This window comes from Odocoileus virginianus, unplaced genomic scaffold, assembly GCF_023699985.2.
Source record: "Odocoileus virginianus isolate 20LAN1187 ecotype Illinois unplaced genomic scaffold, Ovbor_1.2 Unplaced_Scaffold_7, whole genome shotgun sequence".
In the NCBI taxonomy this organism is placed as follows: domain Eukaryota; kingdom Metazoa; phylum Chordata; class Mammalia; order Artiodactyla; family Cervidae; genus Odocoileus; species Odocoileus virginianus.
In genome coordinates this window covers 1,712,451-2,000,808 of record NW_027224269.1, presented here as the reverse complement: position 1 = coordinate 2,000,808, position 288,358 = coordinate 1,712,451, and the positions used below count along the sequence as shown (strand labels likewise).

The 288,358-nt window shown below is 39.8% G+C and overlaps 2 protein-coding genes and 1 pseudogene across 12 annotated transcripts; all 3 read left to right on the top strand.

Moving 5' to 3' along the window:
* The first annotated feature begins 141,224 nt into the window (after nucleotides 1–141,224).
* Nucleotides 141,225–178,985, top strand: FMR1 (fragile X messenger ribonucleoprotein 1). 11 transcript variants are annotated; one of them, XM_020893697.2, is made up of 17 exons: nucleotides 141,226–141,531; nucleotides 151,530–151,582; nucleotides 155,691–155,784; nucleotides 158,310–158,381; nucleotides 158,654–158,802; nucleotides 160,464–160,557; nucleotides 160,651–160,767; nucleotides 162,964–163,134; nucleotides 163,229–163,307; nucleotides 165,786–165,895; nucleotides 166,578–166,712; nucleotides 167,213–167,275; nucleotides 169,779–169,865; nucleotides 172,245–172,440; nucleotides 173,979–174,161; nucleotides 174,865–174,947; nucleotides 176,753–176,879. In XM_020893697.2, exons 1-17 carry the CDS (start codon nucleotides 141,481–141,483, stop codon nucleotides 176,765–176,767), a joined length of 1,752 nt encoding a protein of 583 aa, XP_020749356.1. In that variant the 5' UTR covers nucleotides 141,226–141,480; the 3' UTR covers nucleotides 176,768–176,879. The 11 variants fall into 11 exon arrangements, with proteins under 11 accessions (XP_070318755.1, XP_020749356.1, XP_020749354.1 ...); XM_020893695.2 differs by lacking the exon at nucleotides 176,753–176,879 and adding an exon at nucleotides 177,064–178,985 and having other exon boundaries at nucleotides 141,227–141,531; nucleotides 174,054–174,161; XM_020893691.2 differs by lacking the exon at nucleotides 176,753–176,879 and adding an exon at nucleotides 177,013–178,985 and having other exon boundaries at nucleotides 141,227–141,531; nucleotides 174,054–174,161.
* Nucleotides 178,986–197,971: 18,986 nt separating this feature from the next.
* On the top strand, nucleotides 197,972–272,591 carry FMR1NB (FMR1 neighbor). Its single transcript, XM_020893683.2, has 6 exons — nucleotides 197,972–198,340; nucleotides 242,421–242,540; nucleotides 246,301–246,441; nucleotides 248,198–248,294; nucleotides 270,685–270,833; nucleotides 272,443–272,591. The coding sequence occupies exons 1-6, from the start codon at nucleotides 198,034–198,036 to the stop codon at nucleotides 272,457–272,459; spliced, it is 831 nt and encodes a 276-aa protein (XP_020749342.2). The 5' UTR covers nucleotides 197,972–198,033; the 3' UTR covers nucleotides 272,460–272,591.
* LOC139033461 (proteasome subunit beta type-6 pseudogene) lies at nucleotides 265,731–266,473 on the top strand (annotated as a pseudogene).
* Nucleotides 272,592–288,358: the final 15,767 nt, after the last annotated feature.

Sequence of the window (288,358 nt, the reverse complement as noted above, 5' to 3'; positions counted from 1 at the left end):
GTGACCATGAATTAATGGGAAAATTCTTTATCAACAATGGCATCTGTTGCATTTCCTCTGTGAGTTAAATTGTTGAAACTTTTATGATGTTCATTTTAGTGTCACAATAAAGTAGGAATACAGCTTTGGTTTTTTATATCCTTATGCTTAGCATGACAATAAGTATCAATTGGCTTTCATCAAGTACTACATTTCTATATTTCTAGGGTAGTAATAGGCTGTGGTAGCAAATACACTTCAAAATTTCAGGAGCTTATCAAAACACAAATGTATTTTTTGTTCATATAATAGTGCAAAGTTGGTGTATCTGTTTTAGTAGCAGCTTTCCTTCATGCAATCATGCAAGGACCCAGGTTCCTTTTAATCTGTGGCTCTGTCATCCTCTAAGATCTTACTACTTGTATCCAGTCAATGAGATAGAGAAAGAGGAAAGAAATGGCACAGTTGTTTCATAAAACCTTGATCCCTAAGTGATATACATCATTTTCACTCCCATTCCACTGAAAGAATTAGTCAGTGGCCACAACTAGAGGCAATGTAGTTTGGAAAATATAGTCTTAGGCTGGCCAGTCATGGCCCAGCAACACCAGAGGGGACATAAATTATGTTGTCTGGTATGGCAGTTATTCTCCAGAGAGAGCTCAAAATGAACCATGCCTCACACTATTCATGCCTTTGACTAGCCCCCTCCCACACTGAACTTGAGTTGCCCTGTGTCTTGCTTTAATTAACAGACCACAGCAGAAGTGACCCTTGACCTTTTCTGGAACAAAACCTTAAGAAGGCCTTGTAGCTTCTGCTTCTGTGCCCCTTGATGTGCTGAACCATCAGGTAAAATATCAAGAAACTCTGATAACCAGACCATGTGGAAAGGCCACCTGAAACAGGAATAAGCCAGGTGTCCCATCATCCTCTGCAAGCCCAGCCTGCAACCATCCCCCTCAAGGAGCCAAACTGTGTAAGTGAAGATCTCTTGTATGTTTTAGCCTCAATCGTCATCTGACTGTGGATGTGTGACAGATCCCAAGAAAGTCAAACAGAAGAATCACCAGGCAGAGCCAATCAATCTATAGAATCATGAGAGATAATAAGATGGCTGCTATGTGAAGCCACTAAGTTCGGGGTGGTTTGCTATCTAGCGATAGATAACTGAAGACACATCTAGCCCTCCTTGCTAAAATTTCCAAACAAATGACAATCTCTTACTTTAAAGGTTTTTCCTGACAAAGATCAGAAACCTGAATTTTCACAGAAGAGAAAAAAAATTTTTAAGACTAAAACTGTAATACCAACAGGGCACTAAAATGTCCACAGTATCCAAAAAAAAAAAAAAAAGGCAGAGATATCACTTTGCTGACAAAGGTCTGTATAGTCAAAGCTATGGTCTTTTCAGTAGTCATGTACAGATGTGAGAATTGGACCATAAAGAAAGCTGAGTGCTGAAGAATTGATGCTTTTGAACTGTGGTGCTGGAGAAGACTCTTGAGAGTCCCTTGGACTGCAAGGAGATCAAACCAGTCAATCCTAAAGGAAATTAGTCCTGAATATTCATTGGAAGGACTGATGCTGAAGCTGAAGCTCCAATACTTTGGCCATCTGAAATGTGAAGAGCTGACTCATTGGAAAAGACTCTGATGCTGGGAAAGATTGAGGGCAGGAGGAGAAGGGGACGACAGAGGATGAGATGGTTGGATGGCATCACCGACTCAATGGACATGAGTTTGAGCAAGCTCCGGGAGATGGTGAAGGACAAGGAAGCCTGGTGTGCTGCAGTCCATGGGATTGCAAAGAGTCAAATATGACTTAGCGACTGAACAACAGCAGCAATCTAAATGGCTGCATGACAATGTTCTTTGCAGAGTCAAGCAATTTTCTTTGAGAGTGGAGGGACTTGCTGGCTTTGTTCTAATGCTACTTCATAAGTAGCTATTTAGACTTCTTACTTGTAAGCTCAGCTAAGGGTAAAAGCAGGAGGGAAGAAAAAGAAAAGAGAAAAATAGGATAAGTAGAAGAAAAGGGGAGATGGAAAGGAGAGAGTTAATGAGTTGCCAAGCAAACCTCATGAGGAAGAAATGTAAAGAAGAAAACCATAGAAGAAAAAATTTCCTATCAAATCATGATCAAGGAAATTTAATGGAATAGAATATAGTTCAAAATGGGAGAGTGAAAGAAAGAGGAATAGTGTATTTATCTTAGGGTGGTCTAATTTATAATAATATGAACTGAGTATACTTATTTCACTGCAATGTGGAATAATTTCCCATAATAATAGTCTAGTTTGAAAGAATTTTCCCTTGAAACTCTTCCATATCTATTTAGCATTTCTCTGTACCATACTGCATGTTTGGCATAAACTTGAAACAGTAGCAGCCTCAGTTCAAGTTCAAGGATTGACATATTCCATGTATTGAAATCCCACATACCAGGATGAACCCTATATGAAGAGTCCTAACAGAATGACATTATCTTGATGAATTATCAAGGTAGGTCAAATGTCTGGACTTTAATTTTGTAGGCTCTGAAATATGATTTTATCTTTTATCAGCCCATTTGAAATGGAATGAGTTCATCTCTGAAGGGCAAAGTCACATTAAACAAATTTGCAGATACTTATAAAACCAGAGGTCAGTATGTTAATTTGTAATGACTCATATATTTATCAATAGAACATCTTTTGATAAGCTTCTACCACTAACAATACAAACAGCCCTTGTAAGAACACATTCTTTTTTGATGTCTTACTATGAGGCTACATTCAAGTCCTGCCAACCCATGAATTACTGTTTTATCTTAAAGTGACTTTGCATGCCATATCTCCTTTATTTAAAGACACCTATCATTGAAACGTACTATAGATTTAATAAGAGCATAAGGGAAATAAAAGAAATGCTCTGTTGAATGTACACTTTGACTTGATTGCATGTGGCATGCAGGCATTAAGGGTACATTATTTGTACTTCACCCTGAGTAGAGAATCATGGGTTACATTTCCTGAGTACACACTATGCACCAAACATTTTGCTAGGCTCCAAGGTGGCTCAGATGGTAAAGCGCCTGTCTACAATGCAGGAGACCCGGGTTTGATCCCTGAGTCTGGAAGATCCCCTGGAGAAGGAAATGGCAACCCACTCCAGTACTCTTGCCTGGAGAATTCCATGGATGGAGGAGCCTGGTGGGCTACAGTCCATGGGGTCGCAAAGAGTTGGACACGACTGAGCGACTTCACTTCACTTCACAAGGCTACAATAGTGAGCAAAAAACATGTATGATGTCTGCCCTCATGGAGCTTGTATTCTAGTGGGGGAGTTAGATATCACATCAGTTACAATACAGAATGAGAAACTGTAGTAAATGCCATGAAAGAAGCCAATGGGGTGTTATGAAAGACAAATTGAATAGATCTTAGAATGGACAAGTTAAGCTATGGCCTAGAAGTTAGGTAAAAGCCAGCAGATAATGAACTTTCTCAAAAGATGGGCTTCACAAAACCCCTGAGACAGGAAATAACTTGTCGTGTTGAAGGAACTAAGAGGCAGTCAGTCTAGATGGAGCCAAATGGACACCAGGGAGTGGTGTAGGAGATAAATGGGTTTTGGAGAAACTTCGGCTTTTAGGGCCATGAGTGAGATCAGGCGCCATTGGAGAATTTTGAGAAGTATTGGAAAAGGATCTGACTGAAGTTATTGAAGGATCTCTTTGGCTACTATATGCAGGACAGACTAAAGGGGAGCAGGTAGGGAAAAGGGAGTTTGGCGAGTGGGCTCTGATAGCAACCATGCATGACAGGATGATGGCTCAGACAAGACGGCAAAGGGAAGGTTGGGATGTGGGATGGAGGTCAGATACTTTTAGGAAATAGAATTGACAAGCCAATATCCACTCAGTTGATGCTACTGATCAATACCTTCTCAAATGTATCAACTAGTGGCTTCAGTCCACATGCTTTCAGCTTTAAAAATAGCAGGCATTCAAGAAATATGTATTGAGTTGAATGTCTTAAACCTTAGGATCTGCCCTTGAATCCGTACCATATATAGTGAAAGAAATAGCAACAGGCCTTCCTCACACATCTAGGATTCGTGCCTGGGTCCAAAGGTAGAGGGTGAGAAGAGAAAGCCCTGGAGTAGAGAGAGGGGCCTGTCTGGAGTCCCTCCTCCTAGTCATGTCCTGATTTTGTGTTCTGATTTGAGCAGCAGAAAGGCAGCACTGCCTCAGCAGTGCCCCTTTCCAAAGAGCCAAACACACCCTTCTGAGCACAGACTGTGTTTCTCAGGACATCATCACACTGGGATGCCAAGTAGATTTTTTTAGAGGTCTCAAGTTGTCAAACTCTTTCATCCTCACCATGTATTTGTATTTGTTTGCGGCCAGCAATTATCAAGACTTTCAACCCCACCCCCACTCCTCTTTATCATTTTCCCAGGAAGCCCACATCAAGAGCAGTTAATTGGGTTAACCCAGCCCCCCAGAGAGCCCCAAGAGAGTTAGAACCTATGAAAACCAACTATCAGTGCCTGTGGCTTGTTGGGGACCTTTGTGGGGGACACCTGTGGGGACCCTCTGTCTACCTTCCTTAGGGCACAGAGCTCAAATCTCTTCCTTTCCTGTTTGAAATCTTTTGCTATTATTTTAGACTTTTCCCTCCTAAACCAATTGTATTGCTTAGGGTCTTTATATTCTGAGCTTCCACATTTTTTCTGCCTCTTCCAGTTCTCCTTTTAATTTCTCAAATATCTCCAGTAAGTGGGCATGAAAAGAAAATGACAAACATACCTTCCCTAAAAATGCAATAATAGAGACGGCAATAATAGAGACAGGCAGTTGAATCAAAAGCACTTTGGAAACTAAGCCATACATAAACATATGGGGTGATAGTGATGATGACAATGATGGCAATGTGGTCCTGATATCAATGCTATTTTGAAAAAACTTTTTATTTTATATTGCTATTGATCAAATAGATTACCATGGCTGATGGCAAAGCCTCAACTTTCCTTTCTGCAATGCCCATTACATCCTTATTAAGGCTTTGAGAACAAACAAAACAATGCAACCACTGAACCAACAATTCCTTAAGTAAATCAGGGGAAATATACTGCTAGTGCTATATGCCACTCAAGCTGTTTCCAATCACATGGTTACAGTACAGTCTGTCAGCTGCATCCAAATCTGAGAACTGAGGATGCTTGACTCTTGCAACTGACCTTGACAAATTCCATCCACTCCTAGGAACAATGTTCTCTACAAGCCACAAGTGAATAGAATTATTGAGTGGAACTACTAAATCATATGTCTGCATCAAACCAGGTTGAGAGGGCATTCATTTGTTTCATAACATGTTTTCTATTTCTATTAAAAAGACACTTTCTTAACCCTCTCTTCGAGGTGTTATCAAAGTGAAGGCTTTTCCAAGAAGCCATGTCTAAGAAGGAGAGAGGTGAAGTGCACATTCCAGGGAGGCTGTTAGATCCCCTGTGCTGCCCTCCTCACAGGAGCACCTCAGCAAATCTGAGCCTCTCCTCTTGATGAAAAACCATCAAGTACTCTCTGTTTTCTATAAGATTATTTGAAGGAATGCAAAATTGGAGTGGTATTTGTTCTTCAAGGATGAGAACATTTCCTTTGTGGTTTCAGTAAATGCAATGCCAAGTATGAATCAGGCAAGATCTAGGAGAGCCATAAGACTTTGATAAATGTGTTGAAATAACGTAAAGGAATCTCACAGAAACATATTTATGGTTCCTTTTCTGGACAGGAAAAACTGGACCATTTGACATTCCAATTCTAAATCATTTAGTGAACCCCAGGCTAGGTGCCATGCACTCCACTGGGCCCAGGATTCTGCTCTAATTTGCAGAGCCCAAGGCAAAATGAAAATACAGGGTCTCTCGTTCAAAAATCATTATGAGTTTTAAGAGGGTGACAGCAGAGCATTAAACCTAATGAGAGACTCCTCTAAGCGTAGGGCCCTGTGTGATCGCAGACTTGCATTCCCTGGTTGGGGCTCCTTAATAACACAGGGAGGAAGTGATGACAACTGACCTGGCTCTGCCTAGGGGTGTCAGGGAAAGCTGCACAGCAAAGGTGATAACTGGGCAGGGTCTTGAGAAGGCGGCTTTCTCTACACAAAGATAAGGAGGACCCTGGAAACAGAAAGCCATTCTATAAAGAGGAAACAGTATTCACTTATTTACCAGATAATGAGCTCCTAAATTGTTCTAGACACTGTTAGGACACAAAGATGAAAAACACACCGCTCTTTACCTCTAGGAATTTAGAGTTTAGTAGAGCAAAGAATAAAAAGGAGATTATATGGATGCTACTATAGACTGAATGTTTGTCTCCCCCTGAAAGTCATATGTTGAAACCTAACCCCAATGTGATGGTATTTGGAGGTGGGGCTTTTGAGAAGCAATGAGGTCATGAGGGTAGACTTCATCTGAACTGGATTAGTGTCCTTACAAAAGAGACTCCTGAGAGCTCCCTTGTCCCTTCTTATATGTGAAGACACAGCAAGAAGACAGCCATCAATGAACAAGGAAGAGGGCCCTCACCAAGCCATGGTATCTGCCATCACCTTGACCTTGTACTTCCTAGCCTTTATAACTGTGAGAAATAAATGTTTGTTGTCTAAACCACCCAGTCTATGGTATTTTTGTTATAGCAGCCCAAATGAACCCAGACAGAGGCATTCATTCATTCATTCATTCAACAAACATTTATTGAGCATCTACTATGTACCAAGTATTGGGATAGGTACCTGGGATATAATCATAAATATCTAGATTTGGTCCTACAGTTCACTGAGAAAATTTAGCAAGCACTCATAATGAAGTGTGGGATTAGCTATGACTGGAGCACTCAGAAAGAATATCTAATCCAGTGAGGATAGGAGTCAGATAGGAAATTAAGGAAAGCTTCCTGCAAGGGTTGGGGAGGGGAGTTGTAAGACATGTTTTTCAATTTAGACTTTATTCCAAGGACAATGGAAAGACATTGAAATTTTCCAATAGAGGTGGGACACAATGATTGTAAAACCACTCTGGCTACTGGAGGCAAGGAAAAGCACAGTTTATTTGAGGACTAATACTATGTAAAAAGAAATGTACATTTATGTCTTCCTGTTAATGGTTAATGAGCAAAAGTGGCCTTACTTTTCTGCTAAGGAAAGAAGCAACACCTAAGGTTTAATTTGTTTTGTTGTAAGCCAAACTTGGCCACAAATAATGGAAATAAGTGTGTGTGTGTGTGTGTGTGTACATGCACATATGATAAACCTTAGGATATTATCGAAACTCATCATTAACTCTTCCAAAACATACATTTTGACAGATTTTTAAGTATTACAATGCACATATTGAAATAAACATAGTACCCAGATAGGTTGTAGACTAAATCAAGTCATTTTTCAGCCAGGGAGCAGATTTCTTATTTTTGATTTCACTGGTACACTCTTTGCAGATAATAGATGTTCAATAAATGCTTGCTAACCAGTATTCATCTGCTTGGTATTTCAGAGCATTGCTCCATATGATTTAACATAAGACTACATGGTCATGCTCACAAGCTGTTAGTTATCTGACATAGTCAAAGAATGTTTGCTATAATATCTGAATGTTTTAAAAAGAAGTTCATGATGGGAATCTCCTTTTTAATCAGTGACAGATCTGCTTTGGGCCAAATTATATATTAATAGCCTGTCTGAAGAGATACATGGTTTGCAACGTGACTAGTCCAGACTGGGATGGGGTGAAGTGACAGTGGTAGTCGCTCAGTCCTGTCCTACTCTTTGCGACCCCATGGGTTGTAGCCTGTCAAGCTCCTCCTCTGTCCATGGGATTTTCCAGACAAGAATACTGGAGTGGCTTGCCATTTCCTTCTCCAGGGGATCTTCCTGACTCAGGGATCGAACTTGGGTCTCCCGCATTGCAGGCAGACTCTACCATCTGAGCCACCAGGACAGCCTGAGAGAGTACAGTAACATATCTCTAAGAACTTGGACATGGGGAAACTAAGGTCCCCCTCTGAGAGTTCAACTTTAAAATCAATACAGAGTGAATCAGAGCAGGGATATGCCGTCACCTTTAAGACACAGAAAGTTTCCCAAGCCTGCAAGACTAGACAATAAACAGGTTGAACCCCTTGATATGACTAAAGAGAGGACATGTCCTTTAGAAAATGGCTTGGTTCCCTACAGAAGCAGAAGACATTAAAGAGTAGCTAAGACAAACGTTAGCAGCATCATCCAAACTCTGCCATAAGCCAAGAGTTTTTAACCCCATTCTTAGAGTGAAGATGAATGCCTGAAAGTATATTTATAATCTATATTATAACATAAATATAACATATATTAAGGTTATATATTTAATGGTGAAGGACACGCCTGCCAATGCAGGAGACACAAGAGACTCAAGTTTGATCCCTGGGTCAGGAAGATCTCCTGGAGGAGGAAATGGCAATCCACTCCAGTATTCTTGCCTGGAAAATTCCACAGATAGAGGAGCCTGGTGGGCTACAGTCCATGGAGTCGCAGAGTTGGACATGACTGAACATTCACTCACACACACAGACACACACACACACACACACACACGTAACTCATTCACTAGGTTTTGGTTCAATTCTCACAATATAACCTTCTTATTATGGTTTTGCTTCCCATGGAGACCAACCTTTAGGCACCATTCTCAACCTTGGTTATACATTGGAATAAGCTAGGGAACATTTTTTAAAAACGCACAGATGCCTGAATTCTACCTCAAAGATTCTAATTTAATTGTTCTGCAAAATGGTCTGGGCATAAAGATTTTAAAAGCTCCTCAGGGGACTCTAATATGCAACAAGTGTGTGAATCACTGATTTATTGGAAGAGAATATGTAGTTTATATTCTTAGACTTACAGGACTCTAGGTTCTGTCAAAGTGGAAGGTATGTGTTCCAATCCACAAACTCAAGTTTGGTAAAAACTAATTACCTCTATTTCTTCCATATCTATAATTAATTGCTATTTTGAGTCTCAGGTGGTGGAAATTTAAACTTGCACCCGTCCCTTTCTCCTGAGTTGTCAAAATTGGTGAGAAGACATTGACATGATCACACCCTCTCCTTGGTCTCATTTTGCTTCACTAACAGCCACTGAGCTGTCTTCATTTTTATCCAGTCTTTGGTCATCTGTCCACACAGGTCGCTACCACATCTTCCTGCCAAGCCCTGACCACAGGACTTCTCCAGGTTTACCAGTTCTCTATGCCATGTCTGTGTAGCCCTCAGGTACTTAAGAAGAATCCTGCTGCTGCTGTACTTCCTAGGATATTCTGAGGCTTTCTCAAGCCTGTGCACTTACCTCACCATTCAGACATTTCTACCTGGAGGCCCCTCTGCTTCACTGGACTCGATCTGGGAAACAGAAGCAGGAAGCACATGTCTTGTCTGTTCTCCAACTCCCCCAAACTGTTGAAAATTATGACTGTGCTCATCCACCACAGGAACTCAACCTAAAGAGGCAGGCAGAAGACCACCCACCAAAACCCAAGCTGTCTTTGATTTCCCATTGACTTCCTCTCCCTCAGTCTGAAGACTCCTCAGCCAGAGCAGACAGTTTCTGCTCTCATCAAAGTCAAATCAAGCACTCGGTGTCCCTGCTCCGGCTCTTTTTTCCCACCCACCGCCACTCCCAGAGCTCGGCTTTTGAAACTCAACAGCCAAGAACTGACTTCTCCAATTTAGTCTGTCACCTTTCTCCTCAGGCAAAGAATGGCACAGCTGTAGCAGACGAACTGAAGAGGAGAGGGGTTGTTAAAAATAAGAAGAGGTTAATTTTTCAAAAATATTACCTTGCCATAACATTAATGGTTCTCATTTTAAAGTAGGAAATTGGGATTTAAATCACAAATTGGATTTTCACATCAGTGTACCTCCAGTAATTCTTAGTCTTCTTTGCATCATTCATGGGGCTCTTTAGGAATCTATGGCAACTATAGACATTCCTCCAAGAAAAATACAGTAGACATATTTGCATATAATTTTCAGGTGCCCTGAGGTCATGTGAATCCTGAGACTCCAAATGAAGAAGTCCTGACCTAAAGGAAAAGAACATGTTGGCCATGCCAGTGCATATCATCACCCCTATGGAAGCGATTTCTCAGTGTACATTTATAACTGCTCGTTGTGCCTTTATATAGCAGTCCTATGAACTTGACCGCTATGAATCCAACACTGAGACCTCAAACTGCTCTCAATGGGCTAGCCAACCATGCCCCTGTGCTTGCAAGATTGACAGATGGCACTGGGCTGAAGCCAAACCCTGGGAGGCCTCCTTTGTTAAAGCAACAGGCTTGACTCCAGCACACAGATTTCCCCTCTCACTTGAATGTTTTCATGAATAAGGCATCTTATCCACACAGCAAAACAACCTGCCAGTAAGAATGTATAGGGCACTGCTGTGTGCAAAGGGCTTCCTCAACAGCTCAGCAGGTAAAGAATCCGCCTGCAATGCAGGAGATGTGGGTTCAATCCCTGGGTTGGGAAGATTTCTGGAGGGCATGGCAACTCACTCCAGTATTCTTGCCTGGAGAACTCCATGGACAGAGGAGCCCAGTGGGCTACAGTCCATGGGGTTGCAAAGAGTCAGAAATGACTGAAGCACCTGAGCACGTACATACACATGTGCCAAAGACCCTGCTGGAGAAAGCAATAGTCATGACCCTCTAGGAAGTTAAAATCTAGTACAGTAGGAAAAAAATAAAGTACAGACAAGCTAGGACAGAGCTTGGCAAACTACAGTCCACAGGCTATATATGGCCCAAGACCGCCTGTTTTTGTAATAAAGTTTTATTGACACACAGCCATACCCATTCATTTCTATAGTGTCTGTGACTGCCTTTGTGTTATAATGGCAGAGCTGAATAGCTGCAACAGAGATTATATAAACCTACAAAGCCTCAAATATTTGCTCTCTGGCCTTTTGAAGAAAAAGGATGCTGACCTTGGCTCTAGGGTCAGGCTTTTCCATGTTTCATGTGCCTATGAATCACCTGGGCATCTTGCTGAAATGCAGATTCTGACTTATTGAGTCTGGGGTTGGAACCAGAGATTGTGCCTTTCTGATAGGCTCTCAGGTGATGCCAATGCAGCTGGCCCAGGGACCACCCCTTAGGTAGTGAGGGTCTAGAATTCTGAACTGCTGGGTTTATTCACTGAGTGTTCCTCTGTGTCTCAGGAAGGTTCTAAAAGGTATTTTTCTCATCTTTACAATAGGGCAACACATTGCTCTTGCACACTTGTTAATATACACAGTGTTTATTTAGAACCTCATACAGTGCCTGGTGCACAGTTCTCTTCACAAATGGTAGCTAGTGCAGTAGAAAGCTCTGCTGCTTCTACCTAGTGGAAAAGGTCCCAGAAAACTCTCACATTTGAAAGAACAAATTGCTGCAGAAATATTAAGTAATTCTATTCTTTTTCATAGGTCTGGGCTCTCTCGGGGGGTGGGGTGGTGATTAAGTTCTATTGTCTAGTATTCTAGACTTTTCCCTAAAGGGTTGAGGGTCTTACAGATCTATTTTAAGCTTTCCACTGTAAGCTCAACTCAGGCCTGATTCATGGAAGAGAAAAATGTTATTCCTAGATTAGGTTTTCCTTTTCAATCCCCCTTTCCATTCCTTGAGAAAACAATAAAGAATCCTATAGCCCATATATAGCCTATATCATACAAGCACTGATACATGTAGAATACTGTATTCTGAACAGTCATGCCAAAACATACACTGCACCCTGGGTTCAGTGTCTTACACTCTTTTCTCTCAAATGTTTACAGCAACAGAGGACAAAGAAAAAAACCGCCTTCATATATTCTGAGAGGTTTTTCAGTTGAAATGATGCCTCAAGTCATCTTTGTGGCTTCTGAGACTTTTAAGAGTTTAAAAGCATGAATGGGGACAAAAAATACCTGGAAGTGTTAAGTTATTTAAATGACATGACCCTCCAATGGACCTTGAAGGAATATACCTTTAAGATACTGGACTCTCTGGGCAAGGCATGTCTGAAGCTGTTTTTGGATAAATGTTAGTTCCAAATACCTCAGAAAAATGTGTTGGACATACAGAGTTCCAGTGTACAGCAACTGCAGGCCTCAAAATGATACTGGGCTTATCCCCCAAATACAGTGAACTAAAGCCTTCTTCAATTCACAGGATTAAAAAAATAATTATGAAAAACTAACCCAGACTAGCCAAGCCATTTCCTGACTGTACTGGTTACTTCCTGACTGTCTCCCACCTCCACAACAACCTTTTTCTACTCTATTCTATGGTTCTCTGGCTGGGACTCTGCACACATTTTCAAGACTCTCATGACAGCTGACTCCCTAATGGTTTTGCTGAAGGGTGGATAGAAGGAGACTAGAAGTCAGGAGGAGGGGAAGACAGACTCCCTTAGTGCTTGTGCTTACCCTTGGCATGGCTTCAGCATTGGAGATCAGCTTTGTTTTGCTCTAGCATCCTGCTCCTTTGAGAACTCCAGCATCTCCATTATCAGATTGCTATATTAAATCCCTGCTATTTGAAACACTCAGAACAGACTGGTTTTCCTGACTAGACCTAACTCAAAGTTATCAGGTCCAAGATCAGTAAACCAATAAAGAAAGAAGCCCCTGCAAGCAGCAGGATTCTCAGCCACCTTAGCCTCTCTCTGACTTCTTCAGAGTGGGAGAGGGGTCTGTGTTCAAATGTTAAGCTAGTTATAGCATGCTGTATATAGGCTTATGTTCTAACACTTAATGACTCTATCAAGTCCTCCATGGTAGAGTTTGCAGATATCAAATTTGTAAGTCTTGATGGGTTGCTGTATGATCAGGCCACCCAAGATGGCTGTTCTCTTGCTCTCTGTACATCCCCTGCTGACCAGTCCCTGCTTCACCTACAACCCACTCCCATGACAGACCTTCCCTCTTAGTCATAGAGGCTGATCAGTAAATGCCTATGTTCTCGCTACCGGCCCCAGCTAGTGATTGATCTAATCTTTTGATCAGAACTATCTCCACTATGATGATTTATCAAAGTGGCAGTGAGGGGTGCACCCCTCTACTGCTTTCCCTGGCAACCAATAAGCACCAATCTGACATCAATTCTCCCCATAACAGGTAGCCTCCCTCCCCACCCCATCCCTAAGGAAGTGTCCTCCTGCCCACCTCTGCTGCCCTTAGTGGGTTGTCACTCCAGGACCTTGCTTCACACAAGTAAGATGATCTCTATTCATTAAACCATTGATGTCTCTGTCACTGACTCCAGGCTCTTTGGTTTAGAGGCTGGCAAACACAAAGCTTACAGGACAGGCCTGTGGGGTACAACCCAACAGTTACTCAGCCACTAAGATAAAGGGAAAGACGCTGAAAGTCACTCACTTGTGAGAAATACTTGTCAGCTAGGGTACAGAAATTCAAGATAACTATTTACCACACCCACAAAATCTCCAAAGTACAATGTTTCTGTTTTAACCTACAAACTTGGTGGCCACAATTTCAGCAAAAAGAAATCGATATGACATTCTGAGTCTATGTCTGTGATGCCACCAGGAACGACAGCACAGTATTTACGTCCAATTTCTCCTTGATAGAAGCATGGTGCATCTTCTTGCATCTGTAGCTGCTGATTGATTTTGTAAGCAGAGAGGGTAGAGAGTAAGGGACTCTCTGTAAGCAGAGAGTCCTCAGAGAAAGAGAACTAGGCATGGCTCTCTCAACAGAAAAGAAGACATTTTGGGCCTGACCATTTTGTGATCTGCGCTTGGCCACCACAATGCTTGCCCTTGAACAGGTTTCAGGAATAATGATTTTAAGAGAACAGAAGGAGGAACTTATCTGGCAAGAGAAGTAACAATAGCTAACATAACAAATCAGTTGTCAAGACTCCCAGTTCTATTTTAGGGGTAAAGACTAGCCTAAAGCAATGTCTGGAGCTGTCTTGAAGAATTTAAATACCCCCCTGGTGCTCAACCACCAGATCAAGTGGAATCTAAGGAATGAACATGGTGACCTTTTCTTACCCTCTGATTTCAATCAGCTAAAGCTTGGACTCTGCCTGCTGGCCAACTCCCTTCATGCATATGCATGTACCCATAACTGAAGACTTGCCCAATTTTGCTGTTTGGGGAGACACTGCTTTGGGAAAGATTCCCGGTGCTCTCCTTAGCTGCTGCAAGTAATAACAAATCTTTCTTTCTCCCTTTGACTTGGGTGTGTCTTGTGCCTCAATGCCCACCAAGAGGCGAACTCAGTTTGGGGTTAACAATTTCTCTGGAATGAGTGTGGAGAGATCACCCTTGGTAAGCATAGAACCTTCAAGACTAATTAGAGTAACCATGCTGGCCACCTCCTGGAGGAACACATTATCTCCGGGCTGGAAGACTCAGGATATTTCCTGTACTCAGTAGTGAAGAGTGAGCAGAGCGCTGAAGGCTGGCCACAGATGCTACTTCTTGCTCCAAGGAGAACTAGAAGGGGAAATCGCTCCCATATATGATGAATTAGAGTCATTCAGGGAAGAATCTGGGTGCAGTTTCCCAAGCAAAACTTGAAGGTATGTGAGGGAAAGGAGTGAAACTTGTGAGACAGAGTAAGGAGATGAGTGCAGGAAGACTACTTTAACATTACAGTACACATCAAGAGGTAGGTTAAGAACCATATAAATTAAAATTCTGGCCCTAAGTGGCAAAGAGAGCAAGAAAATTAATTAGCCTTCAGGCTCAGCTGCACAGTATTTGGGAAGCCTGGGGAGAATACCACCCACACGCCAGAGCACTGTTTTGTGTGTGGGAATTTCCATCCTAAGGCTCTGGATGAAAAACAGAACCAGAAAGACCTTGGGAAAATGCTTTCCATTCCATTCATTAAAGACAAATTAAGAAGAGGGATGGATATAAAAAGATTTTTAATCTCGGCTTCAGTGACAAGGGCCTTGGTCTTATCTCAAATCATGTTCAAGCAAACGAAGGGAAAGGCAGAGAAGAGAATGTGCCCTGTCCTTCTTCCTCCACTCAAACAGGTTGAACATGTGGCTCCCTAGAGTTCTTTTAAGAAGATATAATAGGATTCTGTTCTATACATCTGTGTCTCTTTTTCTTTTTTGCATATAGGGTTATCGTTACCATCTTTCTAAATTTCATATATATGTGTTAGTATACTGTGCCCAGGTTGGATGCATGAGACAAGTGCTCGGGCCTGGTGCACTGGGAAGACCCAGAGGGATCAGGCGGAGAGGGAGGTGGGAGGGGGGATCGGGATGGGGAACACATGTAAATCCATGGCTGATTCATGACAGCCAATGTATGACAAAACCCACTACAATATTGTAAAGTAATTAGCCTCCAACTAATAAAAAAAAATTTTTTTTAATTAAAAAAAAAAGAAGATATAATAGGATTCTGAGGAAACAATGCAGGGTGTTGCTCAGCTCAATAAATGACAAATGCTTTGAGTGCCTTTGGCCCTGTGCCACAGACCCAGAGGCCCAGGAGGAGCTAGGATGGGGAGGTGGGTAGGCACTATACTAATTCATGAGCAATGATCAGTCTGGGTTACAGCCCACCCAGGCGGCTACCACTTTTATGATTCTCAGCTTCTCAATTGCTATGGGATGTGAAACTAGCTCATCACCCCAGTCACTACCTAAGTCACATCTCACCTCCCCTTTTCTGTACTTGGGCGTTGGCACTTGTTACTTTCCTTAGTTGTTCTGTGTGCTGAGGGCCGGAGCTTACATTCAACACTCTAGGGATGGACTGGAAAACACGGCGCACTCAAAGCTGGGGAGACAAAGGGATGGCCGTCCTCATTACACTATTCCCGCAGCGACCTGGCCCATACAGACTCTGCAAGCGCTGTTCCTTAGGGTAGCCTCAGAAGTTATTTACATTTAAATACAATGAGTTAAAATTAAAACTCAGTTACTAAGCTGCACCAGCAACATTTCTGCTGTTCAAAAGTCACACATGCCTCTGTGTGTGTGTGTGTGTGTGTGTGTGTGAGCGCGTGCATGTGCGCGCACGCGTGCGTGTGCACACGCGTATGTGCTCAGTTGTGCCCAATTCTTTTTGCAACCACCTGGACTGTAGCCCTCCAGGCTCCTCTGTCAATGGAATTCTCCAGGCAAGGATACTGGTGTGGGTTGCCATGCCTTTCTCCAGGGGATTTTCCCGATCCAGGGATCCAATGGGTGTCTCCTGCAGAGGTAGGTGGGTTCTTTACCCTCTGAGCCACCTGGGAAGACCCACATGTGCCTAATCCCTACCATGTGGGACAACACAGGCAGAAGATGTCCACCACTGCAGAAAGTTCTTTTGCAATTTCAAATCCCAGCCCCGCCACTTCCTAATTGTGTGTCTTTGGGCAAATTAGTTGAGCTGTCTAAGCCTCAGTCTTCTTGTCTGTGAAGTGGGATGCTTGGATAATGTACCTCACAAATAAGGGCCCAACGAGGTCATGAAGGCGAAGTGCTCAGCAGAATATCTCACACATAATCATTATGATGGCTTCCTCTGCAGCTCAGTCAGTAAAGAAACTGCCTGCAGTGCAGGAGACCCGGGTTCGATCCCTGGGTTGGGAAGATGCCCCTGGAGAAGGAAATGGCAACCCACTCCAGTATCCTTGCCTGGAAAATCTCATGGACAGAGGAGCCTGGTGGGCTGCAGTCCATGGGGTCACAAAGAGTCGGGCATGACTGAGCAACTAACACTTACTTACTTAATCATTATGATTAGTCTTTTGTCCAAGTCAACAACAACAACAAAATAATCCTGTCTGCCTCACTGACATGATCTTTAGAGTCGTGCACAGGGCGAAAATGAGCCAGTGGTTACAGAATGCCCTGCTGGACCAGACAGCTGGGGGAGAAATGGAACTGCCCTTTTCTAACTGTAACCCAGCAGAGCAGATTGTCTCCCATGCTTCTTTTTTCCCAGAGAAAGAATTTTAGAGGCTTCTGGTGAGCTGACTTTCACTTTGAGAAATGCCAGATTATTCCAATTTCATAAGAATGAGCTTTGAAACCATGAGCAGAGCAGAAAACTAGCCAGGTTTAAGATAAGCTTGGGAATTCTTAAGTAACAGATAAATTACCTCAGATAAAAACTAGCCAGGGAAAGAGGTAATCTCCTGGGAATGATGAGCTTAGAAGCATTTGTATTCAGGCACTGACATTTTCCCGAATGCTTTTAATTATCATTATTCCCAGGGTATTTGCAAGAGAAAGCCTAAAGCAGATTTTCTGAGCTGACAGCAGTCATGATTGGCAATCCTGGCTGCATCAGCTGGGGTTGGAGTCCCTCAACTATGACTGGTCACATTCTGTGATACTGGCTTCAAGCTCTGTGAGTTCCCTGACCCTCTCCTCACTCTAACTAGGTCTCTAAGGTTCCTCCCACTGCTCGCCCTAGCCCATCATTCAGATTATGGCACCCACTGTCCCTGAGGCCACTCCTCTCTTCAATCCCAGCCCCATTTCTCTGCTCCCCTTAACAGGACAGCCTTTTCTCTTCAGTTCAGTTCATTGCTCAGTCATGTCCGACTCTTTGCAACCCCATGGACTGCAGCACGCCAGGCTTCCCTGTCCATCACCAACTCCCAGAGCTTACTCAAACTCATGTCCATCGAGTTGGTGATGCCATCCAACCATCTTATCCTCTATTGTCCCCTTCTCCTCCCACCTCAATCTTTCCTAGCATCAGGGCCTTTTCCAATGAATCAGTTCTTCACATCAGGTAGCCAAAGTATTGAAGTTTCAGCTTCAGCATCAGTCTTTCCTTCAACCCACAGCAATCAGGCTTCTGTCCCCATCTCTCCACCAAGACCATTCCTGGGGCAGTGATTTTCTTCCATATTGCCAAGTCAAACACCAATTTCCGATTCTCACTGTACTTGATCCTGAAATCAAGCAGGCCCCTATGGGGCTCACAGGCACAGAGGCCTTTTTGTCCTCCGTTTCTTGTAGGCAAGACTCCAGGCTCCATGACCTTCCCTGAGTTCCAAAGGGCAGACTTGAACAGTTGCTCATCAAAGGAAGAGCAGGATTAAAGGGACCAGAGTAGCTCAGGAAGAAGATTAACTGAGACCACATTAGAGGAGGGCAGGCCCTGCACACACCGTGATCTTGTCAGAGACACCATCTTTGAACCTTGCCATAAAACTCCTCACCAAATCCTCCCGGGTGGGGACATAAAGTTCTTCAAGGCAGAAGTCTGGTGTCTCCCCCTTTGCCTGGCAAAGTAATAAAGCTATCCTTTTCTACTTTACCCAAAACTCTGTCTCCAAGATTTGACTCAGCTACCATACACAGAGACTGAGCTTTCACCATCAACCCCTCATCGACTGTCAACATAGCAACAAGCATCTTTTTGACCCTGTTTTGGTGACTTCTTCAACTGGAGCTCCTGGCTTCCCTGCAACCTCCCTGGCTCACCTCCATTTGTCACAGGGCCCTCTGTGATGGATCCCTATCTCCCTCCCCAATTTTCTGATACCACTTTCTTCCTTGTCTGATCACTTTCAGCCACATTGGCCTTTCCTTCGTTCCACAAGTGCCAAGCTTATTCCCACGTCTCAACTTGTGTCCTAACTTTACTCCCTCTCTGGAGAGCTCTTCCCCCTGACCTTTACATGGCCAGGTCCATCTTGTCATTCATTTTGTTGGCTAAAATACCCCTTACCCCAAAAAGCAAAAATTTGACCTGATCTGACTATGCTATTTTTAGTATCTACTGCACTCATTGTGAATGTTCATAGCTTTTGTTGCAGAAATATTAACGTATCTGATTATAGGATGCTGTCCTTAACTTTGATGAAGGCATTACACAAGATACATGACCTTTCTAGTATTCTGCGAATTCTCACTCACATCTGGACTCAAGAGTTCTGGGTAAGGAGTTACAGATCTGTTTAACTTCCTATTTTACACTTGAAGAAATCTGTTCCAGAAAAGAAATGAATTATCCAAGGTATCATAGCTAGGTGGAGAAGTCAGATCTCCTATTTCCTATATCAATGCTATTTCCACTATACTATGTTACCATGATATAGATATTAGCACATACCTGGGATTTCTTACAAGGGAAATTTGTCTTGCACCATTTGACAAACAGAAAACCAGGCCCACAGTGGGCCTTAATCCCCACAGTTTCCTTAACATACTGAAACAGTATAGAGTAAAGTTAGAGTTCCAAGTGCTGTTTCAGAGATGAAGAAGACGGCGGGGGGGGGGGGGGGGTGGTGTCAGGGTGTAGAGAAAATACTTTTATTCTCTCTCTTTATCCTATTGAGATCTATATTGGTGTGGGTGGATCAGAATGTTAAAAAAATCATAAATTGTGTAATGGGAACAAAGAGGGGCAGTGCCACTCATTCTCCCTTGATGATAGGCAGTGTCACCCACAAATCTGTCTGGAACAGTATTCAAGAATTAGGTGGATTTTAGTACCACCATGAGTAGAGTCATCCTTTCCTAGCTGGCTGGCTGTCTGTATCAGTTGCTCACTGAGCAGAAGACCCTACCTAGCCTTTCCCCTCCTTATCCCACTGCTTTTCTTCTCTAAATTTAAGTTCAGACCTCATCCTTAAGAAGCTTCCATATCTGGACCTATTGTGCCTTGTTCAGCAATCAAGAAAGAGACCCATGGGCCAACAATGGTCAGGGATGAAACAGACTGGAGCCATGGACAGCAAAAAATATTCTTCCCAACAATGGCCACACTGTAGAGACTTCTGAGCAAAGAATGGATTCAAAGGTACAAAGATATAGCACAAGATTTTGTCATGGGATGAGATGAGCAACAGAATCAATTAAGGCATTCTACTGATGATAATAACAATGACAGCTACTGTTGACTGAGCATCTATTTGATGCCAGTGGGGTCCCATGGTGAACACTTTACACATAGCACATAATTTCACCCTTCCAACCAAGGTATCAGAGCTTTTCAGGAAAACAGAGCTACTCTGCATTTTAAATGGGAAGGTTGAATACAGAGAAATAGAAGCTTTGCAGTCTTTGGAAGGGCTAGGGGAATGAGCAGTGAAGAAGGCTACTTTCCAGAAATTCAAAAGCACAGAGATATTAAGGAGAGTGCTGTGATGATCTCAGCTGCTACAGCACTTGGGTGGGAGAGTCTCAGGAGGACCCCAAATCCAATGGAAGCAGTTGATAATCCAGCTTGTCTTTCTCTTTTGCTTTTAAAATGCACTCAAGTCCCTCTCACACAATGGCTGTAACCCAGGCTGATGCTGGAAACGGATTCTATGACATGTTGCTCCAAGTTTAAACTCTGTGAGTCAGGGAAACTTTAGAAAGAGCTGAAGATGATGCTAGTTGATAACAAATAATCCATCCCACCTATAATATAGGCTTCCTGACCCTTAATTACAGTTGGGAAAACAGTAAATTTCAAAGGTCACACACATAGAAAGAAATAGAGCTAAGACCAGGCTACTCCAACTTTCTCAAGCTGTCTTTTCCAAAGGAAAAAACTCATCAGTGAATCATGTTTACTAATAAGTAACTGGATGTGAGAGGCTAAGGGGACCCCAAAGGGAAACAAATTTTAATTCACAATCTCAAGGATCTTGGAGTTTGTGGAGGAAGAAGACTGAAAAGGCAAAGCAGGATGCAAGTTTAAAGGAGTAACAGATTATCTGTGAATGTGTGGGTTTTCCTAAACTGAGGCAAACACAGGGTCCCAACTGCCTGAGACAGTCCTGGTACATACCTACTGTCCCACAATCCCATTAAGTTTGGCATTTATCCTGGTAATTTTTTAATGAGGCATTAATATTAATGGTTGCATTGAAATCAGCTAGGGTGTGTTTGCTACCTTGTTCTTTGAGGATCCAACTTCTGCCATGTTTTCCTGTAGAAGAGTGAGAGAGGCCTGTGTAGGGCACAGACTGCTCACCCTAACACACGGCTGAATCTAAAAGGGACTGAAAAAGAAGACCATCTCTGCTGAGGCACGACGAACACTTTCCTTTCAAGGACATACTGAAGCACAATCACTGCTGAAATGAAGTGCTCTCTGATATGAAGAGCTAGCAATAGTTGCCTCCTCTGGCTTCAGGTAGAAGAGAGGACTATTTGTCTCTGTTGCCCTAGCTATATATTGATACTTGATGTACCAGCCAATTGAGCTGTGACCAAGGCCTTGACTTGCAAGTCACACAAAGCAGGATATGTTCGATGCACGTAAATAGGCAACAGAGACAGCAACCTGGTTGCAGAGTATGGAGCATAGTTTGATTGTCCTTGCTACAGTGATTCTGCTATTTATTGTAGAGGATAAATGTACAACTAGTTATTTTATTGTTAGCCAATACTTTTTTATTTTAGAAGAACTCTTTGGGGCAACAATAAACTCAAAATATTTAAGTGCATATTTAGTGAAAAATCAAGTACCAAATTTCCATTTTTGAAGAATATTGACAATGAATGGGAAACTTGCACAAAATATTTGCCAGCATTTACTCTCCACCATGGGAGCCAAAGTGGTATCACTGTGCCCACAAGACAACCAGAAGAAACAAATATGCTGAAGAAATGTTCAAAGCTCCTTCAAAAGTGAGTATTTTAAAAAGAATCTGTACAAAGAAAACATGCAGCTGCAGAAGGCAGGCTTAGATATCACTCTGCGAAATGTGATTTTCATTTAGATCAAATGACTACTCTTAATTAATTTAACTCATTTTCCATGACACATTTCCTAATACTTTGAGGAAAAGGAGAGCTACAACTGTTAATATATTAGTTCCATTATCAGGAGAATTTGCCAAAGAGTTAAAAGACGCTAGCTGCATCTGAGCCATCAGATGCTTTAAACGGAATATTCACTATCTGATTTCTTTCTTCCAATTCATGGAGTCAAAGTAAAGCTATGGAAGTTAATTCTGGGGAAACACCTGACTCTGTTTTGAATTGGATTGCAAATTCAGTTAAAAGCTTCAACAATAAAGAGAAAATATTTGGTTTTGAGTGGGAATACAAATACAAAACATTGGTGAGGCACAGTGTCACTCACTGTAAAAATGTTATTTTTACTAATTTAAGAAGAAACCTATGGGGCAGAAGTGTACTATGATTTATTTGTGGTGCACACATACTTCCTATCTACACTCAAAGATGTCAAAATAGAAGCTATAGTTGTCAGAAGGTACAAATATTTTTACACATACACAGGTACAGAAGGCAACTACAACACTGTCATCAAGAAGCTAATTTAAACCTAGATGGAAAGAGAATTTGAAAAAGCACAAATAGATGTATTGGAATGGCCAAAAAAGTTCATTAGGGTTTTTCTGTACGATGTTATGGAAAAAGCTGAACAAACTTTTTCACTAACCCAGCATATGAATCATTTTCCTGTACACCTGAAATTAACACAGTGTTGTAAGTCAGCCAAACTCAAATAATTTTTTTTAAAAAAGAAGCTAATTTGAATCCTCCAATTTACCCTATTATATTGGTACATGCTTTCTCACCTTGATGACCATCAACTATTGAATTTTAGACAGTTTTGAATCTTGGAAGAACTACATTTTAAATCAACCTCAGTATTCTATAAAATTGAACTTGTAAATTAGTTATGTAAATTTTGGTTCCATTTTGTTCAAAATCATTTAATAATCTTAACTGGGTCTTTAATGAGTAGACTGATAAAAATGTTACCTCTTGAAGCTTTTAGTAATTTCTATCTATTGAAAATGAAATTTGAAAGAGACACTAAAATGTATTTCTACAAAGGCAAGTAAGTGACTGAAACAAATAAATGACAGAGCATATGGTGTGCACATTTTTTATTTCTATATTCTATAATTGTGTTTTGGATTATCCCTATTTGTGAAAAGAGACTTTCAAGGAGTTCCTTTTATAATTGGACAAATATACATTCTGTACCATAATGGAATGAAATTGAGAAGGCCTATGATTTTGCACCATTTAAAACTGGCAAAGATTTGTTAAAATCATGAATTCAGACTATATTTGACATGTTTTATCTCATAAAGTATTTGTTGAAGAAAGAATCTCCAGAGAAAACAAAGTCAGTACCTGTGAAAATTTCAGATTAAAATATTTACACAATTAAATATGAAAAAATTAGTATTGAGATTATCTTCCATTAGGCAGAATCCGATCTGAATTTACTAGATACCTGAGTACTCATGGACATTGACTTTTCTCAATTAAAAATATTATGGCTCACAAGAAAAGAGGCCTGCAGGACCTTCCCTCCATTCCCTGCCTCTGGCCTTCTTTGCTCATCTGATTCAGTCTTCTCTCCCTACGACTCTTTTTCATAAGACAAAAAAAACCTGGCTACAAATGTTCCTACATTTTACATCTTATAGCTTCAACCAATAGGTGGCTGTCTAACTTCTAAATCCAAGAGAATGGATTCTTTAGTGAAGATTTGGTCTGGTGTTTTGGACCACTCGACAGAGGACGTCATTGTGCAGCCATGTGGAGGGCTGAGAGAGAGGGGTCCCAGCACAGGTGTGCTGGACAAGCAGTTTTCAGGTGTCCACTATGTTGCAGACTATGGCACCATTCTCAGATACAGGGAAAGCAGGAGGAGGAGATGGTTTGGGACTAATAAGGACATTATGTACTTTTCTGCCCAATTGTTTATTATTAAATTTTTCAAATATACAAAAAAGTTTCATAATGGTACAGTGAGCACCTCTGTATAGCAACCATCTAGATTCAACAACTATTATCATTTTGTCATATTTGCTTTTTTTCTCTATGCATATTTTGAGTGCATGTGTGTGAATTTTTTTCTAATCTATTTAAAAGTAAGTCACAGATATTATGATGCTTTCCCCCTCAATACATCAGTGTAGCTCTTCTAAGAGTAAGGTCATTTTCTTATGAATTCACAATGCTAGTATCATACATTAAAAATTAATAATAATCCCCTAATATCATATTTAATCCACATCCAAATTTACCCAATTTTACAAAAGTCTTGTATAGCTGGTTCTTTAAACCAGGATCCAATCAAGTATGAATTTATTTTTAGATACATACTTTAAAATTTCTGTTCAGAGTACTAGATGTTCAGCATACAGTTCAAAGTACAAGTCTGAAGCTCAAAAGGCAGTCTATAGTTAGAAAGAACATTAGAGAATGATAAGGTTCTATAAGAAATAGGAAAGAAGAGATGAGAAGCTTCCAAATGGAGTACCAGTGAATCAAAGGAAGGAAAAGAAGTTGATCGGATCTGAGGAAAAACCCACTAACGTGACAAGCCAAATCCTTAGAAGAGCCGTTCTGACAACAGAGGAAGTCAGATTATAAAGGGTTAAATGTAAGTGAGTTATGAAGAATTGGAACTACAAGTATAGTTCTCTCTCCAGAAGTTTCAAGTTGAAAGGAAGTAAAGAGGATAAATGAACCAAAAGTTCCCATTTTCTTCATCACCATGAGCCTTTTTCATTTTTCTCTTCCATAACCAGCATCACTATCTTAGAGGCAACGTTTTGAAAGTTACTGTTTATCAAATCTTGTCTAATGATAATTAGAGTCATAGTTTTTCTTAGTCTAGGCTTGTTGACCATTAAGCATCTCATAATCACAGATCAGAGCTCCCTTGAAGGGACAGAGCTGGTAGACTGTAGTGAGCATTGCCAAAAGTGAAGGGCCATCTTTATCTCCAGGACACAAGGCAAAGAACAGAGGGACAATGCAGTGTTGAGGTAGAAAGGGTGCTTGGGGAGACATGTGTTGTAAGCTGTAAGAAGGAGGAACAAGAATTTGAGAGAACACTTCTTGGAAGACCTCAAGCTAAGTTATGTAAAGAGGGTGAGGAAGGGAGGAGTACACTGGAGACTTGAAATATATGGAAAAGAATTGGAACAGCTGCTGTGCTGACCATGAGAGAGTATAAGTACAGCTTAGCAAGGTTGCCCATTCCAGTTCAACCAATATTCAGTGAGCATTCAATATACTGCAAGCACACTCACAGGCAGTGGGGTGACAGAGACACACAACCCAGATTTCACCTCCTTTCTAACAAGAATTATTACCCTCTTAACTTGGTTTTCATGACAACAGACTGCTGCTTTTCCTCCTGCCTCTTACCCTCCTCAATCCCCTTTCAGGGCCCCTTTCTTCTGTAACTCCCTTAAAATTTAGGGCTTAAACGTTGCTGGATATTAGGTTTCCATCCTAAGCCACCTTCTCTTCTCAATTTACATGTCATCTTCAGGTGATCACATGCACTCTCCCTGCTTCAAGCAAAAGCTGCCTATTGTTAACTGCCAAATCTCTACCTTCAGCCTACTTTCAAGAGCCAGACTCATATTATGAAGGGAAACAAATGGGTATTTAAAATCAAAACTAACTATGGTGATGTTCCTTCTAGGAGATATCATTCAAATCAGTGATGAAAACAGTCATATTCCTTCTCCTCCACACAAAGATGGAGTGGGTGGGGAGGGGGATGAGGAGGGCTGGGGAGAACCTGGAAGATACATACCACTGTGGAAAGAGCACATTATGAATCTCTGAATATGTAAAGATGTCTTGAAGAAAGGAACTATAGAGAAATTTTGCATAATATAATGGGAGGTTTGTTTTGTTTGGGTTTGGTTAGTTTGCTTCTGTTGCTAGGAGGCACTGAGACAGGGAAAGTAGAGAAGGCAAAGTAACTTGGGAGAAGGTTGCAGCTCAGGTTGGCAGGCTGTCCATGGGCTTCTGAAGAACAAGGATGATAGTTATTCATTTTTAAACTGTACAGCACTGCTTCTATCCAAACCCCTGGCACCTCTGCAAATTGTGAGCCCAACCTGCTGCATACCCAGTGGCCTTGTGTGACTGGGCTTTTGGTTGGGGTTTTGTGAAAATTAAGAAAAGTAGCTTAGTTCAACAGCTGGGAAAGTGTGGCACAGAACCAGGATAGGAGGATAGATGACCCGTCAACTGAACTAATTCAGCAGAGATCAGAATTGAGGTCTATAGGCAATGAGGAACAACATTCATCACCCCCTCTAGACTCTGTAGAGACTTTAGGAAGGAGGCAAAGTGTCCACTGCATGTGGAGGGGGTGGGGCGTGTTGAATCATTTGCATGTAAATTTCAAAGGCCAGTCTGTCTCAGCAGACTGCGGTTAGACACAAATCCAACTGACTGCAGGACCTCCCTACTTAGACTGCCATGGGACACCAGCTGTGGCATGGCCACAACCCATCCAGGATCACACATACCCTGCCACATACCCACACACACACATACACACACGCACAGTCTGCTCCACCTGAAGCTTTAGTGAACAACAGATACCTCCATTTACTCAAGTTCCCATGTCACTCTTCCTTACCCCTCTCCCCCGACATCCCATCAATCACTAAGTCTTACTGTTTTGACTTCCTAAATATCTATCAAATTCTGCCTCCTTCCCCCAACTCTCTTGGTTCAGGCCCCCTGGGTCTCCAGCCAAGGCCACACTGAGCTCATGGCTCCCATTCTCAGCCTCCCACAGCCCTTTCTCCATTCAGTAGCCTAACTGATCATTCCATAACATTACCAACAATCACTCATAGTCCTTGGGATAAAAAGTCCATCTTGCATAGGTCCTCTGTGATCTGGTCCCTCCTGGTCTCTCTACCTTCACGTGCTCCCTCTTTCACTTGGACTCCTCACTGCAGCCACACAGAACTACTTTCAGTTCCAAGACTGCTTCATGCTCCCTCCTTTCACCCCTTGGGTTTTGCACATTTTTTTTTTTTTGGTCTACTCATTAATTTTATAATTTTTTCCATTTATTTTTCTTGGTTGGAGGCTAATTACTTTACAATATTGTAGTGGTTTTTGCCATACATTGACATGAATCACATTTTTTAATTAATTAATTTAACTGGAGGCTAATTACTTTACAATATTGTGGTGATTTTTGCCATACATTGACATGAATCAGCCATGGGTGTACATGTATCCCCCATCCAGAACCTCCCTCCCACCTCCCTCCCCATCCCATCACTTAGGGTCATCCCAGTGCACCAGCCCCAAGCACCCTGTCCCATGCATTGAACCTTGACTGGCGATGTATTTCACGTATAATACACATGCTTCAATGCTATTCTCTCAAATCATCCCACCCTCGCCTTCTCCCACAGAGTCCAAAAGTCTGTTCTTTACATCTGTGTCTCTTTTGCTGTCTCACATATAGGGTCATCATTACTATCTTTCTAAATTCCACATATATGTGTTAATATACTATATTGGTGTTTTTCTTTTCTGACTTACTTCACTCTGTATAATAGGCTCCAGTTTCATCCACCTCATTAGAACTGATTCAAATGCATTCTTTTTAATAGTTGAGTAATATTCCATTGTGTATGTGTACCACAGCTTTCTTATCCATTTGTCTGCTGATGGACATCTAGGTTGCTTCCATATCCTGGCTATTGTAAACAGTGCTGCGATGAACACTGGGGTACACGTGTCTCTTTCAATTCTGATTTCCTCAGTGTGTATGCCCAGCAGCGGGATTGCTGGGTGGTATGGCAGTTCTAGTTCCAGTTTTTAAGGAATCTCCACACTGTTCTCCATAGTGGCTGTACTAGATTGCATTCCCACCAACAGTGTAAGAGGGTTCCCTTTTCTCCACACCCTCGCCAGCATTTATTGTTTGTAGACTTTTAGATACCAACATTCTGACCGGTGTGAGATGGTACCTCATTGTGGTTTTGATTTTCATTTCTCTGATAATGAGTGATGTTGAGCATCTTTTCATGTGTTTGTTAGCCATCTGTATGTCTTCTTTGGAGAAATGTCTGTTTAGTTCTTTGGCCCATTTTTTGATTGGGTCATTTATTTTTCTGGTATTGAGCTGCATGAGCTGCTTGTATATTTTTGAGATTAATTCTTCATCAGTTGCTCCATTTGCACATTTTGATTCCTCTTTCTGGAGCACTTTTCCCATGCAGTCCACTCCTTCAGCTGGCTAACTCCAAATCAAATGTGTAGGTTTCAGCCTAGATGTCACTTCTTCCAAGAAGACTTCTCTGACAATCCCCTTCAACTAATCTGGGTTCTGTGACTGTCCTATAGGTTTTCTTAGCAACAGGTGCTTCCCCTATCATATCCCTTACTGTTCCCTACTTTAATCACCTATTTGTCTGCCTGTCTCTCCCCACCAGCTTCTAAGTTCCTAAAGGGCTTGGATCACATCTGCCCATCTGGTTCACAACTATACCCCTACCATCTAGTACAAAGCTTGCCTTAAAAAAGCCAGTAAACAAATAATGAATGAATGTGTAACATGCATGAAGCATTTTGAAGTTTATGAAGTACCTTATCTCATTTAATTTTCACCACCATGTTAGAAAGTTATAGTCAAGTTTGACATAGACTATATCTGTGAATATTTCATTTATTCAGTATTTATTTTATTTATTTGATTTATATAATACCTGATATACTAACAAATCAAATTTTTAGACAATTCTAGAGGAAATGCGACTTATATAAGCCTTTCAAAAGTAGTGTAATAATAACTAACTGATAACAAAGTGTCCAAAAGGAGAGGATACCCGTTAGATGCCCTTTAGTGAATATAGGACACTCTGCTGTGCCTAGCAGAATATTTTTGCATTCATAAATGTTTCGCTAAAGTCCCAGAAAACACTTAATACTCTTAAGTGGATTAAACCTGCCTCCTGTGATCTGATTTATACAGTAAATGTGCCAAGTAAAATCTTTCTCTGCAGAGAGATCAGATTGTAAACTTCAGTTGAACTCTGATAAAATTATCATAAATTCCAAACTATTGGAGCTCAAATTAATGAGATTTTCCTTTAAGCTCTTCTCATGAAACAGCCAGCCAATCTTTGTTGAACATTTTCAATGTATCAAAAATGTTCTAAAATTCATGCTGTTTACTATAGTAGTCACTAGACACAAGTGCAGACCACTTGAAATGTAGCTAGGGTGAATGAGAAATTGACATTTAAATTTTACATCATTTTAAGCAATTTAAATTTAAAAGCCAAAGCAATATAATTTTTATGTTGATAATAGGTTAAAATGAAAATATTTTGGATATGCTGGGTTAAATAAAATTATTAAATTATTCTTGCCTATTTATTTTTACTTTTTAATGTAGCTACTACAACATTTTAAATTTCATATGTAATTCACATTATATTTCTATTGGATTTCACAGTTTTAAAGCACACACTCTCTAGTTCAACTCAGACAGGAAAAAGAAATGCACAATTTATGTAAAATGATACTTGTGATTTTAAAATGTTATGCTTCTTATCCCTGATAGTGAGTTAAACTCTTTGGACTAGATGATTTCCAAATGCCTAGAGAATGTTAAATGCCTTCCCAGCTCATTATAACACCAGGTTATAAAGCATATTCTAGGAGGGGATAACTAACACTTAGCTAATTATACTATCACATAACTTATCCAGATTTATCTTTTTTAAAGGAACAAAAGTTGTTTTATTTTTATAGATGTTACTTTGAATTTTTTTTTTTTTTTTTTTTTTTGGTCATCTTGTGTGTCTGTTAATGAAATTAGCTTCGGTGCATGAGACGATGTAAAAGAATACTACTCTGATTGGTTAGAATGGAGGCAGGGTGCAATCACTGGTCCCCGTGTGACACAACCCATGACCCTAACACTGCAATCACGCCTCTACACCTACACCTACACCTACAACTACAGACACCTCTCAGCCACCCATGGCTTCTCTTCCTAGGCCCCTGTGATAATAAAGAGTGTAAACACCACCGATCTAGGACACAGCCTAGAATTGGGAGGGAAACAAAAAGAACCCCTGAGGACTCAAACAACATGTGTCAACATTCACACGCTCTGTTCCCATGCTTCCCTCCTATTCGTGCTCTCTATGACCTTATGCAATCTGTTCATTCCCTCTGCTGGTACACACAGCTCTAACATGCTCAGTCATAGTTTCCCAGTGCACAGTATATCAGCTGTAGGAAACTAAGAAAGGGGTCTGTGGGGCTGGGGAGATGGGGAGTGCAGAGGGATTCTGCAGGCAAAGAGAAGATGAAGGAAGGAAGAGATGATTGCAACTGGTAGCTCCGAGTAATGAAAACAAGATAGAGAGAGAACTTCCCAAAGCAGGGACCAGGATTAATACAGCGTGACTGGCTGGGGGTAATGAGTAAAGGGATGAGTGGTCCCCATACGCCTTACTAGTTCCTGAGGACAGCACTGGGTCAGGACACAATGAAATCACTGATGCTCATTTTCATCCTTACGCTTTAAAGAAAAGACTAATATGGCTTATTCTGTTCAGTGTAGAAGGCAGAGGACCATCCAGTTCATTTAAGCAATCTATCCAAAAGACCAGCTAAAATAAACCAAGCTTTGGTAATTAAAGGGTAGCATCCAGCCATCTGAATAATTCACATATGTGAAACAGCTCATCTCCCACCAAACTTTGACAAATGAGGTGTTTGAGGAAGGAAAGGACCTCCATGAATTACCACATATAACTAATATACATCTCCAAACAGTCAACACATTCTTGAAGGTACTCTGCACCTATGGACTGTAAACTTGGCACATGAACAGAAGGCTCATTCCTGTAATTCATTCATCCCATATGGCTATCAGCCAAGTCTGTGTTCTGACAAGTGTTTCCTGAATTAAAGCAGCTGTCTGGGATCTAGATCCAGGCCGCTGTATCACTGTGGAATTCTGTAATACAACAGACACCTTTCAAGGCTAATGGGGGTACTGGTGGAGAGAGAAGGCGAGGGGGCAAGCACAGGAGACCCAAGAGGGACACCATTTGGGAACAGAAAAGTGCACCCAGGAAAAGTAGTAGCAGCTTCTTTGCCAAGAAGAAATCATCATGGGTCCTTGCCTTCAGCCCTGGACACTGCCAGACTATCACAACTGTTGGTGTAGAAGGAATGTGTTCGAGAAACATAATATCCTTCTGACAGTGCTTATCATTCTTTCCTAGTGGGAGTGTGCTGAACATGTAGGCGATTATTATGTGAACTCTGATATGACCCAGATCAGAAGTGACTAGTAAGAGACCTTGGCACTTCTCTTTTGCTGAAGTTATACTTCTGAACCTCTCAGGTGGTGTGATAGGAACAGAAAAGAATGCATTTGGTAGAATAGTACTGGTGCATAAGGAGCTGCAACAATTGGTCTCACTCGTCAAGCTACTCTCCCTTTGGTTATAACGAGCACACACAGCAGCCTCAGAAAAGTGCTATTATATGACCACAGTGGTTGCAATTATTTTCCTTGCATATTGATTTCCCTCATATATATTAACATACAGTGAAATAACTCTTGTGGTAACATACAAGAGTCAAGGTGAACCATTTCTTATGGTAGGTAAATCATTAGACTAAGAAACAGGAGATGTGTTGTGCATCTTTGGGTGAGTCAGTTTCCCAGTAATCCTCTTCAAGAAAATGAGGAGAATGAATCTAAGTGTCACAGTTATGGTGCTGAGAACACCTGGGATGTGGTGCACAGAATCTCTCAAGACAAGCATTGGACAGAAAACGTGTGCCATCATCTCGATCATGCAGTCTCAGCCCCTAACACTACCATTCCTACGTAGTCTTGGCTTAGGGTGTCTAGGATAGAATGTCCTTTCTGACTGATGGCAGCTGGCTCTCTGGATGTCTAGATGCGGCTGGTAACATGCCAACTTTTAATGGACTGTCCAATTGTTCTCGTGAATTTTATGAAAATATTAAGAATACCTTGTCGTAATACCTTCTGCATTCCCCTTCCCTGGGAGCCCCCTCAGTTACCTCATTTAGGGACAGTCTTACTTCCCTGTGATTCGCATTGTAACCATTAATTTAGACAAGGCAAGGACAAACTGCTGTGAGGATCTTTTGTCTCCATCCTTGGTTCATCCTCAAATGGTCATCATATGCTTGTTTATATCCAAATATCCTGAACATAAAAGAAAAACACCAATACAGTATACTAACGCATATATATGGAATTTAGAAAGATGGTAATGATAACCCTGTATGCAAGACAGCAAGAGAGACACAGATGTATTGAACAGTCTTTTGGACTCTGTGGGAGAGGGCGAGGGCGGGATGATATGGGAGAATGGCATTGAAACATGTAAATTATCATATGTGAAACGAATCACCAGTCCAGGTTCGATGCATGATACAGGATGCTCAGGGCTGGTGCACTGGGATGACCCAGAGGGATGGGATGGGGAGGGAGGTGGGAGGGGGGTTCAGGATGGGGAACACATGTACACCCATGGCGGATTCAAGTCAATGTATGGCAAAACCAATACAATGTTGTAAAGTAAAATTAATTAATTAATTTTTTTTAAAAAACCAAATATCCTGAACATAATAGATATGTATGGTATGTGTGCTGTACTGTACTAAGTCACTTCAGTCATGTCTGACTCTGCCACCCTATGGACTGTAGCCCACCATGCTCTTTCATCCATGGGTTCTCCAGGCAAGAATACTGGAGTGGGTTGCCAGGCCCTCCTCCAGGGGACCTTTCCCACTCAGGGATCAAACCTTTGTCTCCTGCATTGGCAGGTAGATTTTTTACCGGTAGCACTACCTGGGCAGTCCCAAGTATGGTATAGTTGGCATTAATCAAATAACAAATGAGAATCTCATAGAGAATAAATGAGCTCCCAGGAGGGGATTCATTATTTGAGTAATCCCCTAAACCATTTCACTCCACTAAGTTTCCATGTCATAATTATTAATGTTAAATTAATTGTTAATGTGCATGCATGCATGCTAAGTTGCTTCACTCATGTCCAACTCTTTGTGACCCTATGGACTGTAGCCTGCCAGGCTCCTCTGTCCATGGGATTCTCCAGGCAAGAATATTGGAGTGGGTTGCCATTTCCTTCTCCAGGAGATCTTCCCAACCCAGGAACTGAACCCACATCTCTTATGTCTCCTGCATTGGCAGGCGTGTTCTTTACCACTAGCACCACCTGGGAAGCCTGGGGTGTCCCTGGTGGTGCTTTAGTCGCTAAGTCAAGTCTGACCCTTGTGACTGCATGGACTTCAGTCAGACATGGCTGAAGAAACTGAGCATGCACGTGCACACACAGGGACACTCCAGAAAGACCCTTTCACCCACTGGCTTATGGGGTGAAAGGGCCTTTTCACACTCCCCAATGCAGGTATAAGCTAGAATTCATGGCATTCTGGCCAGCTCCCTAAAAATGTTACCACTGTTAACATTTCTCTGTAACGGGCTAAGGAAAGGGAAAGTAAAAATTAGCATATCATCTATTTTCCTGCCTCTTGTCTGTGCACGCTTGGATGCTTCACTGACCTAAATTTTGCTTATCAGTCAATGCTATGTTCCTCTCAGGGCAAAATATAGCCACAAGAATTTTCATAGGAAAAGGTTCAGAGTAAAGATAGAAATTTAGAGCTAGAAAGAATCTTAAAGAGGTTCTAGTTCAACCCCTTGGCTTTAGAGATGAGAAAATGTGAGGCTCCAAGATGAAGGGTAGTTTGCCCAGGCGTGGCAGACAATGGACAGCACTAAGGTGTCCCAGATCTGCTCTTCTACCCTACCTATCTCACTAATGTCTCAGCTCAGAGTTTTCCTGGAGCTTCATCACTAATGGGCCCTCAGGGAAATGCTGCACATTTATCCAAAGGGCAAACTGGGAAGTCAGCCCCAGACTAAAAATACCACTACTTAACTAACAGAGCCTGACTCACCTGTCTGAACCCAGTAACCAAGAAAGTCAGGGTTACTGGTGCCTGAGCACATACATCCAGGACACTGTCACCCTCTTTCTTATGAAAGTCTGAGATTTCCCTCCAGTTTAGGTGACAGGATACCGCAATTTACTCATTTCTAACTCCCTTTTTTCTGACAAATGGTCTCACCTATCTCTTGAATCCAACTTCTTCACTTCTACGAAAACAATATTTATGTTTCCCAGTACCTTTTTCTGATGAATTCTGTTGTATTGTCATCCCCAAATCTACCTTTCCTAATGTCCTCAACTGCATTTATATGCCTTCCATGGGATTTTTTTCATTTTGTTTGGCAAAAAATGTGTCCATTATTAAGCAAGAAAATGGAAAATACAGAGAAGCAAAAACAAAAATAATCCCACAGCCTCTAGAATCATCACTGCTAACATTTGCAAAGTTTCAGAGGATAATTTGAATCATTGTAAGGCTTTCTTCCAGTTAACAATGGCAGGGCCATTAGATCAATGTATCCTATTCTACTGAAAAATTATACTTAACCAATCATCTTTCCGACACCTGACAGCACCAAGTCTATTTCTACCTCAGGACCTTTGCACCAACTGTCCCCTCTGCCTGGAATACTTTTCCAAAGCCTTCTCATACTGGTTCCTTGTCATTTCAGGTTTCTGCTCCTTCAGAGGAGCCTTCCTTACCAACTTTCTCACACTAGAACTGTCATTTTCAATCCGATCATCCTCTTCTATTCTCAGTATAACACTTATCACCACCTGATACATTCTTTTTTCTTTTTAAAAAATTTTATTTATTTAGTTAGTTCTATTTTATTTTCGGCTGTGCTGAGTCGTCATTGCTTTGTGCAGGCTTTCTTGAGTTGCTCTGTGCAGGCCTCTCATTGCAGTGGCTAGTCTTATTGTGGAGCACAGGCTCTAGGTACGTGGGCTTCAGTAGTTGTGGTGTGCGGGCTCCAGGACATGCAGGCTTCAGTAGTTGCAGCACATAAGCGCAGTAGCTGTGGCTCCTGGGCTCTAGAGCATGGGCTCAGTAGTTGTGGTATATAGTCATAGTTGCTCTGTGGAATGTGGAATGTGGCATGTGGAATCTTTCCGGGCCAGGGATTGAATCGTGTCTCCTGCATTGGCAGGTGGATTCCTATCCACTGCACCACCAGGGAAGTCCTCTTCTTTATTTCATTACTTCTTTATTGTCTGTCTACTTAACTAAGCTCCATGAAGATACAAATGGTGTCTGTCTTGTTTACCATTAGATACCTCAGCACCCAGCATAGTACCTGACACATATTAGGTAGTCATAATGGTTTGAAAAAATAAATGAGTCATAAGAAGACAAGTACTTTTGGTTGCACTGAGTGATCCATGCTTTCTTAGGTTCTCTCTCATAACCAGTAGCACTGGAGTGCCTGTGAACACCCTGGCACTGAAAAGTGATAACAGGCCTATGCAGGGTTAAGCTTAAGACTTACGAGCATTATCAGTGAGAATGTCATTGGTTCACTCTCTTACTTTAAATTAGTCATAGCATTAAAAACACCTTAAATTCACTGAATACCACACAATATAGGTAACTTGAATAAACACAAATGGTGAAGTTTGCCTTTAGCAGTACGTCTGTTTAACTGAGGCTCTTTGAATAAGCAATGTTTCTCATAAGTAGTTACCATTTCTATACCTTTTAACCAAGACTTAACTATGGTAGTATGATGTCAACATGAAACTCTACTCCTACAAATCTACTACAAGCCTAAATATTAGTGGCCAAACCAATCCTGATCTCTAGCACATTAGATACTTGAACAGTCTCTCTTTCCAGAAAACAGGGCCTTTTGATATACAAAGTTGACTTGTCTAATTCCTATCTAATTTGAGGGAAAGAGTAACTCAACCTTTGAGGACTTTATTCATTTTACCTTTGAGGCCAATATTCAAATTGATTGTAAATATGCAAAAAGTAATAAAAATCAGAACTTTCCTTGAAGGAAACAAAGTGCTATACCCATTGTGGGGGTATTTGGCAGTCATGTCTATTCTAACTTTTACGGGAGAAATGGCCAGTGTTGATAGGTGATCACTGAAAGCATTGATTTTAAAGGCAAGAGTCCTGGGTCACATCTAAGATTCACCACTTACTAGGTGAACTTGGGCATAAGGTTTAACCTCTTTAAAACTCAGACTGCTCATCTGTAAAATAGATAATAATAGTGCCTACCTCTGAAATAGGTTATAAAGATTAACCAATATACACTGCACTCTGGAATGTACCTACATTCAATAAAGAATAGCTAATATGACTCGCTCTCTCTTTTTATATATATATGTGTGTGTGTGTGTGTGTGTGTGTGTGTGTATTTAACTTCTTTACCAAATGCAAGTGCTTATAAGACAGTTAGTATGAAATGGAGCTTCCCAGGTGGCACTAGTGGTAAAGAACCCACCTACCAATTCAGGAGATGCAAGAGATGCAGGTTTAATCCCTGGGTCAGAAAGATCCCCTGAAGAAGGGAATGGGAACCCACTCCCATATTCTTGCCTGGAGAATCCATGGACAGAGGATCCTGGCGAGCTACAGTCCATGGGGATGCAGAGAATCTGACATGACCAAAGCGACTTAACACACAAACACACATATGACTGAGTCTCTTCACTGTTTGCCTGAAATTAGTATGAAATAGCTGGGAATCATCTAAGACACAGGACAAATCAGCCATGGTGACATTTCTCAAGGAGTTCAAAGCTGGGTACAAGGGATGAACTGCAAACACAAATAACTGGAATCTAGGAAATTTATGGTTAAATGCTCCAAGAACTGAAATTGTAAAGGTCACGTTCTGCCAATTGAAGGTGACAAAAACTCAAACCAGACCAGTTTAAGCATAAGGGTGATACATTGGTTCTCAGAATCAAAAATGAATCTTGGGGACTTGGACGGCCATTGATCACTCACTTTTGCTCGATTCCATTTGATTTTTTTTTCCATTTATTTTTATTAGTTGGAGGCTAATTACTTTACAACATTGCAGTGGTTTTTGTCATACATTGAAATGAATTAGCCATTGATTTACATGTATTCCCCATCCTGGTCCCCCCTCCCACCTCCCTCTAATACAAGAAGAATACTTCCTTGTTATAGGAATTATGGCTACAATTGATCTCCAGTTTTAATCCTTCCAATTTACCTCTGGACCAATCAAGGTGACCAGGAGGATGGAGTATTATGATTGGCTTGGTTTCAATTATCAACCCACCTGTAAACTGCAATGAGTAGAAAAATGTTTCCCAAAGGAAGGTGGAACATGATACTGGAAAAATATAAAGAACACATTTCCAAAAAGGAGACAAGTGAGGAAGTGGAGAAATTATATGCCAAATGGTGCAGCTGCTACAGAAAACAATACAAAGTTTCCTTAAAAAGAATTAAAAATGGAACTACCAAAAAAACCTACTCCTGGGTATTTAGCCAAAAGAATTGAAATCAGGATCTCAAAGAGACACATGCACTCCCATGTGCATGGTAGTTCTATTCACAATAGCCAAGATGTAAAAGCATGGAAACAAATGTCCATCAATAGAGGAATGGGTAAAGAATACTTGGTATATGCATATAGAAAATTATTCAGCCTTTAAAAAGGTGACCCTTCAGAATATCTTACTAAGTGAAATAAGCCAGTCATAGAAAGACAATGTTACATGGTTCTACTTCCATGAGGTATCTACCTTTTTAATTTATTTTTTTATTGAAGGATAATTGCTTTATAGAATTTTATTGTTTTCTGTCAAACCTATGAGGTATCTTCTATGAGGTGAACAAATATCGACTAAAACAGTCATCTGATAATACTATCATATTCAGTTCAGTTCAGTCGCTCAGTCGTGTCCAACTCTTTGCAACCCCATGGACTACAGCACACCAGGCCTCCCTGTCCATCACCAACTCCCAGAATTTACTCAAATTCATGTCCGCTGAGTCGGTGATGCCATCCAACCATCTCATCCTCTGTCATCCCCTTCTCCTCCTGCCTTCAATCTTCAGGGTCTTTTCAAATGAGTCAGTACTTCACATCAGGTGGCCAAAGTATTACAGTTTCAGCTTCAGCATTAGTCCTTCCAATGAATATTCAGGACTGATTTCCTTCAAAATGGACTGGTTGGATCTCCTTGCAGTCCAAGGGACTCTCAAGAGTCTTCTCCAACACCACAGTTCAAAGGCATCAATTCTTCAGCACTCAGCTTTCTTTACAATCCAACTCTCACATCCATACATGACTACTGGAAAAACCATAGCTTTGACCAGACGGACCTTTGTTGGCAAAGTAATGTCTCTGCTTTTTAATATGCTGTCTAGGTTGGTCATAGTTTTTCTTCTCAAGGAGCAAGCATCTTTTAATTTCATGGCTGCAGTCATCATCTGCAGTGATTTTGAAGCCCCCCAAAATAAAGTCTGTCACTGTTTCCACTGTTTCCCCATCTATTTGCCATGAAGTGATGGGACCAGATGCCATGATCTTAGTTTTCTGAATGTTGAGTTTTAAGCCAACTTTTTCACTCTCCTCTTTCACTTTCATCAAGAGGCTCTTTAGTTCTTCCCTTTCTGCCATAAGGGTGGTGTCATCTGCATATCTGAGGTTATTGATATTTCTCCCAGCAATCTTGATTCCAGCTTGTGCTCCATCCAACCCAGCATTTCTCATGATGTACTCTGCATATAAGTTAAATAAGCAGGGTGACAATATACAGCCTTGATGTACTCCTTTTCCTATTTGGAACCAATCCATTGTTCCATGTCCAGTTCTACCTGTTGCTTCCTGACCTGCATACAGATTTCTCAAGAGGCAGGACAGGTGGTCTGGGATTTCCATCTCTTTCAGAATTTTCCACAGTTTGTTGTGGTCCATGCGGTCAAAGTCTTCGGCATAGTCAATAAAGCAGAAGTAGATGTTTTTCTGGAACTCTCGCTTTTTTGATGATCCAACGGATGTTGGCAATTTGATCTCTGGTTCTTCTGCCCTTTCTAAATTCAGCTTGAACATCTGGAAGTTCATGGTTCATATACTGTTGAAGCCTGACTTGGAGAATTTTAAGCATTACTTTACTAGTGTGTGAGATGAGTGCAATTGTGCGGTAGTTTGAGCATTCTCTGGCATTGCCTTTCTTTGGGATTGGAATGAAAACTGACCTTATCCAGTCCTGTGGCCACTGCTGTTTTCCAGATTTGCTGGCATACATCATGCCAAATAACCCTGTATTTTAGTATTTACATATTTTAAATTATGAAATCATTGGGAAAATTCTTAATATAAAACAAGGTCTATTTCTTTTTCTAGCTTTCTTGTCTGTTCTTTATCTGGCAGGAAATGGAGAGAAAGTCAGAATTTTTTAAAATATCCTGGTTATAATGGACTCAGTCTCTATCAGATTCTTAGTGACTCAGAAGTCCTACGTAGTCAATGAGTTAATTTAAATGTAGAAATAGATTACATTTTTCTCAAGAAACAGTATCAAAATCAGAATAAGCAGTTAATTCTCTCCAAAATCAGTCATGATCTTGCCAGCTGATCATGAAAACTATTGTTGAGAAATACTTAAGTCCAGAAGGTGGAACAAACTTCACAAGTCCACGAAATAGGAAAAGTCCCATAATGCCAGAGGCACTGCTGGAATTTGATAGAATTCACTATAGATCTGACAAAGGTTAATGGAAGCATCCAATAATGATGACATGGAAAAGCATTCACGTTTGGATAAGGGAGGGAAAGGACTGTTTGCATTCCCAATATCCATTGTCCCTTTCTTCTTAAGACCCCAATTTTTCAGCTGCTCAAGTAAGAAAACTACATTCCCAAGACCTCTTTGCATTTTGAATTGGTGGAGTTCAAGACAAGTATAAGTCTGGTATGGTACTTCCAAGAACAATGGAGGTGACAGCCTTCTTGCTCCCTATTCCCCTTGTCTGGCACAGGGACTCTGGATGCAATGGATGAGTCTGTGAGAAGGATGCAATCTGGGTCTCTTGGCTGAGCAACAAAGTGAGAGAAGCTTGGGCCCCTGACACAATGGAGCTGCCATCCTAGCCTTGAACTCCTCTCCAGACTGAAATAAATCAATGTCTTATTGAAGGCACTAATTTTTACATATTTGTTACTCACAGCCAACCCTAATCATAATTGATGCAAAAGATGTCCTTAAACATTGCACCTTATTTCATTTGAATTAAGAATGCTAATGGCATTTTCTCTGTGAATACATAGCCTGATATCATACTAAAACCAGAGACAAATGCCTTTGAGCTATTAAACATTTTTCCTAAGTTAAATGCTACCTTTGCATGAATCATAAACCTAAATTAATATATTATGAAGAATGTTTTCATTTTTCTTTTAATGAGAAAATACAACGATAAATATAAAAATGAACCTACTATTTTATGTCAGTTCTTTTTAGATTCATTGTATAACTGAATAGTTTAACACTCTTGAGAGTCCCTTGGACAGCAAGGAGATCAAACAGTCAATCCTAAAGAAAATAAACCCTGAATATTCATTGGAAGGACTGATGCTAAAGCTCCAATACTTTGGCCACCTGATGCAAAAAGCTGACTCATTGGAAAAGACCCTAATGCTGGGAAAGATTGAAGGCAGGAGAAGGAAATAACAGAGGATGAGATGGTTGGATGGCATCACCAACTCAATGGACATGAATTTGAACAAACTCTGGGAGATGGTGAAGGACAGGGAAGCCTGGTATGCTGCAGTCCATGGGGTTGCAAAGAGTTGGACATGACTGAGCAACTGAACAATGATTCTAGATGAATCAGCTCCTAACAAGCTAGCTTTAAGAGGTGAGTCAATCTAACTGTTCTGTCAATGTTTATACATTTTATGTTAATGTTGGAAGGGTCTCAATGGACATGCCTTTGTGCATGCTCACATGCTCAGTTGTGTCCGACTCTTTGTGACCCCATGGACTGTAGCCCACCAGGCTCCTCTGTCCATGGGACTTCTCCAGGCAAGAATACTGGAGTGGGCTGTCATTTCCTCCTCCAGGGGATCTTCCTGACCCAGGGATCAAACCCACATCTCCTGTGGCTCCTGCACTGCAGGCATAATATTTACCACTGAGCATCAAGGAAGCCTCATGTCATATTTTAAATTATACATATAAGCAATATCATATGATATTTGTCTTTTTCTGACTTCACTTAATAGATAATCTCTAGGTACACCCATGTTGCAGCATATGGCATTATTTCATTCTTCTTTATGCCTCTCTAATATTCCATTGTACATATATACAACATCTTCTTTATCCATTCCTCTGTTGATGGGCACTTAGGGCACTCATGTCCATTGAGTTGGTGATGCCACCCAACCTTCTCATCCTCTGTTATGGGCTATTAGAAATAATGTTGCAATGAACACTGGGGTGCATGTATCTTTTTGAATCAGAGTTTTCATTTTTTCTGGATATATGTCCAGGAATGGGATTGCTGCATCATATGACCACTCTATCTTTAGTTTTTTATTTTTTAACTTGTTTATTTTAATTGGAGGCTAATTACTTTACAGTATTGTGGTGGGTTTTGCCATACATCGACATGAATCAGCCATGGGTGCACATGTGTCCCCCCATCCTGAACCCCCCTCCCACCTCCCTCCCCACCCTGTCCCTCTGGGTTGTCCCAGAGCACTGGCTTTGAGTGCCCTGCTTCATGCATCAAACTTGCACTGGTCATCTATTTTACATATGGTAATGTACATGTTTCAAGGCTATTCACTCAAATCATCCCACCCTCACTTTCTCCCACATAGTCCAAAAATCTGTTCTTTACATCTGTGTCTCTTTTGCTGTCTCACATATAGGGTCACTGTTACCATCTTTCTAAATTCCATATATATGCATTAATATACTGTATTGGTGTTTCTCTTTCTGACTTACTTCACTCTGTATAATAGGCTCCAGTTTCATCCACCTCATTAGAACTGACTCAAATGCATTCTTTTTTATAGCTGAGTAATATTCCATTGTGTACATGTACCACAACTTCCTTATCCATTTGTCTGCCAATGGACATCTAGGTTGCTTCCATGTCCTAACTATTGTAAACAGTGCTGCAGTGAACACTGGGGTACATGTGTCTCTTTCAATTCTGGTTTCCTCAGTGTGTATGCCCAGCAGTGGGATTGCTGAGTCGTATGGCAGTTCTAGTTCCAGTTTTTTAAGGAATCTCCACACTGTTCTCCATAGTGGTTGTACTAGTTTGCATTCCCACCAACAGTGTAAGAGGGTTCCCTTTCCTCCACACCCTCTCCAGCATTTATTGTTTGTAGACTTTTTGATGGCAATCATTCTGACTGGCATGAAATGTTATCTCATTGTGGTTTTGATTTGCATTTCTCTGATAATGAGTGATGTTGAGCATATTTTCATGTGTTTATTAGCCATCTGTTTGTCTTCTTTCTCCATACTGTTTTCCATAGTTGTTGCACCAATTTACATTTCTACCAACAGTGTAAAGAGGGTTTGCCTTTTCTCCACACCTTCTCCAGCATTTGTTATTTAAAGACTTTTTAAGAATAGCCATTCTGACCAGTGTCAGGTGGTACCTCATTGTAGCTTTGATTTTCATTTCTCTAATAGTTAGCTATGTGGAGCATCTTTTCATGAGCTTGTGGGCCATCCAGATGTCTTCTTTGGAGAGATGTCTGTTTAGTTAGATCTTCTGCCCATTTTTTGATTGGGTTATTTGTTTTTGTTTTGATTGGGTATATTGTTTTTCTGTTATTGAGTTGTATGAGTGAACAGGCTCAGATTTTTAAAGGACCATTCTGGCAATAACATTAGGATAAACTGAGTAATAGGGGAAAAGCAGAGAGACTATTAATAGTCTATTGTAGTCATCCAGGAAGAAAACAATGGCGGCTTGAACCAGGGTAGTAGAAGTGGAGGTGGTAAAAAATAGTGAGATTCTGTATATACATATTGAAGGTAGAGTCAATAGAATTTTTTGAATGATTGGATTTGGCATATGAGAGAGAGAGAATTCAAGAAATAATCCTTAAGTTTTAGGCTTGAGTGACTGGAAATATGGAAGGCTGTTGGAAGAACTGGAAATAGTCATTTCAGGTCTGGACAAGTTGAATTTCAGATTTCTACTATTCAACCATTCAGAAATATTAAATAGAAAAATGAGTCTGGAGTTTAAGAGCCGCAGGCATTCCTTCAGCCAATGCATTTTGTTACGGCAGCCCTAGCAAACTAATCCTGCAGACTACCTGTCTATTGGGGCTGGTGCACTGGGATGACCCAGAGGGATGGGATGGGGAGGGAGGTGGGAGGGGGGTTCAGGATGGGGAACACATGTACACCCGTGGTGGATTCATGTCAATGTATGGCAAAACCAATACAATATTGTAAAGTAATTAGCCTCCAATTAAAATAAATATATATTAAAAAATAAGTAAATAAATAATTTTAAAAATTTATTATTTTTTTATCACCTGTGTCTATCCCTCCTGTTGGAGATACTGGCTCATCTGATGTTTTCAAGCTTACTAGAAAATTCTGTTACTAAATTAGGGGGTCGGTAAATTCTGGATCAAGGTTGCCTTCTGCTATTCAGTGGAGAAGAGGTGGGATGCTGAGATCCAAAGAACCAGTCTGTGTTTTCCTTACTAATTTTCTCCTACTTTTTCAAGTGTCCATTGGTTATCTGTTTCATTATTTCTATAGTTGTGCTTGGCAGAGAGGAGCAGGAAGAAACCATCTTGTCCAGAATAAAACCCAATCATTTACTTAGCAAAATAACATGTTCACAGAAAAATAATTTTTAGCATATGTATGTCACAAATATTGCATGGAACATACTTTACTAAAAACTAATTTACTTAAAATTCAAATCTAACTGGGCATCTTGTGTTTTTATTTGTTAAAACTGAAACTCTATCTGGGACTACAAAACTAGAGCTCCTGGCTGCTTAATAACATTGTTATTCAAATGTGTTATTTTCTTCAATTTTTAATGTGAGATCTTATTTATTCCAAATGGCAAGAGGAAACTAATTTCCATACAAGTAGATTTAAAAATAATGTTTTCATTTTCCTTTAAAAAAAAATGAAACCTGAAAAATAGAAAACTGCTTGTATCCTTTTAGGTATCCATCAGTGAATTCAGTGTGGGTAACAAGATAAGCAGATGTACATATGGTTTCCAACTGAAAACTTAAAATAAATGAAAGAATATAAAGGGTGAAACTTGCCATCACCATGTAGATTACCTTGTAAAGAGATGTTCTATATAATTAGTCAGTTAATTTCATTTAATAAAGCAATCATTGATTAGAGGATCAGTTGGGGTATACTAATGAATGTCACCTTGTCACTAAAAAGCTAGATGTGCACATATTTGGGACAAAACAAACTAAACTTATAGTTCAGATTCCAACCTGGAAAGAGATCAAGAGCTATAGAATTTTCCCAAAGACAATGGCCCATGAGGTTATGACATAATGACTCATCAAAAATGCCTGAAAATATCATCCTTCTCTTTTATAAATGTCAGAGAGCACTTGACAGAAAAAACATTTTACTTTTGTAAAATGGAGAATTATCATTTAAAAATTCATCCTTTATCTAGAGTTAGAGAGCAATTCACCTTTAAAACAGATTTCCTTTCTTAGGAAAAAAAATCTCGCAATAGCCCCTTTAAATTATGCAAATATAAAGCAAGCACTCCATCACTGTTCTTAAATAAGGACTGAAGATTGCCATAGAGTGGTGGAGATGGTCTTGACAATGGCTTAGGGTTTCCATAGTCTCATTGAGTGACGGTATTAATAGATACTAGCCCTCTTATTACCATGCATATTGATTTGTACCCATAAGTTTATGTAGGAACCAAGGATCATTATGGCAGAAGGTGGAGTAGAATTTCTACCACCCACTACCTTGCAGTTCAAAAACAGTAAAACCAATATGATGTCTGAGGAGGCCCCAACTGAGGCCAGATGGCAGAAGACAAAAGGGATTCCTGGGAGAGAAAAGAAAGTCTGAACTAGTAACCCAAATGTGACACTGGAAGCCAAGCTAGTTCTGGTTGGGTGGTGGTTGACATATCAGTGCTTACTGACTTAACTTTATTAGTGTTAAAAGTGTACATTAGGAAAAAAAAAACTGAGGAGTGTGTGTATATGTCCATGAAAGATTCCCACAAGTTTTCTCTCTTGAGGCACAAGCCAGTTAAGATTAGAACACCCAAGGGTGATCTTAAGACCAGGAGAAGGAGCATAGTATCTTGTATTCTGGGGTTCCAATGGTGTGGTAGAGACAACAGCAGTGACAGTGGTGGAAACCAGGGCTGAGTTTCTGTCAAGATCCTAGGCCTTCAGTGTGGAAGAATAGTGGCTATCAGAACATTTCACAGTTCCTTTGCTTAATCTTCAGCAACAAATAAGGATATTCAGATTTAACCCTTTAAACTTAGAACCCCTGGGAACCTAGGGTCTTGCAAGGGGGACAAGCCCCAGGGAAGGGTGTAGAAAGATCAGACTGCTTGAGTGTTTATATGGTTAGGAATTGAGAGTCATTATAATCTCAGGACAAAATAGAAAAGTACACTTAGCTGGGAGCCACAGATAGGTGAGGTCTGGGCTCTAAGATTGTTCTGGATATCTTACTTTTTTGGAGGATAGGACCCTTTATTCCGTGGCCCTCTCCATTCCATTCTCCCACCTGGCATATTACGCATGCTAGGTCACTTTACTCATGTCCAGCTCTTGTGACCCCATGGACTGTAGCCAGCCAGGCTCCTCTGTCCATGGGATTCTCCAGGCAAGAACACTGGAGTGGGTTGCCATGCCCTCCCCCAGGGGATCTTCCCAACCCAGGGACAGAACCCACATCTCTTACATCTCCTGCATTTACCACTAGTGCAACCTGGGAAGCTGGGCAGTGCTTATTTCCCTCATGAAGATATCCTATTCTTGGTTTTGCTACACAAAAGGGTAATTTAAATGACAAAAAGAATCTTAGAGGAAGGTTGATATATGAAAAGAGATGCAAATATATTCAGATTCTTTGTATAAAAGGGAGTAGATTGAGAAAGGGCAGGTCCAAAATCTATAAAACTGCAATATGGATAGAGTAAGCCTAGACTGGTGAACAAAATCACAGAAGAGCAGAATTACAGGACAACATTATGCTCCCTACCTTCATTCCATCCTAAAACTTTAAAATGGCAATTTTAGAAAGCACAGAATTTCCTCTGTTTAGCAAGTAGTACATCCAGCAGAGGGTGGCAATTCTGCATTGTGGTGTTTTGTTTTGTTTTTTAATTCCAGTTGATGACATAACTCTATCCCAAAAGAGATTCCCTTAATTTGCAGGTTCCTTCCAAGCTTAGTAGGAGTTTGGTGATTGATTAATGGTGACTTCTACAGTTGGGCATCAGCATGAACAGCAGTAATGGTACCAATTTTCACCATCCTTGACCAAAGTCTTAGGTGAGATTCAGCATGGAATTTCTCAAGTTGTTAGGAATCTTTATAAATTCAAATGTGTTTGTTTCATATATGATCATTTTTAAATGTACTGGGATTATATTTAATGAACCATTGAAGGGGACTAAAAAGATGTTGGAACAAAAGATTTACAAGGAAAATTTTGCCTATACAGAGCTACTTTAAAATAATTTTAAAAATACCTTCCCCAGAGATTTTTTTTTAAAAGAAACAAAAGGCAAAGTTTGTTTTCTTTCTCAACACTCCACTGAAGAAATCTCCTAAGGAGTTCCCTGGGATATAAAAATCAGAAGACTAAGTAGGAGAACATGTCATGCAAAGATGGGCACGATAAAGGACAGAAATGGTATGGACCTAACAGAAGCAGAAGATATTAAGAAAAAATGGCAAGAATATACAGAAGAACTATACAAAAAATATCTTAATGACCCAGATAACCATGATGGTATGATCACTCACCTAGAGCCAGACATCCTGGAGTGTGAAGTCAAGTGGGCCTTAGGAAGCATCACTACAAACAAAGCTAGTAGAGGTGATGGAATTCCAGCTGAGCTATTTCAAGTCCTAAAAGATGATGCTGTTAAAGTGCTGCACTCAATATGCCAGCAAATTTGGAAAACTCAGCAGTGGCCACAGGACTGAAAAAGGTCAGTTTTCATTCCAATCCCAAAGAAAGGCAATGCCAAAGAATGTTCAAACTACTGCATTAACTGTACTCATCTCACATGCTAGCAAAGTAATACTCAAAATTCTCAAAGCAAGGCTTCAAGAATACATGAACCAAGAACTTCCAAATGTTCAAGCTGGATTGAGAAATGGCAGAGGAACCAGAGCTCAAATTGTCAACATCTATTATATCATCAAAAAAGCAAGAGAGTTCCAGAAAAACATCTACTTCTGCTTTATTGACTATGCCAAAGCCTTTGACTGTGTGGATCACAACAAACTGTGGAAAATTCTTCAAGAGATAGGAATACCAGACCACCTGACCTGCCTCCTGAGAAATCTGTATGCAGGTCAAGAAGTAACAGTTAGAACTGGACATGGAACAACAGACTGGTTCCAAATTGGGAAAGGAGTACGTCAAGGCTGTATATTATCACCCTGCTTATTTAACTTATATGCAGAGTACATCATGAGAAATGCTGGGCTGGATGAAGCACAAGCTGGAATCAAGATTGCTGGGAGAAATATCAATAATCTCAGATATGTATATGACACCACCTTTATGGCAGAAAGGGAAGAGGAACTAAAGAGCTTCTTGATGAAAGTGAAAGAGGAGAGTGAAAATGTTGGCTTAAAACTCAACATTCAGAAAATAAAGATCATGGCATCTGGTCCCATCACTTCATGGCCAATAGATGGGAAAACATTGGAAACAATGACAGCTGTTATTTTTTGTGGCTCCAAAATCAGTGCAGATGGTGACTGCGGCCATGAAATTAAAAGATGCTTGCTCTTTGGAAGAAACGCTATGACCAACCTAGACAGCATATTAAAAAGCAGAGACATTACTTTGTCCACAAAGGTCTGTCTAGTCAAAGCTGTGGTCTTTCCAGTAGTCATGTATGGATGTGAGAGTTGAACTATAAAGAAAGCTGAGTGCTGAAGAATTGATGCTTTTGAACTGTGGTGTTGGAGAAGACTTTTGAGAGTTCCTTGGACTGCAAGGAGATCCAACCAGTCCATCCTAAAGGAAATCAGCCCTGAATATTCATTGGAAGGACTGATGCTGAAGCTGAAACTCCAATACTTTGGCCACCTGATGTGAAGAACTGACTCATTGGAAAAGACTCTGATGCTGGGAAAGATTGAAGGCAGGAGGAGAAGGGGACAACAGAGGATGAGATGGTTAGGATGGCATCACCGACTCAATGGACATGAGTTTGAGCAAGCTCCAGGAATTAGTGATGGACAGGGAAGCCTGGCGTGCTGCAATGCATGGAGTCAAAAAGAGACAAAGAGTTGGAGACTACTGAGCAACTGAAATGAACTGAAGTAAAAGAAAGTGGCTCATGATGGTGATGCTAATATTGCATTGAAAAGTTACTCTCTGATGAGTCCACAGGTCTGTATGTGGGACTTCATTCATAGATCCAGTACAGTGTTGGGCAAACAGGGGTCATCCTAGGTTCACAGTCTTTAATCAGCAAGCTTTTTTTTTTTTCTGGTTAGGACCAGTTGTCATAAAAGCCAGAATTTTGTTTTGATCATGATGCAGTAAGAAACTGTCCTGTTCCTTTCTGAAGTGCCTGTTTGGTGAGATAAACCTGTCTCTTCTCCATCAAATACAAACAGGCTCATTGTGACAAGATTTTTTCCAACACAAAGTGCTGTCTAATGCAAAGCAAAGTACAGGACTCCTTCGATGCTCTTTCAATTTGAGTCAAATAGCTTTTGAGTGCTGAGTATGTGGGTGAAGTAGTATCCATAAGGCTGACTCCTGTCCAAGATAAGTTGGTTCAATGCCTGGGTTCCCTGAGCTAGCTACAGCCATGAGGATTTGCCTAGCCAGATTCACCCTACCCAAAAGTCAGAAATAAATTTTTTCCTCTTATTCCTCAATAAGTGTTTTTCCCTTGAAATACTTTGTATTCTTTTCTGTATGGCAGCAGGAATAGAGTGGATCTCAGCTAAGGAAGCTCCAAACTATTAGAACAAATTCATGTCCCCTGCAGTCAGGACAGGAACTCTGAGAACTATATTCCTAGAAAGAGTGGTTAAGGTAAGTCTAATGGAAGGAAGACAGGAAGTCCAGGAGGAATTCTTGGTACAGGAGGACTGAGGACAAGGTGTGGTAGACTGGATAAGTAGTTCCCAGAGACCTACCCTTCCCTTCCCCTTAAAAGGACATGAGTTTGAGCAAACTCTGAGAGATAGTGGATGAAAGAGGAGCCTGGCATGCTGCAGCCCATGGGGTCACAAAGAGTTGGATACAACTTAGTAACTGAACAACAACAACAACATAAGCCACCAAGAGTTTGGAGTTGTTTGTTACCACAACAGAGCTGACTAATGCACAAGGTCCACCTCAGCTATGTCCAGAGAGGCAAGGTGGGAGGACAGAAGAGAGGATGTGGGAGATGAGGATGTGGGAGATGAGGATGTTGCAATGTTTTTGTTTTTTTTTTCCCTCAAATCCAAGGATCCACTCAGGGAAATTCTATGTCCTTGTATCAGGAAAAGGCATAAAATCTTTCATTGCCACAGAACCTATGTCTTTGGGGGATCTAGTATTCATTCCTTGGGGGTCATTCCCTGTTCCATGGCTCCCTAGATAGGGAAATTCATGCCAGTAGAGATCTACAAGAATGGATTTTTCCCCTCCTCATCCTATCTTCACTGCGATTACAGAAAATCAAAGCCTGAGTTGTTTTAGCAGGAGTTCTCAAGAAAATGATGCTGTTACCCAGCATAATATCTCTAGTGATTTACTAAAGTTCATTTAAATATTTACGGCCCCACATCACTTCCTTGCCTTACTTATCACTAGAACATGCTATATATATTTTTTTTTCTTTAATTCTCAGCAGTAGAAGCAGGTAAGCAGATGTTTTCAAGCTGTTACCAACAACCAGCGGCCAATCAGTGTACTACAAGTCAGCTAAATTTCACCATATGCAAAAGTAGCTTCACACATGAGCAAAGACCCTTTTCCTTTCTATTAAATATCTCCTCTCCTCTCCATTGCTCATTCGGATGCTTCCACATATGAAGCTATCACAAACTAACTACCAATTGTATGCCAGGCAATTTGCATATGTGATCTCTAATCTTTACAACAACCCTTCAAGGTAGGCAGTTGTTATTCCCAATTTATAGACAGTAATGAACTGTATAAGCTTCCCACCGCTGCTGTAACAAATCACCACAAATTGAACAGCTTAAAACAACACTCATTTGTTATCTCACAGCTCTGCAAATGAGAACCCAGGTGTGGCATGGCTGAACTGAGTCCTCCATTTAGGGTCTCACAGGCTGAAATCAGTGCATGGGGCAGGACTGGGCTCTTTTCTGGAGGCTCTATGGGGGAATAAATTTTCAAGCTCCTTTGAGTTGTTGGCAGGATTCAGTTCCTTGAGGCTGTAGGTCTAAAATTCCCATTTCCTTGCTGGCTGTTAGTCAGGAACCTCTCTCAGTTCCTTAAGGTTCCTGCATTCCCAATCACATGGCACCTCCATCTTCAAACCAGCAAACTCGAATCCAGTCCCTCTCACGCTTTGACTCTCTCAGACTTCCTATTCTGCCAAGGCTCTCCTGCCTCCCACTTCCCTGGATCTGTCTGAGTTCAGCTGGAAAAGATTTCTGCTTTTAAGGGTTCCTGTGATTAGCTTGGACCCACCTGCACAGCCAGGACTGTTCCCCATCTCAAAGTCCCTAAACTTAATCACATTTACAAAGTCAAGTTTACCATGTAAGGTAGGATTCACAGGTAAGGATGTGGGCACATTGGGGGTAGGGGCATTATTCTGCAACCAGATTACCCCGGATCATGTGTTTAGCAAGTGACAGAGGTCAACGTGAACCAGGTCTATTTGGCATTAAACCCAACCTCTTCCCATGAGGCCACCCTGCCTTTCTAATACATCTAATACGTTAGAGCATATAATAAATGAAAAAAAAGGAGGGGGAAAATGTCTTAAGCAAAGCAGAAATCTATTTAGTAAATAAAGTCTGCTTCTAATTTTCAACATGATTTATACCTTTGGAATAAAGAACTCAAAATAATCAAAGCTGCAAATAAATCAATGTTGTTTCACTCTATATTCCAAAGGAGAAATAAGAGTGTGTATTAAATATACATATACTTTTCACAATAAATAGAGATGAAAATTGCCAAAATCGTTTCACTAATTCATCCAAGACTGAGTATACATTTTCCTGGCAGAATTGAAAGTACATGAAACACAAAGTACCCTCTGAGACCCACTGTCACTAAAAGGAAGCACAGGGTTTCAACCCACTAGGCACACGTTGCCCCCAATCATCAGGGGTAACCCAGGCCCACAATACTTCCCAGAAAGGGGCACCATGACTTCCTGGCCAGAGCAGAGTTCGATTTCCTCTTACCATATGCTTGAATGTAGTACCCACACTTATCTAGATCCAGGTATCAGCAGAGTCTTGTCAGAGTTAAAAGCTGTAATGTAGAAAAGAAAGATGACAATTCACTTTTGGAGTTGAATCTGCCTGTCACTAAAGCCCCAGCACAGACAACAGGGACCTAAAGTAGATGCTTCAGAAATGCTTGTTTAGAATCTCACCAGTGAATTCCCATCTCCAAGCATGATTTTTCCACTTATTTATTCAACATTTATATTAGGTATTTTGATCTGGCCATCACTGAGCAAGGCATTGAAGATACAAGCAATGATTCCAATGGCCTTTGTTCTCAAAAAGCTCATGGTATAGCTGCAGAATTATAAGCCACATAAAAACACAAGAATGACTTGCCCAAAAAGGGATTAGTTGATATCTTTTGAATAAATAATAAAGGTTAGGATTGTATTGAAAATGTGTGAAAAGATGCTTGACATTATTAGTCTTAGAGAAATGCAAATCAAAACCACAGTGAGATACTACTTCACACCCACTAAGATGGCTATAATCTCAAAAAATGGAAAATAACAAGTGTTAGCAAGAAAATGGAGAAACAGTAATCTTCAAACATTGCTGGTGGGATTGTAAAATGATGCAGACACTTTGAAATACTGTTTACCTGTCCCTTGAAGGATTAAACATCGAGTTACCAAATGACCTAACAATTTTAGGAATTGTTAAAGTTCACTTAACAGAATATGCAAATTGTGGAGCATTTGGGATAATGGAGTATATATACTCCTAGGTTCATATATACCCAAAAGAAACAAAGAGAGGCATTCAAACAAAAACTTGTACATGAATGTTCATAGCAGCATTATTCACATAGCCAAAAAATAGAAACAACCCAAATGTCCATCAACTGATGAATGCATAAACAAAGGTACTATATAGCCATAGAGGGCTTCCCTGGTCACTCACATGGTAAAGAATCTGCCTGCAGTGTGGGAGACCTGAGTTTGATCCCTGGGTCAGGGAGATCCCCTGGAGAAGGGAATGGCTACCCACTCCAGTATTCTTGCCTGGAGAATTCCATGGACAGAGAAGCCTGGCGGGCTACAGTCCATGAGGTTGCAAAGAATTGGACATGACTGAGTGACTAACACTTTCCCTTTCACTTCATAGCCATAGAAGGAATTGTGATTCTGCAATAAAAAAGGGATGAAGTACTGACATATGCTACAACACAGATGAACCTTGAAAATATTATGCAAAGAGAAATAAGTCTGACACAAAATATAAGTATTGTATGATTCTGTTTGCATGAAACATCCACAATAAGAAAATCTACAGATTCTGGAAGTAGATTAGTGGCTGCCTAGGGCTGGAGACGTTGGAGGAATTGGAAGGTGATAATTATTTGGGGTGATGAAAATATTCTAAAATTATGTCAGGTAATGGTTGCACAGCTCTGTGAATATACTTAAAAACCACTGACATGTACATTTTAAAAGGGTGAATTCTGTGGTATGTGAATTACATCTCAAGTAAAGCTACTGTTTAAAATATCTTATTGAACTTTTATGGTCCAGGAACTTTGCTGAATTACTTACATGTGTTATTTCATTTAAGTCTGACTATAACTTTATAAGGAAGTGCCATGTTTCATCCTATTTTACAGTTAGGAAAGCTGCAGCTTAGAATGAGTCCCATATCACCCAGCTAATCAGCAGGGGAGTTCGGATTCAAACCTAGGTAGCCTGGCACTAGACCTGTCTCTCTTCTCCTCTGTGCTGGACTGAATGAACTCTCATGGTCAGAGAGGTGACTTGGTGATACGATCTGGGGGCTGGGTCCAGGCACAGATGGGGAGATCTCCTAGAAGGCACTGGAGAAGAAATGAAAGGGGCCATGTAATCTGGCTCAACATCTGTGCTTGGCATCAGCTTCTGCCTCCACCTAAGGCCACATGACCTATGGATACCAAAGACTTATACCCTCTCTGATTCCACAAAGGGAATACAAATATTCAGAACCCCTCTTGCCTCTCTCTCAGAGTTGTTAACAGCAGCCAAGAAGATAATAAGTGTTGCCGCTCTTGGAACCTGAAAGACTCTGTATATATCTTGGGAATTATTATATTCACTGCTTCAAATACAAAAGTCTGGAACCATGTGCATAAAAACTTACGTATCAAAATAGTCACCAAAGCATTGTTAGTAATGGCAAAACATGTGGACACGACCCGAGGGCCTATCAACAGGGGAATGATTAAATAAATTCCATGATGTATCTACACTATGGAATGCTGTGTTCACTGAGGTGGTAGTTTGTATGTACTGACATGATAAAATTAGTGATAAACTAAAACTGCAAAGGCACACACATGCTACTATCCTATTACAGTGTTTTAAAAACTATACAAATGATTTCTATCTTGATCTAGCTACTGGTTACGTGTGTATGCTGTGTGCTGAATCGCTTCAGTCGTGTCTGACTCTGCGACCCCATGGACTGTAGCCCTCCAGGCTCCTCTGTCCATGGAATTCTCCAGGCAAGAATACTGGAGTGGGTAGCCATGCCCTTCTCCAGGGGATCTTCCCGACTCAGGGATCAAACCAACATCTCTTACGTCTCCTGCAATGGCAGGCGGGTTCTTTACCACTAGTGCCACCTGGGAAGCCCAGTGATTACATAGGTATATATGAATGTTTTTAAAAAGCAATATATTTAATACTTGTATACTTTTCTTTAAAGTATACTCTCAAACTGTCAACAGAGGTTACTCTTATGGAGTTAGATTTGGGAGGGGGAGGAATGAAAAGGGCTTTTCCTTTTTTCGTATAACTATATATGCTTCTACAGGGTTTTGATTTTTTCAAACTAGACACATTTTTAGCATTATTTTAAAAAACAAAGATCTTTAAGAATAGCCAGGAATCTAAATCCTGAATTCTATTGGAGCATAACTTAAAGAGCATCTGCCCTCAAACACTTTTCCCAAAGGGCACAATCCTTAGCTAGATTTAGGAGATGCATGTGTTTATAAAGCGGCTAAAGGAGCCACTCACTCTGATGGCTACTGGGCACACCTGATGGTGGTTTCTGACGTCAAAGTGCCCGTTTTCAAAGGGCCTCCATTTTCAAAGGGCCTCTGTTCACAAGTTCTGTGGTGCTACCTTTCAAGTACTTGCCACTCCTAAGTATTCAAATGAGTAGTTACATCTGCCAAGAGGAAAACACAGTTCAGATCCAGATCTCCAGTGGGTTGATGAAACTCTTAAAAGACCAGGCATCTTTCAAGTCAGTGGTCAGCTGGGGTATGGCCAAGGGCTACAGAACGAACAAGGCATCAGAGTGACTTCTGTCCAGTGGGAACCATTAATGAAGCAACTTTAGAGGAGGCCATCCTCTCTCCCTCTAGGACTGCAAAAGAGTATTGGCTTCATTTGAGTGCTTGGCAAATAACCACTAGTAGGGCTCTGAGAGGATTTGCATTTTACCAAATATTTACATCTGTTCAAACAATGAGGGTAGATGATTCCTGAAAATTTCTCCTTTCTTTGCCCTTAACATACATTGTTTATGTGGTAAAATCAACCCTGGACTACAGTCAGCCTTTGGGGTGAGTCTGGGCTCTGCTATGTTTCAGTTGTATACTTTGGGCAACTCCATCTGTCTGAGGGTCAGCTTCCTCTGGTGCTTAGTGGAGGAGAAGTCATAAGAGGCTGCTGAGGAGCACAAATGATCTTTGTGAGTGTGTTTTACACTGGAAGGACATTCACTATAATAGAAATTTTTTCTGCATGATATAATTTTTTTCATTATGTTAATCTATACTTTCCAGATTTCTACAGAAAGCTAGAGGGAAAAAATAGCATGTTATAAATTACAATGCAAATCGTAGAAGTTGCTCCTATTTAATGAATTGGATTGGGGAATCCAATGACATCGTCTTGAGGTGGGGCTGGTTTGGGTATATCAGAGAGAGCAGGCATGAGTAGGGAAGACCCACTAGTAATACAACCTTGAATTAATCAATTAAGCTCACTTTTCCTCAGTTTTATCATCTGTAAAACAGTGATAATAAACATGATATAAAAATATTTTGTGATGATTAAATGCATATGAAAGCACCTAGCATAAGACCTGACCCATAGTAGGTGGTCAATATGTCTGTTCTCTATACTTAGAAGGAAGGGAGGGAGGGAGGAAGGGAGGAAGGAAGGGAAGGACTTTAGCTTCATAAATTCAACCAACCTAACTTAGTGTAAGTACTTTTTAATTAATAGAGAGGGCTCTAATTGAGAAAGTGTAAAGCATTCTAAATCTCTCAGATAAAAATACATGCCATCTATTTCATGCCTCTAGGAAAAAATAAAATCAATACATGAATTAATGGGAGAAATTAAATGGCTGCAGAAATAGTTTTTGAATTTAACAAGTTTCAACGAGAAAGTAGTTGGTAAATGATGATACCGACAGCAACAGAACGCTTGCCTTTAAAACATTCTTCACAAAAATTCAGAAAGAAAAATCAATCAGTCTATTGCCTAGTAGGAACACTGGCAGATTAGCAAAGTTAATAGACCTGGGGTACACCCAGGCACTATTACTCACCAAAAAGTCAAGTCATCTAAGGAAATGTGATTTTTTAAAGACAAATTTTAACAGGTTAGCAGTTCAGTTACTGAGCTGACTAAGTTTAGTCTCTGTGGTTGGGTAGCACACAAAATCCTAGATAGTCATCACTGAACAAGCCCACAGAGAAGGAGTCCGTGAACCATCTCACATTATTTTAGAGATGGAGGAATGAGACCCAAAGGAAGGAAAATGGCATACTTGAGGTCCTTGAGCTAGTCACAAGCATTGGGACACCAGCCCGGAACTCCAGACTCACAGTTCACTCTTTTTTAACAACTGTTATTTGGAGATTTATGTCCATCCAACACCAAAGCATGAAGAGAGCACGTGCCTTCAATTATTCTCAAAGTTATGGAAAAGAAGATGACTTCACTACTGCTGCCCTCCACAGGCTCCTGCCATGTACTTCACAGAAGCCTCCCCAGGGCTAAGCCCTGCCTCCAAACAATGCTCCCAGACACTTACTCATTCAACACATACTGTGACCACCTACTCCTCTTAACAGTCTGCTTTTGTAGGGCCTCTCAACCCACAAGCCCAAGGGCAAAACAAAGGCAGAAATGGAAAACCACTTGCAAAGTCAACAGGCCAAGAAGATTAGGAGCAGGATACAATTCAGGGAATTGAGGAAGTGGTTCAGAACTAAGCCTTGTGATGTGGTGGTGGTGGTGTGTGTGGCCTAAAACAGTGCTCAGACACAGGGGTTAGTGTATGCCTTAGTGCAGATGGTGGATCTTAAAGGAGGCAAGAGGACCAGATATCATGTCTCCCTCATGAGCTGCTGTGGATTTGTGCATTGCACAGGTGTGTGGATCTAAGGGTAACTTTGGAAAATGAGAAATTCACAGTAGCTAACTTATCATCTTGTTCTAATTTCAGTATTGTTAGACATGAGACACTTCTTAAAATTGTATTTGTGTTTATTTCACTCTGATAATGGGGAAAATAAGTCATACCAACCATATGTTGGTTTAAAATGTTCTGGTCAGTGAGCTCTGGCTACCAAAGCTTGGCTTCTTCATATTACTTAACTTTGTCTCTCTATGCAAGATAAAGAGGCTGAGCTAACAATTAGATGCCCACTCCTCTGTGCAGGTCTCAGGCATAAATACACCAGTGAGAAATAGACCCCTGACTCTTAACTATCTCAGGTGACGTGGACCAGCGTGAAGTAAGAGTGTAGCCCTGTCAGAGATCTGAATCATAACTGTCAAGTGATAAGTAGTTTTCCTCAAGAAGGAGGGTTTTAAGCAGACTGAATAACAGATATCCTCTACACTCTCGCCACTGAGTAGTAGCATGAAACTGAATCTTTGGAAAGTTGAGTCTGACGGGACTTTACCTTCAATGAGACAGTGCTTCCAGCAGCTAGGCTGGGACTCAGGGTGTCTTGGAAAGCCAAACTTGCTCCTCTTCTCTGGGTGCTCCCTACACTTCCTGTAAGATTTGGGATCCTTTGGGAAATGAATCAGGACCTTCACCTAAACTTACTTTGAACAAAAGTAGTTACTTGATCTTTTCCCAAACCCCACAGCCCTCCTAAAAATGTTGTCATCTTGTCTGATTCGTCCAACAATACTCTGGTGGTATTATCACACCCATTTTTCAGATAAGTAAGCTGAGTCTTTGTTAATAGTAAGGAGTTTCCCAAGATTACATAGCTATTAGGAGTCCCAGTAAAGATTTTAACCCAGCTCTACCCCAGAATCTTAATCAACTGATGCAGTTTTATTCAATCTTTGCTTTTTTCAGAGATATAAAAAAGAAGTTTGAATTACATTAAGGATCTGAGATCCTGGGTGTTTTTTTTTTTTATTTTAATGAGAAAAGAGAGGATTGCAACAAGATTTGCAATCTTTCATGAAGGCTACACTTGAAAAGAAAACTGATCGAAATATTAGATTCCACCCAGCACCCCCTCCTTGCCAAAAAATTGAATCTTGGAATATTAGAGGAGGAAGGCCCTCCAGGGTCACTTAGTCCATCTTCAATTTATAAACAGGGAAACAAGCCCAGAGAAGGGGGAATCATCCTGCCTGGTTAATAAACCCCCATGCCCAGCACAGTGCTCTTTCTATGCACACTCTCCATGTGCAATCCAAAAGGCAAGCCACCACTATATTCCAATTGCATGCTTAAACAACAATTCCTGGAATAATGTGTCCGAGGAGTCTGAAAGCTCTTCCATATGTTGAGTTGAAATTCTGCTTCCCTCTAACTCCCTCCCCATCATTCCGGGTTTGACTCTCTGGAGACATATTCAGACATTCTTCAGACATTCCATTTTAAAGCCAGGAAAATATCTGAGTTTGGGATATAAATTTAGTTGTCTTAAGCCTCCCATGTGCTCATTTCATCATAACTTCTGCAACTTGAATTTATGCTGCATAATGACAGTTTATGCTATCTGCTTGTCTATGGCCCAGCTGATGTTTTCTTGGTTTCCAGTGACCAGCATAAGGCAATCTGACCCAGTTGACCTGTGAGCAAGGCACATCAGAAAATCAGTTCCTTCCAGCAGGTACAATACACAAGTGGAGCCCCCTAGGAACATTTTTTGAAGCTGCAAAGTGAACAAAGTTCTAGGTCCGCAAAATGCAGGAGTTATTGGGAAAGAGAGGGATGCTTGCAGGGACTGGTTCTCTTTTGTACAAGTTCATTTTCCACAGCCTTCTGCACTTGATCTGTATAGAAAAAGCCTCTTAAGGTAGCTTATCAAACTGAGGTTTCTGCCTCAAGGCGCATACACATATGGAGCTTCTGAGGTCTGCCATCATGCTCTAAGTGTGCCTTTTTTGGCATTCAAGCCAACTGCACGCTTCCCAAATGAACACGTCATTCTTTCTACCTCCACTTACTTCTAAACTTCTAGAAGACTGGCTTCTGCCCCCTACCCTTTTTCCAAGGGTCTTCAAAGTCTACCAATGAACTCCTAAATATAAAATCCAAAGTTACTTTCCTGTTTCTCAACAGCCCACTCGCTTATGCAGCTCTGACACTGCTGACAGTGGTCTCTTTCTTGAATCTCTTTTTTTAGCTTCTGGAACAGTCCATACTTTTGCTTTTCTTTTCATCTCCCAGGGCCACTTCCCTGTATTTTCCTTGTTTCCTCATTCCGTCTAAGGGCCAATGTGGCTGGACTCTAACATTCTCTCAGCACACTCAATTTCTCCGTGGCTTCCCAAATTCCTTCCATGTGGAGAAATGTTTAGAATTCCTAATCTCCAGGCCAGATCTCTTTTTTGGACTCTGAACTCAATACTTATTAGAGATTTCCACCTGAATATCACACAGACATATCAACATGTCAAAATCCATACTTGTTTTAGCTTTACCTCTGAAATCGGACAGTCCCACCATGTTACTGATCTCAGTTCAGGATATTAATATCATCTAGTCACTCAGGAATAAAACCCCAATCACCTAACTCTACTTATTTCATCTCTTACTTTGCAACTGTTCTCAAATAGAGTTGGTTCTACCTGCTCAATGTTTCTCACATCTGTCTCTTCCATTGTATCATTACCACCACCTTAGTTTTTAAGATTCAGATTATACTTCAAAAGCCTAATTAATCTTTCAGTTTCAATCTCCCACTCATGACTTTTAGAATAATTGTCTTGAGTTACCACTTTGATCTTGTCATTCCTTTGCTCAAATGCTTTCAAATTCTCATTGCCGAGATTAAGTATCCATAAAGATTTTCTGTAAAGAGCCAGAGAGCAAATATTTTAGGCTTTGAGGGCCATATGGCCTCTGTTGCTACCACTCAACTATGTTGTTGTAACATGAAAGCAGCCACAGGCAATTTGTAAACAAAGGAAAGAAGGAAGTGCCATACCCAGCACTAAATTCCCCAAGGATTACATGAATCCTATGAAAAGTAACAGGCACAGCGGAGATGTTTTGGCTTCTTTTCTGTTTTGTGCATTCATTTTTTTTCTATCTGCTTATTTTTCCAATGTGCTTTCTTTTACATATGAATCTATTTTTCCTTATTCTAGGAAAACCACAAATGTACAGAAACTATGCAAAGATTATTGTGAATTACAAAAATAAAAGGCAATTTTTACATCTTTACATACGTTCATGTATAATTTCATCATTTTTACCTGTAAACAACAGCAAATTTACCTCCACAGGCCTGCCAGAGGCTAACCAAACTCAGTGTGAAACTCTAGTATTACTTACAGAATAGAAGATCCATTCATGATATACTAATTCAAAAAGGTTTCCAGCTCCATATAATCGATGTATTTGGAAAGCAAATCCACATATGGCACACACTAGAAGTTCTCAAGAGGTCAAGTTCACAAAGTGACTCTTAGCACTGGGTTCTCTGGGTGTTTAACTCTTTATGAAATTAGAAAGAACTGCCATAGTTTTTAGTATCTCATTCTCAAGGGAAAGGTAAATATCAATATTAAGTAGTTGCTTGATTCTAATAATCACTTGCACCCCACAGAAAGACCTATCCCTTGGGACAATCCTATAGAACACAAAATAGATTTTGATTTTAAGCATTCCAGTGACTGTTTTTAAGTCTGCATAACAAATACCAGAGTGAACCCAATTCTCTTAACTAATCTAAATGGCACAACAAAGAAAATACGGTATCTGTTAAACTGATTCAAATTATGTAAAATCCAGGAGAACATCAGCAAGACATTCTTTCTCAGGATAAACAAAAAATTTTAAAAAAAGGAAAGAAGTTAGATATGAGGCCTAGAGCCAAAACCATTACAAACAAACTTTGGGAGAGAATGCAGGACTGTCTGGCAACAAAACAGCACTGCTACCTGGAGGGATCTCTGATCCATTTTTTTCCAATTAATGCTCCATGCGTAACCTTTAGGGAGGAAGAATAGAATGGCTGGCCTAGAAATTAGGGTAGGAAATCCATGAGACCTTTATCAAGTATCCACACATTAAAATAAGCTGTTTCACAGACTATTTGGCCAAAGGTGCTTCCCTGGTGGCTCAGTGGGTAAAGAGTCTGCCTGCAGTGTGGGAGAGCTGTGTTTGATCCCTGGCTTGGGAAGATCCCCTGGAGAAGGAAATGGCAACCCACTGCAGTATTCTTGCCTGGAGAATCCATGGACAGAGGAGCCTGGTGGGCTACAGTCCTTGGGATCACAAGAGTGGGATATGACAGAGTGACTAACACTTTCACTTTCACTTTCTTTCACCTTAAAGTCTGCTGCTATATATTAAAAACTCTAAAGGATATGACCTAGCAACATTACTTGTAGCAGTGACATTCTGTTGAGCTGCCACCAGCTTAGGCTTCCATCCAAGTCCTAAGTTTGATACCATACTGCAGTGATAAGGAAATTGTGTGTATAGTACTCTGCTTTCACAGGCAAACGTTGTTATGTCTTGAGCAGGCCTTGGCTATCATTGAATGAAACTGATTTACAGAACCAATAATATCAGTTTTGCTTCAACCAAGGCAGTAGATGATGCTAAGACAGACATGTTTTTTCCGCATTAAGGTGATTTCTCAATTGGATGCTTTCATTTCTATCTCTGGAGAATTTATGTATATTAGATGCTGTAAGTGACACTGCCTATTTTCTAATGGTAAACAAACCTATGAGAAAAATAATCAAAAGATGAAAGTTTTCAAAGTATTTATTTCACTCCCTTTGAGAAATGAATGTGGGGGCCTTCCCTGGTGGCTCAGTGGTAAAGAATTCGCCTGCCAAAGTAGGGTACATGGGTTCGATCCCTGGTCCAGGAAGATCCCACATGCCATGGGGCAACTAAGCCATGTACCACAACTACTGAAACCCAAGGGCTCTAGAGCCTGTGCTCTGCAACAAGAGAAGCCACAGCAATGAGAAGTTCAAAAGATCGTATCTAGAGAGTAGCCCCCACCTGCCACAACTACAGAAAAGCCCTTGGAGGAATGAAGAGCCAGCACAGCCAACAACAGATAGCTAAATAAATAAATAAAATGTAAAAAGAAAAGAAATGCACAAGGAGAAGCTGTTCTTCATTTCCCAGGGATAGGGTAAGACTCACTGTCACGTTGAAACCCCGAGACTTGGGATCTCCCCTCCAGGTGAAAGTTTAGAAACTCCGTACAGAGGCTGGAAAAGCAAAAATTCCCAGGCACAGTTAAAAGAGCTCTTGCCCAATCTCATTTCAGCTTCCTTCAGGAGAGGGCACCATGGTCATCCTCAAAGACCTACAACTAAGAAAGGATAAAGCTTGGGAGGAGGTATGGGGGCCCCACCTGGGGTAAAGTGAAGGGCTCTGTCATGCTCTCACCCCCTCCCAGTGGAGAGGAGCACAGTGCTGAGTGATTAGATGGGACATTTCCAGGGCAGAGTAAAGCAAAAATTAATTAGTATTAACATTTCAAAGGGAGATATGAAGGGTCTTTTTCCCTCTCCCATTTCTGAGCTCTGTCTGGGGGGCATCTTCTGAGAGGTACATCTGACTTTGGAGAGCTAAGAAAGAACAAAATAGAGCCCAGGTGACATATGGTAGGGGACTGGATCCCCAAACTGGTTATGGGCTCGAATGAAGATGGAGAGGGAAGAGAGACACGAGTCTTCCCCTGAGGTTGCCCATCTCAGCTCATTGGAGAAGAAAAGAAAATGGGATTTGGGGGACCAAGCAAAACATGGCTCAGGAATGAAAATATGCTGAGCTAGAACATTCTCTGTGTGTGCTCAGTTACCCAGCAGCCTTACGTCTGTGAGTGCCAAATGGTCAGCCCCATCAACAGAAAGAAGGGCCGCTCCCTCCCCAGTAGTCCACATGTGCACTCTAGAAACCTTCAAGCTCAACTCTACTCTTATGGCCTGAAGAGTCAGTTCATCAACCTGGGCTCAAATCAGGACAAGAATCAGTGCCCAGGAAGAACAGTGCACACTTATTTTGCTGTGACAATTTAATTCCAACACTAATTCAGTATCCCTCTAAACACAGCAATTATAGATTTTGAAAAAGGCACAGGATGGCATTTTCCAAAATAACACTTTACTGACTTGCAAAATTGCTATTACTGTTACTATTACCTACAACCCCTGGAATTTGCACCTAGATTTTTTTGTAGCAAGTTTACATTGTGCCTAATATCTCTAAAAGCAAAAGGTTATTCTGAGATTACAGAGACAATTGTTCAGGATTGTTCACCAGCTCAATCTGAGGCCTTGAACAAGTTGCTGAATTTGTCCTTCAACTTCACATTTTTAAGAAACACAACATAAAGTGAAGAGATACTCTCACAAAATGTTGAGGTGGATACATACTAAGGTTCAAGTCTGTTACAGCACTCCCCATAATCTTTTATCTATTTTTATTGCCTGTTGCCTTCCTAAGAACAGTCATAGATACAAGGCTATTGCAAGTCATGTTTTCAGTTGCTGTTAAGTACTTTCTATTTTAAAGGAGGAAATGCAGCTCCCTCTTTAACAAAAACATTTTTCTCTAAGGAATTGGCAAATACTTGATATTCCACATGTCCTACCGGGGTCCACTTGATACAGGAAGTTCTAGACGAGCCAGAAAGAAGGGAGGTTTGAAATCTCATTGTCTTCCTTCTATTCCAACAGCTGCTGATGTCTTAGCACTTTCTTCAAAACCATGATTAACATTTCTATACTTGTCAGTTAAGTGTTAGTACCATGAAAGATGCTTGTTATTAATCTTCAAAGGAAATACAAGCACACATATGGGAAGAAGGCAGAAACAGATTATGTGCTGGTTCTCCACCTAGATTCTTAGCCACCTTGCCTGCACAAGACACCCATGACTCTCCCTGTCCAGCTTGGTGACAGGGCTTGCATGGCTCCTCTACTTTGAACACACACTGAGATCCACTAGTTGACTGGGGAGAGGGTGTCAAGGTAGCCAAAGATCCCGAGAGGCCACACTTTAGTTGTCTGCTGTCTACATTCTGACCTTTCATTCCCAGAAACCCAATGCAATTTTATGATCCTGTGGGAGTGCTCATCTTCTGACAATGCCTGAATTGGTAACTGATATAATTAACCACTTGTTCCCCACCTTTTTTTTCTGGTACCAAGAATGAGGATGCTCTATTTCCCATCTTCAGACACAGGGCAGTCAGGGAAGGCTTCTATTAGTCTGCGGTTTGGTTATTGTTCATGAATGATTGGTGAGGAAGTTTCTTCCCACAGCAGAGTCCTGGAAAGTCCTTGGACCACACAAGGCTACCAGTGGAGTCCAGAAGACTCTTGCTACACTTCAGCTTCCTTAACCAGCTGACTTCTCCTATCCCATTTACAACAGTGCAAAGGGACAGAAAGATTCAAGAGGGAATTCAAGCTTTCAACCACATCCAAAACTTCTGTCTCACAAATGAAGATGCAGAGGACAAAAGATTAATGATGTCATGTGGAAACATTAGACCAATACTAGAGATAGGTGTGCTCAGGCTGTGACTGTAGCACAGGTATGACTCCTAAGGAGGAAGTATCTGCTGCCCTACTCCTCACTGATGAATGGTTTCCCTGCATCTAGAATTAGTGTCTTCGTTGACCTGTTAATGCAATTTCCAGTGGGATCCAAATGCAGTGGAGAAAGACAAAAGCCAGGGCTATACATGGATTCTTCTGGAGCAAAGTGAAGATCTAGTCACTTTGCTGGTTGCCAGTTGGCAAAGATTCTCACAAGAACAAATAGATGCCTCTACAGAAAGGCCATGAATGCTTAGACCTAAGAATGCATGTAGCTAATGGTATGGTACAGTATGAAGAGCTTGGGTTTCACACTCAGGCTGTTCCATTCTGCCACTTACTAATGCACAGACTTAAAGCTGAGATGGAACTGGCTATCCTCTCTTTCGCTCCATTGGGTACCAGGGTAAAAGAGTCAGATCTGACTGGTTAAACATTACTTTCCTCCTTTCCCACCCCATCCACATCCCACCAGAAGCCCTACCAATAGCTCAAAGAAAATAATTATCCCAGACAGTCAATGGTACAAAGTAGCTTTAGATGGCTACTTAACCTCTCTGAACCTTGGTTTCCTGTTTATAAAATGAGAATAATGCTCCACCTGGCAGGCCTGGTATGAAGCTAAAATAAGACGGTCTTATGTCATGGAGGTACCCTTTGTAGTCAGATTTTATACTTACTCACATTTCCGGCAGAGCAGAGTGGATTTCCTGGACTCACATTTCCAACAGAGCAAAGTTTTCTACCTCAGATACATGCCACCACACTGACAAGAAGTGCTCTTTCAGAATGCAGTAAACAAAGGGAACTCAGTGGGAAGCTGTTGCTAGTAGGCAAAAAGGCAGTGGTAGCTACAGCTTTTTACAGGGGGAGCCACAGGACAAAAAGGCCCACCCACTGAGGTTGAAGCTAGTAAAAATCAACATATGTCAGGGGAGATAAGACACAAGGATAAGGAACATCTTGCTTACGGCTTTGGGGATTTCTGAAGCATCCATCAAAAGCCCAGATTATCTCCTGGGAACAAGAATGTAACTAATGGAAAGATAAAGTTTATCCAATTGCATGGTGACTGGACTATGTGAAGCGACCGCATGGCAACAATTGGGTGAGGCATACTTGGAGTCAGGCCAAAGGGTCGGACTAAGTCTAGAGGTCTGCAGCATTACCCAAGCCCAGCAGTTCTGGTCATCGAAAAAATAATTCTCATTTTGCCCTAGTATCGTCAGGATGTGACAGCTAATGACACTGACATGGAGGCCAGCAAGTTTTCTCTACTATCAGTCCATGCAAACCAAGACATGTCCTACTAGAAGCTTTACTTCCTCTTCTATAGTTTCCTAAAAGGCAGAGGATGGGGTTTTATTTCTCAGTTTAAATTACACTGCTGCATTGTGAGCTATAGGGCTTCCCTGGTGGCTCAGAGGGTAAAGCGTCTGCCTGCAATGCGGGAGACCTGGGTTCGATCCCTGGGTCGGGAAGATCCTCTGGAGAAGGAAATGGCAACCCACTCCAGTACCCTTGCCTGGAAAATCCCATGGATGGGGGAGCCCAGTAGGCTACAGTCCATGGGGTTGCAAAGAGTCGGACACAACTGAGTGACTTCACTTTCATTGTGAGCTATACTGGTAGGGTCTCTTCAGCAAGAACGAGATTTCTGTTTTGGGCTCCACAATTAATCCTTGAGGAGAATGACTCAAAGCCAGCCTAATTCTGTTTATTCCATGTTAGTCTCCTGGCCTCTTGCATTTCTTTATCTAGTCAGTTGCCCAATGATGACTATTTGTGATTTGTCCTAAAACACTTTCCCTTCCATGTACTTGCTACGCAGCTCTAAAATTCCGGGAGTTTGATTTGTTGATGTTCAATAGAGGACTTGGGCCCCTGTCAATCACCAAGGTGACTGAGCAAACCCCATTCCTTGGTTCTTCTTAGGCAGAGCCTCACAAGATACCAAAGCACCCTGAACAAATATCTTTGACTTATTAAACGTGAGTGTCACTTTGGAGTTAGGTAGAAAAGAGTTAACAGCCAGATACCAATGGTGCTCAAGATGTCATGACATCCACAGAGCTTCTGCAGAGGCTGGAAAACCAGGTACTTCTTTTCTTTTCAACTTCCTCTAGACCCCATGAGTTAAGGCTGAGGACTCCATCAGTCTCTTGTGAATGGGGTTGAGTTAGTTCCTGCAGCTTGATTCCCTCTGCATTCATAGACCTCATCCAAGTCCTGAACTGGTAAAGCCAGGAATCAGACTTAGAGCTCTAGTGACCCCACCCAGGAATGCTACCCTATGAGATTGACTCTCTCTTGAACTTTATTCTTAGGTGTCAGAGGAGGAATTTAGCAGGGGACCCTGGGTTTTCACCAAAGGAAACACTGAGATTTCTATAATACTGAATGTCAATGCTAGAAGGATCTTACGGAACTAGACATCCTATTTCACAGACACAGACTTTGCAGCCAATACGCAAACTCAACTCTGCTGGCTTTTTCCAGTGTGCTTTTCACCTCATCACATTGCCTTCAATGTCCAGGTAGGTCTGAGTCCCTTAACCCTCAACGTTTTCGAGACAGAGCAAAGGAATAAGGAACGGTAAGGGCCTGCAAGCCCTACAATCTTCTTCAACCCCTGAAACAGGGCTGGTTGAAGCAGTCCTTTTTGGATGACAGTCTCCTTCAGGTAAATGTTTGCTCTTTCATATTTCTTCCTTAGCCCTTTGACCCCCTTCCTATTGAGAAGGGGTGGCTTACTTCATGTCAGAGAGGAAAGAGAGCAATGATACCTCAGATTCCCCGAGACCTCTGGACTCTTGCTTTGCTCATTTCAGGGGAATGGCTGCCCTAGTGTGGTCCTTGAACTGATGACCACTAAGAGGTCCTAATATGGTGTTAACTGGTTAACACCTAATCTGGGTGTTAACTGGTCCTATCTGTTGGCTTTATATACTGCTCACCCCTGGACCCCATTGGTCACAGTCTTAAAGTTCCTACCTATGATCACCTCTCTGACATGATCCCTGGCTTGTGTTGACCTCATGTGTGGGACACCTGGAAATGTGGGTCTGCCACACACCTTGTTCAGGCCATGGAGAGCCTGTTTCATGTATCTAGCCACTTCCTCCATCACTGCTGGGCTATCATATCACTTTCCCAGTACCACAAGGGTCTAAACAGGAAGTGAAGAAAAAGTTTATCTGCTCTTAGATTTCTGTGTGTAGTAGACTCCCAATTCCAGACACTGAGCCTAGAGAGGGTGGTCAGGACTCATGTGTCTCATGGTAACTTCCTCTACATCAGCCTTCTTGCTCTTCCCAGAATCTGCTTAGACAGATGGGTGGGTTTCTTCCCCTTTCTTTTCTTTTGCAGTGGAGACTTTCCTTATGTCATAGCCAATTCCTTTTTCTGAGGCACTAAGGCAAATAACTGGGCTTCCCTTGTGGCTCAGCTGGTAAAGAATTCACCTTCAATGCAGGAGACCTGGGTTCGATCCCTGGGTTGGGAAGATCCCCTGAAGAAGGGAAAGGCTACCCACTCCAGTATTCTGGTCTGGAGAATTTCATGGACTGTACAGTCCATGGGGTCAGAGAGAGTCAGACACGACTGAGCAACTTTCACTCAAAGTCAATAACTAAGCCTTAATGGTAGAAGAACAACCTAGACACATTACAGAAGAAACCCCGTGATCTGTGTTGGCCAGGACTGATTTTTGATTCAGAAGCCCTGAGAGGACTAGGAACTACAGCTTAGCAAGAAAGGAAGTACATTGGCTTCAGTTACATTGGCAAAATATTGTGTCTATCATACAGATAAAAGCAAAGATGTTCTGGTTAAAACAGGAGAATGGGCTCAGGTGATGGCCTGTCAATACCCTTCTCTCACTGCTGGCCCAAAAGTATGTCCAACATTCACTATGACTTGATGGAGTCCAGGTGGAAAAGGACCACACCTAGGTAACCTGGGAAGCCACTTTCCTGCACCTGGATATGTTTCCTCAGCTGCAAAATGAGGAGCATGAACTAAATAATGCAAGCTTGTCAAGTGTTCTGGTTAATCATTCAAATATATATATATACACCTGTAAAAAAAATCTGCTTAGCACTAAAGCTCTGCAAAGCTGTTTCTTTTCTTATGATTCAGGAGACACCGAGGATCTTCAGTGTCTCTGGGTCATCAATAGGATGACCTCAATAGGAATGTTCCTCAATAGGAACAGCAATCCTCAATCCTGGAGCTACACCAAAATGTGGATTTGTAGGACTCTCCAATTGACTTAACGTCAGATAAATCAGCATTTGCAGCAATAACCTTCTGCTTACTTTATTCTGGAAATTTGTTACAAAAAATAAATTGACAAGACTTGTATTTGAAAATTAATTGCTACACTCACAAAGTTCATTTTCATTTTCTTATCCCGGATATTTTTTAAGATTTGCATATCTGATACAGCTACAATAACACAATTAATCTATAATGAACTCTTCTTCTGAGGATGTTACTTGCAAAACCCCTCTGCAGAAGAAAAGCAATACTTAAAACTGTCTTTGATTTGAATGTTCAACAAGTAAAATCTTTCCACAATGAACGTCTCATCCTTCATTTTGCTAAGGCAAGATGGAGCTCTAAACTTGACTCGAATGTGTTCGTGGGCTCTTGCAGGGAATAAAATAAAGACACCTGCAGGAAAATAACCACCAAGAGAACCTTTTTCCCTGTAACAGAAGTCACACTTCATTCCAGCCTATAAAGGTCAGGCTTTGTTGGAAACAGTGTGCTCTTATCTACAGTGAGATAGCAGCTCCCCCATGAGGCCTCAGCCAGAACTGAGAGAAACAGAACAGAGAAGCAGAGTTTTTGGTCTCAGTTATCATCACTCTGAGTGTGTCTCTTGAAGCTGGGGGTAGCGGTGAATACAGGGAGGGCGGGGAGCAGAAGGGTGAGGGGATGATCTAATGCTTCTTCGGAAATAGCCCTTTCTCTTTTTTTGTTTCCCTACATGCAAATTCTCTAGTGGAAAAGAAAACTGGCTTCTGATGAAATATATCACCTACAGACTCGAACATTTTAAAAACTTTGGCAATCCATTGAGTTCAGCAATGATTTCTAAAGGGAGTTAGAGAGGGAGAGAAGAAGGGAGGGGGAGAAATGGGGAAAGGAGAGAAGAGAGGGCAAGAGAGAGAAGAGGAAGAAGAGGGAGGAGAGAGATTCAGAGCCAGGGGAAAAAGAGGAAAGTGAGGGGGGCTGCGAAAAAGTAGGAGGCAGGAGGCAGAGAGAAGGCTGGGGGAGGAGAGAGGAAAACAAGATAAAGAAAGAGATGAGAGAAGGCAAGATTACCAGGGAGGAGAGCAGGGAAAGGCAGAGGCTGAACCTCAGGGGGTCAGAACCTCAGTAGTGATCATGCGGGGCACTTCATTTTCTCCAAGTCAATCATCCTCTTGAGAATCTGATTCCAACTGTGTACAAGAAATCCCTCTCTGCTCTGTGACTGGCCTACATGGCACACGAGGCACCAGGGAGCTGGGAAACGTAAGTTTCCGGTTATTTTTTCAGCCTGGAATGAGAGTGAAGGGACTGGCAGAGCTGCTGGGTGGCTGTCTCCAGGCTGGGATAAGGGCTGGCGAAGTCATCACCTCCCCGCCAGTCCCCAGCACACTCTGGGAGCTGCACGGTTGTCGGCAAGACACAGAGACTGTCTCCTGGGCCAGGGCTGGCTGCAGACTCGGCCAAATTCCTTCTCTTTAGCTGCTCTCTTTTTCCAGCTGCATTCAGGCCCAACCCTTCTGCCATGACAACACAGCACCACCTGGGAGGTGCTCCAAAGTGTTTCTCTGCCACAGTCTTGCTGAAGGAAAGCTTGGGGGAAAACAGGACTTCCTGCCCAGGCCTCTTAGGACAGCTTTCTTGCTCATGGACCCGTCTTTCACAACACAGCTCTTCTTTGGATCACGTGTTTTTCTCGGCAGGGAGTGATGCAAATGTCTCTGGTCCCTCCCCACCTAGTTTTGGGCATCGCATGCCTCTTAACTCAACTGTCCTTAAAGCATCTTAGAGAGTCCAAGGAGTACTGCCACAGGTTTTACAGTGGAATAGTAGCAGAACCCTGGCCTGGATTTCACAGGGCCCTTACACCACCCTGGTATGCACAACAAATTCTGTTGCAGCCTTCCTCTGGCTGTACCCCTTCCCGGGGGGGTGAGGGGGGAAGAGTCCACAGAGCTAAGAGAATGTGCCTACCTGCAGCCCATGCTAAGACCTTTTATATACCTGGGACACCTTTTAGGTACCTGGGACACAAGAATTCACTTCACAAATGACCTCAGCATGCTTCCAAGTTCAGCTTAGGACTCTTTATGACATTTGTCCTCTTAGGACCAGTTACACTCGTGTGGGCTTCTCAGCAGTAAAGAAACCACCTGTAATGCAGGAACCACAGGAGACACGGGCTCGATCCCTGGGTCAGGAAGATCCCCTGGAGGAAGAAATGGCAACCCACTCCAGTATTCTTGCCTGGAAAACCCCATAGACAGAGGAGCCTGGTAGGCTACAGTCCATGGGGTGCAAAGAGTCAGACACAACTGAAGCAACTTAGCATACACACAAGAACTGTATAAGGATTCTGTCCTGGGCTGATTGTTTGGAGTACTGTCTTATGGCAGCTCTAACAAACCAATACAGGCTTTTAAAGGAAGACATTCAAAATCTCGCACATGGAGAAAATCTCTCATCCAGACACAGCATCATTTCCTTCCTTTACATTATCTGAAATTTCCAGTCATGCCATTTTCTCTGTATCTAGCTCCCTTCTCTTGGCTTTACCACTACCATCATCCTCTGTGTGTGGGACAGGCATCAGTACACCTTTGAAAGAAAGTGAAAGTGTTAGTCATTCAGTCATGTCCGACTCTTTGCAAAACCATGGACTGAAGTTCACTAGGTTCCACTGTCCATGGGGATTCTCCAGGCAAGAGTACAGAGTGGGTTGCCATGCCCTCCTCCAGGAGATCTTTCCGACCCAGGAATCGAACCTGGGTCTCCCTCATTGCAGGCGGATTCTTTACCATCTGAGCCACCAGGAAGTATACCTTTAAGGCCTCCAATTACTTCCTTGAAGACACCAGTGGTGGCAACTAGTTGGCTGTAAGGTTGATCAACTTCTAGATTCTGTCTTATTGACCTAATCTAAAATGCTTTCCAGAAGGAACACTTGAAGCTCTTCAGATCAGGAAGTCATTTATCACTGGGAATCTTTTTGTAATTTAGGTCAAGAGGAATCCTATTATCAGCTTTATATTATCCTTCCCTCTCTTCTGGCACAGTCTTAAAATTTTAAAACATGTTACTCATCACCAGAAACAAGCTGCTGATCTGACTGGATGTATCTGTGTCTGAGTTTTCAGGGACAGAATATCCAAGAGAATTCAGAATTTGCTTCACTTCTTCATTGTTCTTTAGCTCAAAGGCAGATTTAGTGTCATGGGTTAAACTTTCACGTGCCATTCTCCCTGCACTATATGACAGTACAATTCCTCATTAATGCTCTAACCATCACCACTTGTCCCTTACTAGCTTCCCTGTCAGATGATCCTCTTTTCTCACACAATCATGCATGCATACACACCCTAAACAAGTGTGTTTAGAAATAGAAGTGGAGAAGATAGGCGGTCATGTGCCACTCACATAGACTGAGATGTGAATGGGGCTCCCTGGACTTGCTCAGTATCCAACCTGCAACTACTATGAGGTGGTCCTGGAGAGAACAGAGCAGCAGGGAGAGGAAAAAGCATACAGGAGCTAAAGTTCAGGAGTTCTGATTTTCTGACAGCCTGAACCTGGGGCCAACCAGCCAATACTAATGTTAATTACATTATATCACAAGCTTAAAATTTAATAACCAGTGGCAAAAAGATAATATTAGTTTGAAAAACCATCTTTATTGTGAACCTGTAGCTTTCAACTAAGTGTAAGTGTGTGTGTGTGTGTGTGTGTGTCTCTGTAATCTCAAATGGCAGACTTCTACCATGTTAAACAATTATCTAGTCAATTTAACCAATGGAAAAAAATTCAAACATGGTGATTTAAATTTAAAAACATATTAGTTAGGATCATCATTAATTAATTCATGAATAAATAATGCAGTAAAAAGACCAGCTTTGGAGACAAACAGACTAGGATTAAAATCTTAGATCTTCTACATAATATGGTGATTGCAGCCATGAAATTAAATGACGCTTACTCCTTGGAAGGAAAGTTATGGCCAACCTAGACAGCCTATTAAAAAGCAGAGACATTACTTTGTCAACAAAGGTCTGTCTAGTCAAGGCTATGGTTTTTCCAGTAGTCATGTATGGATGTGAGAGTTGGACTACAAAGAAAGCTGAGCGCCAAAGAATTGATGCTTTTGAACTGTGGTGTTGGAGAAGACTCTTGAGAGTCCCTTGGACTGCAAGGAGGTCCAACCAGTCCATCCTAAAGGAGATCAGTCCTGGGTGTTCATTGGTAGGACTGATGTTGAAGCTGAAACTCCAATACTTTGGCTACCTGATGCGAAGAGCTGACTCATCGGAAAAGACCCTGATGCTGGGAAAGATTGAGGGCAGGAGTAGAAGGGGATGACAGAGGATGAGATGGCTGGATGGCATCACCGACTCGATGAACATGGATTTGGGTGGACTCCGGGAGCTGGTGATGGACACAGGGGCCTGGCGTGCTGCAGTTCAAGGGGTTGCAGAGAGTTGGACATGACTGAGCGAATGAACTGAACTAAACTGAACCTAATACCTCTGTGGCCTTGGGCAAGTCACTTACCACAAGCATCAGTTTACTCATCTGTAAAATGGTAACTATGATGTCAGCTTTGCCCAGTTAGTATGACCATAGTCTATAGAGTGCATGCTGTTTATAGGCACTCAATAGACAATACTTATCCCATGTGACTGCATGCTGGAGCAAGTGTCACGAAGTCTCAGATCACTAAAGAGGAAAAGGTGAAGTTAGCAGTTCAGTCATTATAGGGTCTGGACATACTCAAGCAGCTTTGAAGATCCAGGGGGAAGATAATGGAAGTGCCAAGGACAGCACTGGGCTGGTGCAGCCCCATCACACTGACTTCCTATCTGAGACACAGATCACATCACAAGACTCCTGATTTTCCTTCCATAAGGACTTCTATATTTTTTATCCAGGAGCCAGGATGTTGGCTTTCGAAAAAGACTGTATCTAGCTAGGGCTAGACGAAGACTCTGCCAGATTTGGTGGGGGGACAGTCTTTATAGTATAGCCCTCTCACCACCTTCACTGTCATGGGTGCACTTTATTTTTTCTGCTATACCAGCCTCATACTGTTCTTGTCATTAGCCACCTGGCAGTCAGCAGACAGCAGGCTTTTCTGGAAGGTCAGTTTGCACTGGTAAAAAGTATCCAGTGAAATTGACAAAGCCGGCTCCTGAAACAATAAATCTCTCAGAGACCTCCAGGGAACAGCCAGTTTTCTGCTCTACTGGAATAAAATACATAAATTCCTGCCGATAACTCTTTCTTTGTAAACAAAGAAACAAAAAAATCTCTAATCAGTCTAGTGCTTCTGGGTATGGATGGAGAGGTAGACTCCTAACTTGTTAGTAGAAAGCAAATGAAGTTCAGTAGTTCATTTTCATTCCATCAGAATGAATGATTCCATTCAATCATTTTCTCTCCCTCCCTCCCTCTACTCTTTCCCCACCCACTCCCATCCTCCCCACCTTCCTCCCCAACACAGACATTCTTACGAAAGAAAGACTACTTAGATTATTTTTCATAATGTGTTTGCATACGACATGGTTGTCAAAGTCTTAAATTTGTTCTCTAATATAAAAAGCTTTAGTGCAAACAGCCTAAAATATGAGATAACAACAGTAGAAACACAATTGTTCTTAAAATTGGAAATGGGATTACTTGGACATACAACAGCAGAATCTCAGAACCTCTGAGTCACAATGGACCTTGAAAATTATCTACTTCCATTCTTACATGATGCCTGGATTCCAACTACTTTATTGAAAGGAAGGGTTCTACATGAACACCACTCCAAGGATGAGGAAATAAGTATATTCCAGGGTAACCCTGTCTATCAGTGGCCAATTTGACTTTTCATAACGATCTTCACAAAATTACAAAGTCACAGAGATTCATAAATAGGAACTGTTATACAAGTAGAATGTTAAAAATAGTTATTGACATTTTAAATAAAACGATTCATGAACTTTCTCTAAATGATGTTTCTTCTTATTACCAAAAGAAATCCCTGGTGATAACACTAGAGTTTTGAGCTACATGAAAGTATCAGCTCACTCAGTTCAGTTGCTCAGTCATGTCCGACTCTTTGTGACCCCATGAACTGCAGCATGCCAGGCCTCTCTGTCCATCACCAACTCCCAGAGTCCACCCAAACCCATGTCCATTGAGTCGGTGATGCCATCCAACCATCTCATCCTCTGTCACCCCTTCTCCTCCCGCCTTCAATCTTTCCCAGCATCAGGGTCTTTTCCAATGCATCAGTGTTTCGCATCAGGTAGCCAAAGCATTGGAGTTTCAGCTTCAGCATCAGTCCTTCCAATGAATATTCAGGACTGATTTCCTCTAAGATGGACTGATTGGTCTCCTTGCAGTCCAAGGGACTCTCAAGAGTCTTCTCCAACACACAGTTCAAAGGCATCAATTCTTCAGTGCTCAGCTTTCTTTATAGTCCAACTCTCACATCCATATATGACTACTGGAAAAACCACAGCTTTGACTAGACAAACCTTTGTTGGCAAAGTAATGTCTCTACTTTTTAATATGCTGTCTAGGTTGGTCATAGCTTTTCTTCCAAGGAGCAAGCATCTTTTAAATTTCATGGCTACAGTCACCATCTGCAGTGATTTTGGAACCCCCAAAATAAAGTCTGTCACTGTTTCCACTGTTTCCCCATCTATTTGCCATGAAATGATGGGACCAGATGCCATGATCTTAGTTTTCTGAATGTTGAGTTTTAAGCCAACATTTTCACTCTCCTCTTTCACTTTCATCAAGAGGCTCTATAATTCTTCTTCACTTTCTGCCATGAGGGTGATGTCATCTGCATATCTGAGGTTATTGATATTTCTTCTGGCAATCTTCATTCCAGCTTGTGCTTCCTCCAGACCAATGTTTCTCATGATGTACTCTGCATATAAGTTAAATAAACAGGGTGACAATATACAGCCTTGACACACTCCTTTTCCCTATTTGGAACCAGTCTGTTATTCCATGTTCAGTTCTAACTGTTGTTTCCTGACCTGCATACAGATTTCTCAGGAGGCAGGTCAGGTGGTCTGGTATTCCCATCTCTTTAAGAATTTTCCAGTTTGTTGTGATCCACACAGTCAAAGGCTTTGGCATAGTCAATAAAGCAGAAATAGATGTTTTTCTGGAACTCACCTGCTTTTCCATGATCCAACGGATGTTGGCAATTTGCCTCTGCCTTTTCTAAATCCATCTTGAACATCTGGAAGTTCACAGTTCACGTATTGTTGAAACCTGGCTTGGAGAATTTTGAGCATTACTTTACTAGCGTGTGAGATGAGTGCAATTGTGTAGTAGTTTGAGCATTTTTTTGGCATTGCCTTTATTTGGGATTGGAATGAAAACTGACCTTTTCCAGTCCTGTGGCCACTGCTGAGTTTTCCAAATTCGCTGGCTTATTGAGTGCAGCACTTTCATAGCATCATTTTTTAGGATTTGAAATTGCTCGATGGGAATTCTATCACCTCCACTAGCTTTGTTCGTAGTGATGCTTCCTAAGGCCCACTTGACTTCACATTCCAGGAAATGAAAGTATGCATGGTGGGATATCAGAAAAGGTCAAATGGGTCCAGGGGAAGACCCTAGGATTAAATGGGATGGCATCTTTGGACTCATTGCAGAGGAAGATGTGCTGTTGACAATAACTTTACCATTTGTTGCCTTGCTCCAACCCCTTCTACATCTTCTGGAAAATTTGCTACCACTTATCCCCTGCCATTCATTCAACACGTATTTATTGAATGTCTACATATGGCTTCTCAGGTGGTGCTAGTGGTAAAGAACTCACCTGCCAATGCAGGAGACAAAGAGACCTGAGCTCGATCCCTGGGTCAAGACGATCCTCTGGATAAAGGAATGGCATCCCACTCCAGTATTTTTGCCTGGAGAATCCCAGGGACAGAGATGCCTGGCAGGCTACAGTCCATGGGGTTGCAAAGAGTTAGACATGACTGAATCGACTTAGCGCACACACAAGTGTGTGCCAAACACTGTTGGAGTAACTGATGATGAAAGAGACTTTCTAGTGGCATTTTTACCTTCTCCTTCTTTACTTGTTGACCCCACATCTCTATCGAGCTTCCACCCAGACCCTCTATTTTCTTCTCATCTAAAATGTCCAAAGAGAGTTTGGGACAGACATGTACACACTATAATATACAAGGACCTACTGTACAGCACAGGGAACTCTGCTCAATGTTATGTGACAGCCTGGATGGGAGGAGGGTTTGAGGGAGGATGGATGCATGTATATGTGTGGTTGAGTCCCTCTGCTATCTACCTGAAACTCACAGCATTGTTAACCGGCTACATCCCAATACAAAATAAAAACTTTAATAAACAAATAACATAAAATAAATAAATAAAATGTCCCAAGACAGTTGTTCACATTTACTACCTACACTTCGTCACTTTCCATTCACTCCCCTACCTGCTGCTATCTTCTCACATGCCTGCCCTTCCACTTACATTGCCCTCCCTCTGGTCCCCATGATGTCATAATTCTTCAACCTAACAGACTCATCTCTCACCTGCATTTGATGCTATTCATGGCTCCCCAACATTTTAAAACCCTCAACTCCCTTGCCTCCATGATACTTGTCTCTCCTGGCTCTGTTTTCCCCTCCTTTCCACTGCCTACTCATCAAATGTTGACAACTCCCAGAGTTTAACTCTCAGCCAAATATTTTTCTCACTTTACATATATTTCCAGGGTGATTCCATTCTCTCTTCGGGGTTTAGCTACTAAGTCATACCTTTCCTAGCTTTAAACCCATACACCCAACTCTCCACCTGAACCTATCCACCTGGATGTCTCACAAGTATTTCTATCATAAATATGCAAAATCTTCCTCCTGAAAAGTCCTCTTCTCTCTGTTCTCTCCATATCCTCGAATAGCACCATTATCCATTTAGTCACCCAAGCTAGAGGCTTAGACTTTGTCCTGAAACTGCCCATTCTCCCAACCTCCACATCTAATCAATCAAGTACTGTTGATTTTACCTTTTCAATGTTTCTAGAATCTGCACACACTTCTCCCTGGCACCACTGCTTATTTTGTGCATGTACTGTTCTAACCAGCTTTTTTCTAGTGTCAAGGTCCTCTATCCAAAGACCACCAGCTGCATGCCTATACTTGAACAAGTTGGGTTCATCACTCACTGCAGTGAGAGAGAACATATACCAAAGGGAAAACAGATGATCTCAATAAGAGAGTGTTAAATGAACTTATTATAGGAGTTAATAGTCTAGCTGGTCTAAGGAAGTAGGACTTCACTCTGGATTGAATGTCCTCAGAAAATAAATAGGGACAATTTTATGATTGGGTGTCGCAGTAAATCTTACACATGTGGAGGCCAGACTAGAGCAGAAATAAAGATGGAATTGGTAAAGAAGTATCAGTCATTCACATTAGCAGAAAGAGGAGGGTGCTTGATATTCTGTGTGCGGCATAGCAACCTGGTTTCTGTCTGTGTTTAGAGAAAATTAGACAAGATTATGAAGTGGCCTTGTTTTGTTTCACTTTATCATCATCTCAGAGTATTTTTGCTTGCTTTGGTGTTCTGTGAGATTGTGTATGTCCAAGAGAAGAGCATGACCTTGCTTTGAGTGCCAGCCCAGCTTCCACATATCAGTGGTTGCTCTTTTATTTTTTCTTTTTCATTAGTATCCCTAGTTTAATTCCAGTCTTTTTCTGATTCAACTCCCACACTTCAGCCAAGAGAACCACACCTAAATGCAAATCTGATTGTGTCACATCTAGGCTCCTTCATGAAGTCTCTTCCTAAGGGAGCATGTTGTCACTGCCATCGTGAAGGTGCACATACCCTGAGGTCTTCCACTGCAGTTATTTATGCTGGACTCTGCACCCACCCCCACCACATTCTCAGTTTTCAATATGATGAAAGATGTTGATCAGTTACCATCTCAGACTCTTACCAACTGGGTTGAGATCAAGAGAACATGGGTTATAGTCATACTGCTTGCAAATCACCATAGACTTCAAAGATTGATACGTTCAGATCAAAGACCAGTAGAGGGTGTTAAATCATCATCAAATGCATTTTTGCTTATTAGGTGCACATTTCAAATGATACTAAGACAAGAATTCATCAAATTGAGCTAAGCAGACTCACTCTTACCCTCAAGAAATTTACCACATGGTATTTAGGAAGTCAAGAAATACTTGGAGTAACAGGCAAATTTGGCCTTGGAGTACAGAATGAAGTAGGGCAAAGGCTAATAGAGTTTTGCCAAGAGAACACACTGGTCATAGCAAACACCCTCTTCCAACAACACAAGAGAAGACTCTACACATGGACATCACCAGATGGTCAATACAGAAATCAGACTGATTATATTCTTTGCAGTCAAAGATGGAGAAGCTCTATACAGTCAGCAAAAACAAGACCGGGAGCTGACTGGCACAGACCATGAACTCCTTATTGTGAAATTCAGACTTAAATTGAAGAAAGTAGGGAAAACCACTAGACCATTCAGGTATGACCTAAATCAAATCCCTTATGATTATACAGTGGAAGTGACAAATAGATTCAAGGGATTAGATCTGATAGAGTACCTGAAGAACTATGGACAGAGGTTCATGACATTGTACAGGAGGCAGGGATCAAGACCATCCCCAAGAAAAAGAAATGCAAAAAGGCAAAATGGTTGTCTGAGGAGGCCTTACAAATAGCTGTGAAAAGAAGAGAAGCAAAAGGCAAAGGAGAAAAGGAAAGATACACCCATTTGAATGCAGAGTTCCAAAGAATAGCAAGGAGAGATAAGAAAGCCTTCCTCAGTGATCAATGCAAAGAAATAGAGGAAAACAATAGAATGGGAAAGACTAGAGATCTCTTCAAGAAAATTAGAGATACCAAGGGAATATTTCATGCAAGGATGGGCACAATAAAGGACAGAAATGGTATGGACCTAACAGAAGCAGAAGATATTAAGAAGAGGTGGAGAGGTGGCAAGAATACACAGAAGAACTATATAAAAAAGATCTTCATGACCCAGATAACCATGATGGTGTGATCACTCACCTAGAGCCAGACATCCTGGAATGTGAAGTCAAGTGGGCCTTAGGAAGCATCACTACAAACAAAGCTAGTGGAGGTGATGGAATTCCAGTTGAGCTATTTCAAATCCTAAAAGATGATTCTGTGAAAGTGCTGCACTCAACATGCCAGCAAATTTGGAAAACTCAGCAGTGGCCACAGGACTGGAAAATGTCCGTTTTCATTCAAATCCCAAAGAAAAGCAATGCCAGAGAATGCTCAAACTACCACACAATTATACTCATTTCACACACTAGTAAAGTAATGCTCAAAATTCTCCAAGCCAGGCTTCAATGATACGTGAACTGTGAACTTCCAGATGTTCAAGCTGAATTTAGAAAAGGCAGAGGAACCAGAGATCAAATTGCCAACATCCATTTTTGGATCATCGAAAAAGCAAGAGAGTTCCAGAAAAACATCTACTTCTGCTTTATTGACTATGCCAAAGCCTTTGACTGTGTGGATCACAACAAACTGTGGAAAATTCTTCAAGAGATAGGAATACCAGACCACCTGACCTGCCTCCTGAGAAATCTGTATGCAGGTCAGGAAGCAACAGTTAGAACTGGACATGGAACAACAGACTGGTTCCAAATAGAGAAATGTGTATTTCAATGCTGTACATTGTCACCCGTACTTAACTTATTTAACTTATACGCAGAGTATATCATGAGAAATGCTGGGATGGGTGGATCACAAGCTGGAATCAAGATTACCAGGAGAAATATCAATAACCTCAGATATGCAGATGACACCACCCTTATGGCAGAAAGCGAAGAAGAATTAAAGAGCCTCTTGATGAAAGTGAAAGAGGAGAGTGAAAAAGTTGGCTTAAAATTCAACATTCAGAAAACTAAGATCATGGCATCTGATCCCATCACTTCATGGCAAATAGATGGGGAAACAGTGGAAACAGTGACAGACTTTATTTTGGGGGGCCCAAATCACTGAAGATGGTGACTGCAGCCATGAAATTAAAAGATGCTTGCTCCTTGGAAGAAAAACTATGACCAACCTAGACAGCATATTAAAAAGTAGAGACATTATTTTGCCAACAAAGTTCCATCTAGTCAAAGCTATGGTTTTTTCTAGTAGTCATGTTCATGTAGGTATGTGAGAGTTGGACTATAAAGGAAGCTGAGCACTGAAGAATTGATGCTTTTGAACTGTGGTGTTGGAGAAGACTCTTGAGAGTCCCTTGGACTGCAAGGAGATCCAACCAATCCATCTTAAAGGAGATCAGTCCTGAATATTCATTGGAAGGACTGATGCTGAAGCTGAAACTCCAATACTTTGGCTACCTGATGCGAAACACTGATGCATTGGAAAAGCCCCTGATGCTGGGAAAGATTGAAGGTGGGAGGAGAAGGGGTGGCAGAAGATGAGATGGTTGGATGGCATCACCGACCCAGTGAACATGAATTTGACTAGACTCTGGGAGTTGGTGCTGGACAGGGAGGCCTGGCGTGCTGCAGTCCATGGGGTCGCAAAGACTCAGACTCAACTAAGTGACTGAACTGAACTGAGGCCAAGCCACACACATTGAGTAGGCATTAAGCAAGTGAAATACTAAAAATAAATATTTAGATTATGTTCACGAGTAAATAGTAGTGACAAATAAAGCAAGAATTATAAGGCTTTTATATTGGAGGACAGGTTACCACCAACTGATATCCTTTTTTGTTTTCAGGAGTGATAAGAGCTTGTGAGCACTGAGCAGACAGAAGAATGGTTGGGTCAACAGACTGCTGGTCAGGTGTCTGAGAGGGCAGCAGCGGACATGTGAGCAGGTGATCATGGCTCAGGAAGGTAGGCAAACAAGCAGAGGAGCTACTCTGGGGCGCTTCCCTGGGAAGGGCATAGAATCCGTTCAGCCGCTTCCTGCTTAGGCTCAGATCTGTGGCTTAGAACTCAGTGTCTACCGAGGGGACAACTGAGATACCTGAGCCAGGCTGGCCTCCTTCAGTGCAAGTATAGCAGTAGGATCGAGGAGTGTGTGGCTCTACTGTCCCCAAACTGAGGAAGAATCAGTTTTTCACGGCACCCCCTGCAGAAGTCCAACCACAGCAGTTTGGAGAAGAGGTTGGCCCTGATTCTGCCCTGTAATGGTGCACGGCTCAAAAGGGCCTTAACTTGGAGAAATTCGAGACTGGGCTCAGAGCTCATCTAACTGTGAACACTGATTAAGTTCAGTACCTACTGACCCCTATTCAATTCTAAAGAAAATGTAGTGATAAGAAAGACAAAGTTCTAACCCTCAAAGAGCTTGGAATCTACTAGAAGGAATAAGACAAGGGATTTTCCCTGGTGGTCCAGTGGTTAAGAATCTGCCTGCCAATGCAGGGGACATGGGTTTGATCCCTGGTCTGGGAAGATCCCACACTCTGAGGAGCAACAAAGCCCATGTGTAAGGGGTGGGTGGGGAAGAAGAAAGAGTCACTGAATGACACTGAGGAGGAATGTTAATAAAAGTCACAAGAGAACAAGAGACTAGTGTCACACATACTGAGGGAGGAAAGAATTTAAAGAATTGTGAGATGATCAGTAGGACAGTGTCAAAAGCTACATAAGGGTTCACAGGAATAGAGACTGAAAACAGACCATTAGATCTGGCAATCAGAAGGCCCATGATAACCTCAGTGAGTGCTTCACTGTGGTGAACTGACAAATGAATAGAACGTGGACACAGTGAATAAAAACTTCTCTTTGAAGAAGACTAACTTAAAAGAGAGAAAGGATTGAATGAGGGGTTCTTTTTTTAATGCTCCTAGTTGTAAGAATAGAAGAGAGATAATTGCTGGAGAAAGATGCCAAAGTGGCAGGAAAACACAGAATTCAAGTGATATTTGCATATCCTAGAGAGAAACACATACAGAAATCAGAAGAAGGTAAGGGGACAAGTCAGTCTAAAAAACCAAGCAAGAGTAGGTAGGGAAGCTCATTCCTAACTAGTTCTGTCATCTCTCGTCTCTAGATGTATAAAAGGGGTTAACATGGTTCTGGGCTCCACAGTCCTGAATTCTACTCCCAATTTAGTCGAGTGTTACCCCCACGACCTTGAGTATAGTATTTACTCTCTAGGTCTCCAGTTTTTCATCAGTAAAACTGGAAAGACAATTATTTCCTTCCAGCAATCTTTCCATAATAATAATGCATGTAAAGGGCATTGCAAAGGGCCTTGCTCATAGTTGTTGTTATATGATCACTATTATGATTATCATTATTTACAGTGGGTGATAAGAAAATTATTATTATTTTCTAATACATAAAGTGGAGAGAATAATATGTATTGCCCAAGTTTGCTGGGATAATTTCTTTAAAGACGGTTTGTTCAAATCCCGTGTCAATCTTCTCCTCTGCAAGAAGCACCTTCTTCTAAGACATACTGAGAAAGGGATATCTCACAGCTACTCCTGAGTCTCCCACCTTGCAGCTGCTCCTCCTTGCTATTCTCAGCTCGGCCATGAGCCACCTCTTTCTTAGATGCTGGTCGCCTCCAGACAGACTTGAGCACAGTCGCCCATTAAAAAGCACACTGCTCCCCGCACATGGACATCAGTCGCAGGGCGAATATGGAACAATTCACACTTCCTTGTGCAGCTCTCTCCCTTCCCTCCTCACACCTCCACCACTGAAGGTGGTGGCACAGTGAGTCTCTACTGAGGAGTTGAGAGTAAGGGGACTGCAACACAGAAGGGAAAAGATTTGGAACTGTCCTCTTCCTATATCTGTTCCCACGGCCCAGGAGAAAAGCACCCTCAAAACTCTTCACAGAGTTCCCACTGTGGATATTCTCAGATCTCAGCCTTTTTGCTCGATTCTACAGGTCCATCCTCCTGGCCCCTCAGCACAACAGCCTGAGTAGCTGTTATCCTCTAAACCAGCTCCCCTTCCAAGATCTTCCTGCCAATGGAAAGAGCAGAACGAGGGGTTATTCTGCCCACCCAGAGGGCAATCAAACACCAAATAGATACCACTCCCTTCCTCCTGAAAAACAACCCCACATACTACGATCAAGTTATAGTGAATTATTTAAAGTTGGTCTATATGTGTGTGTGCATGTGTGTGTTCTAAGTTGCTCAGTCATGTCCAACTCTTTGCGACCCCATGGATTGTAGTCCACCAGGCTCCTCTGTCCATGGGGTTCTCCAGACAAGAATACTGGAATGGGCTGCCATGCCCTCCTTCAGGGAATCTTCCTGACCCAGAGATCGAACCCATGTCTCTTATGTCTCCTGCATTGGCAGGTGGGTTCTTTAACACTAGTGCCACCTGGAAAGTATATATATATATATATATATACACATTTGTGTATATGTATACACACATACATATCTTCTATCTAATTTCTTGCATTCAATACCATCTTTATATTTGTGGTTTTCTTTCTCTTTTTGGCTGCTTCATGCAGCATGCAGGATTCTACTTCCCTGACCAGGTATTGAACCCATGCTCCCTATAGTGGAAACACAGAGTCTTAACCACTGGATCACCAGGGAAGTACCTCTATATGTGTATTTATATCTTCCTCCTTGTCCCCCCAGCCCCACGCCATACTATGTTTCAACCATGAATTATTTCACAGGCTTCAATGTAATATGCTACTCTTGCCTCTGAGCCTTCTTAAATGCTATTTTTTCATACAAAATCTGGACTAGAAAGAGTTCAAGAGCAAATAAGAGGAAAGGCTGTCAGGAAACAGACACTCTCAGACTTTGCTGTTGGGGTAATACAGGACAGCCACTGTAAAGGGCTTTCCTACCAAATTTCAGCTGATTCTGGGATGTTGTTTATCAGTTATATCCCTCATGTACAAAATTATGCACATATATTATATATATATATATATATATATATATATATATTCATGCATTTTATGAAGCTTCTGAGGTGGCTCAGTGGTAAAGAATCTGCTTGCAATGCAGGAGACCCGGGTTCAATCCCTGGGTGGGGAAGATCCCCTGGAGAAGGGAATGGCAATCCACTCCAGGATTCTTGCCTGGGAAATCCCATGGACAGAGGAGCCTGGTGGGCTACAATCCATGGGGTCTCAAAGAGTCAGACATGACTGAGTGACTTTCACTACACTTCACTTCATGTATTATATACAGTATATAATCTAGATCTAATCTAAGTTAAAATCTAACTTAAATTTGATCAATGCCAAAGAATGCTCAAACTACCACACAATTGCACTCATCTCACATGCTAGTAAAGTAATGCTTAAAATTCTCCAAGCCAGGCTTCAACAATATGTGAACTGTGAACTTCCAGATGTTCAAGCTGGTTTTAGAAAAGGCAGAGGAACCAGAGATCAAATTGCCAACATCCACTGGATCATTGAAAAAGCAAGAGAGTTCCAGAAAAACATCTATTTCTGCTTTATTGACTATGCCAAAGCCTTTGACTCTGTGGATCACAATAAACTGTGGAAAATTCTGAAAGAGATGGGCATACCAGACCACCTGACCTGCCTCTTGAGAAACCTGTATGCAGGTCAGGAAGCAACAGTTAGAACTGGACATGGAACAACAGACTGGTTCCAAATAGGAAAAAGAGTATGTCAAGGCTGTATATTGTCACCCTGCTTATTTAACTTATATGCAGAGTACATCATGAGAAACGCTGGGCTGGATGAAGCACAAACTGGAATCAAGATTGCCAGGAGAAATATCAATAACCTCAGATACACAGATGACACCACCCTTATGGCAGAAAGTGAAGAGGAACTAAAGAGCCTCTTGATGAAAGTGAAAGAGGAGAGTGAAAAAGTTGGCTTAAAGCTCAACATTCAGAAAACTAAGATCATGGCATCCAGTCCCATCATTTCATGGCAAATAGATGGGGAAACAGGCTGACTTTATTTTTCTGGGCTCCAAAATCACTGCAGATGGTGACTGCAGCCATGAAATTAAAAGACCCTTACTCCTTGGAAGGAAAGTTATCACCAACCTAGACAGCATATTAAATAGCAGAGACATTACTTCATCAGAAAGGTCCATCTAGTCAAGGCTATGGTTTTTCCAGTGGTCATGTATGGATGTGAGAGTTGGACTATAAAGAAAGCTGAGCACCAAAGAATTGATACTTTTGAACTGTGGTGTTGGAGAAGACTCTTGAGAGTCCCTTGGACTGCAAGGAGATCCAACCAGTCCATCCTAAAGGAGATCAGTCCTGGGTGTTCATTGGAAGGACTGATGTTGAAACTGAAACTCCAATACTTTGGCCACCTGATGCGAAGAGCTGACTCATTGGAAAAGACCCTGATTCTGGGAAAGATTGAGGGCAGGAGGAGAAGGGGATGACAGAGGATGAAATGGTTGGATGGCATCACCGACTCAATGGACATGGGTTTGAGTGGACTCCAGGAGTTGGTGATGGGACAGGGAGGCCTGGCATGCTGTGGTTCATAGGGTCGCAAAGAGTCGGACACGACTGAGCGACTGAGCTGAACTGAACAACAGGGAAAGGCAGTTTGAGACCCAGGACTAGGGGAAAAAAAAACAGCAATTGCAGAGCTGTTATCCACCAACAATGGCTCCACAAACAAACTGCACAAGCTTTTCCCTGTACATAGATATCACATTCCTATGTGTCACCAAGCTGTTTTCTCCAAGATGAAAGGATGTGAGTAAGGATTTAGGGTCCTTCTGACCAAATACACTCCTCCAATTACATACATAAAGGAGCTCTTGCAGCACCAGGCATGTAGTAGACATTCAATGAATAGTAACTAGTATCACATCATTGTCTTGAACGAATCACCCATACATTAAGAAATTGCAGCTTCAACCTTTCCAATAGCCCCATACTTTTTGAAGCCTAATAGTCTTTCCAAAAACATGTTGCACAAACTTTGCCATAATGGATTGAAAAATATCAGAAATATTAGAAAAATACCAGCAAGCTAACTGATGGTCTCAGAACTCAAAAGACATAACCTTAGTTTCCAATTTCCCATTTTTAGTGAGGAGCCCTTATTCAGACAACTTATGTTATTATTGTGCTCTGAAGTTTAATTTAGATTTTCAGAGAAACCAGTGAACTTCCATCAATTTCACATTCAGGAAAGAGTGAGAGAGGAACTATAGTTTATTGAGTGATTGCTTCTTGCTGAGTACTTCTATTCAGTTCAGTTCAGTTCAGTTGCTCAGTCGTGTCTCTTTGCGACCCCATGAACCACAGCACACCAGGCCTCCCTGTCCATCACCAACTCCTGGAGTCCACCCAAACCCATGTCCATTGAGTCGGTGATGCCATCCAACCATCTCATCCTCTGTTGTCCCCTTCTCCTCCTGCCCTCAATCTTTCCCAGAATCAGGGTCTTTTCCAGTGAGTCAGCTCTTTGCATCAGGTGGCCAGAGTATTGGAGTTTCAGCTTTCAACATCAGTCCTTCCAATGAACACCCAGGACTGATCTCCTTTAGGATGGACTGGTTGGATCTCCTTGCAGTCCAAGGGACTCTCAAGAGTCTTCTCCAACACCACAGTTCAAAAGCATCAATTCTTCGGTGCTCAGCTTTCTTTAGAGTCCAACTCTCACATCCATACATGACCACTGGAAAAACCATAGCCTTGACTAGATGGACCTTTGCTGATGAAGTAATGTCTCTGCTATTTAATATGCTGTCTAGGTTGGTGATAACTTTCCCTCCAAGGAGTAAGGGTCTTTTAATTTCATTGCTGCAATCACCATCTGCAGTGATTTTGGAGCCCAGATAATAATGTCAGCCACTGTTTCCACTTCTGTTAATGTTCCCTCATTTAATCATTTAATCCTCACAATGACCATGTAATAGAAGGATCATGTCAACTCCAAGGCTGAGGAAATAATCTATTCAAGGTCACAGTTTTTGCAATTGATGGCCTTGACAACCAACCCTAAGTTACTGCAGATATTGGAAAATTTTCTAAAATTCTCATGCTTCGTTAATTCAAAGAAGTCTCTTCCCAATTAACTCAAGTGAGTTATTTGTTCTATAGTTCAAAAGCAATTGAATTTGCATATGATCACTTAGAGCACTAATGAAACATATTATTCTACCTTTTCTTAAAAGATTTATATGTACACACCTGTCCCTCAGGTTTTCTCCTCATAAGATGTGCTCAGTTCTCTCTCACCTGTACAAAGTAGACTATTCATATTAATTGACAACTGACCTTCTTCATGTTATGTGCCAGGTATGAATCTCAGTCCAAAATCTCAAATATGTAAAAATATTACTTTCTTAGTGTACAATGCGAATTAATTTCTATTTTGAGCTCCATTTCACTGGATGGCAAAAGTATAATCTCAGTCAGTTCGAGGTCTCCCTATTTCCCCAGGGTTGTGTCTACATTCCAAAGACCTTCTAAAATGCCAAGGCAAAGGAGGGGTGTGTCATCTGGCCTGGAGCAAGCATACATTCCTTGACAGGGTCTTTTGTTTCTTTAATATCTCAAGCCTTTCTGCAGCTTCTGTACTGGGAAGACAAGAAACTCAGTGAGACTGTGTATGAAGCCATCTGTGCAGACACCTCTCACAGTGATTCCTTTGTTGCCTCTTGGAAGTTGTGCCTGAAAATAAGAAAGAGGGTACAGGGTCCCTCTCTCCAGAGCCCACCAACATTTTGCCCTAATCAAATTCCTTCTATTATTTCTTCCCTCCAACCTGGAAGAATCTCTTTCCAGTCCAATGAGAGAAAGTTACATTCCTTTCCTTCTCCTATCCTTTGCCCCCCAAAAAGGCCTTAGGCTTTTGAAGCACAAACTGAGAGAGGACTTGCATACTTTTTCTGCTTTCTGTCCTGTAATATCCTTCCCTTGATTATATTTCTCACTAATGAGCAGAGAGACAGCTGCACGCTTGAAAAAAGAAATGAGAAAGAAGTAAATACTCAGAAGGGAGAAAAACACAGCTTAATACCTCAAAAATAATACCCTACCATTATTACATGGCTTATTATTGACTGTACATCCTCCTCATTCTTATTAACAATTCTTTTTTGGACAGCCCTCTTCATTTAGGAGGTATTCAATGCCTTGTTCCCCAAAGTCATAAAAACAGGGGCTCATAATCTCATCTAAAAGATAGGACATGTACTCTAAATGATACTTAACAGAGCAAAGATTTAATCATATATTAACAACCAACAAAACACAAGTAGAAGGCAAAAGGAATTCTGGGGAGGGAATAATTACCAGAGGCCTAAGAAGTCAGGAGCATTTTTATGCAAACTACCTATTATATGGCAAGCCTTGAAGGTCCTGTGGGTTTAGAAAACTAAGATGGATCAAGAAGGATACTAGAGACAAGGAGGTATAGAATGATAACCTGCTTCTCTCATCTCCCCCTTTCCATCCATCCTGTACATAGTTGCTGAAACAATTTTGCTAAAACGGCAATTTCATCATGACTTTCCAGTGCTCTCAAGTAACTTTTCAGCTTGACTTGCAAGACACTGTTACATAGTGGTTAAGACTGTGGGCTTGAGAAAAACGGTGGACTGAAGATATAACATGCCTCCATTCACTGTTTATCTCATAAAATATGAAAATGACAGGAGTTGAAAATACATATGCAGAAGGGAGGGACACAACAGAATCAACATTTAGAAGTCAGAAAGCAAAAAAAAAAAAAAAAAAAGGTGGTAAATGACTAAGCAAACACAAGAAACCTGAATCTTAAGCAGATTGTAGGGGAAGCCAGGAAACAAACTTAAATGTATTAAAGAGTGTCCCTAAATCCAAACAGTTGACTGTAACAGGTACTTCCCATAAAAGGGGTGGAAGAGAGGTTAAAAACAATGAGAGGTGCTGGAAAGTTTGTTTAGGAATCCCCTAGCCCCCTAGATCTGCCCCTTCATGCTCTGTGTTCCAGGGCTGTGTGACTGAATACCATTCCTCAAACTCATCAGAAAACCAAGGTATACTCTGTGGAGAGGGTAAAACAGATGACGTCTGGACTGGAGGACACTAGGCACAGATGAGGGTGGGGATGCCGAGATTAAGTAAAAGTCTCTGAGCGTTGAACATTGAGACCTACAGCCTTCTCCATCAACTGGGTTCCCAGAACACTAGCAGCCAGTTTGTACAATCTAGGCAGGAGATAGGAGGATTTCTCTTTGCAGAATACATCTAACTCAACAGAAAAGATCTAAAGATATTGAGTCTAAAGATACAATCAGGGGTTCCCCCAACAAAACAGTCCAGGCACACCGCTGGCAGCCACAGAGACCCGCCCACATTTACATTGCTAGTAATCTTAGTGCCTCACTTTTAAGTATGAACAGACATCCAAAGACCAAAGATAGCTGAGGAAATTAACAAATTAACATGAAAGAGAGACCAAGCAGAGAGGACAAACCTGAAGGAAACAGACAAGATGCAGGGAGAAGGGAAAAAAAGAAGAGAAAAATCCATGGACATCAGTATCCCCCATGTCATAATAAAGTGAACACCGAATACTAGACTCAGTAATGTATAGGGAAGACAGAGAAAAGGAGAAACAGGAAGTGTGCTTGTGTGGGGAGTGCAGGCAGTAGTTTCATAGAATGAATTTAAAAGCTTTTCATTTTTGTTATATGACTGGCACAATTTGCATAGCACTGTAATTATATGTCTATTGAAGGTTTGATAGAACTCAACTGTAAATCATCTGAATCAAGATCATTGTGAGAGTAAAATTTTTGAATATCTTTTCAGATTCTTATATTGCTATTTTTTATTCAAGTTTTCTAGTATTTCTTGAGTTAATGTTAATAACCATCCATTTTCTAGTGTTTAAATGTAGGGTATAAAATTGTTCACAGAAATCCTCTTATAAAGCTTTATGTGTCCTCTATTCACTTTCTCATTTTTATCATTGTATGTTTGTTCTTTTTTCTCGTAATAACACTTTCCAAAGTTGTTTTTTCCTTGTTCTTTTCAAAATCAGATTTTACTTTCATTGATTTAATTTAGTGTATCGTTGACTTGTTTCAATGCTTTTTATTGTATAATCTATATCAATTCCTACTGCATTATTCCTACTTCCTCTGGGATCAGTTGTTCTCTCTGTTTTTATAGTGGTCTTTCTCTTTCTAGTGGCACATAGGTGTTGCTTCATTTTTATGAATGAAGGACCTAGGTTCCAAATATAGATAGTTGATAAGGTGTTTCTGTGCAGTTGTATAAGTACGTTCTCCCAACAAGGCTGCTGTAGTGAATGAGAGGTACCTTCTCTGAGCTCATGTCTATGTAAATTGATAGGGCATGAAGCATGACTTTGGACACTTTTCTTTAAAATTGTTAAACTTAAGTAGACCATTCTTGCTCCAAATGCCAACCTACGGAAGGGTGTATTTATCTCCTAAACAGAACTCTTTCCTTCCATCTTACCCTCCTGGAACTGTCATGAAGTCCAAAACTAACTCAAGTTCTGTTCTACTTATGTCTCAGAATCCAATACCCACACTAAGAGCAGTTCCTAGGTAGCTAGTTCACTTCTCAAAAGTGCAGTCTCATTACTGTTTCCCTCTCCACAGTTCAATGTGTGTCAGCCTTCAGCTTAGTGAGAGTGGAGGGGTGCTCTGGGAAGGGGTTGAGGAAAAAGAGAAATTAGTCCTATGATTCTAATGCAGTTCTATAATTTCACTGGCAGTTGACCCAGGACCCCTTCTACTCCCATTCTCTACCCCAAATTTATTGACTCTGTATTTGGAGTTGCTTTGGGTTTGTTTTTCCATCAGTGCTGTGCTGTGCTGTACTAAGTTGCTTCAGTTGTGTCCAACTCTTTGTGACCCCATGGGCCCACCAGACTCTTCTGTCCATGTATTTCTCCAGGCAAGAGTACTGGAGTGGATTGCCATTTCCTTCTCCAGGGGATCTTCCCAACCCAGAGATTGAACCCGTGTCTCTTCCTCTCCTGCATTGGCAGGTGGGTTCTTCACCACTAGTGCCTGGGAAGTCACATTCTGGGATGTGGTTTATTTTTTTCTTGTCTATCTGATCCTATTCACTTCCTATCTTTCAGGAATCCCTCATAATTTCTGGTTCACTGGTGGTACACTCTTTTGTTTATTAGCATTGGTAGTCATTCGATAAATACTTATGGAACTTCTATGGCATATCAGTCACTGTTCTAGGTACCAGGGATATAACAGTGAACAAAACCAGACACAATTCCTAGTTCTTATGAAATTCTATCTTCTAGTGGAGGGAGAGAGACAGCAAATACATTATTTAAATGCCCAGTTTATCATATGGTGATAAATGGTGTAGGAACAAATTTAGCAAGGCATTGGGGAAAGAGTGCTTATTTGGATCCAATGATGGGGCAAACTGGACCACTGCATGTAAAAGAATGAAATTAGAACATTCTCTAACACCATACACAAAAATAAACTCAAAATGGATTCAATACTTTATTGGAGGCATGAGACAAGTGCTCGGGCCTGGTGCACTGGGAAGACCCAGAGGGATCGGGTGGAGAGGGAGTGGGAGGGGGGAACGGGATGGGGAACACATGTAAATCCATGGCTGATTCAGGTCAATGTATGACAAAAACCACTACAATATTGTAAAGTAATTAGCCTCCGACTAATAAAAATAAATGGAAAAAAATAAATAAAAAACATAATGGGATTATCTGCAAAAAAAATACTTTAATGTAAGGCCAGACACTATAAAACTCTTAGAGGAAAACATGGGCAGAACATTCTTTGACATAAATCACAGCAAGATGATTTTTGACCCACCTCCTAGATAAAGAAAAACAAAATAAACAAATGGGACCTACTTAAAAGCTTTTGCACAGCAAAGGAAACCATAAACAAGACAAAAAGACAACCCTCAGAATGGAGAAAATATTTGCAAACAAAGCAACTGACAAAGGATTAATCTCCAAAATATACAAACAGCTCATGAAGCTCAATATCAAAAAAACAAACAACCCAATCAAAAAATGGGCAGAAGACCTAAATAGACATTTCTCCAAATAAGAAAACATACAGATGGCCAAGAGGCATGTGAAAAGGTGCTCAACATCATTAATTACTAGATAGATACTGATCAAAACTACAATGAAGTATCACCTCACACCAGTCAGAATGGCCATCATCAAAAAAATCTACAAATAATAAATGCTGGAAAGGATGTGGAGAAAAGATAAATCTGGTATACTGTTAGTGGGAATGTAAATTGATACAGCCACTATGGAGAACAGTATGGAGGTTCCTCAAAAAACTAAAAATAGAACTACCATATGACCCAGCAATCCCACTCCTGGGCATATACCCAGAGAAAACCATAATTCAAAAAGATACATGCACCCCAATGTTCACTGAAGCACTATTTACAACAGCCAGGACATGGAAGCAACCTAAATGTCCATCAACAGAGGAATGGATAAAGAAGATGTGGTACATATATACAATGGAATATTACTCAGCCATAAAAGGAATGAAATTGTGCCATTTGCAGAGACATGGATGGACCTAGAGACTGTCATACAGAGTGAAGTAAGTCAGAAAAACAAATATCATATATTAACACATATATGTGGAATCTAGAAAAATGGTATAGATGATCTTATTTGCAAAGCAGAAATAGAGACACAGACATAGAGAACAAACATATGGATACCAAGGGGGGCAGGGGAGTGCACTGGGAGATTGGGATTAACATATATACAAGACTATGTTAAAATAGATAATTAATGAGAACCTACTATATAGCACAGGAAACTCTACTCAGTGCTCTGTGATGACCTAAATAATAGAAAAGAAATCCAAAAAAGAGGGGGTGTATGTATGTGTATGGCTGATTCACTTTCCTATACAGCAAAAACTGACACAGTAATATAAAACAACTATACTGCAATAAAAATAAAATGAATAAAATGACTAAAAATAAAAAGATCAAACTATAATAGAAAAGATTGATAAATTTGACAATTTCAAAATTTAAAATATCTAGCCAAAAGCAAAAAATACCATAAAGTGACTGATAAAATGATTCACAAAGTGGGAGAAGATATTCCCAATATATGTAACTAACAAAAGATTAGCATCCAGAAATACAAGAACCTTACATAAGTCTATGAGAAAAAAAAATAGAAAAACTGACAAAAGACATACATAGACATTTCACAGAAATAGAAAAGAGAATGACCAGTAGAAGATAACCACATTAGTAACCAGGGCAACACAAATTAAAATCACAATGACATACCATTTCCCCTCTATCAGAATGACCAAAACTAAAGTATTTACTGATGATGAGATGATTAGGTTGAACCAATGGAATTCTCATACACTCCCAATAGTAGTAAAAATTGCTACAATCACCTTAGAAAACAATTTGTTGTTACCTAGTTAAATATGCACATCCTCTATGAGCCAACAATTCTACTTCTAGATATAGTTGGAGGTGGTTGTTTTTGTTTAGTCACTAAGCCATTTCTGACTCTTTGTGACCCCCACGGACTATATTCTGCCACATTCCTCTGTCCATGGGATTTCCCAGGCAAGAATACTGGAGTGGGTTGCCATTCCCTTCTCCAGGGGATCTTCCTGACACAGGGATCGAACCCCTGTCTCCTGCATTGGCAGACAGGTTCTTTATCACTGAGCCACCAGGAAACCCATATTTGGAGGTAACAAGCTATTTAACAACCAGTGAGTCAGGGACATTAACCAATCAGAATGGATGTCAGCCTATACCCAATATTAGTGTGGACCTACAGAGTATCAATGTTAATACACCTAAGAGAAATTCTTGGACATAGGTACTTAAAGACATATACATAAGTGCTTTCAGTGGCATTTTTTGTAATGTTCACCTACAGTTAAATAGATGACAATATTGTGGTATTTTTCACACCGTAGAATACTTTGCACTTACAAAAATGAATAAACTAGCCATAGGCATCAACACAAATAATCTCAAAACATGATATTATTGGAAATAAAGATAAGCTCAGAAGAATATATATAGGTAGAATGATTCCATTTACATAAAAATCAAAGCCAGGAACAATTTGATTTTCACCACTACTTTCCAGGAAACAAGACCTAGTACCTGACATCTATACCTAGAGGCTCAAAACTTTAAGGAGACGTTAGGAGTTATCCAGCTTACCCACATCAATTTTTTTTGGCATAGGGGACAGCGGGTGATGGAAGCATTCTAGTTTAAGAGAATAAGTACAAGACTTGAAGTCATAAAACTTGGGAGTCCAGCCTTAGCCCTTCAAGTAATAGCTTTGCAGCCATGGGGGAAGTTACTCAAACTATAAGAGGATAATACCTGCAATAAGGAGACTCGGGTTCAGTCCCTGGGTTGGGAAGATCCTCTGGAGAAGGAAATGGCAACCCACTCCTGGAGAATCCCATGGACAGAAGAGCCTGGTGGGTTACAGTTCATAGAGTCTCAAAGAGTTAGACATGACTGAATCGACTGGGCTTCCCTGGTGGCTCAGTGGTAAAGAATCCACCTGCAATGCAGGAGCCTCAGGAGACTCAGGTTCGATCCCTGAGTCAGGAAGATCCCCTGGAGGAGGGCATGGCAACCCACTCCAGTATTCTTGCCTGGAGAATCCCATGGACAGAGGAGCTGGTGGGCTACAGTCCATAGGGTGGCAAAGAGTCAGACATGACTGAAGTGACTTAGCATGCCTGCACTATCCAATTACAAATGTAAGACGTTACTCTAGAGATAATAAGGAGCATATGATTTTTTAAAGTTTATTAAATGTTTGGTAGTAACTGTTTTGACATTATAAAGATGTACATAGTTACATTAAATTAAATTTTTAGCAGAATATTGCAAATCCAAAGTGCATACATGACTCATTCTGAAGGCATATACTCTTATTCAAAAAACAAATACATTTGTAAGTGACTTAAAGCGACTTAATGCCATTCTGTAATCAGAGCTCTTTTGGTCACTCACAACAAATTCTTACTCATAGATGAGGAGACAGAGCATTGCTGAATGAGATAAGATTCAACAGGAAGATGGCAGATCAAACTGGAAAATGTGTTATCTGAAGCAGGATAACAGGAGAAAGTCAAGGGTTAAGGTCACAGCAGGAAAATGGCATCAAGCACCAAACTTCAAAAAGGATAGCATGAACTGTAAAGTTAGTAGCCAGGGAAGTTGGTCCTAGGACAGAAACAGGTACTTGGAAGGAGTCAGGGAACTTGATTGCAATCTAAGTCTGGGAAGAGCAAGTGTAAGCTGAAGCCAGGCAGGGCTGAACCCCTTAATACACATAACATAGTCATTTCCTGTCTTGATATACTACTGCATGTAAATCTTCCAGTCACTACCTACACAGAACTAACATTACAAAGTATGGCAGGCTTAAAGCAATGTTCCTCCTTTACCAAAGAAATGTTCTACATCCTGAGAGGATTAAGGCTTAGTTAAAAGTAATAACTGTAATAAAAACAAGCATTTGGGGGTTCTTAGTATGTATGCTGTAATAAGCACGTTATATGTGTTATCTTGTTTAATCCTCAAAAAATTCTAGGATCTAGGTACTATAATTAGCTCTATTTTAGGATAAAGAGACTTGCCTGTGTCACAAAGCTGGTGTGGGATCAAAGCAGGACTTGACCCTAACCTGTACATCTTCATATCCTGTGTTCTTAACCACCATACACTGTCTCCTCATGCCTACTGAAATGGTACTTTCGGTGACCTCAAGTTACTACTTAGAGTGCTCATTTCATGTACTATTTTTAAATTAGATCAAAATGGATTACCTTTTCAGATTTTAATAAAGGCAGATGTGAAAATATTATTGTTGACAGTAAGATGTTTTCCTAATTACAGTTCAGTTTAATAAGATAAGCACAGCTGAAATTTGAGCTCAACTTGTCTTTGCAGGTCCTCTTGTGGCACAACTCAACTACTACAGTTTGGATCTTTCAGATAGCTTATAATTTTGGAGATTTTCCAAAAGTGAATTGTGAAAGATAAAAGTCAGCATTTAAAGGCCTGGAAACTTTAGTCTGAGAAATGTACTTTTGAGAAGAGTATTTTTAATTCACTTTTTAAATGACTATGTTAATAGCCAAAAAATATTTCATTATGTATCTCTTCCAAATGACATTTATACCTGATTTTTGGTGGTAGGTACCATACCAGTAGAGCTGCACTGTCCAACATGATGGAAATGTTCTAGATTTGTGCAGTCCACTATGGTAGCCACTGGCTACATGTGGCTATTGAGGACTTGAGATACAATGCAACTGAAAAATGATATTTTTGTTTTATTTCACTGCTTTGATTTTAATCAAATGTATAAATTGAAGCAGTGTAAAATATTTTTATGTTAAATTTTCATTATTTTGATAGGATTACATTTCACTTTACCCACTGAAATTTTAGCATCTGAATTGAGGTGTGCTTTAAGTGTAACATGTATACCAGATTTCAAACACTTAAAATGAAAAAGAATGTCAAGTGTTTTATGAATAATTATATATTAAATATGTAGTAATACATTTAAAATATATTGCTTTAAATAAAAGATAATATTAAAATTAATTTCCCTTGTTTCTTTGTACTTTGTTGATGTGACTAGATCATTTAAATTTATCTATCTAGCTCATGTTGTATTTCTATTGGACAGTGCTGCTCTAGAATGTTTATATGGTAATAAGTTCCAGCAGACACTCTGTTTAGTAGAGATAATCCATAGCTGGGATATTATACCTGTAGTAAGGGTCACAGTCAGGCCTAATCTTCATCATAGCCCAAACAGATTTTCTTATACCTTCATGTCCCAACAGGTACAGGACAGGAATGCAAACCAGCATGTGATGACATGGATTACCACCCCCATTTCTGCACTCAGAGTTGGGGGCTGGGAGCAGAGCAGTGTCCAGACAGAGGCTACTGGCTGGCACTTCTCCAAGCACTGGCCCCAATCTATGTCCACACATGTTGGACATTACTGTCCATTTGTGGCTGACATGACCTTTTAATGGTATCCAAGCTAGCCCCATGTTGACTGCTCTAAGAATTCATAGATATTCTATATTACTGAATAAGTTGATGTGAAAATACTCAACTGGATACAAGAATACACTTCATTACCAAAACTCATTATTACACTTGTGAATGAAATAAAAGAACAGTTGAATTCTTTGCATAGTTTCAATTATTGTACATTTTGAATTACAAACAATGATTTTACATTTTGAATGAAGTTTCTCATCAATGATGACTATCAAGAATTTGATGCTGTTGAGCAGCTTCAGCTGCAAGCAACAAATTCTGGTAAATTCTCTTTTCATTTTTATTCTATTACAAATATTTTCTAATTTTCCTTGTATGGCTTCTTAGATACACCCATCATTTAAAAGTGGACATTTAATTTCCAAATACATGAGCTCTTGTTTAAAGTCTCTTCAAAATTAATCTCATTTTGATATTAATTTCTCATTTAAATGCTTTCTTCTCTGCAATCACCCTCTGTGTTTTTTTCAGTCTAACTTTATTGAGGCTTTTGATGGCTAAGTTGAAGATCTCTCTTGGTAAATGTCACATTGCACTTGAAAATATGTGGGTTATTTTCAAATATCTTTTGATATTGATTTCTAACATAATTCCACAGTGATAAGAGAACAGACTCTGTATGATTTCAATACCTTTAGACCATGAAATTTTTGCACCTTGTTTTATGTCCCTGGATATGTTCCAGTGTCTCCTAGTTTATAGTCTATGGGAACTTTGAAATAGAATTTGTATCCTACTGTTGTGTGAAAATTGTATAAATCTTATTTATATTGAATTAGTTTACAGTGCTTTTCAGGTCTATTATCTCTCTACTTTTCTATATATTCATTCTGTTAATTTTTGAAAGTTTGATATTGAAACTCCAACCAAAAATCTTAATTTATTGACTTAAAAAAATAATTGTAATATATAGTGGAACTGTATGTAACTTGCTCTGTATTTTCCAAGTCTCCTTTAAATGTGTTATCATACTTTCATAATTTAAAAAATATAACATTTTTTAAAATATATGAAAAATTGAGCTAGATATACTACATTAAAAATAATTTTTAAAAAATAATTAATTCTGATCAGGAATTATAATGAGTCTTTCAAGTATAAAATCTTAATTTCCTCCTTCCTTTAACAAATTCTTTTAGTGAACAGGTTTATGGAGTACCTACTCTGTGCCCAGACTACTCTAATGCATGGACTAAATCAGTAAACAAAACAAACAAGATACCTTGCCCTCACTGTGCCAGAGGTTGGGATAGGCACAAGGACTATTGGCCACCTCTATTTGCAAACACTCTTCTGAACATGAAATTTACTCTTGTAATATATCGTACCATCCACTCATCTTACAAACAAGAGGACTGAGCCCTATATATTGCCTGATGGTATTAATTTCTTTAATTGACCAGAGTTTAATGATTTATGTCTTAATGTTTAAAACATAAATTAGGATATTTACTTCATTTCTCCTAGATCTCAACCCAGAGGTCTGCTTTTCTTTCCCCACACCCAGTCCCTTATTCATAAGAGAATGGGATCAGATCTCATTAGGCTAGGACTTCCCTAACCGGGATTAGGAAAAACTACCAATTTGGCTGAAAAAAAAATGATACCATCAGGGGGAAAATGCTGAACTGTAACCTATTTTTATTTAAGTCTTATATAAAATCTCAAGACCTACCTTTGAGTCTTTTCACAACCCCCAAGTCGTCGTGGCAAGTTCCCCATCTTTCTAGGGGGCACATTTTTCTAAAGGTTGTGTGTCCTTATCTCCCCTATTTGCCTTGAGGGTCAAATACTTCTGGGACCTAAATTTGGTCTCCATAGTCCCCTCTATAGTTCTTTCTAAGAAGTCCAGAGATCTTTATGAAAATGAACTCTTGTGCTTGTCCTGACCTTACAAAGAATCTGCAGTGAGTTATCTTCCCCATATATAAATAGTCTCACTAGAGTACCATTGGGTAAGACAGTATTTCCTAAATTTTTCATACAAGGGCACACACAGAAAGTGAAGTCTGCACAATGTAGTGGGGTAAAGCGGAGGGTATCTGGGGCATTTAAGAAGGACTTGTTAAAAAAAAACTAAAATACAAATGAACTTACTTACAAAACAGAAAGAGACTCACAGACTTAGAAAACAAACTCATGGTTGCTGGGGGGAAGGGATAGTTAAGGACTTTGGGAAGGTCATGTACACACTGCTATATTTAAAATGGATAACCAACAAAAACCTATTGTATAGCACATGGAACTCTGCTCAATGTTATGTGCCAGCCTGGATGGGAGGGGGTTTGGGGGAGAATGGATACATGTATATGTATGGCTGAGTCCCTTCATTGTTCACCTGAAACTATCACAACATTGTTAATCAGCTATACCCCAATACAAAATGTTTTTGGTGTTAAAAAATTAAAATAATTTTTTAAAACTATATTTTTCTTTATATTATACAATTATGAAAAATATATTAAGAAAAATAAAATACCAAGCATTATGAAAGAAATTAAAATTTGAATTTGATGAAAACAATGAGAATTTTAGCTTCCATTTGTAAAAACAATTTTCTATCTGCTTTCCAGCAAAATTATCACAAGTTGCCAATATCCTGTCCAACTCTTCTCAATACTAATGCCTCTTCCTTCATAAGTTTATTTTATTAACTCTTCCTACCCCATCTACACTTTTCTTATACCTTGTCTGACTCCCAATAAGCAGTTATGTGTATTATTTTCTTTCTTATCCTTCCAGTGTTTCTTCATAAAAAGAAAGGATATAAATGCATAGTCTTATCTTCCTCACTTTTTCTTACACATGTACTGTTCTGTATACATGGTTTTATACACTTAGCAACATATCCTAGAGATCTTCCAACATCAGTGCATAGAGATTACCCTAATTATTTTTCAGATACATCCTCCTCTATCTCACAGATGTTCCATAGTTTATTCAGATAGTCTACAATGGCAGAGCACTTGGGCTCTTCTACTACAACAAACAATGGAGGGATATATATATATATATACACATATATAGTTTTTGACATATGGGGGGTGAAACTGATGAATAGTGTACTTCTGAAATGTAGTAGGTAATCCTATATTCAGCCCACTAGCAACATTTGACAATGTCTGTTTCGGACAACCTTTTCTCTCATTCTCCCTTGAATTCTTTCCAGTCAGGATTTTGCATGAAAGAACAGCATTTAAGAAGGCTCACAGGCAATAGGAAGCATAGTATATTGAAGCCTGTCAAATACTTAAATATGGTTGAAACATAGTATGGGCAAGAGGCTGGGAACAAGGAAGAAGATATAAACACAGGTATAAAATGGGGTTAAAGGCAAGAAATTAGGCAGGAGAGGCATATATATATGTATATATATACACACACACATATATATATAGGGGCATATATAGAGAGAGGCATATATATATATACATACACACAAACACACACACACACACATGCATACACGTAGAGAGCAACTTCAAATAATTCCATATGACTTGATTGCAGTATATGTGTGTGAGGAGGAAGGGACATAGATGTAAACACATGTGTAAATATGAGGGTAAAACCTGAATAATACATAATGTATTTTTTTAATATAAGGATGAACCAAAAATGAAAAGTTAAATGGTTATCTCTAGAGAGAAAAGAGGACCAGGGTGCCTGAGACAAGGATGGAAATGTGCCTTGCTTCATAGATTTGATTTTGGAATTATAGAAAAAATTTTTATATAAATGTAAGAGAAAACTAAAATTTAAAAAACAACCCATAAAAATCAAAAGCAAATAAACCTAACTGTATACTGAGTTGGCAGAGACAGCAATGATACTATTCTGTTTCTATGTACATTTGAAATTTTCCATGTGGTAGGGAGAAAGAGGAAGGGGCAGAAGGAGAAGAGGAGGGAGAGAGAGAGAGCAGGGAAGAGAGAGGCTAGGGCTGTCCAGAGTGATGGGAAGAGAGGGATGGGAGGAAAAGGGAAAGAAAGCAGAGTCATAGAAATCATTCTTTAAGCCAGTAGGGGATAATCCAAACAATCAAATGCTGCCCTGAGGTCAAATAAAGTAAGTACTGTGAGGCATTTGTTGCACTGAGCATCATTTGAAGAGAGCTGATTAAACATCACAAGTGGTTTGAAAAGGGCAAATGTGCTTACAACTTAAAAGAAGGTGAAATCAAGAATAAGCAGCATAATCCAGAGTGCTTGGATGTGGTTCCCTAACCTGTGGTCATTGAAATATCTGGATTCTAATTCTAATACCATTTATTCTGTTGTTGTTTAGTCACTAAGTCATGTCCAACTCCTCGCGACTCTGTGGACCATAGTCCACTAGGCTCCTCTGTCCATGGGACTTCACAGGCAAGAATACTGGAGTGGGTTACCCATTCCCTTCTCCAGGGGATCTTCCTGACCCAGGGATTGAACCTGGGTCTCCTGCATTGCAGGCGGATTCTTTACCACTGAGCCACCAGGGGAAGCCCAACCATTTATCTATGCTCTCCCATAAGACCAGTTTGACTTTGCCAAAATGAGGTGAGCTCAGGGCTTCCCTGGTGACTCAGTGGTAAAGAATCCACCTGCCAATGCAGGAGACATGGGTTCGATCCCTGATCTGGGAAGATCCCACATGCTGCAGAGCAACTAAGCCCATGTGCCACAACTACTAAACCTGTGCCCTTGAGCCCGGGAACTGCAACTACTGAGCCCACATGCTGCAACTACTTAAGTCCATGTGCCTAGAGCCTATGCTCTGCAACAAGAGAAGCCACTGCAATGAGAAGCCCACACACCACAACTAGAGAGTAGCCCCTGCCTCTGCAACTAGAGAAAAGCCCTCACAGCAACAAAGACCCAGCACAACCATAAATAAATAAATAAATAAATAATGAGGTGAGCTCAGAAGGCCACTGTAAGGCTCTGAAGGCATCAGAAAGGATAAAGTAAGATTAGATCCACTTGAGATGCAGCAAGTCACATTATTATTGCTGCTGTTATAATTATTATTTAACAGATATTAATACTGTGCTAAGTGCCAAGCCCTATCCTAAGCACTTTCTAAATGTTAACTCTTTGAATCCTCTCAATAGCCCTATGAGATGGATACTGTTACTATGAATTTTTGCTCTGGCCCTATTACTTTCTCACCATGCGACACTGACCAAGTCATTTCTCTGTTCTGTGCTCCAGTTTTCTCCTCTGTACAATGGAAGCTTTTGGATGTGAATTTGAAAAGTTCTTTTCAACCTCAACATTCCATGAGCTGTGGTACTGATAAAGCAGCCTCAGCCACTGATCTAACATGGTGGGAAGGAACATAAAGCTAAAATGTCTCCCTTTTATTCCTTCTCCCAGCTTAGAACTCTATTACCTATACTCCATCCTTCTCCCTACAAAAGGCAGGAAATGTCACCTAACTACAGTACCTGGCTTTAAGCAGGTATTTAACAAATATCTGTTGAGGACATTAACAAATGAAAATTAAATTATCCCAACCCCCCATTTCTTAGAGACCCTGCTATGACACTTCTCCATCCAGAGAAAGTGCTGAAGTTTGGGCTACAGATGTATGGGCACATGTTTGCACATGTATATGTGCCCATGTGTGTATTTCAAAAAGTATGTTACATTCCTATCTAGATTCTTTTTCCTCAAGAAAAAGACTGCTGTGGTCATTTAAAAGCTCTCAGTAAAGAATTTTCTTCAGCAAAAATTCGAGGTCAGATATTAAGGGAACAGATTTTTGGAAGCAGTCAAAAGTGACTTGAGCTCTTAAGAAATTTACCTAAGTAGTCAAAACCCTAAAAAGAAAGCTGCCTGTCAAACTCTGCTGTTGATGGAGTCAATGAAAAGGCTGTGCATGGGTCTGTTAAAGCATTCTCATGTGTGTTGGCTTGTGGATCAATCAGCAAATCATCAAAAGTGGAAGGTACATTCTTTCAATGTTCTCCTATAAAATTATCGAGGTAAAATAAAAATGTGGGGGACCCATGCCTTAAAAGAACCAAAGTTGCACAATAGATACACAAGGAGGAAGTCATTCATGTTGCAAGTAAAAGTTCACTGAGTGCAGAGTTCCTTTAAATAGCCTGCTCCCTCAGTGACCTTAAGATGTGACTGGATTCTCCAAAATTGTATCTATACAAAGCTTTTTACCAACACACATGTTTTGTAAAGTGAGGCTCCTCTGTATTTAACACTTACCTTAAGTGTTAAGCTTAAGCTTAACTTAAGCTGCTACCAAAAGGGCATTAATTTTAACATTTATTTGGACTTAAAACTCAGTTTGGAGAAGTTAAAAGTAAAATCCTCCCATTGGAAGCTGTTCAGTGAGCACACTATGGAAAGTCCACACTATACTGTTTTTATGAATAGTTGGTCATCTCAAGTTAGAAGCCCTACATTTTCACAGTTGCACATGAGTTTCTGGGTGACATTTTCCATGAATACATTCCAGTATAACACCTAGATCAAGGTTATCAGAAACTCTTGGAAATTCCACTCTGCTCTGTATTATTATTTTTGGTTTTGCTTCTGTTTTTCCAATGCAGCAGTCATGATTATCTTGATACCTCTTATAAATGTTTCCTTTTGTGCTATAAATGCACTACCTAGCTGATGTTTGTATACCGAAAAGGAGACTTAATGGAACCTGCATGCCACGGTGGGGGAGAAAAGGAGGATTTAAAGCAGGAATATTTGAAAATGAGAAGCAGAAAAAGCGCTGCTCCTGAGGGAATAGTCTTTCTCGTGGCATGCTGCCCAGAAGCTGCTAGTCCTTCCTGGCTAAAGCCACAGAGGAGATGAAAAGTGGAGTCCAACAAACAGAGCCGAATTGTGGTGGGAAACAGAGCTTCATGGAAGTCAGCAGTTTGCAAAGCTGGGGTATGTGGTATGAGAGCACAATGGGCCAGGGGGCTACACTGCTCAGTCGGTGGCATGCGGGCAGGCCAGAGCCAGAGTCAGGGCTGTCACTCGGGCCAGAAAGCGGTGTTCACGGTGAGGGGGTGACCTTGTGCTCAGGCAACTCATGGTGGGGTTTCTCAGGAGAGTCATGAGACCTACGGCCCACCTTTTGTGCGGACAGAGCCGGACTGAGAGATGGTGACAGACCAAAGATGGGAACATGAGGAAACTTGAACCTAAAACACAGCAAGGCACAGATGTTCAGAGGCCAAGAGACAGCGGTGCAAACAGCAGTGGCCACAAGAGCAACAGTCCCAGCTGCAGCAGAAAACAGGTATGGAAAGCATCTGATTATGCATCAAGATCATAGACACGGGGAAATGCAGAGGGAATCTGGGAGCCCCAGATGTCCACTAGCAAGCACTAATGAGCCATCCAAAATAGGGATACAAGTGCTGCCAAGAGAAAAGCAGACAACAGGAAAAAAAAAAAAAAACAACCCAGAATTGAGATCTAGCCTACACGTTTAATGTTTACTGATATGGCAGTGCATGGAAGAATTATGTCCAATGTCCAGTGGAATCAGGTAGGGTAGACAGAACCAGGACCTAAGCAAGGTGTGCCTGCAATGGTGGTACAGGGGCTTCTTTTAAACAGTTTCCAAAACGACCTTCCCGGGAGAAAGCCCTCCCAACAGATACTGCTCCTTCAAAGCGACCCCACCCCAGCTGGGTCTGGTTGGGCCACTTTAGCTACCTCCTGCCTGCAGCTCAACTCACTCCAGGCAAGCTGGTGCCAGCAATTAACCCTCTAGGTCACGGATTCCCCCAAGCAGTGTGACACCTGGTTCTGCAGTTTGAGCAAGATTTCAGGCCGAGTTCCCTTGCATTCCATTGGCTTGTTTATTAAGCCCCACATCTACTGAAACTGTCAGAAATTTTTCAAGCTGGTTTCTCATGAGCAGAAACATAATCCTATAATCCTTGAACAATATTTTGCACAGATAAACAGTGCAGACTAATATCTGCCACAGCCTGGCACCTGCAGGCCAGCCATCTCTACAGCACAAGGCTCCCCACAGCAGATCCTTCTAGTTAGTGGGCCCCAATGCTTGCAGTTAACTTGTGTCAGTCCAAGTCCCAAGCCACCCTTGGAAATAGGGCAATGTTTTTAAATCTTTTCCAGTAGGGTGCAGGTTACATTCAAAAAAGAATACACAAATAAGGTCATCTGGAATAGGCGTTAATTTTTAACAAAGAGTATTTTTGGTTGACCCAAGTGCCTAAATGGGTTACTTTGAAGGTACTATTTTCCTATGGAAAATAGATGTTTACCTTTGGATAATTAAAAGTTGATATAGGGGTCTGCTTTTTTTAATTTCCCATTTAATGAAAGGTTTGGGGATTAGTTTAGGTTGCTTTTTTTCATTAAATGTTACTTAAAATTTGATCCTAGGTGGTTTTGAATGTTTTAATTTCATATATTTACCTGAAAGAATAGTGACAATGTAATTAAAGCCCTTATTAAATATGAAATGAGTACTTTGTGCTGCTCGCCTGATACTATCATTTCTAACAACTTTAACCAACTGAAGCTCAAACTGGACCTTGTAAGTAAGTGAAAACGTACCTGAACCTTTAATGTGACACCAGTACCAAAGGTCATGCAGTTAGTTTATTATGTATTTCACAAGGCTTTTCAACTAGAAACTATTATTTGTGAATTATGTGTGCTGTTTCCTTATTTGGTTTCCCCTGGTAACCTTCCATTCTTTCTAAAATTACAGTCAAATTAGAAACAATGAGGGGGTGGAGGAAAAACCCTGTGATAAATAAGTTCACTGAAAAATGAACCCCAAACAGAGGAAAGCAGTCACTAGAAGAGCCACAAGAGCCTCAGCAAACAACCTTCCATACCTCAATAGCTGAAGGGCCCTGACAGGGCCACAAATACAATACAATACAGAATGTTTCAAGGAGTCATCAAGAAAGGGTTAAATCAGGTGGGATAAAGCACAGAAAGTATTTAAGACAGTTTAGAAATTCTTCAACGTTTGGCAAACAAAGGGATACATTCCAGTTATGTGAAAAATGCAGTCACAGAGAACACCCCATTCCTTCACAGAGAACACCCCATGCCTTATAGTCCTCTGTGATAAACAGCAAGACTGGTTCTAGCTTATTGACTACCTTCACTCAGTGCCTGAGCTCAAGTTCAAATCCAGGATTGCCAGGCTCCAAATCCTTTCCATTATTCAACAACTCAACAATAAAGAGAATACCTGATTTTAAATGGTCAAAGGATTTGAACAGACATTTCTCCAAAGGAAACAGAGAAATGGTCAAGGGGCATGTGAAAAGTTGCTCAACATCATAACCATCACAAGAATACAAATCAAAAGTCATAGTGAAACACCATACCTACTAGGATAGCTATAATCGAAAAGATGAATAATAACAAGTGTTGATGAAAGTTTAGAGAAAATTCAAATCCTCATACACTGCTAGTGGGAATGTTAAATGGTGCAGCTGCTTTGTAGAACACTCTAGAGGTTACACAAAAAGTGAAACATAGAATCACCACTCCTAGTAATTCCACTCCTAGATATAAACCTGAGAAGAATGATAACAAATACCCACATAAAAACTTGTACACAAATGTTCACAGCAGCATTCCTCACAATAAACAAACAAACAAACAAACAACCCAAAAGTCTACCAACTGATAAATGGATAAACAATATTTGGTATAGCCATGCAGTGAGAATGAACCTGGGTCTCCAGCATTGCAGGGGGATTCTTTACCATCTGAATCACCAGGGAAGCCCAATGTAGTATTATTCAGCCATAAAAAGAAATGAAGTACTGATACATGCTACAACATGGATGAACCTCAAAACTATCATGTAAGTAAAAATAGCCAATCACAAAAGACTGCATTTTGCATGACTCCATTTGTAAAATATATCAACATGCAAATCTGTATAAACAGAAAGTAGATTAGTGATTACCAGGGACTAGGGGAGTTGGGTGTAGAGAAAGGAGGAATGATAGCTAAGAGATTCAGGGTGTCTTTTAGAGGTGATGGCAATGTTCTAAAATTGACTGTGGTAGTGGTTTTGTAATTCTGTGAATATCCTAAAAACACTTGAATTGTATACTTCTAATGGGTCAATTATATGATGTGTAAATTACTTCTCAATAAAACTGATAAATGCATGAGTATATGATTCTTAACTCATCCAGTATATCTGAATGATCATTAACACAGTTTATTTGCTAATGAATTTTTTAAACTACTTATGAAACAATGCTGTTTTTAGAGAAATAGTCAATGATGTACTTTTGTTTCCTTTGTTTTAAGTGTGTGCTCTTCCAAAGATGCTGAAGAGAGCCAAGATTTCATGTTGTTATTTACTCCCAGCTACAGCATAAAATATTTAGCAATAATACTTCATGGTATACTATATTTATACGAAGGCATAGAGGCAAATCTATCTTGGCATGCAGAAGTTTTTTTTCTTTACATTTTAATTTATAAAATGATTGCCCTATTATAAAATAATGCATAGTCAGCATAGAAAATACAGATAAATGCAGAAAGATGAAGAAAAAAAGCCAGTCAACTCTGTTCCCACCCATGAGATAACAACTGTTAACATTTAGGGTTATTTTTTCTCCTTGTTTTGCAATGCATGTCTTTTTCACATAATTGTGATCACATGGTATACTTCAGCATTTATCTACTGTCTGCTTTCATAAGAGCTTTGAGGAATAAACTAAGTGAAATTTGGACCAGAGCACTAATCTGTCTCTCAACTTGTTCCTCCCTCCCCTCTTCTGCCTTTTTCTGGAGCTCCAGCACCACCACCAACCAAGCCTGAAGACAATAAAGACATAAGAAGTAAAGCTACCAAAAAAAGGCCTGCAGTGCCCATCACCTTGAAGTACCCAACCATCATCATAGAGCTTACTGCTGTCTCTCCCAGGCTCACAGAGAATGAATCAATACCACAGCAATGGTTCAATTTCATCTTTGCAAAAGAGGTCATGAATACAAATGGAGACTCAGCTCTCTACTAATCAAGCATGTACTTGACCCCCTTACCATTTCACAGGTGCTCTGCCATGCTGTTGCCATCCTCTTTAACACTGTGAGAACACACACACAGTGACCAGTTCTCCAAAAAACAGAAGGCTGCTTCTCCACTGTTAGAGCATGCTTGTTAGCAGGGTAGGATCATTCCAGGTCAAGCACCATCCTTTAAAAGCTGTCTGTAAGCTGTGTGGAGCCTGCCTAAAGCACTGGGAAACAGAAGCTCTGTCTATTCCAAAGTCCGCTGCCAGCAAAAGACAGATAGGTCAAGCGCTTGCAGATACCAGGTTCCTAAAGACACTGCGTGGGAAATGTACACTTACAGGGCATATGTGCTGTGTTGGAGGAAGTGCAATTAGATCCCACAAAACCCAAAGCCCCACAATTGAAAATGCTTTGTGAAGGTCAGATCCACATGGGGACTGCAAAATTTCACAAGGCAGCACCTGAAGAAGTTGCTGAGGTGTTTGGTAGACACCACACAAAAAGAGACCTGTTGCTAATACCCTGGTGAATCATAAACCCCAATTTTCTCTATTATGTGTTCATTATTAAAGTGCCTTAGCCTCTCTTTTATACAGATGCAAATAACATGTTTTTTTAAAAAGGGATAAGTCACCTTAAGCCAGTTGTTGTTTGGATCTAACTGTGATCAAAAGAACTATTAGGACAAAAGCAGAAAGAAACAGATTATGCAAAGCCTGTAACATTAGTCTCTAATAGCGTCCTGTGGGAGAGAACCAAATGTAATAAGATGGGTACATAGGATGATGTCAAATTAACCCATCTTTTCAAGGACTATTGTACTAAGAAAAGCAAACTGAGAAAAATGTGCCTACCTGCAAATCCAAAGGTTAAAAGTTTTGAACAAAGCTCTTAATTCATGCCATTTCCCCAAATGACCTGAAGTTGAAGTAGCCAGTCCAGTAAATGGGAAAATACTTGGTTAAAACATGAAAAGAAGCACCACTCAACTCTTGAGAAAACATTGAGTGTTATGAAAGACCAGCTGGGGAGGAATAATTAGTTAAATGGAGGTACATCTTGATGAACAAACACCTGTGATGTACAGTCTTAAAGAACAGGCATGATGTACAACAAATGATGACCAGAGGTCAGTAAACAAGTGATTGAACTCAAAGTTCCCTTCCAAGGCTAATACTCATTGGATTTATTAATTTTCATCAAAAGCACCATAGATCTTGAGCATCCAATAATCTATCCAACACAGAAAAGAGAATCATGGAGAAATACTTCATTGTCGTACAATATTTTTTCTCGAATGTAGTCTTGTTGTCTCAAGATAACTGGAAGACACCATGATGTCAATGTTTTTAATGCCGGGGAATGGTAATTTACAGATTATTCTTTAGGCCATTCTGTAGATTCTATTTGGAGCAAAGAAAAATAATTTTGGAAGTTCATTGTCAATTTCAGTTTGTCATCTTTCTATATCAAAGACAGATGGGATTAGATGCAAACATATGGGAAGATCTTTTTTCTCAGCTTTTTTCTAAGCCTAAAATGTCTTGTATATTTGTATATTTTCTCATTATTATATGGGGTTGGGCTGTCACTTGGCTGTCGCTTTAAGTACTTTCACCTGGAACATAAACACTGTCCAGCCACAGGTTAATGAAGAATATAGGAAACAGCTTTACTTTGCCCACTGAGTTTTGTTCTCACCCCTTCATAAAAACTACTTTTGACCACTGTGCTAACAGCAGTTCTAGCTATATTATGATTCCTCTTTCAGCAAACTTCAGAATTTACATGAGGCTTGCAGGATTTTCCATGGCACAACTGCTTGCGAAATTGATCTCTGTGCTATGTTTCCATTTGTATATTCATACTCACCTGTTATTTCTGAAATTGAACCGCAGTCTTTGTTGCATGTTCTTTCCAGTCAGCATTTGAACTTTGTTTGCCATGAAACATCTCCTGCCATTAAACAGGCTACTAAGAGTCTTCCTTACCCAGCTCCCTCCACTGCCCACCACTGAATCTTGTAACATGGGACATTTTCTTGAAGACTTGGCAGGACTGGGTTGTTTTTCCCACCTTCAGTGGTAGTAGATTAAATTTGTTTTCTCTGTTCCTTGGCACCCACATCTCTGAATCACTCCTTCTCCAGTTTCAGATAAGAAGTCAAACAGGGTACCATTCCAGCTTTTAAAAATTAAAGTGATACCATGAAAGATCAAGAAGAAAATATGAAAGTATATTCATATTTTCTCAGAACGGGCCAGGCTTTTGTAAGCACAAGAACAAATAAGAAACCATAAAATAAGAGGTATGGACCTAAGAATTAAAAAATAATCAATCTTCTGTATGTTGAAACAAAACCAAACTGTAAACAAGAAGCTGGAAAAGTTTGCAAAACAAATATGACATATACAATAAAAAGGGGGGTTGTATATTGTTACTATACAAAGGAACACTACAAATCAGCAACAGACAAGCATTCTAATAGATAAATAGACAAAGGACTCTGGGCTGTTGATCATCCAACTCAGCAAGCATTCCCCACCCCGTTGTCCTTTTCCTGAATCACAGGCACCTAGGGGTAGTAATGTGACACAATCTTGCCAGCAAGCATCTGCTGGAGGAGACGGGCATTTCTAGGAAAAATCATATTTTCTTAATTCAAGTACAGAGGGCACACATATTCTTTACCTCATTTTTCCTGCCTTGGACAAGGATGGGGTGGCTGAAGCTTGGGCAGTCCTCTTGCAAATGTGATATCATTGAATCATTGAGCTGCTGACCCAATACCACCAGCAGCTGGTTACGTCCAGACTCCTGTTGGTGTGAAGAAAAAATGAATCCTTATTAGTTTAAGCCACAGTTAATGAGGGTTTCAGATACTTTGAGCCAAAATCATTCCTCACGGATGCTCCTCATATGATTAAGCAATTCATACACAAAAGTAAGATACAGATAGACAATAGGCATAAACGTTGCTTCACCTTGCAAATACATTGAGAATAAAATCACAGTACTATTATGATAAGTGAAATAAGCCAGCCACAAAGACTCTTACTTTATGATTCCACTTACATGAAATACCTAGAATCCTCAAATTCATAGAGACAAAAAATAAAATGGGGGTTTCCAGGAGCTGGGGCAAAGGGAGGGGAAAACGGGGAATTAGTCTTTAATGTTAGAGTTTCAGATGGAGAAGATGAAAAAGTTCTGGAGCTGATGTTGGTGATGGTTGCCCAACAATGTGAATGTACTTAATGCCACTGAACCATACACTTAAGAATTACTAAAATGGTAAATTGTATGTTGTATATATTTTTACCACAATAAAAATGTGATACCAATCAGAAAAAAAATAGCAACACAATACTAATTTTCAATGTTTAAACTGAGGTTTAAAATTCTTTTAAATTTTGTCAATGATGGTACACAGTGTTTCTAAGTGTGGGGAAACAAGGATTGTCACATGCTTCTGGTGGGAGTCTGAACTGGCCCAGCCACTTTAGAGGAACTGAGGTAAACCGTACCCCAAGATCTTATAAATATTCATATCCTTTGGGATCATACTTCTAGGAATTCAGCCACTAAAATAATCAGAAATATAAGGTTCTATGTCCAAAGATGTTCATAATATCATTGTTTACAATAACAATTTGAAACAGAAAGGGGTTGGTTTAAATGCATTGCCATCCATCCCTTTTGTGGATACTGGCATGATGAACAATGGTGTAAGTCAAGGGCTCTTAAACTTTGCTGTATATTTGACTTGTCTGGGATTTTATCATTCCCAATGTTGCAATGCCTCATATCCATTCAATCAGGACTTCTGGAGGTGGGACCCAGACATTAAAGCTTTATAAAGTTCCCTCTACCCCCACCACCCTGTGATTCCAATGTGCAGCCAAGCTTAAGAACCACTGATGTAGATTTCTATTTATTGACATGGAGACAACATAAATATTCACTAGAATTTGTTTGATGATAAAACTAAATTATAGAACAGTCTGTATAGCATGAGCTCATTTAAAAATATAAATGTGTGGGACTTCTGAGTAAAGATGATGGATTAAACACCCACATTTGCTTTTACTTCTTCCTGAAACTCCACAAAAACAATAATAAAAAGATTTTTAAAAGGTACAAACTGACAAGGAAAAACAATAGGAAGAGAGAAAACAGCAACACAATTTTGAAAGCTAGAAAGCATTTGAGTGGTGACTTAGTAGAAACCAGAAAGCCAAATCTTGAACTAATAGTATGGAAAACTGAGAAGTAACCCAATTTCCAATGCAGAGCCCCCACCCCTGATGACAACTTAATTAGTGGAAGCAGGTACTTCTGGAAGGATGGAAAAGAAGGTCACTTGAAAGTTGACTTAGGATGTAGTTGGAACTCCAGATCTCTTCCCTAAACCAGCTGGATCTAAAGGCTTATTTTCTGGAGAGGGTAAAACAGAAGGTCTCTAGACAAGAGGGCATCAGACACAGTGGCGGGCTGAGGGTACTCTACCTGAAAGCAGACAGAGTGGGTACATGCTGAAACCTCTAGCTCTTTCCCCCTACTCAGTTCTCAGAGCTGTGGTGGTGGCCAGGTTTATGCCCTCCAGCCACAAGTTTGGAAGAAATCTGATCATCACAAGAAAAGAAATCTAAAGGGACTTGTTATGGGCTAAATTATGTGCCCCACGAAATCTGTATGTTCACGTCTTACATATGAATGTGAGTATATTTGGTGACAGGGTCTTAAAGAGGTAAATAAGTTAAAATGAGGTCATTAGGGTGGACCCTAAACAAATATAGTTGATATTCATACAAAAAGAGTAAACTTGGACACAGACATATACAGAAAGACACACACACACATATATGTGAAGACAGGGAGAAGAGAGCCATCTATAAGCCAAGGAGAAAAGCCACAAAAGAAGCCAACCCTGCTGACAGTTCGTCTTAAACTTCTAGTCTTGGGAACTGGTGAACAATAAATTTCTTGTGTGTAAGCCACCCAGTCTGTGGTACCGTTACAGCACCCATAGCAAACTAGTATAGGAGTATTTCAAATTCCCCTCAAAATGGCCCAGTTTCTCACTCTGCAGTGAGACTCCACATTGACAAGGTCTACCCACAACCCCCAAATGACTGCTTCCAAATGACTTCTGGTCTCCCACTGAAGCATTTTAGCATACATCCAAGGATTATCAGTTATCTATGGAATGCTTCCAACATGAAAGATAGAACCCAAAGCAAGAAAACAAGAAACAAAGAAAAAAGATTCCAAGAAAGCAGAGACTACTCATGAAGGAAAAAGAAAACACTTCTAAAGTATTAACACATGCTACAACATGGATAAACTTGAAAATGGTATGCCAAGTGAAAGAAGCCAGACACAAAAGGCCATGTAGTATAGGGATACATTTATATGAAATGCCCAGGATGGGCAAATTCATAGAGACGGAAAGTAGGTTAGTGGTTGCCAGGGGGCGGGATGGGGAGGAAACAGGGAGAAACTGCTAATGGGTACAAGGTTTTAGCAGGGAGTGATGAAAAGTTTCTGCAATTAGATAATAATAATCATGGTTACACAACTCTGAATATACATTAAAAAAACACTGAATTTATACTTTTAAAGATTGCATTGTATGTGAATTATGTCTTAGTAATCTGCTATAAAAATTATATAATAATATTCTCAGAGATATCTGAAAAGATAGTGTATATAGATGTATATAAACAGAATGCTATAAACAAGGAAAATTTTAAAAAAACAAAAACAAAAAAGAGCTCCTAGAAATATATTATGGTAAAAAGAATTTAATCCAATAGAAGGATTGGAATATAAAATCGAGAAAATCTCCCAGAAAGTAGAGCAAAAAGGTGAAGAAACAAAATATTATAATTAAAAAAGGTAAGAAAATTAGAGGACCAGTCTAAGATACAACTTGCAAATAATAGCAGAGAGAAAACAGGGAAATGTATTAGTTATCTATTGCTACATAACAGGTTCCTCAAACATTCGGTGGCTTAAACAACATAATCACTACCTACTGCGATTTCTGTGGGACAGGAATTCAGATGGGGCTTAGTGGGGACTGTTTATCTGTGCTCCACAATGTCTGGGTCTCAGCTGGAAGGCTCCAGGACTAGAGACTGGAATCATCTGAGGGCTCATTCATATATCTAGTGGTTGGTGTTGGCTGTTGACTGAAGGTCTAGCTGGGGCTGTCAACTGGTATACACATGTGGCCTAGGCTTTCTCACAATGTAGTGGCTAGATTCCAATAATAAGTGTTGGGAGAAATAGAGAGAGGGAAAGTGAGATCCAGGCAGAAATCATATTTCCTTTTATGACCTACCCTTGGAAGAAGAGCAATGTTACTTCTGCCATATTCTATTGGTTGAGGCAGTTACAAAGGTCCACCCATGTTCAAAAAGGAGAGAACACAGACACTACCATTCCTTGGAGGAATGTCAAGGTCACATTGTAAGACAAGTATATGAGACAGGAGACATATTGGCATGGTCATCTTTGGAAAATGCAATCTTTCATAGATGAAAAACTTCAAAGCAATATCAGAATATAAGAAAACTTTTCAGAACTGAAGGATATGAGTTTCCAACTTGACAGGCACCATCGCATGCCCAATATAAAGAAAGAAACTAGAAACATACTAAGTCATCTCACTGAGAAATTTTAGAACATTGAGGTCAAAGGGAAGATCCTAGAAGCTTCTGTTAATTTTCTCACTGCCCTACACCTTTTCTTTTCTTTCTTTTTTTTTCTTTTTGACTTTAAACTTGTTATTCTGTATTGGAGTATAACCAATTAACAATGTTGTGATAATTTCAGGTGAATAGCAAAGGGACTCAGCCATACCTATCCATTCTCTCCCAAACTCCCCTCCATCCGCACTGCCACATAACATCCAGCAGAGCTCCATGTGCTATACATCTTTTCTTTTTAGAACCTTCCACTGCCCCACTGTGGAGACAATCCATCTCCACTCAATACTTCTTCCCCTACCTCAGGAGAGGGTGCCTCCTCCAGGTCAATCGAGGTGTCTGGTTGGTTCAGGAGTGAATACATTTAATAAATAAAGCCAAGCCCGACTCTTTTTCAGGGACTGATACAGATATAAGTTATGAAAGGGCCTCTTCTGAGATTGTAAGCACCAGGGACACTATAAGCCTAGAGCTGCCAGGGGCTGTCTTTGCAGCCAAGTGTGAGAGGCCCATTTGAAAATGAAGCCAACACAAAGGGAAGTAAAGCCAAGAGATGGAAAGAGAGAGAATTGAAATGATATTGTTTGAATGCCTGGAACTAGCTCTACCCTTGACCATCCAAGGTTATGTATGCCAACCAATCCCCGTTTTTTGTATAAGCTCACTTGAGATAAATTTCTGTCACCTAAAACCAAGAATATTGACTAATTCAACAATTCATTACATTGGTATTTCAGAGAATAACCATATGAGACAGTAATCACCAGAATACGCTAACTTTGTCAGTTTCCCAAGGGTAGATTCTAATAGTAGCAAGCATTCCTAGGACACTCAAAAAATTCAAGTAACAACTATAAAGATTCTCCCCCCAGATTTACTCACATTTCAATGAGATCTTTCAGTAGAAAGATCTTATTTGTCTGTCAAGTTATTTTGTACCTGTAATTCATCATTAGTGTGATGTGGGTGTAAAAATTTTACAAAGGCAGTGTTATTTTCATAAATGACATATATCTTAAATGTGAGCTCTAAGATATATGGTGTGACTGAAGACATGACAAAAGTTTATAATTCTGATCTGCTAAGTTTCACAAATCCTTTGGAATCTCTTAAACTTTCCAAATAGTATTTTTTAATTGTTCCAATTTCCTATTCATAGTCTGTATATATGTATTCTCCTCAGGGTATATTTTCAGAATTACAAAGAAAAATCTTTTTAAATACTGCTATAAACAATGAGTTTATGTGGGACTCAGATTAGTGTGAGGTTCTAATTTGTTTTTTTTTTTTTCTTTTGGAGATTGAATACATGCATTTTTCTTTCCAGAAAGGAGGAAGGAAAATGAAAAAGAGGGAGGGAGGGAAAGAAAGAAAAAGCAAAGAGAAGGGAAAGAATAAGTTGGAATTGAATTATTTGTTAATTATGAGTATAATTGCTAATTTAGGGGTACAAAAATAAAAGCAGAAGATTTTTGCATAATTATAAGTCTATCATGCCAGGTCCCTAAACTGATGTGTTCTAAGCTGGGTATAAACAAATAGTAACTCAGGAGTGTGTATTTTCCCACTACAGTATCTCAGAAGGAAAGGAAGTTTTCAAAAACAGATAGCTTTAACTTTACAGTTTAATGTCATACAGTTGCCAGAATGAAGAATCAAATAAACCATCTATTACTAGACATATCTCAAGTCATTTTAAATGGATTTAGAGCCATAAAAACACTTGATCCAGATTTTTGGCTTTGCTTATCTATTAAACATGCTACTAACCATGGAGGATACAGAGTCAACTAGGATTTTTAGGGGAGTAGAAGACTAAATATTCAAATCACTTTGATTCTTTGGAATTGACTTTCAAAAAAGTTAAAATACACAAAATTATTGGCTTCTGTCTCCATTTCTTAGATAAAAAGAAAGGTATTTTAGAGGACTATTTTCTGATGGCTCTTACAGGAACTGGACAGTTGTTTTGTCTCAGACACAGAAATGACATATATTTTAAATGTGAGCTCTAAGACATGACAAAAACGTATAATTCTGATCTGCTGAATTTCACAAATCTGCTTAAGTATTTCACATATTTTATCACACTTTATTGTCACAAAATACTGGGTGGTAAGCACTGTTATTGTTTGCATTTGAGAAAGGAGGAAACAGAAACATCGAGTTATTAAGTAACTTGCCAGAGGCCTGACAGCTAGTAAAGCAGAGGAATCAGGATTTGAACCTCCAGCACTACAGTCTCACAGTCTTAACTACCACTCTCTAGTTCCTACAACTAGAACTAGTTTTAAAATGCCCCCCCCAGAAGTAGCTAACCAGTCTTAAAAAAAAAAACCTTAGTTTGTCTTGTTTAACAGAAAACCACATAATATACAAGTTGGAACTATCAGCCACATAATAAAATAAAATATCTTTCTATTTGATAAATATCTATTCAGATCAAATCATTATTAACAATATAAAATACAGATAAATTTCATTGTTATAAATATCCAATTCATGAGAATAAGAAAACATCTGAATCTAATTAATCATGATAAACTTTGTATTTTCATATTCAAAAAGCAATCAAATTTACTCTGTCCAAAATCAGCTAAGAGTGAATTATGGTAATTCATGCATATTGGCTTATCTCAACGCAAAACAGTAAGCATCTTTCCCTGTCTTTATTTTTATTTTATAAAAGCAATGAATGCAAACAGTAATCCACTAACAAAAAATCCAAAGACAAGAGGCCGCAGACTCTCTCCCATCTCACTCTTTCCCAACAGGAAACCCACCTCTCAAAAGCAATCTCTTTTTGCTATTTCTCTCTTTAGCTCTTTGGAAGTATGAATGATATGCTTAGACATCTATTTCCTGATTTGTATCTGCTGACGACCTGACAGCCCTGATATGAAAGAAGCACTTAATTTACAACATCCTTCTGGCCCTCTCTCATCTTCCTGATTGTTGATCTTTGTTATTTTTAGTTCTCTCTCTGGTTACCTTGGTAACTTTAAATATTGTACTTAAAGCTCTATTTCTAGTTCTATCAACTTTTGATAGTATCTCTTGGACAGAATGCAAATATAAATAACATAGACAGTATAGGAGGTGGAATGTGGACAGGGCTGGCCTCTTTGGCACGCAACCTGTGCAATCTACACAGAGCCTCGCACCAAGAAGAACTAAGCACTTGGTTTAATACTCTGCTGTCATTGTCTTGAAATTCTTAAGATATTAAAGAAAATCCTTAAAATGGAAAAAAGATGCCTTGTTCATGGTCAAGTGATCCATAATTCAGTGTAATTCCAACTCAAATCCCAACAAATTTTTTAAAGGAATTCAACAGGCACATTCTAAAAATGTACATGTTCAAGAATATCCAAGGTTTGCCTTTGCTATATCAGATGTCAAAAGTTACTATAAAGAAAAATTAATATAATATTGGTATAGGCCTAAAGAGCTGAAAATGAAACAGAACAGGGTATGGAGAAATAAACCCATAAATATATAAAAATGATATGTGCTAGAAATGGTACTATAGAATTAAGACAGATTATTCAACAAATGGTGCTGCAACAACTGGTTGTCTGACCATAGTCCATACTCAAAAATCAGTTGCTAGTGGATTAAAACTTTAATATGAAAAAACAATTTAAAAAAATTTAATACAATATAGTAGGATATTTTTATAAACTCAAGATAAGGAGATATTTCTTAAATAAGCCACATAAAACAATGACAAAGAAAATATTGATAAATTTGACTCCATGAAAATTATTAACTTGTTTGTCAAAAAAGAAAGTAAAAAGTAATAAACAGGGAGAAGACATCTGCAACATATCTGGAATACATAAAGAATTCTTACAAATCAAAAAGAAAGGACAAACAACCAACTAGAAACTGGGCAAAGACTTGAACTGACATTTCATAGAAAAGAAAAATGAATGGCACATAACCATGTAAAAAGATGTTCAAACATATTAATAATCAGAGAAATACATATAAATTATATCATGATTAGACATCATTTAATATCCACTAGACAGAGGATGAGATGGCTGGATGGCATCACCGACTCGATGGACATGAGTTTGAGTAAACTCCGGGAGTTGGTGATGGACAGGGAGGCCTGGCGTGCTGCGATTCATGGGGTCGCAAAGAGTCAGACACGACTGAGTGACTGAACTAAACTTGAACTGAACTGAGGTTGCCAAAAATTAACAAGTCTGGTAATAATAAATGTTTGTCAGAATACAGATCACTGGGAACTTCTGGTGGGAGTATAGATAGGTATAAACAAGTAAGCCAGAAAGATAAAGACCATTACAGTATACTAACACATATATATGGAATTTAGAAAGATGGTAACGATAACCCTATATGCAAAACAGAAAGAGAGACTCAGATGTATAGAACAGACTTGTGGACTCTGGGAGAAGGCGAGGGTGGGATGTTTCAAGAGAACAGCATTGAAACATGTATATTATCTAGGGTGAAACAGATCACCAGCCCAGGTTGGGTGCATGAGACAAGTGCTCGGGCCTGGTGCACTGGGAAGACCCAGAGGGATCGGGTGGAGAGGGAGGTGGGAGGGGGGACTGGGATGGGGAATACATGTAAATCCATGGCTAATTCATTTCAATGTATGACAAAAACTACTGTAATGATGTAAAGTAATTAGCCTCCAACTAATTAAAAAAAAAAAAGAATTTGCACTATATTATAAAGTTAAGACATTCATATATTCTGTAAGGCAGCAATTCCATTCCTAGGAATATAGCCTACATATATATGCATATACATATGTGTGAGTGCATATACATATTTATACATATATGTTTATGTTCTTGCATGTTCACCATGATTATACACAGTTCAAAAAAGCAAACAATAAAAATGGGAAATAAAAACTCTAGCAACAGGCGAATAAAGACAAATGGTTGTAAATTTAGACAATGGAATGTTAGGCTGCAGAGAAAATAAATTCACTATAACTACAGGCAACATGAATAAATCTTATAAACACAATAGTGCATTTTTTTTAAAAAAAAGCAAGTCACAAGACTATTTTAGCATTTCATTTTCATAAAGCTCAAAAACAATCAGGTATTTGTGTCGACACAAACACATAATCCCAAGTAATGGTTAACTCTGGGGGAAAGCTTGAAGGCAGGAGAGTGAAGGAGCACATAGGTGTTTCCAGTTCGTTTTTCACTGAGACTGCCTCAATATTATTTGAGGATCTCAGTTTAACTCTCCATGTCATGCAGTTGCATGGGCTTATCTCCTGTCTGGCCACGGTCACTGTATTCTAAACCTTTTGTTACTGACGTTGGCAGAATGACACTCTAGGCTCAACTTCAGCTCCAGCTTACCCCTCTGGTTTTCAGCTCTACTTGGGAACTACCCTTACTTTCTCTTGAGCTCAGATAAGCTTTTGACAGGATGTTTGTGAAAGTTTATCCAGCATTGTCTGGTGGATTTTGCCATGGTATATCTTAAATCACTTTTGCAACCTCTTTAATGAAATTGATCTTCCCCAGTTTTCCACATCTACTTTGATCAATTTTGTCACTGCATACTTTTTAAAAAGAAATCAGTGATCCCTCAGTTTTCAGATCTGCTGCCAAACACATGTATGTAATACTGACACACTTCTTTCACTATATGTTACACACAAGTGTATGTCTCCTGTCTGCTTACAAATGTTAAGGATTTCTGTTTTTTTCTACTTTTTCCCACTTAGTCTAGCAAAGAATAGGTATTTTCAAAGAATAAGCTTTTGGATTTTTATCCTGTGTATTACCATTTTTGTTTCCCAATTTACTAATGCTAGCTTTTATTTTTCTTAATTGCCTTTTCCTAGTTCTTCTGGTTTATTTCATTGTCTTTCCCCAATATTTTAAAATAAGCACTTAGTTTATTTTTCATGGTCCTTTTAAAAATGAAGATATTTAGGGCATGAATTTTACTCTGAGAATATACATTTTGATACATATTGTACATTATTTTCTAAATAGTTTTTCAATTTTTTCTTTGATCCAAAGATTATTTGGAAATCTGAGAGGTTTTTGATATCTAAATAGATGAGCCTTTATATTATTTATTTCAAATGTTATTTAAATTTTTTTTTCAAATGTTATTTAAATTTTATCACTGAGTATAATCTATAAAGGAACCACTTTAAAATCCTGCTTCATGTCTGTTCTTGGACCAAGTCATGATTGGCAGTGTATTCCCCCTTCCCTTTACCCTCACAAAATAGTATACTTATCAATACACATATAGTTACTAACTGAAGTTTATTAATTATATTATTCAAGTCCACTATGTATCAGACAGGAATTATGTTCAGCTGCTAGAAAGAGGATCAGTACGACAGTAGCTTAAACAAGGTACTGGTTTTCTCTCTGCCCCTCTCTCTCTCTCTTTCACACACACACACACAGACACACACACACACACACAGAGTAAATTTCAGCTCAGGACTGATACGGCATCTCTATGATGTTATTAATGTTCTGGGTTTCTTTTCTCTTTCTACTCTGCAATTTTTAGTGCCACAGTTCATCCTCAAAGTTGCTTCATGGCCAAGAGGGCTGGTAGTTTCAACCATCACATCCAATATTCCAGGCAGAAGGAAGAAAAAGAAGGGGCAAAAAAGATCTTATAGTTAAGTCATCCTTCTTTAAAGAGCTTTCCTAAACCAGATCTGAAAGAGACACGTGCACCCCAATGTTCATCACAGCACTGTTTATAATTGCCAGGACATGGAAGCAACCCAGATGCCCATCAGCAGACGAATGGATGAGGAAGCTGTGGTACATATACACCATGGAATATTACTCAGCCATTAAAAAGAATTCATTTGAATCAGTTCTAATGAGATGGATGAAACTGGAGCCCATTATACAGAGCGAAGTAAGCCAGAAAGATAAAGACAATTACAGTATACTAACACATATATATGGACTTTAGAAAGATGGTAACGATAACCCTATATGCAAAACAGAAAAAGAGACTCAGATGTATAGAACAGACTTGTGGACTCTGGGAGAAGGCGAGGGTGGGATGTTTCAAGAGAACAGCATTGAAACATGTATATTATCTAGGGTGAAACAGATAATCAGCCCAGGTTGGGTACATGAGACAAGTGCTCGGGCCTGGTGCACTGGGAAGACCCAGAGGGATCGGGTGGAGAGGGAGGTGGGAGGGGGGACTGGGATGGGGAATACATGTAAATCCATGGCTAATTCATTTCAATGTATAACAAAAACTACTGTAATGATGTAAAGTAATTAGCCTCTAACTAATAAAATAAAAATAAAAATAAAATAAAATAAAGAGCTTTCCTAGAACCCCTATCCAATGATTCCTTTCTATAGGTCAGTGACCAACCCTACCTTATGTATTTAGTTGCTATGTTGTTTCCTGCATATAGCTCTATGTTTCTGTTTATTATAGCCTTGCCCCTTATAATTACATAATGTCCTTCGTTGTCCTCTTTGGTTCTCTTAATTTTAAATCCCTCCTACATTCTTTTTATTTGTGTTTGCCTAATATTTTTTGCTCATACACTTAATTTCAATCATTATCATTTTAAGTGTGTTTTCAATCTACTGGACAGTTTCCATATTTTAAAAAGTCCATTCAAATATAACATAAAGTCTGATGTGTCTAATTCTATGCTTTTCATTGAGCACCTAGCTTTATGTTTATTATTTATTTTACATTGCTGTTTGCTATTTTTCTTTCTAATACACATATTTCTTTACTATTTAAAATAAGATATCAAATGTTGTCTCCATCAAAATGCTCCATTTCCTTCCCCATTTTCCCCCATTCCAGGAAGGTGAAACATTTAGAATACTTTCACTCTACCCTCTTCTGCCTATCCTCATAAAGGCCTTTATTTCCTCTCACCTCCCATCTTTCAGTGTAGCCCCTACATTTTATGCTGGAACAATTCAATATCCATTTGAACAAAAAGTTGAAGTTCAACTCATATCTCCCACCTTACACAAAAGTTAAATCGAAGTAGATGATAAAGCTAAACCTAAAAGCTGAAAGTATAAAAATTCTAGAAGATAACACAAGGAAAAAAGTTTTGCCACCTTGGTGTAAGCAAAGATTGTTTTTTAGGTAGGAAATACAAAGCACAATCTATAAAGAATATATAAATTGGACTTGATCACCATTAAAAATGACTGCTCTTCAAAAGACGTGTTAAAAGAGTGAAAAGACCAACTACACATCTAGCAAAGGATATGTATCCAGGATAATATGAGAAATAAACAACCTATTTTTAAAACAGGGAAAGATTTTAGAGCAGTTTACACAAAAAAAAAGATATACAAGTGAATAATAAACATACGAACTTAACTACTTATCAGAAAAATACAAATTAAAACCCAAATGTGATATCACTACATACCTATTAGGATGTCTATTTTTTTAAAGTAACAATACCAGATGCTGGCAAAAATGGCTGAGCAGCATGTGTTGCTGATAGAGATGCAAAATAGCACAGCCATTTTTGAAAACAGTTTGGCAATTTCTTATAAAGCACACACTTACCTTATGATCTAGCAATCCCATTCCTTGGTACTTACTTCAGAGAGATTAAGAAACTGTATTCATACAAATATCTCCATGCAAATGTTTATATCATGTTTACACACAGTCTCCCAAAACAGGAAACAATTTAAATGGCCTCCAAAAAAGTGAATGGATAAACAAACTGGTACACGTGCATATGGGACTTTCCTGGTGGCTCAGTGGTAAGGAATTTGCCTGCCAATGCAGGAGATACGGGTTCAATCCCTGGGTCAGGCATGGAGAAAGAAATAACAACCCACTCCAGTATTCTTCCCTGGAAAATCCCATGGACAGAGAAGCCTGGTGGGCTATACTCCATAGGATCGCACAGAATCAGACAAAAACATGCGCATATGCACATAATGTAATATTACTCATCAATATAAAGTTATGGACTAGTACTAATACATGCAATTTCAAATGCATTTTGCTAAGTGCAAAAATTCAGACTCAAAAGGCTACATACATATTGTATGATTCCATTAACATGGCACTCTGGAAAGGGAAAAACTTTAGGGAAAGGAAACATATCAGAGTGGTTGCCAGGGGCTGGGTGTGAGAGGCAGAGGTTATGGTTATACAACTATAACCATTTGTCAAAATTCATAAAAAGAACCATACACAAAAGAGTAAATTGCATTTTATGTAAAGTACATTCAAAAATAAAAACAATCCAAAGAAAGAAAATAACCCAATTCTGCACTCTATGATTGCCTCATAATCAACACAGTGATAAAGCACAAAGTTTATTCCTTCCAAGTGATCTAATGAATACGCCCCATAAGAGACTCAAGTATGGGATGCGGTTTTGCCAAAACCATAGCAAGCCAACTAGGGATTGAAATTCTACTGAAACTTGGGTGGGACCAGGACCAGTAACGTATTCTTCAGCAATTTAACTGCTTGAGATTAACTCTTTTCTAGTGGCCTGTAATACCAGCAGTTCTCATTTTGCATGTCCAATCAGCACCTGCTGTCAGCAGCAAACTGACTTTGGGGGCAGTGCTCAGTCAAGCTTGGCTCCCCAGAGTTCAGTTTTCTGAACAGTGTTTTCCCCGAATTTACATCTTCCCTGTGCCCGTGCTCTGTCTCTTCTCTGAGCTCTGAAACTGAGGAGCAGCTTCTCTTCTACCAGGTCTTATATGACTTCCTTGGCCTTTCTGATTCATGACATCTTTCACCTTGGCTGTGCAAGCAGGAGGAGCCCATTGTGACCTGGCAGGGTGGGAAAGTGGGAGTTCTCAGACCTCCTGTGGAATTTCCTCCTCCTACTCTCCCCTCCCATGTGCCCATTGCTAGAACTATTATGGCACCATGAATACAATAGATTTCCATCCTGTCCATTTAACATCGCTCCCATCTTTTACAATGTGTGCTTCCCCACCTTCTATTAAAGGAATAGTCCAAATTCTCTATTCACCAGCTCAGATACCTCAGCCTCAATGTTTGTTGAAACATTCGAAGAGGAAAAAAACAAAAGAAAAGGAAACTATTCTTTTCCCAAGACGCAGCCTTAGAGAGGAACTATTCAACAACAACTATCTGTGTTTATCTACAACAACCATCTCCTTCCTCCCAATGTCAGTCACATACCGCTCCAGCAGGAACATCTTCTCCCTTAAATAAAGTCATGTCTGAAGCAAAATAAAGTGCTTTGTTTTAAAAGGTCATACTTATTTTAACCATTTAGGTAAATTGTCTGAAAGCCATTTCAGTTCAGTATACTTAGCACAGATCATCATGTAAATGTTGAAACTTAGGGATCAATTGCTCAGATCTATTAGAAGTCCAAACATTGTCTGATCTACTTACCCAAAATTCATGCATACACTCATTTGCCTTTGAAGAAAAATGTCAGAAACTGTTTTTTGTACTATTAGCCAATGGAAGCTTTATGTCTTATTCAGATGTACATATTTGGGCACAGGGGGTGGAGGGTCACATTCCATGAAGAAAATCATTTCTGAATTCTTGTCCTCTGACCACCGATTAAAAACAAAAGAATTCACTCACATAAATCACAGAGCTCAAAGATTCCAACTGCTTTTAAAGAATTCATTCAAAGAATTACTTCTAACAAAATTTCTTTTTAACTTGAAGCTCATTTCCTCCTTAGCCACTTTTGCAGGGAAAGTCAATAAAAGCAAATTTTAAAGCTCTATTGATATTACTATTATCCCTTCCTATATTTAAAACTTCAGATATTGATTTAAATCCCCTTGTTTCATAATCTCTGTACTTTGCACCATTTCTGCAAGAGTTAGGTCCATGAAAGTTAAAGCTTTATCATCTCTGCTGTCAACACTTTCTACTTCTAAAAGCCCTGGTTGCTATCAAACCCTGCCTGAAAAGTCAGCTTAACTGTTCATTTGTTAGGGTCTCAAGGTGGTCCTCAAGACATCCTTCATTTCATATAGGAATTGGGGCATCCAACTGAGATAGTTGTTCAGGCCTCTGCCTGAATATCAAGCTTTCCTCCCCTTCAGGGTTCCAACTCTCTTTTTGCCGTTAATAGAAATAAAATAAACCAAAGCAAACAAACAAACAAAGAGGGCAGCAATGTAATTTACTATCCTGTTCCCAGAACAGGAGAGAATTTGAATTATTTGGTAAAGAGCACTAACGGCAACCACAGTACAGGAGCTGATGCAGCCTAAATTGCCCTGGCTTTTCCCTGGCCTCTATGTTCCATGTGCAGGTGCAGTTTCCAGTGGCACTGTCCATGCAGGCAGAGTTCCCCAATCAGGAAAGTAGCTGGTTAGTTTCTCCACCACTGCCCTTCTAGTCTCAAACTCATGTCACCTTCTGGACAACTTGTATAATCTGCTTTCCTTTAAGGAAATGTTGATAAATATTGAGTTCTAGTGGGTCTTGGCCGGGGTTTGGCACCTGTCAAGAGCACAGTCAGTGCCCTGGTGTCCCCAGCCAATACTTCATCCTCCAGCTTTTTGGTGTCCTGGACAGCCTATCTCCCCTTGGTGACTCTTTCCATCACCCACTTGGGAGTTTGGTGATCTCCTTCAATCTATGGATTCTGGTCACCCTCTCCTTTATTTACTGTGGACTCTCCTCCACCTGTTCCTTTATCTCCTCCTAGAACTTCTGTTAATTTGTACATTAAATCTCCTAAATCTCTCCTCCAACTCTGTCCTTCTTTTCTCTCATGATTTCCATCACTCTCTACTTTTGTGTGTTTCGAGTTGATGTTCCAGGTCACAAATTTGGATCTCAACAGGGACTGTTCTCTCCTGTGATTCACTGGCTGTATGATGTAGTTGGGAAATCAACTTGCAGAGCTTCAGACTTCTTTTTAATCTACTCTTGAGTTGCCTCAAATGCTCTAGTTATTTTCTATTCGAGTTGTCCTGTATCCTTCCAGCAGGTTGCTGACTGGGATGCATCCTTATGGATCTTCCTGTCTGGCTGCTAGGCTCCTGGGTTGGTAGTTATTTTACTGTTGTTGCCCCCTCTTTGAGGCTGAGTTCTGGATTTTAGAGAGCATAAAGTTGAATCAATCCTCCAGGTGAAGGCAGGTGAAAAAGACTCAGTCCCCAGGTCAAGAATTTGGAAGCAGACAGATTGCCAGTGCCCTGCAAGCAACCACAGAAGAGTCTGCCTTTGACTTGGATCACCAGCTTCTCCCAGGATGGAGAATGTCCTCCCTCTCAGACCATGGCTCTTGCATGCTGGTCTCCAGGCGTTTCTACAGCCCATGGAGAAGAAAGTCCCATACCAATTCTCTCCACTGGAGCTTCCACAAAGTCCAAAGCTTCATTTGCACCCAATAGCTGGAGGTCTCAGCGTCTGTTTGCCTCAAGAGAAGCAAAGAGACATATGATCCAGCAATCCCACTCCTGGGCAAATATCCAAAGAAAAGCATAATTTGAAAAGATACATGCACCTCAATGTTCATTGCAGTGCTGTTTATAATAGCCAAGACATGGAAGCAACCTAAATGTTCATCAACAGAGGAATGGATAAAGAAGATATGGTACATATATACAATGGAATACTACTCAGCCATTAAAAAGAATGAAAAAGAAAAAAAAATGAAATAGTGCCATTTGCAACAACATGGACAGATCTAGAGATTATTATGCTAAGTGAAAGTCAGAGAAAGATAGATATCATATGATATTACTTATATCATATGTGGAATCTTAAAAATTATACAAATGAACTTATTTACAAAACTGAAACAGACTCACAGATTTAGAAAACAAACTGATGGTCACTGAAGGGGAAAAGGGGCAGGGAGGGATAAATTAGGTATTTGGGATTAACATACACACACTACTACACATAAAACAGATAAACAACAAGGACCAGTAACTGGTAACTCTCAAAACAGTCTGTAATTACCTACATGAGAAAAGAAACTGAAAAAGAATGGCTATATCAATATGCATATGTATAACTGAATCACTTTGCTATACACCTGAAACTAACACAATGTTATAAGTTACCTATGTGTGTGTGTGTTAGTCGTGTCCAACTCTTTGCAACCCCATGGACTGTAGCCTGCCAGGCTCCTCTGTCCATGAAATTCTCCAGGCAAGAATACTGGAGTGGGTTGCCATTCCCTTCTCTGGGGGATCTTCCCAACCCAGGGATCGAACTCAGGTCTCCCACATTGTAAGTGGATTCTTCACTGACTGAGCCACCAGGGAAGCCCACAAATCAACTATACTCCAATATAAAATTAAATCTAAAAAAGAAGAGTAGAGAGATTGGAATTAGGACCTGTATGTCCAACTCTCTCCACTCCCAGGACTTTGTAACTCCACTAATATTAGGGAATGTATTATTTTAAGCTGCAATTTGACATTACATTAAAAAAAGAAGTCTGCCCAATTTTCTGCTAGGTTTATTGCAAGCACTACAGAAATTCATGATAAAGAAGCCCCTGATTTTACAAACTACAAGATTTGTAACATTTTTGGTTTTCTTCACAGTCTTATCACAAGACCTGTCAGTGATCAGATTTATACCAGCCCCAAACCCTGGTGCTGAAGAATTAATTTCTCTGAATAATCAATTGGTCAGTTTCCATGAATAATAACAGTGTGCTTAACATGTGGCTTGTTATTTTCTTTCTTACAAGGCAAGATCACCATTTATTGGGGAGAGTAACATTTTCAAGGACACATTCTTTCAAGCCAAAGTGATTTTCATGTCCTTTTTTATCATATTGTATTTGGTCAGCATCCATAAGTCAGATTTCACACACTAAAAGAACCCAGCAAATAGCAATCAGTTCTACAGTGTTGTTATTCTATAGTGAGGCCTTACAAAATGCATTCTTGCATAAACTGTGATTCTCAGGTCACATCAACCAAGGTGTCAAAAGAGAGTCCCAATGTCAGTTGTATATTAGTGTGACTCTGACTATGCTCCTGTACAATTCTGATAAAATCTTGGCCTCTTCAGCTTCTCAAAAATACTTCTGGTGAGTCCCTGACTGTGCCTCATGTGATCTCTTAGAACTAGCCTTCTTGGCTCCTGAGGCATTTTATATTTCTTTCTCCTGTATTTAGATCTCCTATCACTAAAACTATGCTACCATGGCTAACTGGAAACATGACTGCTAGTACCTTTGGCCTCCTATTAGGTCACTGATGCTCGGGGCCATTGCTAAAGGTCCTGTGACCAGCAAACTGAAGATGGAATGCCCATCACTGCTAACAGAGCCAGTGTTATGTCCATCACTTGAAAAAATCATGGGCTCAATGTAGCTGATACCTTCCATCCTCAGTAGTTCAGCTTTAAGAGCTCTTTTATTGCTTCACCTTTTTTTTTTTTGTAACGTCTTTTTTTTTTTTCATTTATTATGTTTTTATTGGAATATTAGGGGTTTCCCTGGTGGCTCAGATGGTAAAGAATCTGCCTGTAAAGCAGGAGACCCAGGTTCAATCTCTGGGTGGGGAAGATCCCCTGGAGAAGGAAATGGCAACCCACTCCAGCATTCTTACCTGGACAATCCCATGGACAGAGGAGCCTGGCAGATTACAGTCCATGGGTTCACAAAGAGCTGGACATGACTGAGGGACTAACATTTTCACTTTTCACTTTCTAATTGGAGAAGAATTGCTTTACAATGTTGTGTTAGTTTCTGATGTACAACAATGTGAATCAGTTATAAGTATACATATATCCCCTCCTCTTGATCCTCCCTCCTACCATCAACCTACCCCTCTAGGTCATCACAGAGCACCAAGCTGAGCTTCCTGTGCTATATAGCAGCGTCCCACTAGCTCCACTAGCTATCTGTTTTACACACAGTAGCTGTATATATGTCAATGCTACTCTCTCAATTTGTCCCACCCTCTCCTTCCCTCTGTGTCCACATGTCCATTCTCTATGTCTGTGTCTCTATTCCTGCCCTGCAAATAGGTTCATCAGTACCATTTTTCTAGATTCCATACTATATCTTATATCTAGAATTCTGGCATGATGCTAGGGGTTCTAGAACCAGGAAACAATCTGAATGACTAATACCACACTAACAATCAGTCCTTTCCCATGGTGGCCTCAGTCCTTGGACCACATCTGCTTGATCTCTCTACTCTAAATTTAAGTTTTTCCTAACAGGCTTTGCATCTCTCATGAAAAACAGACTCATGGTGGCCTTCCTCCCATCCATTTTCTGGACATGCATCAATTCTAGCTGTGAAAAATACCTTAGGCTCATTCTAGTACATCTGGATCCCACTCATTCTAACTGCAGTGGCTACTAAGGAAGTGTAAATACTTCACTTGTCATGTAACAACTTTTTCCTCCAGCATTCCCTTAATTTTTCAATCCATTTAATATCGAGATAATTTTCAATTCACAAAACAGTTACAAAGGTAATCTAGAGTTCCCATACATCCAGTTTCCCCTAAGGTTAACACATCACATCACCTTGAATTTGTCACAACTAAGAAGCCAATTTCTGCACGTTACTATTAATTAAACTACCAACTTTATTCTGATTTCACTAGCTTTCCCACTACCTTCCTTTTTCTCTCCCAGGAGCCAATCCAGAATACCACATTGCGTTTTGTCAACATATCTTTTTAATCTCTTTTTGTCTGTTAACATCCCTCAGTCTTTCCTTGTACCCTGAATTTTTAAATAGTTGAAATATTTTTATGTCAGTTTTACGAGAAGAGTCTGAGCCCTGCTCTGTCTAGATACAAAAGGGTATGGAAAATATTTCTTCTTGTTAATTCTGAAAAGGCAGGTTTGTCATTAAAGAGAGGAGCAAGAAAGCTCTAGAGTGTTGCTTTATAATATAACAATCCCAGATTCTATTTCTGAGGTTGGACTTTCCTTTACTCCTTCAAAATAGGCAACCTTTTCATGGAGGCCGAGAACAAAAATCTCCACACTTTTTACCCACATCCTCTATTCTGTCAACTAGCTTGCAACTGTGAGCCAGGGTTACCCCAGTTATTACAGTTCTACAGTCGACACTGCGGATGCAGAGTGTGGCACTCGCAGCTAGCTGCATACCCAACACCACTCACAATTTTCTCTTCCAAAAGAAGCCCGGTTTTGTTTAGCACAGCAATGTGTCTGGCTAAAAAAAATGTCAAGCTTCAGGCTTCCTTTCAGCTCTGCATGGCCAGGTAACATCATGCTGGCCAATGAGACGGAGGCAGAGGTCTACAAGGGCTTCTGAGAAAGTTATTATTTTTCTGATTTGAAAACTAGAGAGTGGGGAAACGAGCAGTTGGCATATGCCTTGTGCACTCTATTCTTCCCTCTTTTTCCCGCATAGAATGTAAGCTCAAGACCTGGAGGAGAAGCAGTCAACCTGCAAGCATGGCAACATCAAGGACAGTGAGTGTGAAGCAGAAGGAGCTCCCATAGCTGCTCCACCCAACCTGTCTCCAGACTTTTTATTACATGTGATAATGAAATAAAAATAAAATCTTTTAGTTAGGTCAATATTTGTTAGGTTTAAGTGATAGATAATCAAATGTAATCATACTGATAAACAGAGTCACACTTGCAACATGCACTGACCCAGTACTGCAGTACAGTAATGGTCAGTAACCGCTGAAAATCTTCTCTGAGAAATGAAGAGGATGAGAAAAATGCCAGGAGACTGGAGATAGACAATATTCCCCATCTCATAAAGGACACACAGACCTCCAAACACAGTTAATTCCCAGGAGAACTCTAAATGTGATTGTAACTAAACAAATCCACACTTCTGAAGGACTTTGCTTACTGCCTTTCAGGTGAAAGTTCACTTAACTTTGGCAAGTTATCAAGTTCCAATGAATGATCACACCAAGGTCCATCATAGCTTAGAAATACTTCTCTGCCCTGATAAGAAGAGGCATTCTTGGAGTACTCCATTGATGTTAGGAGAACAAGCCATCAGGTGTGCTGCTCTGCAGAACGAGGCTGAGTTTGCACGTTTGTGTCTGTGATGGCAAAGCAAGCAGAGGACTACATCCACAACCCAGTCTTAACACAGTTGATACAGCCCTTACTGTTTGTAGACACTGGTTAAGCTATTCACATAGATTATCTCCTCTGATGCTCACAATGCCCCCCAGTGAGCTGCATTCTATTTATTATCCCCATTTTACAGATAAGGGCTTCCCTGGTAGCTCAGCTGATCAAGAATCCACCTGCAATGCAGGAGACTCCAGTTTGATTCCTGGGTCGGGAAGATCCCCTGGAGAAGGGAAGGCTACCCACTCCAGTATTCTGGCCTGGAGAATTCCATGGACTGTATAGTCCATGGGGTCACAAAGAGTTGGATATGACTGAGCAACTTTCACTTTCACTACAGATAAGGAAACTGAACACAGATCAAATAACTTTCCCAAGAGGACTGGCAAATTCAGAAAACTCTAGCAATCCATCCTTAGACTGGTTCCCTCTGTGCAGTACTGGGATACTGCTACAAGCCCCACCTCCATGAAAACTGCCTTTTTCTCCTGCTTGATCACTGGTATTCTGAACTTCACAGAATCAATAGTCCCTCCACATCTCATGTAACATATGTAGATAACAAATGGCAGTCAAAGCTCTAGCCCTCAAGACTAATCATTCCTTTCATTCTTTGAATAGGGTAGGGGTCAGCATCACTTGTTCATTGTAACCAAATTTACTGCTGCTTTTCCTCATGTTTGTCTATTAGACTGATTTCTTGGTTTTGTACCCCAGATTCTTAGGTTAGGTGCTCCATCAGTTAGAACTGAATATGGCTGCAAGTTATAGAAAAGCTATCTTTGGAAAGCTTAATCAAGTAGGGGTTTATTTTTCTCATATAAGAAGTCTGGTGGTAGATGGCTGCTGGTGACAGTCCAGTGATACCACCATGATTCTCTTGGCTCCCCTCTCATGGTTTTCCTAGCTTTCTCAGGGTTTTCCTAGCTTTCGGCACCTCATCCACTGCCAAGGCAGGCATTACAGAGGAAGAGGCAACATCAGCCAAATTTGTCCCCTTGTTGCAAAAAAAGCAAAAGCTTCCCCAGAAACTTCCCAGTAACTTATGTTTACATCTTCAGTTCAGTTGCTCAGTCATGTCCAACTCTGCGATCCCATGGACTGCAGCACGCCAGGCCTCCCTGTCCATCACCAACTCCCAGAGCTTGCTCCAACTCATGTCCATGTTTACATCTTAATTGCAAAGAAATATGTCACCTGGCCATTCTAGCTGGGGGGTGGGGGTTGAAATGTGCATATTTAGATTTTGCAGCCTCTAGGGGAGAGGCAAGCAGGAGAGAATGAGGCTGGGAATGGAAGAGGAGTTAGCCAACCCAGTGTCTGCCACAGATCACAGGCTTATTTGTTCTTAAAAGATAAAGAGAAAATAATGTGATTATCTTTTTATGAAGTAGCTACTTAACTGAACTTGAGCATTAATACTTCCACCTGTGCAGGCTTATTGGTGATGTTTGGACTATGAACATGAATCCTGACATTCAAACCCCAAGTACAAAAGAAATTCCAACCCAAATGTTTAATATCAAGCTCTGAAGTGTAGAGCTTAGAAATTGAAGTGTAGAGTAAGAGCTTAGAAATTGTCACTCCAAGCCTTAAAACAAGAAAGACATTGAGGCAACAGAAAAGCAATGACTTTTCTTAGACCTAGAGAACTGACATCACCAGGCAAATGGCTTGCCCCAGATGTGGAGAGACAGGTGAATACAGATAATCACAACAGAGATCAGGTTACCTGAGGCAGAAGCCACTGGAGCCAATTATTGGTACGAATACTTAAATGCTGGCTTTGATGAATTGCTTGAGGCTGAGTGGGACTAGCTGGAGAGTTGAAAACTGCTGGGGGAATCAATCTTGGGATAAGTCCTATATTTTCATTGCTTTTGCCTCTGGGAACCAGCCTGCCCTTCCCCTACCCGCCCCCCCATCCTACCCCCAACTCCAGGTTCTCAGAGTGAAGTTCAGAGAAAAATTCCCTCAAGTTTCCTGCAGGAGGACGGAAAACACAACCATTTTAAAATACACATAATGTTCTTTGTGACAAATGCCTGCTTACTCAAGCACTTTTTAACCTGGAAGAGGGGCTATTAGCCATTGCCAGTCCCCTCTAACCTTTCTGTATCACCTAAAGGGAGGGGAAAAAGCTAAGATGTGCTTTTGAAGATCATAGCCCAGGGACTCAGGCCCACTAAAAATCTGGGAGTTAATCATAAGATGACAGAATGCATCCCCTCCCTAACACCTTGCCACCACATCAACAGGGCTCCAGTATAATAGTTGATTAGAAATAAGAGAGCTGAGAAACACACTATATAAGGAGGAGTTCTTAGGGAAACTCAAAATAACAAAGTAGACAAACATAAGGTTACTAGAAGAAACTGACATTGAAACAGCTGCAGCAAACGTTAAACATAGCTCAGCCCCTAGTCAGATTAACATAAGACCTCAGGTTCACATGGAGCATTCACCAAGAATGGCCCATAACGAATCTGAAATAGTAGAAATTACACGGGGTCTTCTCTCAGACCACAATGAAGTTAAACTAGAAATCAATGACAGAAAGATAACTGGGAAATCCCCAAATATTTGGAGATTAAACAACACACTGCTAAATAACACATGGGTAAAAGTAGTTTCAAGAGAAACTTTTAAATATTTTGAACTAATGAAAAACATACAACTTTTCAAAATTTATGGGATATAGCAAAAGCAGTGGTTAAAGGGAGATTCATATATTAGCAATGAACAATTGGAATTTGAAATTAAAAATACAGTATCACATCAGCACCAAAAAAATCAGATACTAAGGCATAAATCTTACAAAATATGTATAGTATCTATATGAGGAACACTACAAAACCTTGATGAAAGAAATCAAAGAAGATCTAAATGCAGAGACATTCCACATTCATGGATAGGAAGATTCATTACTGATAAATTGTCACTTCTTCCCAACTTGTTCTATAGATTCAAGTGTGATCCCAATCAAAATCCAGCCAAGTTATTTTGTGGATATCGACAAACCGATTCTAAAGTTTATATGGAAAGGCAAAAGACTCAGAATAGCAAACTATATTGAAGAAGAACCAAGTTGAAGGACTGACTTTAAAACTTACTTTAAATCAACAGTAAAAACTAACACAACATTGTAAAGCAACTATACGCCAATAAAAATTAATTTTAAAAAAAAGACAAGCCATAACTGGGAAAAATATCTGGAAAACACGATCTGATAAAGAGCTGGTATCCAAACTATACAAAGGACTATTAATATTCACCAATAAGAAAACAACCCAATTTAAAAATGAGCAAAAGATCTGAGCTCTGGGACAACCCAGAGGGATAGGGTGGGGAGGGAGGTGGGAGGGGGTTTCAGGATGGGGGGACACATGTATACCTATGGCCAATTCATGTTGATGTATGGCAAAAACCATCACAATATTGTAAAGTAATTATCCTCCAATTAAAATTAATTAATAAAAATGAGCAAAAGATCTGAATAGAGACCTTCTCAAAGAAGATATACATATAACAACAAGCATACAAAATGACGCTCGATATCATAAGTCATTGTGAAAGTCACTCAGTCATGTCCGACTCTTTGTGACCCCATGAATTCTCCAGGCCAGAATACTGGAGTGGGTAGCCTTTCCCTTCTCCAGGGGATCTTCCCAACCCAGGGATTGAACCCCCAGGTCTCCCACATTGCAGGCGGATTCTTTACCAGCTGAGCCACAAGGAAAGCCCAAGAATACTGGAGTGGGTAGCCTATCCCTTCTCCAGGGGATCTTCCCAACCCAGGAATCGAACTGGGGTCTCCTGCATTGCAGGTGGATTCTTTACCAACTGAGCTATCAGGGAAGCCCCTATTAGGGAACTGCAAATTAAAACAAAGTAAGATTCCACTGCACACCTCTTAGAATGGCCAAAATCCAGAACACTGACAGCACTAAAAGTTAGGTTGGGCTGGTGAGGATGTGGAGCAACAGGAATTCTCATTCATTGCTGGTGGGAATGAAAAATGGCACAGCCACTTAGGAAGAGAGTTTGGTGGTTTCTCCAAAACTAAACATCCTCTTACCATGGGACCCAGCAATCGCACTCCTAGGTACTGCATATACCCACATGAGTTGAACATATATCCACACAAAAACGCACACATGGATGCTTATAGCAGCTCTACTCCTGTCAAAACTTGGAAGCAATCAAAACGTTTTTCAATAGGCAAATGGATAAATAAGCTGTGACACATACAGACAACAGAATATTATTCAACCCTAACAAGAAATGAGCTATCAAATCATGTAAAGACATGGAGGAGCCTTAAATGCTATCAGTAAGTCAAAGAAGCCAAGGTGGAAAAGCTCTGAACTGTATGATTCCCACTATATGACATACCAGAAACAGCAAGTGTACGGAGACAGTAGAAAGTTCAGTAGTTGCCTAGAGTAGGGGGTTGAGCTGATGAATACATAGGTGAAGCACAGGTAATTTTTAGGATGGTGGAATTACTCTTTATGATACTATAATGGGGGATACATGACATCATTCATTTGTCAAAACCCATACACTATACAACCAATGTACATGTGTGTGTTAGTCGCTCAGTCGTGTCTGACTCTTTGTGACCCCACAGACTGTAGCCCACCAGGCTTCTCTGTCCATGGGATTCTCCAGGCAAGAATACTGGAGTGGATTGCCATTCCCTTCTCCAGAGGATCTTCCTGACCCAGGGATCAAACCCTGGTCTCCTGCATCACAGGCAGATTCTTTACCGTTTGAGCTACAGGGAAGTCCATTTAAACTAATGTATGGACTTTGGTTAATAAGATGAATCAATTTTGGCTCACTGGTGATAACAAATGTACCACAGTAATGCAGCATGTGAATAATAGAGGAAACTGAAAGGGAGGTATCAGGGAAGCAATATGGGAACTCTCTACTATCTGCTCAATGTTTCTGTAAATCTTAAACTGTTCTAAAACATAAGGACTATGATTTAATTTTTTCCTAATGTCTAGTTCAAAGATGTCAAAGTGAACTGAATGAAGATGAATGTATTAAAGACTGTGTCATGGAAAAAGTGAGGCTTTAGGTAGGTCCAAGAGAGTACATAGGTTTTCTAGAGTTGGAAAGTGCAAAGGGCATTTCAGTTGGGATTGAGGCAGGAAAAATGTTCAAAGGGCTCAAATTTCAAAGCAGCAGGAAATAACACAGAATAAATCAATGCAAAGACAACAGGTAACAATTTAATGGAAGCTAGGGGCCAAGGCAAGCCTAGAGGTGCTGAAGCATCATTCTCATATTGGGTAAATATAAGTACGGTAGCAGATTGGAACCAAGCTACATCCTCAACACGGATTCATTCATTTCATAAATATTTAGTAGGTACGTGCTATGTTCCCAAACGCTGTGGTAGGCACTGGGAACCAGCAGTAATTTAAAAAAAATCTGTTCTCACTGAGCTTACATTTTAGAGATAGAAGACAGAACTTACCTGATGTTTTCAAGAGACAGCAAAGAAGCCAGTATGGCTGGAATGGAGATAAAGGAGATAAAAGGTGAGAGACAGAGGAGATAAGTGAGGCTAGTGATTGAAGGGCACTGAGGCCAGAATGAATAAGGACTTTGGCCTTCCGCTGAGGCATTTAGGGTACAACTGGAAGGTTTTGAATAACAGAATGACTTGATTGACACCTGAATAGGGTCAATGTCTGTGCTGAGAACAGACAGAGGCTAAGAGTGACTGCAGGGAGACAAGGGAAGTTGTTAAAATAATCCAGGTAAAAGAGGAAAGGGACTTGAACCATGGTTTTAGCAGTACAAGTGGTGAGAAATAGGTTGTGGACTCTGAAAAGATTTGCTGATGGATTCAATGCATGAGAGAAAGGGAGGGTCAGAATGACAGTTTTAGGCCTGAGCAATCACCTGGAAGAAGAGATTGCTAGGGAGAAAGAATATGGGAGTAACAAGTTCATGAGTGGGACTGAGCCCATGTCTGAATTCAGCTGAGCTGTCTTGAAAGTGGGCATTTCAAGGACCTAGAGATCAGAGCAAGGCTGAGACTTAGACTTAACTGGGAAAGACCAAGTCATAGTACATAGAGGGAGTGAGGATAGGCATGAATTCATTCATCCAAGATTTCCTAAAATCAACCACTCTGAATGTGCCAGGGACGTAAAGATACCTAAGACATCTCTCCTGCCCATTAAGCACTCACACTCCAACAAAGAAAACAGAAATGTAAATAAGTGATGACAGTACATTAAGCATCATAGGTGAGGTATTCAACATCGACTGAATCCCTTCTATATGCTGAGTAGTGGAGTGAGAAACAGGAGGCATGTACAAAGTCTTTAAGACCACAAAAGAGGTTCTTGCAAAGGTTCGTAAAGACACTCACAGGATTTTCACCACAGTGTGACATAAGGGAATTGGCAGTAACCTAGACGCCCATCACTAGGGAAATTGCAGTATTGTGGATATAGCTCAAGAATGTAGCATTGAGTGAAAACAGTGGGAAATAAGAGATTCACAGTCGAGGACCATCTTCATAAATGTAAAAGGCATACAGGAAACCCCATGTCTTAAATGATCAAGGATCCATACCAAACATATTGCAGTTTGTGTCTAGAAAAAGAATAAGAGTGGGTATTGAGAAAGACAAGGACAAATAAACCAAAGTAAAACAATATAAATAAGAAAAGGGCCTTGCAGGGACTGATGATAACATGCTGAGAACTGTGGAGCAGAGTAAACTCTCTGCACCTGAGATACAAATTACAAGCTAATGGGAACCCAGCGGATAACTCTAATGAGAAGATTTCTGGGGGCCAAGACGCACTGGGACACATGAAGAATGAAAGTGCATCAGAGCTTCAGGGAACAGCACCAGGTTTAGTGTTGATTGCAGTGGTTATGAAGAGCTGATAATATTTGAAAGCCTGGAGTAAACTGAACAACATCCTACACGTGAAAGAATCATCCATATCAATCTGTCCCCCTTTATTATATTGGGGTTAAGGCTGATGCTCTGCTCTGCTTCCATCCAGTCAACAGTGATAAGTCTTTTTTAGCCGCACTGGAATCTTTGCATCTTGTAACTCCAGAAACCCTAGTTCAACAAATCACTCCTGTTTACGTGGCCTCAAGGAATGTGGCCTTGATCTGAGGCTTTCATGCTGGAGCACCACCAGAGGCAAGGCGGCTGCTCTGGCCAGGAGTGGGCTGGGAAGGGAACTGGAGGCCCAAGGATGCCTCACATTCTGGGGAACCTGCCTGGGGCAGTTCAACTGCCTCCACCAACTCAGTGCTGCCAGTTAACTCTCACTGGTCACATTCTAGGTGGAGTCGTTTCCCAGCTGTGACCACCCTTCCCCCACCCCACAGTGGGTCCTGCACCACTATCATAGGTGTACCTATCCTTCAGAGCCCTTATCACCGCTGCCACTCCAGATTCTCTTTTCTGATAATTTATGTTCATGGGACGGGGGAGCCTGGTGGGCTGCCGTCTATGGGATCACACAGAGTCGGACATGACTGAAGTGACTTAGCAGCAGCAGCAGGTTCCTCTAGGTTCCAAGTTCAGTGAAGGTGGTCTTTACTTCTTTTCACTTTTTTTTTCTTTCACCAGTTTCACTAGCACTCAGCAAGCCGTCTGGCACATCGTTGTTGTTTAGTCGCTAAGCCATTTCTGGCTCTTTGAGACCCCATGGACTGCAGCCTGCCAGGCTCCCCTGTCTATGGGATTTCCCAGGCAAGAATACTGGAGTGGGTTGCCATTTCCTTCTCCACTGGCATACGGTAAAGGCTCAATAAACTTCTCAGTGGAATACAAGCCTTCAAAAGGAAACCAAGGTCGAGGTGGGTACAAGCATAGTGCAGAAGCAACAATCTGAAAAATTTAGGGTTTGTTCTACTGTGAAGGGTAAGGGGAGAGAGCTGCAAAGAGGTGCACTGGCCCCTGTAGACAGGTCACCACCGGTGCAAGGCTGGCATGCAACAGGCATGAAACAGTAGAGAAATTAACTGTAAAAAAATTAACGGGTGTTTAGCGCATTTTTTTAAACGTGTGTCAAAACGGTATGAAATAGAACAGAGGGAAGGGAAGTACGTGGGTCAGGGCTGGGTCTGAGGAAAAACATTTCCAGAGGTCCTGACACAATCCACTGCCCCTCCTAGCACACGGGAAGGCCCAAAATCTCCCCGGGAGGGGAAAGCGTTCCTCTCAGCTTCTGTCTCTAAGGGTCACACAAGCCTGGTCACCGCTGTTGCCACTGTTACTAGTTTAAAGTCTTCGTCAATCTAATTTTTCACCTCCGTTCTTGTCTCCCACTCCACCTCCAGCTCCATTAGGCTCTGCCCCACTTAAAAACACAAAACAAAAACCCCCTCCGACCCAAGCCAGTCCAGGCCTGGGGAAGTGAACACACTTGTTCGCTACGGGAGGCCCTTTCACAAGCCCTTGGGTTGCCCCCCAGCCCCCACTAACGGAACGGGCGCTCAGGACCCCGCCAGGCCACGCCAAAAGGCGCGACCTCGGCCAGCGGTGCGACCTGTCGCCGCCCTTCCAGCCTTCCCGCCGGCCGCCGAGCCCGCGCACGCCGAGCCCGCGCGCCTCACGTTGCGCCCGGCCACCCTGGCCCGTCCGGAGCAGCGCGCAGGCGCGCGCTCCTGGGCCCGCCAGGGGAAAGAGGGCGGGGCCGAGGGGCCGAACCCGCGGGGGGAGGGGTGGCGTCGGTCACATGACGCGGTTTCACTGTTTACACGCGGAGCGGCCGGATCCTTCGGCCTCAGTCAGGCGCTCGGCTCCGTTTCGGTTTCACTTCCGGTGAGGGGCCGCTTCGGAGCAGGCGGCGAGCCGACGGCGAGCGCAGGCGGCAGCGGTGACTGCGGCGCCGCTGCCGGGGGGCGTGCGGTAGCGCGGCGGCGGCGGCGGCGGCGGCTGGGCCTCGAGCGCCCGCAGCCCACCTCGAGGGCGGGCTTCCGAAGCGAGCAGGGCGGACGGGAAGATGGAGGAGCTGGTGGTGGAAGTGCGGGGCTCCAATGGCGCTTTCTACAAGGTACTTGACTCCAGGGCAGGCCCCATCTTCGCCCTGCTTTCGCTCCCTTTTCTTCTTAGCCTCGGCCGGAGGCAGGCCTGGAGCCCTCTTCCCGAGCGCCGCGCCCGGGGGCCGGGGCGCACTCGGCGGGATGTTGTTGGGGAGGGAGGGAAGGACCGGACTTCGGGCCTTTGGGAAACCCCTCGAGCCCCACTGCCTCTCCGGTGTGAGGCCCCGGCGTCTGTCGGAATGAGAAGCGAGCAAGGAAAAGAGGGTGCCCTTTTGGGAGCCGAGCCCCAGCAGGGAGCGCTGGGGGTGGGCGAGGGCCGACGGCAGGTAAGAGATCCGGGCGGGAAGCACCAGTATCCGCGCGAAGTGACGGTGAAGGCTTATTTCTGTTTTCTTAAATAACCTTTTCCAGTGGGATCCGGGCCTGACGTGTGGGTAGTTGCCGAGGAGCGGGGGGCGCTTCCGTCAAGCCGCCTTCTGCCTTGCAAAGAGGGTTTGCGTTCTCCTTTGGCTTCTCTTTTCCGGTCCAGCATTGGGACTTCGGAGAGCTCCACTGTTCTGGGCGAGCGGTGTGAAGAAAGAGTAAGAAGCTGTAGTTGGTACCAAATCACAATGGCAACTGATTATTAGTGACTTCTCTTTGTGGATTTCAAAAGAGATTTTAGATTCAAAAGTTTCAGGAAGACCCTTACATATCCGAGTAATGGATTAAAGAAGTTGGTAATCTTGAATGTTTGCGCCCTCCCCCCATATTATAAATGTGGGAAATTTTGGAGTACAGATGCTTCAGCGTCAAAAAACATTGGCAACTCTGCTACTTAAGAAAAAAAAAATTAACCCTCCAAAGGCCTGGATATATGCCATGAAACGTTAGGAAATTTACTAAGCGTATATCATTCCTATGGATTTTTTTTAAGTGAGTGGAAATGATTGTTTTGTGCTTCAAGCGCTTGACTTATCTTCTCTGAACGTGTAATGTTGCAGCTAACTATATTGTTGAGGTTTTAAATAGGCATGCGTGATTTTGCTACAGGCTTTAAGTTACAGCATTTCAGATTTCACTAATACGTTACATTTTCAAAAACAAGATTATTAATAATTTCATATGTCAGGTAGTGCTTCTGTTGGTTCATACTTGCTGTAGATCTAGCAATCTATAAGTCCTCGTGTCCTCTTGAATGTCTTTCTGTAACTTCGGTAGGTGATGTCCCACCTTACTACAGCATTTTGGCAACAGAAGGTGCATATGGAAGAAAGCGTGGAAATTAAATATTGCCAGTTGTCCAAGCACCATTAAATCTACATAGAAAAACATAAACGTTTCAAACGAGGTATAGGCATATAAACATTGACTTAACTATATATGTGTTTACCTATTTCATGGAGAAATTTGGAGAGCATTATATTTCATAAGTGAGTAAAGTATGTAAACTGTTCCATGCTTTTAGCAAAATGATAAAACCTTTTGCTGTAAAAGGAGGAGAAATTTAACCCAGCATTTCTGTTAAGTCTCACCAATATAAAATTCTTCCAGTCAACTGCAGTTTCTGGTTGCATTTATTTCAGTGATCCATAATTATTGCTGATTAGTTTGTGTAGAACCCTTCTGTTTCCTGCTGCTGCTGCTAAGTCGCTTCAGTCGTGTCCGACTCTGTGCGACCCCATAGACGGCAGCCCACCAGGCTCCGCCGTCCCTGGGATTCCTAGGTTGGTAGTTTTGCTCACTATATTTGGGACGCTAAATACAATAAATATGAATAGGGGCTAAAGGTGGAGCAGTAGTCTAATAGATCTGTGATATTAGATCGGATATCACTCTTACTGTTTTTTAGTGGAGTTAGTTTGCTATAGAGGGCAAGCACATCCTAGTCTTGAAGGATTTATTGTTCTCTTCCAGCAGCCTATGATTTGCTTTGTGATTTTAGTTGCAAACTGATTGGAATATAAGAAACTCCCTCTATCTCTCCCCTTTATCCCCCCCTCTTTTTTGTTTTTTTAAACAAAAGTTGCTTAATATGAAGGTGAATAGGAGGAGTGGGTTGTCTGTTAGTTCCTTGAGGGGAAATGTTAAATGGTGAACAGACACATGCAGAAAAATTGCTGAGGTGCTTATAATGTTTTGTTTTTAAGAAAACCTCAAATAGTCTGTGTTGGTAGAAAAATAGTTTCTAGAATGAAAAAGGTTTAAATTCTTATAGGACTCAATACTATTCTGATTTATAAAAGTAAAGCAAAAGTAAGTCAAGTTACTTGTCCATTGGGATGGACAGAAAAGATGGGAAATAAAGACAAAATATGAACTGTTATGAAGAAATATTACATTTACAAAAAATTGGAAACCTAGGTTCACCAGATTGAAAAGGCTTAAGAAACTAAACAACTCGAACGAGTTCGGTATAATTGAATTCAGACTTTGATTTGCCTACCAGAACCACCATACTGGAAGGTGCAGTTCTCTGTCTTATGGGCACATGGTCCAGATTTGCAGTATAAACTGGATAGATTGTATGCTGGTAACACGTGGGTTTTCTCCTCTAAAAAATTAACTAAAACTTCAGATCCAGAATCAACAGAACCATGAAGTCTAAACCCTAAGATCATAACAGCTCATTTCTATTTTTCCCTCTGGTGTTTATTCTTAAAAACTTAAAAGTTAAATTTAGTAACTGTCAGAGCCACTATTTTTATGCTTAGGTATTTCTTTGACTTTGGAAAAGTCATGAGTACACCATATAGAGCCTCGGTTACTTAAAGACATGAGAACACTTGAATTATACATCACAAAATTTTTTACAAAACATCTCTTAAACAAGGAATGTTGAAAAAGGTCTTTATCATCAGGACATCTGCCTAAAAATGTACGATCAAGAGGAAATTTTTTAAATGAACATTTTCTTCATATTTTCTCTGAAGTCTTCTGTACTTCAAGGAAGTACAACTTTAGGTCAGCTGCATTTTTTTTTCTTCCCAGTCTAAACACCCTTTTTAGTGTTTTGCAAGCAGCATTATTACCCTTTTGAATTGAGCATTTTCCAACTTCATACTCATGCACTCTGAAAATCTCCACATATTATTAAGTAAATGTAAAATTCAGTGTTATAATAGTTGGATTTCTGATTCCTGACCACTATGAGAATGTGGTTCCTGACATAACTACGAGCATAACTGTTAACAGATACTGAGAGCTTTCTAGGTGCCAGGCACTGCTCTAGGTGCTTTACCTCTTTTAAATTTGTTTAATCACCACCCACAACCGTGAGGTACTATTGTTACTCCCATTTTAGGTAATAGATAAGGATATAGATGTACAAAGAGATGAGGTAGGTGACTTATTACTAACTGTCAGAGCTAGTAAGGGTCAGATTGGGGCTTTGAGATGAGGTACTCTGACTTCCTGAAACAATGAAATTTAACTTAAAGAAGTGAATTGGCTTTCCTCGTAGCTCAGACGGTAAAGAATCAGTCTGCAGTGCAAGAGGACTAGGTTCGATCCCTGGGTCAGGAAGATCCCCTGGAGAAGGACATGGCAACCCACTCCAGTATTCTTGTTTGGAGAATTCCATGGACAGAGGAGCCTAGCAGGCTACAGTCCATGGGGTCACAAAGAGTCAGACGTGACTGAGCGACTAACACTTTCACTTTCAAATTTTCATTGTACTTTTTAAATTCTAATTGTTATTATAACACTTGTCTTAACATTATTCTGGGCTTCACAGGTGGAGCTAGTTGTAAAGAACCTGTCTGCCAATGCAGGTGTAAGATATGTGGGTTCAGCATTATTTTATAAGTTCATACAATGACATCATGAAATACTCCGTTTATGTGTAGGCTTCCTTTTTAGCAACTCTCGCACACAGTAATTCTTCATGTGAATGCCTGTTAATGAAAGATAAAAGTTTGAAATCTTTGATTTTCCTATAATAGTTGCTTTTGTTACATTAGGAACAGGTAAGAACTGATGCATTCAAAAGTTAGAATACATAGGCACAGGGAAATTAATAATTCATTTCATACTATTCTTTCTGTATCTGTGTGTTGTCTTTGGGTCAAGGTGAACCAGAAAGAATGCATTTTTCTGAGAATTTGTGGTAAATGCCCAAATGAAGTCAAGTATTCCTAGTCATGTACTGTGGTTGGAAGAATTGTTGATGAGTTTTATTGTACTTTGCCTTCTCTGTTCTTCATTCTCATATGTTGTTAGCGTCCACATTCAAAGGGTGGCAAAGCAATAACTCACTTTGTATGTGAAGCCTTGGCTTTGAATCATATTTTATCAGATTTCATACGTCCTTGTCATCTTATCTCCTACAGCTTTTCTTGAGGAGGGATGTTTTGCGATGCTTTTAAGTTTTCTCTAATGAGTATCATCATTGCACTACATGAGCTGTCTTCAGTGATAATGTAATAGCTGTTCATTGCTGGTCAGTGGCTTACACTGAAATTGCTCTACACAGTCATCTCTGTCATGTTTGTGAGAAGAGTTTGCCAAGGTGTGAGGTGTAGTGGGAGAGTAAAAGTTCGCCAGAATGGGGACGGACTTTCTTTTGGTTTCATCAGTCCGGGTGATGTGATGTTGGAATTAGATATCTAGTCATGACACACTTTGGCTAGTATGATGTTATGATTGCCTCTCTGTCCCAGTTGCCAGTAAGGTGGGGGGATCCCATAATGATTTTTTTTTTATTTTGTGTTTATTCCCCTTGATAAGAAGTCTGTGTTTGTCTTTTTTTGTTTTTGGTGTATAGTTGCTTTAGGTGTCTTGTCTTTAACTGCACTTTTAGCAGTTTCTCAAACCCCAACAGCTTTTGTCACCTTTTTTTTCCTTCTAAAAGTCTGAATGACCTGTTAGTACTTAGTATCTTTGAGGAACTACACTTTTCTTTTTCTGTCTTAAGTTTTAATATCTTTTTTAAAAGCCTGTTAGTACTTAGTATCTTTGAGGAACTACCCTTTTCTTTTTCTGTCCTAAGTTTTAATATCTTTTTTTAAAGTATGATTTTTTGAAATGTAACTTTCTCAAATGCATGAGTGTTTATGGCTCTGCGTCTTTTATAAAATATGCCCCTCTCTGGTTTACCTGTAACTTACTTAGTGCCAACTGTGTGTTAGGCCTCATGCTAGGCACTAGACGTGTGATTTCTTTATTCACAACAGCAGACAGCAAGTCCAGTTCTGTATCCATTCTTTACTTATGCAGACAAGGCATACGAGGCCCAGAGACCACTTCTTGGAGAGTCCCACGGCTATTATGTCATAGAATCAAGATTTTGAATCTAGCTCTCATTCACAACAAAACTCGTTTTTGTTTTGTTTTTCCTCAAAGGCTCTTTTCTCTGTTGTTGTTGTTTGCGGGGTTAGTTTTTTTTTTTTTTTTTTTTGGCCATAAAGGAATGTGGGATCTTGGTTCTCCATCCAGGGCTTGGATGTGGGCCCCCTGCTGTAGAAGCCTGGGGTCTTAACCCCTGGACCTCCAGGAAAGTCCCCACAGCAGAACACAAGCACCAAGTTTCCTGACTCCTGTAACTGCCCTCGTTCTCATCCAGTTCCATGCAACTCTCCTGTATTCACTCAAACCCATTCAGTTGCCGCCTTTGGTAACCAACCCCACAGAAATCCCCTCAACCTTTCTCATCACCTTCGATGTGTGGATAGGTAGAGAGTGCAACCAACCTTAGTTTTCCAAGTTGGTGGGTGGGGTGATAGTGCTCTGGGGGCCGCCAGGGAAGGAAAGGACATTATGGGGATAAGGGAGGAGCAGGGCCACAAAGGAGAGTTATTGGAGAAAGTATGATGAGAAACAGAAAGTTGGGACCTTTGTTGGAATTTTAGCAAAAGGCCTCTAAAGTCACAAGAGACCTTTGTGCTTGGCGAGTGTGTGAACCAGAGGCAACCTATGAATTTCTTTTATTCCACTAAAAATGACTGGTTTTGAAACGATCATGCAAACATCCATATACAGATAAGCCTCATTAATCCTGGTAGGCTATGATGATTGCTTAAACCATTTTTGACACCGTACATCCGGAATTGTTTTTAAAGTCTTTGAGAGCAGTTTTTGTTTTTTTAAATAGTCACAACCGTTGCAGATCTTCCTCCTTTGAAGGAATGTTTAATTTTAGGAAATAGGCAAATGTGGTGAATGAGTGTGATTAAACTGCACAAAAACTTTTTGGCAAATAGAAAAAAAATTAAAATGTAGCGGTGTGATAATGAGACGAACTTTTAGAGTGCTTTCAACGTGGATTTGAAATCATTCCCCGAAATTTCTAAGTGTTGAAATCAGTGCTGTCCACAGATCTGTCCATCTGTGATGATGCAATGCTCTCTGCCTGTGCTGTCCTCTGCAGCCATGTGTGGCTTTTGAGCACTTGAAATGTGGCAAGTATAACTCAGAGACTTATTTTTAATTTTATTTACTTGTAATCTGTTAAATAGAAATATTTACACATGACCAGCAGCTTCAGTGGTGAACAGCAGCACAGTTTTAGACAAGGGCAGTAGTATTGGAAAGATACCTGATTTAGTGAGAACAAATCTTCACCCAGCTGTAACAAGGTTCTCTTAGCTGACTAAAGGACTTAACATTTTCAGCATTTAATATACAGTGCATGCATGCTCACTCACTTCAATTATGTCTGATTCTTTGCAACACTGTGGACTGTAGCCCACCAGGCTCCTCTGTCCATGGGATTCTCCAGGCAAGAGTACTGAAGTAGGTTGCCATGCCCTCCTCCAGGGGATCTTCCCAAACCAGGGATGGAACTTGTGTCTCCTGCATTGGCAGGCAGGTTCTGTACCACTAGCGCCACCTGGAAAGCCCCATAATATAAAGTAAGGAATTAATACTTGTTACTGCCATGACATGCAAACATAAAACTTCAGACAAGGATGAAGACAGAGGCCATGACATTTTTTGGTAAATAAGGGATTAGCTCCTAATAGAAGTCCCACCCTCAAAAAGCAAATTGTTAATTTGATACTCGCCATCATTGTCAAGACAGGGGAGAAATTGAGGGCAGGGGGGCCCTGTTCTCCCTTTCTTTGTAATTTGTGGAAAACTAACTACTAAAACTAAAAAGCTAATTTTACTTTAGAAAACTAAATGTCCAGTTCCTCCAACTTGACTCAAAATCAATCCTTGCTGTTGCTATAGTAATAGTGAGGCAAACCCCTTAGAGCAGTGGGGGCATCCACCCTTATGAAATCTCTATTATTATATTCTACGATATCATGGTCAGTATTTAACTAGAGTTCTCAACACTGTTGAAAATGTGTGATTTAAATATAGCTGAGGGAAAATAAGCAATATCAAAATGATAGGAAGAAAATGTGAATTCCCCCCACTTGAAACGAACAACTATAAAAATACAGACATACGTTTAATTTAGAAATAATTATTTAGGCATCTTGGATATAGCAGAACACCTAGATTCCATTATAGTCCACCTTGATCTTATAAGAAAACTTTCTTTTAGCATAGCTTTGCTCTATTCTTTACAGCATAATTACAGGAGTTTGGTGTCTCTGTTTAGGTTCAATGCACAGTCAGCCCTTGAACACTGGGACTGGTATACCAAAAGCAGTTGATAAATGACTCACCCAAAGGCAGGAAGGTGAAACAGCTTGGACAGAATCGGGACTCAAACCCAAGTTCTTTTGATGCCACATATTGTGACCTCTAATTGAACACAAACTCTCCCCCCCCCTTTAGATAATTTAAATGTCTATGAAGTGAAAATATGGGTACTATACTTACTGGGAAAAAATCCATGTGTAAGTGGACCCACACAGTTCAAACCTGTGTTGTTCAAGGGTCAACTGTAAATGGTTTCCAGGGCCCTGCCTTACTTGCCATTGTTTTTCTTAGGAGAAGTTATTTAATAGAGAAGGAAATGGCAACCCACTCCTGTATTCTTGCCTGGAGAATCCCATGGACAGAGGAGCCTGGTGGGCTACAGCCCATAAGGTCGCAAAGAGTCGGACACGACTGAAGTGACTTCGCACAGCTATTTAATACTTGACTGATATGTTTTAATTTGATATTTTGGGAAGCTTTAGTTTTTAAACAGTGCTTTAATTTCTGGCTTTTGACGATGTATTTGTTTACCATGATATTTGCATTGAATCATTTGTTTAACACATCTATTGGGTACCTACTGTATACCAGAAATTGTGCCAATTACTGAGGATACATAGCGAAGTTAAAGAAGGGTCTTACTACAAGCTAGTTATCTTCCGAATATCTGAAGTCAGGGGGATTTACTATTATATTTTCTTCTAAGAGTTGTATAGTTCTAGCTCTAACCTTTAAATCTTTGATACTTTTTAGTTGATTTTTGTATATGGTATAAGTTTAGGCAAAAATTTATTCTTTTGCAAGGGGATAATCTAGTTGTCCCAGCACCATATGTTGAAAGCACTGTTCTTTTCCCCCTATTGAATTGTCTTCACTTCCTTTCCACAGAGGATTTATTTCTACCACACCCCTAGCTGTTTCTCCAGGTCTGATGAGCCTTTGTTCCCACTGCACATTTAGGCCTGCTGCATAGGAACCTCACCCTCTTCTATTTGTCTTCCATGATTAGCATCCCCACCCCACCCCTTCCACCCTCCACTCCCACCCAGTCCCATCCCCCCAAACCACACAAATACCTTTCCTCCTCAAGGCTAGGATAAGAACCCCTTAGGCAGTGATCCCCGTTGAACCCATAATAGGTACTTTGAAGTTCAACAGTAAATAAAAGACACTCTCAGGAAGCTTACCTTTGGTATGAAAATGGGCAAAATACTCTAGTAAGGTAGTTTATAGTGGGGTATACTCATAAGACGCTCTAAGAAGTTAGAAAGTGAAATTGAACTTAGTCTTCTGGGCTTTCCCATAGGAGGTGACACCGGAACTGAAATAAAACCCGTAGGAGATAGCTCAGTGAGAAGAGGGGAAGGAAGAAAGGCCCAAGTAGTTTAGCACTGCTGGGTTACAGCCTCCAAAAATGCTCACCTCAGGTCACCATGGGCCTTCTACAGCTGGAGGAGTTTGACCATAATCCTGTAGACAGGGAGAAACCACGAAAGCACAGACACATGCCCGGAACACACTGGAGTAAGAAGCTGAAATCTCTAAAACCATTTTAAAATGAATTAAGATATAAAGCCCCTTGGGTTTCTTTATCCTTTATCCTACTCCTCTAATTGTCAAAACAAATAACAAAGCCTCCTTTCCTGCACCTATTAAAAACTTAATTTTATAGAATTAAAGACAGCATGCTGATTAAAGAATTCTTGATAATTAGTTAGCTATTACTTTTGTTATGTCATTTTATAGAATTACAGACAGCATGCTGATTAAAGAATTCTTGATAATTAGCTATTTTGTTATGTCTTTTTGCAGATTATTAGCAATTGCATCATCAGATTTAAAAGATTTAAACTTCTGTACTTTATATTACTGTTCTTTCCACCAAGTGCCTGTGAGATTGAGAATTTAATTAAACTCTGGTAATTGGACTTTTTAGTGGTATTAGCAGCATGTCGTTAAAGAGAACTTAGTGTACTTGTGTTCACATAGATTTGAGATTATATTTAGTTATTTACTATTGTATTCTCATAAAATTGTATTAAGGAGAGAAAAATAGGTTACAACAGATCTATACTGGCTGGTATATAGCTCTGTAACAAGTTTCTTAGTTTCTAATACTTTTAATCTAAAGTATACCTTCAGCTTTGCATTGTAATTTTCAGTTTACTTATCTGTCTTTCTTCTATTAGATGCTGAACTTTAGAGCAGTTCTTTTTGCTCTATTTTAAATAATCAGTATTCTTAGGGCCTAGCTCTTGTAGGTATGTAAATATAGATGTGATTCATGAATGAGTGAGCCTCGCAAACTAACAAACTTTTACTTGAAGCTTCATTCTGTTGTTAAACATAAAATATTTGTGTCACTGTAAAGTGTAACTAAAAACAAAAACGATATTTAAGCTTAGAAGTTAATTTAACTGTGTTTTTTTAATAGGCATTTGTAAAAGATGTTCATGAAGATTCAATAACAGTGGCATTTGAAAACAAGTAAGTGTCTTGATATAATTTTAATATTTAGGTTCTTTAATATTTTATGCTAGTTTTTCCTTGTACTCCTCATTAAAAAAAATTCAAGTCTAGTTTGAGTGTTTTTCAGGAATGGATCTTCATGTTACTGACCAGGAAGTTCCTGAACAACTCAGTATTAAACCAATGGAATGACTGTTCCTGCTAATGACCTCGGAGATCCCTTTTGTATAATCTTGACCCTTACATCTCAGTTCCTTTGAATGTGAACAAAGAAACCAGATTCTTCTGTGCTAGTAACTGAGAGTTTGAATAGAAATATTTGTAAATATTAAAAGATGAAAGTGAATGGATTCTTGGGTATTGGGAAAGTTGATGAGAGTTTTGTAATGTTAAATCTAAAACTGATAGTTTTAGTCCTTTGGTGTATTTTATTGGAAATAATTATGTTTACCTATTAACATTTTTTATCTATTTCATATATTTAAAATCATCAATAGCAGTAACTGATCTTGTCTGTTTACTTTTAGATGAGTACGTAAAAATACTTAGAGGCCTAGGCACATTAGCTGTATGTACAAAGGCATCAATAGTAGAGATGTTAACATTTTATTGGGGAGACAGGTCTCTTGACTAAATTTTTTGAATGCTGTTAATAAGAGCTATTTTCAGAGTAGCCATTCAAGATTCTAAAGTATGTATAAACTCCTTTGCCAAGCCCATAGATGTGATCATGATCTTAGGATTTTACTGAACTCTCAAGGATGGTCAGCAGTTATGTTTGTTTTTTATTTGCCAAGAGAAATTAATTGTTGTTGTTCACTTCCTTAGTCATGTCCGACTCTTTGTGACCCCATGGACTGCAGCATGCCAGGTTTCCCTGTCCTTCACTGTCTCCCAGAGTTTGCTCAAACTCATGTCCATTGAGTTGATGATGCCATCCAACCATCTCATCCTCTGTCGCCCCCTTCTCCTCCTGCCCTCAGTCTTTCCCAGCATCAGGGTCTTTTCCAATGAGTCGGCTCTTCGCATCAGGTGGCCAAAGTATTAGAGCTTCAGCATCAGTCCTTCCAATGAATATTCAGGACTGATTTCCTTTAGGATTGACTGGTTTGATCTCCTTGCTGTCCAAGGGACTCTTGAGAGTCTTCTCCAGCACCACAGTTCAAAAGCATCAGTTCTTTGGTGTTTAGAGAAATTAGTAGTTTATGAAAAACAGATTACAAATCTATAGAGAAAATAAATAAATTAATGGTTGCTTAGGGCTGGTGGGAGTGGAAAGCCATAGCCAGAGTATGGGATTTCTATTTGAAGTGATGAAAATGTTCTAAAATTGATTGGTAATGATGGTGGTTTAGTTGCTAAGTCATGTCCAACTCTTTGCAACCCCATGGACTGTAGCCTGCCAGGCTCCTCTGTCCATGGGATTTTCCAGGCAAGAATACTGGAGTGGGTTAACCATTTCCTTCTCCAGGGGATCTTCCCCACCCAGGAATTGAACCTGGGTCTCCTTCACTTGCAGGTGGATTCTTTACCAACTGAGCTACCAGGGAAGTCCCTGGTAATGGTGGCACATATCTGTGAATCTACTAAGTAAGTCATCGACTTGTATGTACACTTAAGTGGATGGCTTATAGGGTTATGTGAATTATATCTCAGTAAATCTGTTAAAATACAGTATCTGACTAAGACATGGTATAAATAGAATGTTAGTAGGATCTTTTAGCTACCAACAGGACAAAGTACAATTGACCCTTGACCAGGGGTCATGAGTTTGAACTGAGTAGGACCACTTGTATGTGGGGTTTTTTTCAATAGTAAATACTACAGTAGTACACAAATCAGAGTCATTTGAATCCATGATACAAACCACAAATTCAGAGAAACTCTGGATATGGAAAGTTGACTATAAGTTATCCATGGAGTTTTGACTGCACAGAGAGTGAGTTAGTGGCCCTAACCTCTGAGTTATTCAAGAGTTAACTGTAGTAGTCTCAGATGCCTAAAATTTAAGGGGACAGAGATAAAAGGATTTAGAGTGTCCAACCATATTCTCAGTTCTAGATAAATGGTCTTGGTCCAAAATACAAGTTTTGGTAATAGAATACTTTTCTTTGAATACGTAGAGCCAAAAGTTTCAGAATCTGCTTCATTACATGATTATCCATGCATTATCGACTGGATAACAGAAGCATGCCTCTAACAGGAATATTTAATAACTTGGAGAGGAATTTTTTTCTTGTAATTATACTCTTTATCTGCTTGCTTCCATTATGAGGGAAACACTATTTTCCATAAAGGGAGAGTTTTCATTTGCTCTTCTTTTAAGGTATTAAGCAAATACTTATTTCCTCTATGCGTTTAAGAATGTGTCTGGTTTCTAGTTTTTACAGTGATCAGTTCTCGTATGTTTTCCATCAGATTTCTACTATAAACTTAAAATTATTTTCTTTGGACCTTCTAGTTCTCTCCTGTACCATAGTTGTGTACAAGTTTCTCTTCTTACTGTCATGCTGGGAATTTGAAATAGATCAACCTTTTCTTTGTGTTTGTGTACTATGTATGCGATTCAACACTGGGTTTGAGCATGTCACCAGGATTTGATAGGTCCCTACCAAAGTAGTGTCTTTGCACTCCCTTGCATTTCCTTTTTGTTTTCTGATTTTTTAAAAGCAAGCATAAAAAACAAACCTGATGTTTTATAAAACTTCAGTTTATATCCTTTCTTTCCTTTCAATCATAAACTCCTATAATACCACATTATTTTAGGTGTCTTCTTTTTGTCTTCCATGTTTCACATTTAAAAAGAAAGAATTTGAATTTTTATCTCTATTCTTAAAATAATTCTTCCTTCTTTGGAATGAAGAAAATTATGTATTACTACATGCTTTACAAATCAAACTTAGCAATGAATCTGTGATATATATGTTTATCTGTAACATTGGTCACTAATTTCAGTAAGTATATTTAAAGAAGTTTTTCTGCTGTAAAGACGCTTTTTTTGTTGTTGTTTTTGGCCACACTGCACGTCTTGTGGGATCTTAGTTCCTCAACCAGAGATCAAACCTAGGGTCCCAGCAGTGAAAGAGATGAGTGCTAACCATTGCACTGCCAGGGAATTCCCTGAAGATAATTTTTTTTTTTAAGTTGCAGAGTTTTCAAGGGTGTATAGTAATGCAGAAAAGAGGTTCAATGTAACATAGGCCCGAATCAGATTTCCACAAATTCTGACTTCCTTGCCTTGCTATCTTACATAATAGAATATTTAAAAAAAAATCCCCCAAAACAAATAGCACATTTCTCGATAGGATTTTACTAAGAAAGCCCTTTAACAGAAAACCCAGAAATGACTGCTTTAGCAGTTGAATCCGCCAGTGTTTTGCAAAGTTTATCTTTTAATATTTCATATCATCGTGATAGAATAATTTGGTGTTTTCAAAATTGTTCCATATAACTTTAAATGAAAAAACATAGGCAACTTACTGAACTCCTGTAGGCTATCTCCATTGGGTTTCTGTGGTTTAGGAGACCCCACCCATCCAGTGCATGCTGGTACATCATACTGATCAGCAGCCAGCTATCCATGGCAAGAGTTGACCACCTCGCGGGATCTAAAATTTAAAGGGGGAAAAGTGAGTTGTGAATTGCTGATGTGCTGACTGCCCCGTTTTGCTTGGAAATTAGAGGGCATTAGGACCAGTTTTTGTGGTTGTTGGAATGTGGTTAAAATTCCTTTGCAAGTAGAAGTATGGTGATGACATTACTAACACATTCTGATACTAATGTATTTAAGCACCAAAGGAAATTGCTGTTGTGGCCTGAATTTTAGAACCCTTAGAAGTTGAAATTATTGGAAGAAAGACTTGTTAAGTTGTAATGTTGATCTATTGTGTTTAGAAAAATACTCCAAATAGAACTACGAGGCTGCTGTGTTGCATGCAGACTTTGTTGAAATGTCTCTATATTGCCATTATGCCCCCACTCAGCGAAACACTGACAGTTTTAAAGCATTTGCTTCTTTAAACTAGAAAAATGAAGGGTCTCACTTAACCAAAGGTTGATGGCAGCATAGTCATCCTTTCCATTAAACCAAAAAACATGTTAAATAATTGTGTTTGTTTATTTGCAGCTGGCAGCCAGACAGGCAGATTCCATTCCATGATGTGAGATTCCCACCACCTGTGGGTTATAATAAAGATATAAATGAAAGCGATGAAGTAGAGGTAAGTTTCCCCTGCGATCAAGTTATTAAGCACTGAAGAACTGGGAACATTTAACTTGTTTGCGCCTTTTGTATCCCTTGTCTTTAATGCTTTTCAGTCTACCTTGAGAATTAACTCTGATGCAAATAGGCTTTTGACTGCACCATCCTAATACGTTATTGATGCTTAAATGTGGCTGCCTGAATAGCATTCGAGGCACAGCTTGGAAAGTCACCACTGATTTCCCTTGTCCACGAGGATTTCTTTTCCCCATTTCCTCAATTTCTGAATCTTGTTTGAATAATATATTGTTAGTTTACAACCATGTCCCCATTTTAAGCAAAATGGGTTAGGAAAAAAACCATGCCTTTCAATAGAGCAGCATACTAGGATTTCTTTAAGTAGCGATAAAGCCTTCTGGGAGATTTTTAAAAACTCATCTATGAGTTTTAGTATATACACCTACAGGTAAAATATCTTCACAGGAGATGCTGTGAGCCAACTGCTTATGTGCCAGTGATGTCTTTGACCAAAAGGTGCTATGGAGATGTAACACATTGACAAAAAGATTGTGTTTGTGATTTCTCTAGCCACTGAAAATTTTTGTGAGACTTCAGGCAGTTGGAGTCGGCTTTATGTTGTAGTTGGTCTGTACAGTATCCTCTTCTTCATTCCCCTGCATATACTCCATTTTAAGTTGCTTCTCTTCTCCACAATGCCTTGTTAATGGTAGCAGTTTTATTTGCAGTATGATGGAAGCAGCTAAGAATCTCTTTGTGCAGGTCAGGTGAGGTGTACTGGGTCCTTGAATGCTTATTTTCTGTGCTGGGCATAGATGGTGAAACAGAAGAGGCCCCAGCCTTTGACAAGTTCCCATTCTAGTGAGGAGAGTTAATATTAGGGCCATTGTCAATAAGGCCAAGAAAGAAAACCAAGGATGGAAGGTGATGTAGGGGTAAGAGTGCCGTTTTAGGGAGTGCTCAAGGAAGGTCTCGATGCCCAGCCTGTGTTCTTTTCTCAAGTGCTATTTATTTACCCAAGACGTACTCAGTACTTAAACTAGGTGAAAGGAACTGGGCTTGGTTTTGTCAGGACTCAAGTAGAGAGTACAAACACTGTCTGTACTTGAGGACCTTTAGTTGTTCACTTCCACAGGAGACTGCATGCTTCCTGAAGTCAAGGACCAGGACTTTTGGTCTGTCTGTATCAGAAGACCTAATAGTAGTGTTTGGGATGATAAAAGGGACTGTTTTTTCTTTATAGTTCTCAACTGAGTCACATGACAGGTGGTAACCAATGAGGTCCTGTTGCCATAGTGACCTCACTAACAGTGATACATAACTAAGGTTATCACTAGCTAGAGCAGAGATGAAAGGAATTGATGGTTACAAGAAAATGTGGGTTAAATCAAGTTATATTTAGTCACTGTATTGTATAACCATTAACTTGGGTCTTTTGGTCTGTCTACACTAGGAATGCTCATAATAGTAATGGATAGAGGGGACTTTTTGCCCACCTTAGTCACATGACCAATGGGAACCAATGAAAAGCTGTTGTCAAGATGACATAACAGTTAACAAATAACTGACATTATTTCTCTGACTAGAGCAGAGTTGAAAGGAAGTAATGGGGGCAAGAGGGAAAGGTAGGTTGAGTTAAGTTGTGTTTCATCACTGTTTTGTCACTATGAATTTCAATAGTAAAAGGGGGACCAGAGTTGGAGCCCTGAGTTGTTTGTCTTCTCTCCTGTCCTTTCCTCCCCATCCCCTTGTCCTCCCTGTGTCTTCTTTCTACTTAGTATTTCTGTCACTCACCATGTGTCTCTTTTCCTATTAACCTTGATTTGCTAGTGTCTTCACAAAAGGTTCCATGCTGCACATCATAAGTGAACTTTGAAGTGGTCACCCGAGAGATCAGTTTAGAAGAACTGATCCACAGTGTGTGAGAGGAGAAAGGTGGTATCCAGAGGACTGCCAGCGTGGAGTTGTCCATTTTAGTGGAGAGGGGACAGGAGACCAGAGAGTGACCCAGTTGCTGTCCGTTTAGTCCCAGGAGACATGAACACCAGGTGGTATCCTTAGTGGGCTGAATAGTCAGTGGCTTTACCCATTTAGCGACCATGAGCCAGGCAGTAGGCCAGAGTCACTAGCTTCCAACTTGTTATTTGCTTATTAAAGTAAAACAAAAACGCGTTCATCTTTACATGTTTATATACATTTTCATAGCTCACAAAGTACCCAAAGAAAGCATGCCCAGCTTTATAAGTGGTCAGCTTTTCTCAATCTTTCATATTCAGAATACTGATGATTACTGAGGCAGCACAGAGAAATAGGAAAGTGTATTTTACAGTACTCTTCCTGGTATCCAGGTAGTTTCTGAATGTCTGTCTAGAAGCAGGGGTGCAGTCTGGTTAAAAGTCTACAGTAACTTAACGGATTTGCAAGATACCTAAGGTCATTTTAAGAAATTTTCCTTGATGTCTGATAATTTACAGATTTCTGAATGATTTTAATCGTGAAATATTCTATGTTGTAATTTTTGTGTAGGTTTATTCCAGAGCAAATGAAAAAGAGCCTTGCTGTTGGTGGTTAGCTAAAGTGAGGATGATAAAGGGTGAGGTAGGAAAATGCCTATTTTAATTGTTTTTCTTACACTCTTCTTTTCTAAATCCAGGTATATACATTTCCGTTTGGATTTCTATTTGAAAGTAATAGCTAACTTGATTATTTTATTTAAATGTTTATATGTTCAGTATGTTTTGTGTGTTTCAGTTAATTGATCAAATAGCTTTTTTTCCCTTTAAAGAATTTTAAAAGAACTGAAAAGGTATAGCTTCTTGTTCTTAATTTAAACACTGTGATCAGGAATGACTTTCATTTATTTCTTACAGTTTTACGTGATAGAATATGCAGCTTGTGATGCTACATACAATGAAATTGTCACAATTGAACGTTTGCGATCGGTTAATCCCAACAAAGCTGCCACAAAAGAGACTTTTCATAAAATCAAACTGGATGTTCCAGAAGACTTAAGACAAATGTGAGTTGATTTGCAAGAAAGGCTGAGAACTAAGAGGTGCTGTGCAATTAATTTTAAAGAATAATACATTTTCAAATAATAGGAATCAATTTTTAACCTCAGTGAACTTTGACATAAATGGTTTGCAAAAGCAGTGAAAAAAAAATTTTAGCTTTTTCTGGTTATGTAATCAAGCCAAGGCAGGAGGAGAAGGGATGACAGAGGATAAAATGGTTGGATGGCATCACTGACTCAATGGACATGAGTTTGAGCAAGCTCCAGGAGTTGGTGATGGACAGGGAGGTCTGGCATGCTGCAGTCCATGGGGTCACATAGAGTCAGACACAACTGAGTGACTGAACTGAATCAAGCCAGCATTCCACTTGTTTAAACTTACTTGGCCACATAGATAGCTAATGTACATTTTTTTTCTAAAATAAACATTCATCATAGAATTTTAAGATTTTTGAAACTGACTAATACAGTTCTGTCATAAGTTACAAGACAACATCTAGGCAATGTTGATTTCTCCACGTTTTTTTCCTTTTTAGCTAGTATTCTGAGATACATATGTAACAAGTAGAGCTTAAAGAAGCTTCCAAAGGTCATCTCTCTTATCATCCTTGATATGAAGTAATGCTTAAATAAGACTCTTTAGAGAAGAAAGGGCATATATTAAATTTGATTTAGACATGTCACACTTTAGATAAACATTAACTTCTATTAATAGTTCAAAATGCATAGAAATCCTACTTCTTAATTATAAAGATTGCATATGTATTCTGATTCATACACGTTTTCTTTTCACCCTAAAATTGATCAGCACTTTTTCTTTAGAAAAGAAACAGCAGAACAAAATTGGATACCCGGTAGCTATCCCCAAAAGTTTTTCACAGTTGACTCAAGAAAATTAGTGACCCACCATATGTAACTATGGCTTCCCAGGTGGCTCAGTGGTAAAATAATTTGCCTGCCAATGCAGGAGACACAAGAGATGCGAGTTGGATCTCTGGGTCAGGAAGATCCTCTGGAGAAGGAAATGGCAACCCACTCCAGTATTCTTGCCTGGAAAATCCCATGAACAGAGAAGCCTGGTGGGCTGTAGTCCTCGGGTCGCAAAGAGTCAGATACCACTAACCATGCATGCATCACATATAACTGAAATCAGGAAGCCTGCAGAGGAGAATGGTGGTCAGTCTCTCAGTTGTGTCCAAACTCTTTGTGACCCCATGGACTGTAGCCTGCCAGGCTCCTCTGTCCATGGGATTTTCTAAGCAAGAATACTGGAGTGGGTTGCCATTTCTTCCTCCAAGAGGTCTTTCCAATCCAGGGATCAAACTCTGGTGTCCTGCATCTCTTGCATTGCAGGCGAATTCTTTACTGCTGAGCCACCAGGGAAGTAAGTTCCCCTAAAGATGTCATCTTTGGTAATCTAGGACCACCAGTAATTTCCTAAGAGCATAATTGGTTTTTTCCTTTTCTCTATAATCTCAAATGCTTCATTGGCTTGAGAAGCCCAGCAAAGAAACTGAATTTACAAATGGATATAGCATATTTTGCATAAATCAAGTTTAATATGAATCTACAATTCTACTAAGTGCAAATGTCTCTGCATATATTTATACCAGTAGTTGGTAATCATTCATCTTTAACTTCGCAATGGTTATTCTTTTTATTTCTAGGTGTGCCAAGGAATCTGCACATAAAGACTTTAAAAAGGCAGTTGGTGCCTTTTCTGTAACTTACGATCCAGAAAATTATCAGCTTGTCGTTTTGGTGAGTGTTTCTGAGTTGTCTATTTTGGTGTGTTTCATTTAAGGCATTTGCTTTAATCGTAACGGTTTTTTTTTTTTTTTAAATATCCTTCAGTCCATCAGTGAAGTCACCTCAAAGCGAGCACACATGCTGATTGACATGCACTTTCGGAGTCTGCGCACTAAGCTATCTCTGATACTGAGAAATGAAGAAGCCAGTAAGCAGCTGGAGGTATGTGGCTTTCCCTAGTGATGCTTGTAAGGCTATCTAGAAATGATAACGATGTGGTTACAAAACATGACTATGGGCAGCTTGTCCTTTGTTTATTGTTCTTAACAATTCCTTGTATTCTATATTTTGAAAAATTAAATTGTACAATGCATAACCATACTAAAATTTTTATGCTTGAGGTTTCAGAATTAAGCAGCAGTTCATGTATATTAAGGAACTTCTGGCCAGCTCACTTTTTGCTAGAAGTTCATCAAAGCTGCTAATAAAGTGAAGCAATGCTTCTCCCATATAACATGTTATCATTAAAGTACTAGAGAGTATTTAAATATCTAATCATATTCCTTTCATTATGTATGTTTATCTCTGTTTAAAAGGGTATAGAACTTCTTCATTCTAATTGGTTGTCACTCTTTAAAACTCCTGTCTTCAGATTCCTGCCAGAGGCTCTTTCCCTAACTTACTATTTCGTCTTTTAAGGTGCATTTTATCTACTTTTATTAATCTTCCAATAATTTTCATCACCATACATTTATTTTCATTGATAACTATTTAGTACTTCCATCCATTACCATAGAAACTAAATGGATTTTAGTTTAATGTGCCAACTCCAGTACATAATTGTCAGATTCCAGAGTTCCTCATCATTATTCATTTCATTAGAGGGAAAACACCATGCAGTTGAAATAGCAAATAAAAAAAGGAGTTCCAGACTGCATATGAAAAGAAAAGGTGACCACTACTAAAGGCTGTATTCTTGTAAAAGTCTGTGAAACTTGCCACCTTCCAACTTAATTGAGATTGCTGAACACCTAGCAGGAGAGGAGACATTCATATCTCCTTTTGCTCCTTTGTTTTCTTTTTGGCCATGGAGGTCTATTCAGTTACTTTTTACTCTCATTCTTTTCTTGATGTCCCTGTGTTCACAAGTTTGTGGTTTCTTTAGTGATTCTCTCATAGCTTTTAGGCCAGAACAGCCTCCTTACTTTCATTGTGAGTAATATGGAAATATATTCATTTACCTCTTCTTAAACATCTAATTCTTAAATGATCTGTTGTCATAACTTTGGCTTATCATTTATCAGTGAATTATCAGTGAAAAGAATGAAGCAGGTGAATGAACCAGGACTCAAAAAACATGACCTCTTGAAAAGTCCTAGGAATATTTGATTCACTTTTTTACTCTACAAAAAGAATTTTATACTTTTAAAATTGTTTATAGTAGTTAACACTCATTCATTCAGATTATCAGGTATGTTTGAATAATGAGAAACTAGTGTGCATGCCTATCTTTCCTCACTACTAATATTAAAGAGATACGCATATTCAGATAAGAAATTTCCATTTTTCAACATGAGCCACTAATATGTTTGGTTTTCATTAATGGCATGCTAGAACTAAGCATTAAATTTTGATAATACTGATGATACTCTCTAAAGAAAGTGATTATCCACAAGTTTTGGGGTGTCAGTATAATTTAGTTCAGTCATCACTGAATATAAAGAATTCATCATACTTGTGGATCCAGATCACAAGGTCTTACAGACTCTGATCTTGTTTTAGGTTGCAGACACACATATATATATAAGATAAGTTGTAAATCTCTGATACTTTGTAATCATTCAGTTTAATGTACCAATAATTTTTATGATTCCTTTACTCAGATTTGGGGGTGGTGGTGGGAGGGTGTCCCTTTAATGTTCATCAGAGGGGTATCTAAACTCACAGTATCTAGTGATGCTACATAAATGGCACCATTTCTAGAAAAATATACACACCAATATCCTTTAATAAAATGAAATGAATACAGTGTTCTGTGAAGATGGTATTTAAATTTTTTTTTTACTTAATATTGAGTCTGTCAGACCCAGTGAGCTGGTTTTTATTTGGGAACAGTTGATCTGCTTTTTAATTATTACGTTGATGTCACTGGTTAACTAAGGCAGCCTTGCAAATGGGTTTTCAAAGGTTACCTTGGAAAATTGTCAACAAGCCCTTTCCTATTAACAAAAATATATCAAATGACATAGACCTTTAGTAACCTAAAAAGTACTTAAGCTGTGCAAAATATTTTCTTAAACCTGTTAGTTTCCAATAGAAACTGATACACAGGGTCAAGATAATTTATATGGCTGACCTAAATACAGTTGTCTTTAATAGTTGATAAAGCATACTAATCAGATGTGCATTTCTCTTCAGAGTTCAAGGCAACTTGCCTCAAGGTTTCATGAACAGTTTATCGTACGAGAAGATCTAATGGGTCTAGCTATTGGTACTCATGGTGCTAATATTCAGCAAGCTAGAAAGGTACCCGGGGTCACTGCTATTGATCTAGATGAAGATACCTGCACATTTCATATTTATGGGGAGGTAAGTATTTTACTAAATAGTTTTCCTAAAATAAAATGGTATTTACAGATGGCTCATCTTTTGTTGTTTTAAACCTTTTCCCCATTTTGATTAGGATCAGGATGCAGTGAAAAAGGCTCGAAGCTTTCTTGAATTTGCTGAAGATGTCATACAAGTTCCAAGGAACTTAGTAGGTGAGTCACAAATTGCTTTTGACACACACTACAAAAACAAGTTAGGTAAATAACTTATTTATGCTCATAGAATTTCATTTTCACTCACTGTAGAGTCATTTAGCTGAAGCTTAGTCTTTGAAATAGAGTCTATTGCTGCAGTATACAAAAAAATACTTGGTAAATACACTCAAAAAAAGTTTTAAAACCAGTTTAAGTTTTATTGTATCATCTGTTAAAACTCTGAAGACTTCAAATACCAGCGGATGCATGAGACAAGTGCTCAGGGCTGGTGCACTGGGAAGACCCAGAGGGATTGGATGGGGAGGGAGGCGGGAGGGGGGTTCAGAATGGGGAACACATGTAAATCCATGGCTGATTCATGTCAATGTAGGGCAAAAACCACTACAATACTGTAAAGTAATTAGCCTCCGACTAATAAAAATAAATGAAAAAAAAATTAAATGGGAAATAATTGCAGAAACACCTAGTTCAGGAGTCCTGATTTAGTGTGTCAGTTCTTTTCCCTGACCACTGACCAGTCAGAAGAGGTTGTGGGGGTAAGTGAGACTAGCACACACAGCAGGAATACCAAGGCTGCTCTGATTTGAAGAACCATAGGGTCTTGCTTAGAGAAGGCTTTCCCTGCATTTTTATCTAGGATTGGCTCAGCAAATTTTCCTTCTTGTTTTTTTTCCTTTATTATTGTTGTTCAGTTGCTAAGTCGTGTCTGACTCTTTGTGACCTCATGGACTGCAGCACGCCAGGTTTCCCTGACCTTCCACAATGGACATGAGTTTGAGCAAGCTCTGGGAGATGGTGAAGGACAGGGAATCCTGGCATGCTGCAGTCCATGGTCTCACAAAGAGTCAGACACGACTGAACGACTAAACAACATGTCCACTGAGTCAGTGATGCCATCCAACCATCTCATCCTCTGTCGCCCCCTTCTCCTCTTGCCCTTGATCTTTCCCAGCATCAGGATATCTTCCAGTGAGTTGTCTCTTTGCATCAGGTGGCCAAAGTATTGGAACTTCAGCATCAGTCCTTCCAATGAATATTCAGGGTTGATTTCCTTTAGGGTTTCATTTAGGAATTCTTCAGGATCCCCAGCCCTACCTTAGATGAAGTGTTGGGGTAAACCCATTTTTGGGCATGGCCAGCTCAGCTTGCTTTAAGTACCTGGGAGCACCCTTGGAATTGGATGTAATTCATGTGTATATTTCTGCAATCAGTTGTTCTTACTATTTGGAATGTCTTGTTTTGTTGGCTCTGAAAGCAGTCATTTCCCAACTAAGTACGTGATTAATTTTTTTATTTTTTATTTTATTTTTTCATTTATTTTTATTAGTCGGAGGCTAATTACTTTACAGTATTGTAGTGGTTTTTGCCCTACGTTGACATGAATCAGCCATGGATTTACATGTGTTCCCCATCCTGATCCCCCCTCCCGCCTCCCTCCCCATCCGGTCCCTCTGGGTCTTCCCAGTGCACCAGTCCTGAGCACTTGTCTCATGCATCCGCTGGTATTTGAAGTCTTCAGAGTTTTAACAGATGATATGATAAAACTTAAACTGGTTTTAAACTTTTTCATTGTGGTTTTAAGCTAAAGTGTGATTTCTTAATCTTTTGTTCTCTAACTAATCACTTCACCTTCTAACATACTAGTTTAATTTGTGAGTCACGCACAAGAGTAGTAGTCCACTAACATACTTGGTCTGAAGAATGTGTACTTTTAGATGTATGTATAGCTGCTTATGGGCTTCCCTGGTGGCTCAGATGGTAAAGAATCTGCCTGCAATGCAGGACACCTGGGTTCAGTCCCTGGGTTGGGAAGATCCCCTGGAGGAGGGATGGCTACCCACTCCAGTACTCTTGCCTGGAGAATCCCATGGACAGAGGAGCCTGGCGGGCTACAGTCCCTGGGGTCACACAGAGTTGGACACAACTGAGCGACTAAGCAGCAGCAGCATAGTTGCTTCTGCCGCTTTTAGAGTGTCTTATAAATGTGCCATATAAAATTCTAAAAATATTTGCCATGAGCAAAGAAGCAGGTGTAAATCAGATACAGATAGGATTGAAACTGTCAAATAAGCAAGATTCTATTATTTATCCTTTATGTTAATTCTTCTTATAGAGCTTTGCAGTAAAGGATACATAACACTCTACCTGAACGTTTAAAGTGTGCCCTTTAATGCCAAATAAGAGCCTATCTTTGAAGTGCCTTAAAAATGCAAAATTATCCTGTCAGTTCACAAGTTATTCCTCAACTCATATCCGACCAAAGGAGTTTGAACTGTGATGACTTCATAGAATGAAAAGCCAGTTTCTATGTTGTTGTTTTTTTAAAAATAAGTCTCTGTTTTGGTTTTGAGATAGAATTCAAATTATATGAAATTTTATAATATATAAAATGTTATAGTTTACAGTAGGGTGTGCTTATTGGTTTGAGGTGTGTGATTTTAAAACCAAACATGAATTATTCATTTTTTAACATAGGCAAAGTAATAGGAAAAAATGGAAAACTGATTCAAGAGATTGTGGACAAGTCAGGAGTTGTGAGGGTGAGAATTGAGGCTGAAAATGAGAAAAATGTTCCACAAGAAGAGGTATGTTTCTAGTGCATATGTTTCTGGTTTGTCTAATAAAGTCTTTTATTGTTGTATTTGACACAGTAACTTAGAGGCCTCTAATAGGCACATGATGTGAATGTAAAACCTCTTGTCAGGCATGCCAGTTAATTGCAGTTGTAGATGACGGCCTTTTTCTAGTCTCTGATGCTGTGATTGTGTATTAGTCCCTTTAACTCCTTAAGTCTTATTTCTAGATCTTTAGCATGGGCCATCACAATGTAAAAAAAAAAAAAATCTGAAGTGCACTTCAAATATCACTTAATGTTACTGGCAGAGACAAAACTGGGACACTAGTTAGGTTTTTGGCTTTCATCTTTTGACTTTTTTAGTTTGTATGTTTGTGTGCCTTACATTTTTTGAAGTATTTGGGATGGAGGAGGTGAAGCCGTGCTTTTCTGTACAATGGTACTGTTTAAAATCTTTCCAAATTGCCGTAATTTTCATAAGTTGTCTAGTCTTTGCTTTTGTGAAAGGTTCTTTTAACTGAAGTTCAATCTGTGTGCGTTTTTATTGTACAATTTTTGCATTCTGTAAGTTTGTTTACTGAAACTGTCTATAATAGTTTCTGTTCTTAAAAAAGATGATCGTTGATGGTGCTAAGTAAAATCTTAAAAATGGATCCTTTTTTTCTCTTTTATGTTTTGTGTTTTTCACCAAGGAAATGATGCCACCAAATTCCCTACCTTCCAGTAACTCAAGGGTTGGACCTACTCCCTCAGAAGAAAAAAAACATACAGATATAAAGGAAAATAGCACTCACTTTTCACAACCTAACAGCACAAAAGCCCAGAGGGTAAGAAATAATTGTCACTTTGAATTATAATGAAAGTAATTTCTTTGCCCCAAGTGTCAGTTGTTGTTTTGGGTATTTTTTTCTGGTTAGACTTATAGGCTACTCGTGCTGTATCTGTTTCAGATCTGATTGCCAGCTTATGAGATATTACAGACCAATGCAATAACTACTTTTCAGTTTATTCACAGTGACAAATCTTATGCTGTAAACATAAAATATTGGGTTGTATTTAGTGGTCACATTTTTCTTTTGAGGGTGGACTTTTATTTTTTCATGCTATAGCTCTTGAAATTTTGCAGGTTGTAATATATCCAAATGTACCTTCTGTTAGATGCATAAATTGTTACTTAAAGTCATATTTTTTAAACTGACTTTCAATATTTGAACTAACCAAATTGTTTAGAAATAGATTTAGAAGTCCTGTGAAAGTCTTGCGTTCAGGCTTCTGTGTATCATTGTTATAGTTAATGACATCACTTGCATTCCTTATACTGCCTTAGGTGTTAGTGGTTTCATCCATTGTAGCAGGGGAATCCCAGAAACCTGAACTCAAGGCTTGGCAGGTAGGAAACCATTCCTTGAAAAATCCATTTTAATTTTATATTTTAATGTTTATTCCCCTTGTTAAGAAAGACTTCAAATGATCATCAGAGTTGGGGCATGGTGGAGGTGTGTCTGTGGGTTTTTTGGCTCCATTGCCCTGAGAAGAAAGCTCATACTCCTTCCTGTTGCTTACAAGGCCTTTCTTTCACAGCCATCTGACCAGTATCATCTCTTACCATTCCTCTTCCTTGCACTGGAGAGAGGCTTGAGCAATACTTAGAGTTGTCCAAACACTGCTCTCTACTCCTTGTTGCTTCTAGACATATGCATATGTTTCCTCTGCCAGAGGCCCTGTTTTCTCCAGCTTGCCACCTTGCTGTGGGCTTACTCCATGTGCCGCTATCCTCATGTACTTGCCATCGGGTCCCTCCCCCTGACAAGCTCAAGAGCCTTTCTCCCCTTTGATGCTCTGATGCAGTCATCCCTGTCTGTAGCACTTACCGCATAGATGTTTACTTGTTATCTCCTCACATGGTTAGTTTCTTGAGGGCACGCCCCCCCACCTGGCCTGTAAGAACTGTTGATGGGAAAAAATGTTATGAGTAACAAGTGATTAAAAGCGAAAATGCCATTTTATAAAGAGAAATGTAACTCCAAATGGATTGGACATTCCTCTTTGCAGGGGAGTCCAGTTCTCATCCGAGATTGGGGAATCACTTTTTCTGGTATCTACATTGAAGGTCACTGTTCTGCTCTTGCCTTTCTTTGTCTTAACTATTCTGGTCCACTAGTGATGTGCTTAATAGAGTGGCACTTGGGTACATCATCAGTTTGGAAATGTTGAAAGGTAATTTTGTTTTTTAGTATTTGCTTCAAAGTTGATCAGCTACATCTGTGGCATTAAAGTTTATTTTGATAGTATGTGATCCAGGGAGAAGGGCATAGCACTTCCTCATAGGGCATTTTGGAAAATAATATGGTTAACTGCTTTTTAAGAAAGTCAGTTGTGGAAAAAAAAAATCAACAGTCAAAAATGTTTTTGAGAAAAAGAGATCTGGGTCATAGGCCTGATTAATTCCATAGTTCATCCAGTCAAAAAAAAAAAAAGGAAGCCCATGCATTTTCAGTGGCACCTAACTCTTCAGGTGGTCCTTGTTACTAGGAAGCAATGCCTTGCCTACCAGATAGATGCCAGTTTGCAAGCAATATTTCCTGATTATTCAGTGTTGTACCCTGTCAACAACCATGTTCATGTGGAAGGAAAAAGAAAAAAAACCTATTCCAACCCCATGTATGTTTAAGATGCTATATACTGAGTGCAAGCAAACAAAAGCAGCCTAGCAGTGTTAACACCTATCAAATGCTCTTTTTAGAAGAGTGGTACATTTTTTTTACAATTATGTTTATTCATTGGAGGCTAATTACATGTGTGTATATATAGTATTGTATATATGTACAATATACAATACAATGTACTATATACAATACATATTAGTGTCCACATGGACAAATTATTGAAACTGTATAAGAATCCAGAAATAAAACATATGTATAAAAAAAAATAAAAGAGTTAAGTTTCTTGGCTTCTCACACCTAGAAACTTCACCTAGAAAATTCTAATATATCTACATCAAAAATACTGTGTGCTTTTCTTTAGTCACTTGTGACTATCAGTAACCATGAGAATTTTATCAGTAGTGGAATACTGAATTAATCTCAGCTTTGAAGGTCACAATTGCCAGCCGTTAGTTTACAGAACTGGCCTGGGCTTCCCTATAACTTGCGACAAGAAATAATTTTTTTTTTCCTCATTTCTCCTGATGAGCTAGAAGTACACATTTTGAGCTGGAAAGTACATATTTTTAGTATACTTGTTTTTCAAAAAATCTATCCTTAAAGTTGTATCACAGGGAGATCAAAGTTTCCTAATGATTCAGTCCTTTACAGTGTTCAGAGTACATTATTGAAGTATATTGAAATGTTAAATTTTATGTTCATGAATATGCCCAGTTTCTCCCCCTCACAGAATAATTACTAAGTGCACATTAATTTATCCTAACTCTTTGTTTGTGTCTTGTTTGTGCTATGTTGACTTGGTTAGCAAAATTGATTTAGTTTTTACTTTTGTGCCCTAGTATCTAATTTTAATTTTTAAAGAATTTTATCTAGGTAAAACCTGTAGTAAATTAATGAGTATTTTAAAGTACTCATTTTGTTTATGTGTCTCATGTTAAAACTTGTTATAATTTTGAGTTACATAATTTATAAGCTTGCCAACATTTAATAGTGTGTAAATCATAGTAACCTTGATGCATTTAATGGTTGTTATGTTGATTTGTCCTTATACACAGGAGATATGTAAAATATACTAACTACTCTTGTTTTTATATATTTCATATTTTCAATAAACTTTTCTGTACCTACCATTTGTCAGATCCTGTGCTAGGGATTTAGTCATTTACATATTTCAGATTGTAATTCATCATTAATTTTATGAGATTATTGTTGTCATGTCTTTTTCAGGGTATGGTACCATTTGTTTTTGTGGGAACAAAAGACAGCATCGCTAATGCCACTGTTCTTTTGGATTATCACCTGAACTATTTAAAGGTGAGAACAGGAAGAACTTTAACTTTGAATCTTTTTGCACTAAAATAGAAAAACTCCATAGTAAATCTTAACACAATTAAGATTTGTTCTAGCATGTACATGATAATGAAAGACATATAAAAGATAATAGAAAAAAAACCTCATTTTGTTTAGCTTATTGTATTCTTTCTGAAAACACAAGTCACTTTTCCATCATTTTGAATTTAAGAATCAGTATACCCGTTCTGAAGAAATTCCCGTATTTCCCATTATTCTTCTGTTAAACCCTCATCCACTTTAGACAATCCTGCCTAAAATCCTTTTCCTTTTCCATTGATCCTTTCTAGCCCTTGAGAGTTTTTTCCAGGCCAAATTTTATGTCTGTAACACTTGCTTTGTTGTCCCCTTTATGTCATTTATCAGGAATAGCCCAGAGTTTCATGAAGTCCTCTGTTTAAAAGTGTACCCTTCATAATTTTCTCTATGCTCTGTTTTACAAACTAGAAGCAATTTATGCCTTCTTGTAGAAATGCTCATTTTAGTTGGTATTTGTACCACTGTGCCTACTCCAGCTTAGAATATGGAAAGCAGGAACCAGGAGGCTGTAGGGCATAGCAGAAAAAGCAGTAGATTGGCAGTCCAGCACTTGCCTGTAGTCTTCTGCCATGACCAGCTTTGTGTCTGTAGGCAAATCACCTCCCTAGACTAGGTGTGTTTTAAAATTTATTTTGGCCAACTGTTCTGTAATTCACCAAAATAGAATTTTACCAGTGTCACTTTTATAATTCCATCTTTGTATCCACATGTATCAAAAACATACTGTAACTGGTACTAAATACTATTTTTAAAGTAATCCAACTTTCTTTTGTATTTATGAGGCTATCCTATTAAGAATTTTTCTGCTGAATTTTTAAATAAAATGAAGCAATTTATAGTTACATGTAAATAAGGAAGAAAAATATAATAGCTAGGCACTTCTTATCCTTCTTATGATGGTCAATTAATAATTGAAAATGGAGAGGTTTCATCCAGCAAGGTTTGCATGGATAGGATACCCCATTGATTTGCTTATTCATTTTTGTTTTAAAGTGTGTCTTATGTGTAATCTGTTCTATGTGTTTTTCTTCCTACTCTTAGCTTAAATAATGTTGAAGACCTGGAAATTTAAGGTTGCATTGTATCAGTCCTTTGTTCTTTTAACCAGTGTTCTTCTTTAGATATTTTGATTTATTCTTCACAGTTGAATATATTTTTGGATTATTAGCAGCTGTCCTGTTGCCATGCTTCCCATCACCAGATCTTCCCTTGAGCGGGCTTGGCATCTCTCACCGAGTAGTGATTGCTTTGCCCCCATGGGATAACCTGGACTACCATTCTGTTTTGCAAGATCCACCCATTCCATGAGCTATAACTGTAGTTTTGCAGTAAGCCACTCACTCAGCAGCATCTCTCCTTTAATTTAGTCCTTTGTAAAACAGTGGTTCAGAGCACAGATGACACTCATCTAGATCCTTACCTGCCCTTTTCCTGAAGCTGCTGTAACTAAGATTTTAAGAACTTAGCTTTACAGGGGCTTCCCCAGTGACTGTTCATGTGGACAGTCCCTATGATTGCCTCTGCTTGACTGAGACACCCACCACTGCTCTAGTTGTGGATCCAGTTCCCTGCAGCTAGTAAATCGATGTTTATGAATAGATTAGAAGGAGAAGGGTTAGAACTGAGACATCATCTGGTTTTGACAGAACCTAGCATATTGGAAGCATTGTGTGTGAGGGTCTGTTAGTGGACCCCAAGTGTATATTTTGATCAATTGACTTTATACTGTTCGTCATACTTGTTTTAGCATAGTTGTAGTCTTTAAGAGGTTTTCAAGGCATTATATCCAACTTTTTGGGTTAACTATTAGATAGTTCCTGTTCTTTGAAAGTAGACGATGGCCCAAATTCAGTGTTTCATTAATTAAGTTTATTTACAATGTGTGATTTTTAAGCTTAGCTGGTTAAGCCTTAAATGTCATTTATCTGTATACATATGTTTTAGAGTTGTTTTATTCAATAACCTATTATCAAGAAGTCCCAAAACTACCATATTTGTGCCTTAGCAGATCTGTTGGATAATATTGCCAAATTAAATAACTTTAAATTCTGTCAGTATGATTTTAATGCTGAGTATTTTTGTTATATCTTTTAATTCTGGACATCAATAATATGTTACCTATAGTAATTTTCTTTTTAAGGAGACCATTCAATTTCCTGATAATTCTGTGTAACAGTGTCTACTATAAACTTAGAACTGAAATTGAAATATTTCCAGTATAATTTTTATCTGATGAAAAGGAGAAAGGTATTATTAAGTAAAATGTCAAATTATTTTTACTGTTATCTTGTATATTTTAAATAGGAAGTAGACCAGTTGCGTTTGGAGAGATTACAAATTGATGAGCAGTTGCGACAGATTGGAGCTAGTTCTAGACCACCACCAAATCGTACAGATAAGGAAAAAGGCTATGTGACTGATGATGGTCAAGGACTGGGTCGAGGTAGTAGACCTTACAGAAATAGGGGGCACGGCAGACGCGGTCCTGGATATACTTCAGGTACAAACTAAGCATTTTACTCAGTAACTTTATCTGTTCCTAGACTTAATAGCTGCTAATCTCTAATATTCATTAGAACCCCATTATAACAATTTCTCACTACATGGTTTCCAATTTACAGTGGGTCAAATTGTGTTGCAAGACACATAGAGTGAAAAACCTGTTAATAACCCATAGAGTTCACAGGGCAGGTGTGAGTTCTGTCCACAGTCTGACTGGGGACAGATCTGCTTAAGCCCTTGTATGCTAATACCTTTCCTAAGGCCTTTCCTGATTTTATTACTGTATAGCCAAAACTTCTTTCATTTGTGTACTGTGGCTCATGTTTTGTCAGGCATGTGCTGGTCATACTTGCTGGATGGACTGTGTAAATCAGGGGTCTGCATCCTCTGGCTCATAAGGTGATTTTTGAGTGGCATGGCCAAAGTCAGCCCTAGGCAAAGTCAAGAAGTAGGCGAAATTTCTTTGCCTCCCCAGCTCTTCTCTCTGTGCTTCTTTCTTCTCTCCCAGTACCTTTCACTGAACACTGTCCCACTACCCGTGCCTACTGTCTTGCTCAACTGTGTATCTACTATGTAACTTGCTAATGATGGTGTAAGGTATAATCCATCTCACAAATATTTGCATTTCAAAAAGGAACTCTGTAAGATGGAAAAGCCTTCAAGATCCACAGGAATGAAGCTATAATGGTGAAGCTATAATTGCTCATTAGCTCCAACAGAGGAAGAGAGAGGTAGTAGAGTTGCTGTTCTGGAGTGGGGGAGAGAGCTACCTACTCCTAAGGCCAACCTTGAACCTGAGCCCTTATCCCTTTCCCAACAGTCTGTTCTTGATGCTGTGAAAGGTCCCCCCTTACCAGGAAGTTCATTTCCCATCTCCCATCCCCTGTGTCATTAACCCACGCCCTCAGGCATAATAAGTTCACTACAGTAAATCCTTTCTAATGATCAGTTATTCCTGCTGGAGTGGGAGGGAAGGTGTGGACCAAGCATCAGGAAAGCATATCCCCATTCAGCAAGGTCCAGTCCCTGATCCCACAAGAGACCATTCCCTGAGATAGTAGCCACGATGGCCACCTTTGCCACCCTCTCTAAGATGACCAAAATGTGTGCATTCCCCTTTGTCCCTGGGCCAAACCTTGTTAAAAGGAACTCTCTTTCTAGAACTTTTGTTTATCAAGGTATTACATTTAACTGTTGTAGGCAACTTATCCTCCAGAGAGCACAGATGTTTAAAGGAGCACAGCTGTTTAATGATGTGGCATACTCAGGTTTGAACTTAGATGGCTAATAGAATTCCTTTTTTTTTTATGAGAACCAAAAATGTTTGAAACAAAAATGACCTCAAATATTGTGAAAACCTTCATTTTGAACTTAAGATAATTTTGTTTTACAAAATGGAAGGTGATAATATACTCTTTGGTGGGCTTATAAATTGGGAAGTATAATGGATTACCCCCAGAAACATCTCTGGAAGCTTCTGTTAACCTAACATGTTTTTAAGTCAGACAATGGTATATAACTTTTAACTCTCGATAGGAACTAATTCTGAAGCATCAAATGCTTCTGAAACAGAATCTGACCACAGAGATGAACTCAGTGATTGGTCATTAGCTCCAACAGAGGAAGAGAGGGAGAACTTCCTGCGCAGAGGAGACGGGCGGCGGCGTGGCGGTGGAGGAAGAGGACAAGGAGGAAGAGGACGTGGAGGCGGCTTCAAAGGTACAGAGGGTTTTTCGTTTAAGAAATGAAGATGAATTGTAACAACTGTCTGAAATTTTATGAAAAAGCTAGGTGATTCAGTGACATACTATCAAGCCCCCATTCCTCCCATTTTGTACTGGTCACCATAAGAAAGACTCATGTAATTAGCATTATCAGACAGGCTTCCTTACAGTTTACATAGAATAAATATATGAATAACCCTGATAACTAATTCAGCTTCGTTGGGTACTCTAAACATCACATCTAATCATTAGTTCAGGTTGACCTATCACACAGTTGATGTAGAACTGTGATGGCTTAGGAATGTTTTCTGTAACGTGTGCTGCTATGCACTAAGTCACTTTAGTCATGTCCAGCTCTTTGCAACCCTGTGGACTATAGCCCGCCAGGCTCCTCTGTCCATGGGATTCTCCAGGCAAGAGTACTAGAGTGGGTAGCCATTTCCTTCTCCAGGGGATCTTCCTGATGCAGGGATCGAACTCAGGTCTCTTATGTTCCCTCATTGGCAGGCAGGTTTTTTGCCACTAGTGCCACCTGGATGCTAGATTATTAGACAGTGTGTATCTGAAATTGCTAGGTTGTTGATTATATTTTAGATTCTGTGGTTGCTCTAAATAAATTGAGGATGTGGGAACAAAGAACTCTCCAGTAGGCATGTCAGAATCAGTGACCACTGAACCTTTTAAAAATGTCCCTATAGGAAACGACGATCACTCCCGAACAGATAATCGTCCGCGTAATCCAAGAGAGGCTAAAGGAAGACCAGCAGATGGATCCCTCCAGGTAAACCTGTGTGCCTTTTTTCACCTAAATTGTCCCAGTTACAGAAGTTTGAGATTTATGTGAATTTGCTATACTGTATAGGTATTTGTGAAATACTTTCCTTTCAACATTACATTGCTAGTCAATTTTAGTCCTTTATGACAAGTATACAAAGAAGATTTCTCTAGAGAATGTGCAGTCTCAGTATTTGTAAAGATTTCGACAACCACATTATGACTTCAGTACCACATAGGTGGTCCTCCCTACCCCCATTCTCCAAGGAAAGAAACATCCAGGAATGTACTGAGAGAGACTTGTATCAGCCCTGTGGAACCCATCATCCCTCCTCACTGGGGTTGCAAGGATAGGGTGTCCTCTTTGACTGGAAAAGTAAGAAAAAGAAGGTATCTAGCTCACAGTAGACAGGCTGATGACACTCGGCTAATAACATGCTGAATCAGTCAGCTGCTTATTTACAGCCAGCCTCTATCTACCCTGAGAACCCAGCTCATGTGGCCAGCACCTGTGCTGACCACATTGTTAACATAATTTTAAAATGAGCCCCCAAGCACGGCCAGGTACCTTGGCTGGGTGGATTGTATCTCACTTAATGTTTCAACAGTATCTTGAGGTAAGAAGTTTTACTATTCTGTTTTATAGGTGAGTAAACTGAAGTTTAGAAAGATTGAGTCACACAGTTAGCATACACTAGAGTGATGTTTGAACCCTGGTACCTCACTCCCAGAACGCATGATCTCTTTGGCTGCTTCTTTAACTCTGAAGACTTAATCCAAGTAGCTGGGGGTCCCTTCATGACTATGGATTGGTTTGGGGACCAGTACCTAAAGTTAGTGAGACATGAATTTTAAAAGCAGAAACTTCATGACAGAATATTCCTTAGAATTCATAGCATTTGTAAGTAGGTGTTAACTATTAGCTGGTGCTTAAGGATCATCACAGAAAAGATCTTAGACCTAGAGTTTGATGAAATTATGTACACATGTGTTTTACAGAGATGTAAGGTGTTTATGTACCAGTTTTATAATTCCCCTCTTGACAACCAAACAGTTAAAACACTCACCCAGGACCAGCAATTAAACACACTTTGAAATTCGAGTGCACCATTTTGGGACTATAGGTAGTCCCATTTGTACTTGAAGCAGATCAATACTTTTATTAATTGTTTTAGGCCTGTGTGTCAACATTATCTTTCTTTTATACAGCATCTAAAATTGCATTAGCAGTGTTTAAGTGTTCAGTGCTGGCACTTAAAATATTATATAAATCTCAGGATATTATTTTTTAAATCGTATTCATCTCTAGCCTCTTCCTGGGATTCCAGTTCTCCCACACGTTAGTGTCTTCAAATTTCCGTGTACTGTTCTTATTCTTCAGAGTTTAAGTTGTATGATGCTCTGACTTGGCTAACTGTAATACAAGCTACTAGAAACCAGTGCTCATACGAATATATATGAGTATGTGTAGTGTATATATATATATATGTATATATGAGTATATATGGTATATGTGCATATTTATATACACAAACATATTGTAAGACAAAGGGAGCCCTCAGTGTAGAAAAAGTTAATCATACTTATGATAGAAATGAAGATGTCAACTAAAGGCTAGTTAATAAGTGAGTTAAGTTATTTCTCTGGTAACATCAGAATAGGAAGACAATAATTTGTCTCTCTCCTGGGTTTCATATCTTTGAAGAATAAACCATGTTTTTGAACAGACATTTATATTTTGCATATATATTTTGCAATCAGTAATAGGAGTTCATTTTAACTATTTGTTTCTCATTGTTTTGTTCTACTTAGAAGAAGACACAGTAGGATTGTGAGTTTTTATCTAACTTTGGATGCAGTGAGATGACCAAGGTGTTCCAGTTACAGAAGAGGAGTGTTTTAGAGTCATAAGCCAAATAAAGCTCCTACCTGACCTTAATTTCTCACACTTCTTCTATTCAAATCCCTTTTAAGATGTGGAATTTACACTTTGGGCTTAAATTTCTTGTCAGGCCAATTACAGATTACAACAGAATATGGTCTTTGTATATAACAACTATAACTTGTTTTAGATCAGAGTTGACTGCAATAATGAAAGGAGTGTCCACACTAAAACATTACAGAATACCTCCAGTGAAGGTAATCGGCTGCGCACGGGTAAAGATCGTAACCAGAAGAAGGAAAAGCCAGACACCATGGATGGCCAGCAACCACTTGTCAATGGAGTACCCTAAACTGCATAATTCTGGAGTGATATCCCCTATACCATTTCCGTAATTCTTATTCCATATTAGAAAACTTTGTTAGGCCAAAGACAAATAGTAGGCAAGGTGGCACAGGGCATGAAATGAACAATTCCGTTAAGAATTTTGCTTTTTTCACATTGGCCATAAGCAGCAGTTTTCAAATTTGCACAAAATGAAGTCTTAAAATTTTTGAAACATTACTTTTAAATAATTAAGTATACTTAGCACTTCAGGACAGGATTTTTGTTTGGTTTATTTTTTAAATACCAAGCAGTGATAGTCTTTGTTAATTTGGACCGTTTACCCTGCATTGGGTGATAACTCACTGGTATATTTCAGTTTTTCTGAATAATAGCAATTATGGTAATCATGTTAGACTTCTGTTTTCAATCTCATATAGAAGTCCATAAAATACTATGGCATTTCATGTCCTGTGTCAGTTTATGTTTTGGTCCACTTTTTCAGTATTTAGTGGACCCTGAGATGTATGTGATGTGACGTTTGTCATTTTCATTAGCAAAAAAAAAAAAAAAAAACGTATGATCTGTGCCTTTTTTATATCTTGGCAGGTAGGAATATTATATTTGGATGCAGAGTTCAGGGAAGATAAGTTGGAAACACTAAATGTTAAAAGATGTAGCAAACCCTGTCAAACATTAGTACTTTATAGAAGAATGCATGCTTTCCATATTTTTTTTTCTTACATAAACATCAGGTTAGGCAGTATAAAGAATAAGACTTGTTTTTGTTTTTGTTCTGTTGCACTGAAGTTTGACAAATAGTGTTATTGAGGGATGTGTAATTTTTCTGTATAGACCGGAGAAGAAGTAACGGTCTTTTCATTTGCAAGAGGCTCAAATGTTTTCAGCTAGGAACAAACCTTCCTGGTCGAAAGTTAGTAGGATACGCCTGCTCTTTGGCCTGATGACCAGTTTTAACTTAGAGCTCTCTTTTATTTTGTCCTCCCCGAGTTTTGTGAAGTTTCTCATTTTCATTTCAAGCTTATTTGGGGGAGGTCGAAAGGTCATTTCCACGTGTGCATAATAATCCTGTGAAGTACAGGTACTTTGTCTGAGAAACATTGGAAGCAAATGTTTTGTAAACTTTGAAATATTAGGTCTAATGTATAAGCAGAATTGGAAAGGAGACTAGGATTGGTTAATACATGAAACTTTTTTCTTTAGTTTTTTTTTTTTTTTCTTTTGTTTTTTTGACATATTGGGTTTCGGTTTTGAGGTTTTTTTGTGTTTTTTTTTTTAATGAGATTTACTGAGGAAAATATGTGAAGGACCTTCACTCTAAGATGTTATATTTTTCTTAAAAAATAACTCCAAGTAGGGGTACCACTGAATCTGTACAGTGCCGTACAAACCGAAGTTCTGCCTCTGATGTCTGTTGTGAGTTTGTTTCTTTGAATTTTCATATTACGGTTACTTTTCCTTGCATACAAATAAGCATATAAAAATGGCAACAAACTGCACATGGTTTTGAGAATATTAAAAAGTCTTTTAAAAGTATTGCCAAACATTAATGTTGATTTCTAGTTATTTATTCTGGGAATGTATAGTATTTGAAAACAGAAATTGGTACCTTGCACACATCATCTGTAAGCTGTTCGGTTTAAAATACTGTAGATAATTAACCAAGGTAGAATGACCTTGTAATGTAACTGCTCTTGGGCAATATTCTCTGTACATATTAGCGACAACAGATTGGATTTTATGTTGACATTTGTTTGGTTATAGTGCAATATATTTTGTATGCAAGCAGTTTCAATAAAGTTTGATCCTCCTCCGCTACACTGATGTTGATGTAATCCTTACAAATGATTGCTTTTAAAATTTTAAAAGTTTAAAAGTCTATAGAAAGTGTTCTGTTACAAAATGTAACTGTTATCATTGGAAATTTCACATGTCATAGGAAGTTAGCCATATCTAGCAACTTTCAAGAACATGATCTTGTTTAATAAGGTGAAAAATATCAACAAAATGGTACAAAAGCACATTGTGCCATTACAATATACACTAAGTCTCTTTTTTTTTTTGGCATGGCTGAATTCAGCAAGGCGCTAACTTACTTAAATGTGAATTACTAACTTCTAAAACTGTAATTTGAGTCACATGTTTTCATGTGGAGTTGGAGTTGATTTATATTACAATATTTGTGTGCTAAATACGTATGCTTTTCAGTTCAAAGTCATGATGTTTTTAAAATCTTATTAAAGTTTCAAAAATCTGAAGATTGTTTATCTAGATGTAAATTTTTATTAAAAAGTTGCACTTATGAAAAAGCAAAAATTTAGTCTGACAGATGTTTGCTCCTGGTCTTAAATTTCTAAATGTAACAAAACTTAAATGGGGGGGGGTATTAATCATGCAAAGCATATATTATGCCTTGCAAATAATCTTTTATGTGCTCTTAAAAGGCAGAAATGTAGATAATTGAAAATAATTCTATCATATTTCCAATTAGAGGATTTGAACACATTAATTGCATAGGATGCTACTAAACCGTATTAAAGACATGCTCCTGTCTGTGCAACAGATAAACATTCTTTCCATTTGGAAAGTATTAAATATGTCTGAATCTTTTAAAAAAATGTTGATGTCAGTGTCAGTAATAGAGAACATGACAGTTTGTAGGTAGAATATGTCTGAATTGATTATTGTGATAACTTGATGGAAACTCTGGCACAGCCTAGAAGAGTAGATAGAAATAGATGACCGTGTCAAAGTTCTTCCCAGTGTTAGAATCCAAAACGATTCAGTGATAAGCAGGACAGTCACTCTATGTATAAATTTTTTTTTTTTTGAGAAAAATCCATCTTTATTTTCTGGCTTTCTAGTTTTCATTCTGGTACTTTTTTTTAATTTCTGTTACCTGTTCAGCCTAGACTCTTGCACAATCCATTAGAGGTGGTAAGTAGCAACCATCCTCAAGTAACTTTGTTGGGTTTTCGTGGTTTCGTGTTTCAGTGCTTGCTACATGTGAATACCCTATTGGTGGCAGCAGGCTTGATACTGAAGCCTGTCTTGTCTTAATTGGCTCACTTGGTGGCATTTCTGTCATCTGACCATGAACTTCCAGTTCCTGTGGTTAGGAGTATAGTACCTTTTAGAGTCAATATACTGATTAGATCATTTTTGACCAATTTGCTTCATGGCCATAAATAGTGTCTTTGCAGCATGACACTTTGAGCCTCTGATAAGCAGTTATTCTGAAATAGCCATTACAAGATGCTAGTCTTGATTGCTCAGAAGGCTTAATGGGTACAAGTATTTAAATTTTGATCATCTTTCCCTCTCTTTATCTGAGGCTGTTTGAAGGTGGTTTTTTTTTGGGGGGGGGTGCTATTTAAAAATTTTCTTGCCATTTCCGAACTTTCCATGAAGAAACAGGAAAATATGTTTTATGCTGATGAGTTTCATGTTAATGGGAGACGCATTAAAAGTCTTTGCAAGTTGTACTCGCTAAGTGATTCAAGAGTAAGCTTCAAACTAAGTGCCTAAAGGTTTTCCCACCAATTTCTATATCAGTTTAGTTCAGTCGTTCAGTCGTGTCTGACTCTTTGTGACCCCATGAATCGCAGCACATCAGGCCTCCCTGTCCATCACCAACTCCCAGAGTTTACTCAAACTCACGTCCATCGAGTCAGTGATGCCATCCAGCCATCTCATCCTCTGTTGTCCCCTTCTCCTCCTGCCCCCAATCCCTCCCAGCATCAGGGTCTTTTCCAGTGAGTCAACTCTTTGCATGAGGTGGCCAAAGTATTGGAGTTTCAGCTTCAACATCAGTCCTTCCAATGAATATTTAGGACTGATTTCCTTTAGGATTGACTGATTGGATCTCCTTGCAGTCCAAGGGATTCTCAAGAGTCTTCTCCAACACCACAGTTCAAAAGCATCAATTTTTCAGCACTCAGCTTTCTTCACAGTCCAGCTCTCACATCCATACATGACCACTGGAAAAACCATAGCCTTGACCATATGGACCTTTGTTGGCAAAGTAATGTCTCTGCTTTTTAATATGCTATCTAGGTTGGTCATAACTTTCCTTCCAAGGAGTAAGCGTCTTTTAATTTCATGGCTGCAATCACCATCTGCAGTGATTTTGGAGCCCAAAAAAATAAAGTCTGACACTGTTTCCACTGTTTCCCCATCTATTTCCCATGAAGTGATGGGACCAGATGCCATGATCTTAGTTTTCTGAATGTTGAGCTTTAAGCCAACTTTTTCACTCTCCTCTTTTACTTTCATCAAGAGGCTTTTTAGTTCCTCTTCACTTTCTGCCATAAGGGTGGTGTCATCTGCATATCTGAGGTTATTGATATTTCTCCTGGCAATCTTGATTCCAGCTTGTGCTTCTTCCAGCCCAGCGTTTCTCATGATGTACTCTGCATATAAGTTAAATAAGCAGGGTGACAACATACAGCCTTGACGTACTCCTTTCCCAATTTGGAACCAGTCTGTTGTTCCCATGTCCAGTTCTAACTGTTGCTTCCTGACCTGCATATAGGTTTCTCAAGAGGCAGGTCAGGTGGTCTGGTATGCCCATCTCTTTCAGAATTTTCCACAGTTTATTGTGATCCACACAGTCAAAGGCTTTGGCATAGTCAGTAAAGCAAAAATTTCTATATACCATACACTTAATTACAGGGGTAATTAGAAGGGGTAATCAAAATTAGAAGAAAAATTGTCAACAGGAAATGGTTACACGGAATCCTGAAAACTAGAGTATATTATTCAGTATCAGAGAACATCAATGGCTTATGGTAAGAGAAGAATTCCAGTATTATTTTTGGTAAATAGTAAGGCATGTTTGTCAGATTTCTCTAGAGATAGAAGCCTGTAAGGTATTGTATCAAAGAATACTAGTGCTCAAGGAACAAATAACATTAAAAGTTGCAAATGCAGCCTGGATATTACATGATAAAAGGGAGCCTAAGGAGTTAGGCTGTGAAGAGGGAGGAATCAGGAGGTAGATTCTACACTTGACCTGGGTGCACACTAGCTCTCTGGTTCCTGGAAGAGTCATTTCACCTCTTCATGTTCCAGTTTCTTCATGGGTTAAATAAGTGGTTGCCAAGGTGTAATAGAGGCTTCCCTGGTGGCTCAGTGGCAAAGAACCCGCCTGCCAATGCAGAGACGCAGGTTTGATCCCTGGGTTGGGAAGATCCCCTGGAGGAGGGCATGGCAGCCCAGTCCAGTATTCTTGCCTGGAGAATCGCATGGACAGAGGAACCTGGCAGGCCACAGTCCATGGGGGTGCAAAAGAGTCAGATGCAACTTAACGACTAAACAACAACATGTTTTACATGGAGAAAGCTAGTAATTGTTAATGAGCCACCCACCTGATTTCATCTCATTAAATATTCAGTGAACATTCACTGTATCAGGCACTTCACAGGTGGATTAGGGATATAGAGATAAGGGTTCAGATCTTCAAGAAGTTCAGTGTCAAGTGGGTGAACTCGGTAAGTCAGTGGGCAGTTCCAACACTTGGTACAGTCAGTGCTCAGATGCACAGGGTAAGGTGTGTGCACATAGAAACAACCCAGATCAGGGTGGCGTGGAGTCAATAAAGGGCTTCTCGGTAAAATGAAATTTACCGAAATTGGAGGACAGGTTAGAAAGTTTAGCCAGGAGAAAAGGGGCCAGGGCCATTGATCTGGGCATGAAAAAGTCAATTGGGGGTGCTTTCTGAAGTTTCATTGTGGCTGGAACAGAGAATTTGAGGCAGAGAGTGAGAGGTGAGACAAGCAATATGGCCAAGGCGCAGGCCTATGGCGCCGTTTAGAGGTTTGACTTGCAGGAGCCTCTGAAGGGTTTTAAACGAGATCAGATTTACTCTTGAAGTGTGGAGGGACAGACAGGATTGCCCACAACTTCAGGAGCCTCTGTCAAGTTGCCTGGTAACCAACAAGCAGGAGGGACTGGGCCCACATCCAACTTTGTGGCGGTTCCTCTGCCCATGGTCCAAATCTGGCTTCCTACAAGGTCACAGGTGGTAGCAGCCTGTGTTCCCAGACAGCTCCACTGACAGCTGGCATTTAAGCCCTGGTTTGAACTGCCTGCAAGGCCACTAGCGTCAATGCTGCCCTGCGAAATGGTAACTCCCAGGGAAGACCTTTCCCTGGAGCCAAGCCCCAGGGATGCAGGCTACAGGGCCCCCAGCCTTTGTCTGTGGCTCTGCTGGGAGCCTGGGCGTCCTTGAGCCTCTTCCTGATCCTTGCTGGTAAGTTTACCTCATTAAAACCTTTTCCTTTTGCATGCTGGTATGCCGTTTACCTGGAGAAGGCAATGGCACCCTACTCCAGTACTCTTGCCTGGAAAATCCCATGGACGGAGGAGCCTGGTAGGCTGCAGTCCATGGGGTCGCGAAGAGTCGGACATGACTGAGAGACTTCACTTTCACTTTTCACTTTTATGCATTGGAGAAGGAAATGGCAACCCACTCCAGTGTTCTTGCCTGGAGAATCCCAGGGATGGGGTTGCACAGAGTCGGACAAGACTGAAGTGACTTAGCATGCTGTTTACCTTTGCCCTCTGAGGCACAGATCGTGTCCCACAGGAGGCAAGCTCCTCTTCTTCCAGCTGTGGCATTTGGGAAACCGCAAAAGGGCTCAACTAAGCCATACCAGGGCTGCATGACACCCCTCCCAGGTAGAGCTGGTGGTGGGAGACCTGGAGAAACTGGTGACATGCAATTTCAGGGCTTGTCTGGGCCCTCGCCAGTTGCTACGAAGACCATGGAAAGCCCTCCATGGAGGGCAAACAGACCGATTCCTTGGTACCCACTATGAGTCAGCCAGCCCTGTGAGCCCTAAGGAAAAAGAAGTTAAGAGAAAAGAGCCCTTGGTCTAAAGTGCTGTTGGAGTGGTAGATGCAACCTATCCTCAAATTTGAGACCTGTTGTGCAGTGTACCACCCAGGAGCTTGTGGAGAGGGCCGGGGGTTGAGGTTCAGACAGAGAGGCTTCATCGCACAGGGAATTGAACTCCCTGTAGTAGTCACAGAAGTCCATTGAGGCTTCAACTACTTACATGATGAAGAAGCTACACCCAGGAGGTAAGTGGTAACGGATGGCCAGCATTGGAGCTTTACCACCAGATTCCCTTTTGCCAAGTGAATTGGCTGGTTCAGCCAAGCACGTGTGCCTGCCCTGGGCTTAGAATCAGATGCTCGCAGGGAAGTCAGATTCACATACCACAGAGCGGAGACTTCCCTACTGAGGTTGCTGGTACTTTAAGGCACCTGGGCTTTATAGAGCTTTATAGATGGATTGTTTGAAAATCCTGGGCCTCAGGGTTAACTTATACAAGGAGGACATCCCTCTAATTTTGCTCCTTCTACCAGGAGTAAGGGATAGGATGATCCCTTGGTGCTGATTTAGGCCCCACCCAAGAGAGTAAGAGGAAATAAGGGGGGGTGTAAATTGTCCCAGGTCTCAGCAAAAGTGAAAAGGCCCAGACCAACACTTCAGGCTTACTGCAGTGCTCTTAGGGCTCTGGTCCTCAAAGGGATCCCTAAGGAGGGTGGATGGGGAAAGCCAAGAGCGGGGATCAACATAACCCAAATCACCCTAAAGAGGATGTAGAGAGAAGATAGGGATGTAGGAAACAAAAAGGACTGATAATCGAGCGGGCATTAAGGCGAGCCCAGTGGAGAGCTGACACAGGTGGTGGATGTTGGAGGCCACGAGTGTTTCCCACTGCCTGGCCAGGAAGTCTCCACAGCTTGTTGTGTACTTGGAAAAGGGTGCAGAGGAGGAAGCTGAGTACTTAGCCACATATTCATGCTGCTAGAATGAGACTCCCCAGGCCCATAAGCCTCTGTGTGATCCAGGAAACTTGATTTTTCTGGCCAGACTCCTAGAGGGCCATTCAGTCCAGATTTGAGTCCCGTCCAAAGTAAACTTGGCCTTGGGCCCAGGCCTCTGCCCTCTTCAGAGGGATGGCTGACTTTTGCCCTTGTCCATGTGGCCTGGAACATAGGTGCGGGGAGAATTCTGCAGACCTACTGGGCACTGGTGCCCTAGTAATTGTCATTCTTGGACCTAATGGGTCCACAGTAAGTTTCCCTGGCAGGGTTTGGGACTGGTTTTACTTACACCCAAGACACTTGGCACCATTGCTGCAGGGGCCTTTGGCCCCTTTGAAGGGACCATGCTTGGGGTCCCTTCAACTGACTGCAGGACTGGTACAGACATGCTGGGTTCCCTCAGTCCATCTGAGTACACTCATCTGCTGGGTGGGTGTGGGCACTGCCATCCCTCCTGGTGACTTCAGGGCCTCTTGAATTTTCAAAGCCTGCCAGGATTGCGCCATTGAAACAAGTATCAGGTACCAGTTGGTGACAAAGAAAACCAAGAAGGCTTATTCTGTTGCCAGGAGCGGGTGGTAGTGCATACTATCTGCCAGCTCCCAGTCTGGGTAGGCAGTTAAATCCAGTGTCTGATTGCAGATCGTTGTGGCTTTGATAGTGGCCACCCAGTCACTCAAAGCACCTGATATACCAGCAGGTGACTCAACTGACTGCCTCCATCACTGGCGCTCGGTGTGTGGCCGGCAGCTGCACTATCCAGGCCCTCAGCCACCAGCCGCTGCTGACCACTCAAAGGCTGCTCTGAACTGAGATGTGCAATTCTCACTGTAGAATGCACAACAGATTTTGAAGACTTAGTTTGAAAAAAGAATGAAAAATACCCGTTTTTTATATTTAAATGCTGGAATGTTACTATTTTGGATCTATTTTGGGTTAACTGAACCATGTTACTAAAATGAGTTAGACCTGTCTCTTTTGACCTTTTGTTTTTTTAAAATATATAGTGACTACTAGGAAATGTAAAATTACATGTGGGGCTCACATTATATGACTCTTGGACAAAATTGCCCTAGACAGTGCTCATGTTCCCTGCTCTCGATTTCTCCAGGAATTAAAAAATTGATTTCACTTGGCAGAGAATGAACCTCACCTTAAAAACCATCCTCCCTCAGGCATGTTGAACTTCCCCAGCAATACTTAACAACTGCAGTAGTCCATCGTTTAATTAATAGATTATGAAGATCAATAATCCATTGGGAAAGCTCATTGTCTCCTACTGATGGTAGCTTTGACAGTGGCCCCCAGAGGAAAGTTTTCTCCCCAATGCAAGCTCTCTAAGCACAGCTGTCCACGGTGGCAGGGCCTTGAATGAGGATAAAGGTCAGAGCGAGACCACTGGAGTACGTATGAGATACTCCAGAACCTCATAAGGAAAGTAGCAAGGAACTTCCCTGGTGGGTCAGTGGTTAAGACTCAGCACTTCCAATGCAAGGGGCATGGGTTTGATCCCTTGTCAGGCACTAAGATCCCACATGCCTTGGGGAGCTGCTAAAAAGGAGGGGAGGAAAAACTGCGACCTTACAAACTACACAGAAGGAGTCCTTTTGGGGTATTAGAGGCAGCACTTCCTGCACATAGGAATGCTATTCAGGAATATATGTCACCAGTTGTTGTGTAGTCACTAAACCGTGTCCAACTCTTTTGCAATACCATGAACTGTAACCTGCCATGGGATTTCCTAGGCAAGAATACTAGAGTGGGTTGCCATTCCCTTCTCCAGGGGATCTTCCCAACCCAGGAATCGAACCCGGGTCTCCTGTATCTCCTGCATTGGCAGGTGATTCTTTACCACTGAGTCACCTGGGAAGCAGCTAAATTCGACCACGGGCTGCAGCAGTAAGAAGCCACAGAAGCAATACCTGCCTCTCTCCACCCCCAACTCATTCTGATCCCATGGAATTTTCATTATCTGTGATAAGCCTCACATCTGATGTCTCTAACAAGACTCTGCCAATATTGGGGGTGGGTCGTCTCACTGCTACTGAATGGTGCAGACACCTTGAATGACAATTATTGGCCCTGGCGAATGGGAAAAGTGTGACTCTCAGATCCAACATTCCCGTCCTACAGTGGGTTGTTACCGAACTGAATTCCATCACATGGGTGGATCCCTGATGGTCCAGTTGGGAAAACAGAAATCACACCCCAGTGGTTTTAACAGAGAATTTAATGCAGAGATTGGTTAATCCAATCTTAAAGGACTGAAAATGCAAAACTGGAGCATTAAGATGTCATAGAGTTGAGTTCTGCAAGAAACATTGACCATCTGAGGCCTGGACGAACAATGGGAGGAGGCCGGGATGATAAGCAGCCAAAAGCTCAAAAGACCCGCAGAGTTAAAAACCCGGACCTCTAGGAAAGAAGCACTATTGGTCAGTAGTGATACCCCAGTAACATGCGGGAAATTAGACCACTGAGGACGGGGTGCCAGCCAACACTCTGGTGCTGGCATGTCTGAGGAGACATGATGATGCTGGCTCTGAGAGGAGTGGGGAGTCAGAGGGTGAAACCTGGAAATTGGATTCAGCAGCTGCTACTAGACCCAACTATTCCTGCCAGAATGAAGAACCACGGTCTTCCAGTCTCCCTCTAGAGCCTCTTATCAGCAGAATCTAACAGGCAGCGCTGGCAAAGGAGAAATGGGGTGTGCAGAATGCCAGCCCCAGCCTCACAGAGCAAAGTGTAGAAGGATGGTTTGGAACGGAGATAAATAATTGACAAAGTGCAGCAAGCTGGAAAAATTGCAAAACGGAAATGGTGCATCCAAATGGTCAACCCAACTGTAAGAATAGGTGACTACCCACACAGTAGGTACTGAGATGGCCCTGTTGCTTGCCTTGCCTTAGCTACTGGCTTAATGTGGCCTCAACTTTGAGACTTGGTACCAAACACAGAAGCCTGTTTCACTGATGGGTTAGCAATTTTCAGTGGGATACTGCTAAGCCGTTTGTTATATGATGATAAATGCTGACAACCTCTGGCATTGACTAATCTGCACAATGGGTGGAAGTGCAGTGCTTTTTGGGTAATAAAGCATTGAAATATCCCTTTACATAGACTCACTCTTTAGTCAGGAGTCAGGTCATTGAGTCACCCAAAGCTATTAAAGTTATACCCTGTAGGAACAAATACAACTCACTCACAAGCCCAGTTAATAAGTCACATATATATTTGTCTCCTAGAGAAGACTACATCCTGAGAAAAGCAAAGCACCTGCAATGAGAAAATCAACTGGACCTCTGAGTCATCTTATCCATAGTGCTTGCTGCTGCTGCTGCTGCTAACTGGATCTATATCCCACTGTTCTTGGTTATTGACTGGAGTAGTCTATAGGAAATATGGCACAGACTCAGTGGAGGATCATAAAGACAGTGCCTGGGACTATAAGGCAGTCATGCTCTAGACAACAGATTGAAGTGGCATGCTTGTGTGGCTGCCACACTGCACAGTAATCATATCCCTCCTTTTTTGGACCCACACTGACCATGGTGAGTAGCTGGGGAAAATTTTACCACATGGATCACAGAAATGTGGATGAACACAAATGTGGAATGTCTTCTTGTGTCCTTTCCCACTGGGCAGACAACTCTGATGCTGGGTTAGCCACTCACTTCCTCTGAAAATTGGGGGATACTTATGTTAAAACAAAGTCACCTTTGTCCTCAAGCCATCTTCCTTAATCTGAAGAGATTGCTTTATATATATATATATATATATATATATATAAATTTATTTATTTGACTGCACCTGGTCTTAGTTGTGGCATGTGGGGTCTTTGTTGTGTCATGCAGGATCTTTCACTGTGGCACTCGGATTCTCTAGTTGTGGCACACCAACTCAGTAGTTGTGGCACATGGCCTTAGTTGCCCCATGGTATGTGGGATCTTAGTTTCCCAACCGGGAGCTGAACCCATGTCCCCTTCATTGTAAGGCAGATTCTTAAACGCTGGGCTGCCAGGGAAGTCCAGTTCATTCTTGAGGGTAGCTCAAGGGCCCCACATGGACAAATTCAAACCTGTGAAGCCGGTAGAGCACCATAGAGGACCTAACCTCTCTGTTTTCCTAATCCGGTTATGGACAGACTGTACCAGTCTGGGGCAGTGACCATCGTACCAAATATCACAAAGCTAGATCTGTCACCCCCAATTTCATTTGTCTATAAGGGATCTTACCAGCATTCCACTATCAGACAGTGTCTCAGGTATCACTTCTCCCAGGCAGTGGCCTCAGCCACCATTTTCCTTCACCTTCCACACTCATGCATCCACACCCCATGATATCCATGCTAAATAGATGCAGAAGGTCACCTTGGAACCAACTCGAAGCAACATTATATACTTCCCACCCACTTCCAGGACTAGATTTTCTGGGTGCTAAGACACTCTCCCTTGCCTCCACTGCCTTTCACTTGGAGACAGGGTGACCCACTTCGTGCAGGTAGCACACAGTTCAGTTCAGTTGCTCAGTCGTGTCCAACTCTGTGACTTCATGGGCTGAAGCAGGACAGGCTTCCCTGTCTATCACCAACTCCTGGAGCTTGCTCAAACTCATGACCATCGAGTCGGTAATGCTATCCAACCATCTCATCCTCTGTTGTCCCCTTCTCCTCCTGCCTTCAGTCTTGCCCAGCATCAGGGTCTTTTCAAGTGAGTCAGTTCTTCACATCAGGTGGCCAAAGAGGCACACAACTCTTCAGTAATCAAAGATCCAGTGGGCATAGGCTATATATGCCCGGTCTCTGGTGCCATCAGCAGGCTGGCCTTGGGGGCGATAAGAGACACAACAGTGCATCACCATTTTGCATGCATTTCCCTCCATCAAGAGGTGTTTCTAAGGCTTATCTGGGAGATTACCAAAGAGATAGCTGAGAGTTACACTAGCAAAGATACTCTTGACTCCCTACCTCTGATTGTCTTGGATATCTGCATAGCTTTGGGTTATTACTGACTAGGCAGTGTGTTTTGTGGTCAGCTTCTGGCTGAATAGTTCACTGCAAGCATAGGAGCTAGCTACGTGATTCTAAACCACTCCCCATCTCAGCCCTGGGATTTTTTTCTCATGACTTGGCCTGGAGTCCGTGACTAGAAGTTTTGGAAAACTCTACAGTTGAACTTTGTACTCTTTGTACAGATGAACTTTGTATTCTTATTTAGAACCCTCCTTGTTTTACAACATCTTCTCTGCCATCCTCACCAACTCCAGAAACCCTACTGAAAAATCCAATCAATTTCTGTCACCAGAGGGAAGGCAGGTCTCACTGTGGGATGCTGACAGAATAAGAGACCACGTATGTCATCTTACTAACACTTGGGCTTTTAAGTTATCTCAATGAAACCTATTATTGTGCCCATTCTCCATGATATAGTGGTGTTTTCTGTAACTCACCTTCCAAAGATGGATTACAGGGGGCAACTAGAGGCAGGGAGGTTAGGGTGTTGTAATAATGAGCCAGTGCAATGGCAGTGAGAATGAAGAAGGGTGGGATTGATATGATATTTAGGACATACAATTAGTGAGACTTGGTGCTTATTACTTGTGGGGAAAAGGATAGGGAAGAAACTAATGTTATGATTCACAAATTTGTGCCTTGAGTTATAGTTTTCTTTTAGAGGAAAGGAGATTTATTCACTCAATTGTTTATTAAACATATACCATGAGTCAGGCAGTGAATTTGATGCTGGAGATACAGAAGAAAAAGACGTTAGCACACAGAAAAATTAGCATAAAAGGTAATTACAGGTACAAATAGATAGGTACTTCTTCATATGAAGCACTGAGAAAGGCAGAGCACACTCCGGTAGTGTTCCAGCTAAAAAGCTTAATAAACTGATTCTAACCATGTGGAAGCATCACACATGCTAAAAAGAATGGGCATTTTGCAAAATAAATGGCTTGTGCTCTTTATACCTATCAAGGTCATGAAAGACAATACTGAGGAACTGTTTCTGGTCAAATGATACGAAGAAGATATGATAGTTAAATGCAATATGTGATCAGGGATTTGCCTCTTGGACCAGAAAATCTTGTTGTCTTTTGTTATAAGGGACATTACTGGGAAATTTGGCTATACATAAAGTAGATTACCTGGTGGCTCAGACGGTAAAGCGTCTTCCTGCAATATGGGAGACCCAGGTTTGGTCCCTGGGTCAGGAAGACCCCCTGGAGAAGGAAATGGCAACCCACTCCAGTACTCTTGCCTGGAAAATCCTACGGACAGATGAGCCCGGTAAGCTATGGTCCATGGGGTCGGTTGCAAAGAGTCGGACACAATTGAGTGACTTCACTTTCACTTTCAAGTAGATTACATAGTAAGAAAATGTTAATTTCCCAGTTTTGAAAATTGTACTATGATTATGTGAGAGAATTTTCTTTAAAAAAGTAGATGAAGCAAAGGGCTCAGATATAAGCTGGAAGAAGTTTTGAGCAGTAGCATTGTGGCTAGGCAGGCTTAGACTCCCTGAGTTCTATTAATAATCTCAGCACAGCTGTGCACTACATATGAGATTTTGGGTAAGTTATTTAAACATTCTATACGTTACATTTCCTCATCAGTTTTTTTTAAAAAAGATGATGTTAATAATAGTACCTGGGGCTTCCCAGGTGGTGCAGTGGTAAAGAATCTGCCAGCAATGCAGGAGACGCAAGAGATGTGGGTTTGATCCCTGGGTCAGGAAGATTCCCTGGAGAAGGAAATGGCATCCCACTCCAGTATTCTTGCCTGGAAAATTCCATGGACAGAGGAGCCTGGTGGGCTACAGTCCATGGGGTCACAAAGAGTCAGACACGACTGAGCAACTGAGTACACACACACACACACACACACACAATAATAGTGCTTACCTTATAGAAATGGTATGAGAGCGAAATTAGTGAGGATATGTAAAGGCCTTAGACCCGTGTCTGGCATGTATGTATAACTAATATTGGCTGTTATTCAAGCTATTCTGCTTCTTCCCTGTAAACACAGAGAGAAATGGGATATGGTTCCCTTGTTCAAGTTGCCACAGTCCAGTGGAAGAAATTAGGTAAACAGATAATATTAATAAATTCATGTGATGAGTGTCCTGCTAGGGATTTGAACTGAGTGCACCTGAGGCTGAGGCAATGAATTCTGTAGGAGGAAGTCAGAAGTTTCATAGAGGACTTCCCTGGTGGTCCAGTGGCTAAGACACTCCCAATGCAGAGGGCACGAGTCCCTAAGAGTTTGAATACCACAACTAAAGATCCTACATGCCACAGCTAAGACCCTGTACAGCCAAATAAATAATTTTTTAAAAAGAAGAAGTTTCACAGAGAGATCTGGTTTGAATTGGGTCACAAGGAGTGAACAGGAGTTTGACAAAATACACTTTTGCCAGGACAGGAACATCAGAAGTGTCAAAGCACAGGGTTCTGGAAAGGGCATCGAGTTCTGTGGTGTAGTGTAGGTGATGCAGTCTGGTTGGCAGACTCACCTGCCAGGTGTGTGTGGGCAGAGGGGCAGCTTAAATATCACCTGTAGCCTCAAAAAGGTCACATAATCTCTCTGAATCTCTGTTTTCCCTAAAAGTGGAGATATTAACACTGACCTCAGGTCTATAAGGAGGATGAAAGAAATGTGCTTAGCAGAATGTCCAGCACATGGCTCCTCCTCAGTAAAGGACAGCTGTTAGCAATGATGCTGGTGTTAAATGTTTCTAGGGCTCACCCAACTTCCTGGATCCTGTTTCCTTCTGAGCATGTGTCTCCCTCAAGTGACACATGGCCCTATAACTTCCTATAACTGCCAAGCCAGGTCTCAGTGATGACAATCAGCAGAATGCCCCTGTCAATCTGTGCTGGGCAGGTAGTGTGAACAAGCACTCAACCTTTGTTGTTTTAATACACCAAGGTTGGCAGTTTATTCTCTTAAGCCACCTCATAAACCCTGGAGGGTTTGGGACTTTTCTAGACACTTTGGTGTCCCATGCCAATTCCAGAAAGAAGAGAAAAAATTCTCCACTCTCCCACCTTTGTTGATGGGGTGGTAACATTGGGTGGAGGGTTTGGAAACATATGTGCTTAACAGATGAAATTCAACTCAATGTAAACAAAGAAAAGCTACCAAGTCCATTCTGTCCTGCAAGAGCTCCTAAACAGGGAATGCAGAAGGCAGTAAACATGGAGCAGATCTTTCTCTGAATTAACTGTGAATTCTGTTCTTCCCATTCAAGCACCAGAAGATTAGTGATGTTATAACGTAACCTCATAGGAAACTACAAAAAGGGGATCTAACCTGGTCTGAGGGTTAGGAAACTTCTCTTGAAGAAGTATGGACAAAGAAGATGTCACACACACACACACACACACACACACACACACACACACACACACACACACACAGACAGACACTGGAATGGCATTCAGCCGTAAGGAAAAAGAAAATCTGCCATTTGTGATAACATGAATGGAACTTAAGGACATTATGCTGCTGCTGCTGCTAAGTCAACTCAGTCATGCCCAACTCTGTGTGACCCCATAGACAGCAGCCTACCAGGCTCTTCTGTCCATGGGATTCTCTAGGCAAGAATACTGGAGTGGGTTGCCATTTCCTTCTCCTGAGGACATTATACTAATTTAAATAAGGCAAATACTGTGTGGTATCACTTACATATGGAATCACACACACACACACACACACACACACACACACACACACAAAGTGAAACTCAGAAACAAAGAATAGGGGGCTGGTGGGCTGGTGGGCAGGGGAAACCAAGAGAGATTGGTAAAGGGTACAAACTTCACTTGTAAGATGGATAAGGTCTGAGGAGCTAACATATAGCATGGTGACTATAGTCACTAACATTATATTGTATAATTGAAATGTCCTAAGAGGAGAACTTAAAGTTTCTCACCAAAAAAAAAAAAAAGAGAGAGATATGTGAGGTGATAGATGTGTTAATTAACTTCAATGCTAGGAATCTGTTCACAGTCATCACGTGTACACTTTAAGTATCTTACAATTTTATTTGTCAATTATAGCACAAAAAAAAAAAGTTCACTTACTAGAACAGTGAAATCAATTGTTGAAAAACTAGTTATGATACCACCTCCGAGAAAGCACGCTGTGAGTCTGGTGTGCTGTCCAGCAGGATGTGTGGTACATTCCGAACCAGGGCCAGTAACCAACATGAGGCACCATGTTCCCCAGACTCAGAATACATGGGGCTAAAGACTAAGGGATGATGGTGAGAATGATGCCTAACAACACGCTAGTACAAATGTTTGCACTTTGCTCCTCATTCTCTGATCTCTGCTATTTTTGAAGCTCATTATTCAAGAAAGAAATATCTCTTTCACAGAACACAACAATGGTTCCATGAAATTAGAAGCTGAAACTGCCACCTTATGCCACTAGGTAGATCCACCCCCCAAAAAATAAATAAATAAAAAGAATTACTGTGTCAGCTAAGGTGATTGATCCTGATCATCATTAAGAACTACCTACTAATACATTGCAGAAACAAACAATTTGTTTCCACTTCCCTGCATCACAAGGCAATTTCAGTGATCCTTTACATTGCTTTCACCATAACAGTGAATGTCCTTGTACATGTCATGGGTGACAGGAGAGATACCTAAAAGTGAAACTTCTGTGTCACAATGTGAATATTTAACCTTTCAAAGTGCTGTCAAATTACTGTCTTAAGTGGTTGTACACTTTTGCACCTTCACCAGCAATGATTGAGTTCACATTTCTGTACATTCTTGTGAACGTTTATTAATTTTTTTCAATCTGATTAGCATAAATTATCTCATTGTTGATTAATTTGTATTCCCCTGATTACTTGTCTATAGTGATATTTTTAAAAGTGTCAATTCTCAATTTTCCACAAGAATGATAGTTACATTCTGAGCAGTGGATGTACCATCTCATGAAGCACTTCTTGTATTCATGACCATGCAACAGATTTTTCTCCCTAATTACAACTGGGTTGACTACTATAAAATTCTGTTCTTGTTGAGTCACCCAGTCATCTCTGACTCTTTGCAACCCCATGGACTGCAGCGTGCTAGGCCTCCCTGTCCCTCATCATCTCCTGAAGTTTGCCCAAGTTCATGTCCATTGCATCAGTGATGCCATCCAGCCATCTCATCCTCTGATGCCCTCTTCTGCCCTCAGTCTTTCCCAGCATCAGGGACTTTTCCAGTGAGTCAGCTGTTTGCATCAGGTGACCAAAATACTGGAGCTTCAGCTTCAGCATCAGTCCTTCCAATGAATATTCAGGGTTGATTTCCTTTAAGATTGACTGGTTTGATCTCCTTGCTGTCCAAGGGACTCTCAGGAGTCTTCTCCAGCACCACAGTTTGAAGGCATCAATTCTTTGGCATTCTGCCTTCTTTATGGTCCAGCTCTCACAACTGTATGTGACCACTGGGAAGACCATAGCCTTGACTATACAGATCTTTGTTGGCAGAGTGATGTCTCTGCTTTTCAACACACTGTCTAGGTTTGTCATAGCTTTCCTGCCAAGAAGCAATTGTCTTCTGATTTCATGGTTGCAGTCACCATCCACAGTGATTTTAGAACCCAGGAAGAAAAACTATCAAATTTAGTTCCCTTAAAAATACAGGATGAAAGAGGAAACCCAGTGCAGGATTTAAATCTCCATTTGATAGTCTATAAGGTGGATACTTCACATGGCATTTAGTGCCCCCCCCCCCAATCTTGAATTAGTGTTTTGTAAAACAGGAAGTGCCTAGGCTCAATCTTAGAGATTTTGTCCTCCTGAGTTTTTGTTAATAATGCAGATTTCTAGCAGCATAATGTGAATTGCTCACGAGTATTGCACTGGTACAGAACTGCCATGCCTTGCCTGTTGACAGCAACATCAAATGCTGCAATCAAGTATAAGTCACATCGAGCCAGAGCTGAAAGACTCTTCACAACCAGGATGTCCACAGCTCATCATTTGCAAAAGGAAAACTAAGGCTCAGAGAGCACAACCCGTGAAGTGGCAGAGAGCTGAGTTCCTAATTGTGTGCTCTAACTTAGTCCATGAGAGATCAGGGTGGCTGTGTTTGCCTAGTCACAGGCTCATTTTCCACGGATTCTATGACACAAACAAGGTATTGCTGTTGGAAGACAATTGTTCATGAGTCTCTCGAGTGTCTGCATGTCTTGGGGAGGTTTTGTCCTTTGTCCTTAACCCAGTAGTCTTGCATCTTCTGCCAGCATTTATGAGACTATGGCAGTCTGCCTTGTTACTCAGAAGTACAGTAAAATCTCAGACACTTCAACTCACAGTTGAAGACAGTAATTTCGAAAGCTGCTAATATTGTTGTCCTCTGGTCAAATTAGTTTTGTAAAGTTGAGGCCAAAAAAATAAAGAGAGAGAGATATTAAAAAAGGGATCGGGTCAAGAGGGAGGTGGGAGGGGGGATCGGGATGGGGAATACATGTAAATCCATGGCTAATTCATGTCAATGTATGACAAAAACCACTACAATATTGTACAGTAATTAGCCTCCAACTAATAAAAATAAATAAAAAAAAAAGATAAAAGGGAAGGAAAGCAGCGCCTTTTTCTGTCAGCTCCTTTGATAAACTACAGAGCATTATGAATTGCTCCTAGATGTGGGGGTGAAGTGGAGTATGCTACATTTCAAGAATTATTTATGTAGGAAAAATTCCTTCCTCCTTCCCACTATAGAATGCTTATTAACATTGGAAAAAATAACAAGGACAGTAGAATACAATTAGTAGAAAACCATTTGGAAAGTCAGAGTAAAATTTAGTAAGAAAAAAAGATGAAAATGCATTTGAAGGGGGTGGTTTTCACATCACTTGAAAACTAGACCAAGGTAGTTGAACAGGTGCTCCAGCATCACCTACAAGATGCTTTTCCAGATGTGCCCAAACCAAGCGAGTTAATGGGATTTTGCCCAAGAGTCAGATTTTAGAATCAGGAGGGGACTTTCAGACAATGTTAACTCTCTCATTTTATACATGCAGCACTGAGGCACAGGTGAAGGCAGGCACTTAGGACCACCTAATTCATTAGTGACAAATGATGGGAATCAAACTGAAGGGTTCTGAATCTCTTTTTTGTGTTCCTCACATACTTTGCGGAGAAGGCAATGGCAACCCACTCCAGTACTCTTGCCTGGAAAATCCCATGGATGGAGGAGCCTGGTGGGCTGCCATCTATGGGGTCGCACAGAGTCAGACACGACTGAAGTGATTTAGCAGCAGCAGCACACACTTTGTATTATCATACTGTCCCATTGTTTCATTTATTCATAACAACCTTAAGGTCTCTAAAGGCAAATACCATGTTGTTCCACTTAAAAGCTCCTACTGTAGGGTAGCAAGTACTTGACTATCATAGTCCCGATGGTCACTTTTCCCATCCAGCGCTGCCCATAACGACTTTCTGCCATTTCGGAGATGCTCGTTTTTTCCCCCTGTCTGATATGGTCACCAGAGCCATGTGTGGCTACCAAATACTTGGTATGGGGCTACGGGGACTGAGGAAGCAATTTCTTAATTCCATTTAATTTTAATTAATGCAAATTTACATTTAAAAAGCCACATTTATCTGGCGGTGCTGCAGTGACTAACTGTGGTGACCACAGAGGTGTCAGAGGACTGACTTTGAAGCGGAATTAAGAGGCAAGGCTGATGTACAAATTCTAGTGAGGCTTTTCTGTTGGTGCTTGATGCCACTTGGCTGCCGGCACAGGCCGCTGGGGCCCACCCATTCATTAGACAATGTTTACCACGCCCTAGAAGGGCTGGGCCTTGCGTGAGGCGCATGGGCACAAACAACCAGACATGCCACGCCGTTACGAATGGGTGTGGCCTAGGTACGGCACGAGGGCCGCACGTGCTGCAGGGGAGGGGGGGGGTGTGTCACGTAAGCGTCACTGCCCCGAGGTCTTCTGGGTCTTGGGCGGCCATCAGAGACGGAGCGCCTCAGTGAGACGGGCATCCCGAGTTATGCCTACTGACAGGAAGCCGAACCGGCGGAAGACCCGGCCGAGGACACGGGCAAAGATCCGAGTCTTGCAGCAGGCGCGCTCCAGGATGGTCAATTTGGAAGGGGAGAGCAGAGCTAACCCAGCGACGGGGTCGCTCCCTGGGGGTAGCATGGCGTCCGCGCCGCAGTCTAGCGGGCATGCATCTGTGCGTGGCGTCCCGGGTGAGACACTCCTATCTAGAGTAAAGGTGTGGGTCAGCCAGCGCTTCACACTGTTCCTGCTAGGTTTCTGGTTCCTCCTGCTGCTGTGTTTCTCCATGAATTCTGGTGAGTGCCTGCCTGGAGGACATTGGGCAGGGGTCTCTCAGGGTAACTGGAGGGTGAGGGTGAGGGGAAGATGCCGAAGGGGGCGACTTCTGCGCGCGGCGATGTGAAGGCCATCCATGCCTCCCTCAGAGTTGGCCCTCTTATTGATAGACAAATGGCTTCCCTACTCTCCCTTCAGAGGCACCTTCCGTTCTTTCCCTCAGCTCAGAAAGCCCTTCCCTCCCCACTTGCCTGCACAAAGCTCTACCCCCTCCCCCACCTCCTGCCATTTTATAAAACAAAACGGAGGTGAAACTCTCGGAACATAAACTGGTCGTGAACAGCGTGGTGGCATTTAGATATTGAAACATTGAGCAGCCACCTCCTCTCTCTAGTTTAAAAATATTTTCCTCACCCCGAATTCAAACCTATACCCACTAAGACAGCAGTTACTCATTTTCCAGGTCCCGTCCCTATGGATTTGTTCTGGACTTTTACTATCAATGGGAATTTGTAATATTTGTCCTTCTTTGTATATGGCTTGTTCTATTTGGTGTAATGGTTTCGAGATTTTGGAATATTGTAGCATATGTATCGGTGCTTCATCCCTTTTTTATGGCTGAATACTATTCTGTGGTATGAATGTTTTGTTTGTCCATTTATCAAATTGCTGGGCTTTTGGGTTTTTTTTCCCAGGGTTTTTCTTTTTCCAGTTGCTGGCTATTTTGAATAATACTGTTTAGAATGTGCTTAGTCACTCAGTCATGCCCAACTCTACGACCCCATGGACTGTAGTCCACCAGGCTCCTCTGTCCATGGGGATTCTCCAGGCAAGAATACTGGAGTGGGTTGCCATGCTCTTCTTCAGGGGATCTTCCCAATCCAGGGATCAAACCCAGGTCTCCCACATTGCAGGTGGATTCTTTACCATTTGAACCACCAGGGAAGCCAAGAATACTGGAGTGGAGTGCCCTTCCCTTCTCCACAGTATCTTGCCAACCTCGGAATTGAACCGGGGTTTCCTGCATTGCAAGAGGGTTCTTTACAGCTGAGCTACCAGGGAAGCCCCATTGTTATGAATATTCTTGTACAGATTTTTGTTTATGTTTTCAGTTCTCTTGGGCATGTACCTAGGAGTGGAATTGCTAGGTCAAATGGGAATTCCATGTTGAACTGTTTGAGGAAGTCCCAAATTTTTTCCAAAGTGGTTGAGCCATTTATATTGCCACTGACAGTGTATGTGTGCTGTGTGCTAAGTCGCTTCAGTAATGTCTGACTCTTTGCGACCTTATGGACTGTAGCCCAACAGGTTCATTTGTCTCTGGGATTCTTCAGGCAACATTACTGGAGTGGGTTGCCATGCCCTTCTCCAGGACATCTTCCCGACCAGTGATGAAACCCATATCTCTTACATCTCCTGCATTGACAGGCAAGCTCCCAGGTGGCACTAATGGTAAAGAACACACCTACCAGTGCAGGAGACTTAAGAGACACGGGTTCAATCCCTGGGTGGGGAAGATCCCCTGGAGAAGGAAATGGCAACCCACTCCAGTATTCTTTCCTGGACAATCCCATGGACAGAGGAGCCTGACAGGCAATCCATAGGATTGCAAAGAATCAGACACGACTGAAGCAACTTAGTACATAGCACAGCACAGCACTCCCTGGGAAGCCCATGACAGTGTATGAGGGTCCTCATTTAACCAGGATTTTTTACCATCTCCCTTATTTATGAGCACCATCCTAGTGCAAGTGAAGTGGTATCTTATTGTGGTTTTCATTAGTATTTCCCTAATGAATAATAATATTGAGTAACTTTTCATGTGTTTTTGTATATTTGTGTATACTCTTTGCAGAAATATCTATTCAAATCATTTGACCATTTAAAAGTGGATTGTTTGTAGTTTTGTTACTGAGTTGTAAGAGTTCTTCATATATTCAGAATATGTGATTTTTAAATATTTTTTCTCATTCTGTAGGTTTTCTTTTCACTTTCTTTTTTAAAAAATATGTATTTTTAATTGAAGGATACTCTCCTTATAGTATTGTGTTGGTTTCTGCCATATATCAACATGAATCAGCCATAGGTATACATATGTCCCCTCTCTCTTGAACCTCCCTCCCACCTTCCACCCCATCCCACCCCTCTAGGTTGAGTTCCCTGAGTCATACAGCAAATTCCCATTGGCTATATATTTTACATATGGTAAAATGTGTATATGTTTCCATGCTACTCTCTCCATTTGTCCCACCCTCTCCTCCTGCTTCCGCCCCCATATCAATAAGCCTCTTCTCTATGTCTGAGTCTCCATTGTTACCCTGCAAATAGATTCATCAGTACCATCTTTCTGTATTCTAGATATATGCATTAGTGTATGCTATTTATTTTTCTCTTTCTAACTTCACTCTGTATGGTAGGCACTAGGTTCATCTACCTCATCAGAATGGACTCAAAACATGTTCCTTTTTGTGGCTGAGTAATAGTCCATTGTATATATGTATCACAGCTTCTTTATCCATTCATTCGTTTTATTTTAATGGTTCTGTGGTTTTAGTCCTTATATTTAGGTTGTTGACCTGGTTTGTATTAATTTTTGTTTGTGGTGTATGTTAGGGGTCTAACATTCTTTTGCATGTGAATATCGTTATTTCAGTGTCATTTGTTGAAGAGACTATTCATTCCCCTTTGAATAGTCTTGGCACCCTTGTTGAAAATCAGTCGACCATAGACCTATGGGTTTATTGATGGACTCTTAAGTTCTGTTCTGTTGGTCTATGTGTCTGTTCCTATGCCAGTACCATACTCTGATTGCTATAGGTTTGTCGCAAGTTGAGAAATTTGGACATCTGATTCCTTCAGTTTTGTTCCTTCTCATATTGCTTTGAGTATTCAAGGCCTCTTATAATTCCATATAAATTTGAGGACTAGCTTTTCTATTTATGCAAAAAGGTCACAAGTTTTGATAGAGATTGTATTGAATCTGTAGATCACAGTGGGCAGTATTGCTGTCATAACAATATCAAGTCTTTCAAGCTATGAACATGGCATGACTTTCCATTAATGGATATATTCTTTAATTTATTTCAGCAATGTTTTATAGTATTCATTATACAAGTCTTTAACCTCCTTGGTCAAATTTAGTCCTAGATATTTTATTATTTAGGGTGCTATTGTAAATGGAGTTGTTTTAATTTCCTTTTTGGATTATTTATTGCTGGTGTATAGAAGCACGACTTATTTTTGCATGTTGATCTTGTACCCTACAGTTTGGCTGAATTGTATGAGCTCTAGTAAGTTTTGCTGTGAATTTTAAAAAATATTCTGCCTATAGAATTATTTTATCTGTGAATATAGTTTTTTTTTCCTTTTATATTTTGGATGCCTTTTATTTCATTTTATATTCTACTTGCTCTGACTAGAACTTTCAATACAGTGTTGAATAGCAGTGGTAGAAGTGGGTATCCTTATCTTTCTCCTGATCTTAGTGGGAAAGCTTTTGGTTTTTCGCTATTGATTATGATGTTAGCTGTTGATTTTTCATAAATGCTCTTTATCATATTGAGGAAAATCCCTTCTATCCATAGGTTGGTGAGTGGTTTGATCATAAAAGTTGTTGGATTTTGCCAGATATTTTCTCTGTATCAATTGAGATGATCATGTGAGTTTTTTCTTTTCCTTCATTCTGTTAAGGTGGTGTGTTCCATTGATATTCTTATGTTGAACCATCCTTGGATTCTTGGGATTAAACTCCACTTGGTCATTTTGTATACTCTTTTTAATATGCGGTTGCATTTGATTTGCCAGTATTTTGTATATATATTTATATGTGATATTGGTTTGTAGATTTTTTTTGTGTGTGGTATCTGTCTGGATTTGGTATAAGGTTAATACTGGCATCATAGAATGAGTAAAGACCTGTTCCCTCTTTTTCTGTTTTTGGAAGAGTTTGAGAAGGATCAGTATTACTTCTTTAAATATTTGATAGAAATCACTAGTGAAGCCATCTGCTCCTAAACTTTTCTTTATAGGGAGGTTTTGATGAATGTTTCAGTGTCTTTACTTAAAGTAGGTCTTCTCTGAAAGGTCTTCTTCCCTAGCTTCCTTTCACAAGCTACTAAATTTCCTCACCAACTTGCACAAATGCCCTTCTTTCCCTAATGAAGGACTTCCATCCCTCATTTCTCCTAAGAACTTTTCATTATCTCCTATCACATAATCAGTAACAGTTCAGTCTCAGTTCAGGTGCTCAGTCATGTCCGACTCTTTGTGAACTGCAGCATGCCAGGCCTCTCTGTCCATCACCAACTCCCAGAGTCCACCCAAACCCATGTCCATTGAGTCGGTGATGCCATCCAACCATCTCATCCTCTGTCATCCCCTTTTCCTCCTGTCTTCAATCTTTCCCAGCATCAGGGTCTTTTCCAATGAGTCAGCTGTTCACATCAGGTAACCAAAGTATTGGAGTTTCAGTTTCAACATCAGTCCTTCCAATGAACACCCAGGACTGATCTCCTTTAGGATGGACTGGTTGGATCTCCTTGTAGTCCAAGGGACTCTCAAGAGTCTTCTCCAACACCACAGTTCAAAAGCATCAATTCTTCGGTGCTCAGCTTTCTTTATGGTTCAACTCTCACATCCATACATGACTACTGGAAAAACCATAGCTTTGACTAGATGGACCTTTGTTGGCAAAGTAATGTCTCTGCATTTAATATGCTATCTAGGTTGGTCATAACTTTCCCTCCAAGGAGTAAGCATCTTTTAATTTCCTGGCTGCAGTCACCATCTGCAGTGATTTTGGAGTCTAAAAAATAAAGTCTGACACTGTTTCCACATTTTTTTCCCATCTATTTGCCATGGAGTGATGGAACTGGATGCCATGATCTTAGTTTTCTGAATGTTGAGCTTTAAGCCAACTTTTCACGCTCCTCTTTCACTTTCATCAAGAGGCACTTTAGTTCTTCACTTTCTGCCATAAGGGTGGTGTCATCTGCATATCTGAGGTTATTGATATTTTTCCCGGCTATCCTGATTACAGCTTGTGCTTCATCCAGCTTCAGCGTTCCTCATGATGTACTGAATGTAAGTTAAATAAGCAGGATGAAAACATAAGCCTGACGTACTCCTTTTCCTATGTATCATTACTAAGCTCCCTCACCTCACGTTAAAAGTGCTAACCTCCATACCTGCTCTCTCTCTCTCTCTTTTTTTTTACATTTTATTTTGTTTTTTTTTTTTGAGCCTAATTACTTTACAATATTTTATTGGTTTTGCCATACATTGACATGAATCCGCCATGGGTGTACATGTGTTTCCCATCCTGAACCCCTCTCCCACCTCCCTCCCCATCTGATCCCTCTGGGTCATCCCAGTGCACCAGCCCTGAGCACCCTGTATCATGCATTGAACCTGGACTGGCAATCCATTTCACATATGATAATATACATGTTTCAATGCCATTCTCCCAAACCATCCCACCCTCGCCCTCTCCCACAGAGTCCAAAAGACTGTTCTATACATCTGTGTCTCTTTTGCTGTCTCGCATACAGGGTTATCATTACCATCTTTCTAAATTCCATATATATGCGTTAGTATACTGTATTGGTGTTTTTCTTTCTGGCTTACTTCACTCTGTATAATAGGCTCCAGTTTCATCCACCTCACTAGAACTGATTCAAATGTATCTTTTTAATGGCTGGGTAATATTCCATTGTGTATATGTACCACAGCTTTCTTATCCATTCGTCTGCTGATGAGCATCTAGGTTGCTTCCATGTCCTGGCTATTAGAAACAGTGCTGTGATGAACACTGGGGTACACGTCTCTTTCAATTCTGGTTTCCTCAGTGTATATGCCAGAAGTGGGATTGCTGGGTCATATGGCCGTTCTGTTTCCATTTTTTTTTTTTAAGGAATCTCCACACTGTTCTCCATTGTGGCTGTACTAGTTTGCATTCCCACCAACAGTGTAAGAGGGTTCCCTTTTCTCCAGACACTCTCCAGTATTTATTGCTTGTAGACTTTTGGATAGCAGCCATTCTGACTGGCGTGAAATGGTACCTCATTGTGATTTTGATTTGCATTTCTCTAATGATTAGTGATGTTGAGCATCTTTTCATGTGTTTATTAGCCATCTGTATGTCTTCTTTGGAGAAATGCATGTTTAGTTCTTTGGCCCATTTTTTTGATTGGGTCTTTTATGTTTCTGCAATTGAGCTGCAGGAGTCGCTTGTATATTTTTGAGATTAATTCTTTGTCAGTTGCTTCATTTGCTATTATTTTCTCCCATTCTGAGGGCTGTCTTTTCACCTTGCTTATAGTTTCCTTCGATGTGCAAAAGCTTTTTAAGTTTAACTAGGTCCCATTTGTTTATTTTGCTTTTCTTTGCATTACTCTGGGAGGTGGGTCATATAGGATCCTGCTGTGATTTATGTCAGAGAGTTTTTTGCTTATATTTTCCTCTAGGAGTTTTACAGTTTCTGATATTAGGTTTAGATCTTTAATCTATTTTGAGTTTATTTTTGGGTATGGTGTTAGAAAGTGTATAGTTTCATTTTTTTTTTACAAATCATTGACCAGTTTTCCCAGCACCACTTGCTAAAGAGATTGTCTTTTCTCCATTGTATGTTCTTGCCTCCTTTGTCAAAGATAAGGTGTCCATCAGTATGAGGATTTATCTCTGGGCTTTCTATCGTGTTCCACTGATCCATATTTCTGTCTTTGTGCCAGTACCATACTGCCTTGATGGCTGTGGCTTTGTAGAGCCTGAAGTCAGCCAGGTTGATTCTTCCAGTTCCATTCTTCTTTCTCAAGATTGCTTTGGCTATTCGACATTTTTTGTATTTCCATACAAATTGTGACATTATTTGTTCTAGTTCTCCGAAAAATACCATTGGTAGCTATATAGGGATTGCACTGAATCTATAGATTGCTTTGGGTAGTATTCTCATTTTCACTACATTGATTCTTCCAATCCATGAACATGGTCTATTTCTCCATCTGTGTGTGTCCTCTTTGATTTCTTTCATCAGTGTTTTATAGTTTCTATATATAGGTCTTTTGTTTCTTTAGGTAGATATATTCCTAAGTATTTTATTCTTTTTGTTGCAATGGTGAATGGAATTGTTTCCTTAATTTCTCTGTTTTCTCATTGTTAGTATATAGGAATGCAAGGGATTTCTGTGTATTAATTTTATATCCTGCAACTTTACTATATTCATTGATTAGCTCTAGTAATTTTCTGGTGGAGTCTTTAGGGTTTTCTATGTAGAGGATCATGTCATCTGCAAACAGAGTTTTACTTCTTCTTTTCCAATCTGGATTCCTTTTATTTCATTTTATGCTCTGATTTCTGTGGTCAAAACTTCCAAAACTATGTTGAATAGTAGTGGTGAGCATGGGCATCCTTGTCTTGTTCCTGACTTTGCAGGAAATGCTTTGAATTTTTCACCATTGAGGATAATGTTTGCTAAAGGGTTTGTCATATATAGCTTTCATTATGTTGAGGTATGTTGTTTCTATGCCTGCTTTCTGGAGGGTTTTTATCATAAATGGGTGTTGAATTTTGTCAAAGGCTTTCTCTGCATCTACTGAGAAAATGATACGGTTTTTGTCTTTCAATCTGGTAAAGTGGTGTATTACATTGATTGATTTGCGGGCATTGTAGAATCCTTGCATCCCTGGGATAAAGCCCACTTGATCATGATGTATGATCTTTTTAATATGTTGTTGGATTCTGTTTGCTAGAATTTTGTTAAGGATTTTTGCATCTATGTTCATCAGTGATATTGGCTTGTAGTTTTCTTTTTTTGTGGCATCTTTGTCTGGTTTTAGTATTAGGGTGACAGTGGCCTCATAGAATGAGTTTGGAAGTTTACCTTCCTCTGCAATTTTCTGAAAGAGTTTGAGTAGGATAGGTGTTAGTTCTTCTCTAAATTTTTGATAGAATTCAGCTGTGAAGCTGTCTGGTCCTGGCCTTTGGTTTGCTGGAAGGCTTATGATTACAGTTGCAATATCCGTGCTTGTCATTGGTCTGTTCGGATTTTCCATTTCTTCCTGGTTCACTTTTGGAATGTTGTACTTTTTAAAGAATGCGTCCATTTCTTCCAAGTTGTCCATTTTATTTGCACGTAGTTTCTGATAGTAGTCTCTTATGATCCTTTGTATTTCTGTGTTGTCTGTTGTGATCTCTCCATTTTCATCTCTATCTTTGTTGATTTGATTTTTCTCCCTTTGTTTCTTGATGAGTCTGGCTAACGGTTTGTCAATTTTATTTACCTTCTCAAAGAACCAGCTTTTGGTTTTGTTAATTTTTGCTATGGTCTCTTTTGCTTCTTTTGCATTTATTTCTGCCCTAATTTTTAAGATTTCTTTCCTTCTACTAACATTGGGGTTCATAATTTCTTCCTTTACAAGTTGCTTTAGGTGTAGAGTAGGTTATTTGGCTTTTTTCTTGTTTCTTGAGGTATGCTTGTATTGCTATGAACCTTTCCCTTAGCACTGCTTTTACAGTGTCCCATAGGTTTTGGATTGTTGAGTTTTCATTTTCATTCTTTTCTCTGCATATTTTGATTTTTTCTGTGATTTGTTGGTTGTTCAGCAGTGTGTTGTTCATCCTCCCTGTGTTGGTATTGTTAATAGTTTTTCTCCTGTAATTGACATCTAATCTTACTGCATTGTGGTCAGAAAAGATGCTTGGAATGATTTCAGTTTTTTTGAATTTACCAAGGCTAGATTTATGGCCCAGGATGTGATCTATCCTGGAGAAGGTTCTGTGTGCACTTGAGAAAAAGGTGAAATTCATTGTTTTGGCCTCTTATGTCCTATAGATGTCAATTAGGTCTAACGGGTCTATTGTATCATTTAAAGTTTGTGTTTCCTTGTTAATTTTCTGTTAGGGTGATCTATCCATATGTGTGAGTGGAGTATTAAATTCTCCCACTATTCTTGTGTTATTGTTAATTTGCCCTTTCATACTTGTTAGCATTTGTCTTACATATTGTGGTGCTCCTATGTTGGGTGCATATATATTTATGATTGTTATATCTTCTTCTTGGATTGATCCTTTGATCATTATGTAGTGTCCATCTTTGTCTCTTTTCACAGCCTTTGTTTTAAAGTCTATTTTATCTGATATGAGTATTGCTACTCCTGCTTTCTTTTGGTCTCTATTTGCATGGAATATCTTTTTCCAGCCCTTCACTTTCAGTCTGTATGTGTCCCTTGTTTCGAGGTGGGTCTCTTGTAGACAACATATATAGGGGTCTTGTTTTTGTTTCCATTTAGCCAATCTTTGTGTTTTGGTTGGGGCATTCTGCCTATTTACATTTAAGGTAATTATTGATAAGTATCATCCCAGTGCCATTTACTTTATTGTTTTGGGTTCAAGTTTATACACCCTTTCTGTGTTTCCTGTCTAGAGAAGATCTTTTAGCATTTGTTGGAGAGCTTGTTGGTGGTGCTGAATTCTCTCAGCTTTTGCTTGTCTGTAAAGCCTTTGATTTCTCCTTCACATTTGAATGAGATCCTTGCTGGGTACAGTAATCTGGGCTGTAGGTTATTTTCTTTCATCACTTTAAGTATGTCTTGCCATTCCCTTCTGGCCTGAAGAGTTTCTATTGAAAGATCAGCTGTTATCCTTATGGGAATCCCCTTGTGTGTTATTTGTTGTTTTTCCCTTGCTGCTTTTAATATTTGTTCTTTGTGTTTGATCTTTGTTAATTTGATTAATATGTGTCTTGGGTGTTTCACCTTGGGTTTATCCTGTTTGGGACTCTGGCTTTCTTGGACTTGGGTGACTATTTCCTTCCCCATTTTAGGGAAGTTTTCAGCTATTATCTTCTCAAATATCTTCTCATGGTCTTTGTTTTTGTCCTCTTCTTCTGGGACTCCTATGATTCAAATGTTGGGGTGTGTAACATTGTCCCAGAGGTTGTCCTCATTTCTTTTATTTTTTTCCCATTTATCTTTATTAGTTGGAGGCTAATTACTTTACACTATTGTAGTGTTTTTTTGCCATACTTTGACATGAATCAGCCGTGGATTTACATGTGTTCCCCATCCTGAACCCCCCTCCCACCTCCCTCCCCATCCCGTCCTTCTGGGTCATCCGAGTGCACCAGCCCCGAGCACTTGTCTCATGCATCCAACCTGGACTGGCGATCTGTTTCACAGTTGATAATATACATGTTTCCATGCTGTTCTCTCAGATCATCCCACCCTCACCTTCTCCCATAGAGTCCAAAAGTCTGTTCTATACATCTGAGTCTCTTTTTCTGTTTTGCATATAGGGTTATCATTACCATCTTTCTAAATTCCATATATATGCATTAGTATACTGTATTGCTTGTTTATCTTTCTGGTTTACTTCACTCTGTATAATGGGCTCCAGTTTTATGCATCTCATTAGAACTGATTCAAATGTATTCTTTTTAATGGTTGAGTAATATTCCATTGTGTATATGTACCACAGCTTTCTTATCCATTCGTCTGCTGATGGGCATCTAGGTTGCTTCCATGTCCTGGCTATTATAAACAGTGCTGCGATGAACATTGGGGTACACATGTCTCTTTCAGATCTGGTTCCTTTTCTGCCCTAATTTTTAAGATTTCTTTCCTTTTACTAACTGTGGAGTTCTTAATTTCTTCCTTTTCTGGTTGCTTTAGGTGTAGAGTTAGGTTATTTAGTTGACCTTTTGCTTGTTTCTTGAGGTAAGCCTGTATTGCTATGAACCTTCCCCTTAGCACTGCTTTTACAGTGTCCCATAGGTTTTGGGTTTTTTTTTCATTTTCATTTTCATTCATTTCTATGCATATTTTGATTTCTTTTTTTTGTTTCTTCTGTGATTTGTTAGTTATTCAGCAGCGTGTTGTTCAGCCTCCATATGTTGGAATTTTTAATAGTTTTTCTCCTGTAATTGACATCTAATCTTATTGCATTGTGGTCAGAAAAGATTCTTGGAATGATTTCAATTTTTTTGAATTTACCAAGGCTAGATTTATGGCCCAGGATGTGATCCATCCTGGAGAAGGTTGCATGTGTACCTGAGAAAAAGGTGAATTCATTGTTTTGGGGTGAAATGTCTATAGATACCAATTACTTATAATTGGTATAGGTCCATTGTATCATTTAAAGTTTGTGTTTCCTTGTTAATTTTCTGTTAAGGTGATCTATCCATAGGTGTGAGTGGGTTGTTAAAGTCTCCCACTATTATTGTGTTATTATTCATTTTCCCTTTCATACTTGTTAGCATTTGTGTTACATATTTCAGTGCTCCTATGTAGCGTGCATATATATTTATGATTGTTACATCTTCTTGGATTGATCCTTTGATCATTATGTAGTGTTCTTCTTTTGTCTCTTTTCACAGACTTTGTTTTGAAGTCTATCTTAACTGATATGAGTATTGCTATTCCTGCTTTCTTTTGGTCTCTATTTGCATGGATTATCCTTTCCCAGCCCTTCACTTTCAGTCTGTATGTGTCCCTTGTTTCGAGGTGGGTCCCTTGTAGACAACATATATAGGGGTCTTTTTCTTGTATCCATTCAGCCAATCTTTGTCTTTTGGTTGGGGCATTCAACCCATTTACATTTAAGGTAATTATTGATAAGTATGATCCCATTGCCATTTACTTTATTGTTTTGGGTTCAAGTTTATACACCCTTTCTGTGTTTCCTGTCTAGAGAAGATCCTTTAGCATTTGTTGGAGAGCTGGTTTGGTGGTGCTGAATTCTCTCAGCTTTTGCTTGTCTGTAAAGCTTTTGATTTCTCCTTCATATTTGAATGAGATCCTTGCTGGGTACAGTAATCTGGGCTGTAGGTTATTTTCTTTCATCACTTTAAGTATGTCTTGCCATTCCCTTCTGGCCTGAAGAGTTTCTATTGAAAGATCAGCTGTTATCCTTATGGGAATCCCCTTGTGTGTTATTTGTTGTTTTTCCCTTGCTGCTTTTAATATTTGTTCTTTGTGTTTGATCTTTGTTAATTTGATTAATATGTGTCTTGGGTGTTTCACCTTGGGTTTATCCTGTTTGGGACTCTGGGTTTCTTGGGCTTGGGTGACTATTTCCTTCCCCATTTTAGGGAAGTTTTCAACTATTATCTCCTCAAGTATTTTCTCATGCCCTTTCTTTTTGTCTTCTTCTTCTGGGATGCCTATGATTCGAATGTTGGGGCATTTAACATTGTCCCAGAGGTCTCTGAGGTTGTCCTCCTTTCTTTTAATTCTTTTTTCCTCTCCATTAACTTTATTTCTACCTTTCTATCTTCTGCCACACTAATCCTATGTTCTGCCTCTGTTATTCTATTCTTGGTTCCTTCCAGAGTGTTTTTGATCTCATTTATTGCATTATTCATTATATATTGACTCTTTTTTATTTCTTCTAGGTCCTTGTTAAACATTTCTTGCATCTTCTTGATCCTTGTCTCCAGGCTATTTATCTGTAACTCCAATTTGCTTTCAAGATTTTGGATCATTTTCACTATCATTATTTGGAATCTTTATCAGGTAGATTCCCTATCTCTTCCTCTTTTTTTTTTGGTTTGGTGGGTATTTATCCTGTTCCTTTATCTGCTGGGTATTTCTCTACCTTTTCATATTGTTTATATTGCTGTGTTTGGGGTGGCCTTTCTGTTTGCTGGCAGTTTGTGGTTCCTCTTTATTGTGGAGGTTCTTTGCTGTGGGTGGGATGTGGCTTGTCAAGGTTTCCTGGTTAGGGAGGTTTGTGTTGGTGTTCTGGTGGCTGGAGCTGGATATCTTCTCTCTGGAATGCACTGAAATGACCAGTAATGAGTTTTGAGATGTCAGTGGGTTTGATGTGACTTTGGGCAGCCTGTATATTGAAGCTCAGGGCTATGTTCCTGTATTGCTGGAGAATTTGCATGGTATGTCTTTCTCTGGAAGTTCTTGGCCCTTGGTGGTGCTTTGTTTCAGTGCAGGTGTGGAGGCGTTTGATGAGCTCCTATTGATTAATGTTCCCTGGAGTCAGGAGTTCTCTGGTGTTCTCAGAATTTGGACTTAAGTCTCCTGCCTCTGGTTTTCAGTTTTATTCTTATAGTAGCCTCAAGACTTCTCCCTTTATACAGCACTGATGATAAAACATCTAGGTTAATGATGAAAAGTTTCTCCACAGTGAGGGGCACCTGGAGAGGTACACAGAGTTACATGGAGAAGAGAAGAGGGAGGAGGGAGATAGAGGTGACCAGGAGGAGAAGAGGGGGAATCAAAAGGGGAGAGAGCAAGCTAGCCAGTAATCACTTCCCTATGTGCTCTCCACAGTCTGGATCCCTCAGATACGTTCACGGAGTTACACAGTGATGAGAAGAGGGAAGAAGGAGACAGAGGTGGCCAGCAGGATAAAAGGGGGAATCAAAAGGAGTGAGACTGATGCAGACAAGAATCAGTTCCCTAATTGTTCTCCACAGCCTGGAACACACAAATAGATTCAGAGTTCGGTAGAGAAGAGAAGGGGGAGGGAGGAGACTGAGGCGACCTGGTGGAGAAAAAGGAGAGTCCAAAGGAGTAGAGAGCAATCCAGCCAGTAATCTCACTCCCAATTAAAAATTGGTACTGAAGATTGGGTTCTTAAAGGTACAAAATTGATAACAAATACCCAAAAGCAAAGATTAAAAATCTAGGATAGAGGTTAGATTCTCAAAAATACAATATTAAAAAAAAACAAAGTCACAAAATTGTTAAATATATATATGAAGTTTGCTTTAAAAATAGGGTCTTTTTTTTTGCAAAGTAATAGTAGGTTATAAAAATGAAAATTAAAGGAGTAATAGAGGACTTAAAAATTAAAAAAATGATAATAGTAAAAATATATCTAGACTTTCTCTGGAGCTGTTGCAGACAGTGTGGGGTCAGTTCATTTTCAGATAGTTCCTTGATCCAGCTTATACTTCTCAAGATCTATAGGCCCCTTCCTATGTAGTCGGTGCTAACTGCAGGGTTTTAATCTATTGCACCTGTCACTTCCAAAGCAGTTCCCTCTGTTTATTTTAGCTTCTTCTGTTTGCTGGCCTCTTCAGTGTCTTAATTTCCGCCCTGACACAAGGGGTGGTGAAGGTGGTCACTTTTTTTAGGCTCACTTGTTCAGTCGTGCTGTGGGGAGGGAAGAACACTGCAAACAAATATCAGTGGCGTGTGTGGGGAGTGCTTGCAGTGTCTCAGCCACACTGGGTTTGCCCCTGGTCAGGGGCGTGTGCTTTCCCAGTCTATACTGTTCAGGCTCTAGATTGATCTGCCGGGAACTGTCTGAGGTGGGCCCTGGTTTACATGCACTTCCGAGGTCTAAGCTTACTTACTAACCCCCTTACCTATCAAATTCCTTTCTATATCACCTCATTTCTCAAAGACCTTTCCTTGCTCACTTCCTCTCACAAAAGTGGAAGTGAATGTGTTAGTAGTTCAGTCGTGTCTGACTCTGCAACCCCATGGACTGTAGCCCACCAGGCTCCTCTGTCCATAGGATTCTCCAGGCAAGAATACTGGAGTGGGTTGCCATGTCCTTCTCCAGGGGATCTTCCCAACCCAGGGATCGAACCCTGGTCTCTGCATTGCAGGCAGATTCTTTACCACTGAGCCACCGGGGAAGCCCTTCCCTTTTTTTCATGGTTGCCATCCCTGCCTGCTCTAACCTCACAAATGACTTCCCTTCTTCCCCTGTAAGGCCTCTTTCCCTCCAATCCTTTCACAAAGTAGGAACTTCCCTCTCTCCACATAGTACTAAACTCCCTCACCTTTCTCAGAGAACTTTATCCTTTATGTATGTTCACAAAGACCCTCCCGCTGACACCTCAGTCACAAATCCGTTTCCTCTCTTACTCTCACAAATGCTTTCCCCTCTTCATCACCACTCCAGAAGTTATTAACCTTTAGTCAAGGTCCTTTCATTCTTCACCTCCCCATAATGACTTTTCTTGGCTTACCATACAAGCCTTCTCTCCCCTCATTCAAAAATTTTTCTTCCTTATTTCATAAAGCCCTTTACTCCCCTCACTCAACGTCTTCACTCTCTCATCTCTTTCTTAAAATGCCTTCATTGTTCTTCTCACTCTAACCTACCTTCACAAAGAGCTCCTCAGTCAAAATCCTTTCCTTATCTTCTTATTTACCCTCCTTGAGACCTTTGCTCACCCCTCTCCCCCAGATGCTTGTTTTGACCCTCCAAAGGCCCCCTAATCTCCCCACTCACAGGTTTTTCTTCCCTCACCACCCACAGGTACTCTCTTTCCTCAGAAGTCTCCTTTTCCTCCTTCTACTGAGTGCTCTTGTGGCCTCACTTTTGTCACTCAAAGTCTTTCCCACTTACTCCTCCAGATCTTTTTTGTGCCCCCCCCCCACACCGCAAATCCAGTACATTTCCTTTCCCCACAGCCTCCTCTCTTAGCTCAAAGATACCGTTGTCAAGAAAGGGCCTTCTCTACCTTTCCTCCTTCAGCCTGCCCTCCCTCCCAACCCCCTCACTATTTTGTCTCCTCCTCTGCATAAAGGATTTGGGTTTCCCACAGTGTTCCCCCCTCCCTCCCTCCCTCCAGCTCCAGCTTGAAACCCAATGACCTTCCATGATCCCCATCTCTAATCTCAGTGACTTCTCTCTCCCTGCCCTCCCCAGAGTCCTTCCATCTCTTCAACTAAGGTCCTCCACAGTCAAAAGGAGGCAAAAATTGGGCAGAGGTATTGTAAGTAAAAGGAACAGAGACCATTATATACTGTGTCATGGCTGCTTGGGGATAAAATTTAGTGTTAAATAAAGTATACGTTATGAATTCTTATCAGCTGTTTTAAATAAGGTAGAAAAATATGATTCCTGCTCCTTGAAAAATATTTTAAGATGCATTTTAAATGATCATTTACAAATCATATTACTTCAGATTATTCATATGTATTTTTCCTATTATTCATCTAAAATACAAAGTATTTCTGAATTACTTTTAATGTATTTGTAAATGTTAGTTACAAATAAAACTGAGAACTTTGCAAACTGAGACCTTTTTCATTCTCTGAAAAAGTAGAAAACACAACTATATATTGTACATTTTTATTTTCTTAGTTCATGAGTTCTTCATTTTCTACTTCTGTTACTCAGTGTGATTTCTTTATTTCCATGAGGACTTTTTCCAATATAGGTTTAACATGTTTTCTCTTAAAATAATCCATGATTAATTCTTTATGTTGTCAAATTTCCCAGATCCTCAAAAGGTAATTATATGACTGGATGGATTAAATATCATTTTGCATTTAAAATGATTTAACTCAATTATGTGATGGATTGATGTGTATCTCCCCCCTCCCTGCATCAAAAAATGTTGTAATACATTTTTTGACCAGTACCTCAGAATGTGACCTGCTTTGGAGATAAGGTCTTTATAGAGGTAATCAAGTGAAAGTGAAGTGGGCCCTAATCCAGTATGAATGGTTTCATTATAAAAAGGAGAGATTTGAACCCAGAGATAGACATTGATAGTAGAAAGACTATATGAATAGACATGGGGAGTAGACAGCCATCTATAAGCCAAGGAGAGGGGCTTTCTCTCTCAGTTCTTAGAATCAACCCTGTTGACATCTTAATTTTGGACTTCTGGCCTCTGGAATTGTTGAAACAATAAATTTCTGTTGTTCAAGCCACCAAATTTATGGTGCTTTCTTACAATGACCTTAGCAAACTAAAACATACTGTTGTTGTTGTTCATTCAGTTGCTAAGTCATGTCTGACTCTTTGCAACCCCATGGACTGCAGCATGCCAGGATTCCCTGTCCTTCACTATCTCCTGGAGTTTGCTCAAATTCATGTCCATTGAGTCAGTGGTGGCATTTAGTCAGTGGTGCCGTCTGACCATTTCATCCCCTTCTGCCCTCTTCTCTTTTGCCATCAGGGTATTTTCCAATGAATCGGCTCTTTGCACCAGGTGGTCAGAGTATATTCAGGGTAAAATAAATAAAAATAATTTGGCCATGCCCTTGGAGTATTGCAGTGAAAGCAGGGTACGTGATCCCAGAGCTAAAATTTCCCTTCTTCCTAGATAGAATCTTCTGAGTTCTCTTAGATTTAATGCCACCAGGGAGAATTGAGGTTGAGGGATCTGAAGTAACTGCTGGGATAGCTCCAGGTTGTATTGTCATTTTGACCTTGCGTTTCAGGTTGTTTTTATGCACACGACATATAATCTAGTGGCATACAGGATGAAGAGACTAGTAGTTCAGGACTGGGAATTTGATCCCATTTCTTCCACCAATTCTCTAACTTATTGGTTAGTCCTTATTGCATGTCCTTTTTGGGGGGAGATTAAAAAGAAAAATAAAGATTTACCAGTAGGTAACATATTCAGAATGTTTTAGCTCCATGGGGGCGGGGAACCTCTTCACTAGTTTTTGTATTATTATACTTAATTTCTCTGTTATGCTTGATGAGTAAATGAGGCAGTGAACCTCGATAGAGGGTCTGATTGGCTGCCTTGTACCATGCTAAGCACCAACTTTGGTCTTGCTTTAACCATTTGTATATGTGGGGTAGTTGGAGGAGCCCTGAACTAGGAGTTAGGAGACCTGAGTCATCATGATTCTGCCACTGACTTGCTGTGTGACTTTTGATAAATCGTTTTACCTGTTTAGGTTTCAGTTATCTTGTCTAAAAATTGAGATTTCACTAGACAGGTGTTTCTCCTGCCTCAGTCATTTGTATAACACCTTCATAATTTGTTATCTTAATGCTACCAATTATTCATATTTTCTTTAAATTGCCTCACTTTTTAATATAAAAGCATTTGTTTTAAAAGGAAACTAGCACTGTTATAAATGGAAAACTGGTCATATTTGTGATTAAGAGAATTATTTATAAAAATAAATATCCTGAAAACAAAGTAATGTTATTAAAGTTAGAAACAATTTAAAAAGTGAAAGACATATGATGATATATTTCTGGTTTTACATTGTAAGCATTTCGTGTATGACTTCATGTAATGCTTAGAATTCTTCAAAGTAAATTCTATTCCCATTTTTCAGATGAGTAAACTGAGGCAAAGAGAAGTTTACTAATTGTCCAAGTTGACTAGCTAGTACCTGGCAGAGTCAGAATGCAAATTCAGGTCTATTTGAGACTGAGGCCCAGCAAAGACTGCAGCATAGGTAGACCCTCAAATAATGCCCTAGTGAAATCCTCTTCAAGCTGATACCATTAGCTACTGTTCGCATTCTGTCTCTTCACCGTTTAATCTAGTTCCTCATCTGAGATACTTCACTACAGAGCAGGGCTGGCAGCATGATTTTCAAAATGAAGATGTAGGAGGGGACTCCCTTGTTGAAAATGTATTAAGAATTTCAAGATGATAGCAGAACATTAAACCAAGTGTAGGACTGTTTTAAGAGCCATATTCTATAGATTGCACAGGTCACATGCCCATGAAGCCCACAGCTTTGAGTCTGTTTTATTTTTTCCCTTTGAAACATAGTTAGATTTTCAGTCTTTTTTTTTTTTTTTTCATTTTTGGTAACAGGGAAATTGAAAAATAAAAATTCTTTGTGACAGGGAAACATAATTGGTTCTTTATCATTTCTTGTTGTCATTTAGGGATGCTGGTTCCTAATCTTTTATTTGCTGAGCTTAATGAGTGTACAGATGCAAATTAGAAGCATAGAGGATGGAATTATTCTGCATATGAAAAACAATGGGGGAGGGGAAAGAGTCTGGAGCCTAATAAGGTGAAGAGGAAGCTCTGAAAAGACCTGGGCACTGGCTAATGGGAGATTCTGGAGAGAGAAAAGGACAGCTGCTTCTGAGAATGAAAGAACAGGGATATCAAAGGGGATTTTTATAAAAGTTTGCCATATGGTGAGTGATGTCAAACCTTGTTTGGTGTCATGGTAGTTTTGCTATACTGGTCATGTATATTTTTTCCTACACTTTCATAATAAATACCTAAATAGTGAAAATTAAATACACCCATAAATATTTAGCTGTGTTCCACCTAAAATCAAATCATGTAATGCTGATGATACTTATACATACTTTAGGAAATAGTGCTCATGTTAACTTAAAAATAATTGCCTTTCAGAGTAGGGAAGAGAGCAGTGGTAGAGAGAGATTAAACATGCTGGAGGCTTTTGGTTCAGGCTGCTGCTGATGGGTGCTTATTTGAGTAAACATTTAATTGCCTCTTCCTTTTGTACCCATTAAAATGACCAAAAGATCTGTAATAGTTGAAAACTCAAAGAGCCAAGAAGGGTGCTACCTTTATTTATATACCAGAAATTTGGAGGGATTTCTGAAAGATAGCCAAGCTAGACACTACTGAGATAAGTTGCAGCAGACCCGTATTTCACTTCAGCTAAAGCCAAGCCTGTCTGGCAGGGTTTGGAGGCTAGAGTACCCTGAGTTGGAGATCAGTCTGCATCCTGCAAGGACTCCAGAGAGCACACTCCCTGCAGAAGACAACCTAGTATGGAGACTCAGGTCACTTTATGCTACTGCCAGCTGATACTTCCTTCAGATGGCATGTTGACAAGGGTAGTCAATGTTGGCACTGAGTGAACAAATGGCAGTACAGAACACAAAGGTCCTGTCAAGGCTCCTTCCAACTGTAGCTCCTTTCCTATATGATGCAGAGCAATGAGCCCTCTAATCTGGTAAAATATGGCTGGCAATATTAATCTAATTTCTTGTTCCCTGGGCTTCCAAGCCCCTTGTATGGCCAGTTTCTCCTAATCTTTTTTTTTTTTGTAAGCTGAAATACTATCTCAGAGAGGTCAGCTCCTGTTTAAAGTAGATCCTTTACCCTGTATTGTATTGATATCCACTTTCCTCATAGCACACATTGCAATTTACAGTTATTTAATTTGTTAGTTTACTTTTTTTTGTTTTCTCTACTATATCATAAGCTTCATGAGGGTAGGGATCTTATCTGATTTGTTCATTTATGTACTCCCCAAATCTCAAATATAATAGGCATTAACCAGGCCAGAAGGGAAGCCCGAAAATACTGGAGTGGGTAGCCTATCCCTTCTCCAGCAGATCTTCCCAACCCAGGAATTGAACTGGGGTCTCCTGCATTGCAGGCAGTTTCTTTACCAACTGAGCTATCAGGGAAGCCCATAATTATTTGTTAGTTTACTTTTTTTGTTTTCTCCACTATATGGTGAGCTTCATGAGGGTAGGGATCTTACCTGATCTGTTCACTGATATATTCCCAAAACCTCAAATATAATAGGAATTAAAAACATATTTATTGAACGAGTAGGGGGTAGGATAAAACAGAAAAAATGGGTTATTTTTAACATTGTCAAGATATTGTAATACACAATGAAGATAAAACTATGATGAATGAACATTTATGCATAATCCTAAAATATATAAAACAAATGCTCTTAGAAATTCAAGTGGGAATGGACAAATCTACAATTGTAGTGGCAGACTGTGATACACATATTTTAGTCCTTGACAGAAAAAAATAAAAGTATTGACTATTTGAATAACACAATTAGATTGATTTAACATGTATAACAAAGTTCATATTCATATAATAAAGTTCATATTGCAAAAAAGTACCCTACAGGCTGAGAATATACATTCAGGTACATGTGTATGGAAGCTGGTCTCATTAAAATAAGAAAGAATATTTTCATTGATATAAAGGAGATTTAAAAATTGCAAGTGAATATTCTTATGATTCCATCTTGATAATTACTTTACAAGCAAATGATTTCCTAGGAAAATTAAAATAAACTCATGAGCATGAAGAAATAGTTATTTTCTATAGAATGGAACCGTCTAGAAAGGAACCATCCCCCTTCAAAACTTACAGACTCAGACTATTTATGGGTGAGTTTTTCCAAACCTTTAATGGATCAAATATTTCCTATTCTGTTTAAACTGTTTAAGTATAGAAAAAAATATGAAAAGCTTCCCAGATTATTTTAAGAATCAGATATAACCGTCATGCCAAAATCTATAGAGATAGCAAACAACAGAAAGCTGCAGACACACTTGTCTTAGAAATGTTGATCCACAAATTCTGTATACAGCATTAACACTTTGGGCTTTATTTCAGGAATGCAAGAATATTTTAATATTGGGAAATATGTTAATATTCAGCAATTAAGAGGCAGAGGAAAATATTATCATGGTAGTAAATATTAAAAGCACTTGATAAAATCCCACTTCCATTCTTGCTTAAAAATAAAGCAAAATAACAGAAAATTTATAGTAAACTAGGACTACAGGAGTACATTCTTAATTCAGTAAAAAATTTCTTTCTTAAGCCAGAAATTTCTGTCTTCATTTGTATTTAGTGATATTGTGGTTGTATATATCTGAAATGAAACTGAAGACCGATGAGTGCTAAGAAGAGACAAATAAAGTAGTAAGTTAGAAAACAAACTCCTTAGCTTCCTTACATACCAGCAGTAATTGGCTAGAAAATGTGTTGAAATAGATCATATTCATATAAAAAGAAAATATGCTTGACATATGGAAATAAGTTTAATAAGAATGGAATAGGACCATTATATGGTCCTATGTATGTATGGTCTTATGTAGTTATATGAATGTAACTATAAACATAACTCAAGGAGATAAAAAGAGACTAGAATGAGTGAGATTCTAGGGTGAGTAATTTTGTACTCTTATCCATTCTCTCTCAATGAATCTACATTTAAGAAAATTCAAACCAGGTACACAAGGCACACAATAAATGTTTTTGAATGAATGTTAAATAATTACCATAAACCTATTTTTAGGATTTTGTGATTTGACAGAATGATTCTAAGTTTCATCTAAAAAATTCTTCAGAGATGAGAATAAAATTTTGATAATGAGGATTAATGAAAAGATTGCCAGATCAATTATTAAAGCATGTGACAATACAAGATAAACTATAACAGTGATATTGGTGGATGAATGGATAGTTTAATGGAACAAAATAGGAACAAGAAACAAATCTATGACTAAGGACTTAGACTATGCTTGTGATATCATAAGTAGGAAAGGGTGGATTTAATAAATGGTATTAAGAAAACTGGAAAAAAGTATCCCTGCATCATATGTCAAAATATTTTCTAGGTGAATTAAAGATTTACATTTAAAAAGTGAAACTACATTTTCTCAAGTGCACATGGAACCTTCTCCAGGATAGATCATATCCTGGGCCATAAATCTAGCCTTGGTAAATTCAAAAAAATTGAAATCATTCCAAGCATCTTTTCTGACCACAATGCAGTAAGATTAGATGTCAATTACAGGAGAAAAACTATTAAAAATTCCAACATATGGAGGCTGAACAACACGCTTCTGAATAACCAACAAATCACAGAAGAAATCAAAATATGCATAGAAACAAATGAAAATGAAAACACAGCAAACCAAAACCTAGGGACACTGTAAAAGCAGTGCTAAGGGGAAGGTTCATCGCAATACAGGCTTACCTCAAGAAACAAGAAAGAAGTCAACTAAATAACCTAACTCTACACCTAAAGCAACTAGAAAAGGAAGAAATGAAGAACCCCAGGGTTATTAGAAGGAAAGAAACCTTAAAAATAAGGGCAGAAATAAATGCAAAAGAAACTAAAGAGACCATGGGAAAAATCAACAAAACTAAAAGCTGGTTCTTTGAGAAGATAAATAAAATTGAAAAACCATTAGCCAGACTCATCAAGAAACAAAGGGAGAAGAATCAAATCAACAAAATATAAATGAAAATGGAGAGATCACAACAGACAACACAGAAATACAAAGGATCATAAGAGACTACTATCTGCAACTATATGCCAGTAAAATGGAGAACTTGGAAGAAATGGACACATTCTTAGAAAAGTATAACTTTCCAAAACTGCACCAGGAAAAAATAGAAAATCTTAACAGACCAATGACAAGCATGGAAATTGAAACTGTAATCAGAAATGTTCCAGCAAACAAAAGCCCAGGACCAGACAGCTTCACAGCTAAATTCTAGCAAAAATTTAGAGAAGAGCTAACACTTATGCTACTCAAACTGTTCTGGAAAATTGCAGAGGAAAGTAAGCTTCCAAACTCATTCTCTGAGGCCACTGTCACCCTAATAGTAAAACCAGACAAAGATGCCACAAAAAAAAAAAAAAAACTACAGGCCAATATCACTGATGAACATAGATGCGAAAATCCTTAACAAAATTCTAGCAAACAGAATCCAACAACATATTAAAAAAATCATACACCATGACCAAGCGGGATTTATCCCAGGAATGCAACGATTCTTTAATATCCACAAATCAATCAATGTAATACACCAAATTAACAAATTGAAAGATAAACCCAAATGATTATCTCAATAGATGCAGGGAAAGGCTTTGACAAAATTCAACACCCATTTATGATTAAAACTCTCCAGAAAGCAGGAATAGAAGGAACATACCTCAACATAATAAAAGCTATATATGACAAACCCACAGCAAGCATCACTCTCAATGGTGAAAAATTGAAAGCATTTCCCCTGAAATCAGGAACAAGACAAGGGTGCCCGCTCTCACCACTACTATTCAACATAGTTTTGGAAGTGTTGGCCACAGTAATCAGAGCAGTAAAAGGAATCCAGATAGGAAAAGAAGAAGTGAAACTCTCGCTGTTTGCAGATGACATGATCCTGTACATAGAAAACCCTAAAGACTCTACCAGAAAATTACTAGAGCTAATCAACGAATATAGTAAAGTTGCAGGATATAAAATTAATACAAAGAAATCCCTTGCATTCCTATACACTAACAATGAAAAAACAGAAAGAGAAATTAAGGAAACAATCCCATTCACCATTACAACAAAAAGAATAAAATACTTAGGAGTATATCTTCCTAAAGAAACAAAAGACCTATACATACAGAGAAACTATAAAACACTGATGAAAGAAATCAAAGAGGACACAAACAGATGGAGAAACATACTGTGTTCATTGACTGGAAAAATCAATATTGTCAAAATGGCTATACTACCCAAAGCAATCTATAGATTCAATGCAATCCCTATCAAACTACCAATGGTATTTTTCAGAGAACTAGAACAAATAATTTCACAATTTGTATGGAAATACAAAAAACCTCGAATAGCCAAAGTAATCCTGAGAAAGAAGAATGGACCTGGAGGAATCAACCTGCTTGACTTCAGACTATACTACAAAGCCACAGTCATCAAGACAGTATGGTACTGGCACAAAGACAGAAATATAGATCAATGGAACAGAATAGAAAGCCCAGAGAGAAATCCACGAACCTATGGTCACCTTATCTTCGACAAAGGAGGCAAGGATATACAATGGAAAAAAGACAACCTCTTTAACAAGTGGTGCTGGGAAAACTGGTCAACCAGTTGTAGAAGAATGAAACTAGAACACTTTCTAACACCATACACAAAAATAAACTCAAAATGGATTAAAGATCTAAATGTAAGACCAGAAACTATAAAACTCCTAGAGGAGAACATAGGCAAAACACTCTCTGACATAAATCACAGCAGGATCCTCTATGATCCACCTCCCAGAATATTGGAAATAAAAGCAAAAATAAACAAATGGGACCTAATGAGACTTAAAAGCTTTTGCACAATAAAGGAAACTATAAGCAAGGTGAAAAGACAGCCCTCAGATTGGGAGAAAATAATAGCAAATGAAGCAACAGACACAGAATTAATCTCAAAAATACAGAAGCAACTCCTGCAGCTCAATTACAGAAAAATAAATGACCCAATCAAAAAATGGGCCAAAGAACTAAACAGACATTTCTCTAAAGAAGACATACTGGTGGCTAACAAACACATGAAAAGATGCTCAACATCACTCATTATCAGAGAAATGCAAATCAAAACCACAATGAGGTACCATTACATGCCAGTCAGGATGGCTGCTATCCAAAAATCTACAAGCAATCAATGCTGGAGAGGGTATGGAGAAAACGGAACCCTCTTACACTGTTGGTGGGAATACAAACTAGTACAGCCACTATGGAGAACAGTGTGGAGATTTCTTAAAAAACTGGAAATAGAACTGCCACATGACCCAGCAATCCCACTTCTGGGCATACACACTGAGGAAACCAGATCTGAAAGAGACACATGCACCCCAGTGTTCATCGCAGCACTGTTTATAATAGCCAGGACATGGAAGCAACCTAGATGCCCATCAGACGAATGGATAAGGAAGCTGTGGTATATATACACCATGGAATATTACTCAGCCATTAAAAAGAATTCATTTGAATCAGTTCTAATGAGATGGATGAAACTGGAGCCCATTATACAGAGTGAAGTAAGCCAGAAAGACAAAGAACATTACAGCATACTAACACATATATATGGAATTTAGAAAGATGGTAACGATAACCCTATATGCAGAACAGAAAAACAGACACAGATGTACAGAACAAACTTTTGGACTCTGTGGGAGAAGGCGAGGGTGGGATGTTTCGAGAGAACAGCATCGAAACATGTATATTATCTATAGTGAAACAGATCACCAGCCCAGGTTGGATGCATGAGACAAGTGCTCAGGCCTGGTGCACTGGGAAGACCCAAAGGAATCGAGTGGGAGGGAGGTGGGAGGGTGGATCCGGATGGGGAATACATGTAATTCCATGGCTGATTCATGTCAATGTATGACAAAACCCACTTCAATATTGTAAAGTAATTAGCCTCCAACTAATAAAAATAAATGAAGAAAAAGCATGAAAAAAAAGAGACATGTGTACCCCAGTGTTCATCACAGCACTTTACAATAGCCAGGACGTGGAAGCAACCTAGAGTCCATCAGCAGACGAATGGATAAGAAAACTGTGGTACATATACAGAATGGAATATTACTCAGCCATGAAAAAGATTACATTTGAATCAGTTCTATTGAGGTGGATGAAACTGGAACCTATTATACAGAGTGAAGTAAGCCAGAAAGGAAAACACCAATATAGTCTACTAAGGCATATATATGGAATCTAGAAAAATGGTAACAGTGCGAGACAGCAGAAGAGACACAGATGTATTGAACAGTATTTTGGAGTCTGTGGGAAAAGGTGAGGGTGGGATGATTTGAGAGAATACCATTGAAACATGTATATTATCATATGTGAAACAGTGCCAGTCCAGGTTCAATGGATGAGGCAGGGTGTTCAGGGCTGGTGCACTGGGATGACCCACAGGGATGGGATGGGGAGGAGGTTGGAGGAAGTTTCAGGATGGGGAACACATGTACACCCATGGCTGATTCATGCCAATGTATGAGAAAACCATTACAATATTGTAAAGTAATTAGGCTCCAACTAATAAAAACTAAATGGGAAAAAATAATAATAATAAAAAGTGAAACTAAAAGTGTAGAAGGAGCTATTAGAGTTTAGAATGCTGTCAACTGAAAAAATGCACAACCTATATTTAAGAATTACATATTTTTTGGCAGACTTTCTGAGGACTTAAGCCTGGAAACATCCTCTGAGATAGTTCTGAAGGACTGTTCCAAATGAAGTAGGGGAGGAACCAGGATATATAGGAATTTTGGCAAACACAAAACGAAAACAAAAAAACACCCAAGGAGTCGAACATCAAAAGATTACTGCTAATTAAAGAAAGACATCTCAAGTTAATGAATTTAGTGGTTTTCTATGTATTGGAATATGTAAGAGTCTGGGCTTATTGAAATTATTCCCTTGATATGCATCTTAACTGTCTAGGACCAGTATCCTGCTTTTCTCCACGTTGAACCCCCTTCAGGGTGCACTGTCTTTGGCAGCTGCAATGGATAAGGAGTTACTGGATGTGGCCAGAAACATTCTTTGTTTACTGTAATGGCGGGTGACATTCCTTGTCCACAGTGCCTTTTAAAACATGACCTGAAATGCAGAAATATTTGGTGGGAGATTGATACCTTTGATTACATAAAATTTTTAAACTTTTTTTTTAACTTTGGCTGCACTGAGTCAGTCATTGAGGCACACAAGCTCTGGAGCATGCAGGCTCAGTAGTTGGCATGTGGGCTCTCTAACTGTGGCATCTGGGCTCTCTAGTTGGTAGTGCATGGGCTTAGTTGCCCTGCTTGTGGCATGTGATTATCAGATCCCCCACCAGGAATGAAACCCATGTCCTCTACGTTGGAAAGAGGATTCTTAACTACTGGACCACCCAGTCTGAAAATATTTTACACTGTTGAATTTCCCAAAACATCATAAAAAATATAAACGTAACTGACTGTTTTGAAGAATATTTCCAACATGTGGCAGATTAAAAGTTAAGTTCTCTACTACACAACAAATATATGAAAGAGATCAGCCCACTGATGACTAAAGGTGCAGGTTAAAACAAGGAATACCATTAGTTTGGCCATCAAACGGACAAGCAACAGCAAAAAGGTGAAGGTTCAAGAATGTTGGCACTTGCCTGCACTGCTGGTTGGTGTTATACTTTGCAGCAGCCTTACTGGAGGGTAGTGTGGCCAGGGTCAGGAGCCATTCCTTAAGAATTTATCCTAAGGAATTTTTTATAAATATCTGCAAATATGTAGCTTCAGTGATAATTGTTACATTGCAGAGTTCTTTATTTTTTTCTTTTTCTTTTTTAATTAAGGTATAATTGACATATAATATTATATTAATTTCAGGTGTACAACATAATGATTTGATATTTGTATATATTGTGAAATCACTGCAGTAAGTCTAGTTAACATCTGTTACCATACACAGTTAAAAAAGTTTTTTTTTTTGAGACCCGACTGGCGGTGCGTGCTGGGGCCGCGGAGGGAAAAAGCGCGCCGTACCCGGGGAGATTGCGCCCAAGCCTCTGGCTGCCTGGGCCGCTCGACGCGGAGGGAAAAGGCGTGCTGCACCCGGGAGAGTACGCCCAAGCCTCTGGCTGCCTGAACCGCTCAGGCCGGGGAAGGCACAAAATGCAGGCGCAACCGAATCTGCGCTTTTGTGGAGTACCCGAAAACTGGAACCGCACTCAACGCAGGGCCCACTCCATATAGAGCAGCCAGGAGCCTGAGCAGTATAGACAGCGAAAGCGCTGACACCCGTGAGTGGGGCAAACCCAGTGTGACCGGAACACGGTGAGTGCTATCCACACAGAGCTGTATCTGTCTGCAGCGCCCCGCCCTCCCCGTAGCAGGACTGAACTGAACTAGAGAACCTAAATAAGAGATCACCTCCGCCCACCTGTGTCAGGGCAGAAATTAGACACCAAAGAGACGGCAAACAGAAGCCAAATAAACAAAGGGAACTGCTTCAGAAAGGACCGGTGCAACAGATTAAAATCCCTGAAGGTAACACCGACTACACGGGAAAGGGCCTACAGATATCGAGAAGTGTAAGCTGGAAAGAGGAGCTATCTGAAATTGAACTGAACCTACGCTGACCGCAACAACTCCAGAGAAATTCCTAGATATATATGTATATATATTTTTTTTAATTAAAAAAAAATTTTTTTTCTTTCCTTTTTTTTTTTTTTATTTTTTCTCTTTTATTTTCTTTTAAAATTCCCTATTACTCCCCCATTACTCCTCAACTTTCATTTTCATATATTTTTACGATTTTTTTAATTAGGGAAAAAAATTTTTTTTCTTTTTCTTCTTTTTCTCTCCTATTTCCTTTTAAAGTCCTCTAATACTCCTCTATTATTCCTTAATTTTCATTTTCATTTCACTATAACCTTGCCAAAAAAAAAAAAAAAGAGAAAACCCTATTTTTAAACTGAACTTCATATACATTTCTAAATTTTTTTTGTGTTTTTGTTTTTAAATACTGTATTTCAAAGAGTCTAACCTCTACACTAGATTTTCAATCTTTGTTTTTCAGTAGTATGTGATATAAATTTTGGTCATTTAAGAATCCAATATTCAGTTCCCATTTCTATTCAGGAGTGTGGTGATACTCTCCCACTTTTGACTCTCTGTTTTCTACCTCAGAACACCTCTATTTCCTCCATTCCCCTTCTCTTCCCAATCCAACTCTGTGAATCTTTGTGGGTGTCTGGGCTACGGAGAACACTTTGGGAACAGATAACTGCGTAGATCTGTCTCTCTCCTCTTGAGTCCCCTTTTTCTCCTCCTGCTCACCTCTATCTCCTGCCTCCTTCTCCTATTCTTCATGTAACTCTGTGAACCTCTGGTTGTCTCTCACGGTGGACAATCTTTTCACATTTAACCTAGAAGTTTTATTATCAGTGCTGTATAGTTGGAGAAGTCTTGAGACTATTGGAAGAATAAAACTGAAATCCAGAGGCAGGAGACTTAAGCCCAAAACCTGAGAAAACCAGAAAACTCCTGACTACACGGAACATTAAGGAATAAGAGACCATCCAAAAGCCTCCATACCTACACTAAAACCAACCACCACCCAAGAGCCAATAAGCTCTAGTACAAGACATACCACGCAAATTCTTTAGCAACACAGGAACATAGACCTGAGTGTCAACATACAGGCTGTCCAAAGTCACACCTAACACATAGACCCATCACAAAACTCATTACTGGACACTCCATTGCACTCCAGAGAGAAGAAATCCAATTCCACGCACCAGAACGCTGACACAAGCTTCCCTAACCAGGAAACCTTGACAAACCAATCATCCAACCCCACCCATTGGGTGAAACCTCCACAATAAAAAGGAACCACATACCACAAGAATATAGAAATCCCACTCCAGACACAGCAATCTAAACAAGATGAAAAGGCAGAGAAATACCCAACAGGTAAAGGAACATGAAAAAAGCCCACCAAGTCAAACAAAAGAGGAGGAAATAGGGAATCTACCTGAAAAAGAATTTAGAATAATGATAATAAAAATGATCCAAAATCTTGAAAACAAAATGGAGTTACAAATAAATAGCCTGGAGACAAAGATTGAGAAGATGCAAGAAAGGTTTAACAAGGACCTAGAAGAAATAAAAAAAAGTCAATTAAAAATTAATAATGAAATAAATGAGATCAAAAACACTCTGGAGGGAACCATGAGTAGAATAACAGAGACAGAAGATAGGGTAAGTGAGTTAGAAGATAAAATGGTGGAAATAAATGAAGCAGAGAGGAAAAAAGAAAAAAGAATCAAAAGAAATGAGGACAGCCTCAGGGACCTCTGGGACAATGTGAAACGCCCCAACATTCGAATCATAAGAGTCTCAGAAGAAGAAAACAAAAAGAAAGGCCATGAGAAGATACTCGAGGAGATAATAGGTGAAAACTTCCCTAAAATGGGGAAGGAAGTAGCCAACCAAGTCCAAGAAACCCAGAGAGTCCCAAACAGGATAAACCCAAGGCGAAATACCCCAAGACACATATTAATCAAATTAACAAAGATCAAACACAAAGAAAAATATTAAAAGCAGCAAGGGAGAAACAACAAATAACACACAAAGGGACTCCCATAAGGATAACAGCTGATCTATCAATAGAAACCCTTCAGGCCAGAAGGGAATGGCAGGACATACTTAAAGTAATGAAAGAGAATAACCTACAACCTAGATTACTCTACCCAGCAAGGATCTCATTCAGATATGAAGGAGAACTCAAAAGCTTTACAGACAAGCAAAAGCTGAGAGAATTCAGCACCACCAAACCAGCTCTTCAACAAATACTAAAGCATCTTCTCTAGACAGGAAACACAGAAAGGTGGTGTAAACGTGAACCCCAAACAACAAAATAAATGGCAACGGGACCATACCTATCAATAATTACCTTAAATGTAAATGGGTTGAATGCCCCAACCAAAAGACAAAGGCTGGCTGAATGGATACAAAAGCAAGACCCCTATATATGCTGTCTACAAGAGACCCACCTCAAAGCAAGGGACACATACAGACTAAAAGTGAAGGGCTGGAAAAAATATTCCACGCAAACGGAGACCAAAAGAAAGCAGGAGTCGCAATACTCATATCAGATAAAATAGACTTTCAAATAAAGGCTGTGAAAAGAGACAAAGATGGACACTACATAATGATCAAAGGATCAATCCAAGAAGAAGATATAACAATTATAAATATATATGCACCCAACATAGGAGCACCGCAATATGTAAGGCAAACACTAACGAGTATGAAAGAGGAAATTAATAGTAACACAATAATAGTAGGAGACTTTAATACCCCACTCACAACTATGGATAGATCAACTAAACAGAAAATGAACAAGGAAACACAAACTTTAACGGACACAGTGGACCAGCTAGACCTAATTGACATCTATAGGACGTTTCACCCCAAAACAATCAACTTCACCTTTTTCTCAAGTGCACATGGAACCTTCTCCAAAATAGATCACATCCTGGGCCATAAATCTAGTCTTGGTAAATTCAGAAAGATTGAAATCATTCCAGACATCTTTTCTGACCACAGTGCAGTAAGATTAGATCTCAATTACAGGAAAAAAATTATTAAAAATTCAAACATATGGAGGCTAAACAACACGCTTCTGAATAACCAACAAATCATAGAAGAAATCAAAAAAGAAATCAAAACATGCATAGAAATGAATGAAAATGAAAACACAACAACCCAAAACCTATGGGACACTGTAAAAGCAGTGCTAAGAGGAAGATTCATAGCATTACAGGCCTACCTCAAGAAACAAGAAAAAAGTCAAATAAATAACCTAACTCTACACCTAAAGCAACTAGAGAAGGAAGAAATGAAGAACCCCAGGGTTAGTAGAAGGAAAGAAATCTTAAAAATTAGGGCAGAAATAAATGCAAAAGAAACTAAAGAGATCATAGCAAAAATTAACAAAGCTAAAAGCTGGTTTTTTGAAAAACAAAATTGACAAACCATTAGCAAGACTCATTAAGAAACAAAGGGAGAAGAACCAATTTATCAAAATTAGAAATGAAAATGGAGAGATCACAACAGACAACAGTGAAATACAAAGGATCATAAGAGACTACTACCAGCAGCTCTATGCCAATAAAATGGACAACTTGGAAGAAATGGACAAGTTCTTAGAGAAGTATAACTTCCCAAAACTGAACCAGGAAGAAATAGAAGATCTTAACAAACCCATCACAAGCAAGGAAATCGAAACTGTAATCAGAAATCTTCCAGCAAACAAAAGCCCAGGACCAGATGGCTTCACAGCTGAATTCTACAAAAAATTTAGGGAAGAGCTAACACCTATCTTACTCAGACTCTTCCAGAAAATTGCAGAAGAAGGTAAACTTCCAAACTCATTCTATGAGGCCACCATCACCCTAATTCCAAAACCAGACAAAGATGCCACAAAAAAAGAGAACTACAGGCCAATATCACTGATGAACATAGATGCAAAAATCCTTAACAAAATTCTAGCAAACAGAATCCAACAACATATTAAAAAAATCATAGAGCATGACCAAGTGGGCTTTATCCCAGGAATGCAAGGATTCTTTAATATCCGCAAGTCAATCAATGTAATACACCAGATTAACAATTTGAAAGATAAAAACCATATGATTATCTCAATAGATGCAGAAAAAGCCTTTGACAAAATTCAACATCCATTTATGATTAAAACTCTCCAGAAAGCAGGAATAGAAGGAACATACCTCAACATAATAAAAGCTATATATGACAAACCCACAGCAAGCATCACCCGCAATGGTGAAAAATTGAAAGCATTTCCCCTGAAATCAGGAACAAGACAAGGGTGCCCACTCTCACCACTACTATTCAACATAGTTTTGGAAGTGTTGGCCACAGCAATCAGGGCAGAAAAAGAAGTAAAAGGAATCCAGATAGGAAAAGAAGAAGTGAAACTCTCTCTGTTTGCAGATGACATGATCCTCTACATAGAAAACCCTAAAGACTCTACCAGAAAATTACTAGAGCTAATCAATGAATACAGTAAAGTTGCAGGATATAAAATTAACACACAGAAATCTCTTGCCATTCCTATACACTAACAATGAGAAAACAGAAAGAGAAATTAAGGAAACAATACCATTCACCATTGCAACAAAAAGAATAAAATACTTAGGAGTATATCTACCTAAAGAAACAAAAGACCTATACATAGAAAACTATAAAACACTGATGAAAGAAATCAAAGAGGACACAAACAGATGGAGAAATATACCATGTTCATGGATTGGAAGAATCAATATTGTCAAAATGGCTATACTACCCAAAGCAATCTATAGATTCAATGCAATCCCTATCAAACTACCAACGGTATTTTACACAGAACTAGAACAGATAATTTCACAATTTGTATGGAAATACAAAAAACCTCGAATAGCCAAAGTAATCCTGAGAAAGAAGAATGGAACTGGAGGAATTAATCTGCCTGACTTCAGACTCTAGTACAAAGCCACAGTCATCAAGAGAGTATGGTACTGGCACAAAGACATAAATATAGATCAATGGAACAGAATAGAAAGCCCAGAGATAAATCCACGAACCTATGGTCACCTTATGTTCGACAAAGGAGGCAAGGATATACAATGGAAAAAAGATAACCTCTTTAACAAGTGGTACTGGGAAAACTGGTCAACCAGTTGTAAAAGAATGAAATTAGAACACTTTCTAACACCATACACAAAAATAAACTCAAAATGGATTAAAGATCTAAATGTAAGACCAGAAACTATCAAACTCCTAGAGGAGAACATAGGCAAAACACTCTCCGACATAAATCACAGCAGGATCCTCTATGACCCACATCCCAGAATTTTAGAAATAAAAGCAAAAATAAACAAATGGGACCTAATGAAACTTAAAAGCTTTTGCACAACAAAGGAAACTATAAGCAAGGTGAAAAGACAGCCCTCAGATTGGGAGAAAATAATAGCAAATGAAGCAACAGACAAAGGATTAATCTCAAAAATACAGAAGCAACTCCTGCAGCTCAACTCCAGAAAAATAAATGACCCAATCAAAAAATGGGCCAAAGAACTCAACAGACATTTCTCCAAGGAAGACATACAGATGGCTAACAAACACATGAAAAGATGCTCAACATCACTCATTATCAGAGATATGCAAATCAAAACCACAATGAGGTACCATTACACGCCAGTCAGGATGGCTGCTATCCAAAAGTCTACAAGCAATAAATGCTGGAGAGGGTGTGGAGAAAAGGGAACCCTCTTACACTGTTGGTGGGAATGCAAATTAGTACAGCCACTATGGAAAACAGTGTGGAGATTCCTTAAAAAGCTGGAAATAGAACTGCCATATGACCCAGCAATCCCACTTCTGGGCATACACACCAAGGAAACCAGATCTGAAAGAGACACGTGCACCCCAATGTTCATCGCAGCACTGTTCATAATAGCCAGGACATGGAAGCAACCCAGATGCCCATCAGCAGACGAATGGATGAGGAAGCTGTGGTACATATACACCATGGAATATTACTCAGCCATTAAAAAGAATTCATTTGAATCAGTTCTAATGAGATGGATGAAACTGGAGCCCATTATACAGAGCGAAGTAAGCCAGAAAGATAAAGACCATTACAGTATGCTAACACATATATATGGAATTTAGAAAGATGGTAATGATAACCCTATATGCAAAACAGAAAGAGAGACTCAGATGTATAGAACAGACTTGTGGACTCTGGGAGAAGGCGAGGGTGGGATGTTTCAAGAGAACAGCATTGAAACATGTATATCATCTAGGGTGAAACAGATCACCAGCCCAGGTTGGGTGCATGAGACAAGTGCTCGGGCCTGGTGCACTGGGAAGACCCAGAGGAATCGGGTGGAGAGGGAGGTGGGAGGGGGGACTGGGATGGGGAATACATGTAAATCCATGGCTAATTCATTTCAATGTATGACAAAAACTACTGTAATGATGTAATTAGCCTCCAACTAATAAAAATAAATGGAAAAAAAGTTTTTTTTTCTTGTGATGAGAACTTTTAAGATTTACTCTCTTGGCAACTTTCAAATATACAGTACATTATCTCAGGACTTATTTATTTTGATAACTGGAAGTTTGAACTTTTTGACCCACTTCACCCAATTCTCCCTCCCCACCCCATCTGTAGCCACCAGTCTATTCTCTATATGTATGAGTGTTTTAGGCAGTGTTCTTTCAGTTCAGTTGCTCAGTCGTGTCCGACTCTTTGCGACCCCATGGACTGCAGCATGCCAGGCCTCCCTGTCCATCACCAACTCCTGGAGTTTACCCAAACTCATGTCCATTGAGTTGGTGATGCCATCCAACCATCTCATCCTCTGTCGTCCCCTTCTCCTCCTGCCTTCAATCTTTCCCAGCATCAGGGTCTTTTCAAATGAGTCAGTTCTTCACATCAGGTGGCCTAAGTTTTGGAGCTTCAGTTTTAACATCAGTCCTTCCAATGAACACCCAGGATTGATCTCCTTTAGGATGGACTGGTTGGATCTCCTTGCAGTCCAAGGGACTCTCAAAAGTTTTCTCCAACACCACAGTTCAAAAGCATCAATTCTTTGGTGCTCAGCTTTCTTTATAGTCCAACTCTCATATCCATACATGACTACTGGAAAAACCATAGCCTTGACTAGACGGACTTTTGTTGGCAAAGTAATGTCTCTGCTTTTTAATATGCTGTTTAGGTTGGTCATAACTTTCCTTCCAAGGAGTAAGTGTCTTTTAATTTCATGGCTGCAGTCACCACCTGCATTGATTTTGGAGCCCCCCCAAATAAAGTCTGTGCTGTTTCCACTATTTCCCCATCTATTTTCCATGAAGTGATGGGACCAGATGCCATGATCTTAGTTTTTTGAATTTTGAACTTTAAGCCAACTTTTTCACTGCCCTCTTTCACTTTCATCAAGAGGCTCTTTAGTTCTTCTTCACTTTCTGCCATAAGGGTGGTGTCATCTGCATATCTGAGGTTATTGATATTTGTCCCTGCAGTCTTGATTCCAGCTTGTGCTTCATCCAGCCCAGCATTTCTCATGATGTACTCTGCATGTAAGTTAAATAAGCAGGGTGACAATATACAGCCTTGACGTACTCCTTTCCTGATTTGGAACCAGTCTGTTGTTCCATGTCCAGTTCTAACTGTTGCTTCTTGACCTGCATACAGATTTCTCAAGAGGCAGGTCAGGTGGTCTGGTATTCCCATCTCTTTCAGAATTTTCCAGAGTTTATTATGATCCACACAGTCAAAGGCTTTGGCATAGTCAATGAAGCAGAAGTAGATGTTTTTCTGGAACTCTCTTGCATTTTGATGATCCAGCAGATGTTGGCAACTTGATATCTGGTGTTGAGACCCCCTCGACAAGCAGGGTTTCTGAAAGTGTGATACGGCGAGAGAATGAGAAACAAGACACAAGAATTCAGTGAAAAGCGAGGATCAGGGGACCAACACCACTCCAAGGTGAAGGTGCCAAAACTGAATCCAAGCCAGCTTTATTATACTTTCAGCCATGAAGGAAAGAATATGTGGGGAGTTAAGCTATAACTCATGTGGCCTTCAGGGCCAAAGAACAAAATGATCATTAACCATTGAGTAACTAAGAAACAGTAATCAATAACAAATCAGTAACTAAGACTAATATTCTTATCTATAGATTTTCCACCAGATATGTAAAACATGTGACTCTGAGACGCCAGTTGAGAAACAGTCTGGGGTCGGTTTTCTGACCCCAGGATCATATCTTGTTTTCAAGACTATGAACTGTTCCCTCTGGACTTGTTCCAAGAGTCTCATGCCTTATAGCATCCAGTTTATCAATAATTATAAATTTCTTTTGTGGCCCTTACTGGGGCCTGCTTTTCTTTTATTCTTCCTGTCTCCTACATCTCCCCCTTTTTGATTTTGCACGTGATGAGAAATGGTGAGAAATGCTAGTTGCTGTTGTTGGCTTCATTGTCTCTTGATCATTCTTCTCCAGACTATACAGAAACACAAACACATAATTAATAGCACTCCATAACCAGAGCAATTCCGTATCCAAATGTTTTGATCTGTTTTAAGGAAAAGAGAAGATTATCAGCAACTGTATCAAGAAAATCTGATCCAGAAATTACATCGAGATGTTTATTAAAAGCTTTTAATATATCTTGTTGTAATCTTGAATATCTACAGAAATATTACCTTGGTTCAATAGGTGTTGTTTAACTTTATCCCATTTGAATTGTGTCTTATTATATTTGAAAGCCATTACACAAAAGGAAGTATAGTTCCAATCACATCTTAGTCTCACCTGTTTTTGTAAACTGACCAGTTGATCCTAATAAAATAACAGATTGTTGAAGGTCGGCCACTTGGGAGGCCAACTTTCCATCAATTTTTTGTTGAGTGGTCCAAAGGACATCAGCATCTTTATGCCATTCTTGTACAAAATGAACTGTTTGTATAGATTTATGAAGAGCCATTCCTGCTATAGCTGCCATAGTGGTAATAGCTATAATGCCTAAGATGGCAGCAGTTAGCAATCCCAGAAAACGTTTAACACGTTTAAGATTTTTCAGTATTTCTTCAATAACATATAATGTAGGGCTTTCTTGCCAAGGTCATTGTAAATCAACTGGAGCCCATATGCCAGTTCTGGTTTTAAGAATGTAAATACTCTGCCAACTTTCATTAAAGGGAATGGTATTATTTATACATGTATAAAATGAACAATTAAGACATGTTACTAATCCCAAATTGGGATCATATTTTGCTGGTCCAATCATAAAACAAAAGGAATTCTTACACAAGTCTGAATAGTGTGGGTAGAGTTTTTTGTAAAATTAAAAGTAGCTTTGGGTCATTTAAAATATATTCAGTATATTGTCCCTTCCAAGCATTTCTTTTAATGCCATGGGTATTTCCCATATTTCATCATGATTAGGATAATGAGCTAAACAAGGCAGAAGGGGAGCTAATCGTACCCCATGCCATACGAGGGGTTGACTACCATAAGTACTAATTGTCTTATCATTATATACCCATGGGGAAGACACTTTAGATTCTATAAGTTTAGGGGTTCCTTGGGGTCCCCAATTGATAATGGAGCCTTCTGTAACATTTAATAATAAGTGACCTTCTGATCCTTTACATAATTTCCATCTTAACCAATTTTCAATACCATGGCTAATTTCAGCAACACAATCAGGAAGGTCAGGTGGATTCATCATGCTGGAAGTTTCCTCTTTTTCTAAAAAAGTAAGAGCAGTTAACAGAAAGAGGGAAGTCTTATCATCATTTGATTCTTTGACAACTGACAGCCATTTTTGATATCCTGTTTTAAGACATACACTTCCAAAACCAATACAAATAGGAGTGGCATCAGAGCCAATAGTATAATTTATCAACTGACTACCTTCTTCTTCCTTTACAGTCTATTTTAATATGTCCTAATTTTCCATGTTGGTGACATCTCATATCTGTCTTTTATTAGCTTTAGACAATGTTTGAGCCAGAAGTTGCATTTTATATGGTTCTGACCCAATATCCTGGCAAACTTTAAGATATTCTTCTAGAGGGGCACCCTGTGCTTTGAGAGGCTGAATCACCTTTTTACATTCTGAGTTAGCATTGTCATAAGCAAGAACTTGCATCAGCAAATCTCTCAAACCAGGTTGTGAGACTGTTTTATTTAAATTTTGACATAGCCTGGCAATAAAATCTACATAAGGTTCCCCATTTGATTGTTTAATTTGGGTAAATGAAATCAAGGCTTGTCCAGGTGGATTTATTCTCTCCCAGGCTTTTAAACATATCATTCTCACTTGAGTGAGTAATTGATCATCAAATTGTAACTGAGCTTGAATGCCAAAATGTGCCCCACTACCCATTAATTGATCAAGTGTTATATCAACTGGCGGGTTGGCTGTCGCATTTCTGTGAGCTTGTTGATTTGCCTCATCTTGCCACCAGGTCCTAAACTGTAAAAATTCTGAGGTGGATAGGCAAGTTCTGGCTATCATTTCCCAATCATAAGGAATTAACCATTCAGCTTGTGAAAGTCCCTGAATTAGTCCCATGGTATAAGGAGAATTAGTTCCATATTGGGTACATGCCTGTTTTATCTCCTTTATAGTTTTAAATGGTATGGCATTATAATCATAATGCATTCCTCCTTGTGGGAATTGAGGATCTGGTGGGATTTGAGTTACAGCCACAGGGAGAACTAAAGCGTCTTCATCCCCCTGCAACTGTGCCATACAAACTCCCTTTTGTAAAGGCGTCATTTTATTAGGCACAGTTATCTGTGGTTTAAAAGCAAATCCATCATCCCAAGGGGTTTCAGGATTGAAAGGAGGGGGCTCGACCAAAGGTGCAGTTGGTTGAGAGAGAAAGATCTGTTCTTGACTTCTATCATTCTTTTGGCTCTTATTTTTCTTTTTTATTGAAATTATCGTTTCTCTTCCTCATCATCTATGTTATCATATAAATTCATTTCTTCCATTTGTTCTTGTATTTGTTCTACAGAATCCCCTGAATCCGAGGTTTTGGATTGCAGTGGTCCTAAAGCTGTGCTAATAAGATTCCCTACTGACCATACAGACAAAGGAATCTTTTCGCCGCGTTGGTAGGCACGGCGCAGGCAACATAACTTCTTGCCATTCCTCATGCCTCAAAGTCCCTTTATCTGGATCTAGCCAGTAGCAATATTTTTCAATGGCAGAAAACAATTCTTTAAAAGAAGTGAGATATCTCAACCCTCGAACTTTTTTTTTTAATCCTCGAACTTTTTAACAAAGTTTTAACACTTGCATAAGCATCTGCCTGCAGTGTGGGAGACCTGGGTTCGATCCCTGGAAATTCCCCTGGAGAAAGAAAGGGCAACCCACTCTAGTACCCTTGCCTGGAAAATCCCATGGATAGAGGAGCCTGGTAGGTTACAGTCCATGGGGTGGCAAAGAGTCAGACATGACTGAGTGACTTCACTTACACTTTCACTTTCCTGTAGTCACTATGCTTAGAAGGATTTTGCCCCATTGTTACCCTGATTGACAAATCCGCAGGGGTGTACTTACCAAGTACTTTCCTCCTCCGCCTAGCTGGCTCATTTCCCTGCGTTCTCTGCCGCTAGGAGCTAGCCTCGCAGGCTGGATTCACTTTCGGGTCCCTGTTTGGGTGCCAATTGTCGAGACCAGCTCAACAAGCAGGGTTTCCAAATGCACATTATGGTGAGAGAATGAGAAACAAGACACAAGAATTCAGTGAAAAGCAAGGATCAGGGGACCAACACCGCTCCAAAGTGAAGGTGCCGAAACTGAATCCAAGCCAGCTTTATTATACTTTCAGCCGTGAATGAAAGAATATGCAGGGAGTTAAGCTATAACTCACGTGGCCTATAGGGCCAAAGAACAAAATGCTCATTAACCATTGAGTAAGAAAATCAGTAAGACTAATATTCTTTTCTATAGATTTTTCACCAGATACATAAAACATGTGACGCTGAGACACCAGTTGAGAAACAGTTTTCCGACCCCAGGATCATATCTTGTTTTCAAGACTATGAACTGTTCCCTCTGGACTTGTTCCAAGAGTCTCATGCCTTATAGCATCCAGTTTATCAATAATTATAAATTTCTTTTGTGGCCCTTGCCAGGGCCTGCTTTTCTTTTATTCTTCCTGTCTCCTACAGTCTGGTTCCTATGCTTTTTCTAAAACAAGCCTGAACATCTGGAAGTTCACGGTTCACATATTGTTGAAGCCTGGCTTGGAGAATTTTGAGCATTACTTTACTAGTGTGTGAGATGAGTGCAATTGTGTGGTAGTTTGAACATTCTTTGGCATTGCCTTTCTTTGGGATTGGAATGAAAACTGACCTTTTCCAGTCCTGTGGCCACTGCTGAGTTTTCCAAATTTGCTGGCATATTGAGTGCAGCACTTTCATTTCACAGCATCATCTTTTAGGATTTAAAATAGCTCAACTGGAATTCCATCACCTCCACTAGCTTTGTTCATAGTGATGCTTCCTAAGGCCCACTTGACTTCACATTCCAGGATGTCTGGCTCTGAGGTGAGTGATCACACCATCGTGATTATCTGGGTCATGAAGATCTTTTTTGTACAGTTCTTCTGTGTATTTTTGCCACCTCTTCTTAATACCTTCTGCTTCTGTTAGGTCCATACCATTTCTGTCCTTTATTGAGCCCATCTTTGCGTGAAATGTTCCCTTGGTATCTCTTAATTTTCTTGAAGAGATCTCTAGTCTTTCCCATTCTATTGTTGTCCTCTATTTCTTTGCACAGATCACTGAAGAAGGCTTTCTTGTCTCTCCTTGCTCTTCTTTGGAACTCTGCATTCAAATGGGTATATCTTTCCTTTTCTCCTTTTTTTTTTCCCTTCTCTTCTTTTCACAATGATTTGTAAGGCCTCCTCAAAGAACCATTTTGGGTTTTTTGCATTTGTTTTTCTTGTGGATGGTCTTGATCCCTGTCTCTTGTACAATGTCATGAACCTCTGTCCATAGTTCATCAGGCACTCTATTAGATCTAGTCCCTTAAGTATTATTTCCCACTTCCACTATATAATCATAAGGGATTGATTTAGGTCATAGCTGAATGGTCTAGTGGTTTTCCCTACTTTCTTCAGTTAAGTCTGAATTTGGCAATAAGGAGTTCATGATCTGAGCCACAGTCAGCTCCCGGTCTTGTTTTTGCTGACTGTATAGAGCTTCTCCATCTTTGGCTGCAAAGAATATAATCAATCTGATTTCAGTGTTGACCATCTGGTGATGTCCATGTGTAGAGTCTTCTCTTATATTGTTGGAGGAGGATGTTTGCTGTGACCGGTGCATTATCTTGGCAAAACTCTATGAGCCTTTGCCCTGCTTTATTCCATACTCCAAGGCCAAATTTACGTGTTACTTGACTTCTTACTTGTGCATTCCAGTTCCCTCTAATGAAAACGATATTTTTTTTTTGGGGGGGGGTTGTTAGTTCTAAAAGGTCATGTAGGTCTTCGTAGAACCATTCAACTTCAGCTTCTTCAGCATTACTGGTCGGGGCATAGACTTGGTTTACTGTGATATTGAGTGGTTTGCCTTGGAAACAGAGATTATTCTGTCGTTTTTGAGACTGCATCCAAATACTGCATTTTGGACTCTTTTGTTGACTGATGGCTACTCCATTTCTCCTAAGGGATTCTTGCCCACTGTAGTAGATATAATGGTCATCTGAGTTAAATTTACCCATTCCAGTCCATTTTAGTTTGCCAGTTCCTAAGATGTCGACGTTCACTCTTGCCATCTCCTGTTTGACCAGTTCCAATTTGCCTTGATTCATGGACCTAACATTCCAGGTTCCTGTGCAATATTGCCCTTTATAGCATTGAACCTTGTTTCCATTACCAGTCACATCCACACCTGGGTGTTGTTTTTGCTTTGTTCTCTTTATTGTTTCCAGAGTTATTTCTCCACTGATCTCTAGTAGCATATTGGGCATCTACCGACCTGGGGAGTTCATCTTTCAGTGTCCTATCTTTTTGCCTTTTCATACTGTTCATGGGGTTCTCAAAGGCAAGAATACTGAAGTGGTTTGCCATTCCCTTCTCCAGTGTTCTTTGTAATATCAATAAATTGTAATAAACCTACATGTCTTTGTATGGGAGAAATTATCAACTCATTTATGATAGACTTGCATAATGGAATGCTGTTAAAGATAGTGTTGGAAAATACTTAATGATATGGATAAATCATTATTATAGGAATGAGGATGGATATCCTCTCCCCTTATATAGGAAGGAATCATGCAAGTAAAACTGAAACCAGATTTTTCTGAAGTGGTGAGGAAGGAGATAATGTTTACAATGTCTAAAACCTTGATTTTTTTTCCATTTATTTTTATTAGTTGGGGGCTAATTACTTTACAATATTGTAGTGATTTTTGCCATACATTGACATGAATCAGCCATGGATTTATATGTGTTCCCCATCCTGATCCCCCCTCCTGCCTCCCTCTCCATCCCATCCCTCTGGATCTTCCAGTGTGGAGATTCCTTAAAAAACTGGAAATCAAACTGCTCTATGACCCAGTAATCCCACTCCTGGGCATACACACCGAGGAAACCAGATTTGAAAGAGACACGTGTACCCCAATGTTCATCGCAGCACTGTTTATAATAACCAGGACATGGAAGCAACCTAGATGCCCATCAGCAGATGAATGGATAAAAAAGCTGTGGTACATATACACTATGGAATATTACTCAGCCATTAAAAACAATTCATTTGAATCAGTTCTAATAAGATGGATGAAACTGGAGCCCATTATACAGAGTGAAGTAAGCCAGAAAGATAAAGATCAATACAGTATACTAACACATATATATGGAATTTAAAAAGATGGTAATGATAACCCTATATGCAAAACAGAAAAAGAGACACAGATGTACAGAACAGACTTTTAGACTCTGTGGGAGAAGGCAAGGGTGGGATGTTCTGAGAGAATAGCACTGAAACAAGTATACTATCAAGGGTGAAACAGACCACCAACCCAGGTTGGATGATTTTTTATTTTTAAATCAGTAAATAAAGAAGCCAACATATTTGCCAAGAGTTTCTGTGATGGGATCCAATTTAATTGGAATACGTACTGTTTCCATGTTGTTAATTGATTGGGCCTCTGAATGTCAAGGACTTCCCTGGAAGGTTAACTGGTAAAGAATCCACCTGCAATGCAGGAGACCCTGGTTTGATTCCTGGGTCTAGAAGATCCTCCACAAGTGGAGGCTACCCACTCCAGTATTCTTGGGCTTCCCTCCTGGCTCAGATGGTAAAGAATGCACCTGCAGTGCAGGAGACCTGGGTTCGATCCCTGGGTTGGGAAAATCCCCTGGAGAAGGGAACAGCTACCCACTCCAGTATTCTTGCCTAGAGAATTTCATGGACAGAGGAGCCTGGCAGGCTACAGTCCATGGGTCGCAAAGAGTAGGACATGACTGAGCAGCTTTCACACTGACTGTCAAAACTATCAGAGGCAAATTCACTATTGTAGTTTACAGTTCAACAATAGCATGTTCTGGCCTATAGTTTAAACATCTTAAAATGTATTTTTTAATTAATTTATTTAAACTTAATACTCAGTTTTTTAGTTTCAGAGCACCAGTGTATTCTGATTATTAATTGTACCTAGCTGCTATGAGTTTTAAATACGATGTTAGTTCTTAGACTTTCCATATTTAATTTAAACAAAGGTAATTACTTTTAAAGGGTCAAGGAAGGTGATAGCTTTATGTTGGCGTTAATAATTTCTCTTTTCTTAAGGGCTTATGGATTCTGTATCTGCAAGTAACTATATTCTGTGGAGCAGTGAAAATGCTGATGGACAATCTCTGAATGAATCTTCTGCCTCGGGATCTCTGATAAGATTTTTCTTTCCAACAAGTAAGTTTCTGTTTTATTTTACTCTTCTCAGTGTCCTTGTTTTGAAAGCAGTAGTTAAATGTTTAGGAGGCAGTGTAGTCTATTGGTATTGGAGTGATATACACCTGAGTTTTAATCCGGACTCTGCCCTTTGCCTTAGGCAGGATAACCTCTGAACCTCAATGTCTTCATCTTTAAAATGAAAATGCTTATCAGAAATAATTGTGAAGATAAATTGAGACAGTATTTTAAGGCATTCCATAAATGCTTGTTACTCTTTGTATAATACTTTTCCTTTACAAATTTCTAAACCTCAATTTGCCCTAATGGCATTGCTTGAAATTTAGTCACTGATCCAGTTTTGTGAAAGCAGTGTCTTCTGTGGCATTAATCGGGGTACCATGTAGCTCTAACATTATGGAATATACCAGATGTTTCCCCATCTGTTTTAATGATAAAAAGTTCAGGCCTCAAGTCACATTATCTTTGTCTTTTTGTGGTTCTGTATATAATGTGTTTATGAAGCACATGATGGCTCCTGAGATTAACCACAAACATATTTCATTTTGTACAGCATGTGGTGCCCTTTCAAGGAGAAAGTTCAAATAAATTGACATATGTGAATTACAAAGATGAAGCTTTTATTAACAATCATGCAGAGTTTATTCTAACAAAATTTGATATACAAATACAAGCACGAAAGTGTATCCATTGTTTAATTCCAGACTCTACCACTGAATTCTTCTGTGACTTTCATAAATCTCTTCATGTTTCTCTATAGAGATTTCAAATTCTAAACAAGCATTATAACACCTACTACTAATGAGAATAGCAAGAGAAACAAACTCAAATAATTTGTTTAAAAATATTTCTATGGTTAAATTGATTGGAGAAAGAAAAGTCTGATAAGGTGATTTGTTGTGAAGCTAAGAGAATAGTTTAATGAGTGTTGGAGTAGGTCATAAACAACAAATGATGATTCAGGCTTTAGAGCTCAAGAAGATAGCAGATGTAAACTATGCCAAGCTACCTATAATAAGTACATTATACAAACACTGAAGCCACCTTTAAAAATAGTCTGAATAAAATATCTGCATTTATGAAATACTCCTGCAACATAGTGCAGTAAGTTGAGTGAAAACCAATTTATGAGTTGATGTTTTCGCCCAGTAAAATCATACTGTCCCGTTTTAAGAGAAATATCTTACCTAGGTTGATTCAGAGCTTCCCTGCTGGCTCAGACAGTAAAGAATCCACCCGCAACATGGGAGACCTGGGTTTGATCCCTGGGTTTTGAAGATCCCCTGGAGGAGAGCATGTCAACCTACTTTAGTATTCTTGCCATGGACAGAGGAGCCTGGCGGGCTACGGTCCATGGGGTCGCAAAGAGTCAGATACGACTGAGCGACTAAGCACAGCACAGGTTGATTCACATCTTTCAACAGTGATTAAACATTAATACTTATAAAATGTACATACCTTATTCTCAAAAAAGAAAAACTATAAGCTTATAAAATATGAAGTACTTTTAGCCAATTTATTTCTTCCCCTATGTAATTAAAAATGAACATCCATCCCACTTAAGCACTAGGAGAAAGACTGTCATCTCATTGTTAGACTACTGTTTTTAGTAGGCATAGCAACCCATTCCAGTATTCTTGCCTGGAGAATCCCATGGACAGAGGAGCCTGGCAGGCTACAGTCCATGGGGTCACAAAGAGTCAGACATGACTGAAGCAACTTAGCATGCACACACAGAAATAGATTCATCTCTTGCAGATTTAAATGAAAATGTTGAGACAGACAGGGAACCTTGAGAGGTCCCACAATCCTTCTCCCGTTGGACAAAATCATATAATTATAGCTGATAAAAATTGTTCTACCTTTTTGTTAATTCAAAATTAGTGATTTGAATCTGAAAGCTAATTTTAGTATCTGGCATAAACTCCAGATACTAATTTAGATATAAAATAACAGAAGCCCAGCATTAGAAAGGACCTTACAGATGATCTAGCCCAGTCTCTTCTATGATTTAAAATCTTTTCTTGTATGATTTTCATTCCTGGAAAGTGGTCTTTGAACAATACCAATAGTGAGGATCTCAGCACACAGGAAGTTCATCAGCTCTCTGACCAGAGCCTGACAGTTGTCACTCTTTCTTGAGTGTGTGATGAACACACTGAACATACTGAACATGGTATTCCAGATGCAGTTCATCCTGGGGAGGAGAGTCACTCTGGGCCTGGCATGATTGAGGAACAACTTGTTTAGAGTATAACAACAAAGTAGGCTAATCTCTCACATGACTAAAATGTTTGGGAAATGAGTATCCAGGCCAACTAGTAATGTATTAAATTTGTGACCTTGCACAAGTTACTCCAATCCTTTATTTCTTAATTTTAAAACTAGAGGTTGTAAAACCAATTTTGAGGTTTGTTGTGAAGATTAGAAATAATGTGTGTAAAGCAAGATACTTGGCCCAAATAGGTGACTAATGAATGGTAGGTGTTATTATTTTTACCTGAGCTTCAGGAATTCTCAATCTTTAAAGAAGAGGAATATAATAAGAATATACCAGGAGGTAATAATATAACCATTATGTTGGTTTTTGCTGATGTTGAAATGCTTTAGAGTGCTTGTAAAACATCACTTAACTACTTTTCTAAGTCTGTAGTTGTTGATAATATTGGAGATTGAACTGATTTTATGCTGACCTTAAGCCACACTGTAGAGGTTTTCTTTTTGAATAAAAATCTGATATCTGCCTGTTTAGTTGTCATTTGTTTCTCATATAAAGCAGGGTGTTTAAAAAAATCAGCTATTTGAGCTTGTGAATCTTACAGATTCAGTTATGTATGAACTTACTGTAGTTGAATGAATCGTAGTATTCATGCCATAAATTATTGCCTATTCAGAATTAGAGTTGTAACTTAAGGCCAAAAGGAAGAATCTTAAAACATATTGCAGTGCCAGTATGGTTAAGTGTTGACAGAAACTAGGTCGATGCCAATAATATTACTCTATTTTCTAGCAGTGAATGCTGTGAATTTTACTTACATTCATTTTCATTGATGAATTTAGTACATTTCTGTAACTTAGTAAAATTGAGTTAAGAGGGAGGTGGGAGGGGGGGATTGGGATGGGGAACACATATGAAATCCATGGTTGATTCATGTCAGTGTATGGCAAAAACCACTACAATATTGTAAAGTAATTAGCCTCCAACTAATAAAAATAAATGAAAAAAAGAGGGTATCTGTGGTACTCTTTTAACTAGGTGTTAGTTTTAAAGGTGGAGAAGGAAATGGCAACCCACTCCAGTTTTCTTGCCTGGAGAATCCCAGGGACGGGGGAGCCTGGTGGGCTGCCATCTGTGGGGTCGCACAGAGTCGGACACAACTGAAGTGACTTAGCAGCAGTTTTAAAGGCATTTGACCCATTCTAGCTATTTAACACCTTCTGTGTTATATTTGTATTACTACTGCTCAACTTATGTTTAAAGTCATTTTAAAACTACCTTACCAATGATCTGTTAACAATTTATATTTTTCTGTAGTTCATCTAGAATTAGAAATGTGATGTTGAGTAACTTTGTGATAACTTTTAGTTTAACTTTTATTTTTTTGGTGTTCATTACTATTCATATATGTCATTCAGTCTTTTCTTTAAATGTACAAGCTTGTTTGTTTTGTCTTTGTTTTTGTCTTACATAATTATTTAATTTAGGGGAAGTGCTTATTAACCATGCTGAAATCTCTTTCTTGCATTTTGTTTCTAAAAGCATGTATTCCAGTGGAGGGTCAGGTGCTAAAGCCTTGCAAGCAGGGGCAAGATCTTAAGAAGGATGAATGTTTGAAATACAAATGCTGTTACTCTTCACTCAAGACCACTACGGTTAGCTGTTTTGCCCCGCTGAGAGACAGTAAGTTAATCCTTTTACATTTATTATATTCTTGTTTTTTTTAAATTGAATAAACAGGTCACAATGGCATATGTTTACAGTTGGATCTCTTAGCTTAACCCTTAAAGGAGGCTCCCAGCCCTAGAGCAATACTGCCATCTGTAGAAAGGTCTGGAGACCTCTATTCATGAGCTGTTTCTGCTTAGTCCTTAGGTGTGACTATGGCGGGTTTTTGTTGTTGTTTTTATTTTAATTTTTTGGCCAAGTGTCATGTGGGATCTTAGTTCCCGACCAGCGATCAAATCTGCACGCCCTGCGTTGGAAGCGTGGAGTCTTAACCACTGGTGCCTACAGGCTCAGTTGCTCAGTCAGTTGTGTCTGACTCTTTTGTGATCCCATGGACTGTAGCCCACCAGGATCCTCTGTCCATGGGATTTTCCCAGCAAGAATACTGGAGTCAGTTGCCATTTCCTCCTCCAGTGATCTTCCCTACCCAGGATCCAACTCGCATCTCTTGCTTTACAGGTAGATTCTTTACTGCTGATCCAACAGGGAAGCCCCTTAATCACTGGACCACCAGGGAAGTCCTAACTGTTGCAGTTTGAGATTGTTTTAGTCACTATCTTCTCCCATAGATTCCAGGCTTTACAAGATATAACCATCAATGTGCCTGGGAGAAACTACCAGTCAGGCATGCCTTAGCTTACTTTCTCTTCCCACCATCTCTTCCTGAGTAGAATTCTTCTCATTTATCTTTTTCTTCAGCATCTCAGTATGTAACAGTAAATTGAATGTTTCTTGTTAAGTCTGTTTATCAGTTTCTTTCTTTGTCATTTTGTTTTTGAATTAGGTTCTTCTCTTAAGATTTTTTTTTTCTTTACAATGTTTTGAGCACCAGACCATCTGCTTTTGCTCCTTCATTTGAATAGTGGGGACATACTACCAGTTGGTCCCTTGATGGACATATTTGATTGATATGATTAAGCACTAACAAATGGTGCTAAAAGGATGCATGCAAAACAGTGTCTTAGGTTAATATAGGCCCCATTCAATTGTTGAGCATCTAGTATTAATGATAGAAACCTAAACTCGATTTGTGAATGTAGTATTACAGTATTAACAGTGTCACATGGTGTTATAATTCATTCATTGATTTAGTCTTTATATTATGTGTGAAGAAACATTTGATTTTTGTAGAGGGAAAAATTGAACCGTGACTTACAATCCCCCAAACATATTAGAATGCATTTCCAAATGAATATAAGAATAAAATATACTTAATCACCTGCAAATTCTTGATTTTTCATTTAATGTTTTATATTTAGAAGTAAACATTTAAGAAACCATTCCTTTCTCAAGTTAGCTATTCATAAGTTGATTCACTTCCTGAGTATTCTAGAATATATAACATATGGCCAAGGAAAAAACATGCTTAGGTCACAGGAAGAAATATATATAGTCTGAATAGTAATAATCTAGTATATTAACAGAAACAGGATTGTTTTGTTAAGGCCTCCTTTGGAGATGTTGTTCAGTTGCTAAATCATGTCCATTGGAGAGAACACACAAACTGAACCTTTAGTTGTATTTCTAGAACATTTCATAAACTCCTGCTGCTTATATAGAGTACCAGTGATATTTAACCTGCCATGTAAGAATATCTCCTTATTTTGCTTTATTAACTAATAGGTTTTTTTAATAAAGACTTTATGAAAGAGCTCAGATTTGCTTCTCTTGCTTAAGTCATAAAAGTAACAGGATATAATTAAACCACCAGAGCCTACGCAGATGCTCCGGATGTTTGGGTTTGGTGTGATGAGCGTGATCTTCCTGGGATGTGTGCCCATTTATTGCTTCTCTCTCTGCTGGAAGAGGTAGGCAAACAACTTTTATTTGCCAGTTGCTGAGTATACTTGAGAATTCCTGTGTAGACACATTCATTCATAGCTTCAAAAGTACAGGGATTACGTATTTGGTCCCTTTTGCTTAAGAGAAGGTAGCTTGGGGCGAATAGGGAGCCAAGATGGCGGAGGAATAGGACGGGGAGACCACCTTCTCCCCTACAAATTCATCAAAAGAACATTTGAACGCTGAGCAAATTTCACAAAACAACTTCTGATCGCTAGCAGAGGACATCAGGCACCCAGAAAAGCAGCCCATTGTCTTCAAAGGGAGGTAGGACAAAATATAAAAGATAAAAAGGGAGTCAAAAGAGCCCAGCAATCCCACTTCTGGGCATACACACCAAGGAAACCAGATCTGAAAGAGACACGTGCACCTCAATGTTCATCGCAGCACTGTTTATAATAGCCAGGACATGGAAGCAACCCAGATGCCCATCAGCAGACGAATGGATGAGGAAGCTGTGGTACATATACACCATGGAATATTACTCAGCCATTAAAAAGAATTCATTTGAATCAGTTCTAATGAGATGGATGAAACTGGAGCCCATTATACAGAGCGAAGTAAGCCAGAAAGATAAAGACCATTACAGTATACTAACACATATATATGGAATTTAGAAAGATGGTAACGATAACCCTATATGCAAAAAAAGAAAAAGAGACTCAGATGTATAGAACAGACTTGTGGACTCTGGGAGAAGGCGAGGGTGGGATGTTTCAAGAGAACAGCATTGAAACATGTATATTATCTAGGGTGAAACAGATCACCAGCCCAGATTGGGTGCATGAGACAAGTGCTCGGGCCTGGTGCACTGGGAAGACCCAGAGGGATCGGGTGGAGAGGGAGGTGGGAGGGGGGACTGGGATGGGGAATACATGTAAATCCATGGCTAATTCATTTCAATGTATGACAAAAACTACTGTAATGATGTAAAGTAATTAGCCTCCAACTAATAAAAATAAATGAAAAAAAAAAAAAAAACAGAAAACAGCCGGCCCGTCCCCGCTGGAGGTAGGAGGCAGGGGGAAGGGGAAAAGGGCAAACTCAGCCCCTGAGAAGCCACCCCCTCCCACATTGCAAACAGGCCCCTGGTTCCTATCTAAAGACTTCCTGAGACCCGACTGGCGGCGCGCGCTGGGGTCGCGGAGGGGAAAACCGCGCCGTACCCAGGGAGACTGCGCCCAAGCCTCTGGCTGCCTGGGCCGCTCAGGCCAGGAAAGGCACAAAACGCAGGCGCAACCGAATCCGCGCTTTTGTGGAGTACCAGAAAACTGGAACCGCACTCAACGCAGGGCCCGCTCCATATAGAGCAGCCGGGAGCCTGAGCAGTGTAGACGGGGAAAGCACTGACACCCGTGAGCGGGGCAAACCCAATGTGGCCGGTGGGTGCTAGCCACACGGAGCGGTATCTGTCTGCAGTGCCCCGCCCTCCCCGTAGCAGGACTAAACTGAACTAGCGAACCTAAATAAGAGATCACCTCCGCCCGCCTGTGTCAGGGCGGAAATTAGACACCGAAGAGAAGCCAAAATAAAGGGAACCGCTTCAGAAAGGACCGGTGCAACAGATTAAAATCCCTGAAGGTAACACCGACTACACCGGAAGGGGCCTATAGATATCTAGAAGTGTAAGCTGTTAAGAGGAGCTATCGGAAATTGAACTGAACCTACACTGACCGCAACAACTCCAGAGGAATTCCTAGATATATATGTATTTTTTTTTAATTTATTAAAAAAAAAAAAAAAAATTTTTTCTTTCCTTTTTTAAAATTTTTTATTTTTTCTCTTTTATTTTCTTTTAAAATTCCCTATTACTCCCCCATTACTCCTCAACTTTCATTTTCATATATTTATACGAATTTTTTAATTAGGACAGAAAGAAAAATTTTTTTTTCTTTCCTTTTTTTTATTTTTTCTCTTTTATTTTCTTTTAAAATTTCCTATTACTCCCCCATTACTCCTCAACTTTCATTTTCATATATTTATACGATTTTTTTAATTAGGAAAAAAAAATTTTTTTCTTTTTCTTGTTTTTCTCTTCTATTTCCTTTAAAAGTCTTCTAATACTCCTCTATTATTCCTTAATTTTCATTTTCATTTCACTATAACCTTGCCAAAAAAAAAAGAGAGAGAGAGAGAAACCCTATTTTTAAACCAAACTTCATATACATTTCTAAATTTTTTTGTGTTTTTTTTTTTTTGTTTTTAAATATTGTATTTCAAAGAGTCTAACCTCTACACTAGATTTTTAATCTTTGTTTTTCAGTATGTGATATAAATTTTGGACAATTAAGAATTCAATATTCAGTTCCCATTTCTATTTAGGAGTGTGGTGATACTCTCCCACTTTTGACTCTCTGTTTTCTACCTCAGAACACCTCTATTTCCTCCTTTCCCCTTCTCTTCCCAATCCAATTCTGTGAATCTTTGTGGGTGTCTGGGCTACAGAGAACACTTTGGGAACAGATAACTGTGTAGATCTGTCTCTCTCCTCTTGAGTCCCCCTTTTCTCCTCCTGCTCACCTCTATCTCCTTCCTCCCTCTCCTATTCTTCATGTAACTCTGTGAATCTCTCTGGTTGTCTCTCACAGTGGAGAATCTTTTCACCATTAACCTAGAAGTTTTATTATCAGTGCTGTATAGTTGGAGAAGTCTTGAGACTATTGGAAGAATAAAACTGAAATCCAGAGGCAGGAGACTTAAGCCCAAAACCTGAGAAAACCAGAAAACTCCTGACTACATGGAACATTAAGGAATAAGAGACCATCCAAAAGCCTCCATACCTACACTAAAACCAACCACCACCCAAGAGCCAATAAGCTCTAGTACAAGACATACCACGCAAATTCTTTAGCAACGCAGGAACATAGACCTGAGTGTCAACATACAGGCTGTCCAAAGTCACACCTAACACAGAGACCCATCGCAAAACTCATTACTGGACACTCCACTGCACTCCAGAGAGAAGAAATCCAATTCCACGCACCAGAACGCTGACACAAGCTTCCCTAACCAGGAAACCTTGACAAACCAATCATCCAACCCCACCCACTGGGTGAAACCTCCACAATAAAAAGGAACCACAGACCACAAGAATATAGAAATCCCACTCCAGACACAGCAATCTAAACAAGATGAAAAGGCAGAGAAATACCCAACAGGTAAAGGAACATGAAAAAAGCCCACCAAGTCAAACAAAAGAGGAGGAAATAGGGAATCTACCTGAAAAAGAATTTAGAATAATGATAATAAAAATGATCCAAAATCTTGAAAACAAAATGGAGTTACAAATAAATAGCCTGGAGACAAAGATTGAGAAGATGCAAGAAAGGTTTAACAAGGACCTAGAAGAAATAAAAAAAAGTCAATTAAAAATTAATAATGAAATAAATGAGATCAAAAACACTCTGGAGGGAACCATGAGTAGAATAACAGAGACAGAAGATAGGGTAAGTGAGTTAGAAGATAAAATGGTGGAAATAAATGAAGCAGAGAGGAAAAAAGAAAAAAGAATCAAAAGAAATGAGGACAACCTCAGGGACCTCTGGGACAATGTGAAACGCCCCAACATTCAAATCATAAGAGTCCCAGAAGAAGAAGACAAAAAGAAAGGTCATGAGAAAATACTCGAGGAGATAATAGCTGAAAACTTCCCTAAAATGGGAAAGGAAATAGCCAACCAAGTCCAAGAAACCCAGAGAGTCCCAAATAGGATAAACCCAAGGCGAAACACCCCAAGACACATATTAATCAAATTAACAAAGATCAAACACAAAGAACAAATATTAAAAGCAGCAAGGGAGAAACAACAAATAACACACAAAGGAATTCCCATAAGGATAACAGCTGATCTATCAATAGAAACCCTTCAGGCCAGAAGGGAATGGCAGGACATACTTAAAGTAATGAAAGAGAATAACCTACAACCTAGATTACTCTACCCAGCAAGGATCTCATTCAGATATGAAGGAGAACTCAAAAGCTTTACAGACAAGCAAAAGCTGAGAGAATTCAGCACCACCAAACCAGCTCTTCAACAAATACTAAAGGATCTCCTCTAGACAGGAAGCACAGAAAGGTGGTGTAAACATGAACCCCAAACAACAAAGTAAATGGCAACAGGACCATACCTATCAATAATTACCTTAAATGTAAATGGGTTGAATGCCCCAACCAAAAGACAAAGGCTGGCTGAATGGATACAAAAGCAAGACCCCTATATATGCTGTCTACAAGAGACCCACCTCAAAGCAAGGGACACATACAGACTAAAAGTGAAGGGCTGGAAAGAATATTCCACGCAAACGGAGACCAAAAGAAAGCAGGAGTCGCAATAGTCATATCAGATAAAATAGACTTTCAAATAAAGGCTGTGAAAAGAGACAAAGATGGACACTACATAATGATCAAAGGATCAATCCAAGAAGAAGATATAACAATTATAAATATATATGCACCCAACATAGGAGCACCGCAATATGTAAGGCAAACACTAACGAGTATGAAAGAGGAAATTAATAGTAACACAATAATAGTAGGAGACTTTAATACCCCACTCACAACTATGGATAGATCAACTAAACAGAAAATGAACAAGGAAACACAAACTTTAATGGACACAATGGACCAGCTAGACCTAATTGACATCTATAGGACGTTTCACCCCAAAACAATCAACTTCACCTTTTTCTCAAGTGCACACGGAACCTTCTCCAAAATAGATCACATCCTGGGCCATAAATCTAGTCTTGGTAAATTCAAAAAGATTGAAATCATTCCAGACATCTTTTCTGACCACAGTGCAGTAAGATTAGATCTCAATTACAGGAAAAAAATTATTAAAAATTCAAACATATGGAGGCTAAACAACACGCTTCTGAATAACCAACAAATCATAGAAGAAATCAAAAAAGAAATCAAAACATGCATAGAAATGAATGAAAATGAAAACACAACAACCCAAAACCTATGGGACACTGTAAAAGGCAGTGCTAAGGGGAAGATTCATAGCATTACAGGCCTACCTCAAGAAACAAGAAAAAAGTCAAATAAATAACCTAACTCTACACCTAAAGCAACTAGAGAAGGAAGAAATGAAGAACCCCAGGGTTAGTAGAAGGACAGAAATCTTAAAAATTAGGGCAGAAATAAATGCAAAAGAAACTAAAGAGACCATAGCAAAAATCAACAAAGCCAAAAGCTGGTTTTTTGAAAAAATTAACAAAATTGACAAACCATTAGCAAGACTCATTAAGAAACAAAGGGAGAAGAACCAAATTAACAAAATTAGAAACGAAAATGGAGAGATCACAACAGACAACAGTGAAATACAAAGGATCATAAGAGACTACTACCAGCAGCTTTATGCCAATAAAATGGACAACTTGGAAGAAATGGACAAGTTCTTAGAGAAGTATAACTTTCCAAAACTGAATCAGGAAGAAATAGAAGATCTTAACAAACCCATCACAAGCAAGGAAATCGAAACTGTAATCAGAAATCTTCCAGCAAACAAAAGCCCAGGACCAGATGGCTTCACAGCTGAATTCTACAAAAAATTTAGGGAAGAGCTAACACCTATCTTACTCAGACTCTTCCAGAAAATTGCAGAAGAAGGTAAACTTCCAAACTCATTCTATGAGGCCACCATCACCCTAATTCCAAAACCAGACAAAGATGCCACAAAAAAAGAGAACTACAGGCCAATATCACTGATGAACATAGATGCAAAAATCCTTAACAAAATTCTAGCAAACCGAATCCAACAACATATTAAAAAAATCATACACCATGACCAAGTGGGCTTTATCCCAGGAATGCAAGGATTCTTTAATATCCACAAATCAATCAATGTAATACACTACATTAACAAATTGAAAGATAAAAACCATATGATTATCTCAATAGATGCAGAAAAAGCCTTTGACAAAATTCAACATCCATTTATGATTAAAACTCTCCAGAAAGCAGGAATAGAAGGAACATACCTCAACATAATAAAAGCTATATATGACAAACCCTCAGCAAACATTATCCTCAATGGTGAAAAATTGAAAGCATTTCCCCTGAAATCAGGAACAAGACAAGGGTGCCCACTCTCACCACTACTATTCAACATAGTTTTGGAAGTGTTGGCCACAGCAATCAGGGCAGAAAAAGAAGTAAAAGGAATCCAGATAGGAAAAGAAGAAGTGAAACTCTCTCTGTTTGCAGATGACATGATCCTCTACATAGAAAACCCTGAAGACTCCACCAGAAAATTACTAGAGCTAATCAATGAATACAGTAAAGTTGCAGGATATAAAATTAACACACAGAAATCTCTTGCATTCCTATACACTAACAATGAGAAAACAGAAAGAGAAATTAAGGAAACAATACCATTCACCATTGCAACAAAAAGAATAAAATACTTAGGAGTATATCTACCTAAAGAAACAAAAGACCTATACATAGAAAACTATAAAACACTGATGAAAGAAATCCGAAAGAGGACACAAACAGATGGAGAAATATACCGTGTTCATGGATTGGAAGAATCAATATTGTCAAAATGGCTATACTACCCAAAGCAATCTATAGATTCAATGCAATCCCTATCAAACTACCAATGGTATTTTTCACAGAACTAGAACAAATCATTTCACAATTTGTATGGAAATACAAAAATCCCCGAATAGCCAAAGTAACCTTGAGAAAGAAGAATGGAACTGGAGGAATCAACCTGCCTGACTTCAGACTCTGCTACAAAGCCACAGTCATCAAGAGAGTATGGTACTGGCACAAAGACAGAAATATAGATCAATGGAACAGAATAGAAAGCCCAGAGATAAATCCACGAACCTATGGTCACCTTATCTTTGACAAAGGAGGCAAGGATATACAATGGAAAAAAGACAACCTCTTCAACAAGTGGTGCTGGGAAAACTGGTCAACTACCTGTAAAAGAATGAAACTAGAACACTTTCTAACACCATACACAAAAATAAACTCAAAATGGATTAAAGATCTAAATGTAAGACCAGAAACTATAAAACTCCTAGAAGAGAACATAGGCAAAACACTCTCTGACATAAATCACAGCAGGATCCTCTATGACCCACATCCCAGAATTTTAGAAATAAAAGCAAAAATAAACAAATGGGACCTAATGAAACTTAAAAGCTTTTGCACAACAAAGGAAACTATAAGCAAGGTGAAAAGACAGCCCTCAGATTGGGAGAAAATAATAGCAAACGAAGCAACAGACAAAGGATTAATCTCAAAAATATACAAGCAACTCCTGAAGCTCAATTCCAGAAAAATAAATGACCCAATCAAAAAATGGGCCAAAGAACTAAACAGACATTTCTCCAAGGAAGACATACGGATGGCAAAAAAAACACATGAAAAGATGCTCAACATCACTCATTATCAGAGAAATGCAAATCAAAACCACAATGAGGTACCATTACACGCCAGTCAGGATGGCTGCTATCCAAAAGTCTACAAGCAATAAATGCTGGAGAGGGTGTGGAGAAAAGGGAACCCTCTTACACTGTTGGTGGGAATGCAAATTAGTACAGCCACTATGGAAAACAGTGTGGAGATTCCTTAAAAAGCTGGAAATAGATCTGCCATATGACCCAGCAATACCACTTCTAGGCATACACACTGAGGAAACCAGATCCGAAAGAGACACGTGCACCCCAATGTTCATCGCAGCACTGTTTATAATAGCCAGGACAGGGAAGCAACCTAGATGCCCATCAGCAGACGAATGGATGAGGAAGCTGTGGTACATATACACCATGGAATATTACTCAGCCATTAAAAAGAATTCATTTGAATCAGTTCTAATGAGATGGGTGAAACTGGAGCCCATTATACAGAACGAAGTAAGCCAGAAAGATAAAGACCATTACAGTATACTAACACATATATATGGAATTTAGAAAGATGGTAACGATAACCCTATATGCAAAAAAAGAAAAAGAGACTCAGATGTATAGAACAGACTTGTGGACTCTGTGGGAGAAGGCGAGAGTGGGATGTTTCAAGAGAACAGCATCGAAACATGTATATCTAGGGTGAAACAGATCACCAGCCCAGGTTGGATGCATGAGACAAGTGCTCGGGCCTGGTCCACTGGGAAGACCCAGAGGGATGGGGTGGAGAGGGAGGTGGGAGGGGGGACCGGGATGGGGAATACATGTAAATCCATGGCTAATTCATTTCAATGTATGACAAAAACCACTGCAATGTTGTAAAGTAATTAGCCTCCAACTAATAAAAATAAATAGAAAAAAATATATAAACAGTAAATAACAATAATAAATAAAAGATAATAAACAATAAAATTGTTTATAATATTTAAAAAATTTGCAAATTTATATTTCTTTTATATTTGCTTTTATGAATTTTGAATAATAAATTCAAAATTATTTTCTATTCCAGTCAAAGTTTGCAATTTTCAATCAGAGGGACTGAAACAAATATTTACCATAAAAATTTATTAATCAAAATCATAAATCTAATAGCATAAATAATGTAAATAATTAAATTTCAAATGTTGCTTCTTTTTAAGTATGTAGCAGTTAAACTTTTCAAGTTATAAGGCTTAAAACTCTATTAAAACTTTAGGATGTCCTGTATATAAAGAAGCAAATATGGGGTAAAATTTTAGTGATTATTAAGTCTAGGTATAGGTGATTTGAGTGTTTACTGTACTATTCATTTTTTCTTTATTAAAAATTGTTTTAGTAAAAGTTGAAATATTATAAAATATAGTTAAGGGTATGATCATATAATATTTAAAAGGTGAAAATAAGCTGTTTGAACAGGATTATAACATGACCAATTTCTTGTTAAATGTGGGCTCCACAAAATATATATAATAAAAATATGGAAAGAACATGTATCATAAAAAAAAAAAAAGAGAAGTTAGCTTGGGAAAAAGTTAAATTACCAGAATATTTCTTCATGCATGCTATTTTTATTTTCCCCCCATTGAAGACATCCTCTTGCATGTCCTAGTTTGTACATTCCCTCATAAAACGAAACAAAATCCCAATTGAAAGGAAAAATAAATAAGTGAGCTGAGGGTATGTGGAGTAGAGGTGGTTAACTGCAAATCAGAAGGATTCCCAGAAGCACTACTCTCCATCTAGTAGATGGTCATCTACTATTGGGTTTGAAAGCCTTGATCTGACTTCAAGCCAATTTGTATCAGATTTCTTATCAAAATCCCAGTGGGCTGTTGGCATGATGCTTGTAAATTTTTTTTTTAATAGCTTCCTGCCTACTGAGACAGAGTGTGTGTACAGGTAGAGAGCAGGGTCAGGACTAAGATGGAGTGAGTGAGGCGCTCACTGTCAGGTTTGTGCAAGTGCAGGGTTGGCACTAGCACAACCCTGAGAACAGGTACCTATTAAATTTTCTGATAAAGTGCCTGTTGAAGATTAAGCATTGTTTTATGTTTTTATTCAAGTTAGATTTCACTGGAAGATTTAGACTATACACGCTACCTTATTTTGCATAAAGATTGTGTCTTTTTCTTTTCTGTACCTTTTTCTTGAGCCTGGTGAATCTGTCATATTGCTCATTGTATTTTCAATTTATAGCAAAGTGCCTCAGATACAGTGGATGCTTAATATATTTTTGTTGAGTACATGAGTACTTGAACAAATAAAGGAATACAGTGGATGGAGATGGCTAGCCTGGAAGACAGTTCTGTATTGATTTAAACCTTCTCATTGCTTTCATAACTTTCTCAGACCACTTTGAAGACACTGTTGGATCACAGCCTTTCTTTAAGCTTTTCCAGTTTGCATATGACTGTCAATTCTTTTCTCAGTTTTTACTTAGTTTCCTATACTGCGTGAGTTATATCTCTTCCTAGGCTTATTTCTTCTGTTTCTTTTCACAGGTGAATGGGAATAGTAGAATTCTTGACCCTTTCATCTTCCCTTCAAAGCTTGTGTTCATGTAAAAGGAAACCCATGAGTAAAACTGAAATATTATTTCTTAGAAATAGGTGGCTAGGATTCAGTTCAGTTCAGTTCAGTCACACAGTCGTGTCTGACTCTTTGTGACCCCATGGACTGCAGTACACCAGGCCTCCCTGTCCATTACCAACTCCCAGAGTTTACCTAAACTCATGTCCATTGAGTCGGTGATGCCATCCAACCATCTCATTCTCTGTTATCCTCTTCTTCTCCCGCCTTCAATCTTTCCCAACATCAGGGTCTTTTCAAATGAGTCAGTTCTTCCCATCAGGTGGCCAAAGTATTGGAGTTTCAGCTTCAGCATCAGTCCTTCCAATGAACACTCAGGACCAGTCTCCCTTAGGATGGACTGGTTGGATTGCCTTGCAGTCCAAGGGACTCTCAAAGGTCTTCTCCAACACCACAGTTCAAAAGCATCAATGCTTCGGTGCTCAGCTTTCTTTATAGTCCACCTCTCACATCCATACATGACTACTGGAAAAACCATAGCCTTGACTAGACAGACCTTTGTTGGCAAAGTAATGTCTCTGCTTTTTAATATACTGTCTAGGTTGGTCATAACTTTTCTTCCAAGGAGTAAGTGTCTTTTAATTTCATGGCTGCAGTCAACATCTGCAGCTATTTGGGAGCCCCCAAAAATAAAGTCTATCACTGTTTCTCCATCTATTTTCCATGAAGTGATGGGACCAGATGCCATGATCTTAGTTTTCTGAATGTTGAGCTTTAAGCCAACTTTTTCACTCTCCTCTTTCAATTTCATCAAGAGGCTTTTTAATTCTTCACTTTCTGCCATAAGGGTGCTGTCATCTGAGTATCTGAGGTTATTGATACTTTCCCCAGCAGTCATGATTCCAGTTTGTGCTTCATCCAGCCCAGTGTTTCTCATGATTTACTCTGCATAGAAGTTAAATAAGCAGGGTGACAATATACATCCTTGATGTACTCCTTTTCCTATTTGGAACCAGTTTGTTGTTCCACGTCCAGTTCTAACTGTTGCTTTCTGACCTGCATACAGATTTCTCAAGAGGCAGGTCAGGTGGTCTGGTATTCCCATCTCTTTCAGAATTTTCCACAGTTCATTGTGATCCACATAGTCAAAGACTTTGGCATAGTCAATGAAGCAGAAGTAAATGTTTTTCTGGAACACTCTTGCTTTTTTGATGATCTAACGGATGTTGGCAATTTGATCTCTGGTTCCTCTGCCGTTTCTAAATCCAGCCTGAACATCTGGAAATTCACTGTTCACGTATTGTTGAAGCCTGACTTGGAGAAGTTTCAGCATTACTTTACTAGCATGTGAGATGAGTGCAATTGTGTAGTAGTTTGAGCATTCTTTGACATTGCTTTTCTTTGGGATTGGAATGAAAACTGACCTTTTCCAGTCCTGTGGCCACTGCTGAGTTTTCCAAATTTGCTGGCATATTGAGTGCAACACTTTTACAGAAACATCTGTTAGGATTTAAAATAGCTCAACTGGAATTCCATCACCTCCACTAGCTTGTTCATAGTGATGCTTCTTGAGGCCCACCTGACTTTGCATTCCTGGATGTCTGGCTCTAGGTGAGTGATCACACCATTGTGATTATCTGGTTTGTGAAGATCTTTCTTGTACAGTTCTTCTGTGTATTCTTGCCACCTCTTCTTAATATCCTCTGCTTCTGTTAGGTCCATACCATTTCTGTCCTTTACTGAGCCCATCTTTGTGTTAAATGTTCCCTTGGTATCTCTTAATTTTCTTGAAGAGATCTCTAGTCTTGCCCATTCTATTGTTGTCCTCTATTTCTTTGCACAGATCACTGAAGAAGGCTTTCTTATCTCTCCTTGCTCTTCTTTGGAACTCTACATTCAAATGGGTATATCTTTCCTTTTCTCCTTTGTTTTTCCCTTCTCTTCTTTTCACAATGATTTGTAGGCCTCCTCAGAGAGCCATTTTAGTTTTTCACATTTCTTTTTCTTGTGGATGGTCTTGATCCCTGTCTCTTGTACAATGTCATGAACCTCTGTCCATAGTTCATCAGGCACTCTATCAGATCTAGTCCCTTAAGTATTATTTCCCACTTCCACTGTATAATTGTAAGGGATTGATTTAGGTCATAGCTGAATGGTCTAGTGGTTTTCCCTACTTTCTTCAATTTAAGTCTGAATTTGTCAATAAGGAGTTCATGATCTGAGCCACAGTCAGCTCCAGTCTTGTTTTTGCTTCCCTGTCTTGTTTTTGTCTTGTTTTGCAAAGATAGAGCTTCTCCATCTTTGGCTGCAAAGAATATAATCAATCTGATTTCGGTGTTGGCCATCTGGTGATGTCCATGTGTAGAATCTTCTCTTGTGTTGTTGGAAGAGGGTGTTTGCTATGACCAGTGCATTCTCTTGGCAAAACTCTATTAGCCTTTGCCCTGCTTCATTCTGTACTCCAAGGCCAAATTTGTGTTGCTACAGGTGTTTCTTGACTTCGTACTTTTGCATTCCAGTCCCCTCTAATGAAAATGACATCTTTTTTGGGTGTGTGTTCTAAAAGGTCTTGTAGGTCTTCACAGAACCATTCAACTTCAGCTTCTTCAGCATTACTTGTCAGGGCATAGACTTGGATTACCATGATATTGAATGGTTTGCCTTGGAAACAAACAGATCATTCTGTTGTTTTTGAGATTGCATTTTGGACTCTTTTGTTGACTATGATGGCTACTCCATTTCTTCTAAGGGATTCTTGACCACAGTAGTAGATATAATAGTCATCTGAGTTAAATTCACCCATTCCAGTCCATTGTAGTTCACTGATTCCTAAGATGTTGATGTTCACTCTTGCTATCTCCTGTTTGACCAGTTCCAATTTACCTTGATTCATGCACCTAACATTCCAGGTTCCTATGCAATGTTGCTCTTGCAGCATTAGACCTAGGATTATGCCAAGCAATTTAGAGTGTCTGATATATTCTGCCTTGTATAATGCCTCTGTTACGGCTCCTCCTAGTGTTCCTCTGCCAAGGTATGAGGATGTTAAAGTACACTGGATTTTTCTCTAAAATGAATTCCAGAGGATTATTCCTTGATAGGAATATATTTTCTTCTTTTTACATAATAAACAAACTGCTTGAGAGACTTAAACAATGTGAATAATATATATATATTGAACACCATAAATTTGGTTTACTATGATTTATTTATTTACTTACTTATTTTACTATTTTGTGTAATAGTAATAGGTACCTTCAGTCATCCTGAGCTGTTCGTTGCAGCCTCAGAGCAGGTGTCAGTTTCAGCTTGCTGCTTAGCTAAAGTTTCAGAAACAATGGATGGCTGAGGGTGGATGGAGCACTGGCAGCTTTTCCTGGTAAGCTGATTTTAGAGGAAAGGGCAATCATGTGTTAGACTAAAGATCCTATCCTTGATACCAAACAAGGAGTTTAAATGAAGGCCAAAGTCTGCTAAATCCTCCTTTTGGGTGGCAAGGTCTTTTTTGAGCTATCCCATTAACTCACTTTCTGTTTTCCATCTCAAAGAAGATCCCCCTGGAGAAGGGAATGGCTACCCACTCCAGTATTCTTGCCTGGAGAATCCCATGGACAGAGAAGCCTGGCAGGCTACAGTCCATGGGGTCTCAAAGAGTCAGACATGACTTAGCAACTAAGCAACCACCAGCAACCTAAGGAGAGCTATGCTGTACTTAGTAGCTCAGTTGTGTCCAACTCTTTATGACCCCATGGACTGTAGCCTGCCAGGCTCCTCTGTCCATGGTGACTCTCCAGGCAAGAATACTGGAGTGGGTTGCCATGCTCTCCTCCAGAGTATCTTCCCAACCCAGGGATTGAACCTAGGTCTCCTGCATTGAAGGTGGATTATTTACCATCTGGGCCACCAGGGAAGCCCCAACCTAAGGAGCTAACAACCTGCAAGTGTTGGAGGGATGAAAAATGGGAAATAATATGAGGAGAGAGGAGAAATGAAAGCAGTTTATGTAAAGAGGATAGTCACTTTCCAAAGACAAATGCATTTCATTTTTAATGCCTAATTCATGCTTTCTATAATTGACCATATTCAGTCACTGCTTATGCTAGATATTAAGATACAAAAATGTCTTAAGAGGTGGATTTTCATTTTGAGAAACTTAAATATACCTTAAAATACATCCCAAGCATGACATACTAAGAACAACATAAGGTGGAATATAATTAAGGATTAAAATGAGTGGTGACAGTGACTTGTAAAAGTTCTGAGGCACTGGGGATCAGGTTGAATGGAAGAGAGCAGGTGGGCTCCATGGTGGAGATGCTATTTGAACTAAATTTCTGAAGGGAGAACAAAATTTGGGTTAGGTGGGAAGGGGGCTCTCCCACAGAATTCATTACATTCAGATATAGTCTCCCTAATAATATAGACCCCTTAAATGCCTATCATTTCTTAGCAAGAGTGGCTGAACTTTGCCCCTTTAATAATTTATAACTGAATCTGTAGTTTACTTATTTTGTGTGTGTAGTTTACTTCTACTTGACTTGAATTCAAATGTAAACAGAGAAGCTAGTTTGAACTGTTTCACATATACAATAGGGAGCAGAGAATATTAGTGAAAAGCTTTCTAAGAATTTGCTAGTGATAGCCTTATTAAACTTATATATAAGATGCATTTTGAAATTCATTATGTCCTCAAGGTTTTGTAAGATCTACTTTTATTCTCATTAATAGGGATCAGAAGCCTCATCAGGTTTAAGTGTCACTGGTAGACTTAAGACTTACACAGAGATGAAAAGCAAAAATATCAGGTGGATAGGACAAAAGGAAGCAGGTGGGGGCTCTAGGGTGACAGAGAAGGCAAGTGGCTGAATTATTCCTGTTACAGTTGTAGAGTGCCAAGAACAGTAGTTTCAAGTGCAAATTTAGCTTCTAATATTTACCTGTTTTTATATAAAGTTTAATCTGTATGTATATGCCAGTTAAACATCTGTGTATTATATAGGGATATGATACTTGAGTATATACATAGCTTTGGCAAGGGGAAAGATTCAAACACCGTAATTCTATGACTTCAGATCAGATGAAGTGTATTTTCATGTTCTTTTTCTTCCTATCAGATTGAATTTGTAACCTCATATTAAGAAAATTCAGAACTCAGTGTGAAAATGACAAGACTGTGTTTCTTCCAACTAATAAAACTGTGTTTTTTAAGATTGTAGATCATCTGATAAACAGATGATGTAAATAGCACATCCCCCCATACTCTTTTCAATGTTGCTGCTTGCCAGATGGCTGCTACTGGGAATTTCTACATTTAGACAAATCCTGCTGAGTGATTCTCTGTATTATAGTGTGGTTTTCATTATGTAGACAGTCTTATTACCACTTACTTTCATAGAATGGGAGGTAAAGAATTGGGAATAAATATGCCAAAAGTTGCCTAAAAATCATGACCCATTGAATTTTAAAAATGAGGATTTACATTTTCAAATCCCCATGTTTGTTTGTCTCATTATACTATGCAATATAATTAGTAATGTTATTTTGAAAAGGTTTATGCAGTAATTAGCCAACTGCTGAAAGGTTTGAAGTTCCTAGGATTATAGACATATGAATTCAAAGAAAGGAAATAGAGTCTATTAAAGTATTGCTGGGCTGGGTCTAAGAACTTTTATAAAATATGGTCAGATGAAAATGTGAGCAACTGGAACCCTTCTCGAACATGAGTCACTATAGATTTGAAATTCACATAACACCAATTCTTATTGGACCCCATTCAAGGTAATTTAGTTATTGAAATAATAAGAGAACGTCATTATATGTAGATTATATGTCTGAGGTATTCCTTTTGCAAGGACTCCAAGGGTGGCATTTTATAAAATTCTGGGATAGTAGGTACTATTAAAAGGAAGAATTTGTTGCCAAGTAACTAATAACCTCGTTGCAAAATGCAGTGACGTTTTCTGAATTTCCATCTGACTTGACATTTTTATCACATAAGTACACTGTTGACTGTTCCCTTTTTGAAAGTTTCCTTCCTTGGATTTCATTGTTCCCCTTCCCATTCTGATACTCCTCAGTTTGGTTTTCTTTGTTTTCCTAACTGTGGTTGTCTCCCAAAGCCTTACTTCATCTATCAGAAAATATTACAAGTATGTAGCAGAAAGAGTATTTTAAAAGATCTTTGTTCTAGTTCTGTCTTTACTACCAGTTTTATAGTGAGCTTAACTTTTGATGTTGTTTTTCTCATAATATTAGAGTAGAAAATTGAGTTAGAAGTCCTTTCTGAACATAGTGTTCTGGGTTTCTCTGTATAAATGACTCATGCATACTGAAATCACCTCTACCTGTTTTGTATTTCTAACTGCATTTAATGCAATGTATGCAAAACTAAACTTCTTTTTCTCCCAAATCATCTCCCCTTGACACCTGTTCATTTCTATCAGTGATTTCTTTAGTCTCTCAGGCTAGAATCCTTGAAATCATCTGTGACTATTTACTTTCCTTTATCTTTAATATGTAATTCTATTCTTTTAGACTCCTTGTCATTTTTTTTTGTTTCCTTTGGAATGAATTTGGGATTCACTTCTTCTCATATTTTATAGTCACAGCTTAGTCCAGGCCTAGTCCTGTTGTCACCTGCTGTCTTAATAAGTAAGTGGTTTCCCGAGGTGCAAAAGAAGGGCAAAATGTATTAGTCTTCCAGTGCTGCCATAGCAAAATGCCACAGTTGTAAACAATAGGCATTTATTTTCTCATGGTTCTGTAGGCTAGAAGTCAGTGATCAAGATGCCAGCTGATTTGGTTTCTGGTGAGGGCTCTCCTCCTGGCTTGCAGATGGCCACCTTCTCTTTGTGTCCTCACATGGCCTTTCCATGATGTGTGAGAGTAAGAAGAGCAGGTAGTCTGGTTTTTAGGAAAACAAAAATTTATTATTTTTATACTGAAATTAATTTTACTGATCAGCACCCCATCTTTATGACCTGATTGAGCCTTAATTATTCCCTAGAGTTACTGTCTTCAGATGCAACTCTACTGGGAGCTAGGGCGTCAACATGAATTTTAGGAACACAAACATTCAGTCTGTAACAGGAGGCTAGTTGGCATTCAAATGCAAATGCAGAATTGGAAACTGAGGAGAACATTGAGATGATGCATCCAATCCAAAGAATTTATACAAGAGAGACAATAACTGGGATGGGGCTGCAAGTGGAGTTTGGAAGATGGCTAGGAGTTAGGTCCTGGAGAACTTTCCTGGCATTTCAATAGGAAAGTATGGCTGTGCCTTTCACATGGAGGGAGTGAGTAAGGATGTTTGCCAAGCTAATTTGGACATGTTACATGGATTCCTCATCTACTCTCCTTCTAATTCACCCAGTTACATCCAGCCAGGCTTATCTCCCTAAAACAGCATTATTTCATCTCGTTATATCATTCAAGAACTTAAAATTTGGGGAATACCGGAAGAGGAAGATGGCGACCACCTTAGTGGCTGCTGGGGAACCAGGCCGGCACCATCCTGGGGGCCTGAGGACATTGCCTCCGACTGGGAAAACCGGGAAGTTTCCACAGGGACCACTGTCATGGCCGTGCAATTTGCTGAGGGCGTGGTTCTATGAACCGACTCCAGATCAACCACCGGGTCGTACATCACCAATCAAGTGACTGAGAAGCTGACCCCTATTTGTGACCGTGTTTTCTGACCCCTATTCATGACTATTTTCTGCTGCAGCTCAGACTCAGCAGCTGATACCCAGGCAGGAGCTGACACAGTCACTTATCAGCTTGGTTTCCACAGCACTGAGCTGAATGAGCCTCTGCTGGTACACACAGCAGCCAGCCTCTTTAAGGAAATATGTTACTGATACCAAGAAGACCTGATGGCAGAAATAATCATTGCCAGCTGGGACCCCCAAGAAGGGGGGCAGGTGTACTCAGTGCCCATGGGGAGTATGATGATACAACAGTCCTTTGCCATTGGGCGCTCTGGGAGCTCCTATATCTATGGCTATGTGGATGCTACCTACCGGGAAGGCATGACCAAGGAAGAATGCCTGCAGTTCACTGCCAATGCTCTCACTTTGGACATGGAGCAGGACAGCTCCAGTAGAGGGGTGATCCACCTGGCAGCCATTGAGAAATCAGGGATGGAGTGGCAGGTACTTCTGGGAGACCAGATTCCCAAATTCACCAATGCCACTTTACCATCTTTCTGAATCCTGAGATTCTAAGATACAATAAGACACGCCCCATACTGCTGCAAAATTCAAACAGTTTGTCAGTGAGAAAAAAAAAGAACTTAAAATTCATTCAAGAATATCTTGATTCCAGGCCTTCTGTTGGGTGCTATGAAGGGCAAAAAGGTGAATCAGATCATGCTTTGTGCTTTCAAGGGTCACATAGTCTAATAAAAATATAAAAAAGTATCCAAGATAGAAAGTCACACTCCATAAAAATGGTGCAGTTCAGTTCAGTTGCTCAATCATGTCCGACCCTTTGTGACCCCATGGACTGCAGCACGCCAGGCCTCCCTGTCCATCACCAACTCCCAGAGTTTACTCAAACTCATGTCCATTGAGTCGGTGATGCCATCCAACCATCTCATCCTTTGTCGCCCCCTTCTACTCCCATCTTAAAACTTTCCCAGCATCAGGGTCTTTTCAAATGAGTCAACTCTTCACATCAGATGGCCAAAGTATTGGAGTTTCAGCTTCAGTATCAGTCCTTCCAATGAACACTCAGGACCGATCTCCTTTAGGATAGACTGGTTGGATCTCCTTGCTGTCTAAGGGACTCTGAAGAGTCTTCTCCAACACCACAGTTCAAAAGGATCAATTCTTCAGCACAGCTTTCTATATAATCCAGCTCTCACATCCATACATGACTACTGGAAAAACCATAACTAGACAGACCTTTGTTGGTAAAGTAATGTCTCTGCTCTTTAATATGCTGTCTAGGTTGGTCATAACATTTCTTTCGAGGAGCAAGCATCTTTTAATTTCATGGCTGCAGTCACCATCTGTAGTGATTTTGGAGCCCCCCAAAATAAAGTCTGTCACTGTTTCCACTGTTTCCCCATCTATTTGCTATGAAGTGATGGGACCAGATGCCATGATCTTAGTTTTCTGAATGTTGAGCTTTAAGCCAACATTTTCACTCTCCTCTTTCACTTTCATCAAGAGGTGCTTTAGTTCTTCTTTGCTCTCTGCCATATGAATGGTGTCATCTGCGTATCTGATGGTATTGATATTTCTCCCGGCAATCTTGATTCCAGCTTGTGCTCCATCCAGCCCAGCGTTTCTCACGATTCACTCTGCACAGAAGTTAAATAAGCAGGGTGACAATATACAGTCTTGATGTACTCCTTTCCCGACTTGGAACCAGCCTGCTATTCTATGTCCAGTTCTACATACAGATTTCTCAAGAGGCAGGTCAGGTGGTCTGGTATTCCCATCTCTTTCAGAATTTTCCACAGTTTATTGTGATCCACACAGTCAAAGGCTTTGGCATAGTCAATGAAGCAGAAGTAGATGTTTTTTTCTGGAACTCTTCTTGCTTTTTTGATGATCCAATGGATGTTGGCAATTTGATCTCTGGTTCCTCTGCCTTTTCTAAATCCAGCTTGAACATCTGGAAGTTCATGGTTCATGTACTGTTGAAGCCTGGCTTGGAGAATTTTGAACATTACTAGCATGTGAGATGAATGCAATTGTGCAGTAGTTTGAACATTCTTTGGCATTGCCTTTCTTTGGGATTGGAATGAAAACTGACCTTTTCCAGTCCTGTGGCCACTGCTGAGTTTTTCAAATTTGCTGGCATATTGAGTGCAGCACTTTCACAGCATCATCTTTTAGGATTTTAAATAGCTCAACTGGAATTCCATCACCTCCACTAGCTTTGTTCATAGTGATGCTTCCTAAGGCCCACTTGACTTCACATTCCAGGATGTCTGGCTCTAGGTGAGTGATCACACCATCGTGATTATCTGGGTCGTGAAGATCTTTTTTGTACAGTTATTCTGTGTATTCTTGCCACCTCTTCTTAATATCTTCTGCTTCTGTTAGGTCCATACCATTTCTGTCCTTTATTGAGCCCATCTTTGCATGAAATGTTTGCTTGGTGTCTCTTAATTTTCTTAAAGAGATCTCTAGGCTTTCCCATTCTGTTGTTTTCCTCTATTTCTTTGCATGGATCACTGAGGATGGCTTTCTTATCTCTCCTTGCTATTCTTTGGAACTCTGCATTCAAATGGGTATATTTTTCCCTTTCTCCTTTGCTTTTTGCTTCTCTTCTTTTCACAGCGAAAGCCTCCTCAAAGAGCCATTTTGCTTTTTTGCATTTCTTTTCCTTGTGGATGGTCTTGATCCCTGTCTCCTGTACAGTGTCACAAACCTCCGTCCATAGTTCATCAGTCACTATGTCTATCAGATCTAGTCCCTTAAATCTATTTCTGACTTCCATTGTATAATTGTAAGGAATTTTGATTTAGGTCATACCTGAATGGTCTAGTGGTTTTCCCTACTTTCTTCAATTTAAGTCTGAATTTGGCAATTTAAGGAGTTCATGATCTGAGCCATAGTCAGCTCCTGGTCTTGTTTTTGCTGACTGTATAGAGCTTCTCCATCTTTGGCTGCAAAGAATATAATCAATCTGATTTTGGTGTTGGCCATCTGGTGATGTCCACATGTAGAGTCTTCTCTTGTGTTGTTGGAAGAGGGTATTTGCTATGACCAGTGCATTCTCTTGGCCAGACTCTTACTAGCCTTTGCCCTGCTTCATTCTGTACTCCAAGGGCAAATTTGCCTGTTACTCCAGGTTTCTCTTAACTTCTTACTTTTGCATTCCAGTCCCCTATAATGAAAATGACATCTTTTTTGGGGGTGTTAATTCTAAAAGGTCTTCTAGGTCTTCATATAATCATTCAGCTTCTTCAGCATTACTGGTCCAGTCATAGACTTGGATTACTGTGATATTGAATGGTTTGCTCTTGGAAGCGAACAGAGATCATTCTGTCATTTTTGAGATTGCATCCAAGTACTGCGTTTTGGACTCTTTTGTTGACTATGATGGGCTACTCCATTTCTTCTAAGGGATTCTTGCCCACAGTAGTAGATATAATGGTCATCTGAGTTAAATTCGCCCATTCCAGTCCATTTTAGTTCGCTGATTCCTAAAATGTCGATGTTCACTCTTGCCATCTCCTGTTTGACCACTTCCAATTTGCCTTGATCCATGGACCTAACATTCTAGGTTCCTATGCAATATTGCTCTTTACAGCATTGGACCTTGCTTCCGTCACCAGTCATATCCACAACTGGGTGTTGTTTTTGCTTTGGCTCCATCTCTTCATTCTTTCTGGAATTATTTCTCCACTGATCTCTAGTAGCATATTGGGCACCTACCGACCTGGGGAATTCATCTTTCAGTGTCCTATCTTTTTGTCTTTTCATACTGTTCATGGGGTTCTCAAGGCAAGAATACTGAAGTGGTTTGCCATTCCCTTCTCCAGTGGACCACATTTTGTCAGAACTCTCCACCATGACCTGTCTGTCTTGGGTGGCCCTACACAGCATGGCTCATAGTTTCATTGAGTTAGACAAGGCTGTGGTCCATGTGATCAGATTGGTTAGTTTTCTGTGATTGTGGTTTTCATTCTGTCTGCCCTCTGATGGAGAAGGATAAGAGGCTTATGGAAGCTTCTGATGGAGAGACTGACTGAGGGGGAAACTGGGTCTTGTTCTGATGGGCGGGACCATGTTCAGTAAATCTTTAATACAGTTCTGTTGATGAGTGGGGCTGTGTTCCCTCCCTGTTATTTGACCTGAGGCCAAACTATGGTGGAGGTAATGAAGATAATGGTGACCTCCTTCAAAAGGTCCCATGCACACACTGCTGCACTCAGTGCCCCCAACCCTGCAGCAGGCCACTGCCAACCCACGCCTCCGCCGGAGACTCCTGGACACTCACAGGCAAGTCTGGGTCAGTCTCTTGTGGGGTCACTGCTCCTTTCTCCTAGGTCCTGGTGTGCACAAGGTTCTGTTTGTGCCCTCCAAGAGTCTGTTTCCCCAGTCCTGTGTAAGTTCTGGTGGTTCTGTGGTGGGGTTAATGGCGACCTCCTCCAAGAGGGCTTATGCCATACCCAGGTCTACTGCACCCAGAGCCCCTGCCCTGCAGCAGTCCACTGCTGACCCGTACCTCCTCAGGAGACACTCAACACAGTTCTGTCTCGTTCTCTTTGGGGTCTCTGGGTCCCAATTTCACCCCTCCTTCCGTCTTACTGGGGCTTCTCTGCCCTAGGACATGGGATGTCTTCTCACAGTAAAGGGTTATGTTACCTAATAGCCTTTTCCTTATAACCCACCATTGTTATTTAGTATTTTATCACTGTTGAGAAATAAAGTTTCACTTTGAACTTTTAATATTACAGCAAATGGGCTTGGTTTTTACGAAGAAGATTCAACAGAGCTTTAAAGCGTTTGAAGAAACACAGAAAGAAACCAAAGAGGGATACTGAAGTGTTGGAGACAGCAGTGGATGAGGAAGGATACGGTGATGTAAATGACCAGGAGACTACAGGTAATGACAAGGATTTAAGGCTGAAGTATTTGATATTTGATTTTTGTTATCCTCATCTTGGTTCAGTTGATGCTTATTTTTTATCCTGCAAATGTTTGGACCACAGGAGTATCAGTTTCTGAAATAATATCACTATTACCATTTGTATGGGAAGAAGGTGGACAAGAAATGTGCTAGGTTGTTTGGGTACCATATTATTTGGTATATGTAGTTCGGCCCTTCAGGGAAACAAATAAATAAAATCTGCTTGCCCTAATTCTGAAGCTCCATAATAGACACCCTTGCTAAGTAATAGTGGCCATGGTCCTCCATGTTGTGTTGACTGCATGACATATGCAGGGAAAAAGAGCATAGCCTCAGGAATCTGACAAATTTTGGATCAAATCCTAGATCCTAGCTAATCCTAGTTTCAGCTTCCTGCTCCCCAAAGGTACACAATGTAGTATTAGAAAAGGCTCAGAGAGGGGATCCCAGAATCATACACCAGGGACTACCTGGGCCTCAGTTCATTTGTGCAGGCTTACAGATCCCACCCCCCCCCCCCCCCCCGAGCCTTGGCCTGGATTCCCTCCTTCCAAAGTAATTGTGAAGGATCAAGTAAGAAAAAGTGGTTTGTGGGAAAAGGAGTGTTCTTCAAGGAGTAGAGGACTGGACTGAAAGTCAGGACTTCCTCCAAGAGTGCTTATGCCATACCCAGGTCTACTGCACCCAGAGCCCCTATCCCTGCAGCAGTCCACTGCTGACCCTTACCTCCTCAGTAGACACTCAACACAGTTAACTAGTGTTTCCATGGGCAAGTAACCGTTCAGGTACTTGATACCATTAGCTGAGATATTTGTGTGTATATGTGTGTGTGTAGCTGAAGCAATATAACATATGTGAAAATGCTTTGAAAATTGCAGTGCATTACTCAAATGTAAGGTGTTAATTTCTAGCCTCAGTTATGGAGAAGGGGAAGAGTGGAATACTAGACCATTAAACTGAGTGTCAGGATATTCTGGCTTTAGTCCCAGCTTTCCTGTTATTTACAGTGGGAGCTTGGGTAAGTCCTTTAACCTTTGCTCAGTTGATTAAACTGCAGAATAGAGATTTGGACTACATCAATAAGAAAAGTGACTTACATCAGAAAAAAACAAAATAAAATCCTTATACAAGGTATTATATGTGTATATGTAATTGATATATTATTTCTATAAGATAATACTTAAGTATATACAATAATAATAATATATGTATATTACTACACATACCTATATATTACTTTGTATAACTTTAATGCAGTACACGCATGCATATATATATGCATATACATACGACATTATAAGTAGACTAACAAAACTTGATTTCTGTGGGCAGTTCTCCAGGGCATGGGATTTAACTTTGTTATTCAGAAATTGTCATTGTAATGGTATTTGTTGTAGTATATCAATATTTTGTCTGTATGCCTCACTGTAATAAGATGATATATTGGCAAACTGAAAATAAGCTAATTGTAGCATTCAGTATATAGTTTGAGAACTTTGTTTCAGTCAGTTCCTTCTATAACAAAGTACGATGTATGTATACTAGTTTGAAGTTGTTTTAACTCTGCTTTACTTTTCTCCTGTAGCGTTATTTTACCATTGAGAAGAACACGTACCTTTCAGAGCAGAGGAGGCTGTCCCAGTCATCTAACCTGGTGGAACATTTCAGAAGGATAAAAACTTTTGTTGTGTTTATTTTCAGATAAAAAATAAAGTTGTCTGCATCAAACTGTAATCTGAATTCTTATTAAAAGTAGCTTCTATAGAATTTAAAAAACCATATGAAAAGTACTGCTTGCATTTCAGGTCCTGGACAGTGATGGATTTTTGCAACCTTGAGTTTTGTTATCAGCATATATACTTCTGTTGGTGTCAAATAAGGCAGAGATATCATGTTGTTATTCACCTTCAAGCAAAGTGATGGAAAAAAACGGTGATCAAATTTCACTGTATATGACACCTTGTTTTGAGGAAAAGAGGTGAAAGTATTTTATATTAGTGTTCTTTGTAGTTTATAATTTATAACATTTTTTCCACCCTGAAAGTAAGACACACTCATTACAGAGAACTTGGTAAAAAGGTTATGTAGAAGAAAGAGGGAAAAAGCAACCATAATCCACCACCCAGAGCTGAACACTGTTACTATATATTTTTTTTACTTTAAAAAAATAACAGTTATGTCCTGTGACATACATAAAATTGAATTTTTAAGAAATTGATACTTTTTTATGATTTACTTTCCTCTTTGAAATGTCTAGGGCTCAAGTTTACCTGGGCTTGTTGCTCATTCATTCAACAAACATTGCTTTAGTCCCTGTTAGGGTATATACTTTGGACATAGTCGTGAGCAAGATAGACTTATTAGCCTTTCCTTCATGGAGCTCACCATCCAGCTGGGGAGGAAGTCATGTAAAGAAGTAATGACAGGGCTATGATTAGAGGAGTACCAAGTTCTATGGGAGCAGTTGGCAGGGGAACTAGCCCAGAATTTAGAAAGAGATATAAAATGAAAGATAAGAGGGCTGAACAGGGTTTGCCATGCAGTCACTGTAGTGGCAGGAATGTTTCAGATATGAAGGCCAAATTTCATGGAGTATTTGAAGCATTGCAAACAGTTTAGAGTGGCAGCGACTTTGACTTAGATATTAAATCAGAAGAACTTATAACCCACATTAAAGGGTTGGGTTTTATCCTGTGGACCGAAGGGAAATAATGATGGATTTCAAGCAAAAGAATGGTATGGTTAGATCTAATCCTTAGAAGTCAGTCTGACTATTGTGTGGATAATTGGGAGTGAACAACATTGGGGTCAAGGGAACCAGTTATGAGGCTGTTGTATTAATGTGGATGAGAAAATGTGTCCTGGGCTGGGGTAGTGGCACTTGTGGATAGAGGTAGATTTGAGAGTTGTTGAGTGTGTAGCATCAGTAGGACTTGGTGATTAATGTATGTGTGGCAAGAGTTAGCATGCTGAAAGGAGAATATGAATTGCAGGTTTCTGAATGATGGGCCAACTGGAGAGATAGTGGTGCTGAGCTGGACCAATGAGAAGGGCAGGTTTGGCAGGGGAAGATGGGTCATTTTTGGATGAACTCTTTTTTAAAAAATTATTTATTTTAATTGGAGGCTAATTTACAATATTGTGGTGGTTTTTGCCATACATTGACATGAATCAACCACGGGTGTGTCTATGGGTCATCCAAGTAGATATGACTAGTAGGCAGTTAGATATATCGTTCTGGAGCACAGGAGAAAGGTCTGGCTGCATATAAAAGTTGAGAGTCATCAATATATAGATGATAATTGAAATCACAATGAACGATTGATTCTAAACAGAAGGAATAAGGGGAAAAGTGGGGACTAGAATAGAATCCAGAGGAACACCTCAAGCATGCCAAGCATTTTTTAAAAATTAGTTTATTATTTTAATTGGAGGATAATTACTCTACAATATTGTGACAGTTTTTGCCATACATCAACATGAATCGGCCATAGGTATACATGTGTCCTCCCCCCCATCCTGAACCCCTCTCCCACCGCCCCCCCACCCTATCCCTCTGGGATGTCTCAGAGCACCAGCTTTGGGTTCCCTGCTTCATGCATTGAACTTGCACTGGTCATCTGTTTTACATATGGTAATGTATATGTTTCAATGCTACTCTCTCAAATCATCCCACCCTTGCCTTCTCCCACTGAGTCCAAAAGTCTGTTCTTTACATCTGTGTCTCCTTTGCTGCCCTGCATGTAGGATCATCATTACTATCTTTCTAAATTCCATATATATATATGTGTGTGTGTGTATATATGTATATATGTGTGTATGTGTATGCATTAATACACAGTATTTGTGGAGAAGAAAATAGCAACCTACTCTAATATTCATGTCTGGAGAATTCCATGGACAGAGGATCTTGGTGAGCTACAGTCCATGGGCTCTCAGAGTCAGACACAACAGAAGTGACTTAGCACACATGTATACAGTATTTGTCTTTCTCTTTCTGACTGACTTCACTCTGTATAATAGGCTCTAGGTTCATCCACCTCATTAGAACTGACTCAAATGCATTCCTTTTTATAGCTGAGTAATATTCCATTGTGTATATGTACTACAACTTCCTTATCCATTCATCTGCCAATGGACATCTAGGTTGCCTCCATGTCCTAGCTATTGTAAATAGTGCTGCAGTGAACATTGGGTACATGTGTCTCTTTCAATTCTGGTTTCCTTTGGATTTATAGGATGGTCAGAAGTAGGGTGGCTGTCAGTGGAAACTGAAGAGGAGGAGGATAAGTAGGAGAGAACAACATAATGAAACTCAGCAGGATGGCATGTTTCAAGGAAGAAGTACTCAAGAGTTTCAAAGTTCAAATTCATTTCCACTGGATTTGATAACATGGAAGTCGTTGGTGACTTTGGCAATAGCAGTTTCAGGGAAGAGGTAGGAGCAGAAACTAGATGACTTTGAGTTGCAGAGTAACTGGAAAGTGAGAATATGAAAGAGTGTAGACTATTTGTTGAAAAACTTTCTGAAAGGAATCAGAGAAATAACGGTGCAGTGATCTATTGATAACAGAATGGGGTAGAATAATTTTTTTCAAGATAGAAGAGTAGATGGAACATTGAATATAAAGTCTGGGGATATAGGGACTTTTCCATGTACCCTTCTGATCCGTGGGGACTATACCCTGCTGTTTTCTCCTTAGCATCTATCATCTGTGAATATATTATGTAATAATTTTTGTGCTTATTGCCTATTATTTGCCTTCTTGTGCCAGAATATAAGTTCTTTGAGGGCAGGGGTTTTTATGTATTTTGTTCAGTGATATTTCCCAAGTGCCTCAAACAGTATCTGGCACATAGTAAGTGCTCAACAAATAAAATACCTATTGAATGATTAGATTAGGAAAAAAGATGTTTTGCTGTGTTCTTCATTTTTTCTATGATGATCAGGTACTTCTATTTTTTTTTTCCATTTATTTTTATTAGTTGGAGGCTAATTACTTTACATCATTACAGTAGTTTTTGTCATACATTGAAATGAATTAGCCATGGATTTACATGTATTCCCCATCCGGTCCCCCCTCCCACCTCCCTCTCCACCTGATCCCTCTGGGTCTTCCAGTGCACCAGGCCCGAGCACTTGTCTCATGCACCCAACCTGGGCTGGTGATCTGTTTCACCCTAGATAATATACATGTTTCGATGCTGTTCTCTTGAAACATCCCACCCTCGCCTTCTCCCAGAGTCCACAAGTCTGTTCTATACATCTGAGTCTCTTTTTCTGTTTTGCATATAGGGTTATCGTTACCATCTTTACTTCTAAATGAACTGAAATCTTAGGGAAGAAAAACAGTTCAGTAAAATGTTGTTTTTAAAGCTGTTGCCCAAGAATCTAATACTGCTTCTCTAAATTTTAAGAACGGGGCTGGTGCACTGGGATGACCCAGAGGGATGGGATAGGGAGGGAGGTGGGAAGGGGGTTCAGGATGGGGAACACATGTAAATCCATGGCTGATTCATGTCAATGTATGGCAAAAAACCACTACAATATTGTAAAGTAATTAGCCTCCAACTAATAAGTAAAAAAAAAAACAACTGCATTCAGGGAAAACTAAATGAAGAACAACAACCAAAATTTTCTCTTGGTAGAAATAAGTAATAAGACAACTCCATAAGGAAGTGAATACTTTAGAGTACAAAATTGAGATTTTAGCAAAAGCTGCTGCAGTCTATGCAGAATATAAGCATAGTCTGAAACAAATAGTACTCTGAAAGCAATAGAGAGGAACATCTGCAACTCTTCTCTGTTTAACAGATTAGAAGCTGAGTTGCAGGGTCCACTGACAGAGATTACCATGAAGTGGGTAACATGAGAGGAAAGAATGTGAGCATAGAGTGGCAGCCAAATAAATACTGGACCCAAGATGAAAAGTTGAAACAATTGAAAGTTGCTGTTAGCAAAGATTAAAAGCCAAAGGGACCCTCACAAGAGTGGGAAGGAAATAAGGTGGTCAGAGTGCTGGCTCCCAATCACAGTGCCAATAACAACAGTAGTAGTCAGTAGTACTAAAGTCGTGTTTGACACAGATGATAAGCCCAATGAGACAGATGAGTAGATCATACACATGTCACTAGCATCCAAACCTTAACAGTCACAGAGTCATTTCCCTTAAGTCATTACCATATCTGTTCCAAATGGAAAGATACTAGTGAAGTGATAAGTATTATGATGCAGAGCCTGAACTTAAACTGATCATGGTGACTGCTTTAAAATTAGAAGTGATAGACATTCTCCCAAACTCCATGGGCATTGAGACTTTAACTTCAAAATCACCAGTCAAAAGATCTCATATCTGGATCACTGGCCAACCAAATGTTGGTAAAGAATCTGGATAGAGGGACTTCCCTGGTGGTTCAGTGGTTAAGACTCTGCTGCTAATGCAGGGGGCACAGGTTCGATCCCTGGTCAGGGAACTAGGATCCTGCTTGCTGTGTAGTGCAGCTATAAAAAAAAAAAAAAAGAATCTGGATAGATGTAAGGTTAGGTCACTTGGAAAATGAGGACAAAATCTTTCTTGAATGTCACTGTCACAGATAATTGAAGCTCTCCATAAAAGAAGGGCTTCTCTTTATTGTCATAAAGGCCTATTTTATTTGCTATGGCATTTTGTGAGTATTTTTTTGGTCTATTTATGGCCTAAGTGATGCACAACTTGCCCTTAGGAGGACTGGGAAGCTGATGTACTTGCTATGGAATTGCTAGGCTGAATTCAGAGCCTTAAACCCAGCTGAAACATGTGGACCATCCAAGTTACTTACTGCCTTCCCTAGACCTCAGAGACTTGCTAAGAAAACATATCTGTACGTGGGTTATCGCTTTAGGGTAGAAGACAGAGCAAAGGGAGGTGAGACTCAAATGGGAAGGTATCCAGGAATAGTAGGACTGGCTATAGAATGTGTGGGGCTTAGTACAAAATGAAAATACAGGGCTCCATATTCAAAATTACTAAGAATTTTAAGATGATGACAACAGGACATTAAACCAAGTACAGGGCTGTTCAAGGAGCTGGGCCTTATGTGACTGCACATGTTGCATATCCATGCACACCTTGGGGAACAGTTGTGATATGGCAAACCAAGTTGTATATGGATTCCTCTACCACCTTCACACCTGTCAGTGCTATAAAAGTGATAGGGAGGTTAATGGAACTCAACATCAAACTTAACTAAAAATCTGTTAAAGGCCCCCAGGCAGAGTCAGTATATGAAGGGAAATGTGGGAGATGGCTATCTATAGATGCCAGAATGGTTAGGCTAAAGGCTTCTAGTTGCACTTTCTATTTTTCCTTCATTGCCACCCCCAGATCTGACCCCAATTTCCAATAATGTATTAAGTAGGCTTTGTTCCAGAAGTGCAAGTATGTTTCAGTGCAGAGGAATAGAATCATATTAATGGGCTGAAGGATAAAAATGATAAGATTTTCTGAAAACATGTGAAGAAAACCAGTTGAGAAATATCAACACTCATTTGTGATTTTAAAAAATCTTAGCAAGCTAGGAATAGCAGGGAGCTCCTCTAACCTTATAAAAGTAAACTGAACATATTTAATGGAGAGATTCTAGAAGCAGTCCCATTGAGGTCAAGAACAAGGCTGTGCACTGTTTATTATAGCCAGGACATGGAAGCAACCTAGATGCCCATCAGCAGACGAATGGATAAGGAAGCTGTGGTGCATATACACTATGGAATATTACTCAGCCATTAAAAAATTCATTTGAATCAGTTCTAATGAGATGGATGAAACTGGAGCCCATTATACAGAGTGAAGTAAGCCAGAAAGATAAAGACCAATACACTAACTATAACAATATAGTTATATAACAATACAACAACTATAACAATAACTAGCACTTATATATGGAATTTAGAAAGATGGTAATGATAACCCTATATGCAAAACAGAAAAAGAGACACGGATGTACAGAATAGACTTTTGGACTCTGGGAGAAGGCGAGGGTGGGATGTTTCGAGAGAACAGCATCGAAACATGTATATTATCTAGGGTGAAACATTACCAGCCCAGGTTGGATGCATGAGACAAGTGCTCGGGCCTGGTGCACTGGGAAGACCCAGTGGAATCGGGTAGAGAGGGAGGTGGGAGGGGGATCGGGATGGGGAATACACGTAAATCCATGGCTGATTCATGTCAATGTATGACAAAAACCACTACAATATTGTAAAGTAATTAGCCTCCAACTAACAAAAATAAATGGAAAAAAAAAAGAACAAGGCTGTGAAGCCCTGTATCACAGCTGCTATTTAACATAATACTAGAGAGTCTAGTCAAAGAGTCAAATAATAGAAACAGATGACTTGTAATGGCTAAAAGACAACCACTGTTATTTGCATACAAATGTCATTCATAGACAATCTAAGAAAATCTACTAATTGTTGGGACTAATGAGTGTTGGATCTAGCCCCTAGGGTCATTATCAGTCCTGATATGCCTACAGATATCCATTATTTGTCAGCTTCTTACTGCTCTGGGCAAGTATGGCCACTGTGCAGGTTGCCCAGGACTGACGGTTTTCCCTGGATGCAGGATTTTCCATGCTAAAAACGAAACAGTCACCCTAGTTCTGACTCGGATTTCTTTCTTCTCTCATAACCTCTGGAAATTTCCTTTCAAGCTAGGCTATATATTTAAATTTGTTTTTTTTTTATTACAGTTATCCAGCATTTCTAGGTATTTTTAGCATAAGGTATAGATCTACATCAGCTCAATCTTTACTTTTGCCAGAATTTCCCTTATTAAGCCTTTAAGAATAAGGAAGCATTTAACGACATGAGCAAATGTTCATGTGTCGAGTGAAAAAAAGGAGACTACACAACTCTATTTTTATTGTAAAGATATGTCAGGTATTCACATCTTTGAAAATTTTTGAGATAGCTAGCAGAACTTCAGATAGAATTGACTTCAGTCTCTTTCAGAGAGATGACTATGGATGAATGGAAAAGAAATCTTACAGGATGAGCAGCTGGAAAGGGGGAGGATAGGAGAGAAAAATGGTGAAGATTGCGAGAGGTAACCAAGGGGGAATGCTTTCATTACAGTGAGACAGCTTGTATTTTAAACACTTACAACCTGTAGCTCTTTCTGTCACATTGTCTGACTACTTTCATCTTGGATAAAGTGATCAAATATTATTCATCAGAGCCCTGGATCCAGATTACATTGTCTTAGTGAGCATGCAGCTAGGTCATTGGATCAGGCATTTTAAACAATCAGTTACTAAGGGACTTTTAAAAAAATCTGTGCATTAACCAGGGCAGGAATAAAATAAGTTAACTAAAATACATTTGAATGTTAATTAGCCCTAGAAAGACTCTGATATGGTCCAGGGTTTTTTTTTAATGCTAATTAAGCAATCCAGTACCTGTAAACCCAGGCTCAAAACAGAGCTTTGATGAGTTGTTAGCGATTTCTTAGTCATGATAATGATGGAAGTCTATTATTAGAAATTTTAGGTATAAGTGCATCAAAATAGGGAAATCCTGCCAGAGGAAGTATATTCCTTAAATAGTTATATAAAATAGGTTTTGTAGGGAGGAGGAGGATGGGTGTAACTATTGATATAAAGAAGGAACACTAGGAAGATAATTTGTGATGATGGAATAGTTCTATATCCAGATTGCAGCAATGGTAATGAACCTACACATGTGATAAAATGGCATTGCATTACACACACACACACTGTACCAATGTCAATTTCCTGGGTTTGCTTTTATTGAAGTATATTTGATTTATATATTATTTTAGTTTCAGATAATTGTACTGTAGCTATGTGAGATGTAACCAGTGGGGGAAACTGGATGAAGGGTTTGTGGGATCCCCTTTGTTCTCTTTGCAACTTCCAAGGAATTAAAAATTATTTCAAAATAAACTTTTTTTTAAATAGAGAAACAAGAACAGCAAAAAATAGGTCGTGTAGGCTAGCATCTCCCAGGAAAAGCCAGCAGGATCCCCAAATATCCTGCCTATTTTGTCTTAGTTGAGTACCAAGGCTGGCAGAAGAGGTTTGGGCTGACTGACACTTGTGTGCCTTGCCAAATTATGCCTTAGATGACAGAAAGATAAATACAGACTTAAGAGCCTTATTCATTTTCACTTTTTCCCCCTTTTTTTTCCATTTATTTTTATTAGTTGGAGGCTAATTACTTTATAATATTGTAGTGGTTTTTGCCATACATTGACATGAATCAGCCATGGATTTACATGTATTCCCCATCCTGATCCCCCCTCCCACCTCCCTCTCCACCCGATCCCTCTGGGTCTTCCCAGTGCACCAGCCCCGAGCACTTGTCTCATGCATCCAACCTGGGCTGATGATCTGTTTCACCCTTGATAATAATCCCACTTCTGTGCATACACACCGAGGAAACCAGATGTGAAAGAAACACATGCACCCCAATGTTCATTGCAGCACTGTTTATAATAGCCAGGACATGGAAGCAACCTAGATGCCCATCAGCAGACGAATGGATAAGGAAGCTGTGGTACATATACACCATGGAATATTACTCAACCATTAAAAAGAATTCATTTGAATCAGTTCTAATGAGATGGATGAAACTGGAGCTCATTTTCACTTTTATATAGGCCACAGTGTCTTGCTGCAGTTAGAGAAATGGCCTTCTAAAACATTATTCTACAACTGTTTTATTTAGATATATCTGTCAAATGACCAGTTCATTTACTGGAGGATGAAGAAAATCACCTAATGAATCAAGATGTCAAGTCCTTCACTTAATATAGACAGACATGGGATACACGTTTGTGATAAAATAGCTCACAGAACAGCTTTTAGGCAATTTGACTAATAATTTTTTAAAGTAGAGAATCATACTTGAGCATTAATGTAATTAGTATATTAGGAAATTGACCTTAACTGTTAAAGCTAAGTTTAAATATAATAACATCGAGCACTAGAAAAGACCAAAAATTATCTCATCCAATTACCTCATTTTATATATAGCAGAAGTTTACATCTGAGTAAAAGCTATAGCTGAGTAAAAGCTAAGATTCTGATATATCTGGGCATCCATTTTCATAGGTTTGTCACCTAGGGTATGGGGCCTAGTTTGGTTTGTGTCTAGCTCTTGGGGAACTTTGGCTTATGTTTGACTCTTGGAGGTAGAATTTTGGTGATGAATGGGTGACCAGAATGCCTGTTTCTCTAACTGGCCCCATAGACGAGGCTGGAGTCTTAAGGAGAGAAGAGCATTTTTTATTTCACCTTAGAACATGGCATTAAAGTGCAGTGAGGACTGAAGGGAAGCTGCAGGTTGAGAGCACTGGAAAACAGCATCCTGAGCATAGAAGTTTCTCAAGGATAAGAGCAGCGGTGGCAGTGACTTTTCTCTGGAAGAACTGGAGCAGATTTGTTTGTTCACTCAGTATGTTTATTGGGGCTTCCCTGGTGCTCAGTGGTAAAGAATCCACCTGCCAGTGCAGGAGACAGAATTCGATCCTGGTTCTGGGAGGATCCTGCATGCCGCGGAGCAACTAACCCTGTGTACCACAGCTACTGAGCCCTTGTGCCCTAGAGCCTGGGAACTGCAGCTACGGAAGCCCGTGTGCCCTAGAGCCTGGGAACTGCAGCTACTGAAGCCCGTGTGCCCTAGAGCCTGGGAACTGCAGCTACTGAAGCCCGTGTGCTCTAGAGCCTGGGAACTGCAGCTACTGAAGCCCGTGTGCCCTAGAGCCTGTGCTCTGCAACAAGAGAAGCCATCAATATGAGAAGTCTGTGCACCACAATTAAGAGAGTAGCCTGCCACTTGCTATAACTAGAGAAGGCCCACGCAGCAACAAAGACCCAGCATATTTTTACATTTACATTTAAAGTTGCTCAGTCATGTCCGACTACGACCTCATGGACTATATATACTGTACATGGAATTCTCCAGGCCAGAATACTGGAGTGGGTAGCTGTTTCCTTCTCCAGCAGCAGCAAAGACCCAGCACAGCCAAAAATAAATAAAAATTTTAAAATAAATTACAGAAGAGTTAATATATATGTTTACTGAGTCCCTACTATATTCCAGGCAATGTTCTGGGTGCTTGGACTACATCATGGGAGACAGTAAAGAACCCTGCCATCAAGAAGTTTACATTCTAGTGAGGAGCTGGGTAAGACAGAGAAGAAACAATAGGCATAATAAGTAAATCATGTGGTATGTTAGAATGTCATAAACACTGTGGAAAAATAGCAGGAGACGAGCTCAGAGTGGCATTGAGGGGAGGCACAGGTTGCACTACTGAATAGTCAAGGTAGAAGATTTGAGGAAAATTTTGAAGGATGTAAAGGAGTCAGCTGAGCTAATATCCAAGAGAAGTACATCCCACCAGAGGAGACAGTCTGAGCAAAGGCCCCAGTGCAGGAATGTGCCTGGCTTGTTTGCAGAGGAGCTAAGAGGTCTGTGTAACTGATTTGGAGAGCAAGGGGAGGGGATAAGGTAAAGAAATGAGAGTAGTGGTCAGGGCCAGAAGACAGAAGGGGCCTGGTAGGCTGTGGTGAGGACTTGGGCTCTCATTCTGGGTGAGATGGGAGCTGGTACAGGGTTTTGAGCAGAGCAGAGATGGGACCTGACTTGTGTTTTAGTAGAATCACTTAGGTTATTGTGTTGATAATAGACTGTAGGATGGCAAGAGGAGAAGCAGAGACACCAGTTATGAACCTGTTGCAGCAGTGTAGGTAGCTCAAACCAGTGTGGAAGCAAGGTGAGAAGTGGTGTTAAGAAGGTCTGATTCTGGGGGTACTAGGAAGTGTTGATAGGATTTCCTGTCAATTTTGTTCAATTGCTAAGTCATGTCTGACTCTTTGCGACCCCATGGACTGCAGCATGCAAGGCTTCCCTGTCCTTCATTATCTCCCAGTTTGCTCAAACTCATGTCCATTGAGTTGGTGATGCCATCCAACCATCTCATCCTCTGCTGCCCCCTTCTCCTCTTGCCTTCAATCTTTCCCAGCATCAGGGTCTTTTCCAATGAGTTGGCTCTTCGCATCAGGTGGCCAAAGTATTGGAGCTTCAGCATCAGTTCTTCCAATGAATATTCAGGACTGATTTCCTTTAGGATTGACTGGTTTGATCTCCTTGCAGTCCAAGGGACTCTCAAGAGTCTTCTCCAATACCACAGTTCAAAAGCATCAATTCTTCCGCACTCAACTTTCTTTATGGTCTGACTCTCATATCCTTACATGACTGCTAGAAAAACCATAGCTTTGACTATACAGACCTTTGTCGGCAAATGGCTGTCTCTGCCTTGCAATGTGCTGCGTAGGCATTAGCTATGTAGTTTTCCTCACTGCCCTTTATCAGGTTGAGGAAGATTCTTTTCATTCCTAGTTTGTTGTTATTGACAGGGTGTTAGATTTTGTCATATGCTTTTACTGTGATTATTGAGATGATCATGTGCTTTCCCCCTTGGTTTTACTGATACAGTGTGATATGTTGATTGATTTTCATATGCTGAACCAACCTTTCATTCTTGAGATAAGCCCCACTTGATGATGGTATATGATCCTATTTATATGTTGCTGGGTTTGGTAGTTTTTTGAAGATTTTTGTGTCTATATTCATAATAGATATAGGCTTAGCTTCTTTATTGTAATGTCTATGTCTGATTTTGGTATCAGTAATAATGGCCTCAGAATGAGTTAGAAAGTTTCCCTGTTTTTATATTATTTGAAAGAGATTGTAAAGCTCAGTGCATCCATCTGGACCTGGGCCTCTTTTTGGGAATACTTTTAAAATTACTGATAAACCACCAAGTCACCCTCTGTCTAGCTGTCAGTTTAGCTTCTCTGCCTGTGCCTGTCTGTTTTTTTTTCCTGTTAATCCCCTCCAGGCAGCCATCCCTTTAATTGTCTGCTTTTAACATTCTTCTGCAGGTTTTACTTTTTACTCTCCCTCGAAGTGCTTGCCCCAAGCCGCCTCGCAGCCTGCATGTGGGGTCAGGGTTCCTTGTGTCCTATGAGGCATGGAGGACTCACCCTCCATATAAACCCAGAGGGAGAGCATGTTTTTTTTTTGCTTGGACCCATGTATAAATATGTAAACATACATGTTGTGAATGACGACGAGAGGTTTTGCATGCTGTAACTAGTGGTTCATGTTTATTGCACATGTTAAACTTCTGGCATTCAGCTGGTAGGTTTTTCCATTTCCTGAAGATTTCTCCTTACTGATTACCTTGAGAGTTTTGGAGCGATACCATCCATCTTTGACCCTATCTGCCATCTAGACGGGAAACTGGGCAAGTGTGTACCCTGTGCAGGCCCTGAGAGCTATGCCTCTTTCCCCTAACAGCTTCTCTGAATGCGCAAAGCTAACATGAGGCTCATTGGATGGAATCCATCAAATCTCCACATGTCCCAGCTCTCCTGTTTGCAGCGCTGCATAGATGACCTCAGGGAACTGTTACTGTTGTTCCAGTACCTGATATAGCCAACTTTGCCTTTATTTGACTTTCTTTCTAGAAACTCACCATTTAGGATTATCTAGTTATCCACAGTTTACCTATAAGACTATCAAAATTAGCACTTACAAAAGGTCAATAATTGAGAAAACATTTATTGAGTTAAATTAATATTGGTGAGAAAATATACTGTGATATGAATTCTACAATATAATAAATCATATGTTGGTTTATCTTGTTTTTTAATTGAAATGTAGTTGGTATTATATCAGTTTCAGTTATACAGTGTGGTGATTTGACATTTTAAGAGCTCATACTCCATTTAAGTTATTAGAGAATAAATGCTATATTCCCCTGTACTGTAAAAAAAAAATAATAATAAAATAAAATAAAATTACTGATAGAATCTCTACTTTTAAAAGGTCTATTTAGAGTTTCTATTTCTTCTTGAGTTTATTTTTTTCTCTCTTGGAATTTATTCCTTTCATCTAAGTTGTCTAAGTTATTGGAACATAATTGTTCATAGTATTGTTTTTATTTCTCTAAGTTTGGTAGTGATGTTCTTTCATTTCTTAATCATTTGAGTTCTTTCTTTTTTGCTTGGTCAATGTAGTTAAAAATGTTCCATTTTTGCTGATCTGTTCCAAGAACCAACTTATGGTGTAACTAATCTCTATTCTTCAGCTCTATTTTGTTTATTTCTGCTCTAATCTGTATTATTTCCTTCCTTTTGACCACTTTGAGTTTAGTTTGGCTTCCTTTTTTGTTTCTTAAGGTGGAATATTAGGTTATTGTTTTGAAATCTTCTTTCTTTTAATATGGTTCTTCACGACTATACATTTCTCTCTAAACATTGGGTTTTAGCTATATCCTATGAGTTTTTTATACTGTGTTTTACATTTTCATTCATCTCAAAGTATTTTATTATTTTGTTTGTGATTTCTTCTTTGATTGTATGACTATTAAGAAATGTGCTGTTTTATTTCCACTCTTTTTATATAGTTCTGACTTTTGAACCATGTAAATATTTTATATATTCAAAAGGTAAAGTCAGAAGGGGTTTAAGAAAAACAAATCTTAAGTTGAATACGTACAAAAACGAATGATTTAGACTGATAGCATAATCACAAAGGAAAAAATTAATTCAAGTAAATTTGATGCTGAACAATCTCAGAAGGATATAGCCTAAGGATATAAAAATAAGGTGATCATATAGCTGTGGTTTGTTCCTAAACTTTTTGTTTTGCTACGCTGATGTGTTCATCCTTCCCCTAATACCACACTGTCTTATAGCTATATAATAGGTCTTGCTATCTGGGTGTGTAGGTCCTCCAGCTTTGTCCTTTAAGGTTGCTTTGGCTATTCTTAGCCTTTTGCATTTCCATATGTTTCCACACCAACTTGTCAGTTTTCATCACAGACTTGCTGCAGTTTTCATTGGAATTTCATTGACTCCATAAATCAGTTCACATATTAACAATATTTAGACTCTAACCTATGGACATAGTATATTCCTACATTGGCATACTTAGGTTTTTTCTCAACAGTGTCTTCTAGTTTTCATTGTAAAGAACTTACATATCTTTTGTTAGATTTATTTCTAGGTAGTTTATGACTTTTCGTTGGTAATGTAAATTTAAAAAACATCTATTTTCTACTTGTCCTGATCTGTAAAAATTAAATTGCTTTTTATATTTTGATCTTATACCAACATTGTTAAACCAACTTATCAATTCACATTGTAGATTCTTTCGGATTTCTTATGTATGCAGTCACGTCATCTGCAAATGATAGTTTTAATTTTTTCATTTCTAATCTTTATGTCTTTTATATCTTTTTCTTGCTTGATTACACTGTCTAGGACCTCCAGTACAGTGTTAAATGAAAGTGTTGCTAGCAAACATCCTTGTCTTATTCCTGACCTCAGGTGAAATTTAAAAAATAACAATGCGATTTTTTTGGTAGCTACTATTTATTCAGATTAAAGAATTTCCCTTTTCTTCCAAATTTGCTAAGAGTTTTTTTTTAACCACAAGTAAGAATTCAGTCTTATCAAATGCCTTTTCTGGATCGAAGTGATCATATAATTTTCTACCTTCTCTTCCTGCTAATGTAGTAAATTATACCAATTGATTTTCCCATTAACTCTACTAGTTTGAGATATACTATCATTGTTAAATATCATTGGATTAGATTAACACATTTTTCATCTACACATAATTTTTATTTCTTTTTTAAAGCAATTTTATTGAGTTATAATTGACATTAAAAAGCTGTACCTGTTTAATGTATAAAACTTGATGGATTTGTGTATGGAGGGCTTCCCTAGTGCCTCAGACTGTAAAGAATCTGCCTGGAATGCAGGAGACCTGGGTTCAGTCCCCATGTCACAAAGAGTTGGACACTACTGAGCGATTAACACTTTACATGTACCTGGAAACCATCATCACCATAAATATCTTAGACATATCCATCTTCTTGCAGAGTTTCTTCCTTCCCCACTACTATGTTATGTAATTTTCATTTCTTAGAATGTACTTTTCAAGTTTTAGTTACGCTGGCTTCATAAAATAAGATGGCGGGTATTCTTTTTCTTTTTTTCTAATCTCTGGAAGTATTTGTGTAAGAAGTATTTCTTCTTCAAGTGTTTGAAAGAATTTATCATGAAGCCATTTAGGCCTAGAGTTATACTTTGTTGGGAGGTTTTTAATAACAGGTTTTATGTCTTTCAGAGATATAGGAGCCTTTCTTCTTCTGTCAGATTTGTTGAATTATGTTTCTCAAGGAATTTGTCCACTTCCTCTAGAGCTGCTTCTGGCCCATTCTCTTTTGCTTTTTTCTTTCTGGATCTGCCAACTGCACTTGCATTAGACTTTCCTCATGCTCATGCTTAGTTGCTCAGTCATGTCCAACTCTTTGCAACCCCATGGACTGTCAACCCACCAGGCTCCTCTGTCCATGAGATTCTCCAGGCAAGAATACTGGAGTAGGTAGCCATTCCTTCTCCAGGGGATCTTCCGA

Excerpts from the sequence above, each read along its gene's own strand:
- FMR1 (XM_020893687.2), top strand. The coding sequence starts at position 141,481 with ATGGAGGAGCTGGTGGTGGAAGTGCGGGGCTCCAATGGCGCTTTCTAC. Across the intron at positions 163,135-163,228 it reads CATTTCATATTTATGGGGAG|GATCAGGATGCAGTGAAAAA; the intron begins GTAAGTATTTTA and ends CATTTTGATTAG. Across the intron at positions 174,162-174,864 it reads ACGTGGAGGCGGCTTCAAAG|GAAACGACGATCACTCCCGA; the intron begins GTACAGAGGGTT and ends ATGTCCCTATAG.
- FMR1NB (XM_020893683.2), top strand. The coding sequence starts at position 198,034 with ATGCCTACTGACAGGAAGCCGAACCGGCGGAAGACCCGGCCGAGGACA. Across the intron at positions 198,341-242,420 it reads GTGTTTCTCCATGAATTCTG|GGCTTATGGATTCTGTATCT; the intron begins GTGAGTGCCTGC and ends TCTTTTCTTAAG. Across the intron at positions 248,295-270,684 it reads TTCTCTCTCTGCTGGAAGAG|CAAATGGGCTTGGTTTTTAC; the intron begins GTAGGCAAACAA and ends TTAATATTACAG.